This window comes from Meleagris gallopavo, chromosome 8 (assembly GCF_905368555.1).
Source record: "Meleagris gallopavo chromosome 8, MGAL_WU_HG_1.1, whole genome shotgun sequence".
NCBI lineage: Eukaryota > Metazoa > Chordata > Aves > Galliformes > Phasianidae > Meleagris > Meleagris gallopavo.
The window spans coordinates 29,317,424-29,605,075 of NC_139411.1; the positions used below are offsets into that span (position 1 = coordinate 29,317,424).

The 287,652-nt window shown below is 41.5% G+C and overlaps 9 protein-coding genes and 2 non-coding genes across 20 annotated transcripts in view; 3 read left to right on the forward strand and 8 right to left on the reverse strand.

Moving 5' to 3' along the window:
* Positions 1–2,554: 2,554 nt before the first annotated feature.
* Positions 2,555–3,554, forward strand: NANOS1 (nanos C2HC-type zinc finger 1). Its single transcript, XM_085229282.1, has one exon. The coding sequence runs from the start codon at positions 2,682–2,684 to the stop codon at positions 3,450–3,452; it is 771 nt and encodes a 256-aa protein (XP_085085408.1). The 5' UTR covers positions 2,555–2,681; the 3' UTR covers positions 3,453–3,554.
* Positions 3,555–7,453: 3,899 nt separating this feature from the next.
* EIF3A (eukaryotic translation initiation factor 3 subunit A) lies at positions 7,454–36,606 on the reverse strand. Of its 2 annotated transcripts, XM_085229277.1 has the most exons (23): positions 36,444–36,606; positions 32,393–32,583; positions 32,072–32,208; positions 30,268–30,431; positions 29,188–29,387; positions 28,006–28,214; positions 26,890–27,061; positions 26,278–26,382; positions 25,590–25,688; positions 24,813–24,929; positions 23,995–24,180; positions 20,813–21,160; positions 20,184–20,288; positions 18,572–18,685; positions 18,166–18,288; positions 16,931–17,084; positions 16,252–16,436; positions 14,511–14,602; positions 11,733–12,457; positions 11,571–11,702; positions 10,513–10,687; positions 10,031–10,200; positions 7,454–8,723 (listed from the first exon to the last, which is right to left on the reverse strand). In XM_085229277.1, exons 1-23 carry the CDS (start codon positions 36,490–36,492, stop codon positions 8,482–8,484), a joined length of 4,194 nt encoding a protein of 1,397 aa, XP_085085403.1. In that variant the 5' UTR covers positions 36,493–36,606; the 3' UTR covers positions 7,454–8,481. The 2 variants fall into 2 exon arrangements, with proteins under 2 accessions (XP_085085403.1, XP_085085402.1); XM_085229276.1 differs by having other exon boundaries at positions 11,571–12,457.
* Positions 25,119–25,251, reverse strand: LOC116216918 (small nucleolar RNA SNORA19). The gene has a single exon (XR_004160589.1). It is a non-coding gene; the product is annotated as a small nucleolar RNA SNORA19 (small nucleolar RNA).
* Positions 25,871–25,994, reverse strand: LOC116216919 (small nucleolar RNA SNORA19). The gene has a single exon (XR_004160590.1). It is a non-coding gene; the product is annotated as a small nucleolar RNA SNORA19 (small nucleolar RNA).
* A 1,644-nt stretch (positions 36,607–38,250) lies between the features above and the next one.
* DENND10 (DENN domain containing 10) lies at positions 38,251–54,426 on the forward strand. Of its 2 annotated transcripts, none has more exons than XM_010714905.4 (9): positions 38,251–38,352; positions 38,551–38,747; positions 39,637–39,716; positions 40,545–40,693; positions 40,871–40,982; positions 41,349–41,449; positions 42,255–42,362; positions 42,932–43,026; positions 43,775–54,426. In XM_010714905.4, exons 1-9 carry the CDS (start codon positions 38,307–38,309, stop codon positions 43,949–43,951), a joined length of 1,065 nt encoding a protein of 354 aa, XP_010713207.2. In that variant the 5' UTR covers positions 38,251–38,306; the 3' UTR covers positions 43,952–54,426. The 2 variants fall into 2 exon arrangements, with proteins under 2 accessions (XP_010713207.2, XP_085085405.1); XM_085229279.1 differs by having other exon boundaries at positions 38,279–38,373.
* On the reverse strand, positions 50,630–60,440 carry SFXN4 (sideroflexin 4). 2 transcript variants are annotated; one of them, XM_085229281.1, is made up of 14 exons: positions 60,296–60,435; positions 60,095–60,160; positions 58,829–58,903; positions 57,978–58,004; positions 57,830–57,884; positions 57,286–57,311; positions 56,620–56,670; positions 56,473–56,538; positions 56,301–56,369; positions 55,605–55,695; positions 54,309–54,424; positions 53,273–53,358; positions 52,101–52,215; positions 50,630–51,022 (listed from the first exon to the last, which is right to left on the reverse strand). In XM_085229281.1, exons 1-14 carry the CDS (start codon positions 60,332–60,334, stop codon positions 50,945–50,947), a joined length of 960 nt encoding a protein of 319 aa, XP_085085407.1. In that variant the 5' UTR covers positions 60,335–60,435; the 3' UTR covers positions 50,630–50,944. The 2 variants fall into 2 exon arrangements, with proteins under 2 accessions (XP_085085407.1, XP_085085406.1); XM_085229280.1 differs by lacking the exon at positions 57,978–58,004 and having other exon boundaries at positions 60,296–60,440.
* A 1,388-nt stretch (positions 60,441–61,828) lies between these two features.
* On the reverse strand, positions 61,829–66,528 carry PRDX3 (peroxiredoxin 3). The gene is made up of 7 exons (XM_085229283.1): positions 66,436–66,528; positions 66,300–66,366; positions 66,073–66,214; positions 65,610–65,745; positions 63,829–63,932; positions 62,495–62,660; positions 61,829–62,004 (listed from the first exon to the last, which is right to left on the reverse strand). The coding sequence occupies exons 1-7, from the start codon at positions 66,469–66,471 to the stop codon at positions 61,933–61,935; spliced, it is 723 nt and encodes a 240-aa protein (XP_085085409.1). The 5' UTR covers positions 66,472–66,528; the 3' UTR covers positions 61,829–61,932.
* A 7,045-nt stretch (positions 66,529–73,573) lies between these two features.
* GRK5 (G protein-coupled receptor kinase 5) lies at positions 73,574–238,621 on the forward strand. Of its 4 annotated transcripts, XR_014884651.1 has the most exons (18): positions 73,574–74,053; positions 142,313–142,408; positions 176,496–176,608; positions 185,720–185,797; positions 205,644–205,744; positions 208,450–208,542; positions 211,638–211,701; positions 212,247–212,387; positions 213,413–213,603; positions 217,565–217,602; positions 218,383–218,472; positions 219,636–219,844; positions 226,876–227,013; positions 229,387–229,524; positions 230,342–230,473; positions 231,317–231,587; positions 232,333–232,428; positions 233,573–238,621. XR_014884651.1 is itself a non-coding variant. In XM_085229278.1 (16 exons), the coding sequence occupies exons 1-16, from the start codon at positions 74,002–74,004 to the stop codon at positions 231,413–231,415; spliced, it is 1,773 nt and encodes a 590-aa protein (XP_085085404.1). In that variant the 5' UTR covers positions 73,574–74,001; the 3' UTR covers positions 231,416–238,621. The 4 variants fall into 4 exon arrangements, 1 of the variants encoding a protein (XP_085085404.1); XR_014884649.1 differs by having other exon boundaries at positions 231,317–232,428; XR_014884650.1 differs by having other exon boundaries at positions 232,333–238,621.
* Positions 238,622–241,162: 2,541 nt separating this feature from the next.
* LOC146543893 (uncharacterized) lies at positions 241,163–244,357 on the reverse strand. Its single transcript, XM_085229548.1, has 2 exons — positions 244,142–244,357; positions 241,163–242,533 (listed from the first exon to the last, which is right to left on the reverse strand). The coding sequence occupies exons 1-2, from the start codon at positions 244,355–244,357 to the stop codon at positions 242,009–242,011; spliced, it is 741 nt and encodes a 246-aa protein (XP_085085674.1). The 3' UTR covers positions 241,163–242,008.
* A 14,273-nt stretch (positions 244,358–258,630) lies between these two features.
* Positions 258,631–276,860, reverse strand: RGS10 (regulator of G protein signaling 10). 3 transcript variants are annotated; one of them, XM_085228994.1, is made up of 6 exons: positions 276,707–276,814; positions 276,301–276,592; positions 271,378–271,496; positions 269,878–269,964; positions 264,768–264,911; positions 258,631–261,720 (listed from the first exon to the last, which is right to left on the reverse strand). In XM_085228994.1, exons 2-6 carry the CDS (start codon positions 276,347–276,349, stop codon positions 261,574–261,576), a joined length of 546 nt encoding a protein of 181 aa, XP_085085120.1. In that variant the 5' UTR covers positions 276,350–276,592; positions 276,707–276,814; the 3' UTR covers positions 258,631–261,573. The 3 variants fall into 3 exon arrangements, with proteins under 3 accessions (XP_085085120.1, XP_085085118.1, XP_003208251.2); XM_085228992.1 differs by lacking the exon at positions 276,301–276,592 and having other exon boundaries at positions 276,707–276,860; XM_003208203.5 differs by lacking the exons at positions 276,301–276,592; positions 276,707–276,814 and adding an exon at positions 275,441–276,212.
* A 7,156-nt stretch (positions 276,861–284,016) lies between these two features.
* The window catches only part of TIAL1 (TIA1 cytotoxic granule associated RNA binding protein like 1), a 21,084-nt gene continuing 17,448 nt past the window's right edge, over positions 284,017–287,652 (reverse strand). For both annotated transcript variants that reach the window (XM_085228989.1, XM_085228990.1), the window contains exon 12: positions 284,017–287,048. In XM_085228989.1, the coding sequence (XP_085085115.1) occupies positions 286,931–287,048 (118 nt within the window). In that variant the 3' untranslated portion in view covers positions 284,017–286,930. The remainder of the gene's footprint in view (positions 287,049–287,652) is intronic.

The following is a 287,652-nucleotide window of genomic DNA, read 5'->3' on the forward strand; positions in this document are numbered from 1 at the left end:
ATAGCAAAGCTACTTCACAAAACACTTCAATTTCAGACGAAGAAAACAAGGACCTCCGGGCAATTGAAACAATGGGAAACCCTCTGATTACTCCTTTTACAAAACAACAAAACAGAAGACAAGAGCACTGAAAGCCTGATTTTTTCGTTGCTTTTCTCTCACAGTTAAATCACGCTTATCATCCTGACAACAAACAAAATGCCTTTTTTTTCACCAGGAGTTCTCTTACAGATCTAATCAAGTTGTCAGGAGAAATACTATTATCCTCACCGTGTGAAATTAATCTATGAGGAATTTATCTACTATACTGAGTGTGTATATGACACTCATTTGGATCAGCTCATATATACGTCTTCTGCTGGTAACCCTTCACAAAATAAAACAGCCTTCAGAACTGAATCTGCAGTCATCCTACAGCCTTTGGCATGGCTGCTCTGCCTCGGAGCTTAGCAGGAGCCCTCAGTGGATTTAATCAGGCAGGCAGAGCTCAGAAATTCTGCCGGAATCCTTGCTGCTATTAGAAATATGCACTATCATTTGCTAATTCAGGCTCAGAACCAATTCAGAAACTCAGAGCAATAAATCCTCGTGTGAGCGTTGAGCCCTCTGAAGCGTATCCTGGAGCAGTCATTTTTGGAGAGGCAGAATACACAGAGGAATGTAGAGCGTCTAGCCAAAGTTTTATTTGAAATACTCTTCTTAATGAAGCCAAAGACTTTCCCAAAACTGAAAACCTCTGCTTTTTCTGCTTCTGACATCCATGACCTTGCACAGGAGCAGCAAAGTGCAGGCGGTCCTGGCAGTGCAGAGGCTGTTGGCCTCCCTCCCCAAGCAAGCAGGATTTTCATCACTGACCCTGACCAAAAAGGATTTTACCCCGTGTCATAAGGCACCGTCACATCTCTGTGCTTCAAAAATCCTGCAGCCCTCTGAAATCTGTCAGAATCTACCAACTCTGAGAAAAACTGCAGGTGAGGCTGTCAGCTGCATGCATATACAGACGTGTTTGTCCACATTCATCACTACCCTGACACTACAAGAGGTGAAAAGCAGCCCTGACACCAGGCACCAGCAGCAGCCCAAACCCACAGCCCACAGTAGTGAGACCCAGGTACCTGCTGGGTTTTCATAAAAACTGATCTTCTCATCAACTGTACACATAATTTTTTCAGGCTCCTTTGACATTCTTCTCCATGAGACACAAAAGTGAGATACTATAACCTTAGGAAAAATATGCTTCTGCTGATAAACACTTGATTCTTGGCTTGGATTTGTGTTCTGCAGCAGTCTGGGTCACCACCCCGGCTGGTGGTCTGGGACTCTGCAGTCTTTAAACTCAGTGAAAGAGAACAGAAGAACCAGCAGCTCCTACTGCATATCAACCCCCAAAAGGCCACTGAGTGTGATCCCCTGTTGCTGTACTGGGAGCAGCCAGCTCTCCAGAGCCCAAAAGGATGAGCCTCTGCTCTCCTCCTGCCTTCAGCTCCTCCTGGCTCCTCCATAGCCTATTTGTGTTTGTTGAAGGACTGAAGAAAGGGTGAGAAGTGCAATCCTGCCGCTGTAACCACCCACAGCCAGAATGCAGCTGCTGCTGTAAAATGATCAGCTGGAGGTAGGGAAAAGGAAGTCACTCTGCTGGGAAGTCAAATGCAGAGCTGTACTTAGGCTGCCTGTTAACTTTCGCTGCAGTGTGCGCTTTGCCTACATGATCATGTGCTACTTGGACTCTCCATCTCACTCAGAGCCCAGATTTGGAGCCAGATCTTGCCAGACGCCTGCTAAGAGGGGGAGCAGAAAACCCCACGTGTTTCAAGCTAAAAGAGGGGAGGTTTAAGATGGAGGTAATTCTCTATTCAGAGGGCGGTGAGGCTTTGGCACAGGCTGCCCAAAGAGCTGTAGATATCCCAACCCTGGAGGTGCTCAAGGCCAGGTTGGGTGGGTGCTGGGCAGCTGATCTGTGCGGGACACCCAGCTTGCAGCAGGGGTTGGGGCTAGGTGGGCTTTGAGTTCCTTCTAACCCAAACCACGCTGTAGTTCTGCACTGGAGAAAGGACTGACAGCACTGCCAGATTGGATGCCACGTACCACGCACAGTGCATCAGCAGCGCTGACACTAAATCATCCTCAGCAGCTTTTTGGGTGCTAAAATAGTTACTTTGGTACCAGCAATGTCCTTTTGGACACAACCAACAGTTTTTTAGGTACCAACACTATTTTTGGGGGTACTAATAATGCCTTTTGGGATATTGATAGTTTTTGGGGTACTAACAAGAGTTTTGGAGTAATTTTTTGGATATTAACAATAGTTTTCAGTACTAGGGATGTTTTGGGGTACTAACAACAGCTTTTTGGACAGTGACCCCCCGGGACACCCCACCCCGCCCCCCGCACACGTGCCTCGCCACCTGCGCCGCCGCGCACGCCTCGCTGCCCCTTGTCTGGCCACGCCCCTCCCCGCCTCCCACCAACCAATCAGCGGAAGGGGTCTCTGGCCGACGGCCAATGAGAGAGCGGCGGGCGCCCCCCTCCCCCCGTTCCCGCCGCCGCCCCTATTTAAAGGGCGTCGCGCAGCCGCGCGCACCCGAAGAAAGCGGGGGCGGCGTTGGGAGCGGAGTTACGGCTGTGCCGCGGTCCGGCGCGCGGTGGAGGGCGCGGGCGGGCGCTCCCGGACGGCGCCCTCCATGGAGGCTTTCCCCGGCGGCAAGCTGGAGCCGCACCGGCACCTCCCGCCTGTAGAGCGCCTGCCGGGCGCCCGCTACGGCGGCCGAAGCCACAGCGCCTGCGGGAACGTCTTCAACTCGTGGAACGATTACCTGGGGCTGGCCACGCTCATCACCAAGGCCGTGCGCCCCGGCAAGGGCTTCGGCGCCGAGCCGCCCGCCGTGGTGGTGGCGGCGGCCGAAGAGGAAGAGGAAGAAGAGGAGGAGGAGGAGGAAGAGGCGGCGGGGCCGTACTTCGAGGGCGCGCTGGACTTGCACGAGCTGGAGCTGTGCGGGCACCACCACCATCACCACGGCGACGGGCTGCTGGAGGAGCGCTTCGCCGACTTCAGCCCCTTCCCCGGGCGCGGCGGCCCCGCCGCGGTGCTGTTCGACTGCTCGGGGGAGCACGCGGGCCGGGACGGCTCGGCTCACGCGTGGGGCGCGGGCGTGGTGGTGGCGGCGGGTCGGCTGCCCTCGCACCCTCGGGCCGCGGGCCGCCTGCTGAAGCCCGAGCTGCAGGTGTGCGTCTTCTGCCGGAACAACAAGGAGGCGGTGGCTCTGTACACCACGCACATCCTGAAGGGACCCGACGGCCGCGTGCTGTGCCCGGTGCTGCGCCGCTACACCTGTCCCCTGTGCGGCGCCAGCGGGGACAATGCCCACACCATCAAGTACTGCCCGCTGTCCAAAATGCAGGCGGCCAAACAGCTCCGGCACGCCCGGACCGCGCTGGGCAAGAAAGCCCGCTAGGAGCGGGGCGCGCGGGGACTGGCGGGCGGCTTCGGCGCGGCCGGGACGCCCTGTATGTGTTTCTTGTAAGAAATATATATATATATGTGGTTTTTAAGAAAATGGGATTCACCGCGAGTTCCGACGGGGGCGGCGCTCGGGGCGGGCGGTGTCTCTCCCTGCTGCCCGTCCGGCCCGGGGGAACGGCCGCCCGCTGCCCGGCGGGGACTGAAGGGCTCTGAGCCGCTCCCTCGTCCCTCTTGCAACCGTTTGGGTTTCTCGCTCGGTGGTCGGCAGCCCCTCGGCTAAATGGCTGCATCCGGGGAGGGGGAGGAACGGGACGGTGCCGCGTAACGCACGGCTTTGAAGCTGGGAGGTGGGAGCGGCGAAGGACTGGCGGGGATTGCGCGGTGAGCCCTTCTGGGGGGGGGAGGGCCACAGAGCGGACCTTGGTGTGTTTGTGGGCTTCTGAGGAGACCCAGAGCACGGTGCAGAACTGATGAAAGGAAGGTGATGCGTTTGTAAGGCTGAAGAGTGCGGCTTTAATTGGATGCGGGGGGGGGGGGGGGGGGGGGGGGAGGGGATCCACCCGTGTGCTTATCAAGCAGCTTTCACGTATACAGAACACGGGACGCAGCTCCGGGAAGTGCTGAGAGCTGCCACGGGGCTGCGTCGATCTCGAGAGGTGGGGAATTTGTTTTTATTGCAACTTGAGGCAGGAGAAGGAGCGGCAGCAGCAGATCTGTGGGTCTCTTCGGAGTCCTTTGGTGCCAGGAGGGCAGTGCAGAAGGGTTCTGCTCTAGATGGCTGTACCCAGATTCACCTGAGGGTGAGAAAGTCACCAGGTCCTGATAGGAAGGGAAGGTGGGCAAGTGAGAAGTGACAGGTATCAGCGTGAGTTCCTCCTGGGGAACTGCCCGGCAGGGGGAGATTGAAGCAAGGAAGTGGGACAGGCAGGAGTGCAGTCAGGATGGGTGGGATTGGGCCCAGGGGTCACTATTCAAAACCGCAGCTGAGAACAGGGTTGTAGATGAAAGCGTTCTGTTCAGGCTTCATCAAATTGCTCCGACATGGCATTAGGTCTAATTAATGGACTTGCATTAAATAACACCTTGCTGTGGCTCCAGCTGGTTGTAGGGAGCTGCCTGTTGGTTGTGATGGTACCAGCTGTGTGCTGTCCCTCCTTCCATGAGGCTTGCCCTGCAGATTCTCAGCTGGTAGAATTTAGGTGTTTGATTTTATGTCTGTCTGCACCGCAGATTGGGATTGAGCTCCAGTGTAACGCTGTGGAAAAAAATCTTTTTGTTAGCTTCTTGTGGGAACGTTGAAAATGAGTATATGTGTTTCAATTGAGTTGACTATTTATGGACATAAAAGCAAGAAAGATATAAGGAAAAGATCTCAGATGCTTTCTGAGGGGACATTCCGAGTGGGCTGCCATACACCTGCCTCCCCTGGTCTGTAGATTAAGCTACCCCATAGCAACTGCCCCACTGCACCGCCTGGGAGCTTGTCAAGACAGCAGAACATCTCCTTGCCTTGGATGCCAGCCCTGTCCTTGTGCAGCACCTGTCCCTGCCCTCCACCTGGGTGAGAAGAAAGCTGCTCTTGTGATGGTGCCTCCTGCTGCGTGTGCTGAGTCCTCCTGCTCTCCGTGTGTTCCTGCACTGCATGGCATCAGAGACCTGGGAGTCGGGCCCCAGCAGGTAAGGCAGCAGCAGTGGCTGGAGAAAGCAGCTGTGGGTGGGAGGGGAGCCAACCTACTTCAGACTGAGCTCCCAGAGCCATTTCCTGCACACCAGCACACTCTGCAGCACTGAGCAGGCAGACACACCTGCTCGTGGTCACTTAAAAGCCTGTTATGGTAGATGCTGCTTACATAGAGACTGAAACAGCTTGTGGTAGTAACCTTAACTCCTAGGAACAGCATGTGCCTTCATCTGTCAGCAGCCCACTGGAAGTTATTACATGCTCTACAGAAGGTGTCTTGTTGAGCCTGATGCTATTGTCATTTATTCTGCACGCAGCTGCAGATTTAAAGATGTATGGTACTGGTTTGAAGCAAGCACTTAGCCTTCAGAAAACCACTTGATTTCAGAGAAACATTCCTAATTCTATCAGCAGTGGAATCTTTTCCATGGTGGTATTCTGATGAGGAACGAACAGAGTACCGGGTAGCCTATCATCACTCTTGGTGGTGTTAGTCTGAGCAAAAAGCAGGTTCCTCCTGATGGAAAATTCCTTTCAGATGTGTTGATAACTCACTTCTGCTCGAGTCAGGCAAGTGTGGTGCCTTTCAGTCACAGCTGTTCCTGGCATGGCAAAATGGGGAGAACTGAGTGCTTGTTATGCCACCAGCATGTGTGTGTGTCCTACAGTTCTGTAACAAACTACATGCTGTGGGGACTCAAGGCTGAGTAACAGGTGGGTTTTTAATCTGAATGTCACTGATGACCTAACTTTACTTTGTGGGTTTACTGAACTTGCACTTCATTTGCATAAAGAAAACTTGCTGTTTTATTTATTACTGTGGTCCTTTATTACTACAGAGAAAACTAAAGGTCTCTATCCCAGCAGCTCCCCAGCTGAATTCCCCCCTTCCCATGGGGGCTGACAGCCCCTGCTGGCAGTAGGTGCAGGTTTCAATGTTGGATTTGGTCAGATGAAATGTCTGACCACTGCAGTTCTCTAAAAAGATCAAGCAGTGAAATAAATACAAGGACACGTCTGTGTAGCTCACATCTTTCAGCCATTTGTCATGCTGCCTGGTCTTGAGCATTGAATGATGTTGCCAACATGTATAGCAACTTCCATTTAAAAAGTTAATACAAACTCTGGAACAGTTTCATTTGGTGCAAAGGCCCCATTTATCTCCATGTAAATGTGGCTGTACAGACAAAATTTAAAATACATAACTGAAGATATAGTCACTCTTTGTAGCTTTCTGATGACTGGAAAAAAGTTAATGTGGCACTAGTGTTCCAAAAAGGCCAGAAAGACCATTTGAGAAACTACAGTCCAGATGATGTCACCTTATCCTTGTACCCTGGTTACGATGTTAGAGAAGAACCCAAGTGCCACGGAAGTGCCATGGGTTCTTCTGACAGGTTAGAGGAGTGTTTCCCCTTTACTCAGGACTCGTGAGACCTCACTACTGCCACCAGTTTGCCTCCAGTATGGGGAAGCTTGTGCTAAACTGGAACAAATTCAGCAGAGCACCAACAAGACCACAGAGGCTGGAGGGGCAGGGCTGGCTTAGACTGGAGCAGGGAAAATTTGGGGGAATCCTACCAGCCAGTATCCCAAGGCAGTTATAAAGCCAGGCTTTTTACAGCACTGCGTGGACAGCAAGATGAGAGGCAACAGGTAGAGGCTGAAAAGATATTTAAGCTATTTTACCTAATTTACTGTGTGAACAATTAAGCTTTCCTTGGAGCTTTTCAAGACCAGCCTGCGTAAGCGTGGTTCAGAGTAACACAGTCTGACTTGGCAATAAGGAGTGGGGCCAAAGCATTTAACTGGCACTATTCTGTGATCTTCTGACAGCAAATAATGTAGGTACAGCAACAGGTGCCTGTAGGGCAGCCATGGCCTGCTACCAAAATCCAGGAGGTGAAGTGAATGCCACTCTAGTGCCATCGTTTGTGGGAGTGTACAATCACTGATTTTTGTTCAGAAAACACTATGAGGAAACTGGAACTTGGCAAAATGAAGTGACAAGCTCCCAAAGTCAGAATCACCTCAAGTTGGATGGCTTAAGAACAAAGTTTTCCTTAGAAATGAGTAAGACTTGGAAAGCTCAGAAAAGGGCAGGAAAAGGACAAGAAGAAAAGCATATTATAACTTTTGTTCACGCACAGTAAAATCAAACAAGCTTTAACTCAGGGAGAAACTAGCCTAAGTGTTCTGAGATTTTCCTTCAGACAGTACAGAAACAGGTATGCATACACAAAAAAACCCACTAACAGCTGTTCTACATCGAAGTACACTGCAGGAAGTTACTAAGAAGACACTGTAGAAGCTAATTCCATAAGTTGTTTATTTATCATTGAAGAAACACACAGCAGCAAGTTCTGTGTTGGCTTCAGTATGACCAGATAGTTAATTGTTCTTCTGCATCCCAAAATCAAAGTCAACACAGCCATTAATACAAATCACTTCTTTTGGAAAGGGAAAGAATTTACCCTGAAGACAAAGAATTGGGGAAAAATTCAACAACTTCTCCAAAACCACACATTTTAAATATGACAATATTTATAAATCCTTGAAAGGCATGAATTATCCAGTAATGGAAAAGCAGTTGTGCTATTGCAACAGAAAATACGTAGCAATATGCTTACCAAAACACTTAAATTGTAAAAGCTTGGAGTTTTGTGTCTGCACACTGCAGCAATATACATTACTGGAAAAATGACTGCAACATGGCTTCGTAGGCTTCATGTATTCAAGTAAATCTACAGAAAAGATCCCAGTGTAGCTAATGCTCATAATGTTTGTTGTGTTTAATTCAAATTTAAACTTACTGAATTTAGATGATAAAATGTCTCCCAAACTGCCTGCCCTCAAAGATTGTAAATAGAGGGGGGGAGGGGGTTATTTTTTTTTTTTCCTTTTTTGGCAAATCATGGAAATTGATCCAGCTCTGCTTTTCCCCTAATTCCACTGTGTGAATTGAGGTGCTTTCAAATGCACATTCAGTGATAATACCCCATTCCAAATTAAGACAGACTAAAAATATAAAGGTCAGCTTGTTTTGGTGTCAAATAGAGGCATTACTCAAGGCAGCCTGCTTCTTTTTATTGTAGCAACAAATGATCCATGAAGTAAGCATCATTTGAAATTTCAAAAACTGGCATTCAATTTCCAACCTTCTGCTGTGAGTTTTGTGCATGATCAATCTATATGAGTAAGTAATTCAAGCTCATGCTTTCGTGTTATCTCAAAACATTTGTTAAAGAATTCCCATTCAGAATGTTTATAAGCACAAATATAATCTGTGGATTCGATCAAATCATAGCTAAAACATTGGTTAAACTGTTTTGATATTCGCTTAGCGTCGTACAGTGGTCCACCCTTCTTCATCTGTCTCATTTTTAGTACGACGAACGGGCTCACGCTCCTTTTCTGTTTTCCAGGATCCCTTCTCCTTCTCCCCGTCTCTTTCTCGATCTTTTGATGCTGACGGGGGAGCAGAAGCTGGAGGAGCAGCAGGGGCAGGAGCTGACCGCCGGACTGTTTCACGTTCTTCCCCACGTTCTTCTCTCCTGTCGTCAGCACGCCGCCATGAGCTTGCTACAAACACAGAAGACATTAAAACCACCTTTTGTCATGTTCAACCAGCAGCCTGCAAGAGTTTAAACAAACAAGCCTAGCACCGACAGCCTGATTTACTGATTCTCAATCTTGCCAAGAGCTAATACAAAGATGACAGCCAAATGCACAGCTTAATTTTACAGTGAAGTAATGGACAGGAACTACTCATGCCTCTTAGAGACTTACGATTGCTGTCAGCAAGTGAAGTGTCATTTTTAAAACAAAGTAACTGCAATAAGAATGTTCTAGTGATGTATACAGTTTTACAATGTAAAATACATCCTTATATTATCAGAATTAAAAGCACAAAAGCATCTCTTTAGAAACAACTATTTAGGTGTTCTATGTCTCAACAGCCCTTTGCTGTTCAGCATTATTGAAGTCAGATGTGACACAGGATTACACAGTTCCCCTGATACTAGTCTTTAGCATTCTTCACTATATGAAGAATTGTTCGTTTCCATCAAAAGGAACTTAAGAATAATACCCCAGCTATGAACAAAACAGTGTCAAATACTAAACCAGATGGTCAAAAAATAAAGTAGTTCTTGATATTATTTTATAACAAGCACACATACATATATAATGTATATATCTCCCCACACTGGGAACCCTCAACCTTTCTGCTAGCTGCAGTAAGATGTGTTCTGTCCCACTTTGCTCTGAGATTAGTCGCATGACAGCACCCACAATCAGGGAGCATCAATGCTCAGGGCAGAAACCAAATGAAATTCTGAACGCGAGAACTCCAAAATGGCAAGATGTGGTATCTCAGACCAAATGTCTTTGTTGTTATTGGTTTTTATAGGAGACAGCAAAGTATAAATGAATGTACATAATTAAAACTTACTAATGTACATATTTAAAGTAGGTTACTCATAAAAAATAAATATCACTAACAGTGTGAAACCCAAATAAGGCAATAAGGCCTTATTTGCAAATATTTCTCTCAGTTTTGAGAAATGAGCCAGAAATTACTTTCTGGGACACCTCTCTTGATGATTGAACTATAAACAACTTTCATTCACCTCAAATGTAATGCGACAGCGATAACTGCAGACTTAAAATGTCTGAATCTGATCTGAATTGCTACTATGATAGAAAAGAATACAACTAAAAACAAGGTTCACAGAAAATGTAGCAATTGCACTACTGCTGCTTTGTATTATGTTGTTACATAATACAGGCCATTTAAGTGGCCGAAAAGAATCATCTCCTAATGCTGCCAGGGTAATGTGGAGGACCTGTAATAATTGCAAGCCTTTAGGAACACAAAACAAACATACGTTCTTCACGCTCAGATCTGAGGGGCGGTCCTCTTCTGAGCGGTGGTTCTCTGTCATCAGCACGGCGATCTCTCATGTCACGGCCACCTCTGTCCCATTCTTCACGACGACTTGAATCCCTCCAGCTGGATGTTTCCTCAGCTGGTCCCCTTCTCCAACCAGCATCATCCCTTTTGCCATTCAAAATGAAAAATAAGACTAAATGTTAATGTTTTATCTTTGCTACAGAAAGAAGTGATGATGACACAGATATTTTCAGGGCCTATGGGTCTCTATTTAATATGCTGACTTCCAAAATATGACGTACAGGGGAAAAAAAAAGCAAAATACTTAAAAGCAGAATCTGGGATTCACTCTGTTAGCTGTAAGAACAACGAACCACTATGCCATTATCCACTTACTACCCATTTCTTACACACCAATCACAGTTCATTTCACTACGTGAAGTCAAATTATTTCTTAATTACACAAAGGAGTCAAACCTGGGACGTCTGAAACGATCATCTCGATCAAAATCCCTTTCTCTGTCAAATTCACGGTCTTTCTCACTCTCGTCACGATCTTTGTCTCTATCCCACTCACGGTCTCCAGGAGGCCTGGAGTCTCGGGGAGGCCCCCAGCTGTCCTCACGAGCCTTCTCACGCTCTCTCCATCCCCCTGTAAGCAACAAAGTCAAAGGAATTTATGAATAATTAATAATCCCTCAAAAATGCATTTACTTCTCTCCCATAAACTGTTTTGGATTTTTTTTAATAGGAAAAAGCTACTGGAGTGCATATAAAATGACTTGTGATAATTTTGTACTGGTTTGGATTACATAATTGATGTCTAAAGAGTTGATGTGGCACCTGTAAAAATATAAAATAAAAATATAATAAACATACAAATGTGAAGGGAAAAAAAAAATCAGCAACAGTTTCAAACGCAATCAGAAACAAGTATTGGTTACCAACACTACTATGAATTAGAAATAAACCTCACAGGAATAGGATTGGAGAATAATTCAGGTTGGAAGAGACTTCAAAAGGTCATCTGGTCTAAAATACTACTCAATGGAGGACGTCCAAAAAAAATACTCCTAGTTTTACCATATCTAGGAAAAAAGAAAATAACTTATCCAAACCAGATCCACTTGAGTAATGCAATGATGCATCAAAATCCTTCCTAGCAGATTAATTTCAGATCACGCAGGGAAAGAGATTGAGGTGCACACAACTACTGAAAATGTTCTTCCTTTGTCAAAGCTTTAAACCTGTCTATCTTGTTTTTGCATGTAAGTAAATACCATCAATACTATGTGATCTTTAGATATAATCCAGGCAAATAATAAACGCTGCTGATTTTGGCCATGCACGGTTTGTTTAATTGAACCAAATGAAAAGGATTAATTATCCTAAGTATAGGAGTGTCCATACTAGCAGAATTACTCCAGACGTTTTCAGGGATGATTGTCCCATCTTTTCTGTCAAATATATCACATCCATTATCTGCTGGTTTAACCACACTTTGGAGGAAAAATGATTGCATTATACTGCTTTACCTGGTTTACCAAATGGTCTCCAAGGACCTGGTCTTGAATCTTCACTGCTACGCCACGGCCCCCTGTCGTCATCTCGTCTGGACAGCCTGTCATCATCTGTGTTACGCCATGGTCCCCTGTCGTCATCCAGACCTCGCCTGGGACCCCTGTCGTCATCCAGACCTCGCCTGGGACCCCTGTCGTCATCCAGACCTCGCCTGGGACCCCTGTCGTCATCTGCAGCACGCCAACTGCCCCTGTCATCATCCAGCCCACGCCTGGGTGGCCTGTCATCATCTAAAGCCCGTCTGGGCGGCCTGTCATCATCCAGCCCACGCCTGGGTCCTCTGTCGTCATCTGCTGCTCGCCAACTGCCTCTGTCGTCATCCAAGCCACGTCTCGGTGGTCTGTCGTCATCCAACGTACGTCTCTGGGGTCTGTCATCATCCAACGCACGCCTGGGAGGCCTGTCATCATCCAACGCACGCCTGGGCGGCCTGTCATCATCCAACGCACGCCTGGGCGGCCTGTCATCATCCAACGCACGCCTGGGCGGCCTGTCATCATCCAACGCACGCCTGGGCGGCCTGTCATCATCCAACGCACGCCTGGGCGGCCTGTCGTCATCTGCAGCCCGCCAGCTCCCTCGGTCATCATCCAAGCCACGTCTGGGAGGTCTGTCCTCATCCAAACCACGTCTCAGTGGCCTGTCCTCATCCCCTTCACGCCGAGGCGGTCTGTCTTCATCCCCTTCACGCCGAGGTGGCCTGTCCTCATTTGATTCCACAGAAGGCCGTTCCTTTTCTTCTGCAGGACCTCGTCGAGGCAGATCATCCCCTCGCCGAGGCAGATCATCACTTCGCCGGAAAGGTCTTTCATCATCTCTTGCTTCTCCTCGACGCCAATCTCTACAAAGCCACAAGGAATAAGTGAGTAGAAAATGACGTCTAGAAAACCTTTACATGTAAGACAGTGCTGTTGACTCCCATCAAAATCACTTCTGAATACCTGATGTATGCTTGCAAGTACTTTTACAGAGCTTCCAGTTTTCAGATGCACAGGGTCTAATTGCTTTGAGTGCTACATGAAAGTGATAGATCAGCTCCCCTACAGATTCACTAAATATTGAACAGTTTATTATCCTTTGAAACATCACAGCTGCTTAGTAGTCTCCTTTGGTCATCTACTGCAATAAAACAGATAAGGCGTTTTGCTTCTACATCAAGCTTAATTTGACAAACTCTGTATCTCAAAGAACTCATTAAAAATAAAAACCACAGTCATAAAGTATCCCTTATCTTCACACACACACACACACACACACACACACACACACACACACACACCAACCCTAAAATCCCATCTCTGTTTTCACTCAACAGATTGGTGATGCTCTCACTGACAAGCACACACAACTGGGTACAGCAGGACAACTGCTGCCTGACTGCAAGCAGGGTACAGGCTCTGGCAGACTAAGACTTATAGTGATTCTCCTTACTAGGTTGTAGGAGGGATAAAAAGCATTGGTTAGAATTTTCACTGGGCTATTGTGTCATCAGTTCATCTTTAGAATATGCTTAGCTTTGCAACACTGAAAGGATCAGACATTACTGAACAGTAGTTAGAGCCTTCTACCTTGTCACTTCCCCGGAGACAGCATTTAGCTTAATGCCCAAAGGAGCCATGGTAAGGAAAAGATTTAGAGCACTGGAATATGCTGATCACCTGGAATCCTGTACTCTGGGGACTGCTGCACAAGACAATCAGCTGCTCTGTAACTGCATGGATTTGTGTCCTAATTAAACAAGCATGTCAGACCTGCTCCATGAGAAATCAATGCCTGCCAGAAATTTTTTAGCTGCAAGCTAATGCATTAAATCTGAAGCATATAAACAGATGCATTAAACACTTCTGCAATACGTAAGTAAAATGCTTCACTGGAGAGTTTCATGAATTTTTTTATGTCGCAATTCAAGAGAAAGCGGATCGCTATCAAGAAGAGCAACACAGCTTTTAAAAGAGAGCTTAAGACACTATTCACTTCATCAAGAGATCTTATTCCACTATTTTAGAAGAAATTACTAGAGGGAAACAGTAAATTGATTTGCTTCCACAGTCAGAGTAAGCTGTAATGGATTTAAATTGCTGCACTGGAAATTAAGGTTAGACATTTATAAATATCTATTTGTAAGGGTAATTAAGCAGTAAAATACACTGCCAATTAGAACAAGTAGTGGTATTTCCATCGACACAGACTTCTAAGAACAACTAGACACGTTTCTTCAGAAATATTTTAAGCACAATGCATCTGGCTGTGAAGCAGAGGAATGGACAAGTTTTAAAGATCCTACTTTCTACAATTATACAAACAGTCTTCATTATTACTGAATATATTCCAAACATCTGGCAGTATAGATGTGATCAACTGCTTTTAAAATAAAAGTGCAAGGTACCATCAAAACATTCTTCCTACAGAAATCCTTCCTCTTCTCTGTTCTGCAGTCTTTCAGAACTTTTAGTTTTAGTTTATAGCACACATTTTCTGCTCTGCAAGCTCTTCTTGAATAGCTTTCAAGACACTCAGCTTTGACTTTCTTTCTCACAATTATTGTCAGTCTTCTAAATGGAAAATCTCAAATCTCTAGGAACTCTGCATCTGTTCATCATCCTTCCCCAGACTGTTCTTATGCAATTGCCTCCAATGTTTGAGTGGGCCAGAAAATTATTACTTAGAAAAGAATCAATGTAATTAAGTTTATCAGATGTAGAAGGCCTAAGCCAGCCTTCATGTATCTAACCTAAACAGAAAAAGAACATCTGAATGTAGCTGTGGGACAAAATCTCTCATTTTGAGATTCTTAGAAGCAATTGGAAGGTAACTTAGAGAAATGTAAAGGCCTGAGAGATTATTGTTAGTGCAGCTTTAAAAAAAGAGCCACACATACTAAGCCCAATCATCACCTTTCCACTGGTGCTCGTCGCCATTCGGATTCAGTCTCACCACCTCTTCTCCAGGAGCTTTCAGACTCTCCCCTGTCACCCCAACGAGATTCCTGTATGTCAAAGGGAAGTAGGAATATCCTCTTGAATACTTTAAAATAAAGATTTCCAGCATCTAAGTTATGCCTTCCACAGCATAACGTGCCTTTAAAAAAAATCACTTGTTACACAGTAGAGAATACTGAACTACCAGGAGATTGAATAAGTGAACTTTATTGCTCATGGCAGACCAAGAACATTAGGATCCCTTTGTGCCACACACTTCACTAACATGGTAGGAGGATACACAAAGAGTTAATACATTTGTTCATAGAAATTTTAGTGTATTAACAACAGAAAGAGAGTTAGCAAACAAAGATGTTCTAAAAATTTCACTTTCCTGCTGCATAGCAGTATTAGGAGTGAATATATAATCCTTTGGTTTTGAGCTTTCTACCAGATCAGAAAATGTGACTGCATAAATCATAAGCTCTCTGTAGCACAGACCATTTCATTCTGGGTGTACACTTAACATGAGACCTTAAGGCACAAAACAGTTAAGGTATTTTGATTCACCCATGTTGCTTAGAAAGAGGACAGAGCAACAATTCTTCTTCTTTTTTTTTTTTTTTTAAATAAAGGTTACATGTCTTTCCCAATTGCTTTCCCAAAATCAAACTGTACTACTTCTAATGCAGTCATTTATTCCTGAATGCTACCATAAGAATCAAATTAGATAAGCCACATAAAAGAACTGATTTCACGTAATCAGACATACTTACAAAGGGTTTGATACTAATCTTTCAAAAGTTTTTTAATTTGGCAAAGTTTACACTGCTATATAGAGAAATAATCAGGCCAGGCTACATCTCACACATCCATTACTCTGAGTACCTATTTAAACATTTTTTATAGTCTTCTTGTATAAAGGATCCCAAGAAACAAGAACGAACAAAAAGAATTCCAAAAGTGCAAATGGCATTTTTCATGTGGTATGGGTATCTTTCTTAGAACCCATGTCAGTTTTTCCATATAGTCAAGTGCCTGTGGCTAAGAATACTTCTTACGTGGAAAAATACCAGTGCAGTGAAGCATTCTTTAAACGAGGACAATGGCTAAGGTGGATGGAATTTAATCCAAGTTTTCTTATTGTTAAGGTTTGAAGAAGTAGCAGTTTAGAAGGCTTGTTATGTTTATAACATCATAAGCATTTTATTTATGAAATAAGTTTTGCTTTGTTTCCTGGTAGGTTGGTACAGTGATATTCCCCAATACCTATACTGCCAAAAGGAAGCTACACACACCTCTCGTTTTTACTTCATTGCTTAATTCTTATAAAATAGAAAGCTAGACTTTTATGTTTAGACTGGAATTCTCCTCCAATAGCTACTCTAATCTGTGACTTGCATGAGTCATTACACATGCTACAAACATAGCTCTCCTGTTTTGTGTTAATTTATATTGAATATTCCTTTTAATCTTTATTCATTTAGTTTCTGAACAGCCTGGTGACCTTTGCTCAACTTTACAACAAAACTACAGATTGAAGCTCCTGATAGAGAGCTGAAAATAAGTGACATAAGTAATTTAACTATTAAATTAGACACACTATTACTGAATCGCTTAAACCATTTATTTTACCATCAATTGTCAACTTTTTCCAAATAATCTACAGAAATAAAAGCAGGCAAGAAGAAAATCAAACCTGTAAGTATTTACCTACCTTTCTTGAAAATGGATCATCCAAACCTCTCCGTTCCTCTTCTCTGCGACGCTCCCTTTCTTCTATCTCCATTTCTCTTTGACGTTTTTTCTTCTCTAGTTCTTCCAGCTTCTTGACACGCTCCTGGTACTCCCGCTGCTCCTGCTCACGTTTCTCACGCTCGATGCGCTCCTTCTCCTCACGCTCTGCAGAGTTGAATAAATGAATAGAACATATTCACAATTACACTACTTTGCTGTACAGTACTACTTTTTTGTACAGAGAGGATGTACAAAAATACTCCTCCTTTGGCTCCTTATATATATAATCTCCATCCAACTAAGCATTTCACTGAACATGCTTAACCACAGAATAGGTTTTGTGGAAGCATTTTAATTCTAAAGCAACAGGAAAAGAATCCTTGACACATTCATTAACCTGACACCTTGAACAATAGCTGCTAGCGAAAAAGAGGAGAAAGTTTACTTAGATGTACAGGATGTATGTGCCAGCCAAAACATTAATATACATCAAATATAGTAGAGGCTTTCTTTTTAGAAGAGGTCAAAGGTCAGCTAGTAGTGCTGTAAGTATGATACTAAGGACTTCTGTATTATTCTTCTTTCTTTTAATATTGCATGATTATCAACTCAGATACAAAAACACTTCATCCAAGCAGCAATCACACTCTCAATTATACCTTTAAGCAGTTGTTCTTCTCGTAATCTTTGCTCCTCTTCCTCCTTCTCTCTGTAATAAGTAATGCGTCTTTCTTCTTTGCGTTGCTTTTTGCGTTCCTCCAAACGATTGCGCCTCTCTTCTGCTAACCTTTCCTGGAACTGTTTGAGTTTATCCTGAAATACAAAAAAAATACACGTGAAACTACCAGAACTTAAACATTAAAGAGCTGAACAAAAACACAAGTTGCTAAATAAAGTTGCAAAGAAACACCAACCAACATATTAACGTATTAAATTTGCTCAGCTAAAAATCAACTGTGTTTCTGTTTACCGTTTTAACTTTCTCCTGCAGCAAATTTGATAGAAGTGAATATACTCCTAAGACACACAGCAATCACAATTTCAGTCCTCTATTTGCTTCTTCTGGAACATAAATACATTATCTAGCTGCTGACCTCCCTAAACTACCCATACTTATAGCAGAGAATCCGGCACAGTTTTTTCCCTGCCCTTTTGGTCTAACTCGTTATCAAATTTGGCAAACAAAATGCAACTTGCAGCACCAAATACTATCAAAATAATTTCCAGATTCAAAGAAAAAGATAATAAACAGATAAGTATTTCTATGTATTTCTACATATTTCATCAGATTTCTCAGCTTAAGGATTATTTTCATTATCATAGAATGACCTGGGTTGAAAAGGACCATAATGATCACCTGGTTTCAACTCCCTGCCATGTGCAGGGTCACCAACCACCAGACCAGGCTGCCCTGAGCCACATCCAGCCTGGCCTCAAATGCCTCCAGGGATGGAGCATCCACAACTTCCTTGGGCAACCTGTTCCAGTGTGTCACCACCCTCAGTGTGAAAAACTTCCTCCTAATATCTAACCTAAACCTCCCCTGTCTCAGTCTAATATATGCCATCATCACAGCAAATTCAAGTATTTCTAAAGATATAGCCAGCTGCTCATATGCTACAATGATCTCTTATTAATTGTATTAAAGAAAAAGGTATTTTAAGGTGCTTATTTTCCATAAGCTGTTAAAGAAATTGACAAAAATTTTAAATGGTAATACCCAGGAATGGGTGCAGGAATATCTATTTTTAATCAAAGCAGTAAATAAATGATTTCAAAATTTTGTAGATTCTAATTTGCAATTTTCAGGAAGAATCACTGAGCCATGAGTTGATTTCCTTACTTCAGAGAGATATTCTGATATTCTGATATTTCAGTATCATCTCTTGCGTACCTCATAAACCGTCCGTCGCAATGCTTTGAGTCTGGCTTCAAATAAATCTCTATCCTCCAACATCCTCGAGAGCCTGTTCTTATGCTCAAGGGCTTTTTCACGCTCCAGCTGCAAAGTGGTGATCTAAAGAGATAATATAAAAAATAACATGAAAGAAAAGCTCACTACATATTTGCATTTGTTCTACCTCAGCTGCTACTCAAATTACATCTTCTTTCAGATCCAGGTCAAAAGATATTGCTGTGTAACTGCACAATAAAATTTAAAAATTTAAACAATTTTTCACACCAATTTTTTCCCTTCTTTTCCCAAGTGAAGCGAGGGAAAGGAAAAAAAAAAAACAGTGCAAAACTGCTATTTTTCATTCACAGCTGATGGATTTTATCACCTGAATAACAGTTCTTACCCTCTCCTCCTCCTGTTGCTCCCACAGCTCCATATCACGCACTCTTTGCTCCTCATAGGCAGTCTTTATTAAAGGAATTTCTTCTAAGCGCTTTGCTCGTTCAAAATAGTCGATCTAAATAAAGACAGCACAATCTCAGAACGTCATAATGCAAAGACCAAATGTGGAACACACACTCTTCAACATCCTCCAGAAGAAAACCCAATTTCTCCAATACAGATACCATTATTATATAACCATGTGGATCAAAACCCCACCCAAACAACACCTCACTCTATCATCAGCACCTAAGTGCATTCCAAGCAAAGGACACAGTCCATGCTCTTCCTAACAGTCTCCCATCATCAACAACTCTCAGCTCCAAGGATTTTCTGAGACAACTTTTTTCCCTTCCATTCAGCAGGCAGTACATTTCTCCTCTTGTCCTGAACTCAAAGCAGCTTTTCATACACAGCATACTTTGGAAAGAAACCCTATAGATGGACAGCTCACAGAATGAAGGCCCCTCTTGTACCTACACATAGGCAGTTTGCTACTATATCCTTTCTCCAGAAATCTTTGAGGCACAGTGGTACTAATTTACAAAGTCATTTCTCAGGCAGAAGCCAATCCATACCATTAACAACTCCTGCTTTTCTGATCTCAAATTTCTACTTAACCTACATTCTTCTTGAGATAAAGGGACTGGAACTGGACATGATACTTGAGATGCACAAGCCAGATTTCCCTACTGACAGCTTATGTTCAGTCTGGAGACAATCGTTTAAGATGTAAAGCTAAAGATGGGTTGATTTTATTTCCTACTTCCCCCACACAAAATACATCTAAACTGAACTTCAGTTAAAGACTCAGTTTCATGCCATCGCTGCTAAGTTTTCCTTAAAGCCTTTGGTGAAGAACTTTATAAAGAGTTTTTTTTGAGTTGCACTTAACTTCCCTGAGGAGCCTGTTCTACTGCTTGACCACCCTCTCAATGAAGAATCTTTTCTTAATATGCAACCTGATCTTCCCTGATGAAGCTAAAAGACACTGCCTTGCATCCCATCTCCCTCACTAGTGACTAAAAAGAACAGTTTCCCTCTCTCTCTGCTCCTCCTCATGAGAAAGCACTTGCAACTTCCAAACATCATACTGGCTTTAAGTGAACGGAATTGCCAATGGGATCATATAAACTGTTTCAGTCTTGAAAACATATGGGCGACTTTCACCTTGCCCAGGTCATACATTTTTATTTACTCTGACAGCACATTCCCCACACTTGCAGTCATGTGAGTTTCATGTAGACTCTCTTCAACAGTCTAGATGAACTCTAGCAGTGGAATTTCCTCTGCTTTAGTGAAGACTAATGCAATTAATTAATTTAGGTCCTCTAAAAGCCTCTCCCCTTCTCTGAGCATTTAATTCTCTCTGAAGATATTTTCAAATACAAGACTTCCCAACTAAGACTCACTTCACACATAGCTTAAGTTGGTTTATCATGCCTTCAGCTTCTTTTGCTAGCTTTACACATTAACATTCTGAATATCCATATATTTTATATGAGAATACACAGCTCACAACCACTAACATAAGTGCTGTATAGACATGGCTTAGCACCCTTACTACTTTGTACCTTTTTCTCCTGATTCTTCAGTCGTTCTTGAAGTTCCTTCTTCTCTTTCTCCAGCTGTTCCACTTGTTTAGCCATAATGAAGTCCGGATCCAATTCTTCGAGATCCTGCAGCCAAGTACAGTTATCAGTACAAAACTAAGCAAACAGTATTTCTGTCACAAATGTGAGTTTGTTCATTTAAGTGTCTGCAGTCCTCCACTAACTTTTAAACAAATTTGCTTCAGAAGCATTCTCAGCTTCTTTTCCTCTCTCTCATGACATCTGGGGGTAATTTGCATTTTACTTTTAAAGCTAAAACATTTGTATCCTGATTCTTGATTGAGACATGGTTCAAGTACAACAAAATGGAACCTGACTATCTTCCATAGATCAGATGCTGTTTGAGAAACCAGGGGCTTAAAATAACAGCTGACTTTACTGCAGGTAAAACAGATCCTATCCCAATTCAGTATTAGGGCTTACTTACACCGCTGAGCAAATTAATACTTAAGTGCCAAACAGGCAGTCTCGTTTCTTAGACATTGTTTATAAGATCAGTCACCATACAAAACCAGTAAAGAACAAGAAATTCGGGCAGCCTATCAGTATAATTTTAAAAGCACAAAATGCTTCAATAATAAGCTTTCTACCTCAATATCAATGTCTTTAAATGCTTTGGCTCCCAGTTCAGTCTTCTTAATCTGCTCCAGGCGCTCACGAACAGTTTTCTTTTTGATCTGCTCATGCTCCTGCAGGATACGTTCCTTTTCTCTTTCCTTTGCCTCCTGGCGCAGCCTCTCTTCCTCAGCTTTACGGACTTTCTGGAGCTCTGCTTCACGCTGCTCCAGTTCCTCTTTTTCACGCTGAATGTTCAGACTTTCAAGGCGCTCTTTTCTTTCTTCTATAGTTTGACGGCGTGCAAGAATACGCTGATGTTCCTTCCTTGAATTCTTTAAGAAGGCAGTGACTGCTAGCTGATGCTGTTCTTCCTTCTCTTGCTGGATGTAAATTAAGAATAAGACAACGATGTATGTAGCATCTCTTCAAATAGGCAGAAAACGTAACAATTGCTTCTCAAAGAAATCTGAGAACTAGTTTTATTTCCCTAATTTGCCAGTTGGATGGAAATACAACTGTAATAACGCTAAATCTAATTACACAGAATCACAGAATGGCTTGGGTTGGAAGGGACCTCAAGGATCACAAATCTCCATCCCCCTGCCACACACAGGGCCACCAACCTCCCCATTTAATACTAGACCAGGCTGCCCAGGGCCCCATCCAATCTGGCCTTGAACACCTCCAGAGACGGGGCATCCACAGCCTCTCTGGGCAGCTGTTTCAGCACCTCACACTCTCATAGTAAAGACAGTAATCACACTATCCATGTGGCACACAAGGCAGCATCAATTCAACAGAACCACGTGCAAACGGAGCTGAAAGTTGCTTATATCAAACAATATTTTGCAGCACATCTATTTTAGGTATGGTATTTTCAAAATTTGTCCAAAAATACTGCACACAGATGCCAATGATAATTAGGAGTCTTTATCTGAGAGTAATTTAGGGAACCAATTTTGTTTCTCTCTCCATATGTTAGCAAGGACAGCACCACATGTATCGTATTTCAACACAGCTCCCTTGTTTTTAGTGTTGAGGGTTTTTTTTTTTAGACATTCAAATGTAAAACAAAAGTACCAGAATTAACACAAGGTATTGTCTTATGAGATGAAAAAAAAAAAAAAAAACCGGAATCAAGTCATTTTGACTAAATTATAAGAAGCACTCAATTGCATGTAGACTGTTCTTTAAGCATCCTCTTGGCCATCCCATAAACTCTCCTCCAGAGTATTTTTATATGGTTCTCTGTAGAGATGCTCACTCTACACATGAAGAAGTATGGCTGTGCCAGCTGAGGGAGCTGCCCATTTTAATCACTGCAGGAAGCAGCCAAGGACTGCAGCTTAATGACTCACAGCAAGCACTCAGTCATGCTGCTCATGAAATGTGAGAGTGCTCTGAGGTATTTTTAGCAATCTGCCACTTGCAGAGCATTAAATAAAAACATTGGAACACCCATAGTTTGTTGCACTTAAAAACAGGAGAGGGTGCCAGAAACACAACAATGAAAAACTTGAGATTTTGTAACAAAATTGAAAATAAATTGTATCTTTCTAAACACTTAGAAGAGTGAGAGGTTTTTATGTGAATAGCAAAGAAAAAGTTATACCCCTTTGTTTCACAGCTTCCCTAATCCCACAGGTCAGTATTAAACCTGATCATGGACTCAAATTTTGCAAGCATAATTACTAGTATTTATGTCTTATTCAGATAATTAAACTGACATCATGACTACCTGTCATCTGTACATCTGTAAATGTACAAATAAAGCATATTTTTTTCCTTTAGAGCAACAGCTTATCTGAATAAATCCTTTCCTGTGGGAAAACTCACATGAAAATAAGCACTATTAAATAGTTACTATATATTCAAGCTAACAGAAGTAAGCTAGTATTAAGTGTCACAATACAGTCCTACTTTGTGCAGTTATTTTAGGAATACAACTTCTTATTTCCAATCTGGATAAAGCATTTAGTATGAACATCTTGCCCTCAGTCCTTTTCTCAAAATGGAAAAGTTCTACATACTGGCTACAAAAATCTTTCTTTCTTTAGCACACAGCACACAGAAAATTTACCACTCTTTTAGAAGAAGTGAAGTTTTAAACTTGCCACAATCAAAGCATGCAGGAAATCCCACAGTGTGATTTACACCTTGCTCCTACAGGGCTCTGGAGAACCTGAAATGCGAGCTCATCAGGTTGGCTGACCTTGGAGTCATATGAGAGCGAGTGCCAGTGAGAAACAAGTCAGTTCTTCAGCTGTGGGATCTTTTGTTCGTGCTTTTAGATTCCACTAGGAAGTCACATTACAGGTTCTTCACAACACTTTTGCCAGAAAGAATAAAGAAAGCAGGCTCTTGCATTTTCAAAAATGCATGCAAAATTTTAAACAAGTCTTAGCTCTTTGGACTCAACTATGGCTATATTACTATATGGTATATTCTAAACTTGATATACACAAAATCAGCCATTTAAATGCTGACATTATTTTTGTTATGATCACTGACAAGCCAGGTGCATTTAGGAATGATTTGTTCTTCTTCACAAGCACAAATACACTTGAATATGAAAAACAAGTCTGGAAAAAAAAAAAAAGGAAAAGACATCTAACTTCAGAACACATTAATTAAAATACAAACTGTTAAAAAACATCAAGTTCTTAGCTTTAGTTTCTACTTAAAGTACAGGAATATAAATGGAGCTCATTATTACTGACAAGCTGTATCAGAGAGCATTGCAACGCTTTGAAAAATGGAGCAACACACATCTGAAAACACACCAGAATATACAGTAATACACCACAGCATCAGCCCTGCCTCCTCGGATCTTTGCAGTGCCACATTAACCAAAAGATAGCTCAGTGACTTCTTGGTGTGATATTCAAATCACAAATTCAAACGAGTTCATTTTGCCAAACCAAAAGCTGCAGAGCTATTAGAAGAGGTTAGTATGCAACAGAAGGATACTCTGTCCTTAACAGACACCTTACCATTCGTTTGTGTATATCAGCACCTCAAGAATACATTGTTTCTGAGGAAAAGGGACAACAGTACTGCTAGTACCATACTGAAAGCAGTTCACTGGAAGAGCAGCTTATCAGACAAGCAAGAACTGACATGGGTCTGTAAGTGCAACCATTAATACAAAATGCAATGTTTAGGAGAAACGTTAGGATTTGTCAGCATTTTCAGAAAATGCAGAGTTACTTACCAGTAAGTGAGGGGGCTTAATGACTGCAAGAGCCTTGGCCAGAGCTGAGGACATAGCAGTCAACTGATTTCTAATTTGCTCAGAAGGCATGCTTTGTAGCTGAGGGCCCAGAGGAGCATCTTCTCTAGTACTATAGTTCAAATCTGAGCCAAAACTCAGGGTCCGGGTGGTGTGGTCAAGGCGAACCTTTGCAAAAAATAAAAAAAAAAAAAAAAAAAAAGGAAAGAAAAAAGGTGGGGGGGAGGGGAGATTGTATTATTAATTTCTCTTAAATGATTTCTGTGCTGCTGTGCTCATGGCCAATGCAAGTCAACAAGAGCTTTAAGTAAGAATTAAAAAGAAAAAGAGCACTGCATAGAATCTTGCTTTATTTCCATGTTCTATTTAAAAATAGTCATCATACGACGCTGAAATTTCAAAGATTCTCTTTCTCCACTTCGGTAAAACAGGAAATAAGAATCTCTTGAAACAAGATAGTTTCAATTCATCTGTCTGCAGAAGTGGTGTTATAGGAATGAATAGCTTAAGATAAAATCTAAATGGACAATTTGAACAAAAAACTATTGGCATTTCTTCACCAATTTAAAACATTTAACTACAGGTTGTCATTCATTCAATACAGACAACCTGACCAACAGGGCAATCTTCAAGAGGAACTGCCAGTTTTTCATGTCGCCACTTCCATTTTCATTCCAGTTTACTTCCATCTCACAGAACCAACCACCTTCCTTGTGCTCAATGCCCACCAGTTCCTCTTCATCCAGTGTAATACCCACAGATTCATACATCATTTCACAGTGTTTTTTGACAGCACTTACTTGTAAGTCACAATGTCTGGCTGCATCCACAATGCTCCGTTCCAGCTGGAAAGCATCAACAAAAGGAACCAGGGTAGCCAGGCGAGAAAATTCAATGCTTTGATAGATCTGGGCCACCTTTACATGAAAACAAACATGAGGCATTTTTCCTCATTAAAAAGAGACAGAAATAAAAGCTGGTAATCTATTAAATCATCAATAAATTAAGGTATGGGTATTAATACAATTACAAATACTCTTTCAGGATTTTATTTCTGTACTGAATACAAATGTAAGCTAAGAATAAATGTCATTACTAAATAGCTTCTTTGTATGAAGGAGACTGGCAGCAGTAACTACGTACAGCTAAGCTGCTAATTAGCCTTCAAATATTTCTTTAGCACATCAGAAATAACACTGCTCATCACTTGCAATGAAAGCAGGTCAATGAAATGTGCGTTTTATAACATGTTTATAAGAAAAAGCAACACCCAAATGTTATCCCATAAGATTTTAAGACACAATGAATTACCTTAAATAAAACTTCATAGTCTCCACATAAAGAAAATCCAGGCAAAAAATTGCACCACTGTATTCAACCACCATTAAGTACAATTAATTTGGCTGTACCTAAACGATGTACAAATTTGCAGATATGGGTCATACACTGGAAAAAGTATTCCAAAATCATAATGGCCTTCTAGTCACTAGAAAAAAATTACTTCAGCATAGTTTCCAGGTTGGTGCTCTTCCAACACATTGCATCTACTTACAAACACACATTTTCCTTATTCATACCTGCTGCAAAAGGCGAAGAATGGTATTGTTTTGCAGGTGAGGAACATACAGCTGCAGTTCAGGTTCCTTTTCAGCTTGGTCTTTCACCCAGTTTAGTACCTATAAAAACTCTGAAAAGTTACTTTATCTCCATCAACCCTTAAAACTTCAACATTAAAGTACTAAGTGTGACCCTGAAATACTTTTGTTTTACAGCTCAGGAAAGAATAGCACTTCTGTTCAGATACTCTGTTTTACTGAAGTCAGTCTTCTGGTCAGAACACCAGAAGATTGCTAACACTTTTTGTATGAAGGTGACTGACAGTACTGGCAACATGAACCACACTGCTAATTTACCTTCATGTTTGTTTTAGCACTTCAAATATCTTTGTTCCCACTATTAAGGAAAAAGAATGTGATGTGCTTCTTTCATTGCAGAATTTACATTAACACAGTTAAAGGGATCTCACACAATTCTATGTCCCAGTACATTGCATTTAAAAAGTAAAAACAGATTACAGTATATTTTTCCACTTCCAATAGTCCACTTGCAGGCACACCTTTTCTCACTCCTTCATTTTTAAGTTAAACTCAGCATCATTTCCATCCACAAGACCTTCCAAAGCATTTCAGAAAGTGCATTTTTGCAGAGCACCTTAAAGATGGGAATGAATTTTTTCCACTATCTGGATGAAAATACAAAACCTACCTTGCTGACACGGCTACATAACTTGAGTGGGTGAAAGTCAACTTCAAGCCAATTGTAGAGTTCTTTTACTTCTGGAACAACATATTGTACTACGTTGAACCTCACCTACAATGAACAATAACCAAAATATCTTAAAATAAATACAGTATTAACAAATAGAAATGCTTTAAGCATTTTACACTCCCAAAGTTAAATAGGTATCACATGTACCTTTTAATACAGTTTGATTCTTTTTAAAATAAAACACTCTTGGTTACAGTGACAATAATTGTACATAACATCAATTAATCATAATGAAAGTTGAAAAAGTAGACAAAAAACATACAAGATAAATATCTAGACTGCAGTGCCACCCTCAACATATTCATCATTTCTAAGACACAAAGACCTACAGTCCTACTACAAGGACGTATGCTCACATCCAAACTGAAAACAGCCCCTCTCGTGAACCTGAAATGTTAACAGTACACTATTAGTAATACAACTAATCATAAAGCTGTTTTAATTTTGAAACTGTCATCCCTTAGCTAAGTGCAGCACTTCTGGGATGAAAACAGATCAAAAAGAGGACTTGAGAGTTTAAGAGCTCCTCATACAAGCACGATGACGTACCATATCATTAATTAGACTACCACGGGTAGGAGGGGCCTGCAGACCCAACAGAGTTGCCAGACGTCGCTGTTTTTCCACAATGATGCCATCCATATCCAGGAGACGAGCAATATCAGTTCTCTCAGGGGTAATAGGAATTGAGAGCGTGGCCAAAAGGACTCGAGTAGACATCCTGTTGACAAAGCATAAGGGATCCCACAGGGGATGAACTGACAGAGAACACTATTTATTTCATTTTCATATACGTGCCAATCCAAAAATAGGGATGAGTAGTATTCCTATTGTCAAACTATAAAAAATACCAGTAATAACAGAAAAGACAACAGCTGTGCAGTAAGGATACAGCATGCACTGCTCTTCAGTAACCAGAGGAAAGATTCTTATAACACATTTTCATTATGTGTACATGTGGGTATATACATATATACATACAAAGATAGGATAAACAAAGCAACATATTTTCAATCTTATTTTACTCTTTTCTGATTGTCATGAATTTTAACATTTCTTGCTAAATATACCTATATACCTTTTGATGTTAAATGCAAGTAACACTAAATATTTAAATTTGATCTCAGTACCCAGATAAGCAGGAGTATAAAAATCTCATACAGTATTTATTTCCACCATCCATATAGGCCTGTAAAATGAGCCTCAGAGTTTCATGCAGCCAATGATTCTGCATGCCTCAAAACCCTAGCCAGACATCATATTACCAGCAAAGAATTAATGGCTGTTTGGCTATTTGCACTTGCATACACTAAGGAAAAGTTCATGCTGGCAGTAAGGAAACCTTGTGAAGTTAAGTATCACCACTAGAACAGAAAATGAAAGCAAAAACCAGATACTTCTTAATTTGTTTAGATTCCCAGTCAGTAACAAAGAAGGAAGCTTAAATAAGGTGACCTGACATTCGCATTTCTTACTTTACTGTAGCTTTGTACAAAATCCATTCTCTAAGTCTCTTTTGGGGCAACAGTTAGTATTGGCCACTTTAAGCAAAGCTGCTCATAGCCATGCTTGCCATCTCCTTCTTTTGGGATATAATTTAGTTTATTTTTGACCATCTGAAGTTAAAAAATAGAATGTAAGATCACATTAAACATCTCTCCCCACCTCTGCATCTCCTCTTGTGTGAGATTCTTCCGCATTTCTCTCGATAAGTGATAAAGTCGGTGAAGTGTAGACGCATGAAAAAGAGCATTTCCTGATTTCCAGAAGACAGTCGAAACTTTGTGATAGTAATTTGCCATCAGCTGTGGTTTGGGTGGTTTCTTAGACAGTGCAAAAAGCCCATGAATATCCTCCACTGCTTTGAAAGCTTCCTGAAAAAATAAATACACTAATTTTAGAAGTTTTTTCCCAGCCCCACCCAAGCAAGAGAAGAAATAAAGCACCACTGATGGCTATAAGGCTATATTTCATCCCACTGAAATCTGTGATCTCCAGTTTTGACACTGATGTAATTAAATACTTCTTTCTTAATAAAGAAATTATTTGGACATCCTGCAAATCCATTACATCTATATGCTAGAATCTGGTAATCTGGTCATTTAATTTTGAATTATTTATTTATTAATCCAATTTTTAATCTACAAATCAAGGAAAAAAAAATTGAACAGTGCCCCTATTTTTACCATTCTATCAATTCAATCATTTACTCTTTCTACCTTTTTTCATATGAATCATGCTTGTTGATTAAAATTGGTAAAGCTTTCCTAAAATTAAGAAATCTGTATATATATATATACGTGTATATATATATATATACATGTATATATATATATATATATATCACACACACAAACATTCTCCTGCAAATACTTATATATAGTTACTTCCATACCTAAGAAGAATCAACATAAAAGAGCATACTCCAAATCCAGAGATACAACACCTCCATCTCTTTAATAAATTTAACATTACTAAGATCCCAAAACAAAGCACCTCCCTCTCTGAACAACTTGCTTTGAAAATGTCCTCACTGGCCAGATACTAACAGACTTCAGACAGGAAGTTCTGTGGCCTCAGCCTAACTACAAGGTTTAACATTCACCAACCACTTCCCAGTGATGTAGCTCAGGAGAATGCAACACGTAAGAGAGGAAGATGTCAGCCTACTTCTCACTTTCACAACTCTAAGGGACTCCAACCACTTCACCATTAACTACGGCCAGCAGAAGCTTGGTTTGAAATGCTATACAAAAACAGCAATTCCAGAGACATCAGATAAAGCATTCAGTACACATGTGGGAAGGCAGCAGACTACAGGCTGATTACAGGAAGCCGGCTGCATACCTGCCACAGCTCCATGCTAATAGCACTGTCAAGCTGCACAAGCCTGGTCTCCAGGTGCATTGACTGGCTGTCAGGATTGTTGAGGTTGATTGCTGTGCTTTGGTTATGATGACGCTGGATCTGCCCCAGATGCATTCTCAGGTTATCACAGAGTTTACGGAACTCTGCTTTGCGAGTGTACTGCAGGCAGAATTTGAAAGCTGCACAAATGAAGAATAGAAATAAGAATGTTAACTGGTGGTGATTTAGTTGTAGTCCTAAATGGGGTCCAAATATGTACAGTGATGCATTTAAAGAATCTTCATTTACAGTTCACAGACATTTCGACACGATATAATCTAAGTGCCACACATAAAGAAAAAGAATCAATGCAAAGCACTTCCATCTTGACCTCAAAAAAAAAATTAAGATGCTTCTACATAATCAAGCTCAAGGAATAAAGGGGATACTTCTAGAACATTTTAATTTAAGGAGCGATTCTAGTTTTTATTTTGAATTCAGTGCTAAAAACCCAATAGCCACTTTCTTAAAGAGCAGAGCCCAAGTTACATATCCAATGTTTTGCACTCATTTTTTACTTTTTAAGAAATCATCCATTCTTGGAAATTTTTTTTTCTTGCAGAATAACATCCTGAAGTATCAGACTAGACTGCTTCCTATCACGTTCTAGACAGCATTTTACTAGGTTACTTCTGAGTCAAAATTGATAGCATATCATATTTTTACAATAGCCTTTACTGTATCGTACATTAATGGAAGACATTTGTCATTCCGGATAAAAAAAGCGAAGCTGCAACTAATTTTTATAAGTTAGAAAAAGTAAAGGCACAGCACCAGTAATACTAAGTATGCCCAAATAAACTTTTCCTTGTATATTCTCCTACAAGAAAAGATTTGTGTCCAGAAAACCCCTGCATTTAATCATCTCTGTAATTCTGAGAGAAGTATGAGCATACATAAGCAGTAATGTTTTCAACTCCGATGCAAAAGTAAGAGATGAATAATCTCTCACTTTCTAATTTTACAGCATGTAACACAGGAGTGCTGAGCCTCGTTACAGTTTCCACCTTCCCAACCCACCTTGCTGTGCGATATCATGGTACAGGCGTTCCACTCTAGAATTATTACGGAGAAGATCCAAACACTGCCTATAGGATTCCCACAGAAATTTAACCCACGGTGTCAAAAGCAGGCGGTCAGTACGATCCTGTGTGTCTTCTCCACTTACAGCACTCAGAAGAACACTACAGTTTTGGGGCAGGGGGAATGGAAGAGAGGAAAATAAATGGAAAAAGAAGACAAAAGGTTTTATTGCTCACAGTTCCCACAGTATTTATTTTTAATCAAGATCTACGATCAGACTGTAGGAATCCAAACTGCTACTTGCCACTGAGCGTTAACTGCTGCTTAGTTTCAAACTTGTCCCTCAGACTCCTCCTTTAAAGGACAGAATCCCTTTTCTTGATGTTATGTTTCATATTCTGACAGATGCGTGCAAGCTCCATGAGTAAAAGACTTCTGGAGGTGGTGTCCTTCACACAAGTAAGCAAAAGGAAACTAATTCTAGGATTTTCACCTTCCCTGTTTTATCAGGCAGCAGTCACTGTCCTTCTGTTAGCCTCAAATATCACTGGCTACTCAGATACTTTTCCACTTGCTGAAACGTTCTTTTTAGCAAGCAGCAGTGCTGCCAGAGAGAGCTTACTTCTTGTTGACATATGACACAGAAGAAATGCATGCCTTACAACTTCTATTTTCTCCATAGAAGACTGCTACCATGTCACCTACAAAAACAAACAAGTTCAAAATATTCTCTCTCTACCTATTATTTGTAGGCTCAATTCAGTTCACCCTTCACTGTTTTAAATTTTGTCCACAAACAAACTGGATGTCACTAAAGGACACCCTTCCAACCCAGGTGCATTGTGCTTTAAGTCTGAATTTACCTACCAACACACTGTCAGAGAAGCAGAAGTATCTCCTTGTACATAATCAAGTGTACCTTTTTTTAAGTTACTTTTTTTTAAGTACCCTGTAATTTCTCACTGTTCAATCAACAGAAGCATAGTACTTTGCTAAAGAACACCTTACTGTTCCTCAGCTCCATGTCTTCTCCTTTAGCTAGTCCCTTCAACCAGATATTTCTATGGCTCGCCCTCAGAATGTAGTGGTTCATCCATCAGCTCATAAAACTGGAATGATACAATCCCTCTCTTCCTTTATATCTTTCATATCCATGGTAATTTACAGCTGTGTCACTAGCCACCTCCTATGCAATCCCATCAATATAGCACCCATCAGGTATCCTTTCAAGTAAACCATCCAGTCTCATTTCCTTTACACAGGTACTTCTGACTTGGAATCATGGTGACTCTTCTTTACTTCCTCTGTCAGCTTCCATTTTTATTCTTTACTTTGTTCCTAATTACATCAGTAAATTCCTGAGCTGTTTGCTTGTTCCACCAGTATCTCTGTTGCAAACAAGGTGTTTAGAAGAACAACTGCTGCCTTCTATAAAACTGTTAAAATACAGCAATACTAAGAGCATAAAAAATAAAACCACACATTTAAACTTCAGAACATCTAACAATTTATATACTAACTTTTCTAACACTACTCATTTAACCACACCACACACTTGATAAGTCAATGCAAAAGCCTTAGTTCAATAACAAAATCAGGAAATTACTGTTAAGGTGCACTACTCATAAGAATCACAAAGTTTCAACTGAAAAAGTCTTCTTTGTTTCCAGTATATATTTTATACATTCATACTCTAACAACATTCACTGAAAATCTAGAAATCTTTGTGTCACTGCATACAAGCATGAAAGTAAGGACACTTTGCTGTGAAACACTTATATTTTAAAGGCAGGCCTCCTACCTTTCTGGAGTTTGAATATTATCTAAGTCTTCTATGTCCAGTACCATCTGCTGGGATTCTTCCTTTGCTGCCTCTGTTTTTTCTTCAGCTAACTTTAAATAGGCTCGAACAACATCCTCTAAAGATTTGATGTTCACCTGTATCAAAGGCAGAACGTGAAGGTGTTTCTCCCAGTGATAGGCAGCAAATATCCAAAAAGTAAATGCTACAAAAGCAGAAACATCTAAAACAGAGGTGAATTCTAATTCGAGACTGATGTTACTTTTAGATCACATCAGCTGACAGATACTATGCAAATAACAAAATGTTCAGAAGCCATACCTGCTGGCAAATATTCTTGTACTGGTACAATCCTTCTTTTGCCAGATGACTCTTGCGGAGATCCACACAGAGTTCCAGGTACTTCAGCATAATCGGCTCGTGGATTTTCTGCCATGTTCGGTGTTTTTTACTTTTCATAACATCATAGAGAACATCAAGGGCAGGCTGCTTTTTGCCGACCTCAAGGAATTCTGAAAGGAAAATCTAATTAGCAGGAGAACCGCGAGCCTGAAGATGTATGTTTTTATGAATTGGTACTGTAAGCTTGTAGAATTTAATCAGCTCTGATCAAATTCCATTGATGGTCTGATTTATGTTGCCATAACAAAAACGCTGGCAGATGCAACTGCGGTGGCAGCTCTACACCTGGCAAACAAAGACCTTGCCATTAGCATACACATTTCAGGATGGCAGAGAAGTCTCTCCATTCATTCATCAAGGCATGACCAGGCACTTCATATATGTAGTACAGAACCTACCAATATCATTCAACAAAATGCAAAACATTCAATGAATCTAACTTAAAAAAAAAAATCTCTCCTCAAACCAAAGAATTAAAAAAGTTACTCAGAAAAGTTGCCTGGACTTTTGATTTATTAATTTTTCAACTCCAATTGGTACAGACATCCAGTTTATAGAACAGTTTACTAATTGTTACCACGGCCCTAAAGACAGTTCAGACATTTGTTAAACCAGACCTCCTGCTGAAACCTGCATCTCTTTTATTTGTTCTGTATGCAGTTGCTTTAACTAGCAAGATCTCTCAATATTACAGCAACTCCTACCTATAAGGGAGGCCCTGGCACAGCTGCCCAGAGACATGTGGGTGTCCCATTCCCAGAGGTGGCCAAGGCCAGGCTGGATGGATGCTGGGCAGACTGAACTGGTAGGAGGTGCCCCTGCTCATAGCAAGGGGTTGGAAATGGGTGGGCTTTGAGGTCCCTTCCAAACCAAGTCAGTCTGTGATTTTATGATATACCCACATGTCCTTCTCAGCACAAAATACAGCAAACCACACACAAGCAAATACTGAAGTGGAACAGCTACCTACCAACATAAGCACAGGCCCTACATTAAAGGCATTCTTAACCACAGAAAAGCAAAACAAAAGAATGCCAAGACTGGGAAGCAAACAGGATTAAAGACAGAATGGAGGGGGGAAAAGTGGAAGAGAGGAAAAAAAGGCAAAGAAAATAAAGCTGAATACAACTAAAAAGAAATGTTTATTCTTAAAGGAAGGAGGATGGAATTAGCACTTTCCATTAAAGTACTTTGGAAATGACTGCGTTGCTAAAAGAAATAATGGCAGAATGGTAAAAATAGGAACCTGCTCAAGGTACCTAGGCTAACAGATGTGAGCTTCAAAGACTGCAATTGGGGCAGTCCTCATCAGATTTCTCTCTCTCTCTCTCTCTCTCACACACACCACACACACACACACACAAATTTCCATTATAACCAGTGTTTTAAGGTCTGGAATGTCACAACTGAAATTAAATATGAGTAAAAGTTGTATTTCAAAAACAGCAGGTGACACTTTTAACCTAAGGATCACAATGCCATGCACGTGGGGCCTAGTTTATGTGAATAACAAGTTTGCATACCTCGAACCAAGGTCCTCTAGAGGAAAAAGATAGGGTCTCCTCTTAAAGATAAATAAGGTTAAAATGTGACAGTATCTAGCAACATTTTAAACTCACTGAGGGAATTTCAGAAAAGCTACCCTCCCTCCCATAAATTTACACTGTTATTCTACCTCGGTGCTGCTTTTAGGCACTTACTGCTCAGCTTCATTAATTTCTATTTATGAAAATGAACTTGAAAGGCAAGTTCAATCTTGCAGCAGTGCCAGGCCATTTCAACCACCACATCTCTCAGTGGTCGATAACTAACTGGACAAAACTCAACATGAATTCATATTGTTCTGAGACTTTTAATTAACTCTGGCCAAGCAGAGTTCTTGCCAGAACATCAAATAATTAAGGCTAATTTAACACACGCTGTAGTAAAAGCATGTACAAAGGGAAGCTGAAGAGTCAAGTACAGACCATGCCTCTGTGTCTTACAGCAGAAACAGTAAGTTATGGAAACAATTGTGGCAGAGTAGATGTAAAAGCACCAGCCCCAGGATAGCAGTAGGACTGGTATTTTTTCTGGTTTTCACATCATAGCACTAAAAATGCTAAAGGGTATCTGAAGCAGCAACTGAAGCCCTAAGCAGACAGGAACTACCAGATACACCTTGATAACTACATCACTGTTAACCCCAAACCCTGCATTAAGCTGAGGTTTCAAACTGAAAAAGAAGTAAATTATTCAAGAAGCTGAAGAGATGTCCTTCACTATCCAGTACCTCCAGCAGAGAGCAGGCTCAACATAACGAATAACACAGCTCTCCTCCAATCTGAGTTGCATCTCTAACTACACAGCAGCACCAGATATTAACAGCCAAGGGCTGGCTTTGATCTCCACCTATCCTTTGTAACAAAAGAGCCTTTCCTCCACATCTACATATCTGTAACTCAAACACTTCCTACTTAAATGTACATCGAAGTCACAGAGAAGCTGAAGCATAAAATACATGCTCACTTCAGTTTTGTAGGTAAAGCAATAAAACTGGAAACAGCACCAAGTGTTCCAATTTGAAACAGTTTAACACAGAACTGTTTCTCATGATTGAAAAATATACCTTATGAATGATTTCTCCCCCTTTATTTTACTTGGACATGGTTAGAAAGAGCCCCTACTGCCTGCAAAGACTTGATACAGCTTGTTGTGTTTCCCATTCAGACTGTGAAGGCTTAGGATCAATGTTTGTCTAGAAAACACTTCCTTCGGTTCTAGTCTTTATAGCCCCCTCCTTCAAAGAACTTAGGAGGCTCACAGCAGTACGAGAGATGGGAATGTAACACTGCTCTTCAACAGCAGGAAAGCAGAAAGAAGTGGTCAAGTGATGCAAGAACTTCATCTGCTCATGAATTCCAAAGCTGAACACAAGATAGTGCACTAGCATACAGGCATCTTTCCCAGTAAGAAGACTGCAAAAATTCAGCTCTGGCTTAGGAAACACTGGATCTGATATTCTTTTTGTACGTTTTATGTTTATAGAAATTACTATGGAATGAATTTCAGATTAGAAATCTCGAGGAGATTCAGCATTTATTCCACACTTCTTGGATCTCAAGATACAAAGTTACTACATTGCATGCAATCCCCAGACTACCCACCCCTCCAGCTGTCATTTCCAGACCCGTACATCAGCTGTAATTTCTGGATGTCTGAGTGCACCACTCTGTACCAATGAATGGTACAAATCATCTTGCTAGGTGCTTAAAATAGGACACTATTAAGAAAAGTGCCAAAGCCATATATTTAGCCTGAAAGGAGACAGCCGATAAACGCATCCAATCCAGCTTTATGCATAGCAGTCAGCAAGAGGCAGACACCGCGCTCCGACTTGCATTCTAATCCAGAGGCAAACCGGCCTGCGCGGCGCTGGAGGCGTTTAACCACCAGGCACCAACGCGGTTTGGGATTGCTAAGCGCGCAGCCAACAGCGATAAGCAGCGCCTGGGCCCAGACCGCTTTGATTCCCCAGCAGCGGGCGAGGCCGCGCCGGACGCAGCGCTGGGCACGAGCCGCCGTGCAGAGCGTGGCCGCAGCCCGCCGCGCTGCCTCCCGCCGCCCTCCGCAGGCCCGGGCCCCACCGCCGCTCTCCTTCGCGCGGGGCCGGCCCTGCGCCTCCGCCCGCGGGGGCCCCACCGGGGCCAGTAGGCGGAGCCGGGCCCTCTCCTCGCGGCCGCCTGGGCCTCCTCTCGCCTCGCGGCGCCATGCGGCGGCAGGCCCTGTCTCGCTCCTCGAGGCCGGGCGGCGCCTCGACGCTCGCGGGCGGCCTCTCCTCGGCGCCGGGGCAGCGGAGGCCGAGGCGTCGCACAGACGGGCCGGCGGCGGGGGGCTCGGGGTCCGAGGCCCGGCGCGAGCGGCGGCGCGGGGCGCGTTCAGGGGAGCGGGGACGAAGCCGGGGTGGTTAGGGGCGGCGGCCCGCACTGACCGTTCGCCCGCTTCAGGGCGTTCTCGGGCCGCTGGAAGTACACCGGCATGATGGCGGCGGCCTCGGCTCTCCTCACAGGGCGGCGGCGGCGGCAGCGCGCTCCGTGCTCAGGCAGCAGCCCGCGAGGCCGGAAAGGGAGGGCCCCGCCGCCGCGCGCGGTGACGTCGCCGGAAGCGGAAGTGCCTCCCGGGGGGCGGTGCGTTGTGGGGGGGCGTCGTGCGGGGGGGTGAGGCGAGGTGCTATCGTCAGGTGTGAAAGATTGTTTTGACACGGAAAGATGAAGTAACGCTAAGACACGTGAATTGAACCCAAAACTCCTAGCACAGCAGCAATGAAATGTACGAGGGATGGGATATTTGGGGCCAGTGGGTGCTAGAATAGGATGTCTCCTAGCAGAAGCATGCAGTGCTGCAGTGAGATCCCCGCTGGCACCGTGGATGTTGCTGCGAGCAGAGCCAGCTGCCTCCCTCTGGGTTTTGAGCTATGTCCATGCATAAGCATGTCCTAAACATGATTTAATTAAAAAAAAAAAAAAAAGAAAAAAGTCCACTTATGTATATAGGTTCTACTTCTAGTGCAGCCTTCCTTCAGCTATTTCTAGTGCTGAGCCAGCCTTCTTCTCGAGTTAATGCAATTAACGTAACACCCATTAAGTAAGACCATCAGACACTGCCTGTTCTGAAGCACAGCCTCCTGCATATGAAGCACACCCATTTGTGCTGCTGTACCACTGCTGACCCTGCGGCCTCACAGCTCTCTGCAGTGAATCTGTATGCTAGCAGTGGGCTGCAGGTGTGCTACAACGTATCTACTGTTCTTTAATTGCATCATCTGCTATTCGGGAAGCCCACTTCACTTTTAATAAACATCTCCGAAGTTATTGATAGCCCTCCAGGCAGTTTTGGATAGGGCAGGTTTTTGAAGGGAGCTGTAAAACATGATGGTTTTTTTCCCATGAGTAATTTTTTTTTCCATCAGAAGAGGGGTGGCCAGCGGGGACAGGGAGGTGATTGTCCCTCTCTGCTCTTGTGGGGCCCCATCTGCAGTACTGTGTCCAGGTCTGGAGCCCCCAGTACAAGAAAGACAGGGAGCTGTTGGAGAGGGTCCAGAGGAGAGCCACAAAGATGATCAGGGGACTGGAGCACCTCCCCTATGAAGACAGGCTGAGGGAGCTGGGCTTGTTCAGCCTGGGGAAAAGAAGGCTGCAGAGTGACCTTATTGCAGCCTTTCCCTAAAGGGAGCCTACAGAGGAGAGGGGAATCAACTCTGAAAGAGTTGATAACAGCAGGACAAGGGGAAATGGGTTTAAGTTGAAGGAGGGAAGATTTAGGTTGGATATCAGGGGGAAATTCTTTGCAGAGAAGTGGTGAGGTGCTGGAACAGGCTGCCCAGAGAGGCTATGGATGCCCCGTCCCTGGAGGTGTTCAAGGCCAGGTTGGATGGGGCCCTGGGCAGCCTGGTCTGGTATTAAATGGGGAGGTTGGTGGCCTGCATGTGGCAGGGGGTTGGACATCCGTAATCCTTGAGGTCCCTTCCAACCCAAGCCGTTCTGTGATTCTGTGATAGTTTTGTTCTCAAGTAAAATTCTGAGGAAGAGCTTTGTGAATACTGCCTGCCTTAACGATGCTCGTTCAGCCTTTGGGAACACCGGGTGTTTGAGCGCAGCTCTGCGAGGTCACTTCAGCGGGCGGCAGCGCAACCTCGGTTCGTCACTTCAGTTGTCCACCGCCTCTTAGAGAGACGAGGGAAATAAAATAACAGCTGAGGAAGGAAGCAGAGCGATGGAGAGGGCAGCAAATGGCGGCCCGGCGGGGCGGGGCGGAGCGGGCGGAAGGCGGGCAGTGCGGGGCGCGGGGCCGGAAGATGGCAGAGCCGGAGACGCAGCTGCTGCTGGGCGTGGGGCTGATCGGTAAGGGCCGGCCGCGGGAAGGTGAGGCCCGGGCTGCGGCGGGGTGAGCTCGGAAATGGGGAACGCCGAGCGACGTAAAGCGCGTGAGCTGGATGTGTGGGATGAGGTGTTAATCCAGCGAAACGGCTGTGGTGAGGCGGTCATCTCGCTTCCTTGCTGCTGCTTGGCGTTCTCACGCTGACCGTCTTTCCGCCGTAGAAAAAGACAGCAACGGAGATGCTTTGTGGGTTTGGTGTTATCCGTCTGTGACGGCTGAGCTGAGGGCTCTGTTGCTGCGGAAATGCTGCCTTACGGATGAGAGTAAACTGCTTCATACCTTTGTGTTCGGCCAGTACAAGAGGACGTGGTTCTACATCACCACGGTGGAAGTTCAAGACTCTCCAGCCTTGAAAAAGGTAGGGCTGGGCCTGCGGGCTCCTCAGCAGAGCATGAGGAAGACTTGTGCAGAGCTTCCTCTGCTGCTTAACTGCGAACACTGCGCTGCCCTTGTGTGCCGTGAGGTTTTGTACGGATGCACGGATGCAGGTCCTACCCAGCTGTCCAACTGACTGCTTTTGGGAAAGGTTGAGATGCGTGGAATCCAAACGGAGTGATAAGTGTAAAAATGGAGATGCTATTATTTCTAGTTATTGCACCTCAAGTTCAACCTTTTTCATTTAATTAAAAAAAATAATAATAATTACAAATAGTCTTTCCAATTGTCCAAACTCTTATTCTTAGGACCTAGAGTAACGTTGTTTAGGTACTTTCTTTTCCACTCCATTAAAGAACAGAAGACTGAATTTGCTTCTTTATCTGCCTATTATAAAGATCATTAAGTTGTCTGATAAATTTCTTCCCTTTTTGTATTTCATTCTACATTGTTAAGTAGCAGTACAATGTGGTAATTTTGAACACATACAGAATGTTACAGCAGAACGTTACTTGCCTTTCCTCACTCCAAGCTCCTTCAGCTATGAAGCTGAACAGTATAAAAGGGTACCTAGCTCTGTCTCAAAGACAGTAGGAGATGCTATTTAAAAGAGAGCAAATGTATTATGTACGTTAAGCAAATGATAATATATCCTAGATCTCACTTGATGGAGATGAGTCACATCAGAAATCCATTAGCTCAGCCTTCTCTGCAGTTAGTAACTTGAATATACTGCTTTAACTCACTTTATTTGTATTAAAGCATCTTATCTGAGTACAAAATACTGCAAAATGTTCAGTATATAACAATCACTGTCCTTATGGAGCTGTTAAATAAACTCTGTTTTTTTTCTATGTCTGTGCCTTGCTCAGGTGACCCACTTCTCCATTGTTCTGACGGCCAAAGACTTCAACCCAGAGAAATATGCAGCTTTCACTCGGATACTCTGTAGGTCTGTATAAAAGTTGTCTTTCAGTGATGCTACATATGTGTTTTGATCTTACCAAGGCAAAAGATTAAATGTCATTATGTTGTGTTAACACTTGTTCTAGCAATCTGCTGGAAATTCAGTCCTACAAACTGAAACAGATTATATAAACTCTGGAGTTGGGCTTGATTTATTTTAAGCTCATACAATAGGTGTTAGAAGCTTCAGGTCTAGTATGTTTTACCAGTAGTGAATAAAGTTTCAAATGTGATATAACTTTGTATCTAGCTAAAATTGAAAGTAGTAGTTAATTGACCTTAACCTCTAAATTAGGCTACAGCATCCCGTGTTGCCTGATAGACAGCTAACAGTTTTGTTTGTTTTTAGTGAGTATTAAGGACGTACATTTACATTTTTCTTTCATCCTTTAGCAAAGATTATGCGAGAATTTTTAATGATATGTGGATAGTAGACAAAACTAGTCAAGTGCTCTGCGTTAATATTAGAAGTTGCCATATTAGTTGTTTTTCTGTAAAGCAGGTATCTTCTGTGTGTGCAAGGAATCTTTAGTCTGGACACCTGCTTAGGCCTTTCTGTTCTAACATTTCTATGTTATTAACTATTAGTTCCTTTGCAAAACAGTGCACTCAAAATAGAAGTTAGTCGTTGATCCCAAAATACAATTTTTTTTAGGCATGTCAAGAGACTCCTATTTTAGTATCTAGAACTTCAACCAAGTGTCCAAAATAAGAATTCTTGCCAAATAGACTCTCTTTGTGATACTGTCATTTTATTCACGTAGCTGCTGGTACTGGTTACAGTCAAAAACCCAGATTCTTTCTGTCCGCACAGAATCTACTTGAAGTACGGAAGTCCTGTGAAAATGATGGAGAGTTACATTGCAGTCCTTACAAAGGGGATCTGCCAAAGTGAAGAAAATGGATCCTTCCTCAGCAAAGACTTCGATGCTCGGAAGGCTTACCTTGCTGGTTCCATTAAAGGTTAACTAATACCAGAACTCTAATTTCTTTTGTACAGTGTAAATTACAGTCCAATTTTTAATATGCTCTTCAAGTAAATAGTGTGAAGTGTTATCTGTATTGTTTTTCTTGAGCTTTAAACAAATGAAATTATCAGCACGTATATTTTCTATAAAATATTCTTCCATTCTTTTTTAGATATAGTATCTCAGTTTGGAATGGAAATAGTTATCTTATATACAGCACTGATGTTAAAGAAGAGAATTGTGGTGTACCATCCTAGGATAGAAGCCATCCAGGAATTTACCAGGTGGAGTATGACTTGCTCAGTCCCGCCCCACCTACTCCTAGAAGTCAAACAAATCTTGAATTTTCATTGAGAGTGCTCAAATTTTGGGGAAAAAAAATCAGTATATGTCTAAATATATTAATTGATATCCCCTGAAGTCCCTCGTAGGGCTTTAGCCTTGTGCTTAGTTAAAACAAAGAAATTTAACTGTGTAATGAATGATAAATTCTGCTTGCATTGATAGCAGAGATCTCTGTAGTTAGTGTACACGTGTACTGAATAAGACCTGGTCGTGTTAGTTCTTCCTTATGAGTTGCCTTTCGTGTTGTGAATCTTTAGTGCAGGTACAAGTGTTCTGTGTGTCAACTACTGATCTCGTTTCCATAGGACTTTGCCTGCTTTAGTGTGGCATCGGCAGGACTGGTCAATTCTTCATTCATATGTACATCTAAATGAAGAGGAAGTGGAAGCCTTAAAAGCCTGCACAGGTAGTAACAGTTTATTAATCAAATATGATCAAAACTTTAATTTCATTTTTTATTGCTGCAGTGTCTTACACCAGTGCTCTTTGGGGCAAAAGTGGATATTCTACTGCTAATGCTGTTGTTCCAAAGTAAACGATGTAATTTTCTTCAGAAACAAAACAAAACAAAAAAAAAAAGATGCTTTGATGGTCTTCTGACATTATGATCAGAAGGATTAAAAAGCCTCACTATTTCACAGAAGCAATTCAGATAAGCTATTTCTTTTCAAACTTTTGCATACAGCCAGTAACTTCATTTTTAGGATTTTCTTTTCAGTTCCTAAGTCTGAATTTCCAGATTTTTATTCTGCAGAAAGGGGCCCTTTGCTTATACGAAGGTTAGGATGACACAGACTGTGGCAGGTACAAGACTTCTCTATACAGCATAATGAACAAGAACAGCACTCATCTTCAGTATTTCTTCTGCATTACTAAGAGTGCTTGTTTCAGCTGACTGCCTTTCACAGAGAAGTTGTTCCAAGCTTGCTCAGCTGGCGTGCTATGAAGAAGAAATCCTGCTGTTTTCACTGCTCAGTTGTAATCTAATAGTGACTTAGTGACAAAGGGCTCAAGTGGATATTCTTTTAAGGAAGTTGATGGGTTTTTAACTTGCAAATAAAAAATTAAGTAGTAAAGTAGGAGTTTAATGTTTCAAATTGATAACTTTTTTGTATTACATATAGTAGTAGGGGTTTCCACTGTGTCTTGGAATTGTTTTTATTTATCAAGCAAGACTAAAATGATAATGTTAACAAAACTCTGCTCTCCAGGTTACATTGCTGGATTTACAGATTCTGACGTGAACAGTAGACCAGACCTTTATGATGTGTACGTGAATTTGGCAGACAGTGAGATCACCATTTCCCCTGTAGTAAAAGGTTGGTTGCTCTGAATGTTTTGGATCCGAGGTCTCTATCTCGGAGTTGATAGTAACTACTGAACCTAAACAGTCTTAATACTTGTGCCAGACTGATTCTGGAAATGTAATAGGGAAGATCCTGTCTGTTCTACAGAGGCCTTGGAATACTGGAGAAATTTGGAAAGGCATGCTTTCACTTCCAACAAATGTGTAACTGAGATTTGAAAATGCTTATGTTTAGTAATTACATAGGAGAGAGATTCAGCTGAGGATTACTGAATGCAGAGATATCACATGAATCTTTAGAAAAATGTTGCCTGAAATACTTGGAGATTGGAAACTGTTTGAAAGGAAAGCCTATATGTGCTGGTCATCTTGCTATTCCTTGGTATCTGCTTAAGGCTGCCTTAGAGGTGGACAGCTAGCATGTGCCAGCATGGCTGCACCATTTCAGGTTACTGCCTTTGCAGATGGATATCAAATGGCAGGGATGAAGAGGACTCTTTATTTTGCCTTGCTTTTCAGATACATTTTTAGGTAGTGCAGGAATGGTCTTTTTTACATGAATGTGTTCTTTTTCTTGTTTAGAGGCAATGACAATGGGAAAACTTCACAAAGAAATTGGGCAGCTAATTGTTCAATCTGCAGAAGATCCAGACAAATCAGACAGCCAAGTCATTAAGGTTAATTTTTATTTTTCTTTATTTTTAAATTCATTTAAATGTCTTCTTACCAGATACTAACTGATAGAGCAGGGGAAGCAGCAGGAAGATGGTTACTGGGAATCAGGCTCATGTAGAGCTGTGTAGAGTTTTGTACCCTTTACTTTCTTACAAATGAGCATTTTTATTCTCCAAATAGTTCTAAGGATAACCTATTTGATTTATATTATCTCTTGGGTAATCTTCTTGCTGAAGAAAGTTCAGAAATTTTATTGAGTCTGAGGCTTCCAGTAAAATGAACCTTGCGGTGTTACCCTATGGAGCGTGTATTTTGCTCAATATGTTGTCAATTGTATTATCAGTACCTCTGATTGACTTCTACTGATACATGGTTTCTCAGCTATAAAAGCCTCATCTATTTACTTATTTAAGATTTATTTTTTTTTTTTAACTTCCTCCCCTATTTAATGGATTACTGCCCATTTCAGAACTGAGCAGCTTGGTCAGAAAAGCTCAGTTAGGCCAGGGAGAAGAATCTATGGAGTGGCTGTGTTCCATCAGCTGCTCCTTTCATCAGTATTGCACCAGAGAAGAGCTGCTGCAAATTTGCAATGGAATAAATAGGGCCTTTATTTAAAATTAACTGTTTGTTTCATTTTCTTTATTCCTTATGATTATTTTTTTAATAAGTTTTAAAAACTTATAACACCTGATCCCTTACTTATGGTTGCTTGATTTTTTTTTTTTTTTTTTCCTTTGGTTCTTTAAGGATATTTCTCTGAAGACAAAAGAAATTTTGTCTACTTTAGCCTCACTTACTGAAGTTTCTGATGGCAATGAAAAACCAACCCTGAACTCTGAAGCTCTGAAACAAAAGCGATTTCCACCAGCTACGGAAAATTTTCTTTTTCATTTAGCAGCTGCTGAACAAATGCTTAAAATCTGAATCTGCTGCACTTCAGCACTATGGACCAACTCCAAAAGCTGTCTTGGATGTACCAATAGGAATTCCTGATTTTTGTACGGAAAAATTAAACGTGTAAGATGAATGCCATATTTACCTTGATGTAATGCAGAATATTGGAGCTTGACCTGGAGCATCTGGAGGTATATTTGATAACATTCCTGTTGTCACCTTTCCCCAACTATAACTTTGTATGAATGGTTCTTGCATTTCATGTTACAACGTGGGTGTTTATACACGTAGCATGGGCTCATGCATCCAGGCTGTGCCAGGTGTGTTGTAGCAGCCGTTTGTCTTGCATTTCCCGAGTGACAGACAGCTCTGACTTTTCTCCTTGTGTCTGGAACACAAGGTGCAGCATGTGTGCTGTAAAGCCAGTGCATTTTGGATGTGCCACTCTGCACAGGGATGTGCTGAACATGGATTTGTTCTGAGTGCTCATTCTGGGCTCCCAGGTATGTCAGGTTGTCAGATACTGCTCTTGCTCAGGACTACCTGATACCTGGAAATCCCAAATAAATGGACAAGTTCTCTTCTTTCTACTTGAAAGTGTCTAGGTATAGAAAAAGGATGTCTGGGAAAATCTGATGTGGTAGCCTTATTATATAAAGGAAGAGGTATTTTAAAGCTCACGTAGGAGTTGAGCACCTCTTTTGGACTCTTGCCTTACAAGTTTTTCCCCTTTCACTCCGTCCCATGCCTCTGGTGGAGGGAAAAGAGGACAGGATTACTATATGTAAACTGGGGCTTCCTAGGAGGCCACAGACAAGTGCTGCTTTACAACTCAAGTCATTTTAGAAGCTGTTGGGGCTCTCAGCTGGGAAAGTATCTGGCTGTTACGTCCTGATCCATTTGTCAGAAAATTGGGTTAGTTAAAGTCAAATAGGCATGAAATGGTCGAACAGCCCCAACCAGTTGGAGCACCAACCTCAAACTGCCTGAGCTGCAGCACGGGTACAGTCTGGTGGTGCTCGGTGTGGGCTAAAAGTAGATGGGAACTTCTGAAATAATGGTGAAAACTAGGGCACGGTTTGTAGAAAATTTAAAATTTGCCTTCTTGTTTGGTTGCATAGCTCTAACTCACATGTTTTGTTTGTTGTTTTTCCACGGAGCAGCCTGAAACTAACTAATTTGTAACATTCTGAGAAGAGCTTAGATTCTGTGTAGGGGAATGCTCTGAGCCAGGCAACCTGTCTTCCTCCAGAAATGTCTACAAAAATAAGTAAATTCTGCAGTAGCACTTTGTTATAAGAAAAAAATAACCTTTTTTTTCTGGCCTTTGTACAGATGGGCTGTAGCATGTGGTTTTACCTAGAGATTTTATACTTATGATTGAAACTTTAGTTATCAATATTTATGTTGTTTAAAAAAATCGGATGTTTGCTGTTCTGAAATTGTTAGAGGTCATCACTAACTGTGTGCAAGCAATATTGGTTTGGAAAAGGGTTGTCCTTTTGCTACGTATCATGCTACATTAAGAAGATCTGCTTTAGTTTGGGTGAGGAACGTGGCATCTACTAGCTACTACAGTCAGTAAATGGAAGTGCTTCAGAATAATCCCCTATTTTCAGGGGTATAAAATTTTACTTTAAATACTTACTCTGTGGTTTAAATTCTGTACACAGGAGAGCAGTGTATTTTGTTTTATCTGAGAACAAGCTGCCTTCGTTTACCTCTAAGTGCTCTGGAGCTTTTTCCCCATTTGGCCATTAAGGTGGTGTGGTGGGTTTGGTTTGTTTGTTAATTTTTCTCCTTTTAATGCTGCTTCATTACTGCTGTTTCTACTCTAGAGCTTCTATAGCAGTTAGAACAGCACAACTGCGAAGTTATACTGAAAAACCTGAACTTTTGTCAGATACTGTAATGCCACATTGTAATTGCAGAGAAATTTAGTTTCTTTTTAACAGAGAGCCCTGGAGGTGTCATTAAGGTGGTGTGGGGGTTATGGACAGCCACAAAAAGCAGAGAAGCTCAGACACAAAGTAAATGTTTAATGTTGGGTTTTTTTTGTTTTAGTTTGGGTTTGTTTTTTTTTTGTTGTTTTTTGCTTTCTTTTAAAAGCAGGAAGACCTCAGTTTTAGATCTTGTATTCTAACATTTGTGTGACACAAATGAACTATAATTTTGCACTTAAAGAACTGGACTCATAGCATGCTTATGCCTATTAAAAACAAAAATCCTGACCAGCCTAGCCTTTAATTTATGTGAATTTATTTCTGAGTAGTCACAAGCTGTAGCTCTTGGTTGTGCAATGCTGGGGTTGGAAATGAAGCTGCTTGGGTGGAAAATGCACTACTGCTACAGCTTCAGCTTTATCATCTTCTGTTGCTTGTCCTGGTTAAAAACATAAAATAAAAAGCATTGGCCTCCCTCAACTTCAGCACTTTGAGAGAACAGTCCTAATCTGCTTAGATTTGCTTGACAATTGTTTCCTCCCAGGAGCACGTTAGAATAAAACATCAGTCTGGAAGGTCAGGAAGAAGTTTTGGCTTATTCTGCACTTCCCTCTCCCTAGGATGCACACCAGCTGAGACTCTGGGTGTGCTGCTGTCGGTTGGGAACAGTCAGATGACAGTTTTACTTCCTCCTCCTAGCAGCAAAGACTGTGCAAAATGAAATTTTCATGCAGACCTTCTCATCTTACTGCCTGTCTGTTCTTGGATCAATGTGAAATGATGACTGATGGTTCCTGTTGACTAGCTGAGAGATGCTCCTCCCAAAGGCATGCAGCACTTGGCCAAAAGTAAGGCTTTTGATTCTTGAAAATTGCAGTACAGTTCCTTGCTCAGGTGAGGAGGGAGAAAAGGTACTCCCTGCCTTACCCATTGCCCTTGTGATTTCTGTACTGTACAATCTCATCAGATCTCCACTACCCTTGCAGAAACAATGGTAGATGGTGAACAAAGCCAAAAGCCTACAAAGGAGAGCAGGATTAGTAACCAATCCTTCTGGTTGCAGTTTTGCTAATTAAGTTAGTCCTTCAAGGCAAAATGTGTGTCATTTCTAGTGCTGTCATCCTTGTGGTTTTGGTTCCTGGGATAAACTGGTTTCCCTATTTCTTCTGCAGGCAAATATTAGGGGGAGTGTTCTGAATGAGAGCAATGTAACGCTGAGTAACCTGGGGACGAGTGGCACAAGATGTCTTTAGAATCTCTGTGGAGACTCCAAAGATGGGACCACTGTGCTTTTCTGAGCTGCAAGGCACAGCATGTGGTGTTGCTGGTAGGGAAGTAGCTACAGAGCAGTGCAGGATTCCCTCCTTGTCTACTTCTTTCCTTCCTCCCCTACGACCTCCAGGGAAGAGCAGTATGGTAATGTTACAGACTTGGAGGATTACCACAGGGACACCAGCTCCAACAAAGGAAATGCTTTGATCTCAGTATTTCCAACAGTAGGAGTGTCTGACGTTTTATTTATTTGAAGCTACTTTAAAATGACACTGAAGCCTCATTATATATTCCTGAATTTCAGGATGACAAGCTGGGTAGGTGGGGAACTGTCAGCATATTGCACTGAGGCTTAGGTTTTCCTTGAAGCTGAAAGCTCCCATCTACTGTTGTTTACCACACCTTAAACTGGTTCCACTACTACATTGCCACTTAAGACATCAGCCAATGCTGAAAGCAGGAGGCAGACCTGTCTTGTGCTGGTGTGGTGTTAATCTATTCTAAGTCACAAAGCTGAAGGTCCTCCTGTGGGCACTGACTCTATTCTTCAATCCCTCAAATACAAGGCACTGCTGCTTGTCCCATCTTGGTCCCCACACATACCAGGTGTCTGGTCCAGCTGGTTCTAGTTCCAGTCTCATGATGTTTTCAACTCAAGATCAAGGAAGCCAGGGCACTGTCAGCAACTATTTTCCCTACCTTAATATGGGAAACAGCTGAATCACCCAGGCTGCCAATCTAGATGTCAGGTGCTTGCCTTTATCTTCCAGAAAATTCTGATTAGGGAAACAAACATTTCTGAGAATGAGGGAAAGAGAAGACGTGTCTAACAACTCCAAGGGGGTTGTGTTTAATACAGCAAATAACTTGCCCATTCAGTAATAATGGGCAGCTGTAATAACAGACGTTATTACTGGACTTATGCCATAAACCTTACTCACAGAGATGTGATGACATTAATTTGATTCCAAGTGGGTTGCCAGAGAATTTATTGCTTGTCTAGTTACTGTGACAACTCAGTTGATGAAAGTGTTATCTTCAGATTTGTAGGTTTTGCTCTATTGTAGATTGTTTTGCTTTTGCTTTGATTCCATTGTGCTTTACCAAACAAGTGTTTACTTTAGCCAGTCTGACACTGGAGTTTGTTTTTAAATGAGGGGAGGTATGAGCTTTCTCTGGAGTATCCATTAATGTTTACCAACAGTATTAGACTCCCTCGAGGTTTGTCTTCACTATCTTACTGAAATAGGATTAATAGAGAAATGGGATTTTAGAGAATTTAACTGTAGGGTAGTAGCTGTGCTAATTAAAGATTTTGAAGGAGACCAACACATCACTGCTTGTGGGAGGCAGGCTGGACTGTAAGCCTGTTCCTCCTAAGCCTCTGCACAACATCCCAGAGTGGCCAGGAGGTGGTATGCAGGGAAAAGGAACAGGACGAGCCTTTCCCTTAGTGCCTTTCCAGCTTGGGAGTGCTGAACTTGATGCAATCTTTTCTTCCTCTGTCTTCCTTTGGCTGCTGTTGGTGGTGACATATGGCCAGAAAGACCTTTGGCCTGATCCAGAGCAACTGTGTTGCTGTGTTCTTGACCCAGTGGGCTTATGTACCTAAAAACTTGAGCCACAAGGCAAGTACTGTATTCAGAAGCATGAATATAAGGGATTTGGGTTATTTATTTTGGGATTCATGGGACTTTTGAGTCAGTAGGTGTAAATGAACTTTTAACGTACCTTTCTCTGTTAACTTGCAAATTGTAGCCATACCACCTTCCTGAAACAGCTTTACAGTGTGCTCCCCTGAAGTTTCAGGTCCATAGGATGTGTTCCTGCTCCCTTCTCTTGTTTCCTTGCCTGACCTTTCACTGGAGCTAAATTGAGAGGGGAAGGCTCAGAAAGGCAGAACTTGCACATAAAGCTGAATTCAAAACTGTACTTCCTGCTTTTGTTTTGTGTCAAAAGCACAGCACCCTTGTTTTCCTGCAGGAAAGCAGGCCTACTCTTTTTCCTTACTTTGCTCTATGCTGCTGTCTTCCTGTAGAGACTGAGTAAGAGTGGGAAGCTATTGCTTTCCTCACACCAAGAAAAGAAATCTAACCCTTCAGCAATGGGATAGCAGTGACCCATTTAATGCAGTCTACGGAAGTTAAACTACTACAAACTTTGAAGGTAGTACTTGTGAAAATAGCTGTCGAAGTGATCACTACATTACTTGGTGCATAGCTTATCCTTGTCACGCAGAGCCTTAGGAGTGCCTTAAATTACAGCTTCCATGACCTTAAATTTATTTCTGCTATGAACCCACCCATGCTTATCAGAACCACTGGGTCTCCTACCAGTTGCGGAGCTTTGTTCTATTTTGTTCCCCAGGAGAAAGGTTTTTGAGTCACAACAGCAAACAATAGCACCTACACTGTGTCAGACCAAGGGCCTTCTCAGACAAACGTCTCAGCCCAGTGGCCACTAGAAGCAGACAGATGTAACAGGAAAGCAAGAACAGGCAAACGAGATAGTTACCACTTCCACTCTCCAGTAGTACTGAGTTTCTGAACTTTGTACTGTTTTAGTCTAATTTCCATTAATTTAATAATCCTCAATGGATTTCGTTTTCATGGAGATGTCTGTTTTAAACATGAGTTCCAGTTACTTCAGTTAGTGGAGTTCTGAAGTTTTAATAGTAGGGTTTTAGGTTTAGTTTCTAACTAAGGTTTGACTTCCTGGAGCTTTTTCCTGATAACTCACTGCCCACTTTAATTTCTGAGACTTTGTTTGCTTTATAGATAACCGCAGAGCACTGAGCTGAAGCTTCCATGAGTCTATCTGCTGCTATCCTTGAATTCTACTCCAAGGGTCAATGGTCAGCTTACAGCCCAGCAGTGAAGGTAGATTATCCCTCTGCCAAACTCATTATTTTTCACATTTTGGACATATATTCCACTGTTTTTACATCCAGTGTTGTCACCTCTCTTTGCTAACATCTGCTATTGCTGCACAGATCATCAGGCTAGTAATCCTTATGCTACATCTCAAAAGGCAGCTTTTTAGTTTGGATCAGCAGCTAACCTGCAGGAATGGAGATTCCCCATCATTTGCTGTGAGGTCACAGGACTTCCCCTGGGCTTCATTGGGAAGGAAAAAAAAAAAAGTGTTAAAGCTCAGAGGGCTCAGGCCTCACAAGTCCTTCAAGGATGTTGAGAAAATTAGGAGTCACTTTGAAACCTGTTTTGACACTCAATTTTTGAGCAGTTCTTAAACAACTCCATTCAACCAGAGTAACATTGCTGTCAGGATGCTTTGCCTACTGTCACTTTAAGGTTTAACTTATTCATGTCTCACTGCTTGAAGTAAGCATTCCTAAATACAATGAAATGTAAAAAGCTTTCTGCAAAGAACCAGCTTGACTTTCCCCAAAGGACTCCTGATAGTAATGCCTTTACAATTGTGTTCCTGGAAAGCAATGTGACAAAAGCTACAGCAGCACAGTCAAATAATAAAATCTGGTATCAAATGATTAGTCTTTTAATCAAGAAATCAATTGTGTGAGGAAGCATACAAAACACAGTTTGAGGTGAACACTGTGGTAGAACAATGTTCTCTGGTACAGATAACGTTTACAGCATTAAGTTACGTGTGCATAACCTCTCTGGGGGATAGGGCTTGCAAAACCATTTTGCTAGCTGTACACCACAGCATCTGCTTTATGTGCCACCACAAATTCATGATTTGTTCAGTCACTGATGTCGACTGAATTTGTTGAGAGATTCAGAATTCACTTCAATCAGAACCCACATTTAGATACAAAAGCCAATCTCTAAACTCCTCTATTGTAGAATAATACTGTTTCTTCTGTAGAAGACAGAATTTCTGCTTCAAGTTCTTCTCGTTTTATCTGAAATATACAAAAAACAGAGTGAACACCATCATGTCCTGGTAAGTCTTCAATACTGTACTGAACTTTTCACAAGCCAAAGCACTGTATTCAGAAGCAAGAGTAAAATGGAATTTGTGTTTGTTTTGGTTTTCATGGGTCTCTTTGTTTGTTATGTGGTTTTCTGTTTCTTTTCTCTGACATTTCTATTTATACAAACACAAGAGAGGAAATGTGTTTTATTTAAAGCTAGAGGTACTCCCAAGATCTAAGCAGAGCTCTAGTGATATTATCTTTGCTGATTGTATTTGGTGACTCACTAAGGGGATCTTCCATTAAGGACTGAGCAATTAGAAGAAACAACTAGCCCTATTTTCATCACAGAATTTCTCTTAAATCTCCTCATATCTGGTTTACCCTTGTTGCTACAACAAATTGAGAAATCCCTAAAAATAAGATGCCAGTATTTTTAGGCTAGTAAGAACAAACACTGGAAATTACAAGAGCCCCATCTGTGATTTTCTGAGAATATTCACAGTGCTTTAAGGGAGAGGAAACTCAAAGAAAACCCAAGCTCTTCTCTCACTTGTCCTTTTTCAACCCCCAAGGTGCCAGTGCCTAGTTCCTCCCTTTAAAACCTGAGCAGGTTCCCTCAGGAACAGGTTACACACTTCACGGTTCAGTAAGGCAGGCTGAATAAATTTTACCTGAGTAGGTTTACCTCTCTGACTGGTGCTGACTTCTAATGAAAACAAAGATTATCATCTCAACCCTTGCTATCTCCAGCAGGATTCAAAAGCGCCAGGAGACCCTTGAGTGTAATCTGCAAGGCAGCTCTCCTGACCTTGCTTGCTTCAGACTGTTGTGCAATTGATATATTTACACTTTTCAGATGAAATGAACAAGCAATCCTGGCACAGAAAGTCCTGTAAGCCTCCGTGTACTATATGGGCAGACTCTCTGCTGCCCCCTTTTAGGTGCACTAACCATTTAAACCCTATTGATTTTTGTTACGTGGCCTTAAAACCATTGACTGGAAATGCAAAATGACTATTTAGTATAACAATAATCCTAAACCAATTTATTTGAAAGGACTTACCTCACCACACTGGGGGAACATGCCAAATGAAGTTGGTAGCATCCCTGCCAGTACTGCCGTAATCAGAAGCAGCCTTGTTGAAGCCAAAGCACGTGGAGTTCTTGCAGTGTTCACTCTGTCAAAGACATTGAAAAGATAAATATCTCTTTGGCCTTGAAAAATAACCTGACAATGAGACAAAGGTGCTGTTTTAGTAGCTAAACTATAGAAAAGCAATAGCCTAGGCTTATGAACCTAAACATGTAATCCTTATCTCCTATGTTCTTAATCCTAACTTCCTGTTCTTTTCCTTTGGCTTCATATTCAATGGCAGCATTTTTCAGGCCTTAAGTAACAATAGAAGATTGAGGAAATAAGCAGCAAGATCAAAATGACAAAACAAGAGAACGTGCATTCATGTCTTTAAGAGTTTCAGTCCTTTGATGAAGATTTTCCTTGGAATACCCTCATTCCTTTCAGATTTATTTCCTTTTGGCAATCCCACCTTGCCTTGTGTAACATTACTCTTTTTTTTTTTTTAATTTACCAAACATTTTTATTTATGTCTTCTGCCAATTGAAGTCCATTAACTTAACACAGGGGACAGAGAATTTATTTAGGCAGAGCAAAATTACCAGTACTTTTACATAGCACAGACAACTCCTATCAAAAGTTCAGGGCAGATTAAAAGTTCTGATAAAGCATACAATGAGTTATTCTTACAAAATAAAGTTTCTACACGTTGCAAAACAAAGTGTTTTATAATGTATGGATGGCTATTTGCAAAATGGGCATCTAGTTTTAACTGAAAATTCAAATATTATCTCTTCAGAAATGTCACATCTAAGCTAAGTGCAATGAACAACCTCCACACCAGGCACTGCAACTCCAACCACAGTAATGGAACCTAGTGCTGGGACATAGCCTGATGGGAGAGCACAAACAAATGGGAGAACAAAGGAAATGCTCATAGATACAACTTCCTGCAAACCATCAAAACACAGATGCTGACATAATAAGGCTCACTGATTTATCTAAATTAATCATTATCTCAATGGAAACCTCTCACCTAGTCCTCCAAGGCAATTAGTATTCCAGAACCGAGAGAAAAAGTAGCCAAGCAGTAACAGCCAGACTAAACATCAGAACACACACTGACCAAGCACATCCAGCTCTTTGGAAATACCTCTTACCTTTCCACAAAGTGCATAAGTGCAGCTGGCAGGAAGAATGTTGTCCCAAACAAGATTCCTCTTGATAATGCTGTTTCTCTAACAGCCTCCAGGAAGGGCAACAACAAAAAAAAGTCATTAAAACAGTGGTCTCAAAGGCCTCAAATCCACGTTTCTGTAATTTTGCCTAGTACTCTGCAATTTCAAGCAACAGGGAAGTGAAGGATAAAGATCGTTTGTTACAGAATTTATTGAATGGAAACTAAACTCCTACATTTGGAAAGCGCTCCATATGTGACTAAGAAACTCCTTAACAAAGCTGTATTGAGTTTTCCAATTCAGATCTGCTTTTTTTAAAAAAAAAAAAAAAAGTTGTGCTGAATTCTTTCTGACTGGTCATACTTTCTGGACATGCTAACTACCTTGTGTGAAATATTCTCTCTCTAGCTTTTCACAGATCCCTATGCTCACTTAGCTTTTTCCTCCCCTCTAATGCAGCAGCATAAAAAAGGAAGGTCACTGACAGCACATAAATATGACATAAAAATGAATCTATTTCATTTCTTTAGATGATCAAAGAAGGGAAAAAATACAGAATCAGAATAGTCAGCAACTGAAGCTTGAGCATAAAATGCACCATGACATTGCAGATCAAGGAATTACCCTTTGAGAGACAGAGCCTTTAAACACTATTCCTGCTCTAGATGATGCACGTACTATTTACTATAAAGAGCTTTTCTCTGAGGTGTCCTATCAGAAGAAAAAACTTGAGGAGTCTTGCCTCCCTCTGAGGTGAGCTGGAAAGCAGAAAAGCCTACGCTAGCATTCTGTGGTTTAACTCTGGTGCTTGGTACATTGGCTTGGGGAAGCTCCAACCCTTGGGGACACAAGACAGATGCCAGCCTGGTTCCAGAAACCTAGCCCAAGCCCAGTCCAAGATTCAGTACCTGATGTGGAATTTCTCAGTTTAGTACAGCAAACTGTCTCTCACCATAATGTTTAGATCTAAGGAGGAAATGAAAGGCAAGTCAAGAGAGGCCTCCCACACCTTGCCTACCTTCTCACCAGCCTTCTTTGACACTCCTACAACCTTGCCATTCCTGTCCATCACTTCAATTCCATTCTCAAATTCTGGGCTTCTCACTGCTACCACAGTAAAAGCACTCATCAAGCCTGCAGAGTTAAAAAGGATTTTGTTTTAGAAGATCCAGTGAGGCTATCTCAATAACTATATTGTGTACATTTCATATTTCCAGTTCAACAGTTCACAAATGAATTACCTGGCTGCTTAGGAAGAGATTTCCCCATAAAATCTAGCTGAGATCTTAATTCTTGTTTCAGAAGCTCGAGCAAAATGTTAAGGCACCATTCCCAAAAGGTGCATTGTTATGGACAAAGATGTTCCACTATGTCATTGTGTGTCTCAGTCACATCTGACAGAGCCCCAGATAGATCCTAGATCAGAATGTTTTGGTCTCCTCCAAATCTAACTCTACAAGATGCTTGAAAACATCCATCCCATAATCAGCCACTGAAAACACAAACCTAAACCACTGGCACTTTTAAAGGCTGCACTGAATAGGAGTTAACAATATATGTGGTTTTCTCTTCTTTCCTAGACTAAGATCTAGGCATAACAGGACAGTCTGCCAAACTGACCTTGTTTGAAATAGAAGATGTCTCTCCTTATTAGTTTTTGGCAGAGCCGTTCAATAAAGACATCACTGTAAAACATGGCATTTTTCAAATACTATATAATAATAATCAATAACCCTCAGGTTTCTCTCTACATTTAAGAAAATGGAAGCACATTTTAAAATGGGCCTCATTCTCTCACAAGGTTAATATTATTCTGGTGTAACCACTCTCTCTTTGTACACTGTCAGCACTTACACAGCCAGCAGCAGCCACAACATGAGTAAGAAACTATGCCAGTGCTGCACTCTGGTGTCACCTATGTGCCACAACAGGGCACGCCAGCTCCAGTGCTACTGCACTGATCCCTCCTGGCAGTCCTATTAGATTCAGGAATGTTATCTGAGTTCATCCAGGCAAATGAAAAGTCAGCTGCATCCCTGTATTGCTTCACAGAAATAGTTGTATGTCACGCATACAAAAACCAGGAATTTGCTCTGCACTTCTAGAACTGAAGAGTCAGTAAGCATCAAATAAAGGTTGCTGCACTGATCAGTGTGTGTTAAATCCCACACAGAAAGGACTGCACCCAGCAAAGGCAGTCGAAGAAGGGGGTAACAGACAGTATCCTTGCAAGGGCAAGAAAATCCTACTGTCAGACCGAGGCAGCAAACAGCCCTCAAATCTGCTACATAATGTATAATTCCTTTTTACTCACCTAAAAGAGGAGCAGGTAGAAGCCTTTTGACAACTAGATGTGTTACTGGGCTCTTCAACGTGTACCGGTCCATAAAGAAAAAAGGAAAAGCCTAAGGCATCGGGAGGAAACAAGCAACTTCTATTAGAAAGAACGTACAGTTTTTCAGTATGTGCAACAGCCTAGGAAAATAATTCTGCAGCTTTGTACTTAGATACCATCTATGAAGCTGTGCAAGTTATGTAATTTAATATTTCAACAAAATAGATATGCTTTCTAGTTACTAAAGGTTTTTGTGATCACACATTTCTATAAGAAAATCTATAAAACAATATAACAAAAAGTATTAAACATTGTTACTGAAAGGACAGTGGTCCATGTCTGCGTCTGTACTAATTTTACCAGCTGTTTAGAGTGAGACTGTTATCTTTGACAGCACAATATTAGACAGCAACTACAGCAACACACAGAGTTACTCCGTGTTTGTGAACTCGGGTCACTTCCTCTCACCACCCATTCTCTAGTACCGTAAAAAAAAAAATTAAGGAGGACATCGCAGGAAGCAACAGAGAAAGCTGAGTAAGGCATAGGCTGATGGATGAAAATTCTTGTTCTCAGTTGTTCTTGAGGAAGACATCAGAGTAGAGCTTTGCAGGGCAATTCTGAAGGATTGTGGCAGTGTGGTTATGCAGAAAGCAATCGTAAACAAATACATACACCCAAAAGTGCTGCATAGGAAACGGCTCCCACACCAAACAAGATTTGCTTTTGGTGAAGCGAGTTCTCCTAAGGACAGAAGGAAAGATGACTACATAAGTACACTTGTAAATCACTTTCAAAATGGTCCTGTACAATGAAAATGATCCCCAAAATAAAAATAAATACGTACTTCATCCTTAGTGGTAAAATTTCCATTTAATAGGGTAAATCCTGTGGTGTATGCATGAAATGCAAACTGCAGAAAGGAGAGATTATAAGCAAAAATGAATTTGGAACAGAGACAAGATAACTTGTAAGTGTAGAAAGAGGCAGTTACCTGACAAAGAAAAATTTGTTTTGCCTGCAGCTGAAGCGATGAAGAAATGACCTAAGAGAAAAACCCCACAGTAAAATTAAATTGATGAATCTAGGAGTTGTTGGTGAGCAGTGGTTGCCTACAGCATGAAGTGTGCTGTTGTGTGACTGGTCGTGGCAGTGCTAAAGGTTCCAGTGAGTGCCAGAAGCCATTTACTTTGATTTTAGGCTAACACACTGTCTTGAAACAGATGTGACATATTCACTTTGTCTACCCAACATAAAACATAGACACACAGAGTGATTAAAACACTGTGCAAAAAGAAAAATTTGAGTGAGATGCTTTCTTACTCAAAATAAAAATTGTATTTGTGCTGGTGAAGTTTAAATAGAATAAGTTAGACACTATAGATGTAATTAAAGAAGTGAAGGAGTCAGGGACTGACAGGTCTTATTTATGTAAATACTAGATGTAACTGACCTCCTGTTAACATTTTAGTAGTTACTTCCTAATTCCTTCTCCAAATCAGACAGTGAATGTCAGACCTTCCTTGAGGTCTTGCCAAGCTATCAGTGTGAAGCATCCTCAAAGAAAACACAGATGAGAAGCCTAAAACTTCCCATTCCCTTCCTCAGGGTCTTAGCTCTGAAAAATGTAAGCCAAGTGGTGCTTCTCATTGTTACTTACCAATGGAAGAGTTACAGGCAAGAAAGCTAAAAAGAAAGAAACCTTTATTTTAGTAACAGGAAATACTGTGAGTCCAGACTGATGTTTCTTTAAATAGAAAATTTCCCAGCTCCCCCCCCTTTAGTTTCAGCTATCAGTAAAACACTTGTTCATCAAATACATTTAAAAAACAATAATAACCTTTGTCTCTCATTCCTCATTCAAGAAACCAAAGCATCTGGTCTTGACTTATAGCCAAAAGGAGTCCCCATGAACCCCAATCACAACAGCCACTTGGAAACTGTATGACCAACAAACTGTACAACTACTCAATGAGACACTGGCAACAAAAAGCTGCCACAGCTGTGAGTGCTTATAGAAGAATGTTTGTTTTCAAGCAGACTATAGGAATAAATAAGTCTTCAAAAGATAAGAATGCAACTAACAGGAGTCCACTTGGTTCCCATACAGAGAAAAACACCACTGTGTGGTATTGCATGGGATATTTACTATCTGCCATTCCCCACTGAAGCTTCACTTACATGCTTCTCTGAAGGAAGCTCACCTGGAGGTCTGAAGAAAGCAGGAATTATCTTGCCTGTATCAGGATGTACACTGGCCTTAGAAGAAAAAAAAAAAAAGATTAGACCACCAGTTCCATACTTAAATAAGAAAGAAAGGAAAATTGATTTCTAAATCATTTGGAAACTTACCAGGCTCAGCAGGAAGGCTTGTTTTGTCTAAATAATTTGAGAATCAGGTTAATAATGAAGCTTTCAAAAAGCATGATTGAAATCTCATTTCTAAACTTACTTACTACATCATTTTTTTCTGATAATTCACTTTTATGCAGTGTTGTGTGTTTGCATCCCTTTAATTTTTTCCCTAAAATTTCTCCCCACATACTTTGTTGAATATAATTTAGTCACATCTCATATGCTATAACACTAAACACATATTATGACAGAATAGCAAGAAAATTTTAAATGCCTACTGGCTTATTTAAAACAGAAAGTAACAACACTTGAATATGGCTAAAAGCCTAAAGACTTATTGTTAAGACTTTGGCTTTTCTGCAATCACAGAATATTTCAGTTCTCCTTTCAGGCTCTGCCACACAAGGTACAAAATGCCATATGGGTACAGCAGTCTCCACTGAAACAAAAGCAAGACTTTTCTAATGAAGCAACTTCAGCACTTCCTTCCAGCAACTCCATGAGGAGGTTCCCCCCCCCCCCAACTACTGCTACTGCTCATTTCATGAAAGGTGAAACCAAACCAACCTGCATTCTGTTTGATGATGCAACACCAAAGACTCAAAATGCACTCTATGAGCATTTTGCATATTTTGCATATTCTTCAGAACAATTACTCTGAAATTTGGCAGCGGTCATCCAAAGAAATTTCCTCCACATTCTAGAAACATTTCTGTTGTAAAGAGTTTTTCTTGTGTTATCCCTTGTTACCGAATCTCAGCATTCTGTCTGATCTTACACTAACATCAATTATTTCAACCATGAAAAAAAAAACATCTCTATTTTGTATCAGCTGTGCTCCAAAATACCTGATGATTCTGTATGGGCTCACTTTGGGTCTTTTCACTATTTTCTAACAATAACCGGGCTTTTTTTATTTCATCCTGTATTAGAGAAAAAGAAGAAAACAAAAAATAACTCAGATTTCACTAGTCTGAAGTACAATATATAAACTATAAACACAAACCTGTAACATCAAGCTAGTGCACCCATCCCTCACAAGAGTAACAAAAACAATAATGAAGTATGCTGGCAAACTCCACTGCCAACCCTTAAATGAGGTCTGGGAAGGGGTGGATCCTGGCTTCAGCCCTTGTAGGTGCTTGCATGCACCTGAGCTCCCCTGGGCTGGCCCTGCCTTCCCCCAGGTGCTCAATCACTGCTTCAAGCTGTGACAGCATTTCTGCTACAGCTGTCTAAACAGAAAGTCTCCTAGGAGGCTTATGAGATGACTGGACTTTTCTTCAGCAGGCATATCTCTGTGTGTAACTGTGTATCCTAACACAAGGAGGTGTGAGCTAATCTCAGCCCTCCAAATTCCTAAATGTACTACCAAAGTTTACTTTGGTGTTCATATATTTAGCATGCAAGTATTAAATTACATTTCCTCTGTCATATCTAACACAGGTGGAACCACAGAAGGATACTCCTGCTACCCAACCTGAACCTCCCCTGGCACAACTCGAGGCCATCATCTCTCATCTTATTGCTGTTAGCTGGGAGCAGAGGCAGAGCCCTCCCTCACCACAGCCACCTTGTAGGGAAACGTAGAGTGCAATGAGATCTCCTCCAGATTAAACCATCCCAATTCCCTCATCCGCTCCCCATAAGATCTGAGTTCCAGATCCTCGCAGCTCTGTTGCCCATCTCCAAGCATCCTGCAGGGTCCTGATGTCTTTGTTGTACTGAGGGGCCCAGAACTGAGCGCAGCACTGAGGTACAGCCCCACCAGTGCCAGTACAGAGGAACAGTCACCTCCTGCTCCTGGCTGCACTGCTGCTGGCTCCGGGCAGGACGCTGCTGGCGTCCTTGGCCCCCTGGGCACACATTCAGCCGAGCATCAACCAGCACCTCCAGATCCTTTCCACAGCGCAGTTTCCCAGTTACTCTAACCCCAACCCCAACCTGCAGCGATGCATGTGACCGAAGCGCAGAACCCGGCGCTTGGTCTCTGCGCTACAGAGAGCCTGCAGAAGAGCCGCGCTCGGGCAGAATTCCCTTCGGAAGGACACGTGAAGGAGCAACAAAGCGCGCAGCACCGCGCAGACCCGACAGAACGGCACCGGAGCACTCACCGCGGACTTCAGGAGGTGCAGGGGGTCTAAGACATCCGCCCAGAGAAGAAGCCTCTGCCAAAAAGACTGCAGAGACACGCTTCAGGGTGACGCCGTTAATGGCGCGCTGCCCGTTCCGAGGAGCCTCGCGGCCGTTCCCTCCCTCCCGCCCGGTCCCGTCCCACGCGCCGCGGCTCGCCCTGCTGCTGCCCGCCGCCTCACCGAGCCCTCAGCCCTCCAGAGCCGCAGGTTGGCGTCCATGGAGCCGCGGTACCGGAAGGCGACGCCGGGGGACGGTCCGCCCGCTGCACGCTCCGCCCGGGCCCGGCCGGGGCTGAGGGGATCCGAGGTGCGGCGGGAGCGGCTGCTGCTCCGGGCGGGTCGCCGTCCTTCTGAGCAAAGGGAGCGCGGGGTAAAGCGGCGAGGCTGCTAGAAACGCCCGCGTGTGTGCAGGAAGTTAAAGGGAAGCGAGCCGAGGGAAGGGAACGATACAGCCTGGTGAAGGATGGAGCGCCGGCCATGGCAGTTCACGTACAGCTGCCATCGAAAGCAGTGCCAGGTTGCTCTGTGTGAGCAAGCTGTGCCGAGGCTCAGCTTCACATACGGTAGGTCCAGGAAATGAGTTTTTTTTTAAAACGGCAGGGGTACTTGGAGGTTTATAACGAACTGAACTCAAATGCTGGTGCTGCAAAAGTATTTGCAAGTACTGCGACCCAGAACGTGGCCTTTCATTTCCCTCTGGGTCAGCAGGCACGTGAGGTGCCAGGCATGTTTTTCCTTCCTTTCACCTATATTGCAACACTGACTCTATTAGAGGGCTAATTTTGGAACTGGCACCTTTGCCAGCTGGTTCCCTTATGCTAACCTTCTGCCCACCCCTGACAAGGGGAAGATGCTGAGAAACCTGTTCAGAATCGTTTCGGTTCCTCCAGTCTGTCAGCAGCACACCAGCCTTTCCCTCACAGCACTTGTCACCACTGGTCTGGCTGCGTTCCCCCCCCAAAGCCAGCACAGCTGGCTGCTGCAAATAAAGGCACAAAATGCAATGCCAGGCTGTTCAGAAGAGAGCTGATGATGTGGGAGAGAAGCAGAAAGTAAAGTAAGACAGCTACTGCAAGTCAGTACTAGGATTTATTGATGGCACCACAAATGCAGGTATGCTATATTCCTTTAAATGGTACAATTTACAATCGACCTTTGCATTTTCTGCAGGCAAATTCAAGCAAACAAGGCTTTAAATGAAAGAAGATTGTTATGCACAGTAGTGGAGTGCAAATTTTTAATTATCTCCTAAACAGAATGCAAGCTCATAATACCTTTTAACACTCCTGTGTAGCTACACTATATTTTGACACTTTGTATTTGGTAAGATTTAATTTGTACATACATTGATCTAATATTGTGGACAGAAACTTTCTTGTGCGTGTTACATTCATTTCATCCCCTGAAAAAGAATACTTAAGAACTCCATGTCAAACCTGTTTTCTGTATTGTCTACTTGCACGGTTTCCAGCTCCTTACAGAATGGCATCTGTCACATCACGTGAGAAAAGCTAAGTGGGAGTTTTCTTTTTCCCAAAGCTAGTTAAGCAAAGAGGGAAAACAAACTAAAAGAACAAACTGGAACATAACTGTTTTTCATCCACTTGTCACATTCTGGTTACAGGCATGCATAAAACTTAACTTGCTGAAGGGGAAAATAAAGCTTTATTTTTACCTTTTTTTTTTAAAAAAAAAAAAAAAAGCAAGAGTCAATAAGTATTTCAGCATTTAATTATTATTTTAAAACGAGGAAATGAGAACATTTTTTCTTCCATAATCACAGCCACTTAATGTCTTCAGCATAAGGTAACTAAGTTTCATCTGCATTTCAGTGTTTGTGTGTGCACTTTCTCAAAATATTCTTTAGAAGCCTCTGGACTTGGTTTGATCTGTCAAGAAGAAAGAAGTAGTTATTGTATGGTGTAACTGCAATACAAAAGTTGTGGACTTGACATTTTATCCAAGAAACAAATATTTTATTAAAAAAAAAACACATTAAGTTATTTCTGTTTCTGCACTTGGTTGGAAGATGTATGAGCCCCTACTTGCCAATTTGAAGTATATGTAACACGCTGTTCCTGCCAGATATCAAACAAGGCATGAAGCAAGTAAGAATCCATAGACAACTGCTGGAAAGTACAAACATTTGAAATACAAACTGTGTTCTCTAGAAGAAAGTCAGTGACTTTCTTCACAGAAATCACACATTTAACATCATACAAATAGACTGAATTGGTCCAACCAGTGAAAGCCTCAGGCTTAGAAAAATAAGAAGAGATTCATTCAAGCCCTTCCTATTAAAGCAGTTCTTATCCCTTGGGACATGCAAGAACATGCCAGTATCTATATTTAGAAAAGTGATATTTAGCAGACACTTACTGTAGGGGAATCTGGAGTCCAGTTTGCTGGGCAAACCTCTCCATGTGTTTCCACATACTGGAATGCTTTCACCAAGCGAAGGGTCTCTTCCACACTGCGACCGACAGGGAGATCATTGATGCTCAGATGTTTGATGACCCCATTTGGATCAATGATGAAGAGACCTCTGCAATTGAGTGAAAATTTCAAGAATGCAAATCATATTTAAAGATCAAAACCAAGAAACAGATGAACAATTTCAGCGTGGTAGTTAGATGCACACTAACTTAGGCTTAGGAGCAGCAATATTGCATTTGATGTATTGTTAGTACAGTGACCAAAAGCTAAGAGCCTTTAAACTGGTACAGTGTTGTGAAATTATGCAGTACACATCAAGACTATTAAGACAGCAAGATGTATAAGATAGAACTTTTAATTCATTCTGTATTTCAAAGCCAATAGCTAGAATCCTTCCTGTATCTTTTTTATATGAAAATCCAAAGGTACTGAATGAAGAGCTGCTTATGTATTAAACTACTAAGTTAATTTCTGTTATATATAAGCCATTGTGGAAACTAAAGAACAAATTAATTAGTAGGGTGAGATTTGGAAACAAATGTCTGAAGTCAGCAAAGAAGCTTCTGTTTTGAAGTGAAAAATAACAGCACAGTTTAGGGCAACCTAGAACAACAATGAACAATACTGATTCAACATTGAATCAGAATATGAAGCAGCCTTCTGTGGACTTTTGCCAGTCTTTCATTGGAAAGAAATCAAATGAAACACTTCCCTCCACACCTCTATTGCACAGAAAAGCCTACACCTGAACACTAAGAATACAGGATTACTTTAGGGATTATAGCCAGCATAAACCTACTAATGAAAAGAGATGAAGAATCTGGATCTCCCTAATAGACTGCTAGGCAACTGTTTATTTTTACGGACCATTATTTGCTTGTAGTATTTCCATGGAATAAAAAGCATCAAGGACAACCAGGCTTGAATGTAGTGGCCTCTAGGACTACAGCTCTACAAACTTCTCGCTCACAAATTAAGGCACTCTCTCTTCCCCTTTCAGGAAAAGAGAAAAAAAAAATTATGAAAAGCATACAAATTGAGAAATGCTCTTTATCCAACTCTCCTTTTGCTTCCTCAGAACAGAGTGGCTAGCAATTCTCTGCATGTATCCTCAGAGAAGTCTGGAAAATTCTCAACTTTGCCATAATAGACATGCACCCTTTTCCTGGGATGAGATTCAGCAGCAAGGCCACAGAAGTTCCATCTTTCACTGTTTATGGGATCCCTGTGCACAGTTTCCCTTGGAGAAAACCAAATCATCAGCAGAAATTCATTACCTTAGTGCAATGCCAGGTCCTTCTAGCAGAACACCATAATCACGGGAGATTTGTTTTGTGAGGTCTGATAGAACTGGAATATTCATCTTGCCCAAGCCGCCACTCTAGAGAAAAGAGCAAGATTCCATTTTGTTACCTAGTGCTGTTTAGGATTAACCCCGAGACTGGATTCAGTGCTCTCAAAGGTACATTAACAACAAAATACCATGAAGTTCACCTGGAGTGCTTCTTGGGTTTTTGTTTGTTTTGCTCCAAAAAGCACTCAAACAGTTTTTGTGTTGGGAACATGAAAACTTGTCTAGCACTGAGAATTTTAGAATTGCTTATTTTGCTGGCAGAAGGTACCAGTGACAACAGTTGTATTTCCATAAATATTTCCTTTGTACCTCATGTAGGAGCTTGGAATATAAAGATTCCTATTACATATTTAAGCAATCAAAGTTAAGCAAGATTAAACGTGGTGAGGAGAGGAGAGAAACCTGTGTAATATACAGACGAAACACAAGGCTTCTCACAAACATACTAGGTATGTCAGAGTTCTGCTGCTCTCTGCATGCAGTGCATGCAATCTCCCTCAAGTTTAAATACTATTTGGAGAGTCAACCAAGATTGCTTTGATTTTTTCAACACACTGGAACAGCAAGAGAGATAAGCTCTGTTATCCTTGAAATGGGCCCGGCATTTGTTAGCTTTTCTACTCCAGCCATCATCAGTGGATCATTGTGTAATCTGTCACTTAGACCCTGACCTTGCAAATTCTTGCCTGCAACAGAGTTCTAATATGCAGGGAGGAGATGTTAAAAGAACCTAAGATTTAACTCCTCTGGGTGTCAGTTTTCCCATCTGCACCATTATGGAATTCCTTCCACCCTGCAGAATGTTTTGCTATGCATGCTGAACAACTTCCCCACAAAACAATGAAGGCAGGTTGTAATCACATTTCAGAATTTCAGCAGAACACAGAAGATTAAATACTCTTGATTGGTTCAGCCAAACCACATTAAATTAAGCAAGCTTTCTTCCTTCCTATGTTATCAAGGAAAAGCCACATACCTGGAGACAGACCAGTTCAACTGTGATAAGCACTTCTGTGGGCTGCTGTCCCCATGGCCACACGTGTAGGAAGTGATTACACCACACGCTCCTGTGGCACTTCTAACTGCCTACATCTAACCTTTATGTTATCAAAAGCATGCAATTTTATATGCACAAATGAAAGAATTCTCTCGGGGAAAAAAACCATCATCTTCATCACGTTCTTAACCAGAAGAAACCGAAATACCTCAATTTATTTTACAGAAACAATTCTCATTCGCTAGAAAGATTTCAATATTACCAATGCTCCATTACACTGGTTGTTGTTAACTAGCACCTAACAGTAGCAGCTTCAGAATGGAAGCAGAACAATTGCTTTCATTTTTTGTGACATCCCTCACAAACCATCAGCTGTCACAAGCAGCTTAGGACACTGACATAGGTACATAATGCCTGTCTCTTAAGATAAACATAAAATATATGATGTAACCTACAGGACTAAAGAGAGCAAAATTAAGAAAACAAACCCCACTAAACAAATTACAGAGGAAGAGATCAAGAACAGAAAGACTTAAAAGAAGAACTTAAGTCTAAGTCCTGTCAAAGGCAGAAACTACTTAACATGTCATTACAGACAGTTTATTTATCATAATAAGTGTCTGCAGAATTGCTTATTCTTCTCAGGAGCTCCTGTGGAAAGAAAACAAACCAAAGAGGGAAGCTGCCAGGAGCTGCTCCATCCATACCTTGCGTGGTGTATTTATCCAGGCCAGGTGGCAGAAGTGGGAGTCCACAGAAACCGCCACCACCTCGCAGTTCACATCGTGGAACTCATTCGCTTTGTTACTAAAAGCCACAATTTCTGTGGGGCACACAAAGGTGCTGGGTGGGAAGAGAAAGTGAGCTGTAACGATTCAGCAAGCTTTCCAGACAGGTTTTACAGAAGGTGCTCGCGTTTCTATTTCCAGGCACCAGAGCAACAGCATCTTTTGTTTAGCTTAAACTTTGAGCCTATTTGCTGCACTCAAAGCAAAAGTTAGAGGGCAGAGCGGCTTCCAACCTCTGCTGGCACAGAGCGATTTCGGCATGGAACCCAGGGGCTGCGGCTTAAACCCTCCCAAGCCCAGCAGAACCGCCCACGGTGCTCCGCCAGGACAGCCCGCCCGGTGCCGCGCAGCCCCCGCCTGACAGGGTTACACCTGCACTCACAAATCCAGAGGGTAGAAGAAAAGCACGAGGTATTTCCCCTTGAAATCATCTAGGGTCAGTTCCTTGAACTCCCCATTGACGACGGCCGTGCCTTTAAAGAACGGGGCGTGCTGCGTGACGGCCGGGGCGAGCCGCGAGGCGCCTGCGGGGACACATAACGCATTGCGGGCCGCCGCCTCCGCGCTGCCACCCCGGGGCACAGCGCAGCGGGGCCGCCCCGCGCTTACCCAGTGTGAGCCGGCGGCGGGCGCACAGCAGCGGCTGCGCCGTCAGCGTCCTCCCGGCGGCGGGCACCTGTAGGGACGCGAGGGTCAGGGCCGGCAGGAGCCGCGCGCTCGTTCCCGCCTTCCCGCCCTCACTCACCGCGCGGCGCAGCAGCCCCCTCAGCGCGGCCGCCATCTTGAGCACGGCGCAGCAGGCGGGGCCGGGCGGCGGGCTGGGGACGCGAGGAGGGACGAGGGCGGTGCTAGGCTCCGAGCCGCCCCCAGGCGGCAGAAATCGCCCTCGGCTGGTGCCGTGTCCTGGGGCAGGAGGAACGGAGGTGGTTCCCTCAGTTGGAGCGGCTGGCGGAGTGCGGTTTGCGCTGGTACGCACCAAAGCAGAGAAAGAAAACGTGCCTCGCGCTGCTGGATCTCGGAAAGCTCACAGAATCGACGTTTTTAAATGCAACAGACTCTTACTGTGCTGAATTCGTGATCATGCCATTGCCTTTCAGTCAGAAAACCCAAATGCTGGCCAGTATCTAGCAGACAGCAGCAGCACAGAGAGGTGTGCAGGTTGTGGGAGGGACCACACCTGACTCAGGTAAAGCTTCCAGCCAACTTGCTGCTTTAATATCGGCATTTATAAATATCTATGGCCTTCTACCAAGGGGAGATGTCACCCTGTGAAGTGAGAAGTCATAAGCAGCTGGGGACAAGGCTAAAGCATCCAAGTGACATGAGAAACCTCTTGAAAGCTGTGCAGGTGCTGCATCTGTGGTACTGATGAAAGTAACTTATTTCTGGGACCGATCCAGCTCAAGTGGTCTGGTGGCCTCTGCCACAGTCAGCTCTCTGAGCCTTCAGAAGAGGGAAGTCACACACAGCTTGCTCGTCCTGACGAGCCATTAGCCAGAATCAGCTCTCTAACATGCCCAGGAGCTGTTCGGGACAGTTGGCATTGCCCAGAAGCATGTCAGGGACCTTCTGGAACATTTAACAACATGGACAGACCAGTTTTGGTTGCTGGTACCTTTCTGTAGCACTCTTGAATTTATTAATATATATAAAGGCAATAACTGCCAGAAATGTAGCTCTGATAATCTTTTCAAGAACTGCCAAGGAGAGCAACCAGAATAATAATATCTACTAATACATGCACAGAGATACTGGGGGAAGATGGCAGTATCCAAAAGGAGGTGATGAAGATGGAGATGTTCTGCATGATACTAGGGAAGATGAACTGTTACTATAGCCATTCTGAAATGAGAAAGGAAAACGTGGAGACTTAAGGATACAGATACTCCAGGGTTAACACCACAGTAGTCTAACAGCTTCCTGCATTCACTAATTTCCTTGAATTCAAACATGCATCACTATTGCTTTTGATGTGCAGCTGTTCCCTTCAGGCTTAAGATCTTCTAACAAAGCTCTGCACGTGCATTTGAGAATGCAGGCATAGGTATGTGCTGATTTTGTCACTAAAACAGCAGTTCCTGAGTTGAAAAACCTCAGATGCCCCTTTCTTCTCCTTAGCATTTTCCAGATGTGTTTGAGATAGAAGCTCAGTTTTGATGAGCAAAGACTGCCTGAAAGCACTATCTGACAGGACTCTGATGAGAATATCACTGGCTGTGCAAGGGGAGCTAGCTGACTGAGCTACTCTACATATTTGAGTACCTCTTACCTAAAAGTAGGTAAGAGGGACATTCTTTCTGCAAAAAATGCCTCAAAGCCTAGAAATGGAAGCAAGTACACTATTTATCTGAAAAATATATCAAATAATCTATGGGTGAGCTGTGTTGTAGCCAGTAGCCTTTAGAGCCTCCACAAAGAACAGCAGATGAAGAGAGCAAAAGCAGTTGTTGAGAGTAGAGTTTAAGGAGATTTTAGAGCCAATACTGAGATACCACAAGGGCTATCAGCAGAGCAGCAAGCAATGGAGCTAGAAAAAGGACAGTGTAATAACTGATGGCAAATGGCAGCAAAGAAGTATCAGGCACTTATTGGGCCAGCTCCTTAAACAGCTATGCAGAGTAGCATGTCTGCATTCACATGTACTGAAATGGTACCCCCTTCACATCAAGAGATGAGCTCTCTCAACAGCAGCTTCTCCAAGGCTAGGCAGCAAACAGTGAGGTAAGGATACAGCTGGGTAGAGGGAAAGGTGATGGCAGACAACCAATTCTAAATTACCCAAAAAAGGGTAATGGTCACAACCCAGTTAAAAAAAATAAATAAATAAAAATTGCTTACCTGCCCAAAGACCAGGGTTCACTAAACAGTCCAAAAGAAGAGATCTCTAGATAGAGACTGTTCTTTTGTGGTAGCCAGCCCTTAATTAAATGAGGTTTAGGGAGGGGTGCAACCTTCTAGTCACACAAGTGAATTGCTTTCACCTGTGCTCTCTGCGTCCCTTCACCAGGTGCTCAATCATTGATACGGGCTGTGACAGCAATTCCTGGCCAAAGCAGTTCCTTTCCCTCAGCTGCAGGAGCTGCATTGTAGCAGCAAAAATAAGGGACTATTGCTAGGATTTCCTGAGGATGGTTGTCTCACTAACAGATGATTATTCACAATTTCTAAGTTGATATATTCTAAAATTGTGTTTTCCCCCTACCCGGAAAGCTGTATTTGTTTAAAACTCTTTGTTTAAACACTTGGCATGCAGGTGGGGAAATATTGCTCATGCTTTGTTATGAAGGCAGGATAATTAAGTTTCCAAGACTTCTAGGCAACATCTTAAACTACTGCCACTTAGCACAAGGGGTTATTTTCCATTTTGCTTTTTACTGGGCATCCCAGTAAAAGGATTTGAAGATGGGCTTTGTTTTTGCCAAAGTGTGGCTGACAAAAGAACCATTCCTTTTCCTCAGCACCAGTTCTGATGCAGGCTGGAGCAGCTGCTAAAGCTGGTTCTTCTTGCCATCTGTAGTTCAGAATAAATTTACCAAGTGGTGTCATATGCACATCTGTCTCAGCATGTTGTTGGTTTTCTGCTTTGCTGTGTCGCTGTGCCCTTCTAAAATCACAGTGTTATTGAGATTATGTTATTAAAAAAAAAAGACCGGGGAAATCACAGGCCCCAGTCTCATTTCATCCTGCAGTGATGCTGGTTCATACTGGTACAGCACAAAATCAGCAGAGAGTGGACATGTTAGTTTTGAAGGATTCAAATTTTAAAACACAATTCTAACATATCTGAAGCTGATGAAAGACTTTCCACAGACTTCAGCAGGCTTTAGCAGAGAAATTTGTATCATTGCAAGGTGCAGAACAGTAGATAAGGCATTTGAATAGATAATGAAACATGTAAATTTATTTTTTTATTATGATACCTGCCTGCCTCTTCTTACCTTATGCCTTTTTCCCTATCTGGGAATAATTAAATTTGCCTTGGTGTTAAGAAAATATATAAATTGAAATCTGTTGATAAAAAATATTGGATAATACTCATATGTAGTTACCATGGTTTTTGTGAGGTTAGTTTTTAAAGAGCTTTTTGAATGTTTGTTTTTAACAAAAGAAGTTTCAATAGGAAAGTAACTTCTCTCTAAACTTGGTGAATGGGATAAGGAAATCCCTTAACAGATCTCCTGCTTTTGACAACCATGAAATGTCAGATTCTGGCTGATTATGGGATGTGTACTTCTGCTTGTTTAAAAAATAAAATCTGCTTGTCTTCTAGATGATTACTTTATTCCATATGCTTAAATGCTGTCACAGTCATTTACCTTCTACTTTGAAGAAACAGTTAATTGCAAGAAACAAAACAAAACAAAATTGGAAATGGAGAGAAACTACAGGGACATAAATTTTTCACGTAAATTAAAGCAAAAAGTTGGGTTTTGAGAAAATGATGCATCACCCCACGGCTGTTGGTAGATGGCAGCCTCTGTCCTTATGCAAAAGGGCTCTGTAAAAGGTCACAGCTGCCCGCAAATGCTCTCGTAGGCCTGTGTGTCCCCACCTGCTCATACAGCATCTCAGTGGGAGGTGAGAAAAATTGTATTTCAAATGCAATCTAGCTAAGAGGTAATCGTGAGCAAGCTTTACTGCATTAATTATGTGTTGTAACATGGAGTTGGGCGATAGCTTCTGTTAGGGTGTGTTTGCAATTGATAAGCATAGGCAAGCCCCTTTTTGACATCTGATTCACCTGGGACCTTATCCTGATACGCCTGCACTGAGGCCGAGCACTTTTTCTCTGGTGGTAGGAGAGAACTGGGTGTGTTGTGTGTTGCCGCTGTGCTTCTGGCTAGAGCTGCACGAGCCCACCCTGCCGATGACTCATCCGTTAGGGAGGCTCAGAATATCACACTCTGCTCTGCTGCCTTCCTATCTTTATTACGCTGATGCATTTGGGTCTCACATGGCGTTGGCATTTCGTTTACAAACCTCTTTTCTCCCATAGAAGAAAGATGGCTGCCAGCCCCGCTTTAGCCTGGTGTTCAGTACTCAAAAAGTGTTTTCCTCAGCCTTTATTCAATGGCTTCAAATGAAAGGTGTTTTGTTTAAAAGCTGAATAACCACAGTAAGCACGATACATTTTCAGTTTAACAAGGCTTTTTTTTTTTTTTTTGTAGCCTCTCTTTTTTCATTTTCTTTGAAAATTGGCTGTTTCTGCAACGACTCAAACTACATTTTTACTCTTTGCTCCTCACAAATGCTGTACTAGGATCTTTAGCCCTGAAAAGAAGACCTGTGCTTCTTACATGCCATACTGTCTTTGAGTCTATTCTTTCATATTTGAGCACCAAAGTTTACAACACTGGGTAGATTAAGATAAACAAAACAAACTCATTGGTTTCCTGATAATGAGCAGTTTATTTTCACCTCACTCACACTGACTACTCATTAAACCAGGCATAGTATAGCCTGGATTAAGTCTGTGTTGTTGCAAGAGAAAATTGATATAAGTAAATGTACCTCTTTCTAATCTTTTGTTGTTGTTTTTGTGAACCAGGTGTTCAAGATGACACAAGAATGAAGATACAGCTGTAAGAAAGTCATAAGGTAAGATTCCAAATGTTGCAATGAGTTTTGAAAATATCAATGTATGGACTTCAGATCAAGTAGGTCTGTGCAGTGACAATAGATCTGTCAATCCACAGGGAGTGTGAAAGAGGCCGTCCCTCACAACCCTGTGCTGAAGCACAGCCTTGTGTTATGTTCAGGCTTTAGAGATAGGAAATGGAGATGGGGGAGGACTGGCTGTCTTGCTTTGTTATTCAAAGTAGGCATTGTGATAGTGAACACAACTCCTTTGTATTCTGGGGCACCAAGGTGTGTCACACATATTCGAAACAAGTTTTATTTTCTTAAACTCTATAAGAATCATTAAGAAGACCCACTCAGTTGTTCTTACTGATAGACCCAAATTTAAAGTTGCTGCCCTCTGTGTAGATGTGTAACTGACAAACATGTTTCTGTAGAACTTCAACAGTCCATTAGCAGAGCTCAGCTTTTCACTGCCTGCACTCAGCCACATTTAAGTTCAGTGGCTGCTTCTCATCTTCAAAGCAAAGTCATCCAGCTTAGTGTCAGTAACCACTCAGGCAGCAGCACAACGTTCTGTTTTGTTGCTGTCCCTGTTTCTGAAAGGACTGTGTAACTGTGCCTTTGGGTGCCAGAATGCAAAATTAAGAGCTGAATACCAGGTAGCTCGTGGGATCTCCAAGCACCATATAGACCTTTTGTGACTCTTTTGATAATTCTACTACTTACCCCTTCAGGAACTAAACAAACATTCACAAAATACTCAGGATGACATCAGCACTCTGAAGTCATACTTCTGTTTCATAGGGCAGCACCGCAGATGACTGTGCACAGCACTAAAGCAGAGACATGTAGCTATAGATACTAGATAAAAGAGGAACAGTAGAGCCGTCAGATGTATGTGCTGCTTTTCAAGTGCTTAGCCACCCAAACTTAAGATCTGCAAGTGCCTCTCTTCACGTGGGACTATATAAAAGTTATGCACCAGACCCAGTCAGTGCTCCCTGTGCAGTAAGTCCCTTCCCATTGAATATCTTGGTCCTGCTGCCAGCAGAAGTTAAGCTTGCTGGTACACATTTTAGGAAACAATGTGTAAGATGCATATATTCTTTTTTTTCCTTTAGAGGCAGGGGTTGCCTGTAAGATTAATAATTTTCTATGAAACAAAAGATGCAGCTGAGTCTTCCAGTGCCAGTTATACTCCAATGCTGGTGCTGCCCTTTTGATGACCATTAGTGGAAGGCTGCAGTGATGTGAAATGCACTTCTAACCCAAGCATAATTTGTTCTGCTTACAAGTGAGCATCAGTGCTCGCACAGAAGTGGTCAAACAACATGCAGGGCAGACACCCTTTAGGAACTTCATCTCTATGCTCAGGCTCTGGTTTCCAGGAAGCAATTTTTCCCTTAAGAATTATTTAATCAGAGAAAAATCTTCCGGTACTTAGAGACACAACTGCTGTTGTACAGACATTGGCATTACAGAGGAAGTAGCCACAACATGGCGTGGCTACCCGAGATAGAACATTTTCTGAAGCAAAGTGGAGAGAATAGGGAATATAGTGCACAGCAGTGTCCTGGCTACAACTGTCTTAAGGTTTCCCACCTTTGACACTCACACAAGGCATCAATTGTAGCTAAACTGTGCTTGTGTCCAAGGTATCATTTATTCAGTGCACTGACTGTTTATATTGTTATTATATTGTTTATGTGTTATTTGTTTCTGTGTTGATAAAATACATTCAGTAGCAATTTGCAAGTCCTGCCATTGCAGGTCATGTCTGGCTGGCTGTAGAGAGAAACATGATTGGTGGAAAAAAAAAAAAAAAAGAAAAAAAAAGTACTGTGTATGTTCCCCCAACAAGAAACTGCATGTTATTCCATTTGCTCTGCATGGATTTAATCCATGAAGTGCTGATGGGTGGAGAGTGTTACTGAGAGCAGTGGGCCGTTTTTATTCCGCTTGCTTTGCCTGACCTGCTGAACGTTCTATCGATCCACCTTGTTGCCAGGAAAACCAGAATCATGCTGACTCGAGCATCTGTCTCGTACGGGCAGAAAAAGATTTATGTTGTAGCCTAGCGTCTAAAAACAACTTTCCCCAAATGGCCGATGCTCCGAGCAACCTCTCATGGGGACGAAAACCCCTGCCGAACACCCGTGCGGGGGAACGCGGCACAGCACGGCCCGGCCGAGCTCCGCGCCGCTGGGTGGCGCCCGGCACCCGGCCGAGCTCCGCGCCTCGCCCCCGTCCGCCCGCGGAGCTCCGCTCCCCGCCGCGCTGCGCCCCGCGGAGCTCCCCTCCCCCCGCGGAGCTCCCGCTGAGCTGCCCCCGGCCGGGCCGCGAGTCCGGCTCCCTGCCCGCACGTCCCAGCGTTCGCGGCTCCGTGGAGCCGGCGGCGGGGATGGCGCCTGCGCGGGGCTGCGGGGCCGCTCGGCGGTGCCACACCCCCGGGGGAGGGAGGCAGGAGAACCCGAGCCCTCAAACCGCCGGGGAGGCGGCGGGGCGGAGGATGGAGTAGCGGGGCGAGGCGCCGAGGGAGCAGATAGCGCGGGGAGCGCCGCCTCCGCCCGGCTGAAGCTTCTGCGGGCGGAGGAGAGGGAGGAAGGGATCATGCGAGGGGGGCTAGCGCAATAGGGGCAGGAGCGGATGGTCGCCCGGAGGCTCCGCACCTAGGGAGCGTGACGTCCTGCTGCTGTGCCGCCGCTACCTACGCTGCCCGAGCTCGTCAATGGAGCTGGAAAACATCGTTGCCAACACCGTTTTGCTGAAAGCCAGGGAAGGTGAGAGAGCGGCGGGAGGGAGCCGGAGCATCCCCGGCACGGACGGCCCCCCGGCCCCGGGGTGCGGGAGGTGGGGGCTGAGCGCCGGTCCCGGTGGTGGTTTTAGGGGTCCATGTGACGGAGCTGGCGCTGGAAAAGGCTCCTCTGAACCGGAGCCTCGCTTCCAAGGAAAAGATCGATTTCCCCCCGCTGCGAGGAGGTTTGGGAAAGGAAGCGAGCGAGATTGCGGAGATTACAATATTCGCCCATCTCTTCCTTCCCCCTTCCCGCTGCCCCCCCTCAAATCTGGTCCCACAGATTGTGCTATTTCAGCGTCTATTGTTAAAGGTCAGCTGCAGATGCATTCATTCAAAAGGGCTTAGCAAATCTGCAAATAGCTTTCCGCGCTGTGTGATGAGACCAGCGGGATCGTATCGCTTCAACGTACAGTCATTGCCTTATTCGGCGTTATTAGGTGATACCATGTTGCCGCAAACATGCCCATTGTTGAGAGCCGCCTGTCCCCAGCCCGCTCCGCAAGGAGCCGGGGCTGAGCTCGGAGCTGCGTGCGCCCGGCGCTGCCCGTGAGATGCTCCGGGACCGCGGGAGCCGCCGTCACGCCACAACCGCTCCGTGCACCTGAAAAACGCGCCGGGATCACGGCTGCACGGCGGCAGCCTCTGACAGCCTCCCGAAAAAGCCGCGAGCCCCGGAACGAAGCCCGGCTGCTTAAGGGCGCTTCCCTCCCGCCGCCGCTCGGGGGAGCGGGGTGTCCCCGGGCGCTGCCCGTACCCGGGAGTCGGAGCGGGGCAGCCTCTGGGCCCGGCAGCATCCCCCGGCTGCAGGCAGCGCCACGCACCAGCGTCTGACGCTTGCAGCATCACCGCCAAGAGGTGAGCGCTTTCTGCCGCCTGTAGCCCATTTTTTTTCTTCGTTTTTACATCATTTGCTCTTTAAAATTAGCGTCTTCCCTCTCCCCCCCACCCCCCCCAGCTTTTGTTGCAACTTCTATTCCCTGAAAGCACTTCTAGTTGAGTGTTTGGATGCAGTAAAACCTGCACCTGGATTTTTTCACTCTTGAGCGCCAGTGGGGTGGGTGTCAGGTTTGAGGCTGGGGATGTACAAGTGAAGCAGTGATGGTTTTGTAAAAGAGAGTGTTCCAGTGGTGTTCCCCTGGAGTGATCCCTTCGTTGAGAAAAATAGTTCAAATGGTATAACAGTGTTTATATAACTCATGGGGTGTTGAACTTGTGAGGCTTAGCTAAAGAGTAAAGTCCTGAGATTCTTCAGAAAAAATCTCTGCTATAAATAATAAGGGCAAAGGTATTTTTCCACAGAGCCGACCAGTGGGTTGTAACTCTGCCTTTTCATAGGTAATTACTGTCTTGTTGTCAGTACTGTTTAGGTCACAATTGTTCCTACCAGCAGTATAGTACTGCTTTAGATTTCGGAAGACTTTAGGCATATTTTAAAGGACTGGTATTAATTACATGTATTGTGTGGTGTTTTCTGAGGGCCAATATTTTGCAAGCAATTTTAAATCTGCCAATCGATTTTATGGCCTTTTTCTACCATTCTCAGCAAGATGGTAACAGTGATGTCATTATTATGTTCAAGTTGTAATGAAGAAGCCATCAGCTATCTCCAAATGGCCAAACTTTATCAGGATGTATTACAAACTGTATTCCAACTTTTCTTCTAAGTATGTACGAAGTTCCAACCATTTGTTTTTTTGAGACCTGATGCTTGTTTATCTTTAAACTCTTCTTTTACTTTTTTTTTTGAGGGATGGAAGAAGTGGTTTTTATAATTCTTTTTTTATTTCTTTGAAATGAAGAAAGAATTAATGAAGACTTGTCTACCCAGCATTACTCAGCCAGAGATCTTAGGCGTGTGCCTGCAAGTTTTTACTTACTGCATAAAAGCTTCTGTGAGTAAAATGTTCTTAAAATTTGCGAGGAGTGATATAAGTGAGTGTCATTACAGATGATCTTCAATACGCTGTCCATCTTCTCCAAGAGTAACGTCAAATTAACATATTGAAGATTGTGGTATCTGAAAGTATGTTTGTTCCAGATCCTGCAGACTCGATGGGTAGATGTAGCTGGGTGAACACGTAGCCACAGCCAAGTACATGTGTGTTCCCACTTTTTGAGTCAAAAGCAAAAGCTATCTTAGCTCAGCTAGGTGGTTGCTGGTGCCTGCAATGTGATACTTAATGTCAAAAGAAGCAAACTAATGGGATCTGTTCTGCAGACATTAGTAAAAGTACAGGTTTTATCATGGCTGTAAAGGGAGACAAAGCCAATATTGGCATAAAAAAAAATAATTCAGAGTCGTTTCAAAAGAAGATGCAGGTAGATCTGCAGTGTTAAGTCCAGTAGCAAGGATGTTTGTAAAAGCCTCAGAAGTAGGGCTGAGTGATCACCACAAACGTTTTCTAGCAAATATTGGTTTAAATTTTGCATCTCATTTGCTTTAGCCATGGAATAGGCTTTTCTGTGGTCCCCTGTATAAGTTCCTTTGTGTTTTACTACAGCAATCACCAATGCAAAGTGATTTTTTTTTTTTAGCTGAAATACTGGGAAGCAAATTTTATAACTATTATACAAATACTTTCACCAGGATCCTGATGATTACAGAGAGAAGCACGCCCATTAACTGATGCCATGTGAAACGTGAGTAATCTTATAGAGGAACAAAATGTATTTCACTAAATAATTTCAAGCAGAGAATAAATTTCAGGAAATTGTCATCTGTTTGCAAACTAATGTTTCTGAGATACATGTGTAAGTTACTTGTACTCAGAGATCTACCAGTCTGAGCACAAGAAAAAAAAGAGGAGTTTTATTGCACTTCAAAGTTCATTTGTAATTTACTATGAATAAATTTATGCTGTTTCCTCAATTATCATTTCTCATGTAAAATCCCATTACACAGATGGCTAATCCCTGTTAGGGCTGAGTAGAAAATATATCTGGTTTAATTACAGGACCAAATAGGTGTTTGGGACCTCTCTTATTGCCTATGGAAGGGAATAAGCAGAGAAGGGAAAACAAGAAAGATGAAATTCATAAAAAGAACAGCAAAATAATAACAACTGCAGTAATTTCAAATTGAATAAGAGCCCCATATTGTGAGGTGGTGAAACTTTTATCTGAATCTTTTAATTAGTTGTCTTGTTTCTGAGTCTCAGCAATCGTATCTGAGAACCAAACTGCTAAAAGTGGATCCAGGCTCATGAATACGTCCTAATTCACTTTCCCAGTGTTAAGACTATTTGGTAGAGAGTCTCATCAGAACCAAGGGGCTGCTGGAAGGTCCATGGATTGACCAAGGACTCTCCCAAAATTTCAGAGGATCTTCAACAGTCCTAACAAAGAGAAGCTTTAAAACAGATCAGTACTGTCATGAATCTAACCCTGCTGTCAAAAGCAATAAACTGATGGAAGACATCAGTCAGAAGTAATCAAGGGGCTGATTATTATACTGTAATATTTGTATGAAAAACAAACAATATGGTCAGACAAGCATGGCCAAAACACGGTGATTTTCTAGGTACTCTCTGCCATGATCTGTTATTTCCTAGACATAGTATCAGTTTTATTTCATGTAATCTGCTGTTTCTCTGCACATTATTTTTTCTTAGACAAGCTGAAATACATTTTAAAACTTGCATGCAACTTGGCTTTCATAAATACCCAGATTCTTAAAAACAAAAGTGTAAAAAGAAAACCTATGAAGAAACAAAACAAACAACCTCCCCGATTCCCACTACTTTAAAGTTTTAATGATAACTGCATTAGTCATCATTATTATTAATCTTAAAAAACCAGTCTGGCTCACAGAGTGGCTTGCTTTGAAGTGCCTTCCAACCCCCATCTAGTTCCAACCCACGCTGTTGGTAGAGTTGCCATCCACTAGATCAGGCTGTCCAGGGCCCCACCCAACCTGGCCTTGAGTGCTTCTAGAGATGGAGTATCCACAACTTCTTTGGGCAGCCTGTGCTTCACTGCTCTCCAAGTGAAGAATGTCTTCCTAACATCTAATCTAAATCTCACCTCTTTTAGTTTAAAGCCGTTCCCCCTTGTCCTGTCACTATCAATTCATGTAAGAAGTTATTCCCCTTCCTGCTTCTAAGCTCCCTGCAAGTACTGGGAGGCTGCAATGAGGTCTTCCCCGAGACATCTCTTCTCCAAGCTAAGCAAGTCCAACCCCTTCAAACCTTCTTCATAGGTGAGGTGCTTCAGCCCTTTGATCATTATCATGGCTTTCTTTTGAGCCCTCTCCGATAGCTCCACATCTTTCTCGAGCTGTGGGTGCAGTACTGTGGGTGGTGATTCACAAGGGTGGAGTAGAGGGGGGCAATCACCTCCTGTGCCCTGCTGGCCACCCTTCTTTTGATGCAGCCCAGGATGCAGCTGGCCTTCCAGACTACAAGCGCAGAATGCTGGCTCACATCCAGCTTTTCATCCACCAGAACCTCCAGGGCCTTCTCTGTAGGGCTGCTCTCAATGAATTCTCCCAGTCTGTACTCATATCTGGGACTGCCCTGACCTATGTGCAACATCTTGCACTTGTAGTTGTTGAACCTCCCTAGATCTACGTGGGCCCACTTAGATTTCTAAAGTGCAGGCTTTCAAGTGTAAACCTGATAAAAGGGAAAAAATTTCGCAACTATTAAAACACAACAATATATTTTTTTTCCTTTTTAAATAGACTTGGATTCCAAAACAAACTTACTAATGGCCTTTGATCATCCAGAAGAAGCAATGTTCTTTCATGTATCTCAGAGTTTTTTGAGGACTGCATGCTGGTGCCATATAACACACAAAATGTGCCTGCTTTTTAAATTGCTGTATTTTTAGCTTGCTTTTGCAGGATGATCACAGGAGTGATTTGTGCATGTCCTTGTTGGCAAAAGACTAACTATAAATTCTAAACAAGAAGCGTGATTGCTTTCCAAGAACTTGGCTGCAGAGCAATTGGAAAAAGGGCAGTGAAACAATGAAAAGCATATTTTGAAGGGAAGTAGGTGACTATAGCGACAGCCAGAACCCTATGGAGAATATGATTTTTGCAACTTAACTTTAGCAAATTCATTATTCAATGCTTTGAATGCAGAATCTAAAGTCCTGTCCTGTATCCCTTGACATAAAAACAAATTACTTTGTAAGGAAAATGTCTCTATAAGCAGAGGAAGCTCACATGCAGTAACTCAGTTTTTGGAGTTCAAGAAAAATTCTCATTGCTGCAATAGCTTAAAAGGAGGGGAAAAAAAAGAGCTGAATCAGCTATTACTTCAGATGTGAGAGGGTGCTTTTAAGTCAGACTTCTAGAACAAATGTTAACAATGGAGGTTTGAATAGAGATCAAGAATCACAGAATAGTACGGGTTGGAAGGGACCTATAGAGACCGTCAAGTCCAACCCCCCTACAAAGGAAGGCTCCCTACAGCAGGCTGCTGTAGAGATCGCCTGTGTTCATTATCAGTATATTCCTTTTTGCTGAAGCTGTCCACATAGCAAAGAATTTTCAGCATTTATTCTAAGCAGAGGCATAACTTTGCGGCTGTATGCAATTTCTGTATTAATTAAATATCTAAATATCTGAATGCAGTGTTAGGGATGTTCCACTGAGTGTGTCAGCAGGCCAGCAGCAGTTGGACTAAGTTGACGCCTGTGTCTTTATGACAAACAACTCTAGGATGAAAACCCCAACTGAGGTCTGTCTCTGAGAGTTGGGGGCTGTCCCACAGGTGCCTGTGCTTGTCACCCATGGCTGGCATGTGCACTGGCTTGCTTTGGAGGCAATGAAGAGTCAACATCTGAAGAGGAATGCAGCAGCTCCGATTTTTGTGTTTCTAGGCATTCTGATACAATATGTTAATCCTGGATCTTCATTTGAAAAAAGAAACAAACAAAACCCAAAACCCAACAACAAAAAAAACCTGCATCATTTTAGTCTTTCTTCTGTGAAGATTATCTATTTTACTTTCTATGTATGGCGATGCTAGCTAAAATCTGTTTGTAAACTCTTTTCCAAAATCAAAAGCTGGATATCTGTGTGCTGGGGACTTTACTAATAAAGAAGGGTTTGAAACCTTAATCCTATGATCAGACTTGCTAATGTGGATGTGCTGCAATCCTGATGAAGTTGAAATCAAAGCGTCAGGATGTGTGCAGGGTCCCTCTGCTTTTGCAATGACAGAAGGTGTATTTTATTGCTGGTTAACACTATATTCTTAGGCATATGGATGATTCTTCTCCTGTACTATTTTTGTGCCAGTGTTACTTTGTGAATGACTTCTGATTTGTGTGCTTCCAAAGAAAACTAGTGAAGCTCTAATTCAAGTGCAAGAAGTGATGCTAAAGTCAATGGGATAAAATAACAGAAAAATCACTTTAGGATCCATATCCAAATCATTGATAAAATCATTTGCTTCTAAACTTTTTCAAGGCAGTTACTGTCTTTGTAAAATAGTAGTCAAAACCAAGATTTCCTCTTCTTTTACAGCTGGTTGGAAGCAGTAGCCTTCCATTCAGTTTTTGCCAATGAAAATGGGAGCTAATGAGCTACCTGGTGCTCATTAGAAGATTTTCCCCTGAGTCTTTACTCCAAAAATATTATATGAGTTTTCTATGCAGCAGTGAGAGAACCAATTGCTTTTCATTTTTACAGGTACATAATTTAAACAATAATAAGGACATGATTCTAACATTACTATAGGACCTCAGAATGTGAAATTAAATTTAAAGGCTAATGAAATAAAGAAACCTGCAGTTTAACTGTAGTTGGCTCAATTATTTTTGGAATAATTTTACTTAGAGGATTTAAAAGTGCATACTACTTTGTGATTAGGCAGGGAACAAAATAAATATCCTAAAGAAAATATTGCATAGATGATGGATGTTCTGTTCTATTTAAAGAAAAATCCATAGCCTTAAAGGGAAAGGATGGAACATGGGTGAGGGAGAAGGTGGAGGAGGCTGAGAAGTCTGTAGAGTTGGCTCAGCTGCTCCATAGAACGTCTCCTCAAATGTGCTTGAAGGTACTGTCCAAAAACATTTTTTCAAGGAAGATGGACAGGTTAGAGTAGAAATACACTCAAGTACTTAAGTCTCAATTCTGACCTGGGAGTGAATAATGCAAATAATATTAATGAAGGTAGGGTGGCCGTCTGACCTCTGGAATGAAAATAGATAACATCTCAGTGCCACAGTGAAGATTGAAAAACTTGTATCTCTATCACATCCAGTCTTTAGAAATGTGTTCAGCATGTTTGAGCAGTGCCATTGACTTCCTTGCACGGACAGCTTGCTTGGGGACAGCTTGCTTGGGGGCGTTCTGCAGGGCTGAGACCTCCAGGATCACTCTCTTTGAGTCAGTAAAGCTACACTGACAGAACTGAAGTGAAACAAATGATTAGTGACTGTTAGGAAAGGCCTACTGTGTCACTTTGTCCCTTGTCCTCCAGGCATGTTTTCTGTTTTAAACCATTTTGATATTAAAATGACTCAAACTGTGGGCTTCTCTCTTGAGAAATTTTTTTTGCAGCACAAGAAATCTTCTTGACTGTTCTGATTAAATTTTCCTTATTCTCATCTCATATTTTCTAATGTAATTCCTTTTGCATGAAGTTTTCATTCTCCTATTACTTTGTGTTGCTGAGTTTAGCAGCTTTTCACTCTTCCTTCTATCTGGTCAGCTTGGATGGTGCAAACTTTATGCAGTCACTCCTCAGGACAAATTCATTCCCAGCAGAGGCTTCCTAGGAGCTGTGCCTAGGGATAGAACTGAGGCTGATCTTTTTCCTGGCCCACCGTGAAGTTGGATGAAATAACTGGTCTAATGCAGAGGGGCCTGGGGAAGTGACAGTACAAGAGGGAGTACATCAGGATATTTCTGATTTGTTTCTGTGATGAAATTGCTCATGGAGTTTCCCATTCACCAGAGGTTGCCAAAGAAGCAGTTCATAAGCAGTAGCAACAATTTTTACATTGGCTGAATATTCTCTTGGGTCCCATTGAATGCATAATTTCACTATAAGCCTGGCTTTTCCCAGTAGGCTGAGGTTATATTACAAGTTCCAGAAGTTACCTTATGCCTGTACAATACCCTTTTTACTTAACTATGCAAAGGGTCAGTCTCTGCCTCTTGTGGGTGTGCAGCATGCTGGGTGCTGGGATACTGTTTCCTATTTCCCAATACTTCAGGACCATTCTACTTTTCCTAGCAGCATTCTCCCAATGAATACTTTTGTATTGTTTTATTTTCTCTCTTTGTTGTAGAATTCTATTTTTTTTCTAGACTGAAATTTCATTTTTGCATTCTTCCCACTTTTAAAATCTTTTTAATCTTCCCAGTTTATTTTTCCTGTACTCTGCTGACAACACTTCTGAATTTGCTTGGTCTTTAATGTACTGTTTAATACATGTTGAATTAGATGTCACTTTATTGGACATATCTCAGACTTCATGTATTTTCTTCCTTGTATTGTCCTTGATTGTTCTTTGGTCAGTGTTAAGGCTGTGTGACAATGCTCCTATATAAAATCAGTAAAAATTTATTTTCCATGCATGTGTTATGGGAGACTTTCGTGATTCTGCAGGATGTATTTTATTTCAGGGAATGTTTTCAAATTCAGGAAGCCATCTAGTGTGTCATAGGAAAGGGGCTACCTGCCAGGAGATCCAAGAAACTGTGACATTACAGTTGTATTCACTTGGCAGCATCTGCAGAAGGCACTGATGGAGATTCTCACCCAGCGAGAAGGAGGAAAAAAAAAAAAGAGAGAATTGCAGCTGGAAGAATAGAAGATTCAGAAAGGAAGATGTCAGTGATGCAAAGTTAAAACAACATCACTGAGTTCTCAATGATGTTTCTGTCAAAATACCCCTGTAGGCAGTGCAAGGGAAGTGACATCTTTAACAAGCAGATGAGCTGGGAAGGATGGATGCTAGGCTAAATCATCATTTAGCCAAGGTTGCCAAAATATAGATATAACCAAGATATAGATATATATGTTTCATATTGATACTGCTCATTGCTTGTCATTCTGCTTTCTCTTGCACTTCTGCTGTTTTTCTCTTCCCATTGTTTTTCTTTCTTCTACTCTTAGGTTTTGTTTCTTACCAAGCATGAGGGTTAGACTGAATGAAATTGAATGAAATTCAATCTGCCTTTTTCCATGTTCAGATTTTTTTTAATTTCTTTTTTAGTTCAGTGCTCTTTGTCTTTATAAAGTTGTTTGCCTTTAGTCTAGAAGATTCTAGTGATAGGCATGCTAGAAATCAATTGAGTGATCTTGGTACTTACATGGCAAACTTTTCTCCTGCAAAAATTCTGAGAGTCAACTTGCCTCTCCTCTTTTGAGAAGCATGCTGCAAAAATGCAACTGTCCACCCTGTAAATTCTGCAGAAAATGTTACTTAGGTAACAGTTACCTAAGTTAATTAAGGGAATCTGAACACCCAGCCTTAATCTTACTATTCAAGTAAGAACTGTTGTCCAGTGCAACATTTGTATTCATACATTTTTTGCACCACTTTCCAAGGGTTGGGACTTTTGTATGAATAAACTCTTTCTGTTTCCTTCCGTAGCAATTCCACATCTACATTTCGTCTCCAAATCATTATTTTGTGTTTTCTCAGCATGCCAAGTACATTGACTGAAAATTATTCATAAAACACACGTCTGGGAAAGTTTGTTCTTTGTTTATTTTGCCAGCAGCTAAGTTTTAGGAAGAATTATCCAGATGACTTATATGTGATGTAAGCTTCTCTCAGTGTTATTATATACCTTTCCTGGAAGCTCTGTGCCGTTAGAGTGCATCTCCTTTCTCTCTTTGCTCAATGAAAGACAGTGGTTCAGGAATTAAAAAGCAAACTTACAGTTCCTGGTGTGGAGAGCCGGACCTCTAAGAATACAAATGTGTTCAAAGGGAAGCTGCTTCTTGCCCTGTATTATTGACAAACACTGAATAGCAGCAGGTGCTTGCAGAAAGGCATACACAGAACGACCCTTCCCCAAGCCTACCTTTTTTTATCCCTCTCACAATAGGAACTTCCTGAGCAGACTGTGGTTTTGTCCTGTGTTGTTTAATAGAGGGATCTACTGTTCCTGAATCTTATCTAATCCTTTTTTTGCCCCAATCACAATTTTGGTCAGCACGGCTTCCTGTGGGAATGGGTTCCATACTGTAACAAAAGCATGCCAAATTTCCCATATGGGTACTTCATGGGACTCTCAGCTGATGTATGACTTATGATGTATGACCTCAAAAAGCAGGTACAATAAAGATGTGGTAGTATCTTGGAAGAGAAAGGAGGAGGATTATCCCCGAATCAATCAAATACTTCAGCTTGTTTGTAACACGTAGATTTTGTGGGTTCTGCCTCAATTTCTAGTAGATTGCTCATGATTTTGTAACCCTGCATCTTATCCTCTTATCAGCCCTTCTCCATATGGGAAGATTCAAGTCTACTGTCTTTGTCCCTTTACATCTTCTAATTCTGTGTATTTTTTGAAATGAGTGAAGAGACCTACTCTTGGGTAGTGTGGCACTACGTGGTGCCTGTTCACCATGGACAGTGACACTGTGATGCTGAGCATTTCGTCCTTTGCTCTTTTCACAATTTTTCTTAACTGGATGTTTGTTTTCTCTTTTTCACTGTCGTAAGTGTTCATTACTGGGGAATACTGACAGCAACCTCAGAAATTTGTCTGCTGAGATGAAATGTTTAATTTCATTTGTTCTGTATAGCGTGAGTTGTTTTCTTTCATGTGCAAAACTGTGCTGACACGGAATTTCATCCTTTCTTTTTTTCTTCCTATGAGTGATTCAGTACTGCAACATACTTCTGCAACTCTCTGCAGGCTGCTTTTGTTACAACTGTCCTGAAGAAATTCATCTTGGCAGAAAATGTCATCTTGTTATTTATCTATTTTCCAGACCATTTATGAATACACTGAGTAGTCCAAGTCCTATCAGAGATCTCTGGCACACCACTGTCTGCCTTGCTCCACTGTAAAATTCTTATCCTTTATTTCCTATCTTGTCAACTATTACTGACTCACAAGAGGTTCTCTTTTCACAAAACAGTTGACTTTCTACAAAAATTGTTCAGAAATTAGCTTTCAGGAAAAAAAAAAGCCACTTTTGAAAGTCAGAGTATATGTGTACTGAGCCCTCCTCACAGGCAGATGATATTTCTGTGTTGGAGTGTGGGGAGAGTCTGGTTGTATTATCTATCTGCATGTAGTCTAATGAGTTTTGAACAGATGATGATAATCACTTCCCTCAATCTACAGACTATCTTCGTGTTCAAACAGCCCAAGATGTTGCTGGCTTTCCTTGCTGCTAGGCATACTGCTGGCTCATGCTCAACTTGATGTTTGCTGTACCCTTGGGCCTTTTCAACAGAGCTGCTCTTGAATTTGAGAATATCGTGTGAGACAGAATTGAAAACGTTGCTAAAATGAACCTAAATAACATCCACTGCTCTTCCTCTTGTCCACAAAGCCACTTGTTTTATTGAAGAAGGCAGACAGGCTAGTAAGAAAAGATTTATTGTTGGTAAATTCATGATGACTCTGCCTAGTCTCCTCCTTTATGTGCCCAGAATATGCTATCAGATGACTCTATAACCAAAGTAAAATTGAATGACTGTGCTGTCCCGAATCATCCTTTCGTCTTTATTCAGTCATAGAGGACTGAAAGCAGCCTTGCAGTGTTATCAGTCAGCTCTCAGCACTCTTGCATTTTTGGCTGTAGCCTTTTGGTCCCATCAGCCTGTCTGCATAGGTCAAGATCATTTAAGTAATCCCTTATGTGCTGCTGGTAGACCTTTCCTTTCTTGATCAATGGAGAGAGCTGGGAGATCTTGTCAATGAAAGCTATGGCAAACAATGCATTCACTTTTCTACAGTGAAATGTGTTATAGGTATCATGCTTGTGATAATCTGTTTTAGTCATAGCTTCCACCAGTTTGCTTGACTCCTCTGTTTTTTACCATAGTCATCCCTAGACTTGTGTTCTAGAGAGCAGGTCTATTTGAGTCCTCTTCTCCCAATCTGCCAGAGACTTTGGGAAGTCAGTTATCAATCCATATCTCACCATTCTGTCTCTGCTCTGTCCAAAGTAATGAATGTTCTTTGCCAGGAGGGTTTGGCTTCACAGATGAGCAGTAATCATTCAGAGACCCTAGTACTGAAATCTGTAGAGCACAGAGTGTCATCACTGTTCACAACCAAGCAATGCCTGGAAGTAAACTGAGCACTGCAGATGTTCAGGTGTTGAAGGCATCCTAGTTTTTTTGTATCTCCAGTGACCTGATCTAAATACTTTAAGCCTCCAGCATCATTTTTTCTGGATGTACCTCAAGGATTTCCTTCTACCTACTGGCAGAATTCATGTCTTGTCAAGTGATGGATGGGCAAATTTATCTCAAGGAGAAGCTTTTCCTAGCCAAGGTACAGTGATGAGACAGCATCGTGTACAACTGTCAGACTGCTTAGACTGAAGCTAACCTGCCCAAGCTTTGACTACTACTACTATTAGCTTGTTCTAGAGGTGGAGAAGAAAAGCAAAAAGCTGTGAAGGAGATTGGAATTTGCCAAATGATGGTAGTATTCGAAGGACATCCCTATGACATCTGATGATTGGTGAAAAAATCAAAGTTGCACAAAGAACTGAAAGAAAAGTTTCCAGGTGAACACGGTTAAAATGGGCAGTGTTGGAATCTAGCAGTCAAAACTGACATTCTGAAGCTTCTGTAAGGTCAGCAATCACTTCTAATGCCATTGAGGATTGTGGTGTGTTCCTGTAGGCTTGGCCACAATCTGCTTAAAAAAAAAACAACAACCCAAAGCAAGTCACCCCTCAAATCCAGCTAATCCTGTGGAAGGAAAAGTAAGTTTTGGATAATTACTCTGTACTCTTTGTACATTAAATATTTGCTGCTGTCCATGCTTACGTCAGATGTATAAAGCCCAGGACCAAACACTTTCACCAGACAGACTAACGTGAAGTCTCTAGCAGGTTGCAGTACGTTTGTTGTTTTGACTAATGCAGTTCTCCAGCTGTAAAATGTTTGTTTGTCTGTGAAAAGACTACAAAGTGAAAAACTTTGATGGAGTCAGCATATTGTTTTCCTTTTTTGGGATGCTGTTTGCCTTCAGCTCTCATGAGAATCACATCTCTTTTCCTGTATGCCGTAAGTATTCAGAGTGGCTGCCAATGTGAGCAGCACAGGTATGAGCCATGCTCTGCTTGTAAGCCTTTTGTGGTGGTATCCACTGAAAACAGATTGTCTAAAAATAACAGTGCAACGTGACTGCACAGCACTTCCATGCTTTACATTGCTTTTAGTTAAAGTTGCTAATATTTTATTCTTGCTCATTAGCAGATTGTAGGCTGAATAATAGGATTATTCAGGAAGTGGAGTGAAATAAGTAAATTCTAGCTCCATGAATTTAGTTGGGAAAGGAGATAGAGAAATATGTTGTTTCTTGAGTGACCTCTCTGAGACGTCCTTAACAAAACAAACCGGTCATTGGAAATTTTAGAATAAATTAAAAAGGCAGTTTTTTCAAACTTGTGTATGTGCTTCGTAAATTAACCTTCTAAAATGAGGTTCAAATCTATATGCTACAGATCCTTTGCAAGGGAATTATTTGAATATATTTTTGAGCAAACATTTACCAGCTGTGTGAAAGTATGAAGCTTATTTAGAAGCCCAGAAATATTTTACAAGGTGAAGACAGAGTGTGCTTTTGTTCAGGGTCTGTGGTCTAAATTTTCAAAACAAGTTCTCAATTTCTATTTCTATTTCAGTTTTTACATACAATGAGTGGAGAAGAAATTAAAATGCAGAATGAAATACTGGACATTAGACTCTTTGTTAAAATGTATGTTCTGTGTAAGAAAGAGCTGAATCATAGAATCATAGAATTGCTCAGGTTGGATAAGACCTTAAAGATCATTGAGTCCAACCACGACCTAACCATACTACCCTAACTCTAACAACCCTCCGCTAAATCACGTTCCTCAGCACCACATCCAGGAATGGTGACTCAACCATCTCCCTGGGGAGCCTATTCCAGCGCTAAACAATCCTTTCTGTAAAGAAGTTTTTCCTGATATCCAACCTAATCCTCACCTGGCACAACTTGAAACGTGAATGACCTGGTGTGTTAGGGCTAGAGACAGAGGAGGGCAGGCAGCAAGGCTTTGATCTCTGCACTTTGTTAATCTCAGTGCCCGAGCTTATCACTTGGATGTTGGAATGCATCCTCATGTTTCCAAAGGGGAATCACAAAAAGGTTGTGACAATGTCCCTGTGAATCTGTCAGTGCAGGTGCAGTCTGCAAGCTGAAGATGCCATCCCATAAACACTAAAGCAGGTAAATGCATTTCACTTGTGAATATTCCCATAAGGTGAACAGTTAGTTGACAGAGGCAATTTAAGAAATTGTTCACCAGTGAAAGTGAAGCTCTAGCCTTCTTGCATAGTGAAAGTCCCATTTTATGTAAGTACTTGGAGGGCCTGGCTCCTAATTCTGGCAAATGATCCTAAGAAGGCCGTTTTAAAGGAGATTTTGCTAGTTCCATTAAGCAGATGAAGAGATTTGCAGACACTTCTCTTTGCTAACATAGGTCTGCACTCTGTTACCAATGGATTTTTTAATCTGAGTTGATTGCAAATCACAATGAACGCGTTCTTAAAAACCACAACAGATGTATTAACTACTCTAGTATCTCTGCAGATGAAGCTTTATTTGATCTCAGTAGATCTTAGTTCAGCCGGAAGAAAAAGCCGATTTTTAGTATTGCACAATATTGTACGGGAGTGAATTCTCCTCTTTATAAGTCTTGCTGTTTTCTTTTGAGGAGGGGAAGAGGGAAGGGAACAATTTGTCAGGAATCAGTTGTTTTGACTTAAGAGAATGGGAGAAAATGGCATCTTCCAATAAATATATATTTTTATTAAAGTCTGATACTGTGATAAATAGTTTAGGCTTAGAACTTCGTTTTTGGTATGTAAGCAGAGCAACCCCGCTGAGATTTGTGTGTGCTGTGAAGATTAATGAAATATACTTTATAAAGACAGGCAATGATTCACTGAGTAAAAATAGGCAGCATCTTAAAGAGCTTATAAACACAGCTATTAATTTTAGGACTAAAATCTTATATTCCTTTTTGTCTCAGTCTGAGAAAAATGCCACTGATCTCTGTGGCACTGTTCGATGGGTACAAATATCTCTTAGATTTTAAAAGTGGCCGCAGTTGCATTTTTGCTTACATGTTTTATCTATCCTCTGAAATCTCTTTATGATATTTTTACTGTATAAAATATTCATCTCTTCCATTTTCATCCATCCTCTTTACCGCAAACCCTCTTTAATACATTTGCTGCAGTCTGTTAGCAATAGCAATTACAAAAGGAGCCATAGTTATCATGCTCCTCCTTTTCTACCTACCTACCTCAGGGTTTTGCAGTCTAGAAAGTACTCCTCGGTGTGAGTCACTAAATAGATCTTATGATTTATTTTTTGCAGTGTTGATTGTGCTTAAGGCTTAGTCTGCTGCTGCTCTTCACTCTTGATTTGAAGGAAAGGGAATGACTTTCCTTTTTTCTCTCATAAGCTCAGATGTTGTAATTTTTAATCATTCTTTTCAGTATCAGAGAGCACCTTTCTTTGGCTTGATACGATATGGTGGAGATCTTCCCAACAGCTCCTGTCTTGTGTATGAAGTCTGTTTGTGTCTTCTTTCAAAAGAAGAAAGCTATAGAATTTGAGCAAGAGCCGAAGGCTTGATTCAGGCTCAGTGGTATTACATTTTCTTTAATGGAACACACCGTTATTTGCTGTTGAGCCCACTGGCCAATAGTTACTTTCTTTTTAAGCTGAAATAAATAGCCATATTTGGGTGCCATATTTGGGTGCCAGCTCCTTTCACTTGTGAGCCAATGGGGTGAACACAGAGATCACAAACACAGTTTGCTGTTGCCTGCCTATATGAGCTGGAGGAAGAAGGTGACATGGCAGCAATGCTTTTTCTGGCAGGCTGGGCAGCAGGCTGTACCTGGCTGTGAGAGAATTTCAACATCTCACTTTGCTCTTCTACAAAACAAACTTAACTCTGAAGCCCTGTCCTATACCTGATGTTCTCAAGACACTAAATGCACATTTCTATTCCTTTGGGAAGTGGACATTATCACAACTGAAGTGATAGAATGATGTGAAAACTTACTTTTTCCTCAGTTCTCTCAACCTTCGTATTTACTACTGTTACTGTTCTTGCAAGTACTTTATTTTTAGACTAAAGACAAGAATCATTTAATTCATTCTTTACACAATGTCCTGCCTATAGAAGGAATCAGTCAGTCTAGTTGACCTCACCAATATCTGGGTATTTAAAAAGTGTAAGTGAATGCTTGGACTTCCATGACAAAAATCTGAAACAACTGGCACAGATCTAATGGCAGTGTGTCCCCAGGCTCTGCCTTGTTTTTAAAAGCGTAGCAGTGTTAGCAGACTCCTTACCAGAGTTATTCCATCTCACAAATGTTGCAACATAGTGAGCTATGATGGGAATTTCCAGCAGGACATGAGCCATAATTGTGATGTCATTTATAAATGTCCCCATTGTAGCTATCTAAGTCTACGTGCTGTTATTCTACGTGTTTTTCATAATAGCACTGTGTATCTTCTGAGAGTAGAACGCGAGCAGGCCACTGAGCACCGCTTTGGATTGTGCACAGGACTGCCAAGGCAGGTTTTGGTTTTTTTGCTTTGCAAGTCATGGCAGATAAGGCTGGAGAATAAGAGAGCAGTCTCTGCCATCAGTTGGCTTTCACATCTGAGTCAACTGCTAATCTCTCATGGTCAGAACGTCTTCTGAAACAGACTTGTACACTGCAAAGCAGCTGAACTCAAGGACCTGGCGGAGTATTAGTATAGGTGCTTTTGTTACATGCAAAACAAAATATTCAACTAAATTCTCTTCTGTTGTAGGGCTACATGGTGGTTTTTTCATTTCATATGTATAAATCAGCAAATTTCATTAGCTTTGTAGTAATCTTTAATACATGGATCAGTGTATTCTTCAGTAACTTACCCTAATTATTCAGGAATCATCCCCTAGTTAATTGCTATGACTAATTTTTCAGCTTGGTTCTTTTATTAGCTGTGCCATGTAAGGAAATAAAAAATGCATGTCATCATTAATTATCTTACAGAGTAATCATGATTAATGGCACACTAATGTCCAAACAGATCAAGGAACATTCCTGTAGTTGACACCCAAGCAAATTTTTCTTGGAAGGCACTGGAGACTTTGGCTGATGAGAACTTCAGAACTAAAATCAGATCTTTCTTTCTGCTCAAAATTAAGTAATGTCACAAATCCAGGTGAATTCTTTCTGCTTCTTCCTGGTATTTTGGGCGATGACTGCTTTTTTTGATGTAGCAAACTGTGTTCTTTCTGAAATATGGAATAGCACACATCTCACATTTTCCTAAGTGTCCTTATTCATCACCAACTTTATTTTTTTTTCTTCATAGGAACAGCTCAATTGTTAAAAATTTCTGAAAGCTTTTCAAAATTTTGTTTTGCCTTCCAAGTTTTAGGCTGTTCTGTGCTAATGTGGGAAAAGGAGTGGGCACACACCTTAAAATCAGTGGTATGCTCCTCCTAAGTTTATAACCTCACAGCAAATTATAATTTCAGCATTCAGTGACACTTAAACGCATATTGCTACAAAAATTCTTTTGTGTGCACTTAACCTTTCCTTGTGAAATTAGCTGCTATTGCCTGTGTCAACAGCTCGGTAATTTCACAGAAGTAACCCTTAGTGTTTCCTGTCCTCTTTATGAACTTTAAAAATATTATTTCTTTACTTCTCATGCTAGTAATAGGGCAAATACAGAATCCCTCAATGCTGCTGAGGGCAAACACAGCGAGAGTTGCAGTCTCTTCTCTGAAGAGCAGAGGTCACGCAGGAGGCCAGGCAAGGGCTGGCAGCAAGATTCAGGTCCTTTGCAGCAGGACGTCTCAACTCTACGCTGCAGAGCAAGCTGTCCTCTCAGCAAACCTCTCTTGTTTAAATTCTTGCAAATATTTCCATAACTGAAAAATTTTACCATAGTTTCCATGGCATGGTGTTGTTGGCTGCAGAGCTGCTAGCTTCCTGCAGAGAATTTCCCAAGCAGATTAAGATCTGATATTTTCTAATAGACAAATATGGTCAAATACAGTGGAAAACAAGGGCTCCTGCTGCTGTGGCTGCCTACTGAACCTACAGCTGAATTCAGATGGATCATGCTGTCCGTGCCATATGAAAGCAGTGAGATTCACTTGCTTTTTGGTGAAAAATGAAATCATTACATGAATAGCAAAGAGCTACTTTGGAAATCACTGAAGAACTGTCACGTAGGAACCTGCAGCTCACAAGAACCCTATTTTTATTTTAATCTTTTCCGTGCCTAAAAAGTTAAGCCAGTATATCATTCACCAGTTACATTATGCTCCAAATAATAACATTTTTTCATTCTACCAAACTATGATTTAAGACTTTGGCTTTGTGGGATGTGTGCAGGTAAAATGTTATCTCAGGCACTGAAATATCAATGTAGTCTTTTGCTGCCAGCTGGTTTAAGATTCTGCATCTCAGATTGGGTGGTTTCATACTTCACAAGTTGTTATTTCAGACACACTTTAAAATTGCAATCAAAATATTTGGTTGCAAGATTAATATGCTAAAGATTAATTAAGCAGAAGTGAATCACATGTGGTGAGTGGTTTTTCTCTCACCCTGTGACCGATGGCTTGTGGTACTTGCACTGAGCTCAGTGGTGACTCCAACTACCAGACACAGAAAGCAGTGGTTTGGTACAGAAGGAAATGAAGAACAAGTCCTCCTGCACAGCCTTTTGTTTCAAAGGGTTTTTGGAGGTTCACAAAACAACTAGGGTTCTGCGAGCCAAGAGGGGAAGGTTTGGGGCAAACAACTTCACCTCCACCACAGCTGGCTTGAGCTGTCACAGAGTTTTCTGCCTTTGGTGGGCACTGTGGTAGCTTCCAGATTCTGTGGAGCAATAACCGTTCTGCTGGTTACACAAATAAATACATAGGGACATTTAAAACCTAGTGATGGGCTGTGTACTCCCAGCATGATGCAATGCCAACTAAACATGCCAGCTGTGGGCAGACTGTCCCAAGAGCCATAATGCTAAGCTTTGTTCTTCTGTGCAATAGGATGTATGGGACAAAGTAGCTGTCCTATAAAGTGCTGAGCTTCCTCACTTCAGGCAGAATTTCATAGCGTTAGGGCTGACTATGTTTTGAAGTCACACAGGTATCTCCCTCTCATCTGTACAAATCATGAATGTACAGCTCCCAGCAATAATTACTGCAAGTCAAGAACAGAACTAATAAGTGTCTCCAGTCAGCAACAAATAGAAGAGTATATTTTAAATAGTAAGTGTATCGCTTGAACTCCCATAAGACTAGCAGCATGCATCTGTAGATTTGGTTAATAAATCATTGTAGCCCAAAATTGAACATATGGAAAATATTTCCTTTTCTAATTTCTAAGTTATAAATTTAAAAGATCTACTAACAAAGCTGCTTACTACAAAAAACAAGCAAACAAACAAAAAACTGGAGTATGGACAGGTGATTAAAGATATTTAATTTCTACCTACGAATATTAACTTACCTCCCAAACCCCTATACATGGAGAAACATATATATGAATGGTTCATCTCTCTTCCACAGAGAATATATGTGACTTCAGAGCCAGCTTCTGAAAGGTGACTTGCAAGTAAAATCTGTAAGAGTTTCAAGAATTTATCTTAGATCATTGTTCCATGAGGCAAATCAGTCTGCCTTAAGGGCAAGTCTAGGACCTGTTTCCAAAGTATATGAACAGCCACAGTTTCTGTCAGTTGGCAGCTGGGGACCTGAAATATCTGTTATTTTTTAAAGCGAGTACACCATGCTGCTGTCTGTGATTTAGAAGGGTAGTGTTCGCAAATCATTATAAAAACTTCCTTTTGTTTCATTTTGTAAGCTTTGTGATTCAGCTGGTGCTCAGAATGTTGTTAACTCGAGGGTATTAGGTGTAATGGTTTTAAAATCACTGTTTTAATGCATTTTAAGCATTTTGAACTTTAGAAGCATTCTTAGAACATGGAACGTTTCTCATCTACCAAAACGAAGGTGGAAATAAGCTGTGTTGTTGTTTTTAAGAAAGTAACAGCTTTTCAGATTTTTCTATAAAATCTTTCTGTAGATTTTTCTAAACTAAAATGTTGGCCAGATGTGACAGGCTCCTGTATTTAGGACAAAATATTTTGATGCTGAAGATGCTGAAGAAGTAATTCTTTCCTAACTACTTTACCGTCTGTTTAACTGGCTTTCTGGCACTGCCTTATGCTGCTCCATGTCAAGTCAGGGTATTATTTTATTTGCTTTAGAACATGCATTTGGGCAGGTCTTTGCACCTCCTATTTATGAATGATACCATAGACAGGGTGTCTTAGCCTAAGCGTGGCTAAGACAAATACCAGTGGAGTCTGATGGAAAATGTGCCGCCTTAATAGATGTGCTGTTATGCCCTGTTGAATTTTGTTGTAGTATTTATTTTGCTCAGAAAGAGAAAACAAGTAATTAGGCAAGAAAGCTCACAGCTGCAAAGCATACTCCCTTCTCTCCTATACACAGCCTATTGGTATATACAAAACTGGCATTAGTTAAACGTAAATAGATTATTTTCCTGTATGGAAAAGACTTTCAGTATTGAATGGGAATGAAAGCAGTAAGTTTCCTTGGAAATACTCATAATTTGGAGTCTACCTTTGGATTTGGAGTTCTAAAGCCCTTTGCATTTCCCTGCAGGGTGCAGTGTCTCCATGGATTTGGATTTTTTGTTAGTTTGTTTTACATGTTTATTCAAACTTGTAAGGAGATGGGGTGCAGTTTCTGGAATTCTAGCCAGCTAGTTGCTTACATTAAAGTTGGTGTTTCCAGGTGGTTCAGCTGCAGAACCCAACCTGAACCTTCCCGAACCTCAGTCAGAAGCATCTGATCCTGTATTACCTGATGTTATGGAAGTCCTGAAATCATAGATCTGAGATGAGTTTTATCTTATTTTTAAAAAGAGAAGTACTATATCTAGGGATGAAAATGACTTTTTTTTTCCTACCCAAAATTACCAGAAGAAACCTTTTTTTTGTGTAGATACTTAGCAGTATGCTGCAGTCCTGCCATGTACCAAACCTTCTTCCTCTGTGCATTGCACAGCCTACATCTCTGCTGTGCTTCGCTTCAGCACCAACCCCTTATTTTGGCTTCAGCCTCTTCCTTGGAGTAGGCTGGAGCCTCTGTATGTCATGGCTTTTGGCTCATGCAATCCCAGCTCTGTTCCAGCTTCTTTTGCTGTTATCATCTCCCACTTTGACTTTTTGCCACAGCATTCCCTACAGTACGTGCACCTCTCATTAAATCAAAATAGCTGCCCACTTGCAGAGCTGGCTGTGCACCAGGCTTCAGTCATGTGCAATCACATCTACACTGTTCTCTCCTACTCTGAGTGCAAAATCACAGGCCGTGTCCTTTTGACACCAGCAGTTACAGCCTGGTTTATGGCTGTGACAGGTTAGCAAGTGGCGTGATGCAGTTCCTGATGGGGATGCCTCACGTTCCAGGCCTAGCAGGATAACATCTTCACGTGGTGCTCTGTGTTCTGTGTGGCCTTGAACAACATTCAAATGGGCTCTCTGCATTTTATTTTAAAAGGGTGGAAAGGTGATTTGTCTTTAGATAAGACAGGATGGATTGGCTTACATAAACTGCATGAAATGTAGCAGTCCTACCCTTCAGTATGCTCACAGTAGGAAGAGTGTAATGAATTCCCCATTCCTGTTCCTGTGGAGCAGCTCAGAAGAATGCAGTTTTCTAGCTGAGTGAAACAGGCTTCCTTTCCACATCTTCTGTACCTTTTAACAATTGCCTTTCTGTTCAGCCAGTCCCTTACTATCAGCAGGAGAGCACCCACTGATTTTAGTGGGGTGTGGACTTAAAGCCACGGGTGCCGGTGTCCCTGTCACCAATGGGGTAACGGTTCTTTGTATGATGGAGGGGTGAGACACGCAACAGCTCAAAATTGTAGAAACAATCATGGAGTCATTAAGGCCGGAAATGACCACTATGATCATCTAGTCCAACCACCAGCCCATCCCCACCATGCCCACTAACCACATTTCCTCAATGCCACATCTATATGCTTCTTGAACGCTTCCAGGGACGGTGATTCCACCACTTCCTTGGGCAAATATAAGGGAGAGAATCAAAGAGATGTGTCCTTTCCCTTTGAGCACCTTTATAACATCTGTGCAGGTGGCTTAGGAAGAGCTGACTCTGGCCACAGCAAGCATCTTTCCTGTTATCTAGCAGAAACACCGCCTTTGCATGCATGCATGCATGCAACAAGGAATTTCCTCTTCTGTCTGGCTGAATTTTTGGAGAGCATTCACTATTGGCACTGGCTCTGCAAAATTTTCCTGGGGAACTTGGTAGAAGTTGAGCTGAAATGGTGAATTCTGATGAAAGTGAAGGACAAAGCACCATGTCATTCCCCATGAGACTCATATTCTGCTGTTGCTCTGCCAGTGTTCAGCTCAGACCAAAGCCCTGCAGGTTTGGTCTTTTAGGGCTTGATCAAATGCCATGGTCTCAGACAGCTTTCTTTTTCCTGCTGTTATGAGCAGGAAGTGTGACTTATTATGACAGGTTTTCGAGAGGTCTCTTTCCTAAACGCAGGGGCTTCTACGCAGGAATCATTAAACTGTCCCCCAGATGTGTTGTGTTGAATTGTGACAAATCTGAAAGGTGCCAGTGACTAAGTTAGATAAACTTTGAATTGCCTAATTGTTCTGTTTTTCAAACGTACCCTCACAGTTATGTTCAGTGCTTTAATAACAGTTTCCTTAGAGAGTTCAAATTGTTTTATGTGTCACAATGCCAGAAAAAATATCTTGTAGGAAAACAAAACAAATACGTAATTGTAAATGGGAAAGGTCACTTTTCTATCCCTTCCTCTTACCTGCTGGAAGCAATTGTTTAGTTACATGTGGGGCCATCTGAAACAGTGCCCCCAAGTTTACTGTCCATGTCTCACTCTTCACCTCAAGTATTTCACTCTCTTATCACAACCCCTGCTGCCTTTGGATAGGAGGGGAGCAGCACAGGGGGAGTGGAGCTGGCCTCAGTGGGTCGCGGTGCCGGCCCTGCAGCTGCGTCATCCTCGCCCCAGCTTATCTCGTTGGGCACCTGGCCAGGCTGCAGGACCTCGCACTTTGTTTTCTGTCCTCAGTGGGTCTGTTTTGTCCCCACCAAAACTTTGGACCCAAGGCATGGCACATAGTCACGTAAGAAAAAACATCAGGGAGCTGTTGGATCGGGGGTAAGATGGGGACACAGGCTGGTTCAGAGATCTCAGTGTGTGTGCTTAGCAGGCCGGGAGCAGGGCTGGAACCTCATCAGATGGCTGGTTGTGCTGGGGGACTATCAGCATCCCAGGGACACAATGGGAGGGGAACTACTTAGTCATATGCACACAGAGAGAGGAAGCCTCCACTCGACAAAGTGGATATTTTTGCATGTAGTTATTTTCTTCCAGTTTTGCCTCTGCGTATCATCAGTAAAAGGAAGTGAAGTTCCAGAAAGGAATCCAAGTGGCTGATTTGCGAGTAAGCGCGGTGCCACTCTGCCTCCTTGCAGCTCATTATGCATACACTCAGAAATCTGCTGTCTCCTGTGCAATGGATGCTGCAGTGAAGTGGTTCTCTTGTGCTGGTGGCTGAAACCACTTGAAATTCCTGGGAGAGCTGATAGTTTCTTGCCAGCAATCCTTCCTCTTCCTTTGCTGCAGCCTTTCTTTGGACCTTGCCTTGATAAACTCAGGCTCTCGTTTCTCTATCTCAGGTCCTGCACCTCTTCTCCCAGCTGCATTGCCTCTTGTCTTTCTCCTTGTGCAACCTGGCCTGCCCATAGCCTTCCTCTGTGCTCTGTGCCTCATGCAGTGCTTGATGCTGATACACAAATCCTCCTTAGTCCCACACAGGCATCTCTTTGAGGAACGTGATCTTTTATCTCATGCTACTTGATATGTTTGCAATTAAAGAAAAGTGATGTTTTTCAGAATGTTACAAAAGGCCACAAAGCTTTAGGAGTTCTTGTAAATGTTTTATAAGAAATACTGTTCTTGATTCTTTTGAGCACACCTGGGCTACATCTGGCTCTGCAGTAAAGGCTTAACTTGTTTTCCTCAAGTGCTTTTCATTTTCACTATGTATCTAACAGGGCTGTTTGTGCATTGCATTAGGCACATAAGGACTGTAGGCAAGTGTACTAGACCATACCATTAATCTCTATGTCTGTTTGTTTTTTTTTTAAGGCATTAGCTAAGATCAGATTGTTCAGAGGAAACTGTTGTGCTTTGACTGTTCCACAGTAAAACATCTGGGGGGAGAGTTGTTTTGTCACATGAGCCAGGGTTCACTAGAGCGCTGAAGTCTGATGGTTAGTGCTGACTTTTGATGTGTTTGACCCAAATATCCTCACGCACTTCCTAGTGATTTACTGGAGATGCAGCTTGGTGCTGTGTTCTCTCCAAGAAGTTGAAATGCCCCATCAAATGACCTTCTGCATCCACCTGGACAGCAGCTAGAGAAGCAGCTAACTCTACGAGAGAACAGACTGCTAGGAAGGTCTGGGGCATGTTTGTCCAAGAGAGGAGGGCTTTTGCCAAGATGCTGTGGGTGCTGGGGCATGGGCCTTGAGAAAAATCCTTGAAATGTGAATTCAAAAACACAGCTGTTGTTAAAGAAATACGGAGCTGTTCCCAGTAACACAGATATATTCAAGATACAGATATTTTTAAAAAATTATTTTTTAAGTATCAGGAAATTAAATAGTATATGCTGTGGTGTCAGCCAAAGTTAACTCTACCTAATACTTTTGGCTTGGCCACCAGAGGTGGTAGCAAGCTGTCTGTGCAGTTAAATGCTGTTTTTATTTCATTTCATTTTAAACTTAAAGCCCTTTATGCAGATTAAACATTCTGGGACTTGTGCTTGTCTGTCACCCAGCAGTTTGGGCTCAGTGTGTGTAACCCGCCAGTGAATACGTGTTACAGTTCTCCCTGTGTGCCCGCTCTGGAGCAGTTATAAATTTGTATATGGCTTCAGAAGGACGGCCTGGCTGCACAGCCTGCCCCGGAGCTGAGGTTCGCCCTCCGGTGCTGTTGTTGGCTCTGTGCAGCAGCTGCTTGCAGATGCCCTTCCACTGTTGTAAGCCACTAAGGGAGAAACAGACCTGCAGTTCCAATGCAATTGCAGTACCCGACAAATAGTTGCTAGCAGCTGAAATCAGGGTTGCTTTGCTGCAGAGAATACAGTCCATGGGCTCTGCATGCCCACAGTGAGGTCCCTAAGGCACTCACTCCACCCCACTTCTGCTACAGCTTGCTTGTTTGGTGCACTTCCAATAACACTGAGGTCAGAGCCAAATCCAGAGGGATGAGGCTTCCCCTGAGCCCGTTTCTGTCCATCTCCCTTCTGGATACAGAGCAGCTCTTCTATCCGAGCAGCGCTCTGCTCTCTCTCCTCACTCCCAGCCAGAGAAACTCTCTAGTGATACCTCTACAATTCCAGTAGTTTTTATCAGTGGATGTAGCCAGGATTTAGGCTAAGCCCGCAGTGGTCAGGATGGGCCCGGGGGCACGGCAGGCGATTTGGCTGAGTGGCGGCCCTGTGTGCGCTGAAGATGAAGTCAGAACATCCATCACTCTGCAGCTCCTCCTGGAGGCAGCCGGCAGCAGAGCCATACGGCTTGAAACCTTCCGTTGCTCCAGCTGCAGACTGAGCACTATTTATGAAGTCTGGGAGAGTCTGAGAGAAGACCTGTGTGAAAATAGGAGGTGACTGTGGCTTCTGCATTGTTTGTTCCAACAAGAAACGAAGGCAGAAACTAATCAGTTTTCAGCTGTGCTCATCTGTGTCCAGAGGAGTGAATGCAAAGCACTGCTTTGAATTCCTAGAGCTGTGGATTTTGTGCATGGATATAGTATAAAAAGTTACTTTAGTTCAGTGGAAAAATATTTGGACCTGCTAGGCAAGGAATTGTTTTCTATTATCTGCATCTTGAGTAACAAATCCGCTCTGATAAATGTAGACAATACCATGTCCATTGTTGTTGGCACCCAAAAATAATAGATAAGTTGTCTTGGGCAGTTCCAGTGGATGATGTCCAAAGATGACAGGCTTTTGCTACTGATAAGTACAAAGTAAATGTAGTTTTTTAGGTATATAGGAGAATTATTGTTACTTTTGGGTACTGAGTGTTCCTAGTCTAGTTACGTAAGAACAAACAGTGACGAAGTTGGCTTGGAGCCTTCTTCAGGGATTATTTGGATCACAAAGAGAGTTCCCTGCACTGAAAAAAGAGAAAACTGGATTGATTTCACACTTGAAGCCTTTCTCTATGAATGTCTGTAGCAACACCTGGCAGAGGTCCCACTATCATGAAACGAAGGCACCAAACTGTGTATTAGAAATACAAGACGAGCAGAGCAGCCAGGCAGGACATCTCTGGAAGGAAATGGATGCCCCATTCATTCAGCCATACAGTATGTTTTTCTTAGACATCCTGTGCCTCCTTCAGGGTTTTAAAATAAGCCATAACAACTTGTTCCTGCAGACAAAGCCCAGTGCTCTTTGGTGCTTGCCAGGTCAAGCTCTTCATCTGCGTGCAGTCACAGACCCTGTGCTGAACTGCTGAACCCACTTATTGCAGTGGGAATTTCACAAGTAAAGCCAGATAAAAAATTGCACTACTGTTAATGCATAAAAATAGATGAAAAGCAAGTGAGCCATGATGTGGGCTTTTTTGATGAGCTAAATGTTCAGGCAGCTGGCATCGTTGTTTAGCTGTGTCTCTCCAGGGAAATAGGAGGTGTGTGCAGGGAAGAGGTTGGTGAGAACTTGAGCTCTCTATCATGCCCAACTCCATCGGGATCCTCCTGAGCCTGCAGCAAGGCATCTGGCACCACCGCGTATTTCCCTGTTGATGAAATGGCAGTTAACACTGTTTCTGACCAGGATGGATACACGATGAGACATTTTAGAAGTGATTTAAGGTCTTTATAGGAAAGCTTATTCTTCTACAGAAATATCTAAAATATTTACTCCCGTATGCAGTTGTTGCTGCATTATATAAAGCAATATAAGCTTTGTGTACTTCCATTATGTTTACAATTATCCCAGCTTATAGCTGTTTCTGTTGTTTATATCCTTGCAAGAAACAGAGTTGTTCTGTATTTGACAATCATTCCCTTCACACTGGAGTTTATATGATGCTTAATTTGAATTTAATTCAACTGTGCATGATCTTCATTCCCTTCCACTCAGCACTGGTGAGGTGCTGGGATATGAATGGAAGATGGCTTTGACTGCATAGATACAAGAATGGAAACTTTTGAAAGCAGCTGGCCAAAAGTGATGGAGTCAGGAATAGATGTGTGACAGCTTGAAGGTTCTTTTTGACACCTCAACAATAGTAACTAATAGACAATTTTGCTTCAACCTTTGAATTTACTTAGGGTAAAGATAATACCTTACCAATCTGTGTAAGTGCTACAGTACTTGTGGCCAGTCCTGGTACCCACAGCACCATTCTTCATTCCATTGATGTGAATGTTTTCTGTGATTAACTGGCAGAGGGAGCCCTGGCCAGTCTGAGAGCTTTCTCCTGCTGTTTACTATCATTATAATAAGATATTTGACCCATGCAGTGACAGCATTACTGCTGGGTCCAAACCAAAATCTTTGGATTCAAAATGCTCTGAACTTTGGGAAATGGTCAGACCCAAATTTTGTGGCTTGGCTCAAGCTCTGAATAAAGTAAAACTGAACATACCTAGGATTAAAAATCCTTTAGAGATTGAAGTATTATTATTTAAAATAATTTTTCTTTTTTTAAATCTCCATTGTTCACAATTCTTCTGAGAACTTTGCAAACACGCAACAAATTTTTCTACAGATTTCTTCCCAAATCCTTTCATATGTGTGGATTAGTTTCACAGACTTCCAATATACAGGAAGCCAAGATATTTCCCTTCGATTTTTGATTATGCTTTCACCTAGATGGTGAGAGAAAGAATTAACACAGCTGTAGATTTGATGTTTATAGAATTGGAGCCATTTTTTTGTGATGCATAGATAAATACATGTATATGTCATTCTTGGAAAACATGCTTTGTGATATAGTCTTAATTTTCAATCTGTTTGGTATTTGAAACTAAACGTCAGAAGTGTCCATCTAATGCTTTCTCTTCAATACACAAGATGCACACCAGGCCCTGCATGTCACAGAGAGCTCCTTGGTGCATTCTCCATGCTTAAGGAAGATGATAAACACTAGCAGATAGCTAGAGAAGGACTTGAGGGCTCTGGGTTGAACTTGTTCATTTTGGTACTGGTGTGTTGTTTGACAGATGACAACCTAATTTTCCCGATTGTTTATTTTTTGTGATGATGTTAAACATTTTCAGCACTCCTTAGCAGCAATGAGCTTCTGCCTTTCTGAAAGAGCAGCTCCCAAGCATTTCTCCTAACCTTTCTGTTTACCCTTTTCATAAACACAGATTAAGAAGCTTCTCCGGAAGGCTGAGGAACTCAGTGCATGGACCTGCACAAGGGGGACATGTATGTGCCTCCAGCAGCTCTTTGGAGCCTCTGGCCCTGTGCTTGCAGCCCTGTGCCTTTGCTCTAGCCCTGCTGGAACAGCAGTTAGCCCAGCAGAGCGTCTTGTGAATACCCGTGGTTGGGAGAGACCGCGGAGCTGCAGCTGATGGGTTGTGGGCTGGACCCGACCCATAGTGGGTGTTGGCTCTGTGCTGTTCCTTTAGAGAGGATGGGGAGCAGGGGTTTGGACACAGCAAACCCTCTTCTACTCATTTGTAGCAACTGGAGTGGAGACCTGGCATGGGTAATTGGAAGAAACACAAAACATTCCTTGGGGGGAATCCATAGCTCAATTTTGGGCTTAGGATCTTCTCCATATTCTTTACTGCGGTGTTTGTGAGATTCAGATTACTTCTAGAGGACTGTCAGCTCTGAGAGATCACTGCTAGTGCTGCTTGTAATGCAGCACAAGCTTTCCCGTTCTTTGATGTTATCGGATAAAAAAAAGATGGAAGTAAGGCAATAGCAAAGTTTGGAACGTTGTGTTGGTAGCGTGAGGGTGGTAGACATCCACAGCCATACATTCCAGACATACCTTTACATGTCACATCTCAGGAAAAAATGTATGCTTCCTAATGCATCATTCAGACCTTAGGATCTGAACCAAACAGCAAAGACTCAGTCAGCTAATCTTCTCCTAAAACTAATACCACAATATTTCACATCATTTTGGTATTTTTTTTAGCTAGCTGTGTATGCAAAGCTTAACATTAAAAGGCTAAGGTAAATTATTTTCATCTAGAAATGCCAGCTGCAATAAATCCTTTATCCTCACAACTCATGGAATGGAGAGCTTGGCATTTCTAAGCCCCAAGCTGCTCTCCACCTTACTCTCTGATGTTCTCTGCCTGGGGACACTGCCTGGGTTTTCCAGCATCTCCTGCTGCTTCCCTCTCTCCATCCCTGGTCTTGCTGAGGTTCCACACACCCACCATGTCCCTCTATTCCTGGCCATTTTGTCTAGCTGGGCTGTCCATTTTTGGTTAAAAACTAGGACTGCCTACACATGCCTCTTTTCTTTCTAAATACAGATTTCCTTAAGCATTTGCTTGGGCTAGATTAGTAGTTGCAATATCATAGCAGTCTCCTTTTGCAGTATCTCCTGCTTGGAGGGATCCCTGTGCTCTGGTTTGCATTCCCACCTCAGCAGCATAGCACTGGGATGATATGAGCCACAAGCCATCAACGTATGTATAATGTCAATCACATCAGTTGAGGACCTGGCTTTTATCATTTTGAGCCTGGTGTCAAACTGGAAAGCTAATTAGCAATAACCCTTATTAATTCCTGGCATCCCAGTTATGGGAATGGTTTGCCAGTGACCCTCTCTGAGGCTTTACAAGGCCATGTTCCCATCCCAATGTTCTCTGGCTGACCTCCGCTTGCATCCCAGAGGTTATCTCAACACAGCTGTTCAGGGACACAACTGACACCTACCTCATGGAGTTCCCTTCTCTCTCTCATTATTTGCAGCCCCCCAAAAACTATCCAGCCAAATTACCCAGCTCTGTACTGCAGGATGTACTGCACCGTGTGAGTGCGTGCTGTGCATATGTACTCATGGCTTCTGTTGATTTAGCTCCCTGCAGCTCCTCTCCAACACTGCTTTATAACATCAGAAATATTTGCTTGTGTGTAATACCCACTCCTATTTGTCGTGTTTATTCTGTGGTCACAGTTGCAGGTAGGATCCAGGCTGTACCTACAGGAGTGGCTTTATGCATCTGTACGTGTTTAGAAGTGTACCCCGCTGTTTGTCCCTGTCCCCATGTCTGCAGCCTGAGCCCTGTTACAGCACAGCTTCACCATTAGCAATCCAGGCTCTTATTCTACCTTCAGAGTGGGAACAAAATGCCCAGCTCCTTTTTCCAAGCCACTCTCACAACTTGCCACGTGTGAATGCTTTGCTGTTCTTAATGAATTTCCTCTACAACTCCGGGCAGTAGGGACTTTTCAGTGTTATTTCAAAGAGAAAAGAGTGGGAGGAAGATATTCAAGTTGTGCAGAGTGAGGCTGTGCTGGTGGTATTAAACTCTTATTTGTGCTTTCTTCTGCTTCACCCTTGGAAAACGAGAATGTGCGGGTGGAAAAAAACAGTTGTTGAGCGGCAACGCCTTTCTGCAAGCACACGACAGCTTTTTGCTCAAGTATGGATGCAATATGATTTTGGCTGTGGTTGAGCTGCTAGGTGCGAGCGGCTTGGCCGTCGTGAACCCAAATGGCATAAAGGACTTCTGGCCCGGGGTTAATTCTATTACTACCAGGCTCCAATGAAAGTACATATGTGAAGCACTGAATAACCTGAGGGGAAGGAGGAGGGTGAAAACTGTAGTGGCAAAGACTGAGCATGAAGAGTTATATGTGTTGGTAATGAGTAATTTAGAACATCTGCAGAGCTTTTATTTTTTACTGTTTTCCATTTCCATGTTTTGTAGCAGAGCCTTTTTAAAAAGAGCTGAAGGCAATGTCGTATCCAGCAATGGGTGAATTTAAAGGCTTGTATTTCATTTAAGTCAGCACCGAGGTCCAGCACGAGAAATCTGAACCCAAATTTTGCTTGAATAATCTCGATTTGCCACGTCTGTGCATGCAAGGGAGCTCTTCACACCTCACCTCCTCCAGAAAGACTCTGGACCAGGGTGTGTGCACACAGCTCGTGGGCATTTATCCTAACCTTTCTGTTCCCCATGTCAGTGTTACGTGGTAGCTCTGGTGCTGGCTTCTGCTCTGCCCTGCAGAGGAACTGCAGCTATCAACATGGACGCTCCTTCTCCCTGCTGCTGTGTGCTCTGCCTTTCAGCTTGGGCAGCGCTTTGGTGTGCAGTGACCCCAGTTTTAGTCCCTCTGCTGACAGTTCCACCCCCCAGCCCCCCAGCACAGAAATGCCTGTAGCACTTACAGCGTCTTTTCCATCCAGGAGTGCTTGGGGATTTTAAGAAAGCTGTACTTTAAAAAATAATCCTCTGCTTGCAGAAATAGATCTTCAGACCATTTTGGAGCACAGTAGATCCCTACTTCTTGAGACCTGTTCAAAATTCAACTTTTGATTTTGTTGGAAGAACTGATCCATGTTAGAAATTAGAGAATTTCATTCCTTTGCTGACATCTTTCAAGGGAGGAAAAATTTCTTCTTCCACATCCTCAGTTTAATCAGAAGGCTGAGAATAGGTATGTGGGGATTACAGCCTTATTTATTTTTTCCCTGTTAGGAAATGACTCACTGTAAAGGACAGCACTGTCTCCAATCAGAAGGAGTGGGAGCTTGCGTGTGCCAAGAACTTGTCTGCTGATTGTGACTCTTGAGGGCACCATCTTACAGCTGTGCTCTGCACCTTATGCTGTGTCAGGGGCTGCTTACCAGGTTTGCACCCTAATTGGTTTCCGTCCCAGCCAGCTGAAAAGAGCATTTCAGTCTTTGCCAGGGAGGAGATCCTGAGAAATCCTGAGCACTTCAGCACTGCCCAGCATTGCCTCCATCAAATGCATCAGAGAAGCATCTGCTGGCAAAAACACTCACAAAACTGCCCATCACAGCTCTGCATTTCAGCTGCCACCTACTCACTGTGCTGAGTCACGTGTGTGCTCCAGGCCAGGGTGAAAGATGTCTAAAAAGTCCTTTCTGCTCCCTGAGAAACACCCCGGGGCACTCTGGATGCTCTGCTCCATGCTAATGCCTCTGACCTGGATCTTTAAGTCCTGATACCTTTAGCATAGCCCTCAAGATGTACTCTTAAATACTGTCTTAAGATGTTATATGTTATAATTGAATGTACAAATTAACTCTGGTGGTTTATTTGTTGCTCAGAACCTTTGCCTCAACACTGTGGTCATTTTTTTGTTGCACTGATCTCTCTTCAGTGCTGAAAATTAATTGTTTTTAGGAGCGGAATGAATGTTATCATAAAAAAAAAAATCCCTTTTTGCATAAAGAAGTATAACTGGCTGTAATTCTAGGGAAAAGTTATGCTGGCTTTGAGGGAAAAATAATTACAAATAACTGTGTGTGAAGCCAATGAGATTGGCTTGATCTGGAGGCAAATGCGTCTTACTCCCTTGATCTGACGGTTGCCTGGCAGTGAGAGAAGGAAAAGAAAGTCACTGGGGGGTTTTTCCATCGATGTGAGGTGGGAAATGCACATCCTACTTCTAGATGGAAAATAAACAAATAAGTCTGCTGGGCAACGTGACAATTGCACTCGCATTCTTTTCTTGAGAAACTACACATTGCCAGGATATTCTTGGTTTCCGGCGATATGATTATCACAGGCTCTGCCCGAATCCCCTCTGGATCTCACATGTATGTTTACAAAAGCAACGCGTTACTAAATTATGAATGTTTTTATTTTGCATCGTGTGTTCATCATAGCTGTCACTCCAAAATCTAAACAAAACTGGAGCCCTGCTGTCCTGCTGCTGTGGAAAAGCATAAGAATAAACTGTTTATGACCAAATAGTTTACAGACTAAGGCAATAAAAAAAAAGTAGAAGAGATGGATAGGGTTTGTTCAAGCATTTGTACGTCTGCATTACACGCATGTTTTGTTTGCTCGTAGGAGGGACAGGTCAGCTCTCTAAAATTACCTTTTTCCTTTTTCCTTTTTTTATTTTCTTTAATTTTGCAATGTTTTCTTCATCTAAACTGACAGGACAAGGTGAGACATCATAATCTCTTCTGCTCAAACCCAAAGGCATTCCCTTCCATTCTTGTTTTAGAGCATAGCTTCTTCCCCACTCCTTACCCAGCAGGGCTGTGGTTGTATCCCCCCAGCACAGACATTTCCAGACCATGGAAATGCTTCCACAAAGTGACCAAAGCCATGCATGTCTTGGGGCTGTGCAGCTAATTGCCACCTTGTGAGGCTTTACTTCCTCTTGTAAAAAACAAGGTTGTGGTCAAGCTGTAAAATAACAGCTTGAACAAATGCTTCTGAAGCTTCTGATTTGCCAAATAATTGCATGTAGAAGTGCACCTAAGGAAGACACAACTTTTCAGAAAATTGGGTTAATTCATCTGGGATCCTTCCTTACACATCCCATTTCCAGGACAGCCCAAGCCAGCAGCTCTCTGACAGACCTGTCGGTATACGTGGAGTGCTGGTGTTATTTTCTAGCTGCACTGATGCTCCTGCTAATGCAGTTATTGGAGGTAATGGGGTGAGCTGGTCTCAGTAGGAATGTTAGAGGAAATGATGGAAAATCTCTGCAGAAATATGAACTACATTAAGACTGAGGCTTGTACCTGATACCTACTTGCAGAAGAGCCATCTGCAGGCAGAGGGATTTTGATTGAACTTTTAAGTGCTTGGGTTTTGTCTCTTTTTTAAATTCTGATAGTTCCTCCAGCTTCTCACGTTTATACAGAATATATAAAGCTCCAAAGAGTGTGTTAAAATCACCCAGGTTAAGGGGCCAGGCCATTAACTGCATTCTGTAAGTGTTTTGTGACAACTTCTTTCCTTCATCCTTTCTCATCCTCAAATTAGAAAGCTTGGAAAAGCCTTTCTACAGTGCTGTGACCAGCCCTGGCTGCTGCAATCACATCATATCCAAACACTCCCTTTATAACCTGCCTGATGGTAGTCTATCTTAAAACTGGATAGATTTTTAAATTATTATTATTATAATTTTACTTCACTGCTCTTATTCTCATCGTTCCAAATCCTAAATGCTTTTCTTTCTTTCACAGAAATGTAACCACACCCCCTTTGTATGCATTTGTTCCTGCATCAGGACCATCCCTTGACCCTCCTCTGTCCTCTTGCTCACCCTGCTGACATACCAAGCCAGACCTCATCTTTTCAAGTTCTTCACTGAGCCCTTCTGGTTTCCCTCAAATGCCCTGATCTGACCTAAGAGCAGAGTGTGCAAGGCTCCAGGACTGAGGCTTGTCAGGCGTGCTTAGTCTGAACTTTTCTTGACCTGCCTGTGGCTTCACTCTGCTTGATTCTATTGGCAAGTTTTCTAATGAGCCGCCTATCTATGGCTAACATTTTACTTTTGTTTATCTTTGAATGATACCACCATGGTATTATGATTGCGCTACAGTGATGTAGTGTAGAGAAATACAGGTCTGGTGTAGCAACAGAAGCCTTGGGAAGTGGGGACATGGGATGAAGTAGAGGAGTACAGACATGGGATTATAAATGCCAGGGTGTACGTTGGTGCTTGGGACCCCACAGCAATGAACAACTCACCTGTGGTCACCTAGAGACACAATAGGCTTTAGGTATAACAAAGAAATAGTATCTAGTATACATAAAAGCAGTTAAACGTAGTGGACTTGGATGTAATACAAAGCTACAGATCAATGAATAAAGAGCGAAGATGTAAATCCTGTCAGTAAACATAGAGAATTAACTCCCAGTGAATCCCAGCAAGAGGAAGAGGAAAACATGGACACCAATCCAACACTCTTGTGAAGAAGGACCCAAATGGTGGGGACTTAATGAGACTCCTCCACATGAATGGCAGAGGAAAGCTTCCAGCCTTGGGACCCACAGAGCAGGGAAAGAGGAGCATAATGCCAGGAAATAGGGTGGAAACTAAGTATGTGTGTAACAGTTCTAACTGTGCTAATATTCATTTTCTGTGAAAACACATACATATATAGTGTTCTTTGATGATAAAACAAGATTTTGAACATAACAAAATAATCAATTGTGTGACATCACCTTTCAAATTAAGGTTTACAGCCCAAGGATGCTGAAGGTCTGCAGCCTGGTATCGTGCACATCCCACCTAAACAATTGACACACCCTTCAGCCCAGCCTTGGCTGCCCTTTGTACTGTTGGATATGAATATGTTGGGTCTCAGGCTGGGATTACATATGTGGTGGCTTCTTAGGGTGCAGAGAAGAAAGCATGAAAACAAAAGCTCCTTGAGTGGCATCTGGATAGGCCCTGGGATGAGCTGGGGAACTCAGTGTGCTGAGGCAAACTAACTCCTCTAAAGTTCCATTTTCCTGGGCAATATCTAGGCGATGCATTGAAGTTTTCTCTGCTTGGAGTGATCAGAACAACAGTCAGTATTGTCTGCTAGAGGTGAGATCTATGTAATCTGCTTGTGCTTCCATGCACAATGAAATGCATAGCAAAGCTTCCTATGGGCACACAGTTCACAGGAGTTGAAGATGCTCTGCCTATGCTTTGGAAATACACATAGCCATCAAAAATTTGTCTTCTGTGACATGCAGATCAGAGCTGTGGCTGCTGTGAGGCAGATGCTGGCTGTTCTCACCTCCCCACAAAACTCTTGCAGCTGAAAGGAGAGCAGGAGGCAGGCAGTGATGATCCATGCTGTGGGAGACTTGAGATCTGCTTGGGGAGACGTCTACAGTGCTTGTCTCAGATATGTGGATCATGGGGAGGAAGCCTCCTCCGCCTCTTCTTTCTAAGAGGGAAACCCTGAGTTCACACCTCGGGTAAAATAAAAAGAGTGATTGCAAATCAAAGTCTAGAACACATGTGAATTGAGCATATTTTCCTCATTTATTCTTTACTGAATCTTACGTCAATAATGGAGATGGTTGGAGTCATGGGTGAAAGGGGGAAGATGCTGCCTCACACCTTTGATCGAGGGAAGATTGCACTCTCTGAGACACCAGAACAGCTCCCAATACAAGAAAGACAGGGAGCTGTTGGACAGGGTCCAGAAGAGAGCCACAAAGATGATCAAGGAACTGGAGCACCTCCTCTACGAAGACAGGCTGAGGGAGCTGGGCTTGTTCAGCCTGGAGAAAAGAAGGCTGCGGGGTGACCTTATTGCAGCATTGCAGTATTGCAGTACCTAAAGGGAGCCTATAATCAGGAGGGGAGTCAACTCTTTACAAGGGTAGATAACAGCAGGACAAGGGGAAATGGTTTTAAGTTGAAGGAGAGAAGATTTAGGTTGGATATCAGGAGAAAGTTCTTTACCAAGAGAGTGGTGAGGTGCTGGAACAGGCTGCCCAGAGAGGCTGTGGATGCCCCGTCCCTGGAGGTGTTCAAGGCCAGGTTGGATGGGGCCCTGGGCAGCCTGGTCTGGTATTAAATGGGGAGGTTGGTGGCCCTGCGTGTGGCAGGGGAGTTGGAGCTTGATGATCTTTGAGGTTCCTTCCAACCCAAGCCATTCTATGATTCTATGATTCTATGATTCTGTGATCACAGTGCTGGTACTCTGCAGATGAGCAAGTTTTCTTTCAGAACAGTTAAAGGCTCCTTTTTACTTCAATATAGTCATTGCATATCTTAAGACAAAGCACACCTCAGTGCTGAGAGCGGCTTGCTGCTCATCTTCAGCACCAATACAAGGTGGCAGAACAAAGCACCTGTCAGACCTGTAGCAGCAGCTATTCCACGTTTGGTTCCTTCTACTCTAATTTATGCAGCAGGGTGAAGTTCCTGCTGGGGCAAAATCAGTGCCCAGGGCTTTGCAGGAGAAAGTCAAATCCCTCATTCGGATTCTTAAAATTCCCTGAGGTCTTTGCTCTCCCAGGTTTTGTCCTAGATGGCCATACAATTTCAGTGTTTGATTTTATGGTTGGTTTTATGACTTACGCAAGGCTGGAGGTGACTTGTCTTCACTTGCTCTATTGAACAGGAATAAAAATTATTTTATCTTAGGCTTCAATATGCCCTTTAATGCAGGAGGAGAACCTGGGATGCATTTAATGCATTTCATCTACAATAAATGCTTTAAAGTGATGAGTACATTAAAAATATTTCCTAAAAATGCACTAGAGAGCACTGGATATTTATCAACAAATGAAACTGCAAATGAAAGAGACAGCTTGTTCGACGTTTATCTCTGAAAATTACTGATGCGTTTGCAGAATGTTTTTGTCAGGTAATTTACATATTTATGAGCTGTAATTTCTCCAATTGCTGTATTCAGTGGATAATGCCTTTTTAATACTGTAATTAAAATTTTTTTATCTAGGTTATACTCCAGTTGTTTGCCCAGGTACACCCAAACAATTGGTGGTTTGTTTACTTGCCATTATAAAAACAGCTATTACATGTTAAAATGTCAATTGTAAGAAAAAATTCACAGCTGACAAATTTCTTGAAGGGCATTCTAGATAGGCAGTCCTGACACTGCAGTATGAGAAGCACACAAGAATAATTAGTTTCTTTTCATACAATAGCTTGTGTTAGAAGGGACTTTAAAGATCATCCAATTTCAACCTCCCTGCTCAGATGATCTCTTTTGCCCAGAGAAGCTCAGGATCTGCCAGTACTAAGAGATTGCATCCTTGCAATATCCCATGGGAATCTGTCAGCTCAAGCTCCAGTTTAGAGGCAAGTGGCTTGTCCAAATGGTGCCATATAGCCCAATGTAGGAACTGAGCTTACATAACCTGAATTTCCTGCCCTGAGTGCAGTGCTGAGTCCTTGGGTACTACTGCAGTACTCTGGTGCTATAGAGGACAATCCCTAGTGGAGCTTTTTCAGCTCCAAACTCAGAGATCCCGAGAAATGAGGGATGGAGGGCAAGTTGGAGTTGCCATTCTCATAGTATTGTAGAGTTGTTTGAATTGGACCTTTAAAGATCATCTAGTATAGCTCTCCTTCAATGAACAGGGACACTTACAGTTAGATCAAGTTGCTCAGAGTCTGGTTCAGCCTGAATTTGAACATCTCCAGGGACTGGGCTTCCACCACCTGTCTGGACAACCTATGCCAGTGCTTCATCACTCCTACTGTAAGAAACTTTTTCCTTATATCCAATCTAAATCTCCCCTCTTTTAATTTGAAATCATTTCCCCTTGTCCTGTCACAATGGTCCTTACTGAAGAGTCTGCTCCCTTCTTTCTTATAGTCCCCTTCAGATACTAAAAGGCTGCTCTCCGGTCTTGTGGGGGCCTTCTGTTCTCCAGGCTGGAGAGACCACAAAAAAACCATGATTCTTCACATGTATGACAACTCATTCCTAAAGCAAGCCTCCTTCACTCCTGATTTATGAGGACAAGCAGCTAGGAATACTTGAGAATGATTGCAGATTGGTGTACGAGCTTACAAAACATGTTGAAGAAAATGAAGGCACTAAAGTTTAATGGAGCAGGAGTTAGGTACCCATAAATCTATTTTAAACAAAAATTCTTTAAAGTTTTGCATAGCTGTTAGAATAACTGTAAATTCCTGCTCGAAGTGCAGAAAGTGACCTCTGCAGATGTAAAAAATTTGAAAAATGGGTCTAGAAAGTTGAAATTAGTAGTGTAAGTTGATGCAAGTAGTGTAAGATAAATGCATGCACCGTGCACTCCCTGAGACCAATGCATGGCTTCTCAAGCATGTGGCTATGCAACACTACCCACTCTTCACCCTTTATGGTTTTAGACAAATGCAGGATGACCACAAACCCTGGTGCAAGTCCCCCAACACACTTCTGAACTGCACAAGAGCAGAACAACCAAATACAGACTATGACTACTAGAACAGAAAAGAGAAGGGCAGAGAAGGAGATGAATTGGGATGCAAAAGACAGGCGAGAGCAGTAAGGCACCAGGCCACTTGCTTGCAGCAAATCTCAGAGCCTCCAGCAGAGTCCATCCATTCTTCTTTTGCCTCGAAGTGATAAAGATTTTTGTCTTTGTGTGAGGGAAATGAGAGGAGTTTCTTCAGCAATTCATTTTGCAAGTGCTTCTGTTTAGTGATCATTAATTCCATGCTTAGGACTATGGGAGCCTGTTATGTAGATCTGATTGGGGTGTGGAAATCCCATTCTATAGGCAATACTGAGGCAAATGAGATTCCAGTTGGAACAAACACTGAAAGCTGTTAAACTTCCCTTGGGCACAAATTGTGCAATTTCTTTTTAGAAAAAGGTTTTTTTTCTCTCACAATTAGCCATTGGTTAATTTTTTTGTGAAATATTTTGTTGAAACTGAGATATTTAGCTTTCCGCCTTCATCAGCTGATGTTCTGTTTTATGGCTATATGTTATATGGCTAAATGATGAAGCTAAGGTGATCACAGCATTTAAGGTCAGTCAAGTCTGAATTGTTTTCATCATTTTTATTGAAAATGTTGACAAAAAGTGTATCTTCTCAAGGAACGCTTGGGTTTAATGGAAGCGTCATTTTCCACTGGGAAAATGAGCTATCTAACAAAATGTCAACAGCTGCTGGTCTGGAGAACATGGTGGTGGACAGTGGGAGGTGTGGAAAGGAAGGCACATGTGTCATTGGCACAGAGATACACTGTTGATGAAATCAATTTCAATTTACTCAAGTTATTCTAGCGTCACTTGCAATTACATAAGCCAAGTAGAAAACTATAGCATCCAGCTGTGGGAATCAACAAGACAGTTGCACAGCAGTTATGAAAAGAACAGTCAGCAGAGAAATGATTTGCATTTGCTTTTCTTGACAGCTGATATTTTCCTGATAAATTGCTGCCCTTTGTTGTAGCTGCTTTGAAGAATCAACCCACTTAAAGGGGTGGTTGCTTTGTCCTCCTTCCTGGCTTCGCATTGGGGTGAAAACAGGAGGCTGGGATAGGAAGAGGAGGTATTAGACCATGTAGGAGAGGTAAAGTTGGCACATTAATTGAAGAATTAAAGATGTGCTGTAGAAAGGGTGCTGCTCCAATGATGTCATTTAGAGCCATGATTGCTTAGAGTGTCAGTTCGTCATTCTGAATCAGTGGATTTGGGGGGCAAGTGGATCATAGGAAGGAGACTTTCATGGCTTTCATAAGCTGATGACTGTCAAAACAAATAGGCCTTGTGAGGCTGCAGGCTGCTGAGAGACACAGAGGAGCTATAAAGTTAGACAGCTTCTTCCTATGGAGCATGGGTTTGTGCCAGTAATAGGAAAGGACAAGAGAAACAGTCAAAGCAATTCTTATTTAAAACTCTAATCCACATCTGTGGCCATGCCATGGGATTTATTTCCTTAGTGGAAAGGAAGGAAGATAGAGAGGGAAACATTGGCAGCAGGGTGTGCAAAAGGTGCTTGTATCAAATATGCAAAACTATTCCCCCAGGATTTCCTGTCAGTGGGATCATATTGTTGTTAAATGGCTTGTTAAATAGGATTTAAATGGCTTGTTAAATGGGGTCTCCAGCTGGGTGGCTCTTGGTGGGTAGACATTATTCTGGATTTGCCCTCTTCCTTCAGCAGACCTGTCCCATCTGATGCCTGTATTCCAGCAAAATTCACTTTTGCATAAGAGTTGTTCTAGTCTAGGATCTGGGCCAGGCCTTTATTTCTGTTAATTACAGATCAGTCATTCTTTTTCTTTTCTAAATGTTGAAAAAATGTGTTTTATGTGCAAGAATGGCTGGTAAGTGATACACCCACAGGAACATTATATTTTTCTAACATCCGCCTCTGTGTTCTCTCTCTAATTTGCCTGCTGCTGTCTTTGTAGAGGTTTCTTCTCCTCTCTCTGCCTTTTAGATGTTTTCTTTCTTCAGCCACCATCAATTTCTACCACTGGCATATCACAGGCTGTTGCTTTTTAGTGCTTTGTGAGGTAGTGTGTGATAAATTTCTCTTTATTTCAGTCATTCTGAGAAAACTTTTTCTAGAAGGTAACTTAACTGTAAATCTTTCCTCCGCTTTTTACCACAACTGGACTCATGATGCACAGTGGTCCTGGCAAGACCAGAGCAGGACCAGGAGCAGCAAAACAGGAGCACTACAGGTAACATCCAGCCTGCTTCAACATCAAATCCTATTCTTAAAGCCTCTACAGTGTTTTCTGTATAGCACCTCCATGATGTTTATTTCAAAATAATACCAAGGTCGAGTGCCTCAGCCATTTGAATAAGATTTTTAAGACTTTCAGCACCTGGATTTTCTAAATTACACTGAGACAGCAGCAGGAGACTGTGTGCATTAAAACAATAGCTTGACAGTCTGAGCTGGATTTATACATGGGAAGATGTTGTGTGTCAGCATTGGTGGCCCTGACTCATCCAGACCCCTTAAGCATAATCTTGGAGGCTCTGGGCAACATTTTCAAAGTGCCTCTGTAGGCAGAGAGCTCGCATCCCCTCACTGTCACTGCAATTTAAACCTCAGGGTGCCAAAGTGACTCTACACAATGACTGTACTACGTAAATCACAGTGTGTGAAGTGCTTGTTGCCCTTTCTCTGTGACTGCACATTAGTTATAGTGCGTGGGCTCTCCTGAAGTTTGTGTGTTTGGTTCAGTAATGAGATGCTGAAATCTCAGCTAGCATTGAAGAAGGCATGTTTGGAAAAACGTTCCCTTTGTCTGGGAGCTGTTCCTGCTGCCATATAGCTTCATGGGGATCTGCAGCCAAACCATCTCCTTAAATTGCTGAGCCTGTGGGCATGAACTGAGTTGGTTGAACCTAGCACAAAACCCCCGTGATGAAAGCAGAGCAGGAGGGAGCAGGGGCACTAGATGTGCTTATCGCGCTTCTGCTGCATACATGGAGGCACCAGCTTGTTTCTTTGGCTTACCAGATGGGCAGAAGTGTTGTTTTCTCCCCAGGAGGACTGTTGGGGGAACAATCTAATGGCTTATCTTCAGTATTGTATCTGCTATCCTATGTATAACAGCATTTCCCTCCAGAATAACCTCTTTTAGCTTCTGCAGGGTCCTGCATGCTAAGGCAAATCCCTGGGAGGTTTTAACAGCTCAGTCCCATCCTCCTTTGCTCTGTGTGCTGTTCTTCTTCACAACAAGCCCTTAACCTCACCAGAGAAGTAAGATTCACTTGAATTCATCCTGACTGCTTTTTCAGGCCTGAGACCTTAGGGGTTTTTTGAGTCTCACATTTGAGAATCATGAAGAGCCACTGCAGTGCTGTCCTGCAGATGAGGCATGGCCTGAGCTGTGCAGTCACATCCATTTGGCGTGGCTGGCCTGTGGTACACTGGGAGTCAGCTCCTGATCCAGCACCTTGCTGTACCCACAGCCAGGACACAGTAAAGGCTGCCAAAAGACTGCAGGTGAATGTAAGGTTTGTTTTCTGGGGAAAGAACTCACACCTGGGGCTAGAAGTAAGTCTCTCCTTGGTCTTTTGTTGCTCTGATGAAAGAGCTGGCCCATCACATACCTGTTTGAACTCAGCTGTTGCCCAACATTCACGATGCCATCACTTTTTTCCCTCTTGTTTTATCTGAGCTGCAAAGGTGTTCTCTAAGAGATTTTTCACAGGGCTCTGTTTTCTGTGGAATGCACTGCCTCTGGCTGGAGTGAGCTCAGTGTGATGTAAAGAGATCAGCAAAGCATGGAGAATTCCTGAGAGTTTCTGGGAGGGGAAGGGACACCACTGCTTAATGTGAAGAATGAAGTGAGACCTAAAAAATACTGGCTTCTCTATTGCCTCTGAATGGTTCCTGTGTCTCACAGTCAACGACAGGCTGAAGATAACCATCTTTCAGCTGTGGTGAGAGCAGCACCAGATATGGGTATGATGCATAGCATCATCTCCAGATTCAGAAATTATTAAGATGACGCAAGTTCTGGAAATAGCTCTCCTTGGTTTTGTGTTATGGCATTTAGGAAATTCTCACCCATGGATGGGTTATGGAGGCTGGGAAGCTTCCTCACTTGAGTGACCAACATCCTGCCTATGGGATATGAAGAACTCTCTACAGAGCACAAGATGCTAATAAATGATGAACAGGAAATTAATGGGAGTACAATTATATGAGCCTGGAGTGCTTCATGTGCACATGCTATGAGAAGAGTATTTCTAGGAAGATGTATCATAAAGGTTTTATAGACATACCCCTGAAGCAGGCCGTAAGAATGCGGATGAGGCAGTACCATTCAGAAAACAAGCTTTTGGTCTTGCTTTGGCCTGTGCTTTCCAGCAAAGTCAGCACCTCAGCAATATTGTTTCTCTTTCCCTTTTTGAGCACTGAACTCACAGACATGCTGCGGTGATGCCAGCTCAATGTCTCTGACACCTTCTTGGTGGTACTCGGAGGACCATGGTTTGCAGAGTGTCCTAGATGAGGTGGGTTATGAGAATGCTGGGAAATACCCAATACATGCATATTTGATTCTGTAGAGAGGCACATCTTGCAGTCCTGTAAATCTCACTTTCTGAAACAGCTATTTCTTAGCTGCACGATGCTGTACTTCATTCCTTGATTTATGGCAGCAGTAGAGAATGATTCTTAATTTAAACATCTGGCATCAGAAAACCTGAAAAATTCATATGGCAAACAGAAAGGGTTTTCTTGATTAAGCCCCCTGCCAGGGCCTGGGTGGCCAGCTCTGCCATTTGAAAAAATGTTCAACTGTACGGGAGAGCTGCTGTGCTAAGGCATGCCCCAAGCAGAGGACCCTAACAACAAGAAGAGCAAGCGTTAAGGAGATAAAGATGTACTGCTGTGAAGGTTCTGTGTCCTCCTAGCTGGCCATATGTGAGGTAGATTTTTCCACTATGAGGCAAGCCAACATTTGGGCAGCCCCTGTTCCGGTGCAGCGGTGCACAAACTGCCCTGATTTGGGTATGGTCTGGCCCTGAATTTTTAAATGTTAAAAACACTCCTCTTTTACTTCTATTGCTGTTCAATATTATGGGAAAAAATGTTATCACAGCTAATCCGTGCGGTGTCTGTGGAATTTCTTGGCCTGTGAGGATTTACATTGCATTCATGTATTCCATGAATTGGGCACAGGTTTTGCTTCCGACAGTAGTAGTTTTTTCAAGGGCATCCCAATAAGATGAAAGTGTGGTCGCTGACAGAAACCACAGTGTCAGACTACGGTCCTGAGGATGTTTTGGATGGCTCTGTATTTTAATTCTTGATTTCCCCTGGCATCTAGACAACCAGCAATTTATGTGAAATCTTAAGGGATGGAAAAAAAAAAAAAAAAAAAAAAAACAGAACTGAAGGAAATGCTTTAATTTAATTGATCGGAATAGTTCGGAAATTCATGTGTGCCTTTTTAAAAAGGTAACTAGAGTATAGGAAAAAATACTATGTAAAATCACACTGAAGCTTTAGAATCATATTTTTCTTTGTTTCTCAGCCTTCTAAACATATTTCAGTATGCTAGAAAGAACAAAGCCATACCTAGATTTTAAAAAAAATAATACTTAAGAATAGTCATCCTGTAGAAATCCCTGCTGCCACTTTTTGGCTGGGAGTCCTGTTTTTGTAGGGAGATTGTGAAAAGCCTTGGTAATGTATTGCTTTGTATAGTTTGTAGTTTTGCATAGGAAGAGTAAGAAAATGTAAGAAATCCTATACTTCTGGATATGATCTGTCATCTCTCTCTTCCCCAGCTTCCTACTAGACATTTCAGTAGACTTTTTCAAATGCTTCAAATATTTTCTGAAGTATCAAGCAGAAGCAATGAACTAAGGCTGGGAAATCTTAGTCCATAAATCGTACCAGTATGTGTAAGTTATACCACATTGGCAATGTCTTGTGTCTATTATAGCTGATCATTTATTATGCTGTTGGTGCATACTTGCCCTGGGATGGAGTCTGCCTGGGATGGAGGAAAATGGGAAACATGTAGGAGAGATGGACCGTAAATTAGGGTATTGTTTCTTCCTTTGTAATGGCAAAACCCAAACCATTCTATGACTCTATGATTCTATAAAACTTTTTTGAATGAGCTTTGACTGTGAAGCAAGCTTTATGCATTTCTGACCATTCACAGTTCATTCATGTTTACTTTTTGTCTAAACCAGGATTTTTTTTGCTTGTGGAAGCTGGTTCATTCCCGAGCACCTAGAGCAGCCCTCCTTCCCAGTCGCCACAACTTCAACAGCATGTGTGGAGTTAGCTGTGCTGACTTCTGGGATGTCAGGCTGAAAATTCTCATTTTGTCTGTACATCCTCATTTAGGGTTTAACTGCTCATTCACTAAGATTTCTTACATTCTGTAACCTGATTAGCCACATACACATGCAGTCATCACCGTTCTCAGTAGTCCTGTCCAGGCTGTGTGTACAGAAATTTCTAGTTAGAAATTCCGCCACGTACAGCAGTCAGGTCATGAAAATTACTACTTGCATTTGCTTGCATAATGGCAGCATTCCCCTCCCTCCAGATTTTGCTATAGGAAACCGGTTTAGCTCTTAGACATGCATTATGCGTGAGAGCAGAGGAAAGCTTGCACACAGACTTAACTTCTGGTAATCCTGTATAAATGCATACTGTGATGTCAGCAGATGCGTGCCATTGCTCTGCTGTGGCTATAAGAGTACCTGCAATAAGTAGCTGTTCTCAAGAGACAGGTCTTTGTACAGAGGGCTGCACTTTTTAGGAGTATTGCTGAGTGTGCTGGGGTGTGTCTAAGCCAGGGAACTCAAGTCTTTTGAGTCCAAGAGGAGGACCTTTTGGTTTCCTATGTGGAAAGCAGAACTTGATGCACTGATCCCTGACCCAGCACTGCCCAGGTCTACTGCACAAGTGGCCAGTGTGGCTTTGTGCCCAGGCTAATCTGTGTAGGCCTGGGGCTGATTAGCACCCAGCAGCTGTGCTCCTGGGGAGCAGCAGTGTTTTGCCTGCTCAGTCAGCTCCCTGCTGCGCTACGTGCCTAAGTGGGATAGCTCACACAAAGCTAATAGGAGGCACTATACTGAGCCATGGAGATGTGTCCATTTTTTCTTTCAGTAAAGCAATGATTAAGAATGGGCATGGCCCCCTCTAATCTTACCCATGAATCTGTATTGCTTAAAATCTGTGCTACAAGAAGGTTTTTTAGGAGCTTATGGGTTTGACATGTCAGGCAGAGCTGCTGTCAGCGACTCCTCCTGACACAACCCTTTTTACATCTGTCCTGCTTTTTTGGATAGTGGTGTTTTTGTCTTGTCCAAACAATTGAGATGGGTTAACAGCAGAGAGCCCTGTATGAGACAAATTTCAGATAGCCAGGACTCAGCAGCTGAATTTGTATAATAATCCCACTGACTTTAATCAGGAGAGGAGGCTGTGAGAGGCTTGTGAATTCCTACAGCAAAATTCCCTACTCTCATTCACACAGCAAATCTTGCCTCCGATGTGCTTATCTCCCTACGCATGCACAGCCCTTGACGTCAATGGAAGATGCGCTCTTTCAGGGACAGCAGAAGATGGAGGTCACAAAGCGCCCTGCAAAAAAGAGAATTATGTCCTTTGCAGCGAGGCGAGAAGGCTCTGCTCTTGAGTAAAAGCAAAAAGACTTAAAACAAAGACATGCATAAAAAAATAAGGAGGTAGACTGCCTGCAGGAGATATATTTGGAACTGCATCAGCAGGCTTCACAAGGATGAGGTTTTCAGTTGCATTTTAAAATGTGCTGTTTGGCATCCGTGAGCGGTGTGAAGGCTTTTCATTCATTCCACCTTGCAGATCTTTAAAGGGGCATCTGTCAGTGCTGAACCAAAGCAGCAGTCAACAACTGCCTCATGCTGTGCTCGTAATCCATGACATTTAAATCAGAAACCTGGAGGTCAGGTTCTGCAGTTCAGCCATCAGTGGTATTTATAGATTGCATCATGTTTGCTGCAGCTTTTCTGGGTGAAAGATACTCACATGGTTAAATTGTCAGAGGTTAAGTGTGACCAATTGTATTTTATCTACTGATGAATGTTGCTATTTTGATTTTCTTTTCTTGTATTCGAGAGGAATGAGTATATAGGTTTAAGAATCTCTGAAGAAAATATTAGATTTATTGTTATTACGAAATTCCATTTGTAAAGCCAGTTTTGTTGAGGAAGTGCTTTACAGAAATTAACGATTTCCCTAGAATAAACTTTGGAACAGCATCCCTCTCTTGCAAAATGAAATACTGTTATTTTCCTCAAAGAACTGTTTATTTCTTCTTGCAATAAAGGAAGTGAGTTCCTATTTCGTGGGAAACTGTTCTGCAGTCACTCTTCTCTTAGTGTTCTGCAAACAAGGTTTGTAATTGTGCAGAAATATACCATAGCTTGCTGAGGCCAGTAGCCAAAAGCAGTGACCAAATCCAACAGCAGTGCTCTTTGGTATTCCCTGTGGTGCTGCAAGGAGGATGTCTTCTGCAGGGCAGCTTTTTCTCTGGGGCTGGAAGGTGATCTGCATGTGGCTAATATTAAACCTGATAGTTTGTATGAGTTGTAGCTGTGATACTGCAGAGGCTGTTATTATTCACCACACACCTTCTCAAAATATTGAGCCAATTAGAAAAACAAATCCCCCTTCTGGTGATGCTCAAAGGTGAAGCCATAATGATATCTCTACTCTGCAAGCCCACGTGGCTGGTGCTGCTGTTCTACTCAGGGCTGCTGAGCTAAGCTGAAACCAACCCCTTGCAGACTGCAAATGGTAGTTCCAGCTACTGGGTCAATCTCTGCTGCTAAACAGACTGCAAACAAGTGGGATGTTCGTCAAAATGGTGGCTAAGATGCAGACAGGTATTGCTTACGTTTTACCCCACTGTGACTTACTAGACAGGTAAGTCATGACAATTATTAAGACTACTCCTGAATGAAGTTAAATTAAATATCAATCTAAGATCTTTGGCTTAAAATCCTCCAATTTTGTTCTTTGTTTTTTCCTTTCACTGGTGAATTAAGAGACATACACCAGAAGTCTGTATGGATGAAAGTCCAGAAATTAGGCAAGAGATCTAAAACTTACAAACGTTGCAGAATTAAACTTCCAAGAATTTGCTCTACTTTAATTCGCATGCAAACACTCTAGACCCCACGCAGAATGAGAGCACTGCTAACTTCAGTGAAGCTCTTTATTAAGCTCATCTGATGGCTCATACTGCCTGCTACTAGTGCTGTTCTGTACATAATAAGTGGTCTTACTAAGCCTTCTAAAATGCATATAACAATCCCACTGGTGCCAAATGGGATATCCATCCTATGTCTGACTACAAGGAATAAATTATGTTCTTATGCTGATAATTGCTCATGTCTGTATTTGGGAATTATGGTCCTGTGATACTGATGATTAGCACTAGTCTCTGTGTACAGATGCTCCCTATGACCTATGCCAGTGTCTGCCCAGGATTTTCCAAGTAGATTACTCTTTGCTGATGAAGAAAGACACAATATCCTGTTCTGCAGGAGCATTACAGGCAGCTAGGACCATCTTCTGGTATCTTCTGAATAGTTTAAAGAAATATTCTTGGGTATTTTTTGTGTGGGTTTGGAAAGAAGAATTATTTAGAAAACATAAGAATTCACATAAATCTTAGAAATATGTCTGTTCTGAACTGAAGAAACTACTGAACTGAGTCAACTACTGGTTTTTTTTTTTTCTTTTTAAAGTAATTTGCCTACGTTCCTTAACAAGAATGGTGGCAAAACAACATAAGAAGTTATGCTCTATGCTTTGTTGCCTATTTTCTCACCCTCAGTTTAAAAATAGCAGCTCTGTAGCACCTTCTGTTTTCTTGTGACATCTACACACTTTATGAATAATCTTTAAGGAGAACGCTGTACTTGATCTTCAGTTGGGATTTTCCCACCTTATTCGCTGTTGACTTAACCCTGCTTCCACAGAAGTCAAGAGCAAAACGCCCATTGATTTCGATGGGAGCAGATTTTGACTTTTCAGAAATGTTCAGCCATATGTGTTCTCATTTGGGAAGTGTCATGTGGTTGCATTGGCCCGTGTTGTGTTTTAGTCACTGCAAAAGAACACTTAGAGCTCCAGATTGTCCTCACCTGCCCTTGTAATTGTGAGATCTGAAGGCACCAGGGAAGTTTTGAAAGCCAAAAGTTTTAGTGTTGTCCTGGTTTTGTTTGGTGTGTGTGCGTTTTTACTGGTGCTTTTTTTCTTCCCAAATTTCAAGAGAACATATTCTAAGGTGGAATGAAAGTAAGATTTTTAAATTTCCTGTGAAAAATAAATTGGTGAAAAAAGGTTTGAGCTTAATCTATATATTGAATTCGATAATAAATGACTGGGTGAGCACACCAGCCTCAGTCATCTCACCTGAGTCTGCCCATGACAACCAGATGGAGCTTGTAGTTTCCCATGGTGTGTATATATATACAGTCTATCTCTCCCTAAAACCAGATGAGAAATCTGTGCTTGAAGGACTTAAGACTAATCCTCCCTGGGTTCAGAGTTAATGTCCTTTCTTCTGGATTATCTATCTGAGTCGCATCCCTATCTTCCCATCTGCTTAGTCATCTGTAAGGTAAGCTGATCTCAGTAGAAAGAGCTTCTCTCTAGCAAAGGGTCCAAGCAAATTAAGGAGACGAATGTGATTAATCTGTGCTTTCTCCCATATTCCTTGTGCTGTGTCCTGCTGTCATTGTGTGTATTTTCCACTGTAATCCATGAGGGATTTGCATGGGATGTGCTATGGCCTTTAAGTAAATTCCTTAGACTGAATCTGCTGGTTACAGGGACTTGCTGTCCCCCTACCACACCTATGTGTGAAAGCCTTCAGGTTTTTCCTTGACTTTGAGAAAAATGAAATGCTATTCTCAGGTCACAAAACTGTCCTGGTATAAACACACTGGTCTGCACAACATGAGTTGGAAGGGATGTCAGCTTGTGACTTTGAAGATGTGCGAATCACCCAAAAGAAATTTGTCTCAGACATTTTAATGCTATTTCAGCTGCAGTTCCATGAAAAGTGCAAAAAATAACACTCTTTTGCCTAAAAACCAAGCCTCAAAACAAACCCACAACAAATATACGCTTGCCAAAAGCAATAAAAATCTTAAACTGTGGTTTAATATCCTGTCTCCCTTTTGTCTTTGTGGAAAATGTCATATAGATAAAAGACATCTGCTGTAGAATCTCCCTTGGATTTCAGGGCAAGACTAAGTCCTATTTTTGGCCTTTTGTGAGGGAATTGCCACAAAGTCCTCCTATTCACTTGTCTTAATGTGACAACTCTTGAAGGGGTTGAACAGTACTGTAACTAGTGGTTCCAAATGCCAGGCTGCATCCCTTTTATTTTATTATTTGGAAACTGCTGTGTACTTTGGTCAATACTGGGTAGAAGAGATTCAGACGTGACTGAGTTCATTGGAGTGAGCTGGAGGTTCTGGCCAAAGCCATGTCCTGGTGGTTCCTTATGGTGAAACTCTGGCTATGATGATCAACCAACTCAGGATTTTTTCTTCCTATGACAGAAGACATGTCTCTCCTAGCGAGCCAAGTTAGACATTAGGAAAAATTACTTCTCAGAAAGAGTGATAATGCATTGGAACAGGCTGCCCAGGGAAGTGGTGGAGTCACTGTCCCTGGAGGAGGTGTACAACGAAAACGTGGCCCTGAGGGACATGGTTTAGCAGGCATAGTGGGGATGGGTTGATGATTGGACTAGGTGATCTTTAAAGTCTCTTCCAACCTTAATGATTCTATGATTCTACGTATAGCTGTGGCGGGAGGATCTAGCACTGCCATACTGTCTAGAGTTCATTGTTAGACTATTTTTTTTGCCTAGTTTTAGCCTGCACAAGGCCTGTGTAGGCTTAGGCACAACCTGTAGCAGGGACTGTTCAATGCAGGCTAGAGGCTGTTTCCAAAAAGCCCATAGATATGCATTCTAGCAGCTGGAGCCTGCATGCAGGAGATGAGACATTGCCTCATCCTGAGGAGTGGCCTCCATGTCCTTAAAACTGGAATGCTGGTGCTAATCATGCAGGTTTATACTCCTTATTCTGCTTACCAAAGGTGTACAAGAATGCAGAAAGGAATTTAGCGTTCATGGACCAGAAGAAGAGAGAAGAAGTGAGAGGGACTAAGAGTCTGAAGCACGCTGCAGAGGCCTTTCCCTCAAAGAGTTGGGGGAACGAGCTGCAGGCTTTGTTTACAACACTGCTTTGGGGAGAAGAGTGCGTTGTGAACCATTCAGGTTGAGGCAGGTGGCAGACTGAAGGTGACATCAAGGGTTGGTGGATTTTTATAGCAAGGGTTTTGAGGTGAAAAGGGGACAAACCTGGGAAACAGAAACAAGTATCTAATATTTGATATGGTAGTGATATACAGAGCTGAGGACAACAGAAATAGGAGACAACGGGATGAAAGTAGAGGGGAACAACTGTTCTGACTCACTTTATTCTGCAATTGTTTTTGGATCATCATGTTTTTATTAAATCTATTTGAAATCTAGACAGCTCGGGACAACAGTGCATTTACAGCCCTGTATTTTTTCCTGGCAAGTTCTCCTGGTTTTGCAGTAATACTGCCCCATTCTGCAAAATGTCCTTTTCCCCAGAAACCAGTTTAATCGGTAAACTGGACAACTGTGATCCTTCAGAGCCCCAGGGACCTTCGCTGGAAGCAAAGGCGATGTCCCCAGTGACAGAGGGATGTCATAGGGCTGCATTGGCACGAGCAGGGAGCTCTTTGGGAACAGATGGGCTCTGGATTTGTGCACTGCCTCCTGCAGAGAAGTCCTGAACTTGGCTTGTAGGCATTGCAGAAAAGCAGATGTTAAACACATTGTCCTGTAGACAATGTATAGTAGAGGCAGCAGTGAAACATTGGTACCATTGGATTCTCTGGTGTCTGATGAAGCATGAGGGTTCTCTGGTTAAGCTCCTGCTGTGTGTCTCCTGTGCAGACACCTAAGTGTTCTGTTAGGGCGAGCTCTGGCCCTTCCCTCAGCAGGCCTTTCTGCTGTCCAAAGCTGCTTGTTTTCCTGTAGTAAGGCAGCATCCACCCCTCTGACAAATGAGGTGAGAACTGAGCCACAGCTCAAGGTTCCTGGAGGGATCCGCACAACACCTGCATGCACACAGTGTGCACAGCATCCTCCACTTTCCCTCTTCAAATCTAGGCTGATTGAAGCAGTAGAGAAGGAATTCTATTCCCTCAAAACTCTAGCTGTGCTAGTTATCTTAGTGCTTCTGACAATATCAACGGTGAAGCTTCTCAACAAAGTGGGTCTGTTTTTATTTGGTTTTTCTAATTGGCATTGTACATTTAAAATGTCTGTGATAATTTCCTTTCCCAATTGTACATGTGGAGTGTCTCAACAGGACTGTAAAAGTCATGGAAATTTATCTGAGGGCAAAATTAATTTTTAAGCTGGAAAAGATTTTGATGTTTTTATTTGCAAAATGCTTTGGGGTTCTAATGTTGAGGGCGCTGTTGAAAAGACAAGAGATGTGTTAATTTTATTATTTTTATTAATATACTTTCAAAGCAACTCAGAAATATTTTACTCGGTACCTGAAGCCAAGACAACCAAGTGCAATCTGCTTTGTCATTTACTGAGGTGGAAAATGTGAAACAAAGTAGATGTACCTTCCACTCCCCCAGCCCCTCCCTCCTCCATGTTTGCTCTTCTACTTCTGGAAGATAAACATTTTTCTTTCAAATAATTGAGAACATTGCCTTTTTAGGCACAAATACAAATAATTTGTTTTTATTTTTACTGTAACTCTAAACACTCTTCCACATCTCCCACATTATTCACCCATGACAAGCTTCCATACCAGGAAGTCTTAGAAATCAGCACTTGCAATCTGCATTTACTATTTTATGCAGAGGGGACACCCAAGATAGGATTCTTTTCTATACTCCTCTCCAGGGGCTTGTTAAAGGGACTGCTGGCATGCAAGGCTCCTGCTGACACCAGCTGGAGCTGTACGTACTTGGCACAACTGGACTTGAGGCTGTTACGGCTGAGTTCTATGACTACTCTTGAGATGCCAGTCAGGCTGTAGAGTAATCATTGCCTGCCTTACAGGAGAACTGAATATACAACAGCATGGAAAATAACTGAAATTCCAAGTATGGTAAGGCTGAAAGTCTAGCCATTAGCTTCAGAGAAATTCCATGTCTTCTTGCCTACAAGCTGATGGTTTGTATACTAGAGATGGAAGGAACTTGTGAAATCTGCTCATCCCATCCAATACAGACAGCACAACCTGGACAATCCTGCATTCACCTTCCGCAGTCAGCACCTCTTGTGCACTCTGGCTGTGCACTTCTGGGAGCTCAGAAAGGTCAAGCTCAGTCTTTCCATGCCAGCTCCGTGCATGTCCACAAACACAGCAGAGCCTGAGCCATAGGAGTGCAGGCAGCCTGAGCCCTAGGCTTCCTGCCCTGTGTTGTTTCAGTGTGTCCTTCCATAAGAATGGACTTTGGCTGTGGTCCTGGTTTTGTTGTCATTTGAAAACGTAATTTAGAATGTTAGCTTTATCCAGCTGAAATTATTTTTTTTGTCCCCTTACGGAGAAGGTTTATAAATATCGAGTTAAGCAGGAAGCAAATTCTCTTGTTATCAGATTGTTCCATAGTCACTTCTCTTTTCCTCAAAAGCATAATTGTGAACTTTATCAGTACTCAGTCATTCGTTTCCTATTTAACACAAATGATTAAGCTACTGTTTGGCTCAGTGAGAAGTGTGGCTGACTGGTTTTGCCTATAAACACAGCTTAAAATTAGGAGACACCTGAAACTGGTAGGAAGTGAGCATTAAGTGGTTTTAAGTTCCATAAGCACAGATTGTAGATTCCCCATGGAATGTGTTAAATAGCCATCACTAATATTAATTACATTGTCTCCCAGAGCGATCCCAAGAGGTGCTGAAATAGCACATGTGCCACTTGGACTTGGATGCCTCACCACAAGGGCTGGCATTTGCCAGCACACAGCGCTGCATCACCAGGGGAGCTGAATGACATAAGGAAACTTGGATTTTCTGTGTAATTGCTGGGGTTTTGCTCTTGTGAATTTAAAAAATGGAGTACCATCTGAATCGATAGGTGAATTACTCTTTCTATTCTGACACTGTGAAAGAGTGATGATAACAACCTACAATGTGGGCCAGGATGGAAAATTTCTCACAGTGTCTTCTTGTAGATTTGTTGAGCTTGAAACCATCGGTGTGTATCAGAATCTGGTTCTATGCAGCCATCTCTGTACCTGGCCACACACCAGCAGTGCTGTGGTGCTCTGCCCCTTGTTATAGTAGCACCCAGCAGTATAATCGTACTGCCCAACTGCATCATGGCTGGCAAGGTTGGCACCCTGTCCACCTGCCTTGCTGAAACAGCTCAGGATCTGCAGCTCTGGCTTTGCTGCAGAAGAACCTCTGTTCACTTGACTTGGGCTGTCCTGCAGTAGGCAAGTGGTATGTCCCTGCATGCAGATCCAGCTGCTTAAATCGGGGCTTGCTCTGCACAGCTTTGAGTAAACTGTACCTGCAGAGCCAGGCATCTCCTTTAGCCCTTTAGGATTGTGTTAGGGAAGACTGTTGGCACTGCAGATCCAGCAGCCCTTCCCTCTTGGGTATTGATGAGCAGCAGGAGTGAGAAGCAAGCACACACACGTTCAATAATGGCTAGCCACAACCTCCTCTGTCGTTAATTGAAGCTCTGCAAGCTTTGGAACTAGAACTGACTCTGACCTTATAATCAAACTTTTCCATCTGGGCTAGAAAAGCATGAGCCTAGTGGTTTGTTAGGGATGTGCTGGCAGACACATAAAGGCAGCAGCACTAAAGGCACCATTATAATTAGCTCAGTCAGAGACCAAGCACACAGATTTACTTGAAAACCAGTGTGTCTGTGGTCAACATGACCTCTCTAGAAACACACTTCTGAAAGAATACTCAGACTTTAGTCTAATTCAATGTTACACATCCTTGTGTATTACAGATATTAGTTAAAGATATCAGCATGTTCTGTAATGAGGGGAATGACTTAGATGTAAGGAGTGACTGTAGAAACTGGCTGCTGGGCTGATACTGTATTTTCAGCATTCAGAAAGTGCTTGTTCCTTGTTTATGTAGCTTAAATTAAACACCAGAGAGGTTCACGTATATTCGTATGAATGGGAAAGATGTGCCCTTCAACCTATTTCACAACAGCTCAAAACTAACATAAGCACCTGAACAAAGAGAAGCTTTCATGTTTATTTCTACAGCTCCACATTAAGATCAGAATTGAAATGAGATTGAGCAACAAAAGCAAGTCAGTAAGCAGGACTCCTTCTTTAAGCAACAAAAGCAAGTCAGAAAGCAGAGTTCCTTCTTACTGTGGAACAAGTTGTTTCAATAGAAAATTGTTAGCCAACTTCACAAAATGTCACTAACTGGATAAAAATGCTCCCCTAGTATTTCCCGTTTTTGTTTTTCCTCCCACAATGACACTTATTATTCACAAATGCCTGGCTGAGCAGGGGGTATACAGGACAATGAAGGAGAAAAATTTTCTGGAACGGGAAAATGCTAGGAGAAATTTTTCTTTTTATAATACATTTTAGTATTCTTTTTTTTTTTTTTCCCTAGCATTGACTTGTCTTCAAAGTGGGCAGAAAAGTCAGGCTGACATTTATGATGCAGGTCACACTCCTCTAATTTGTGTTTTCTAGAACTTGTTTGAAGACCTGGATCTGATATTTAAAACAAAATCCAAACAAACATTCTTTCTTTCCAAAGTGAGCGTGACAATCAGCAGCTGCTAGGCTGAGCTCAGAAGGTTCAGTCCTGGGCTGGAGTCAACAGCAGTTCTGTGCAATTCGTATGGAAGAGGGTCTGACCCATGCTGGTCTGAGGGGCTGGTGCTGGCAACAATCTCAGCTTCAGCCATCAAAACATTCCTTTGTGGCCAAATGCCCTTCTGCTTTCCCTGAAAAATCTGGTGTCAGTTTTAACAAGAGGGGAAAACAGACATTCGTCACCATTAATTCGTCAGACAATTAAGCCCAGCGATCTCTGACCTCATGCCATTATTGGCTTTCAGAGACAGGGTAAAGACCCTGCAGATATCTGCTCTTTGTCATTCCCTGTGAGCTGTCCTAGTGTTTTAATTATTCCAGGATTTAGCTTTTGCCCACCACCAGCCAGATGTATATGCCTTGTAATAAAAATTGCTAATAAGCTGTCCTAGACATAGACATTAATCTCCAAGCAAGGATAACAGCAAGCAGAGGCAACAGCTGGCTGTCAGGAAGGCATGCGAGCAGGAATTATGCATTTATTTAGATATATGTACGTATTAGTGTCTGTCCCTGCTGCAGCTGCTGTTGGTGCATTGAGCTACCTTGGACATCTGGAACTGTGTTCAGCCAGGGTCGAGGTGCACACACTGGGACATGTGGGTGGTGTGGGATCACTGCTTGATGATTTTTGTCTCTTTTTCCATCTTTCGGGCTATGACAGTATCTAGATCTTTCCTGCTCCTGGAGTCACTGGTGGAGGGACCATTGTATCAGGTCAGCTAAGACCATCAAAGGCCTCCATAGCAGTATTGGGTCACTTTGAGAGCTGAGAAGAAATAGAAACAGAAACAAGTCTAATGGCCAGCCTCACCACCATGACTGCTAGAGAGGGATGTTCAGACACAAGTTTGGTGCTTCGCCCTTCAGGCTCAGGGATCTGTGTACCACCAAGCGTGCAGTGCTGAGCCCCAGAGCTGCTCACTGGCCCAGTGCTTCAGCACCAGCTCCACTGCACAGGTGGGGATCAAGCAGGGGCCAAGGTTGAGCACAGAATGAATGTGAAGCTCATCATTAACAGCTGCTCTTGTTCTCCCTCCCAGGTTTCCACACTGCTCCTGGGCTATACCATTGCCTTGTTTTAACTCTGGTCCCAGGGCTGCAGGGAGCACAAGTGAGGTTCAGGACTTGGCGGGCTACGGGGAAATAGTTAATCCATTACTGGCACAGAGCTGCTGATTTGTGTGTATGAAAATGGTGCTTACCACCGCCAGCAACTGGGTGGGTGCTGGTGGGTGAGAGGAGAGCCGAGAGCCATTTGCATCATCTGACGCCTGTGCCACGCAGCTTTCCAGCCTCATTTTTCAGCCACTGCTTTTGAAGCACATCATTAGCTAATCGGAGGAACCCTCTGCCTTTGCTTTACAACAAGTTTCCTCTTTTTTGTCTTCTACCTCCTAATTTTCCCTTTTTATTTCTGCCTTTCTTACTGAGTCCTTCAGCTGGTAGCTATAGTAACACTGTGAATGAGTGACTGTACTGCTCCGCTCCTCTCGACTCCATCGGTGAAGCTCCACGGGCTTTCACACGCCTGCAGTGCCCCGGCACTCTGTGCTGCAGGGGTTCTCTGAACAACGAGGACACTCTTTCCTAGCTTGGGAGCTGGCTCCATCCCGCGAGCTATTTGCAGCTGCGATCTGTTGTGGCAGAACGTGTGAGTCACTGGCAAAGCAATCTGGTACATCAGATAATCACAGATTACCTCCATTAACCTGAATCCCTTCTGTAACCTTTTGCAGTAATGATCCTAAATGCTGATGCATGCAATTGTGTTAGCAGAATGTCTTGGGCTGTCAGTGATTTTTGAGGACGATATTTTCTGTGATTTCAGGGATAGTATAGCAGAGTGTGTCTGCACAGAAAGATCTTGTTGGTGTGCTGTTTTTGGATGAGATGAGAGGGCTAAAGCCAGGCTTGCTAGCTATGGAGAAGAATATAGGAGATGCATAGTCAAACCTCTTGTCTTATTTTTGCCCCCTTGTTTCCCTCTCCCTATGGTCTTTCTTCCTCCAGCTCTTTCATCCTCCTGCACCAGCCACACCACAACCTCCTGCAATGCTGCAGCTCAGTTCATATCCTCATGCTCACTCAAACCAAGCATTTTGGAGGTGGTTTCACTCCCTTCTCCATGTTCCCTAACCATATGTCTAGGATTAATTTGTGCTTTATGCTTACATCTGTATGTGAGAATCTGACTTGGTATTCCACAGGAGAGCCAGAAACGTGAACAGGGTTCTTATCTGCTTTTGTGGTAAAGAAAAATGTGGCTGATCCTGACCTCAAACAGAGAGTGACTCAATTTAAGACAAATTAAGATTCTGTACTTTCCTGTCTGATTCTGAAAGCAGAAGCACTGAGGTGTCACAGCTGAGATGCTCCTCTAATGCAGTTCTGGTGGTGTTTTAGCTGGTATGCGTGTTCTCAGGAGCTTCCCAGCATAATTTTCACAGCTTCTAGCTTGTTTACATCAAATGTCTGAGAATGTTTGAGAGAGGAGGATGGATCCAGCCAAACATCACTGCCGAGGCCAGGGAAGGACACTTCTTATGGCTGTCAGGCTATCTTTCTGCACCGAGACCAATGTAATGATCCTGTGGGCCACTGCAAAAATACAGAAATTTTTTGAGATAGAAAGGTACCAGACACCTGATAACATTTCCTCAGTGCCTTCCCACTCATGCATCCACATCAGCACTGTTGCTGTGCCAGGATCTCTTGTGGGATTAAATGTGGGAGGAAAGATTATTGCAATGCATCAATTTGGTAGAGAACTTGTGTGCACAGGCAGCACACGGGGGGCTGCAGCATCACCTCAATTCAGGCTCTGCGCAGATCTGGGACCTGTGTGTAGCATCTTGAAATTTTGGGGGTTGGTATATGTGCCCACCAGAGAGCAGAGTTGAGTACCTTCAGATGGAGTATCCAGATGCTTGATGAGGGATTTGTTCTTCTGCCTCCTTCATGGAAAGTCTGCACTGTTTCTTGCTTGCTTTTCTCAGAAATAAGTCATCTAAATCAAAAGAGCATGCTGTTATTTATGTATGGAAAGCAAAACACATCTGGATTTCTGAGTTCTTATCACAGCATCTCAAAGCTCTACCAGTTTCACCAATTAGGGGGAACTAATAAATCAGTCAGACCTAATAAAACAGCCTGTCTCAAGTCACTAATTTTTCTTGATGTTTACTAAAATTCTTTTCGTTAGCCCTGTTAGTAAGTTTATTTAGGTGAGGACTAAAAACAGAAAAGAACGTAATTCTCAGAGCCTGTCTACAGTCTGACGACATGAACGCACTTGAATCCTCACCTCCTATCCAGCTGGACCTCCTCCCCACAGTTCAGAAATATTTCTTATAAAACTCAAATGTCAGGAACACAGAGGCTAAGTTCTTTTTTTAGAGACTGCAGAAGTATTTGCAGGAGTAAAAACCCACACAGCTCTTTGACAGAGACAGAGGAACCTGCATTCAAAGCTGAGGGCTGGGTCTTCTCCCCCTACAACTGGCACCAGAATTTTCAGAAGAGCCGAAGCCCACTTATTTGACTGTGCCAGGTCCAGATTTCCATTTTCCAGCCTCTCTTGTGCTGCCCATTTTGCTGTTGTGTCACTAAACATCAAAACTGCAAAATGAGGAGCAGCAGTCTGCGGAGCCTGTTCAGACTTCTCGGCATTTCATTGTCTAGCAAAGATCTGCAACAATACTCTGACTTTAGAGACCAGCCCCCAAAATATTTGTGTTGTTTGATGAGCACCCCTGAGCCCAAGAACACCATACGTGTTCCTAGGAAAACTACAGGGGCACTGGGCTGTGCATGGACTGTGTGTGGGGGTGGAGTTGCATTTGCAGGGCTGGGCTTTGAGGCTTTGGTTAGCAGCTTGCATACATGTTACCAAAACAGGATAATAAATATTCAGAACAGGTCATAAGTTTAAGAAGCCATTGCTTAAGGAGCAGTTCCTTCCTGGAAAGATGTTATCAAACCCTATTCAAGCACATTTTCTGGAGCTGGGATTTGCATTCTTTCTTTGCAAGAATGGGAAGTAAGTCTCCTACAGACAACGTAAACGACAGCGGTGCAAATTAACGAAAGGGAACTAGTAAGGAATATAGGATTTTGATTCACTTGAGCATTCATATATGGGAAGGCCACATCCTTGTTCCGTTCTCATGTGCTTCAAAACATGAAATGGTTGAGAACATTTATGACAAAAGCATCTTCCTTTCTGAGAACTAGGCTTTGTTAAAAATGAGAGGGTTTACAGGAAAGTGTCTGCTTAAAAGAAAGGAGCATTTGCTTTTTCCATCTTCTTTTTGACAGTATAGAAATATCATTTCAGCAAAGTAAAGAATGTCAATTTACCTTACCCATTTTGTTCCAATGATATATCTTAATACTCTATTTGATATGTTCTATGATAATGTTTTGACATTAGAGGACTGAGATGACTCAATGTTATCAAAATGAAATGGTTTAATGTCTTTGAATCAGAATTTTCTAGAACTTTGAAATACTGACTCAGCTCCATTTCAGGGCAGAACTTCAGTGAGATACTAGCATTCTTAGCAGGGTGGTAACCCTGATTTCCAACAGCTCTGTTCAAAAGGCTGTTCACCCATAGGGATCATCAATACTGAAATGTTACAGGCAAATATTATCCTATTACCTACATCATTGATGGACAAAATCTCCCTGTACTTCTGGGTTCAATTGTCATGGCCTCCTCATGTTCTGCCAGGAGACCTTACACGTCCAAAAATAGCTTCCAAAGAGGTACAGTGGCTCCAGATTAATTTGTTGCATTGTTACTTCTCCTCTTGTTGCCAACTACATCAAATACTATCCAGGTACCTCTCAGTTTGAAGCTGTCAGCCCCAGTTCACCCCAACAGCCTGCTGAACCCCATTGTTAACGCATTTCAAACATAGCTAATGTGCCTGATTTGTGCCAGTAGCTTTGTTCACTTTGAGATCAGGAATAAGAAGTTAAAAATCTGGGCTGTGCTTAATTTTAGTGCTTTAGGTGGTGGCTGATTTTGTTTTTATAAGATTTACTGGTGCTTTTTTTTTCCCCAATATGTTGTAAGTCCTCAATGTATTTTGTATCTTCTGGGTTAGTTTTGTGGCACAAAGGCCAAAGATCTTTTTTTGGCTTACTTGTCAGCTTCAGATAAGCTCATCGCAGTTAAAATACGGGGCATAAAAGAGAGGACAGCCATAACAGACAAACTGAAGGTGCTTACCCAGGGGAAAATTTAAGTGTATTCATGGAAATCACATCACCAGAAAAGTCCCGCTTAGCATGCTTAGCAGAGAAATGTACTCCCAGCATGTGTGAACTGGCCCATAAAACCCAAAGATAACTCACTGAAATAAGTAATCTCAAATGTGCCTTAAAACTGCCCAGTGGAGGATATAGGCAGGTGGGTGTGGAGAACCCCACTATTTTGAATGCCCAGTCGAGACCAGCAGAAAAGAAGAAAAGATTAAAGGTGGTTTTTCTCTTCAGCTTGTTTAGAAGCTCTTCAATGTGCTCTGACTAGGCGTGAAGGGAGCTGCTGCAAAGGCTGTTTTATATTCCTAGAACAGTGCCAGTATGGCCATGACACGCAAGAATCGAGCCCTGAGGACCCGTTTTCAAAGACTAATCTCAGCGTCCTCTGCCGCTTCAGGGCAGTTGCTGTTAATAAAGGTAATATTAACGTGCACATTATTAACATACAAAATGTGTTATTAAAATCAAGTTTCAGTCACTCATAGGTATTGCAGTTCTACTTGACTTCTTTTTGAAATAATTCCTGCCATAAATATTTATTTTTGAACAATGACTTCTGTAAGCCAGCATTATTAGAACGTTAGATGTCATTTGTAAACAAAGCATTTTGCCCTGTGGTGTGCTGGTAACCAGTACAGATTGCAAAGCCAGCCTGATTGCTGGGGAGAACTTTCTGTTTTCGCTCTCAAAATTCCCATCTCTGTGGTTCTGAAGGCTTGAACATGAACTGCATCTGCTGTTTGTTTCCAAAAAAGCAATAGGATGGTTTACGCAGTGGTTGTCAGGCTCATGCATTTGTGGCAGCGTGTGGATGATTTATGTGCAAACATGCCGTGACAGCGGGGAAGATGGGCACGAAACCGTTATCATGGGCTGTGACTGTTCTCAGAGTCATGTTCATCAAAAAAGGCTGCAGGAGATACAGACAGATTAGCATCAACAAGAGAATCTATGAATGTTATTCTTTTTTGAGGGCATATTGTGGGCTTTTTATTGCATCTTAAAAATCAGAGCCTCTAAAGGTTGCTTTGTGGAAAGATTGTGTTCCAGTGGATGGTGGACACTGACTTGCTTCCAAAACCCAGCCCTCACGCCCTCCTGCCCATCAGGAGTGTCACTGGAGATCTTGTAAGGATGAAACAGTGTTCCTGTTTTATTTTTTTTCTCCCAGGTGACAAGGGCAGGGCAAGGGGCAGAGAGCAAGCAGTGTCCTTCATTCTTTGAAAACAAACCATTTGCATTTGCTGGGATGACTGAGCGCAGCTGGGACTAATAAGAAACAGTCTTGGGTGAGCTTCCCCATAAAGAAGGATGGAATGTTTGTTTTAGAGGCTAGCTGCAAAAGATATAGAGAACTCACAGAGAAAACTGATGGGCTAAGTTTTATTCATTCTCACTGGGAGGAGATGCTCCAGGAAAATACAGTTCTGTGTGTCAGATTGCTGTTATTTTTCTTCATGAATACATGGTTAATATCTGAGGCTCATACCCATGTGAAGCAAAAAAAGGGTACTTCCCAGGAGTGTAAGTACATTTATGCATTTAAACAGCATACACTGCCTCCATGTTTTGTTAGCTATGTCTCTTTAATAGGGTAAGGAAGAAAGGTCTTGCCTTCCACATACTTAAAAAAAATAAAATTAAGACCTCCCTCTGAAGCTGCCTGCATTTGTTTTGTCTAATGTGGCAGTTCCTGGGTGCCAATAAGAAAGCCTTTAGAGGTGTGGAGAGGCAGGTGGATGGGTAGCACATAGCTGCAGAAATCCTGACAGTGAGTAAAGGAAGCCTGGCAAGGGGAAGGGAAGAATTTCTGTTGTAGACTGAATGAGAAAAAGGGATGCTAACCATGACTTTTGGACTTTTAGGTTTTTTGTGTGTTTGTTTCACTGCTTTCTCGTGTTGTCTATTTAAGGCCTTGCAATTGGAACATACAGAGCTCTACACCTTTGTTGGGAAGGACTTGGATGAGAGCCTGTCTGCTGTTGCAGAATGGAACATACAAACTGTAGTCCTCCCTTGTAGATCTGTGGATACTTTACCTAGATTTCATGTTAATTAGATTGCAGATAATACAGGTGAAGACAGTGAACTTGAGTGTGATGCAGGCTTGCTAACTTGAACAGGAAGGGAAGAAAAGTGTGAAGCCACTTCATCCATGCTTAAAAGCCACATGGTGGAACGAGGTGAGAAGGGAATATGTTACAGGCATGGTGCTGGAATGACATCCCCCATCCTTGTATTTAACTCCATAGCATGAAATATCCTCAACCAGCTTGAACAGAAGCTTGGCTTGATCGTGCAGCTAGAAGGGTTGACAGCCTCAAGGCTTTAGCTCTTAGCTTAATCCCTGATTTCTCCTGGCATTTTGGATAAGACACTCAGTATCTCTCTAGCTTAACGATAAGGAAGTACTTTTTTTTTTTTTTTTTTTTTAGCTCAGAGTATTAGAAGAATAAATATATCCTAACCAACGGAGGCAAAAAAGTAGGGACCTTAGGCTGAGAGTTGCTCCTGCTCCCAAATGTTTTACACTTGTGCTTTTGCTTATGTCTTTCTCCTTATACACAAGAGATCTGAGTCCTATTGGACATTACAAGATGATATGAAAAACACTATGTATTTTTTAGTAGGGAGAACGTAGAGTAAATGCTTTTGTTTCCTGTAGGACTGGTTGACATGTTAGAGAATTAGATTCAATCCATAGTTCGCAATTGCTGGGCTGTTAAGTGAACACAAGGGAGTAGAGCTGATATTTCCTGCTGTTGCTGGGAGCTCACCTTTTGTCATTATCAGCAAGCCAACATTTTAAAGCAGTCAGCCCCTCCAAGTTTGTGTGATGAAACTCACATATAAAACATAGCACATCTGTCAAGCTTTCTCTGAGAAGCTGACTTGAAGATTGCAAATCCTTCTGTCCAGAATAGACAGTGCAAAGGCAGCAATAAAGACAATGTGTGAAAAGCTTCCCTTTGCAACCTGCACAGTTACTGACCTATTCAGAGAAACCTCCCATTTTAACTTCTAGCTGTGCTAGACAAGTTACCCTATCTCAGCTGTCTCATTGTGTTATGTCCTTCAAACCCCCTAGAATTAACGTTTGGAGCCCTGCTGGCTCCACAAGAAAAGCTGAGAGCAGAAAGGTCAGATCGATTAAAGCAGTTGATCAGAATTTTTAACATAAAGATGTCACAGACAAAATAGTAATGCTACTTCATACTCAGCTAAGAGCAAATGATTCATCAGGCAAGACTGCTTATTTTTGGAGGATGGCCACAAAAGAGAACGCACTGGCTGCATCAATCATGGTTGTAACAAGGGACCATTGAGCACTTCTCCAGTTTTGATGAAAATTTTATGTCAGAAATGCATCATCCAATGCAAACATATCAATGTATATGTTACATAGTGTGCAATTTATAAATATTCTGGCTCGGATTGATATGATCATTTTCTCTTTGTTCCAGTCTCAGAGCTGCCATTTAGTGCTAAGGGCTGTTGTGGTGTGCTCTGTACTGCTCTGTGCTGCTATAGATGCAACCATTTTGTGGGTACTTCAGTAAAGGTGGCTGGAGAAGCAGATGTACTCCATCCAGTCTTTGGCCTACAGTTAAGGACTTCAGTGAGTGAAGAAATACCTGTGATGAGCAGATGAAGCCTAACAGATTCTTTCATCCATCTTTGTCCAGAAATGTTTGGAACTATTGTTCTTGCACGTGCCCCTGCCCAACAGCTTATCATCATCTGTGCTGCTTCCAATGCCTGTTGGTATCTTAAGCAGGGAACTCCTGCCCCACTCTTATAGCACCCTTCTGTGTCTGTTACTTGACAAGAGGCAGGGACCTCTGCAGCAGGAGAGGCAGCGAGGGGGGGGCACGTATTTGTGGCAGCCTAAGGAACCAGAAATCCCAACTGGAATCCTGCGACTGTCAAAGGAGGATCACTCTGTTTTGACACCAGCCCTGCCATTTCCCTCCCTCCATGCCCTCTTCTTCCTTCCCATCTCTCCCCCAGTGCTAATAAATATCTGCTTCATTCATTTAATTCCCATGGAGGTTTGGCAGCAAGTAGCAAAAAGCAAAATTTACAAGATAAATGAGTGTGAGGAAGCACATGAAGCAAGAGCTCAGGGAAAACAATGAAACCAAAGGGAATGACTGAAGAAGAGGAGGAGGCAGGAATTCCCAAAGGGTCACTCCCTAGAAGAGTGTGAGAAGGGAGGGGGCAGAGTATGTCAGGGCAGAGGGTGAGGCGTGGGACTAGAAGCACAAAGGGAGGTGCAGCAAGGGCCATGAAAGTAAGGGAAAGAAGGGCAAGTGGAGGTGGCAGAAAAGCTGTGCAGGATTGTGAAATTTCAGGGAAAACAAGCAATGGAAACCACTGTGGGATGCTTAATCACACCCAGGCAGCAGCTGGGGACCAGGGCAGAATTGGGCACTCCAGAAGAGTTGATGAGCAGACAATCACAATGTTCCCCCAGCCCACAAAGTGGTTGGTCCTTGGAGCATCCCTAGAACCTTCAGTACATGAGACCAAGTGATGTGTGCTGCAGGATCAGGGCAAGACGGCCTCTCCAGTGTCATGACTGGAGGGATGAGAAAGGAAGTGACTTTAGCAGCAGTGCTTTGGATGCACTGAAGAAGGGAAGTTGAGGAAGATTTCATTATGGACCCAAAGAGTGCATCTATGTTGCATAATACTGCGTGATGTGAAGGCACTCACAGACCTCTGTGCTTTACTGGAGACCACTTCCTGGAAACAGCAACATAGCTGTGCTGATAGTCTAAACAAGCCAATTCCTTTGCTGGTAGTGCAGATAGCTCTGTATTACACTGCACGATGTAGATATGCCGTAAATTCCTGTCAATAATAGGTTTAAAAATAATTTGAGGCAAGTTCTTTGATAACAAAACCATTGGTCACTGAAAATGGAGGAATAAAAGGTGAGGTGCAGAGAGAGCACTTCAGTGCCAGAGGTTACATTGCAGGATCAGAAATGCCCCACAGAGAGCAATCGTTTCCAGGGCTCATGTTTTATTTGTAATAGTCTGTTACCTTTTGAGTCAACACACCTAATTTAGCCTGCAATATCATGTAGTACCCAACACGCTCTCAGTCTGCAATTGTGACTCTACCAGCCTCTCTACAGAATTAACTCAGCTCTGAATTAGTCATTCAATGTGCCACGAATGTAAAATAGACTCCAGTGAATCAAATTTTGTGAGCAGGGGCTAAATTGCAGTAGGTATACTGATTTGGAGAATCACAGACTGCGTCTGGGCATTCAGGCTCAGAGGGAAAGTTGCTATGAGCAGGACAGACACACCAAAGAGCCAGGAAGGAAACCTCAGGTCCAGCCTGCATGTTGTGCTCACTGCAGCACTGCTGACATGGTGGCTGCCCCTTCCTGGGCTGTGAGCATGGGGCAAGAAGGGCAGACCTGAAAGAGAAGCCAAGGCTGGAATAAAACACCCAAATTGCAAAAAAAAAAAAAAAAAAAAAAAAGAGGAAGAATAATTTAGAAATGCTCTCTTAGACTGAGCTGCTTTACAGCTGTGTGCCCACCCAAAGTTGGTAGTGGACAGCACACACAGCATTTTGGCCTGCATTAGACCTCGTAGGGCCAGAGGAGCCTGGCCCTGCCAGCAGTGCATCCTCCAGTAGTCCCAGCAAGGGATGATGTGACACAGGCTGGGAATGTGGCCTTTACTGGTTGGGGCCCAGTTTGGATACATTTGCCTTGCTGGCCCTCAGAGCAACACTGCCTTTGGGACACTGTATCAGTGAGGTTCTGTGTGGGGTTCTGAACTGTTCAAACAAGAAGGAAAATGGTGTAAGTTTTAAAAGAATGGGAAAGATGTGCTCAAGAAAAGGTGGATGTGAGGGTCTGGTGCTCTGATTTGAGAAGAGCAATAAATAGGCCCAAGCCAAAAGAGTAGATTTCAGAGGTTTTTTTTATAAATACATGTGTTTGAATCTCATTTGTCTTTGCTGCCTTATTGATACAGACCAGAAGAGGGGCATCTAGAAGTGTGTGGAGAAAGAGAAAGCAATGAGGAACCAGTGGGAAAGGAAAGGGAGAAAGAGGTAGAGTGACAAGAAGGGGGAATGAGGTGCATGTGAGCGGCGTGAGGGATCAGCACCAAGGGCAGATAACTTGGCTGATGAATTTGGATGTGCACTTTGCTGCTGGCGGTGCCTTCAGTAGGGTATTTATGAAGGGACATTTATGAGGGAGATTCTAGCTGTAGATGTCCCTGTTCACTGCAGAGGACTTGGGCTAACAGCCTCTTCCAACTCAAATGACTGATTCTATGATTCTGTGATTCATTATCATGGAGGATATTTTATTGATTTTCTCCCACTATTGTCCTCCCTCTGAGGAGAATGCTTACGTAGCAGTGACCTATGTGTGTACCATCAGCTGAGTATGCAATGTGAAGGATGAAGGCAAGTACAGAATGTTGGTCTTCAGTTTCCAGTCCTTCTTTTGGGGTGAAATCAGGGTTCATCCTGAAACCAGAAAGGGATTGAAAAGATGTGAATCATAATTATATGCTTATAAATACAAGGCTATCTGACTAAAAAGAAATGGCTGTAAGTTGAAGCAGAGATTATGTTGGAGATGCTAAGCTCAGACACTACCATCTGAACTGGATCTGGTGAGCCAGAAACTCCTGGCCTTTACCAACCCAGCCTTCTTACAGATGCCATTTCCTTGGGACATCCAGACAAGACAATTCGATCTACCCACAATGTCTCAGCTTCAGTTATTAAAGATATCCATAAGAGCTATGATTGGGCTGGTGAATTCTGGACTGGGAGTGGCACCCAAAGCAATCTAATCCCAATCTTTCTTTCTCTGCAGGGGGTGGAGGGAAACGCAAAGGCAAAAGCAAAAAGTGGAAGGAAATCTTGAAATTCCCTCACATTAGCCAGTGCGAAGATCTCCGAAAAACAATAGGTAAGAGCCTATCCCTTTTTTCTTGAAGTCGTTGCATACATAAAATGTGCTGTCAAAACTGGCTCAGCAGAACTGCATTAAAGTTACTCATTAAATAGAATCACTTTAGAGGTGATCACACAGTATGTATAGCTTCTGTGATGCTGCCATGCAAAATCAACATTTTCTGGCATATAGAACATGTGCTTTGACTTGGTACCTTCCACAGCCAGTGTAACTGTAAAAGGACATGCAGAAATGAATCCTTGCATTGCATCCTGCATTACCTTGTAATATGTAGCTCTTTATCAAGAAGGAAGTGAGAATTTATGAAAGCAATGAGATTGCTGTTATAGATGAGGGTTAATATTAATTATACATTGGGTATGATGTTTGAAGTGGCAACCACTGTCCTCGTGCCAGGCAGGTTTGCTCAACAGTACTATCCTGCATTGATATCACAATACTGTCTTTATGCAGTTTCTTAATAGGACGTATAAAATGTAGTTGTTGTTTTTTTTTAATTATTTTATTGATGTGGACCAAACACTGCAGATTTGGAAAGGGAGCTTGCAGTGGCCATTTCCACAGCACAGCATTTCTTCTGCTCATACCTGACAAATTTTGACATTCAGCATTTGACTGCTGCCTTGCTAAACAAAGATAGCGGGTATCTCTTTGTGAAGTGTCAGTGGAAAGCTCACTTTTACTGATCTCACTGCAAGAGGTTAATTTCAGCAATCTGAGATTCCCTTTTTTCCACCACTTTGACATAAAATCCAGACACTGACAATATATGAATGAAAGGCAAGAAGCTGAGATAGTGAGCATCACAATTTGTCTTACTTGGGTGAATTCCTGGGTTCTGACTGGCAGTGCCCTGGCACTATTTACATACAAATTTCACAGCATGTTTATGGAGAGAAAATATGTACAATGTTTTGAAACTCTCTTCATGGTCTCTTTCAGTAAATTTCACTTCCCTCATCTTTTGCTGTAGAGCTAAAAGGAGGTATAGAAAAAGCAGTGAAGCAGAAGAAGAGAGTAGGTTTTTCCAGTTCGTGGCCATTTAGTCTCTCTGCAGAACTACAAAAACTGGAATTATTTCTAAATGTAAAGGAAGCAAATTTAACTTAATCTATTGTAATTTGCATGGGGAATTCTCTCCATTGTCCCATTAACCCGAGTTTTTACAAGGGAAATCTGCACCATATAAGAGTCTTAATTTTTGCAAAGACATAAAATATTTCAAAATTAGTAGTTTAAAAAAAGTCTGCAAATTATTTTTGCTTCTGAAATACTGCTTCTGACATTTTTGGTGGCAGCTTTTTCCTTACACAAAACACAACAGGTCACAGTCCTTTTTCTGTGACTCTGGCTTACTTGAGCAGCTTTCCCGGGGAATTGTGTGAGATGACACAGAAGTGAGCACTGCTCAGCCTGTATCAGGTTATCCATCCTTGCTGATGCTACCTCTTCTCAGGAATATGGCCAAGGTTGAAGCATCTCAGACCAACAGATGCTGTTTATAAACTTCCCCTTGTTCATACAGTAGGTCTGACTCACCTCAGATGAGCCAGATCCTCTGGGTCTATTGCACTGAATCATTTACGTGTGTGTGGCTGATCCGAGGCCCTCATGGTAATGTGTGGGGGAAGATTATCTTGCACAGCAACTCTCCTGGCTTTGACACACCTTTTCTGCAAGCCCTTTAACAGGAAATCAGGAATTCAGGTGACAGGGTATCTTCACAGGTGATACTATGAGGGAATATGTTTAACCATCCTTCTTGAGTCATCTGCTAGCTGAACTGCTTGATGACTTGCAGTGGATCCAGCTGCATGGTGTGTATGCCATCAATTCCTTCCCTGACAACTTCTGGGTCTGCTGGTCAGTGCCGGCCTAATTTGATGATGAAATAGAGACCACAGAGAGACTTTTTTTTGCCAATCTCTAAGAAAATTGGCAACCAACAGAGAAGAATGATTTTATACAAGGAAAAGGACACAACCTCAATTCAATGTGTTTAGGGATCAAGATAAATATTGGTAGGTTCTGCTCACCATAGAACTCTTTTCTGTGTGTCAGCCTCACAGCACTCCTGGTCAGACAGTCTTGCCACTTTGCCACATGTTAAAAAAAAAAGTACATCGCATGAACCAGAGGATTAGGTTGCTGAGGTTTTGTTCTGGATACTTCCCAAAAGCCTCCATGGAAAAGCTAAGAATGGGAACAAGATGGACTGGACCTTTTCTCCTTTTTGATTAGAGCTAGAATTAACTGCTATGCAGAAAGGCTCTGCTTCATTTAATGCAGACGTAAGCCATGGGTGGAAAATGCTGCTGTTGTAATTGTGGAATAGAGCCTACGTGTGTGTAAATGCCCCTATTCTGGTGTAAAGACATACGTGCTTTTGCACCCCACTAAGATGTTCTGAAAAGAGACTGTGTCCTAAAAAAAATAGCGTGGTGTGAAAAGAAATCTGTGAAAAACAGGAAGGCTGGAATAAACCAAGGGTCTGCGACCTGTGTTGACACAATTATGAGTCAGTTCATACCTTTTGGTTCCCTCTGTGTTTACAGGAGTCTCTGTGTTTGACTATCCATCATCTGGTGTCTTACTGAAAGACTCGCTTAGTAAAACCCTTTTTTCCCCTCTTGTGCACAGAAACAAAAATCAAAACAACCAAGAGTTGTCAGTGTCTTTTGATAAATAAACGAAAACTGGAAACATCTTTACTGAAAATGCCATAAAACCAAGGATCTTTTCTACTTTCTTTTGTGTCCAAAGCTCACAATACCTTTTGCAGGAAAATTCTGTGGCCTCCATTGTGTGCTAATTAATGGGCAAGGGGCACAGCAGGGCAGGCGTTCAGAGGGATGCCACATGAATGCTGTGCCTGGCCTCTGAGAGAGGCTCACCTATTTGCTGTGAATATGCTATGAAACTGCTTGCAGCCCCCTTTCCTTCTCCAAAGGCAAACTGCATAAAAATAGGTAACCTTTTCCAGGATAACTTTGGTGTTAGTAGTCCTTTCAATCAATGAAAACTCAGTACAGGTTAGGGGATGACCTGCTGGAGAGGAGCTTTGCAAAGAAAGACCCAGATGTTCTAGTGGACAACACTTTGGCCGTCAGCCTGCAGTGTGCCTTTGTGGCCAAGAAGGCCAGTGGTATCCTGGGGTGTATTAAAAAGGGAGTGGCCAGCAGGTCGATGGAGGTGATCCTCCCACTCCATTCTGCCTTGATGAGGCCACATTTAGACTACTGTGTCCAGTTCTCTGCTCCCTCGTTCAAAAAAGACAGGGATCTCCTATAAGTCTTCATCTCCTATGTGAGGAAAGGCTGGATGACCTGAATCTCTCCAGCCTGAGGAGAAGACTGTGAGAGGATCTGATTAATGTTAATAAATGTCTAAAGAGAGGTGGGAGGCAAATGGATGAGTCCAGGCTCATCCATTTCGCCATATTGGTGGTGCACAGCGATAGGAGAAGGAGCCAGTCTAAAACTTCAACGTAGGAAGTTCCAAGCAAACATGTAGAACTTCTTTATGGTAAGGGTAGCAGAGCACTGGAACAGGCTGCCCAGAGAGTTATGGACTCTCCTTCTCCGGAGATATTCAAAACCCATCTGGACATCTACCTGTGTGACCTATTGCAGGGAGCCTGCTTTAGCAGGGGGTTGGACTCAGTGATCTCTGCAGATCCCTTCCAAGCCCTGCCATTCTGTGATTCTGTCTTTCAGACATTAATGGCAATGAATCGGTGTTCTCACTGGTATCAATATCAATGGATACTGTTAGTAAATGGTTTGCTGCTACCCTTAAAATTCATAGATGATAGCTTTGCAAAAGAGACATTTTGAGGGAAAGGAAAAAATATCAAAGTGCAGCCTTAAAAACTCTTTCGTTTGAGAAACATGGCATGACCAGATGCCACATGTTAGTGATACTCTCTGGTTTAAAGGCCATCAGTAAACAAAAATCAAGAAGTTGTAATTTTAAAGGCCAGAGTGTCTTTTTGATAATAAAAGATTCTGGATGTCTGTGAATATTTCTGAGTGATGCAACAGGTTCTGTTGGTTAAAAGTCTGGAATTTTTATTTATTTTGCTCAGATCCATTCTGTGCTTTTTTTCTTTCATTAAGAACTGCTTGGCTGAAAGACTTGATTATTCTGATCTTTGGCAAATTTTCATTCATAACTGTCCAAATGCTATATAATAAATCAGGATTTTTTTCCCATAGACTGAAGTTTGTGGGAAAACTGCCTTAGAATGTGTCTTCTGTTTGTTGCAGGGAGTGATTTGTTGCATTATTGCAGAAAAGCTTAACCCCTTCAGTCAAGGAGGCTCTGGTTATGCGTTGTATTCTGGTAGATGGATAACCTTGATGATATTTTTTGCTAAATTGTTCAGTTCAGTAAGATTTTACAGTTAGAAAGATCACTTCCAAATTTGGCCATATGTGGTTAAAAAGGGGAGAAAAATCTTCCCAGTGTAATTTAATCTTTTATGTGATGTTTGTATCCCATTTATTCAGGGTAAAAGGAGCTTGAGCTTCTACTTCTGGTGAGTTCTTTTCAATGTCATTAAAAATACCCTTCTGTGTGAGAAATGCTTTGAAGAGATGGTAAACTGAGTAAGTGGGGCACAACTGAAGACGCAGAGCTCACACGTCACTTTTAACAAAAACTGGCTCTTTTTTTCCCCTCTTTTTTGTATTGAACTTTTTCAATTGAGACCTTCACCTATGTGATTTTTTCAGTCACTTTTGATCTCCCTGGTGGCTGCAAGCACTGCAACGAAGTATAGACCTGCCCAGCTGAGCTTTTCTAGGTAGCCAGCATAGGTTTGTGTAGCAAGCAGCAAGCAGCAGTATGGCCATCAGTGACAGAGAAATGCTTGACTATTTATCCAGTCTCCTAGAAATGTTTTGCAGCCTGCGCTGAGCTCCATCCTGTGGCAGAAATACTGCTACTATAGCCCTGTTGTCTCATGTACAGTAGCTTCTGCACCTCTGCTCTGCACCAGGATTCTATGGCATCAAAAGCCTGATCCAATCAGTGCACAAAGAAATGGCCAAACTCTTCAGCTCTGGTGTTTACAGTGATTAAAAAGCAAGGTTTGGAAGGTCCTGAAGCCCACAAATAGATCAAGGGAAGGAACTGAACTTTTCCTTCTGCTGTAAATAACTCCACAAGTAGCTATAACTAAGTTATAACTTCTGTGATAATATCTGTCTGAATATCGCATCAAAGGCTGCTCACGTTTTTATGGCCAAAACTAGAGGTTGAGTTTTTGAGAAATATGTTTGTGTCAGAAGTATCAGCTTTTCTTGGGGAAAAAAAAAAAAAAAAGAAAACAACACCAAAAAACCCCTACATTTTTATTGGAAGTTGTTATTCAGCAAGTAGTTAGGATTCTGTGGAGTGAAATAGCAGAAAGGGGAGGTATCTCCTGTTCTCTCCCCAAACACGTAGGCAGATGTCTGGCTGTGTTGGGATGATGCTGGTGGTGTCTGCATGCTGCGCCAAGTTCTCACATACCCTAGGGGAACTGGAATAAGTGGAGTACATAATACAATCCAGTAAATAAAACCAAAAATCAGCATGATGTATCATGGCTCTACTATTCATTGAAATATGGTTCCAGAGAAATTCAAGAAACTATGAACTCTTCTCTGTATCATTTAAAGTCCACATGTGCTCACAAATAATTTTCTTCCATACAGGGAATCCCTTTAAATTCAGTTGATACTAGATGTTTTTTTTCTTACAGCTCTCAGAACTGTGCTCTGTATGAGAATATATTTTCCCACATCAGTACCCTTAGCTAACTGCACATAAGACATATTTCAGTCGCTTTCAGAAACAGTGAAGTGGTAACTTCTGGTGTTTTTGCATCATCCAGATAGAAGCTCCTGATCAAGGTTTGTGCCTATGTCTAGGGCACAAAGCAAGGCTACTTGGCTGCTCTGCATGGTTCTGTGTCAATTGCACTTTGTGCACCTGCACTTGAGGCAGCCCAACCATGCTTGTTGGCATGGAGCAGAAGCTCTCTCTGCATGAGCTGTTCTCTGTGGACAGAGCACAGAGGGAGAGGAACCCAAGGAGGACTGAGAGCAAAACTGGAAGAATTGTTGAAACATGTGGGTAGAATTTACTGCTCTGGAAAAAGTTATGCAGATTTTCTGGATAGCATCAATGCAGAAAAAGATCTTCAAACTGATTTATTTCTAATGAACACACAAAGTCCTTCCCTTTGACAGTCTTTGCTCTGAATGCTTCCCTTCTGTTCTGCCCCTTTTTCTTTTTCTTCTCTTTTTCTTCTTCCTTCCTTCCTTCCTTCCTTCCTTCCTTCCTTCCTTCCTGCCTTCCTGCCTTCCTGCCTTCCTCCATGCCTTCCTGCCTTCCCTTCCTTTCTTCCTCTCTCCCCCCTTCTCACCTTTCTGTCTGTCTTTCTGTCTGTTCATCTTCTGTAGACACAACTGTCCCTTCTCCTTGAGCCAGAAGGGCTCTGTTGCTCTTTTAAAACATGGCTTATACAACCTTTTCAGCATAGACCTGGCCTTCAGCAGTACCCTGAAGTTTCTTGGATTTGATGTGCTGTCCCATATCACGAATGCATCTAAATTAAATTAGAAACTCTTCAGGGGCAAGCACTAGCTGCATGATACTGTTCCAGCCCATGAAATTATGTGACTGACGTCAAAACCACTTTGTTTGTTTACAAACCCACAGTTGGTTCTGTTCTTTTCTTTAAAATCCTTCAGATTCAACTATCATTCTATCATAAACATAGGTTTCTAGTTCTCTAATGATGAACAAACAGAGCAATGTTTGGTGACCTTGCAAGATTAGCTATATCCAGTTTATAGCAATGGGTGGAATTGAAAACTTTTTTTTCTTTCCAGTTTTTTTAATGCCATCACAGAAAGTATGCAAAAAACAAGCTGTTTTATGCATCTAGTGAGACTCAAGACTAACACTGAGAGAACAGGCTGCTTGCAGGCTGCTTGTACTTGACAGCTTCCAGGACGGGAAGGGGACGCAGGGGAAATGAGTTGAAATGATCTCAGCCCACATTCTATTTACAGAATTTATTTCACAAGACTTAATCCATTAAGCATTACCTTGGCAGTGGCAACCCAGAAAGAAACCAAGAAAGACATTGCTATTCTCCATAAAGAACAGGCAGCAAATCCACATCTCCTTACCAAGCACTGAGTCCACACTCAATGAATAGTCCTTCAACAGAAAGCCTCCTAAGGTATAAATATTGTCTTTAAACCTCTGTATTTTTATTCTGCGGCAAAGGCTGCAGCAATAAAGTGGTCTTCACAAATGAAGAAAAAAATATCACAATACACTCTGAATTTTTTACAGAAGTTACGACAGAGATTTGCAGAAAAAGAATTAAAAGAGAACATATTCTTTTAAAAAGATCATTTCATCTCTTCCTGAAAATAGAAATAGATATTGTGAGCTGCGGGGCTTTTCATTATCTTATTAGGTAATATGAGTCATTAAGGCTAATTAATACTTATGCAGTGATTTGGAATTGTAAAATGCTATAGAAATGCTCATGGGTCCTGTTAAATAGTAGTACTTGGTTATTAAGGAAATTTATTTCAGAACCAAGTTAGCATTTGCTGTATATGGGGAATGAGAGGTAGGACTACATTTATGATAAAAACTTACTCCTTCCCTTTGAACTCAATTGTAACTTTGCTACTGATATTAATGGAAAGAAGGTGACAGGGCAAAGAAAGTAAAGAAAGGTTTTGTTGTCTCTTTCAGCTCTGCTAAGTCAGTGAGAACGTTTCCCTTAAGTTGTACAGGAGTCCTCTTATAATGGAAGCAGAGAACTGTACTGAGGAAAAAGTGAAAAGATTTACTGGATCATAGGTGAAGTGCACTCATGTGATGAGCAGCCTAAAATCCTTGAGCTGGGATGCGTTCAGGTTCTTGGGGGGGGATGCAGTTAACCTTAACTAATGTTTGTCAAGAAAAATAACTCATTGGGTTGGTGGTAGAGGAAGCAGTATTTTGATTCAGTTTCTTCTAGTTGTTACAGAGGCCTCTAAGATTATTATGGCTGGGTTTTATTCTAGGCTTTGCTAGAAAATGTTCTGAATGAATCAAAATTCAGGTATTTTATATACGTTCTACTGAATATCCACAGTATATAAAAGCAGTCTTGCACTTTCTTCCCCCAACTTTATGTCTACCTTTGTGGCATTTCTTTTACTGAAACAGTCTTTGCCACAAAGCACGATGTGTACTTCTTCTTTGTGAAGGTCCTTGATCCGTGTTCTTTAGTCTCACTCATTCCGTTGTTTTTTTCATGACAGTGCAGATGGACAACAGAATACTGTAAATACAGTATTTCAGTTTTAAATATAAGTCACTGCAAATTAGTTCATGGGTTAACAGGATCAGTATTCACACTCCTTCTAAGACCACGTCTGATGCAAGACCCAGATAAAGTACCTTAGTGCAAAGCTAGCCCATTATTATCCTACTGCTTTTAGCTTCTGGCTTTTGAGGAGAAGAGAGGTTGAGATCTTCTAGGGTAGTCCCACACATCATCTTCAATTCTGTTTTTAGGACATAATGTGTGGGAAATCATTTGGGGAGTGTTAAAAACTAGATTTTTGGCTGTTTGGCTGAATCCCTGGAGTCACTGAGTGATTCCCTTTACTTTCCAGATAATCACTATGTGCTGCTTTGAGAACACATTAGAGGTGATAATTGGAATTTTTCCTTTGTGCTCTATAGATCAGAAATTGAAGCATGATTGTGAATTCTGCTAAGTGTCAATATTAAAATTGAACTCTTGCTCAGCAGGGTAGAAGAAAGAGTTAAGACCATTTCTGAATAGTGTTCTTGGTTATGCCAGTACTTTTTATTTACTTGCATTTCTACCATACAAATTCAATGCCAGGAAACTCTAATGCAAGTGAAATAAAAATATTCTCTACCTCAAATTGCTTTCTCCTGGATGATGTAACAGCAAGGATTAGTGAGTTAAGTGCAGCAAAGGGAAGTGACACTGTAGAGCAAGATGGAATAATGCAAACTCTGAAAAATCTGCTGGGGTTGGGGAGGAAGGTAGGTTAGTATTTGATTTTGCTGAAGAGCTCCTTGTTATTCTGGAATTGGTAAAGTTCAGCACAAAAACTGAAACAGAAAATCTGAAATCCTATGCTCCTTAAAAATATACTGAGGACCAAGTCATTGAAGTCAAATCAAAATGTAGTATATTAAGAAAAATGTGGAAGTTCTTCCCTTTACAGAAGAATAATTGGTTACAAAATATGAGAACTCTCACTGTTTTCATACGATCCATAAAAATATAATCTCTGTAATTAGTTGTGAATTTCTTTCTAGCTGTCAGATTCACCATCCTTTTGCCCTGCGCCTGTCTTGTATTTGCACAGTGGCACCCTGAGGGTCTGTTCACATCACATTGATTTTCTGAGCTCTCACCTAGACAGGTTACAAGAAGCAGTGTTAACTAATTGATGTAAGGCTGTTCTTGAGAGCAGAATCAGGCTCAGCTACACACAAGTGTTTGCAATTTTGAAACAGTCCTGAATTGCTTTCAGGCTTTTCTAACAACAGGTTCAAATTATTTTTTGCGTTTGTAAACATGGTTTGTAGAGAAAAATGGTTTTGAGCACAGGAAGAACTTTGTATCAGTCACTTCAGAAATACTCTGATCAGTCCAAACAAACAACATTCAGCACTTGGGTATTGCATTCATAGCATTGTACCTTTAAGCATATGTATCCTGAATGATAACCTCAACACACAGAGCCTCAAGTGAGGTCACACTGCAGAGCTACATCACTGACTCCAAAGCACAGAAGAGAGAAACCCATGGTGCAGAACTTACTGAATAGCATGGAGCATTTGATTTAATGTAGCAAACTATGACGTATTCACTCTGATCATGGACATGGGCTAACTGCCCTGGGGTGGGAATGCGTAGCACTGTGAGCTGCTGGAGGCCTCTGCAGGCATAAGGGCCCAAGAAGAAGGGAGAATGGAAGACAGAGTGTGGGTGGGCTGAGGGGAGACCTGGCAGTAAGGAAGTGGACATCCTTTTTGCATAGTCAGTGGGAGTATTCCTGAGGCCTTACTGCCTGGGAGAAGAAAAAAAAAGCCAAAGTGAAAAGAGCAGCTATTAAGCAGCCCTTGTACTGGGAGTGGACCTCATGACCATTCTTAGCTCCACTGTGAGTTTCTTCCTCCAAGGTAGAGCCTCTTTCCTTCTAAGGCTGCTTTCATCCCTGCCCAGGAGACTGTGGATGTCAGGGGAGCACCATAATGTCATTATCTTCCATGGAAAAAAAAAAAAAAAAAAAAAAAAAACCTTCTAAAAATATTGTCTATGCCAGTATTGCCTATGCTAGTGTGACTATGAATCACTGGTCAGAGCTGTGAGAATTACAGCCTTTCCTCACTGTTCTTTGCTACTGACAGCCCCTTGTCCTATGACTAGGGCTAATGTCTTTCTTAGAGTCTACTTCAAAGTCTTCTTGGAGGCCAGAGCCTTTCTTATGAGTTACAAATCAACTTATTTAGGCAAGATCTGAAGGACTGGAAGGCGGCAATGCAGAGTTACAAACTCAGGAGGAGCTGCCAATGCAAAGGTCACACAAGGTTGTGGTTACTCCCACTGAGTGCTGCAACGGGCCTCATGCATTAGTACAGCCTGGGATTACGACAGGGCCGGCACAGAGAGAAGGAAGACATGGATCCACCCTGTAGCCCTGTGGTTTTCACAAGTTTTCTGGAACTGATCTGTGTTCCAAATCCTAAAGGAGCCTTGATGGAGACCTGCCATTCTGGTTGAAAAAAAAAAGGGATAGGATTTTATTCTCAATAGCAGTGTTGAATTGAGTGGAAAGTAGCCATCATGCACAATTACTACATCTACAGACCGCCTGAAATCTAGAAGAAGGTCCATAAATGCTCACTCTAATTCACTGTGCAGATAAGATATTCCTTTACCTTTTCTCACACAATATGAGACCAGCTGGAAGCTTGTCCATCAGCCCAAGGAGAGATTATGGCTATTTCCTAAGCCCCAGTGATCCTAACCTTCTGTCTCAGTAGTTGCTGGGGAGTGATGATACTAAATTATGTCTCCTCAAAAAAGCCTTTATCCTGTGCATAAATTAGCTGCTAGCTTCTTTTTACTGATGAAAATCAAAACAATGTTTTAGCTGACAGAATTATATGGAATTCTGCCTCATCCTTTCTTGTCCTCCCATCAGCAAAATAGTATTTCCCTAACAAGTCTCTAGATCTGGCAGTTTTCCAGGGTTTCCCTCCTTGGTAGGCAGCAATAAGGAAGGGAACTGCAGCTTGCTGCCAACTCACCCATTTACAACGTCCACTGGGGAGGGATCAGAAGCGTCTTCCTTTGAATACTACAGAAAAGACACTGGCAGTTCAGCTGGAAGCTTTAGCTGTGAGATATGGATCATCAGAAAGCAAACACACCACTTTGCTTTTCTTCCTCTCTTTTTTTCTCCGTTTCAGTGAATGTAAGTCCTGCTGACAGGTAATAAATACACAGCCAGCTCTTGAAAGAGAAATGCTGTGTATATCTTGCAGACAGGTGCAGTGTGATTTCCCCTACCTGACTTGCCATTGCACCTCCACCCTGGGAGGGATCAGAGCAGAGAGGAAAATTTCCACACCCACAATCTCTCAGTCTTGGCCAGCACTGCCATCCTGGATGCCAGTTGTGGCAGTGGATTTTGCATAGCTGTGGATTTGATACCAGTTTCGCTTGCCAACTGACAGCATAAGCTGTGTAACTTGCAACTCCACAAGCATCTGTTTCTCGTCCTACAGCATTTTAAATAATGCACATTTACAGCTGTCTTTCCCTTTCTTCCCAGTTTCAAAGCACAACTTGTCCATTCCCCTTATTGCTCTGAGACAGATTGCTCAGTCAGTATGAAAGGCAGTGGGAGGTGCAAGGTTCAGCATGCACTGTCCCTGCCTTCATGCATCAACGTGGTCATGTGTTGAAACAAGAAATGCTCAGCTACAAGGAGCCTTTTATCACAGTGCTTACAAAATGTGTTAATTAAGTAAGTGTGTGGTACAGGACCTTTATAGTAAATTTGGTAGCTCACTCATAGCATTCACAACTTTAAGTCTCACAGAAAGAAAAAGAAAAAAAAGAAAAAAAAAGAGCTGCCTTTATAGAAAGTTTTCTAAGCCCAGTAGAAGAACAATGTGAAGGCCATGGAAGTATACTGCTCACAAGTGGAGGAAATATTAAATTCTTTGTTTGTGGTAAATTGCTGACCTTTGTCTTCAGAATTAAAGCCATCTGAAGAAAACCATTCCTAGCATATAGTATGATTAGTTGTTTTCGCTGGATTCTTTCCTGTGCACATTGTAGTAGTTTGGTATGAATATAACAGGAAACAAGGAAAATTGAAAGCATAATTCATTTTGAATGGCATAATACAAGAGGTGATTTCTTCTGAGGAGCTAGAAGACAAAGAGATCAGTACAAAATATTTAAAATGATTTCTTGGAACAATTTCTTAATGGAATTATCTCCCCTCTTCCTTTTCAGACTCACCATGGAAGTATTTCCCACTCATTTGTTTTATCTCTTTTTTTTTTATTTATAGACTTTAAAACCTTAATCAGAACAATTTTACTTATCAGTTTATAAAAATACTCTGTCTTGTATCCCATAAAGTCAATAAGTGTTTATTTCTTCAGCATAGTTACAGTTCTCCATTCTGTTTCCTGGGTAGATTTTCTTAGTATCAGTATAATTTTTGTCCACTGAGTCAATGTCTCAAGGCATAACCTCTTCCTTCCATGATGCTACTAACCATTTCCTATGGTGGCCTTATAATTTCCCAACTTTCTCCTCCCCCAATCAAAGCCTGGGAAAGCAGATGGACCTTACAGGATGACCTGGGGGGTCATGAAATCCGGGCTGTTAAAGCTGAAGTGGGGAAGTGCATTCCAGAAGAGAAACCCTTCCACCAAGAGTGTCCGCAGCTCGGGCTGCTCTCCAGCCCAAGTCGCTGTGCTGATACTGAGCTCTTCAAATGATTCCAAGTGACGTGGCCTGGGGCATGGAGACAGCAGATGGCTGATATTTAGGCTATTATGGCTCAGTGTCTTCCACTTGAGCTGGAATTCAACTGCTAACTAATGGCAGTCACGGAGACCTCGTGCAGCATGTCTTGAACAGGGCATGCAGGAAGCAAAACCCATTCAAGAGTATCACGCTTTTGTCTGTCATTTGAAAGGGGAGAAAGTGTGCAGAAAGCCAGCAAAAGCATGAATCACCAGAGAGGTCTGTATTCAAATGTGAAGCCTGCAGTTTTCTCATCAGTCATAGGGGCCACTAAGATGATCAGAGGGCTGGAGCACCTCTCCTGTGAGGAAAGGTTGAGGGAACTGGGCTTGTTTAGCTTGGAGAAGAGAAGGCTCCTGGGGAGACCTCATTGTGACCTTCCAGTAGTTGAAGGGAGCGTATAAACAGGAGGGGGAACGGCTGTTTACAAGGGTGGATAGTGATAGGACAAGAGAGAATGGTTTTAAACTGAGACAGGGGAGGATTAGGTTAGATATTTGGAGGAAGTTTTTCTCACAGAAGGTGGTGACACACTGGAACAGGTTGCCAAGGAGGTTGTGGATGCCCCATCCCTGGAGGCATTCAAGGCCAGGCTGGATGTGGCTCTGGGCAGCCTGGTCTGGTTGTTGGCAACCCTGCATGTAGCAGGGGGTTGAGACTTGATGATTATTGTGGTCCTTTTCAACCCAGGCCATTCTATGATTCTATGATAAATGGAAAGCCTCTCAGCAAATCCCACTCAGCCCTGAACCTGTGGGACAAAACCACCCCCATCTTTCTTGTCCTGATGAACTTTCTGTCCCATCAAAACTCTTAAATGTTCAAGAGAGCTAGCAGTGATGTGGATCCCCCATAGAAATCCCTGGAGTCAGAGCATCTTTGTTTGGCATTGTTCTGCAGCTTCAGTCACTGAAGAAAGGGAAGGCCATGTGGTCAGTGTGAAGGACTAAATAGAACTGACCTGTCTGAAATGACAAGTGGACAAATAGTTATCTGTGGCCAGGAGGAGGTTATCAGTCAACACAAGGAATGTGGCCTCTGGATCATATTTAGACCTAGACTCAAACAGATTGGGTCAAAGTGTGTGAGAACTGCAGAGCTACTGCCATGGTACAAGATCATACTCTAATTCAAGGCAATGCAAAGTGCATATAAAAACTGTGATTTCTGAGGCAGTGTGGGGCTGAGATAAGTAGTAGAACACTAAGGCAATCATGGAAATGCTATCAAAAACCCCAAAGCAGGGATTGAAAAACAAGCACCGTAACATGCACTTTGGCTTTGCACTGATGGAAGTTCCCAAGAAAAGAACAGAAAGTATTTGTCCAGGGCACTTCACAAGGTGTAATTGCAGGTAGTTTAATGTGGTGTGCATGGTATCAGCCAGAAAAGGGTGACAGCATAGGCTTATTAAGACCTTGCAGTTGTACCTTGTGTTTCTGAAGGACTTCACCCAAACTGAAGATGATCGTGCTGTGGTGCTTCATGCTGAATTGTTTAAAAAGAACTGAAGACATCAGAATAAATCATGTGTATGCAACATTCTTAATGTCAAAGGACTGGTCCTTTGAGATAGACAAATTGTCATACTCTGAAGTTAATCATTTTATAGCTTCTGTTCATTCCTGTGTAATGCATTGTTTTGCAAAGGAGTGTTAGGAAGTGAAAAGAATAGTTAAAGTGTTATCAATGCTCCAACTCCTTTCTGTCATATATTGCAGTAGCAAGCAACAAGAAAAAAAGGGTGGTAGTAGGGTAAACAGAAAGCAACAATGGATAGAGATAGATGCTGATTAGCATCTTATGTTCATTCAAGATACACGGAGATGCATTCTACAGCACTTACATTTTGCTATCGGTAAGTTTTGTTTTTCTTTCTGAACAAAAATAAGTAGGTTAAAATTATAAGGCAGAACTCAAACTATAATGTTTAACCAATACATTAACCTCTGACCAAAAAAAAAAAGGTGCTGGAGACTATGTCCAGAACATTCTTCAGTAGTGCTTCCTATCTGACTGCTGCTAACTAACCAAAAGAATGATGGAGACTCAAATATAATTAAAACATCTAAATATGCATTAACATTTTATTTCATTTAAACTGATGAACAGGAGAGTTGCAAGCAGTAAATATCTGCATTTGCTGATAAATGTTGAGGAAAAAAATCATCAGTGTGGCTACATCTTGTTGCTGCCACTACATTCATCACTGCTTCCTTGCCTTTGCAGCCCATCAGGGAAAAAGGAAAATTAAGATGACAATTCATCATATGGCTACTGCTGAATGCTTCAGCTGAGTTAAAATACTAGTCAGTTTTTCCTGTATGCCAGGTAGGATAAATGGCCTGCTCCGTGATAGCAGTTTTAGTCATTAATGGCAGACTGAAGATCTTACAGAGGAGGGGGGCAGTTTGTTCTTCGGCACTGCCCCACCGTCTGGCACAACCCCTGTGACTTCTGAAGAGCTCTATAGGGACAAGAAGGCACTTGCTTGCAGCAGTCCAATGTTGTCAAGATAGGTGAACTTTCAGTGGACATTGCCACGATCTGCATAGCTGTGGACACGGCTGTGTGTCTGGTGAATCGCTGCATTTTCTGACAACCTCAGAGGAGGGTAGGTTGGAACTAGATCGCCTCTAAGGTCCTTTCCAACACAAGCCATTCAACAATTCTATGCTCTGTGAAAGTGATGTTCAATGTCCACTAGAGAAACATACAGAGAATTTTTGTAATTTTCCTTAGAAGGTGTTGTCTGATAATGGGAGCCTGCAATAACCAGGGACTGGACTTAACGTTGGAGGGCACTGTCAAGACTGTGATTTTAGCAATGTAGTCAAAACTGTGTGTTACTCTCAACAGTAATGAATTACTTATATAGCCTAACTGTTTTAAGCAGATTTAATTGTAAATTACTAACATTTACGAGAAAATCCTATATTTCTTATGTGTTTTCCCACTTGATACAATTACATATTTTATCTTCAGCAGATGTGGAATAGTGTCTCCAGATGCTCTTAATATTTTCCATTCCAACTTCACTGATAAATTGGAACTTCCCTTGTACAATATGGAGTTACATCTGTTTGGCTACTGATATTGCTATAGGCTATAGCAGACTGAAGTAAAACTCTCGTTTTTTACTGAATACCTCACATGATTGTGATAATTAATATTTTAATATTCCTCTGAGAATTAAAAGTATTGAGAAAGTCAGTGTTACGGCAGAATTACTGACCTTGCCTGGAGAGTGTCTTGAAGCTATTTCTTCCAGGTTTTCCAAGTCTATGACCTTTCTGTTTAGCTTATATCTCTGGGCGAGCTATTTAAAGAAGATTGTTGTCTAGATACCAAACTTCAAGATCAGTGAACTTCCTTGAGCTTAAGCAGCACAAGAGATTTACAGCTAATTTCAGATAGTGGCGTTTAGAATAGTATTAGAGTTCATGTTAGAGACTTTCAACAGTTACAAATGGAAAATAAACAGTTTAGTGAGTCCTTGTGAATTTATAGATAGAACAGGATGGGAATATCGTTACATAAGTAACAACAGGCACCCACAAGACTCGTCTCCACTAGCATGCAAATGCCCATGGGGTCCTGTCTGGAGTACTGACAGTCACACTGAATTACCAAAAGCCCTAATGCCTGCTCAACTATCTTGTTTTTCCATTCATCACAACTCTGCTGAATTCAGTGGAGTTAGAGCAACAAAACTGAAGGAAATGCCATGATAAACTGGGCATTTTTATCTTAAATATCATGTTATCTCTGTTAGCGAATTGCTGTGAGACACAATCATAAATTTGAAGTTGGAAGTAGCCATGTTACTTTCTGTTTGAACAGGAAATATGAAAAGAGCAAAGGAAGAAAGAGGAGACATTAGATTAAACTAGATTAGGTGAGATTAGGGTAGGTTAGACTAGACTAGGTTAAATTAGGAGAGAGAAAGAGAAAGTAATGTGCAGGAAAAGTGAAGATAGGGAAAGGGAGATATACAAGGCCAGAACTAGTAGAGCCTGGGCATGTGAAGTGAATAGAACAATAGAAGAAAAAATGTATTGGAAGAGAAAAAGGAATAGACAATTATGAAGTAAATGTGTTTAGTTTTGTTTTACAGCAAGTCAGCCATGCTCAATGGGTTGACTATGTGATTCAAAAGTGCCTTGGCTGCTCCTTTAAAAAAAAAAAAAAAAAAAAAAAAAAAAAAGGAAAGAAAATTCTCCAGGTCTTTGGCAGAGGATAAAGTGACACCCTTCCAAACACCCTAATTTCCTTTCATTTAAAGTCTGGCATCCAAAAAATGGGGAGGTTGTCATCACATTATGAGTGAGTTCATTTGAGAGCATGATGGTACGTACAAGAGAAGCTGGCCAACAGAGCAGGGAGGAAGAGAGACCTTTTGCAGTTTTTTTCCTGTGGGACATACCTAGGACTCTCCAAGGCAAAACTCGCTTGCTTTCATCCACAGTAAATGTTCTCCAAGGGCTATACCACATTTGGCAGTTGCAATCAGAGTCAACTCGATGCTTGATGTTTCCCAGGGCTGGTAAATGCTGCTCTATGTAGCTTGTTATGTAGGGAACTTTCAGATGAGATCTTTTAAGTGAGCTCATTCCTGCTCTGCTCGGACATTGCAGCCTATATGGCATTTCTCATTAAGAGTAGAATATTCAATCTTCTGCCCTGGCCAAATTCCAGCCTGAATGTTTATATGCTGCTCACCTGAATGTCACTGTTGGATCATTATAGCAGAGCAAACTGTTGAGCTTGTACTTTGCTAATAATGAATATATCCCCAAGATCTGCTCTGTGGTGAGGCACGTCAGCTCTCCTCTCAGGATCATGAGCTCACGTTAATAGTGACAGCATGCACCAGACCAGATCATGGTGGATTTTTTTTTTGCTTCACAATCTCCAGGTTTATTTGCTTACTCTTGTGTTATCACAGAGTTAGTGAGTGTCCCTGAATTATCACATGACGTATCTTCAGCATGTTACCTAGGCTTGGGTCTGTGTGATGGGTGAGGGACAGAAAACATACCTTTTAAATCGGGGCAGTTTTACAAATATGTATTTCTTCAAGAGGCTTATTTAGTCTGTTTCTTTTTTGCCAGAATGTGTGTTTTTAGGGAGTCTTTACCAGAGTCAATCTTGATTCTGTTCTGCTGCATCAATAATAGTGGTTGAACCTGAGATTACTTGGAAGGTGGCTCCATAGGATTTCAAAAGGGAAGGATATTTATTCATATTGTCTAAACCTTTCCATTCACTGCAGCAGGACTGCCCTGTTTTTCTTTGTTTACTCAGTGCCTAGCACCATGCTCTCCTTGGTTCCATGCCACAATTAGGCATTAGCACAGTAAAATAATCTTTATTAGTAATAATAGTGCAAATTAATAACAGGAAGAGTGAACGAATAGGCAGGGCTTCGCTTTCTCTGCTTTGCCGTCCTCTGGGAGATTTGTCAGGCAGATCTCTGTTCCAGCAAGGCAGTTCTGCAAGGATGGAGCAGTGATCCACTGCTCTGTTGTCTGTAAGTTTCATAGCAGCTAAGTAGCACTGACTTCCTCTTGTAAAGAGGCTGTGTGGAGGATCTGTTACTTAAGTGCATTCATGAATTAAAGAGTTCTTCCTCCGTGGAGTCTCCTTTGCTAACACCTTTCCTCTTTGCAGGCTGAGAACATTTATTTCATTTACAAAATTACTGATTAAATTATCTTATTTACTAGGTGCAAATAATGATAAAACTTACTGAGCTGGATGTTGAAGAGTGACTTTAATCAGCCATGTCAGACAACAAGCTTCGGGGTTTCACTTAAAACAGAAGCATGCCATGAGGTGGAGAAGCAATTGTAGATCTCATTAGGGACAAGGGCATGGACATTCCATTTTATGTTTCAGGTTTATTTTTACCTGGACATAATTAATTCAAGAAGCTAGTTTCACAGGTTTTATTTTTAGATGGTCCTGGACCTATCTGAGGAACAGGAAACTTGTCATTTCCTCATAGCTGGGCTGCAGTGAGAAGAGCAAGAACAATGGCTTTCTTGGGGGGGAGTTGAAGGCTTGGGCGTTCTTACACAGTGTCACTGGAGACTGGAGTTCACGCATGAAGAACATGTATTTTATGTGTTCTGAACACAACACAACAGAAATACTGTGTTGGGACTTAAATAACATGTAGTCTTGTTTCCCAAGAAATTAGTGCACAATAACATAAGGGCAACACTGTAACACCAATACCAAATCCACTGTGTGAACTGATACAACCTCAAGCTACCTTTGGATCCCGTGAGTGACAAACAAATCTGAACGTCTCTTTCTGTTAATGGGATGGACCAACTAAGAATATCAAAGCTAAGTTAAGCTGATGTTGGGCACTCAACAGGCAGTTAAATGATTTTGCCCTGCAAGTGCTACTTTCTACAGTTTCTTCTTGACTTCACCTCCACAGATGAGATCAGTGGAAAGGAAGATGGGGAGGGAGTAGCACGGAGATTGCAAAACATGCTGAGAGAAACGTACTTTTCCATGCATGTCTTGCTTGCTGGACTGCACATTCCTCTTCCCCTGATGACAGTATTATGTGCTGGGTTTAACTGGTAGCTAGGCAGCTACCCAAAGCAACAAATTCAGGTGCCAATGAAACTTTCCATTGACTGAAGTGGGTTCAAGGGCAGCAGCAGCAACTCACAATTCAGTCTCTTCTGAGGCCACAACACAAGGTCCCATACAATATTTTTAACTGCAGATTATTCCAAAATCTCTCTTCAAACATAATCTGCACTTCTTGCTGCATATCTGTACCGAGGATTCAGAAGGAAAATGGGTTATTAGTTCCTAATTTACATTTTATGCTTTATCCTTCCTGGCAAGTTAAATCTGTGGTCAATGGTTCAGCCCCAAATGGCCTTTCATTACTCAGGCTGTCCAGACATTCATAACCATATGAGTCCTTACCAAAGAGGCTCATATTTGTGCCAGAAATTTTGAGAGAGGAGAGAGCTCATGTGGATTATGCATAATGTAAGGACTAAATGGAATTCAAGGAAAGTAAGGTAATATTAATCCCTGATAGATACTTAATTATTACAAAACATAAAATTGTACCAAACATTGCCAAAATCTTGTGAAGTCTTTCTTTTTCCTTGAATTTTGCTGTTTCATATCTGTTTATTTAGTCTGAAAAAGAATTATCTGGAAAAGAAGCTATTTTTATTTTGATTCCCTCAAAGATAGTGTCACTGAATTATCCAATCAAGTCTTCTGAATTCAGTGGAACTGCTCACAGATCAAGGTCATCAAAGATCATCAGGCAGGGCAGAACTGGCTCACATAATAAATAATAAAGATGTTCTTCCCAAAGTCAAAACTTGTAAGGATTGCTGTTACTTGGAAGCTGGGTAACACGGTCCATTTTAAAGGTTGCCTAATATTGCACATTATAAAATTAAGATATTGACAGAATTACGTAGGATTAAATATTTCATGCTGGATGTTTTCTGTGCTGTGGGTTGAGTTTTTTTGTTTTTTGTTTTGGCTTTTGTTTTGTTTCGTTTATTTTTTTTGTTTTTACTTGATTTATTTTGGGTTTTGCTTTTGATTTTGTTTTTTATTAGTAGAAATAGGCTGAAAACTGCACTGGGAAATACAAAGAAAGGTCATCAGTCCAGCAAGAAAACAAGCACAGTAGTCTTGAAAGTGAAATTACATCACCATAGCTATTCTTTTAAATTCTCAAGATTTCACCAAGTCTAACTGTATTTTGCTGCTATTCATCTACTTACACATCCTCTGAGTCAAAAGGGAAAGAGGGGCCATCTAGGTGTATTTCAGTGAAAGATCCCATAAAGGGAATTCATGATCTAGAGAGACCCTAGGAAAAAAAACACTGAGGAGGGAGGAAAGGGGAAGCACCAGCAACAAGATAAGAATTGCAAATACATGGTCAGTAGGAAATCCCAGCGAGGACTCAGACACAAGAGGCAGGTGTGAGGTGCTGGTGAGGCCAGGAGGCAGTGTGTTAGAACCAGGATGGAGCTGAAGAAGGTAATCAAGGTCATAAGAGCAGGACTAGGCTGGGTGTGGGGTTGGAGAGGAGGTTTGTCTGTCTGGAGAATGCTAGTGCTCCTTGGCCAAGAAAGCTGAGGCTGGGAAAGGCACGGTGAGGATGTTGTAAGAAGACAAATTGATGGAGAATGGCTGGAAAACTCTGAATTTAAGGACAGACTCTTGTCTACAGACAAGAGAATAAGTACTCAGCCAATATCTATGAATGCCTCTGATGAGGTGTGAAACTCACCTCCCTCAGAGGCTGATCAGCTCCTTCAGCTCTCAGCAGCCTAAGTGGGTTCTGTGATATCCCTCTTTCAGCTCTGCTAATGCAGGTATATTATGGGTATCAACGTGATGGAGTTTCATTTCAAAAACCTTATGGAAGAACTCAGAAAAAACTGTGATTAAAAAAATGTATATCTTTAAAATGACCAATTCTAACATTCCCAGCTTTTTGGGTGGGCTGTTTCTAATGAGTAAGGGCGTCTCTGTTACTCCATGACTCTTTCCCAATTTTCTAGTTCCTTAAAGCTTAGGAAATAAAACATATAAATATGTATTAAAACATTAAGATTTCTAGGTTAGCACCTAAACTGGATTTTATAATAAGGCTGCCCATACAGCGTATCTCATGTTATATGATACAAAACTTTTATTACCCAGGAGCCCTAGTTCAGTGAGCTCAAGAGATTGAGTTAGTTTGGGGATGAAACTAAGTGGTTTAATAAGGGAGAATGTAATGACTGCCCCATACATTGCATGAGGTAATAATTGTGATAAATGTAAACAGGGAATTGCAGCAGCAAAGGGAATTGTTTGATGGGCAGAGCAGTTGTGTGACATGCGTGGGAGCTGGACACAGATGCACTCTGGTCAAACTAGGTCTCATGTGATGACAGGCAAGTAACTTAAAATGAGTTTTTCACAGTTGGCCTTTAAGTGAGCAGTTTTCATTTTCTGAGTAGTTGTCTTGAGATTTTTGGGTACCCATACTAATATCTGCAGCTGAAGCAAATGGAAGATTGGCTTTGAACAGAGTGAGTTGTGTATAAGGTTAAGTACATGGAAAATCAAGTTGCACCAATCAGTGAATACTTCTCACTTTACTCTTCAGATGTTTAAGTTCCCTATCTATAAAATCAGATTAATGACATCTTCTCCTAGAGATGATGTGAAAATAGGTCCATGAATAATTGTAAAGTATTCGAAGTCTACAGTGGAGAAAGCTGCAGAAAAATCCATGGGGAAATGAATCATTCTGTCTCCAGAGCAGGCCTGCTAGTGTTCAGTAAATAAAGTGTAGGGCCACACATTGAACCAGAGGAGAAAATGGAATACTGAATAGCTGCTCATTAAGTAAGCACTGTCCGTTCTGTGTGCTGAATTAGGCAAAGGTCCTGTGGGAAAAAAAGTTTGCAGTGATGTAATTAAAGACTGTACCAGAATGCATGCACAGTGAGGAATGGCATTCAGGCTACCTGGGCCACATTCATTTAGGTTGTTCCTAGGTTTTGTGGCTGAACTTTGTAACTTCAGTCATGTTCCTTTAATGATCTGGGGAGTTGTCAGTGCAATGCTACAGCTGAATTCTTCATTGTGGCATATTGTGCCTTATAAAAATTTTCTCTAATCAAAAGTGAATGCGTTGCATTACTTCCTGTTTGCTTCCCATGATGCTGTGGTTAATTGCTTTTTTCCTGCGGGTGGAATAAAGACTGTTAAAGTCTGATGGCTGCAACCATGGGCTGCTTATTCAATGTGGCATGTAAGCAGCAGGGATTTCCTTGTCCCTGGCTAGAGACCTGCATACTTTACCTCTTCCATGCAAGTAGGATGAAATTAATCAGTGTTGGTTTTCTCGGCAAGCAATGAAATTTCAACCACTGCAGCGTTGGAGAACGAAGACTCCTCAAAGGGAACCAAGAGAAAATGCGTGAATGAGAAGTTCTTGCCAAGGCATGAACACTATATTTGAGTGTGTCTGAAATGTTGGGCACAGAGAGTAAATAAGCCCCATGACAAGTCTAGCATAAATACCAAGCACTTCCATGGCAGGAAGCCCATACTTTCACCAGCCTTGGCATCGCAATGAGGATAATATTTTTGCAAGGATGAACTGCACTCGAACAATGTCTCTAATGTTTCAGTGTCGGCACAAACATGCTTTCCTTTCAGATCAGCCATGTGGCTCTTCTTTTCCATCCCTTTTTCCCTTTTCCTTTCATAGAAGCACATTTAATGTGGCTGCTGAAGAGGAAATCCCTGTCTTCAGAAAAGTTCCTGGGCTCACTTTGTGACTCAGAAGATAGTGCATCCCAATTCTAATAGTGTAGGTGTTAACTGTTAGCTGAGAGTGATGGTTTTCATAGTGTTCTCGTAGCTCACCATTATAGGAGAATCTATCTCTAGAGGTGTAGTTCCATGTGGCAACCTTGACTCCTGTATTTTGTGAACTTCTATAAGCTCACTAATGAAGTGGCAGTGTAGCAACGCAGATGGGCCACAGAATATTGCTGGAGAAGTGACAGCTTGCTCCAGCACTTGTTTAAGTGCTGGAGAGCATGCTGGGACCTCAGTCAGTGATTTATTTCTTCAGATCTACAGGGCGAGGAATGTTGAAGTATCATCTTCCACCTGGGAAGTAAAATTTCTAATTATATTTTCAGTTTCTAAATACAAGGTGGGCAGCTCTTTTTGGAGCTCTTCTTAACTTTGTCTTCTGTTCACCAAAATTCTTTCAGTAGCTCTGGAGATGATAGTCTGGGCTTCTTGTTTGGCAGAGAACAACAACATTTTGTGTTACAGAACGTTTGTATGTTGAAATTTAGAAAAAAAATGTTTTTGGGGAAAAAAAAACCCAAAATATGTCATAAGGATATGACATTATTCATAATACACTTTGAAGCTAAACAAAAAAGATAGAAAAAACAGAGATAAACTGAAAAAATACAAATATTAGAATAGCTTTTAATATTGCAGAAATGCTCGTCTAGTTTCCCAATGACAACCCATTTTGTTAACAAAAATGAATCAGAAGATCTCTCTCTAAAATTGCATTTTCTTTGTAGGCCTGCATAATATTGTTCACAGTTCTTGGGTAAGGACACCAGGTGCCATGCTGTCTCCATCCATCTGAGAAATATAGTTCAAAGACATCCTCAGTACTGAAGACCTTTTTTAAGAGGGAGGAAAAAAATTTCCATTGGCAATCCCCTCTTGCACGGGTTCCTCTCATTGTATTTGGGGTTTCTAAATGACTTTAAAATCTCTTTTCCACTGTTCATTTCACTTTTAGTCAGCAGCTCAGCTCCCTCACACCCACTCAGAGAGGGCTGTCAGCTCAGACTGGGAATAGAAAGCAAGTCAAAATCAGTGTGTGAATTACTGCAAGCAGAACATCTGTAGTTAGGACAAAGATCCAGTTAAGTGATAACTTAGCAGCATTATCTTTGGTCAGTGTGGTTTTTTTTTTTTTTTTTTTTTTTTTTTAATTGTCGCTTTGATTATTTAGGTTAACAGTGGAGCTTATTGTGCAGTAACTTTCCTTCTTTATAAGTTGGGGTTGAGAACCACTTCCAAACATAATTTGCCTGCTCAATATTGAGAAGTTTTGTTGTGCTTGAAGTCTGCCATTTCAAAACATCACGAGGAAAAGTGACAGAAAAAAAAAGTAAGCTTAGCAATGAAGTAACAACTAAGAGCATTGAGCCTATTCTTGAAGGAATCATTAATAAAAGGGGTGAGATGTTTAGAACTTGCAGTGACTATTGAATGGCATGCACAGCTAGTAACCTCTGTGAATACCTTTATTATGTGCTTGCAAGCAAGGTGTGCTGCTTAAATATGCATTTGCAGAGTGACTGTGCTGGTGGTTATATATGTTCTACCATTTTATTGACCTGGATAAAGGTTTAGTTTTGATGGCTGCTTCGGTTTCTAACCAGGCTAGTTTAGAGTCGAAGAGTAGTTTTGCAGAAGTCTTTTCGTCTTAAGCAAGCGATTCACAAGATGTCTCCTTCAGTTTCCTGGAATCGAGATGTTTATTTTGTGCTATGTACAACAGCAACAGTTCTGTAGATTTCATAACCTTGAACATTCAAATTACAACTTTCACTGAAATTTTCTTTCAACACATATTACCAGAATATCACCAGAAAGGAGTCTAAATAGCAGCACTAGACAGAAAATAAGTGAGGTATTTCGGTCAAAATCTCTAAGACTGGACAGAAAAGTCTCAAATAAAAAAAAATCTCAGTAGCTACCTTCTTTTAGTACAAGTCATCCAGTTCTGTCAACTCAATCCAAAGTAGAACAAAATGAGAACAACCAAGTGTTTGTTCACCAAGTTTCCCAGGGCACTTCTGAGGTGCGCTTTCATACTTCTTTGAGGGATTTTTTCCATTCCTCTGACCTTGCTGCAGAGACATTGTTGAAAGTAGCTTAAGAAGATAAACTCTCTTTCTGGACAACAGTAGTCTCAGCAGTGTGTGAGGAGCCCTTCCTCTGGGGCTGCAGAACAAATGCCGCATTCAAGTGCTGGGAAGTCTTGGTGCTGGTGCATCTTCTGTGATCCACATGGAGAAGTCTGCAAGTCCACTGCACCCGGAATAGCACTGTGACCAGCCTCAACGATAACAGTTCAGACAGTGTGCTCAGGAAACGTCTTCAAAAGCACCGATCCTGGGGCACATGCTTTTTGAGTGTAACTTATGGGAACAGTAGCCAGATTTAACTAGTCATTTGAGTTTTTTTTTTAATTAGCAGATGAGTAAGATATCTGTCCGCCTGTCTATCAGTCTTCATGTTCTTTTTTTCTTTCTGTTCCCTGTCTGTGCACTGTTATTCTAACTGGATGCCAAATGCAAAATAAAGCATGTGTTGAAGAACACGATACCCAATAATTTCAGTTTAAAAAAGATGTTAAAATACTCACATTGCACATTCACAATCCAGATTTCCTGGCCATTAATCAAGGTGCATGCATTTCCACCGTCGTGTTAACTGAGATACATACTGAGTGTTTTATTCATTTAAACTGTGTTTGGCAGAGGTGGGAGAGACAAGCTTGATGAAGGACCCCCTGGAATTGATGGGAATCTTTCTGTCCCCTTCAGCAGGCCTCACATCACCTTCATTATGTGTAACAATTATTTATCTTTCCCTGCACCCAGTACTTCATGCAAAAATAAATTTTTGTTTCTGTCATTTAAAGTGGCTCCAGTACTAATGGCAAGCTCCATCTTCCAGAGGCAAACAGGCTCCTGACCCACAGCATCTGCAGGCTACATTGGAACTCAGGGCTTGTTCAGTGAGCCACATGGGAATGAAGCAGTCTAATTGAGAATGTTTCAGATGATGCAGAGCTTTCAGAGGAGGGTTGGAATGATGTGCCCCTGGTGGGGATGTTTTCCTGACAAGCACGGAGGGAATGGATTCCGTTAGGATGAGAACTTGTCTTCCACTGGAGAATTCCTTAGGGTCAGAGCAGAGCATTTGCCCTCCCCCCTGGAGCAAGGCTGGCTTACCTAATGTCTCCCCCGCTACTGCGGTCCCCCTCAGGCTCTGCACTCCACTCCTGGTTTTGGGTGCAGTGGCTGCACTGAGCACACAGTGTCTTGTGTGACCCTCCTGCTGCTGCTGCAAAGAGGGTGGGTGGGTTGTTATCCTTCCTGCCAAGAGCTTTGTCCAAAATCAACAAAGCCACATAGGCATTCTGGTTCAGATACTCTTGCAAACATATTTATGCAACTGTTTGCAGAATTCGACTTTCAAATAAAGTTCTGTGAGCAAAGTTTCAATACGGCTGCTTTCAAGAAACAAATGAGCAGATCCATATGTAACACCAAAGTGCATTTAGCTGTGAATTTGTTACAATATTCTCCAAACATTTTTTCCATACTGGTCCAAGTCTAAGGTTTGGACTATTTCCATCTTCAGTGTAATTCTGCTGTGATGTGTGGACTTTAGCCCTGGAGCCTAATACCATGAAAAGAGTGGAAATAAGCAGAGTTATACAAAGCAAACACTGTCTGAATCTGAATAATTACATTAGATGTTCAATGATCAGGAGATTAAATTTTGTTTATTTTCAAAAAAGCAGCCTACAAGCACAGAAAATTAAGTTGGCAGGGCTTAATACCAGTTTGGGGTAATTCCATTGTCTTAAACAAGCTTGATTGCATTTGTATTTTTAATTAATTAAACTTGGATAGTCGGTGCCAAAGCAACGTTCACTATGATAGCATAGATGAGGGTCTCCAAGTTTCTTACAGAAAATCCGAAATTCAAGGGGAAAAAAGCAGCCAAGGCCAAAAAATGTATTTTCCCCCAAGGCTTACTAGGCTAGGTCTAGAGTTTCTGCAGCTAAGAAGTGCTGGGTTTAGCCACAAACTGAGAAGAGCTGTTCTTTCAGACAAGGAATTTGTCAAACCATTATCCTATTGGAAGGTGTGACAACGTCCATATTTTATTAAAAACAGAGAAAGCAGATGAAATATTTCTTGTTCAAGGGAGCGCGCTTCTGCCACCAGGAAGCTTCATCGCAGCCTTGGCTCCGGCATCGCTGTCGTGCACCTGTGCTGCACTGGCCCTGCCAAGACAAACACTCTCCAGGACAGGGGCTGCATCGTCATTTTTAATCTCTGTGAAGTGCCAGGTGAGGCTATGGAGCAGTATAGCAGTTAATGTATAAAAAGACTCTGCTGTGTTCTCTTGGATTAACTTTCCGCTCCGGGGGTTTGCATCACATGTAAAAGCAACGAGCCACAGGGCTATCCAGCAGCACTCTGGGCTCACGCACTTTAATATACTTATTCTGGCCAAACTGCTTTGAGGTAGGGCAGTGCTATTAGCCCCATGTTATAAATACAGCATGCCGCTGAGGTCTGCAGTATGCAGAATGTAATTTGTACTGGTAACTGAATTCCCACAGGAGTCTAGCTGCTTGTATCAGGCTTTTATAACATGACTTACTGCCACAGTTCCTGGGAATTTTTGAATGAAGCAAAATGAGGCATTTTTATTCCTGTCTTGTATTCTCTAACCATCTGGCTTGCCTCACATCTTAAATGCATCACTGGAGACAGGGCAAATGGAGAGTCCTCAGCATCCGAACAGGTTTCCATACACAAAACAAAACACAACAAATCAGCAACAACAGCAACAAAGCTCACAAAACAGCAAAAAAGCACACAAGAAAGGACAAGTAACTTCATTTCCATTGCTTCTTCCCATGCTTGAGCAGTCGCACTGACAATGGGGTCCTTCACTGGGTCACTGTGTATGTACTTAGCCAGGTGCTGCAGTTCAAAGAGCAGCATCCACGTTTCTTCCTCAGAAATGGGCCCAAACTTTCAGTTTCTGAAAGAAAGAAACCTGACATGTTTCTCATTGAAAATATGTGAGTTTCCAGCAAAGCTTATGAAGTTCTGACTGGATGTGAGATTTCCAGTAGGGAAGAATATAAAGAAATCTGAATGTAATAACTGGGTTTGCAGAAGTGTTAACGTGGCCAGCTTTAATATCTTGCTTTTGAACACAAGGATTATCTTTTGTATTGAAACATATTTATTATAGATAGCAAAGTGACTTTTGTTGAATGTAAGAACTAATGTTCCAGCTTTCCAGCTTATTCTGAGATACAAGAGCAACACAGACACTGTTAATAATGCAATCAAAGCAAGTTAAATCCTTTCAAAGCATGCACAAAGGAGTCTTTGATAAGAAGCAACTTTCATCAGCCTCAAAGACTAGGCACTTTAGTATGTACTATTTATTAAGTTTATATGTAGGCAATGGTAATTTCACTTTCAGCTGGAGAAGAGCAAAGTAAATTATAAGACATATTTATAAGCCCTAGCATTAAACTTACTGACTTTAAATGTATTTGTGTTAATATAGCTCTAGATGGGGTTATTTGCTGTTTAATGAAACAATGTTTTCCATTAGTACCCCAGCTGGACACAAAATATTGCTGTATATTTTAAAGGCTGTGGTCTTTTTTTCTTTTTTTTTCTTTTTTCTTTTTTTGACAAAAAGAATCAAACTGCTAAAAGTACACACTGTTATGATGGGCTGTAAGATTCTGTAGCATGTTTTTTATTCTTGCCTTTCATTCTTGCTTTTGTCCTCCTTACCATTGAGTGCCCCTGTAAGAGAGCTTATATGTAGAAAGCAGAGATGTGCAGAAAAATAACAGATCTGGTTGGAGGTTTGGGTTGGTTGGAATCTACTTTTGTAGAATTCCCCCTAAGTTTGAATGGGGACAGAGACATCAGTCATGTTGCAAGTTTGAGACAACTCTACTGAAGTTTCTAGCAACCCACGGCTGGTGGAATCACTCTGACAGGCCTCAGCACCGTGGAAATTTTCATTTTTAGTGTGCCAGCCATCTTGCAGAGATCTACTTGCCAGTTTAGGTTTTGCTACTGCTTCCTATTGTCCAGCTTGGGATCTCTTTTTCCAAGTATTTAGTGTGTTTTTTGTTGTTCTGGACTAAAGCAGGCTGGAGGCAGAAAGCAGCAGATGAGTACTGGACTTGGAGCTTCTACTTCAAAGATTATCATTTTTATTCAACTTAAAGAAAAAAGGAATTGGAAGAGGGAGGTGAGCTCTTGTCTCAGGTCCTTTAGAGACTTAAGCATAAGCAGGATAAAGAACAATTGTCAGGACACCCCCTTTTGGGTTTCTAGGTGCTTGGGAGGAATTTTTGTTTGTTTTGATTTGTTTTTATTTTTAGGCAGCAGAATTTGGGTTTTACTCAAATTAAGTTCAGGCTGATTTAATGCCAATGGGAGAAGAGATCCAGAAGCCAAGAACAAATTTGCATGATGCATGTCTTCTTGGTGATTCTCCATGCATTTCTTTGAAATATCTTCTCTTGGAACTCCAGTATTTTAAAAATGGAAGTAAAAGGCTACTTGATAGATAGTACATAAGTGCCATCAGTAGGCACACCGGCAATGACCAAAAGGTTGGAAAGATATTCCTGGCCTTTGTACACTTCAGAAGTGAGGTTAAACTAAGCACATCACACCTCATAGGCATTTTGCAGGAAGAAACCTTGCCAGCTGATAGCAGGTGTTGGATCAGCAGCCCTTCAAAAGCAGGGCTTCAGTCCAGAAAGAGAAGTACAACAACTTCCCAGAGCAGTCTGAGGAAAGGTTTCTCGCTTAGACACCTGCAGGTTGCACCACATGAAATTATGTCAGAAGAAACTGTTTTTCAGCCAAGGGCTGTCACCCAGTTTTCAAGCTCAACGCTAAATCTATGAAAACTCACATATATGGCAAATGTGAAAGAGGAGGAAGGACCTGATCTCTCTGCAGACCACTGTTTCTGTGTGAAATTGCTAAGATGATATTTTGAGTCTTTGGAAAAAAAGCAAGATATATAAAAAGCAAATTAAGACAAAAAGTCTTCAGAAGGCACAGAGAGGTTTATATCTAATTGAAACACTGGCTTTTCCCCATTTTACTTGAAAGTCAGCTACTTCTTGGCAACTGCTTTCTTTCTTATCTCATTTTACTTTTTTCACTTCATCAACAGCATGCTTTAAGCAGTATGAAATTGTACTAATAGGACTGTTCCTCATAGCTGCGTGCTTAGGAGTTTTTCAGGACATTACCAAAATATCTGTTAGGGAACAGATATGGCTACAGACCTTGAATGCTGATGGCATTATCTGTGAACAGAGGTAACTATTTTGGTATGTTCTGTGTGCTCTTTAAAGCAGTATTTTAATAAATGAACCATAAAGTATAGCAAAAATGAGTCAGTAGAATTTAGAGTAAATATTATCTCTCTTTAGAATTATTATATGATTTCTATATAAAAACTTTTCATAAACAATTTAATCTATATAATCTGCTTAGTTACTCTGTCAGGGAGATCATTCATTTTCATGCCCGCTTAATTTGCCAGTTATATTTTCTAAACAAAGGCATGGCATTAGTGAGAAGTGGCTACTTCTCTAAGCCTTCAAGCTACCCAGCTTTTCACCCCCATTTTGGATGACTTTGCAGGTGTTAAGCAGAATACTGCTGAAACAGGAGGGTCCAACTACCAAAGATATCACTCTCAGGGCTGTTTTCATTACACTTCATCATCGTAAGCATATGGTTTCACTTCCAAGTGTTTAACATTTCCATTTCCTCAGGAAATCATTCTTTCTGTTTTTTAAACTTTTGAAACTGGAGGGATATTTTTGCTGGCAGGCAGGCCGAGCACGGCACGGCGCTTGACCCCAGGGATCCACCATTCCTGCTCCCTCCATCCATGTCTGTCCCCTGCCTGTGGGCAGCAGCTCCTTGGCATGGCTGTGGGTGCCTCAGCTGGGCCTCTTCAAAGCAACACCTCTGCTTTGCTTTGCTCCTCGTGCTATAAAGCTCTCCACTCTGCTGCACGAGCTGGGAGAAGTGTTTTTGTTTCACCATGCTATGCCCCATGCATCCCAAGAATGAGCTGAGAGCAGGATCCTGGAGCTGACTCAGTGAGGTCAGTGCAAAATCAGGGCCTAAGAAAATACTGTATGTCACCTACAAGGAATGAAAACAGTTGCATCATGTATTTATTGTCTGTATCGGTATATCCAGCACTTAAATGAACATTACCAAGGAGTAGATGGCTCCAGGGAACTGGTCTGGCTCTTGTGTTTTTGGAGATTATTTCTGGTATTTCCTTTTTCCTCATTACAAACGGGTCACCATTCCATGTGCTGGCCAAGTCAGATACTGCTGAAGTGCAGCATATCATCTCACATTGTACTCACATCATCTTTGCATTTAGATTACCTACATCTGCAATAGTATTTGTCTTCTTGTTTTCCTTATGTGTTAGTAAGTACAGTTATTCAAAGTGCTGTTTGCACACTTGTTTAGCATCAGGGTGTGGGTTTTTTTCTGTACCCTCAGAAGAATAAGATAATCATGACAGCAGAAAGCAGCATCAGGTAGATTCAGCTGCATTGCCCAAGCTTCAGTGGCCTCACCTGGGCTCCAGCTTCCTGCTCATCTCTGAGACACTGAGAACTGGTATTCTGATGCACTTGAGCACTTCCCTCCCTCCTTTGCCTGCCCTAGTGCTGTGCTTGACTACATAATCCTTCACGTTCTTGCTGAGAAAACTCTTGGCCAAGCAGTGTGAACTTGCAGCACATGCAAGAATAGCTCAAGGCTGCTCAGCGTCATGCTGGGCCTCTGGCCCTGCATGTCTGTGTTATGCTGTTCCTCTTGCAAACAAACCAGTATCCCAGACTTGTTGCTGACGGTTAGATAGACTAGTGGTCGAGTTAAGGTCGAGTTACACAGTGATTTAGATGCAGTGCTATTTGCCAGCGAGTGCCAAAACACTGCAGTCTTCTGTCTAGATTGAATGAAATCTTGATCCCAAGTGGGCTGGCAGGACCAGTCACAAAATGGTGTGGGTGAATTGTCCTGGGCTGCTTCAGAAAACCTGAGCAAGGCCACGCTAAGGTAAAATCCAGCTAACTCCAGCCTTATCCCCACCACACCATGAGGGTGCTTCAGAGGTCTCCTCCTGAAACAGCACTGCAGTTGCCTGTGAGCAGAGCATGATGCCATCTTGGCATGGGTCTTCCTCACAAGAAGTGCTCTTGGGGTGCTCCTGCCATCAGGCTGCCACGTGAAACCCGACTACCACCCAGATGCAGCCCAGCAAGCCCAACATGTCCATTTTCCTCTCAGGAGGGATGTCCTGGCTTTGCAGAGCATGGTCCTTGTGTGCAGCCTGTGCCAAGCGAGCCCTTCGGCTGAGTGCCTCCGTGACAAACAGACTTGTGCCTGCAGAATTGGTCCTTGTGGGATCTGGAACGTGGGGGGACAAAGCAGAGGGGAAATAAAAGCCATTGCGCAAGCAGCTCCAGGTCTGAGAAAGAAGTAACCAAGGCACCGACAACTTGTGTGGGTTTAGTATGTCTGTTTGCAGTGTGATGTTATGTGTTTAGAAGCTGGTTGTTTCCATAATAACAGCAACTGCCATATGGCAGCGAGGAGGGTGGTGAGAGGAACACTTAAGGAAACACAGTATGTTGTTTGACATGTGTGTGTGCTTCTAAAGGAATAGTGTCTCCAGCAAGTGCTGTAACTCCAAACAGGCGGAGAGATCTGCTGCTCTGGCCAAAAACGTCCACCTTGTTTGTTCTGGTGCAATCCCAGGTCATGATGGCAGCCCCTCTCAGATGTTTTCCTGCACAGTAAGGGACCTTGTGCTTCAGCAGAGGCTGGTTCTGGGTGCAAGGAGGACCCAGCACAGGGGAATAGCATTTAACAATGTTTATTTATGGAGAAATAAACTTCTGTAGAGGAACACAGTGTGAAACTGGAGTCAGCTAGATGCTGTGTACTCCAACTGCAGGTTACTGCTCTGAAAGTAAATAAAAATTTTGAAACCTTTAAAAATACATATTTTGCAATAAACATTTAGTAGAGAGCGAACTGTACATTTGCAGAGATTGGGAAATATTCATTACTTTAATGCATATCGGGAAGGAACCAGGAAGGTCACAAATTCCAGCTTCTTCTGTAATGCTCCTGCACTTTTCAGTGTATGACTCACATTTCAGGGACTTGACATTTCCCACAAACAAATACTGCCTGTCTGTGTGGTACCTTTGCAGAGTACATGCAATTCCACCATGGAAAAACGTGAAATTATTCATGAATAATAGCTGAATGGCCTTTGTGGTGCTTTTAAATACATCAGCCCTGTAAAACTGAGCCTGTCTTGTTTGAGATTTAAACCATTAATTACGTTTGTACTTGCAGATGTGAAACATGGTGGGGAGAAGGCATTTCTATTTGGGATCATCTTTCTGCACTCACTTGCTGTGTTTTAAACTCCTAGCCAACCCAAAAGGCAAAGCTCTTCTCATTTTCATGCTTCTCTTCTCTTTATTGCCTCCAGAGAGAGATTACTGCAGCATTTGTGAAAAGCAGCCGATTGGAAGGCTTCTCTTTCGGCAGTTCTGTGAAACCCGCCCGGAGCTGGAGTGTTGCATTCGATTCCTTGACTCGGTGGTAAGTCACTTCTTGTGGTATCTTGCAGTGCTTTGCAAACCCCATGCCTCAGCCACTAGCTGAGGAACCCTGCTGGCAGAGCAGGAGGAGTGAAACATTGCTCTGAAGGCGCGGTGATCTCTACCTGCCCTGGCAGAGATGTGTGTCATCAGAGTAGTGCTGTTGTGTAGCTCCTTTCTTGACATGCACAGTGCTCTGACTTCAGGAAATCATACTTTCTTGGGATGTGGGATTGTGTCTTCTGGACCTGAGCAAGCTGTTGGCAGGGGTGAACCTAGCAGCTCTCCAGCATTGTTGGAGGTAAAGGGGCAGTGCTGCACCCAGGTTTGGGACAAGCTTCAAGAGGCACGAGCCATCAGGAGGGGCGGGAGACAGGCAGCCCTCCCTGGTGCAGGCAGAGCCTCACTTAAGGCCACAGCACAAGCAGCAGGGCTGTTGTGAGTAATGTCTTTTGATATCATTGCAGTCGGCAGTGCTAGAAGGCAAAGGAAGAAACGGAAGATGATGAATGGACTGACAAGAGGGGATGAGGAGTGTGATAGTAATAATGCCTCACTCTTACCAAGCCTCTACATCAGTGGATTCCAGGGTGATTTACAAAGGACATCCTGATTGATATCTGTTTTTTTCAAATAGGAAAACAGGCACACAAGGTATAGAAATGACATTGATTGAGGTCACCAAGAAACGTGACGAGCCTGCTATAGAAACCCAGCACCATTTCCCACCCCAGTGAGCTCCCAGCTAACCCGGCCACCGAGCTGTGCCCCAGACTCCTGGGCAGACTTGATGTTCGTTCCCAATCTGGCAGCGTTTGGCTCTATGTAGTGCCAGGAGTAGCTGCTCACAGTTTAAAGATGCTCACTGGCTTCCTTGCTGGGAGCCTCCTGAAGGGCAGGGCATAGATGAGCCAAAAGGCTGCATCCCACCACGCAGGCAGATGAGCTGCCAGTTGTCATCATGAAGTGCCTTTGCTCTCTAGCTGGTACTAGCTAGAGAAAAGCTGGTCAAAAACAAAGCAATGCATACCAACAGGAATATATATACATATATATTTTTTATTTTTTATTTTTTATTTTTTATTTTTTATTTCTGCTGTGGCTAAGCTATTTTGAAGTAGAAGCAGATGTGAAGGTTACACTGTTGTAAAGGTAAGAGTTTGGGAGGGGAAATTTCTCAGTTTTTATTAGTACCACAGCTACTACAACAAATCTGCATTGCAGAAAGTTTTGAGTAAAATCATATCATAATCAATTTTAGTTGGCATATTTGGTACCACCCCAATTCATAAAACCATCTTTGAACTTTTGTAAACTTTTTTACTTGATTAACATAATTTAAAACATCCTAATGCTCTTGCTGTATATTTTTATTAGACTCGTTTGCAGTTTGATTTCAGCACTTAGACTGCTGAAATGTAGCAGAGTGTTATAAAACTGACCTTTTCTTTAGATGGCTTACAGCAGGATTCAGTTCAAAGTGTTACTTGCAGTAGACACTAGGTCTCTATGCTACCAGAATAACAAAGGATAGAGCAACACACCTTCTGCAGTAGGTTAAAAACACCCCACTTAGTGCTTAACAGAGTATAGAATTACCTAGCAATGAGTGACAGAAAACTGTACTCAATCAGCTTCACAGGTAAACCAAAGGAGTTCATTTTCCCAAATGCACATATCTTGATATATTGCAGCACTGTGCTTTTTGACTGATAGATGTGAGGGGTGTGATAGAAAACTCACAGTGAAGACAATACTTGCATGGATGGAAACTAATAGTCCTTCTCAGAGAATACATCCAACATCACTTTGTTAGGGATTTCCTCACTTCAGCATTAAGTGTGTTGTTTAAAAGTGCACTGTTTAAATGACAAACCAAAGAATTTACCCTCAGATTTTTGCAAGCTAAGAAGGGCAACCTTTAAATCAGCACAGCCATGGAAAGGTTTCTCTATGAGGTTTTGAATGATTATAGTTTGCACCTTATCTTCCTAGTGCTGGTCATGAGTTTCCTCAGTGGGAAGGCTTAGCTCTCAAGGGTCATGAAACAGCTTCTGCTGACAGCTGATCTGTGCAGGTATGTTCAAGGCAAGCACAAAAGCAGGAGGATGCTTCAGGTACCATAGATGTGCTTATTGCACCCAACCAGCATCTTCTAGTGAGGTGCCTGCCATCATGAAGCACTGATTTTATGAACAAAATGTTGAGATGTGTGAAGGTCTGAATATTTGTTCTTCTTTTTAAAGCAGTCTCCTTTGTCGATTTCAAATTCCAAACAAGTTTGCTCCCAGCCTGTGAAAATCCCTGCATTATCCAACATTAAGGTCTAGCAGCACAGCCTGAATATTGAAATTCACCCAGTGGAGTCGCACTGTGTTGAGTGAGTAGTGGGATTCAGGCCAAGGCCCACATTAGGCAAAAAGTCCCATAATGAAGCCAGAAGTTTGACTTTAAAGCCCTATTCTGAGGCCACCAGGAACATGAAACTTTTTTGGAGGCCACCTGCTGTAACAAGCTCTGAGCAGAAAAAGCCAAAATTTGGCTAAATTACTTTTATAATGAGAGATGCAAAGCTTAGCTTTTTTGTAATATCAAATTAAAAATAATAATAGAGAAGTGTATTTAGTTGTCCATTGGAGGTTCAGAGAGCTTTTTGTAAATTGAGAAAGAAGAACCTATCTTTTACAGAAAGAAGGCGAAGCTAAAAGCACAGCTGGGTGACTTTACCAGGTCACTCAGTGGCTCATAATTGATCTCCCCCAATTTTTAATAGGTTTTTTTTTTTTTTTTTTTTTTTTTTTTTTTTTTTTTTTTTTTTTTTTGTGAACTCAGTTGTCTGCAAGGAAAGCAGAAACTGGGGCTTCTGGGAGGAAACCAGGTGAGTCAGGCACCCAGCAGCCTACCAGTAATCTCAATTTCCTTACTTAGGTGCAACCAAGTTTTGCAAGAACTCTCCCAACTCCTTTGCCTCCAAAGGCTGGTTAAATCAACCAGACCATGCAGACTTGAGTGCATATGGGAAAACATCTCTTCTCTGCTGGACATTTATTTCAGCTGTCAGTTGAAATAACTAACCTGGTCTGATGTAGTCTCCTGCAAATCTAATTTTAGCAGCATCTGTTTTTGTAATGTTTTGTTGTTGTTGTTTCCTATACTGTTAAGCAGTACTCAGGCTGGCTTTCTGAAGGAAAAAACCATTTGTATCATTGCATTCTGCATGTGTGTGGCTGTGTATCTATTAGTTCCCTCTAAAACTCATTAATACCATGGCCACTTTCAACTCGTAACTGAGATTAAAGTGCCCAGAACTGAAAGTTTCTTCATGTCTTCTGAGAACAGTTCCCCAGTTATTAGCCACAACCTATCAGTTGTAAAATAGGCTACAAAGATACATGATTGTAGGCAGTAGGTCCCAACATTAAAAGACGAAAGTGATAACGCTCCTGCTTCTGCTGTGGGGTCACTGTGAGTGACTGCAGTGGTCCTAGGCTACACAGTGAGGCAGTAAGGACAGAGAGCCATCTCTTACTGTGGATATTGTGCAAACAATTTCATGACTTCGAAAGATAAAATATCCAGTAAAAAGAACCAATGGTTTCAGCTTGTGCCTCTGAATATGTGTGATTACACACATCACACGCTTATTTGAGCACACAAACAACAAGATCTCCCATGAGTAGTTCACCAAACTCTTGTGTAGCCATTCAGATGAAGGAACTGCTCAAACAAACTATTATCATTACACGGAGCTGTTTTATGATTAAATCAGCTCTCCATAAGCCCTTAACAAAGAATTCACACACAGCTCCAAAGCACACTTTGCTGTGCTTACAAATATTTTAACAACGTCATAGAGCTTTCTAGCTGTTGAAAGACAGCCATTAAAATAAAGTGCTGGGGGATACATTTCCTGTGCTGAAAAGCACATCAGTGAGCAGCTAACCCGTTAGCAATGTACATTTCCTTCCCTGCCAGCCTGTGCCTACAGCACAAGGAGGTGGCATTGCAGCAGGGACCTTCTGCTGGTGTCCTCTCCTCAGAAGGGGTGCTGGCTCCTGATGTTTCCTTCTCTGATTTTGCTATGCTATTGTAATGAATACTTTACTGCAAGTCTCTTGAGTCACTTTCCTGTTTCATCTTCTCCCATTCATCATTTTTGAACTTCTTTCATTCTGAGCGGAGGATTTTTAACATTTTAACGTGGATCAGATTTAGACTAACTGGAGGGAGCTGGGAGCAGAGAATAGCTAATTCTGATCAAGGAGAACATAACCTGGAGTTATTTTCTCAGTAACCTATGTGCTGTTGTTTTTTGCACTGAAGTTAGATAAAAGTACATGAGGAGAAAAGTAGCCCCAGTGCCTCTCTGGGTTATTTCTGCTTGTGCTATCCAGGCACTGGGGCAGAGGCTGAGAGACACTATCACTTCGGGTGGAATTTTCAGCTGAATGCTTCACTACACATTACACTTATCTGGGGTAACAGGATGAACGAGCATCCATTTAGTGCCATTTGTAAAAAATGTGTCTCTCTGTTAGAAAGATTTCATTTGGTTGAGTCCCTTGCATGGTATATAAACCATCTGTGTATGTGTGTCTTAAAGCTGTTCAAGGCTTTTTCCATCAGAAATGCCAGTTTGTTGATATCAACAAACTCATTAACTCAAAATGTGTTTTTAAACAGTCAAAAGGGCTCTTTTTTGTCCTGTTCTTTAACATGAAAAATGTGGTTTCAAGTTAACTTTTCATGTGAAATGTGAGTTATTATGAATCCCAGCTGTTTGCTTTTTGCTTTCCATTTTTCAGTCACAGACTTTAAATCTCAGTAGAGGCAAGTGCAAGGATGATTGTTAGAGCACAGGAGCAATAACGGGGCAGAAATCAGAGATCAAGGTGGAGACAGCAGGCTCTGCAGCAGTTCGGAAGTTGAGGATAACAGAGGATGGTGCTGGTAATAAGTAAAGGTATAAAACTGGGACCAAAACACAAAACAGAAGATGAAATCTGCTGGTGCTCAGGATTTGGCTCTACTGCTCCTGACTTCTACTGAGAAACCTAAGCCTGCTCTTCTAGAAGCATCCTTCCAATGTTCATCTCCTGGCGGGTACAAGGGACTGACTCCTGCAGCTGTACCCTACCCAGCCAGGGAACTGGCAGATACCTGCTGTGAGTGACAGTCCACCTGGATCCAGAGTGATTCCTTAGGCTCTGTTTTTCATTTTGCACAGTTTTAGACCATACAGTTTTAGGAAGTCAAAGAATGTTAAGATGAAAGTAAAGACAATACGTCAGAATTAAGGTTGGTCACGTGAACCCCACTGGTCTTGGTGACTCAGCCAGTTTCATCCCAAGTGCTCTTTTTCACTCAATGCTTAATCTTGCCTGTTGGTTGCAGTCTCTATCCAGCCCTTTCTTGGTCATCCCTGAGGCCATGGCCTCATCACAAAGAAGGTTACCATCACATTTCCCCATCCCATCTCCTGTGGCTCATTCCAAGGATGACTGCTGCAGAAGGATAGGCACTTGGCACGCCCATGTGTATATTTAGCTATGGTTCCTTCTAGGGAAGTAGGAGCCGCCTGAATAACTACCTCCAAAACAGCAGCCAAAGGACAAGTTAGCAACAAACGGCAGTGAGCCCACATCCTCTTGCTATTTCGATGGAAGGATCCATGCCTGTCTACAGAGAGAGCCTTCCCTGCGGCTTGTCCCATGTAGTCAGGGTGATTTTAAATCCTCTCCTCATTTATGAGCAATGAATAGGGCCCTGTCTGACCTAACTAGGGCATGGAGAAGCTATTAGACTTCAGAGCAGGAGCCTTGAAACACATGTCTGGATTCATCAAAGGAATAATGGAAAATATTTTGTTTCACATGGATTTTAACTAATAATGTTATTTCTAGCAATTAGGCATTTGCAAATTTTAGCCATGCTTTTGAGTAATGTGAAAGAAAGGAATGAATCTTGTGATTTAAGCACAAGATTGAGAGTCAAGGATATTGGTATTTTTCCCAGGCATGCAACAGAGGGAACATGAGGAAGTGACTCTTTATGTGTGTAATTCTGCTTTCAGCCATAAATCTATGGCTGAAAGTGCACCACTGTCTTGTGTTGCTGAACGGCTCAAAAGTGGCACCGAGGGGAGAAATAATAATGAACTCAGAAACAAAATGAAGCAGGCTTACAGTACTTGAGCTTACATTTCTACTTGAGTGAAATCAACACTGTTCACAGTTATAGTTCCTTTTCACACCTTCACTTGTCTGTCACTTCCTACCTTCACCACCATCCCATAGCATTTTCTGAGAATGTTAAATGCAAGTATAAATAAATGTTCTTTTTATCCTTCCCAACTATCTTGAGATACTCTGTGTGTGTATTTGTGTGTGTGTTTAGTTCTGCATATGTTGAATCCTATCAGGAAGTGTATTTCAAAACACTGATCCAATTTCTGTAAAAATTCTTTCTTCAGCTCTGTCCTGATTTGCTTACTGTTTTATAGTTCTGATGGGACACTGAATTTTTGACAACCTTATGATGTATTTCAGGTGACAAAGGACGACTCTGAATCAGTTTTTATTTACTAGAAAATTAATATACTAGCAGGATCTGCTACTCCCAAGCAAACTATGTATTGTGATTTGTATCAGGTGTAGCTTTTCTGGAGTCTATATACTCACCACTGGATATAATGAAGAGAAAGCTAGCAACTTTGTGGAAAATTTACTTTTGTCTGGTGTAGAAAAATGCATTAGATATACCACTTGCATTCCTGACATAAATCCTTGTTGTTGTCAGAGTTGTATGGCCAAACAACATCTTCAAGAAAACATTCTGTCAAGATTACTGAATTACTTTCACCCATATCAGTAAGAGGACATAGCTATTATGGAACAGACCAAATGCATGAGATACTGCATCTAAATTTATTATCTGTTTGAGAAATTCACATTTCTCCACTTTTATAAGCTGAGATCTTGGCGTATATGTCTTAATATTTAACTTTGAAAGCACAATCGTTCTTTATTTCACCAATCCAGATCCAAAAGGAGGCACTAATACTTGCCAGGCACTTACCATGCATACATGAATATTTGATATTCCAAATCACCATCCTGCAGGTCTCAAGCTGATGTGATGACCAACGTTTGGCAAATAGAGACAGATCCATTAAGAAATCTGTTAGCCCAGCTTCTTTTGGCCTTTTCAGAAAAGTGTGGTAGAGTATTCAGAATCTGAAAGCAACTGACGGAGAAAGAAGCAGTTATTATCAGTCAATCTGTAAGTAGCATTGATTTGAGGACTCAGTAATTCTCCTAGTCACTTCCATGACAAGGCAGTGCCAAAGAGTTTTTTGTTTGGCAGTCTTCTGTGCAAAAAGTTTTGCTTAGGTAGATTTTTTTTTTCCTTAAAATACATTGCTTTGGTTTTCTTCTAGATGAAAAACTCCTAGTCTGTGTATGGACCTAACCACAGACTTTAAGGGGCAAAGTAAGATGTAACTCTGATCTTTTAAGAAACTGTTCCTTATGTTACCCTTGTCACTGCTTTATGCTGTAGCAAGGAATTGTGGAGAAGACTGCTGTTAAGATGCTGTAAACATTTGAGATTATCCATGCTTATAGGGCTGAAACAACCTATATTTAGATAGCATATAAAAGGACAGGAAAATAGATGAAATATGTCTTTTCAAACCCTTGTAATAAGTTTTCTGAGTACATAATAGGTTCATCCCTAAAATGGCCACTAAAAGAGAAGCACTGCTCTTGTGGATTTCAGCTTTCAGTGCATTTGTCATCAGCAGTACAGATTTGTCTGGGTTTTTTGCAGTCCCTGTCATTTCCCAAACCAAATCAGATCTAAAATCAGTCAATCTAAACCGTTCAAGCAACCTGCTATGCACATGTTTAAGTACATAGCTTTAGACTTAAGCTACAATAGCTAAATCAGCACTGGCCAGATAGGTGGGTAGTAGCATTATTACTACACTGTGGTTTTCATGTCATTCCTGGGTCTGCTTAGATTGGGTATCCATTGCAGCCTTCCTTCCTTCAGATTTATTGTATCACAGTCAGAGCAGTACATACATCTTTGAGTGGGCAGTAGTTCTGAAGTTTGTACTTCTATGTGTTTGCCAGTTCAGTCTGATTTACTTTCTTTTTTTTTAACTTCCTCCTCATTTATCATCTCAAACAGCTTGTATTGGACCAGGTTACTTAATTGGTTTGGCAGGATTATCTGGGATCCTTTTTCTAATACAAGAAGTCATGAAAACTGCTAGGCTGACTTTTTTTTCCTGGAAAATCTTTTGATCCTAAGGCTAAATCTTTGTACCTTGGGCAGTGCCAAGTTGGAATGTCTCTAAGAATTTGTCATTATCATTTTGTAACTGGGACTCTATGCAGCATGTTTTTAATTTGAATGCCTTCTATGATTCCAAAACTTTTACTAAAGTGATTCATGTCTTCATAATGCACCAGTAATACTGTGTCTCCTCTCTTGTTTTATCTGCATCCTGAGAAATCAGCCAGGAAAATGGCTCTCTGATCTGCCTTCATGAAAGTCTGACTCCAGGATCACTAAAAGTGATGGGCAAGTCTTATGACACCGTAGAAGGGATGCTAGACCAAGGGAAGCATGTAAATAAATAGGGAAAACCCATTCTTCCAATCAGGCAGCCTACTGAAGGAGTTCACCTGGTGCTTGAAATACCAGTGTGGCAAGAATTAACCAAAAAATCGCTTTCTCTACTACTGAGAGAAAAAAAAATTACCTTTTGTATCCACTGTTTTCTTTAAGCAAAACCCAGGAAGTTACTGTCTCTGGTTACTTTCTGAGCACTGTCTTGGCAAGGCTGTAAAATATAAAGGAATTAAATTGTATTGGTGTTAATTAAGAGATATAATCTCAGAAAACAAATCACCAGGGTTTGTTCAAAATACTGTGGAAGATTTTTGGACAGTTTCTGTGTACAGGTTTTACTTCCATCAAAAAATTGTATTTATTCTCCAGATTCTTCAGACAGAATGTTCGGTTAAGACCACATCCAAAATGAAGTTATAATAGTGAAATACGAGTGCAAATATTGACAATTTCTTTATATCTGTTCCAGGCAGAGTATGAAATTGCTCCAGATGAAAAGCTGGGAGAGAAGGGAAAGGAAATCATGATGAAATACCTCACCCCAGAGGTAAGGAGCAGCCAAAGTGGTATTACTGAAAGAATGCTGCAAGGCACACCTTTGCTAAACAAGGTTGTTCTAGGCTTTCTAATATAATTTTAGAGCCCTACAATTTATCATGGCAATCCCCAGTGTATAAACCTGCAAGTCTTATACAAACATAAAGAAAATTGTATTTTAATCTGTAAATTGGCTTTTAAGGATGAAGTTGTGCTTACTAGAGGCTTAAGTCATCTGTGGATGAGAAGGGGCTTCTTTGTTCTCTTGTCCACATGCAAAGCTCTGCATCTGTGCTGTAGTGCAAGGCACCTTTGCAACTTTATCAACTGCTTATTTCCTATTCTGTTCAAATGTGTGGTGTTTCATATACTGCTGGGTAGGAAGCACCAGCAAAGATGGGTTTTGGTAACAGATGTTGTATGTTGGTACAAAAACTTACATTCCTACAAAAATTTGCCCCAAGGTAACCAAAAGCTTGCAAGATTGAAATTGTACAGTGTGTCTTGGAGCTGAGTGGTGACACCACCAGTTCTGGTTTCCACTGCTATCAGCTCCTGACTGTTGCACCCCTGGGCTGTCCGAAGGAAAGGGGCTCGTGGTAGCAACCGTGTCCACAGGGTGGCACTCTGAACAGAAGTACAGATTGCTGCAGGGATACTGGACAGGCTGCACTGGGACTAACCCTTTTGAGCAGGAGGCTGGATCTTCTGCTGACCAGGTTTAACCTTTGCTTTAAAGTTCACTAAACATCAGAAAGCAATAAACATCAAAATTCAACATATGAACAATCCTAGGATTTTTCCTAAGTTGCTTTCATAGGAGTAACCAAGACATACAACTGCTGCTTCATCTTTTTTACAAGAGAAATACATTTGACCTTCAGGAAAAAGAATTGCATTTTTGGCAGATATCTTTCTAAAGTGTCTAAATGGTACAGTATGTTTTGGAGGTGCAGGGGCAGAGCAGACCTTTTTTTTTTTTTTTTTTTTTTTCCAGTCAGTCATTTTTCCTACCATAAATTTCAGTGCATACTTTCAGTTATCTCAGACTGCATTTGGGGATCTGGTTTCATTTCCTGAGCCTGGCTAGCTTCATATGCAGCCATTTAGCACTGCCAGGGTGAGTTCCTGCTGCCCATTCATTAAGGGCATGAAGTTCCACTGTTTTCCATCCACTGAGGTGACTGTTTGTTCTTAAAATTCCTATCAACAGAGGAAAGAAGGACAAATACGTAAGGAAATTTTTTCCCACTGCTCTAGTCCTGATCTGGAAATGGAGAGGGGCATTTTGCTGGTATCAGGAATGGGGAAATAAGAGGAAAGTGCTTTTTAGTTCCAGCTAAGTGCCATTCCTTAGTTCCAGATGCCACTCTTCACTGATGTCCCGTTCGCACTCTGCCTTATCTGTTACTTTACTTGCAGCCCCATGGTGCCGCAGAAGCACATGGAATAGTTTAGTGAGGTCAGTAAGGACCAAGCTGAGAGCAGTTTTGTCTTCATCAAGAAAAAATAGTGTTGCAGGAAGGCAAATTACTGTGATTCCAGAGCTAGAGTTTCCCTTCTCTGCAATGCTGTACACTTTGTATTTGATTTGCATACCTGATTTCTCAGTGTGAAAAATGGATGTGGTCTGTTCTGAAACTTACGATGTCTTTGAATTATGTTAAGGTCTTAGGGCAGAAGGAAACACAAGGCTATGTGCCTTCTTGTAAACTACAACTGTGCTGGTTAAGATTTAATGTCAGCATTGGTCTCACTACGCTTTTTTTCTTAAAAAGTTCTTCCTAGAGAAGTGTTTAAGCCATTCTACAGGTAGTAGAGAACACTTCCTAGAGGTAATATTGGCTGTGCCATAACAATGAGCTGATAATTTTTCTAACATAGGTCCCACAATAAATACTTAAAAACATCTTGAGCAAGGTCTGGATTTCTTTCTTTTCACTGTGGATACTTACCTAAGATACTCACATTAGGAGCTGAGGTGGCCTACTCTCTCTTCTAGCATAGAAAGAAAGTAGGAATCTCCAAAGGATGGACTTTAAACCATTAAAGGTAAGTGATTCAGAATCAGGTTAGATGCATGCAGAGGCTAATCTGGACCCAAATGTCCTAATGGAATATGGTCCTGGCCAGCAAAGAAACCCTCTTTTCATTAGGTGCTGCACTGCTGCATTTCTCCATTTAGCTGTCAGTGCCTCGAAAGATACAAAGAGCCACTGATTCCAAAGCCTTCTGCTTTCAGAGCAGAACGTTTCTTTCAAATAGGTGTGTGTCTGTACTTCAAAGAACCTTATTGTCTTGACATAAAAATAGTGTGACATACAGCTTGACTGATAGAATAAAATTATAGGTTTGGCCCTTGGACAGATAATTCAGTCTTATAATGTAAATAGTATTTTTCCCAGAGTGCAAGATCAGAAATAAAATCAAAATAAAAAGTAGACTTCATGCTCTTTAATATTTATAAATGATTTTTAGCTCTTGGGTTTTTAAATGTCATGCATATTTAACATACAATGTGTCAGTATATCCTCATTCCAAAATGCATTCATTTGCATAGGGAGCAGGCACTTTATTTAATAAAACATATAATACTTGTACAGCAGAAAGGAAAGGAAAACATTTCCCCAGATGAACAGACATCACATCAGTGCTTACAACCTCATGTGACTCACAGTCACTGTGAGATGTTACTACGCTGTGCCACAGTTAGCAAACTTGGGTGTGTGGGAGCAGTGAATGCCTGCATAGAGAGCTCTAGTGAGAGCATTCAGCATCAGCCCTGAGGCAACTAAAGGAGCTCAGAGCTCATCCAGAGAGCTGAGGGGCAGACGCCGTTTCAGATAATCACAATTCAGGCTCTCTGCAGCTTTAACATCCTGAACAGCCCCTGAGCACTCACTGAGGCAGCGGAGAAGACATCTAACAGCCTTTTGTTGCAGCTGAGGCCAAGGATGGCATGTGTGGGTAACGCTTCCATGGTTCCCTGGCTTACAGGCAACAGCAATGACAAATTCTGAGCATGGCCTAGCACCTGAAAGGGAAAATGGGTAGTTTAAGCCTCTAGGAGAAATGGCACATAGGAACTCTGGTTCTCACCTGGGAAAAGAGAAAGTAAATCCCTACTTCTTCCATAGGAGGACATCAATGCGCCCTCTCTCTTGCCAAAAATATGTTGAAACGCCCATATCCAGCAGGCCCTTCTGAAATATTTGATGGGAGGGAAATGTAAGAGCTCCGTGTGATTGTCACACTCATAATGCCAAAACAGAAGCTTTTCCATGGCTTCCTGAGCAGCTTGACCTGAATGGTGAGCAGGAGACAGAAAACCCATGGAAGAGGTGGGTGAAGATACCAGCCGTCTAGACACATGCTCTGAAGAAGCATTGACTTATTTCTCCCAGGAGGTCCCACTTTGAGCTGGCCACTCCTCAAGGTCCTGTGGGGATAAGCTCTGGTGAGAGGGCCTCATCAACAGGAGTCTGTCCCACAAGGTGTGTGCCACTTCCATCCCTTGATCTGAGGGGACACTCCTCTACTGACCATCTTTACTCACAGGAGCAGCACAGTGGTCACCACAACATCGAGGTTTCTTGACTGGAGTCCTGCTTCTTCAAAAGAAGCTTTAACAGTTTCCATGAAAAAGGCACTTAAAGCTGCCTTTTTGACTTAATAAGCCTGTAGGGCAAAACTCCAACCCACAGGAAGTCTAAAATTTCTGAGGTTGTGAAATATAATGGTAAAACTGCTAAAATGAATTGGTCACAAATATTTATTTCCTGGCTTTTCCTAATCTCAACAGTTGAGTGGGAATGTTTCAGATTTAGGTTCCAGTTCTGTCTGCAAATAGAAAACTCTTAGTGCTTCGTGGAACAGTTCAGTTTAACTGAACCGAGCATGTCTTCATCACCAGACTTCTGGTACTGCAAGAGCGAAGGGATGTGTTTATCTCTGTACTGCTCTCAGATTAGAGTTGTGCATCTGACTGCAACATTTTTTGCCTTCCTTTTTGAAAGCCTTACTCCTCTAAATCAGTAGCCCATTATTTTCTTTTTCACTGCAAAGCTACCACCTTGAGATACCTTAAGAGACACTATATAAAACTAAATTGATTTGAAATGGCTATTAAGACATGTTTCCATATGTCATTGTAGTTTATATTTGGACCCAGTTGTGTACTAAAAATGTTACTGAATAGGATGTCTGATGTGTATTGTTATCCTCATTAATACACTTCACAGAATATGAAGAACAGCAACAGTTAGTTTTCTTATCTGAATTCCTGTTCCGTTGCCTTTCCTCCAGGAAACACACAGAATAAAGGACACATTTTCAGTATCTTTCTTTGCTGCAAGAGGTTAGCTGTATGCAGCAGTAGCCTCCTTACTCCAGCCTACAGAGAGCAATGGATATTTTGCTGAATGGAAATACGTCTTTGTTTATATGAACAATTATGGGATAAGGAAGGGAGGAAAAAGTCCTATGAAAGGGAAACTGGCTGATCAGCAGTGCCTGGCCTTCCACTTGTCCGCTGGCTAAAAAGTGCTCTTCTATCAGTTCTTTCTGCAGAAGAAAATACTTATGTAAGATGGGTGAGATGAAATTTAAATGATTTATGAGCCTTTCTACTGGGAAAAGTCATGCAGCTGAGTCCAGGCTCACACTCACAAGCACCCATTCTTAGCTCTCCACACTGCCACAGCGTTTTCTTTTTGCACACCATTGCTTTAATCTTGATGGCAAGCATTTTTTCCTTCGTGTTGTTTTCTCCTTGACATTTCTTCCCTTCCTATTTTCACCATGAAAATAAATGCAAACTTTGGCACTTGTGCTTCTGAGTGAGTCATCTTCTCTGATCACTAAAGACTTCCACCTCCCGTAAGAAAAGTTTCATGCATCACTTCTTAATGGTTCTGGCTGAATCCCATTTGTGGAAGGGCAGGTCATACCAGGAATTGGATTCCAGTGTTGAGATCTCTTCCTCTAACTGTTTAGTTTTACTAAATGTCTTCTAGGAAGATTTTATAATTAGTTTTTGGAGTAGACAAAATAAAAGCTGAATGTCACTGTAAGTGAAACTCAGAGGGGGAAAAAAGCCCACAGCAACCATTAGGCTACTGTATAGCAAACTGCATAGTAAAACATGAGATGAGGCTTTGCATTTGCAAAAGGGAGCCTTCTGGGTCTCTTTTCTACATTGTTACATTTCTGGTACAAATTCAGCTTATATCACTTATATCCAGAAAGTCATCTCTGTTCCTTTGTAAGCTTGTTATCTTGGTGACAAAAGATCAACACAGTATTGCTTTTCACTGGCTACTGTGGATGGTCCCTTAAGGCTTGGTCCAAGAGCTATCTTCTGAGCTAGTTTTCAAGTTTTTCTAAACTGTATGCATTTCATTAAGGACCCAATTGAAATAAGAAATGAATGAAGTGCCTGTCTGAACACAATGTGTTACTTGGACTTAGGGTAGGTTAGAATTATTTACTTGCTCAAAATGCTATTCACTGTGTCCTTTGGGTTCCCATTAGTAGACTTTGCACGATGCTAAATACTTAAATAGGAATCCTGGCCTTACTTGAGCCAAGGAGAGTTTTGCCATTTAATTAATTGCCCTGGGACTTTACGCTGTGACTCAATGGAGTTCTCATCTCCCTGTTCTATTGACTTCGCTACTCTGTAGGCACCATTTTAGCCAGAGATTATAGCATTAGTTAGCTATCTGAAAAGCAGATAGCATAATCAATGCATAATCCAGTCTCCAGGTAAATCAATATATAATTCTTGTTATTGTTCCAGAGATAACACAATCAATATGTGTGCTGATCACTACATCTTAGTCCGGAAAAGTATTCTTCTCAGCTCATCTTTCTGAAGTTTGATTTTGGGAAAATATTTGAGCAGCAGTATATATATATACCTTGTTACTCAAATTAATGCTTTCTAATCGGAACATATTTTAATAAGCATTCTTCTGCCACTGCAGCCAGGCAGTAATATATGGCATCAAAGGAATCTCGAAAATCAGTGTTGCCTTGATGAGCAGTTTCTTTGCTGTGGTCTCAGACTAAAATCCTTTTTCTCATGGTTTGCTCAAGTCCTATTTCCTCATCCTTTACCCACTGTTTATAATACAAATGTTAGTTAACTAAACACTTACTGAGCATTTCTGTCTCCTGCAATGAAGCCAAACTGCACAAGAGCCTACAGAAATAACATGGAGTCTATCTCGATGGTGTTGTCCCACAATAGGTCCTTGGTCAGTCTTCTGTGCCCTGTCCTTTTAGTTTAAGGAAAGCTGCGTTTGCACTGTACTTGCTCGCATTGGTTGAAGGCTGTTAACCATATTAGTTTTACTCTAGGTAGTGTTATTATTTGAAGTTTTGCTTTTCCTTTCTTGTCATTCTTGGGAGGTTACACTCCCAAGTTTACAACTTTCATGCAGAGGAGATGCTTCATAACTGTCGTTTGTGGTCAGGAAAACCATTGGGATGACTTGCTCAGAGGGCAAAAGCCTTCTAGCTGCCCTGTGTTTGCTGGAAGTGCTCTGACTTGACCCTTTGGAAAATGGAAACTTACTTCAGCAAATTCATGTCAACCACACATGTAAACCTGGCTCACAGCTGTCTGCTAAGGGAAGGCAAGCCCCCCAGGCTGCTGTGACTCCTCTTGGAGACTAGCCAGAGTATTTGAAAAGGCTGAGTACGCTGAGCAAATAAAGTGCAGACTGCTCAAGATTATCTGAGAACTGGAAAGATGTACTTGTCTGCCCTTGGCTAACAAATATGCTCATTAACATAGAATCAGAGAATGGCTTAGGTTGGAAGGGACCTTAAAGATCATCCAGTTCCAACCCCCTGCCATGGGCTGGTTGACCCCCACCAGATCAGGCTGCTCAGGGCCTCATCCAGCCTGGCCTTGAATACCTCCAGGGATGGGGCACCCACAACCATTCTGGGCAGCCTGTGCCAGTGTCTCACCACCCTCTGAGTGAAGAATTTCTTCCTAACGTCTAACCTAAGTCTCCCCTCTTTTAGTGTAAATCCATTTCTCCTTGTCCTATCACTATCCTATAAAAAGTTGGTCTCCCTCCTGCTTGTAAGGTCCCTTCAAGTATTGGAAGTCCACAGTGAGGTCTCTCCAAAGCCTTCTCTTCTCCAAGCCATATAAGCCTGGCTCTCTCAGCCTTTCTTCGTAGGAGTGGTGCTCCAGCCCTCTGATCATCTTCATGGCCCTCCTCTCAGCCCTCTCCATCAGCTCCATATCTTTCTTGTGCTGCGGGCTGCAGGCCTGGATGCAGTACTCCAGATTGTGCCCCACGAGGGCACAGTAGAGGGGCACAACAACCTTCCTCTTCCTGCTGGCCACCCCTCTTTTGATGCAGTCCAGGATACCGTTGGCCTTTCGAAGAGTTATCTTTTCCTTATCCAATCTGCATACCCCTCACCACTTATAAACACTTCATTTGGTTTACCTAATGGCCAGCAAAGTTAATATTAAGCCTTTAAGGTTCATTCAGCTTCTCCAGATACAGTCTATTCTGTCTGAAAAATGTGTCCACATGGGAAAAAGAAATCAAGTTTTTTCAGCTGTCTGAAACACTGCCTTGCAAGATATCAAAGCTGTCTGCAGGAGGCAACTTTTACACAAAACAACATATTAAAATAGATCTTCAGTGGGTCCAGGCTCTTACGCTCCCAAAGCATGCATTGTAAACCTGGCCTATCTAAACACTGGTGTTTATCTAGACCAGAGAGATGAAGTTCCTCTCTCTTTCTATTGCGGAGGGTGACTTTAAGTGACTCATTTCTTAGATGACTAAAGTGCAGTGAGGGGAATTCCACTTTAAGTGCAATACAGAGTGCCTTAAATGACATTGTATAGCAAATCCACACTGATTTCTGTGGGCAGTTTCTCAACAGTTCAGGATAGCTTTGCTTGATTGTCCTTCACAGCTGTTCAGTGCACCCATTGTAACTTGCAGGAATTTTTCTGATTGTTTCAGCTTTGGCCTCCTGAATCTAAAAGCAAAATGAGTCAACTAATGTCTTTTGGGCTTAAGATTTATTGAGCTAAACTCAGAAGTGGTAGCAGGCACTGTAGACTTGACCTCAACAAGGAAGAGAATGAAGAAGCATATGATCAAAAAATGTTAAACATATCTTCTTACTCATCTGCTTCCCTAACAGCAGGAAATTAGGATTCTGGAAAAACAGCCTCTTCAGCTAGAAACTTAATCAACTGAATAGCCGTACAAGAATGGGCCAAGCAAATTCAAATGAAATGCTTGAGACTGACCTCTTTGGCTGGTATAATGCAATTGGATGAATTGCTAGGCTAATGATTTTCCATTATTTTAACTTAGAATCAAGAACTAGAGCACTACCAAAAGGAATGTTTTAAATTTCACAGAAAGTAATGTATTTAAATTCATTACAATATCTGTATACAAGCATAAAGAGTAGGAAAATAATTATTAAGGAAAGTCTTTTCACTACAGGTGGATTGTAAAATAACCAACACATTCAAGTTGTGGAAATGTGTCACTTCAAACTATTCCATTTTGTTGTTGTTGTTGTTTTTCAGTACTACAGCTATACTTAGAAACCTCATTTAACTCACATGCTAAGCCTCAGTTTGTATGTTAATTTATTATTATTTAGTCAAGCTTGTGTCAAACCTAAGTTAAAATTTAAGCATATAGCAAGATTATTGTCCTTCCACAGATATTGTTCGTCCCACAAGCAAAGCAGAAAAAGAGTGGAAAATGCCACTGCAAACAGTGTGTCATCTCCTACAATAAATGTCTCCCCTCTCAATTCTTTGCTGAAGGCAATTACGATATGATTGTTAATGGATTGGGTGACACAGGTGATTAGGGAATGACCTGTTTCCAGCAGTGCTTAATAGTGATCCTGCTTGCTTTCATGCTCAGGGACATGATTTAGTGGAGGGTCGTTAGGGTAGTATGCTTAGGTTGATGTTGGACTTGATGATCGTTAAGGTCTTTTCAAACCTGAGTGATTCTATGATTCTATGTTTCCAGTCTTTCTGTGAGTAGCCCACTATTTCCTCATATTTACTTACTTCACTTTCTAATCTTTTCCAAGGCCTTCCAAAACTCTCTGTTGGATTTTAGTTTCTCCAGATATTTCCACAGTATTTTGACCTCATATGTAAAAAGATGAAAGCACAGTCTGCAAAATCCCCACTGAAAATGATAAAGCAATACAGGCTTAAGTGCAACCTGGATCAGCCTTTCATGCATGAGTTACCTTTGTTCAAAGCAAACAGCTCATGGACTTCAGTGCGAGAATGGCTTGCAAGGCAAGGGTTACTGATGTTTCAGAGAAGTGAATTCAAGAGGCATCTGTTTGTTTTCCTGCAAGAAAGCCATTCAATAATGTTGAGGTTGTAAATGTATGTTTATAGTTTCAGAGATTTTTTTTTTTTAATGGTACAAATGACATTCGGTTTACTAGAGAAAGCCAAGCTGAGACTATTGCAACATAAGATTAATTGCTAATTTTTAGGCTATCCATGAGTGAGGGAGGACATTAAAAGGTAGAAAGGTTCTGATACGAGGCTGGAGGCTGGATGCTATCCAAACACATTAAGCGCACATGGCCAGAGAAGAAACCTGAGAACAGAAGCTGCCAAAATTGCCCTGTCATCTTTGTATCTTTGTTGCCACTAATGTGGAGAATACTGTTTGTTTCCAAAAATATGATCAAACATCTGGCTGTAGAAATGCAGTGGTTCAGTTGAGGTTGCTAAAAAAAGGTTACCTTCTGAACCAGTGACACTTCCAAGGATTGCGTGAGTAGCCTAACTTTGGTTAGAATTAATCTTCTTTCTGCTCTTAAACTACTCATCCTACTGACAGCTACTGACACTGAGTAGTTCATCTGTTTTTACACTTTAATCAGTTTGTAAAATGCTTTCAAAGGGGAAAAAGGCAAAAACAAGTCAAACACATTCCCTTCCCCTTTATGTCTACGAAAACAATTTCAGCTGGCTAGTTTATGAGCACCTCTAAAGCTATAAACCTTTGTGTCTACACAAAGAAGGGAAAGTTCTTTTAGCGGTGAAGAATCCTCTGTAAGAAGGTTTCCAAAGATTTATTGAAACACTGTGTGTGGAGAAGCAATAGTGTTTAAAGATACTGAAAAATGTCTTGTTACATACTTGTTGTGGAGCCCAGTTCTTCACTAATTGAAGTCAAAAGTAGAGCTTCTGTGGTGAATGTTCTCAATTTATGTTCTCAATCTAAGCTGTACCAGAAACCCCATGGCTGGTGAGGTTTGCAGTGAGTGGTTCTATTTATCTGAAGTCTGATTCACAGGACTTGCAAAAAAAGCTGATGAGACAACTAAATTTTGTCTCCTGAGACATTCCATTATTTCAAAATTACTTTCTATGGAGCTTTGAAAGATTTCCTCTGGTCACCTACAGGAGCCAGGAGGAAATTTCTCCTTGATCCAGGCAATCTTTTCCCTTCTTTTGTTGCACTGTAATTAATGTGGTTATGCTTTGAGATTTCTACGAACTAAATAATTTAACATTCCAGTGAAACCACACTTTAGATTGAAAGTTTTTATTTGGGAAACATTTTTACTCACACTATTTGCATTGCAGTTGTTACCATCAAGAGCAGAAATATGGTTTCTAGAAAGGAGCATTTCAATTGTCACAACTACAGAATGGTCTACTGAGAATGACATGACAAGGTCCAGTCAGATAGCAGAGCCTGCTGGTGATTAACAGGAGAGCATGAAAAATGCTTTTTATGCTTTCCATGCCCTAGTCAGAAGAGACACCACAGTGTCTGCTAAGTTGTCCAAGGAATGATACAGTTCAGAGACTGCACCTTGTTCCCAGTCGCCAGAAAGGAAAGGTGCTAGAAACGCAAAGAAGAAACTTCTTTCCCTACCCACAGGTTTGCTGAAGCCTGACAGGCAGCCCAGTGAGTCTGGAGCAAGCAAGTCAGCCTGAAGCTAAATCATATCTATTATAATATATAAGTTCATAAACTGAGGTTGTTAGCATTTTGTGATGGATTAGTACAACCCCTCCCAACAGAAAAACATGTTCAGCTGTTTGCTGAGGGCTCTATTGTCTTCCTTCACTTGTTGTATTTTTCTGTGTCAACAAATCTTCTGATAATTTAGTAGAATTTGAGGGAAAACAGATTCATCATGGCTCCAGATCGGTTTGCAGCTACAAAACAAACTCCACAGTTAATAGGCACTGCTGATTTGCTTCATTTAGCTACCAGCAAGTGATCTTGCTCTCAGTACTGAAACTGCTATTTGTTTCAGAGACACAAGACCATGCTGTTTTTCATAAGAATGGGTCAATGATCCGCTTTTGTAATCTTGGGTAAGATATTTAACATCTTTCCATCCCCAGGGCTAGTGCTACTGGTTTGCACTGGAAGGTTTAGCTCTCACGATGTGTATGCATTGCAGTATGTCCCCCCTGATTCTCAGGTAATGTCTGCACACTGTATTAGTAGATGAATTGCTGCTAATAATACAACTGCTCTCCATGTTCCCCGATAGGCCTCACTGCCAATTCCTACATCTGTCATCTCAAAGAAAATATTCTGGAATTATGGAGCCTTGTGCTTTACTGGTTTGCCTCATACAGACCCAGATGACTTTGTGGTAGGACAAAAAATAAAAAGAAAATGCAGAAGTTGATTACTTAAAACGTTGCAGCTGCTCCTGATGTAGAATTGGCTGTTTACAACAAATACTGCTAAATCTGAGCAGATCAGACACAGAGCAAGAAAAAAGTATGTTCCAACATTTTTGGGCTTAACACCAAAAGGAGTCAGGAGGCTGTGACAGTGGTGGCAACCTTTGCCTCACCAGGTTGAAATGCATGCTTAACCTGGACTTCCTAAAATCGAACTGCCACCAAGACTGTCTGTTCTATCTCCTCTCTCACTACTTTCCTCTGTGTTTCTCCCTGTCAGTTCTTTCATAGTTCTCCTCCATCATTTGCCACTGCTTCTAAACTGTTCACCAGGCTATGGCACAGGCTGAGCCTTGGTCAGCCTTGGTCAGGCCCTGCTCTGAATAGGAGAGGTATCCCCATCGTGGGACAGGCCATGCCCACACTATGCTCTGTGTTGGCATCTTCCTGCCATGCAGGTAGCTGTGCAGGCCCTGAGGAAGATGCCAAGAGCCAGTTCTTGGGGTGAATCTCTGGTCACAGCTAGCAGATGAGCACAAGAAGCACAAAGAGGCACAACCTGATGTTCTCTGTTTGGCCTTCTATGACTTTTCCCCTTTGAAAACATGTATAACTTGAGCATACAGACTTTGCCGTTCCCAGTTGCCAAGATGACTTACATATATCCAACTAGGCTTCTTTCTTCTAGTAGCCAGTTTAATTACAGTCCTCCTTATGACTCCTTATGAGTGTTGGTCTCAGAGTCACCAGAGATAGTCACACTACTGCTACTGCCCCACTAATGTCTCCCCCTGCTACATGGGCTTTTCTTTGTAGAAGGATGTGATGTACCAGAGCAACAGCAAAAATGGCACTGCATGTGACACAGTATGTGACACAAACTGTTGCCCTCTGTTGTCGGTCTCTTGGGTTACAGCTATGTGACAGCAAATTAAATGCAGCGTCACAACAACTGGATGGAACCATTGTTTCCAGGTCTCTGTGGATGAACTCTTCTCATCACATCAGTCGCCATCTCACAGTAAAGTTCATCTTAGCCTGCTTCTTCCGTAGTTTTGAGTTCTTTACTAGCAGCAAATCTATGTGGAGAGTTGCAAATAGATCATATGTAGAAAACGGCTGTCAAAATCTGAAAATACACATATCATTAAGACGGATGTGCTTGGAACCAAAGACAGCTCAAGAAAAGTTATGGCTTGAACTTTTGTCCGCTGAATGAAACATTTTTAATTGTTTTAAGCTAGTTTGTTGTGGAATGTTTTCATAACCTGAGACATAACATATGCTGCACATTATTTGTTTTGTGCAAGTGACTTTTAAAGTAACTCTTAAAATTTCAATATCATGGCTGCAGGTCTGAAACTTGCCAGGAGAGCAGTTATAATCATAAAGTTTGTAAGAAGTCTATTCGTTCTAAGAAGTGTGATATCTTTCTGGTCCGTATCATTGTTATGAACAATCGTGCTTCAAGATACTGTGATGACTCATCCACTCGCAAGAGTTGCTATGAAAAGACAAAGCTGTATTTCTAGGTTTCTATTCCTTTTTGACTAATTGCAAAAGCTACAAATGAACTGATTTGAAGACTCTTAGCATTTATGGTTTTCATTTATCTCAGTAAGACTTCTTTGATTTCAGTCATGGATGAATATGATCAACACATCAGCAAAACAGAATTTTTCACCATCCTGTTCTTCAAAATACTGTGAGATTGCCAGCTATCTGACGTGGACTTAATTGTGCAACAAAGTTGTAAAGTTTTGAGGTTCTTAGAAGAAAGACACTGTGTAAGGATAAAGTATTACCAATATTTCTATGGACTGATGACCCACTCTGTTTGTTGCAAAGTCAGTCTGACAAAAGTCAACGCCATCCCTTCTTCTGATCTGAATATTTAGCTGAAATTCATGGTTCTGAAAGCTATTTCTTTTTGTTGGAGACAGTGGTGACTGAATATCTTTGAAGCAAGGCTGTTCATTTGCAAAGAAGATACTTACTCCTAAGGAGAAATCAAATAATTAGGCAGAATTTCTTTGCTCGGAGCTGCAGGTTTCTTTTGGTGAGCACTCAGCATAAAAGCATCCTTCAATAAGTGTTTTCAGGGCCATGGCATGCACCAGTGTTTTTTAGAGCAGAATTTTGCAGAATCTTGCTACAGAGGTCTGGAAGGAGGCTCCAGAGCCTCTTACACTGAGAACATATTAAATACACTGAGATCCTCAATAGATGCCTTTCTGCTTTCTACATTCACGCCTCTGAGAGCAGTTTGCACAGTATTTGTATGCATCTTCTTGTGGTAACCCACGTGGGAAATCAGAAAAAAATCTTCACATCCAATTAAGTGGATTTTTTTCAAATTGTTTCCTTGGTGTAGACCAGAGTATGCAGAATAATTTATTTCCTGTTCTCTTTATTAAAAACATTTATACATTTAAATACCTTTTCCATGTTTCTCTCTTACTTATCTAGACTAAACAAATCTAGTTCTTCAATAGCATTTAGCATTTTCTTCCAGGGATGTTTCTCAACTCTCAGGAGAGTCTTGCTCTGGTCAGCTCTCTCTAGCTTTCTCAAACCATGGTGACCCAAAGTGGGGGTCAGGTTCCCCATGTCATTTGGGCACTTTGTCTGCAGAAACAGAAGTTTTACAGACAATAAACCAAATCTGCACACATACTTGGGTGGGTTTGTGTCACCATGCATCTGTTCTGGGCCACATGCAGTTATTGGAAATCATTGGAGACAGCTGCTGCTCACCCACCCTGCTTTCAGAAAGGCAAACCCCAGCTGATTGACTTACCAAGAAAATGCTGCTACTCATTTGAGTTGCAAATCTCTGCTATTTGTTTGCCTGTTTTCACTTCCACGGATTTTGGGACAACTCTTGTAGCCTTAACTTCTGTACCAGTCTCACCTATTTTAAAGATTTGGCAGTTCTGTCTGGGAAGAAGTATGACAAATTACATGTTCTGAGGAAAAAGTAAAATTAAAAGCAGCAGTCTCCTGAATGCCTTCTGCGCTGTTTCAGCTTGTTTTACAATGACCTTGCTTAGCTGGTACAAAGGCTGGGTGCCTTTCCCACTGTTACAGGGGTAACACCATCAGAGAAGTGCTGTAAGTTCCACGTCAACTGTGTAGGCATGATCTTATGAGGAGGCTTATTTGTTTTCTGTCCTGTTGACTGAAGGTCAACAATGTTGTGTCTTGAAAGGCTGAATGAAGCTGCCTGTGGCAAAACTTGCAGTCTGTCAGAAGAGTTTACATTTTAAAGTAGCTTGGTACAACATGATGCTTAAAATAACAGATAATAGGGAGTTACACAGCCTGGAAGCTTTCATGTGAGTCTAAATCAGACTTTGCTTCTTTTTGGTACTTTGGTGAGGTGCTGAGGGCTGTGATAGGGAAGGTGTAGCACACATAGAGCTGCATGGCATGGTTCTCCTCGCGTTCAGGCAGTCAGGGACAAACAATAGCAGTACAGCAAAGACAGACTGTACTGTCATGGTAGTGCCCTCTGCACCCACCAGAACTCATATTTATGGGTGACATTTATAGTAGATAAGGCATACAGCTTCAATCCTAGCTGCCTGGTATTATCAGTCATTGCATCCCAGTGGAGAGGAATGGGGAGAAGCTGAAATGAAACTCTTAGTAAAACATGAAAACTGTCTTGCAAGTCTGATTTGGAAGAAACTCCAAGTTTTGTTGATACAACAATAACTAACCTTGAACAAATGTGTGACATTTCAGCTGTTCTCAAGCCATTACTGGAGCTGGAAGAGCAGCTACGAGGCTGTTTTTTGTCTTTTAAATTAGAAAAAAAAAACTAGAAATGCATATTTTTCTCAGTATGTTACTGGCACTCAAATGTAGCTGTGTGTCCATTTCCTGTTTTCCAGATAAACACTAATGTGCTAGTTGCATTTTTTCTTAAAAATTAAAGGAGGGCATCATAAAACTAAGCTGTTACTTTGTCACCAAAATATACATAAGGTTTTTATTTTCTGAATATAAATATGAAGATAAAAGAGATAGGAGATTTTGGTCAAAACCTGGTGAACTTTTGGACTTTAATTGGACTATCTGCTTAAAAAAAAAAAAGTAATCTGATGAGAGAAATTGTTAGTGAATCAGTCTAAGCACTTCTGGCACTACCAGAATCTTGTGCCATGAATCTGGGTTCAGTTCCATTAGCTAGTTCCATTAGTTAGTTCCCTAGCGTTAATTTGATTGGCATATGAGTTACATTATTGTGAGGTCAAAATCAATTTATTTACCTTTGAGAAACAGGATAGTCGTTACAGAAAATACAGAATTGTATTTGTTAAAACCACTCTATGCTTTGTTTTGAATACAAGGGAATGTAACAGGTTTTGAAGAGTTAGCAGAATCTCTCTTCTCCCATGCTCAGAAGGCATGGACTCCATCATGGTGTGTGGGTCTCCCAGCTGCTGCAGGATATTTAATGTGCTCAGAAAGTTGTTTGTTCCGCAGTGAAAGCCAAGTTTGCTTTTACAGTCAGTACTATAATGCAGTGAGAGAGTTAATAACCATTTCATTAGCGCTGCAGAAAGCTTTTGCACTTCTCCAGGGAAGAAACACTTTTTCTTCTGTGAGTGGCTGAAGTGTTACCGTTGGAATTTTTCACTCTTGGGTCCAAATGCTTGCTTACATTCGTAACCTGTGCACCCCAGTTGGTCTCCAGAGAAGCAAAAGTAGATTGACAAGCTGGATTTGGGTTTGCAATTGTTTCTGGTTTTGTTTAAGATTCGAAGGCTGCTGATACGCACAATACTCAAACAAGGAAAATTATTTGATGGGAGCAGTGGGAACTATGAAGTCTTAAGGAAAACCTTAGAAGGGGTCATACACAGACTCCCTAGGAGTGTGCGGGGTTGGGCAAGGCCAGGTACCTCATCCTGTATGAGACAAAAAAAGTGTTTTCTGCTACAGAAAGTGAAGTGATTTAGTACAGTGTTTGCTCTACGCTGTAATGCTCTAGTCCATGTATAGAATGGCAGTGTATTTGTGAGTCTTTACTTGATATTGTTAGCTTGCTTGTGCTTTGTTCAGAGGATGCAGAGACTCAAAGGTCAATGATGGGTGGTTCTGACAAACCAAGTGGTGACTCTGTCTTCCACAAATCACAGAACAATAGGGATTGGAAGGGGTCTCTGGAGATCTTCTAGTCCAAGCCCTTGCTAAAGCAAGCTCTTCCATTTGAGTTTTTTCACGAGCTCCTTGCTTACCCATATGGGTCTCCTGCCACCTTTGCCTGATTTCTTACTCTTAGGGATGCACCAATCTTGAGCTTGGAAAAAGTGGTGCTTAAATGTCAACCAACTCTCCTGTGCCACCAATGCTTTAACCCATGGGATATGTCCAAGTAAGTCCTTGAAAAGATCAAAGTTGGCTCTCCTGAAGCCCAGGGTTGCAGTTGTACTTATTACCTCATTTGTAGAGAGAGGAATCACAGTTCATGCCTTTTTAAAGTACTTCCCACATTGTCTTACAGTTGTTGTTTTTTTTTTCATTCATTCTTCACCCCTTTATAAGAATTTCATTTCAACATTATGAAAAAGACTTATTAGTTTATGTTTATAATTTTTTTTTCAAATGTTCTTTGATCTAAGACAAAATTTGATTGAATTATTGCTGTGGCTTAGGCAGCAGAGAGGATACAGACATATGGAAGAGGGGAAGAGGCATGCAGAATTTCCAAATCTGTTTAACCACAGTAAGGACCTTTTATTTGTAATTTGGAACTAGAGTAAACAAGATCTTTTTCAAAGCTCTAAGGATTTTAGGAGATGGCAATGTAAGCAAGCAACTGTACAGTAAATTTGTGTGCAGTTTTCAACACCACTACCAAGGCATATTTCTTCCCAGTAAAGATACTGAGAAATGAGGTTGACTAGCATTTGTAAGAATCAAGTCACTTGGTCTAAATGTCTTGTTATTTTAATTTAGAGCTTTGTTTAGCAGGTTTAATACATAGCTTTTGGTTCCCATTTTGGTCTATAAATCTACAGCAAATGCTAGATTTTACTGGCAGTAATTTCATCTAGAAACCTTAGTGTCATTTTTTTCTGATTCACATCAGAAAATATACTCCTGATCCACAGCAGCACAAAGACTATGGAGCTCAGCAGTGTTTCTGTACCCCATAAATCAGAGATGTTCAGGATAGCCACATGTCAGAGCCACATGAGCAGAGGCTCATGCAGCCACACATAGCTCTGGGTTGCCTTTGAGCCTGTATAGCACACCCCATTAACTGTGCAATCTGGAAAATAAGGGGTGTTAATCCATGGCTCCTAAACAAAATTAGCTGAAATGCTGCTGGTCATTGGGCTTTAGTTCCTATCTGAATATTCCTTAAAAAGCCTTTTTCTTTGTTTTTGTTTTTACTTTCCTGCATTTTTTCTCCATGTTTTCAATTCAGAAGCTGTAGGTCTGGAAAAAGGAGGATTGGGTTTTATTTCTGTTTTATTCACTGCTTTACTCTCTTGCCTCTCGTTACTCCCTTACTCACAGTACACTTACGGTTAGGAATTTCGGTAAGTTATCCAGTGTCCTGAAATCGCTCCACACTTCCCAGCCCCAGAATATGGGGGCTCATCTACTTCCCAAGAAACTGTGAGACTCCTTAATAATTAGCAAGGTACTTTGTGATTAAAAGTGGATGTTCCCTAGATATCTTTCGTTGATTAAATGGAGGAACATATGGTGGAAATAAGGAAATTTTTGAGCGAGGTCAGTGATATCCAACATGCTTTGCAGATTGTCTTTCAAGGCTAAATAGTGGAACTGCATTATACAACATGCACAGACAGTTCTGTACACCATGGTCCCCTTTAAAAACATTCAAGTAGAAAAAACTTAGTTTTTCATGACACAACCAGGCTCAAATTCACTTTTAAGAAAGTGGATGGAAAAGATAAAAGACTTTAATTCAGCTTTCACCATGGTAGAGATTTTATCCAGTTCTACCTCTGCCCTTCTTCTGTCCTCATTCCCAGTGTTTTTGAACTCTGCCTGCAATGCATTTCAGTGCTTGCCAAGATACCTCTAACTAAGGGTGAGTTAATGAGAACATCTGGCCAGGAATGAGTGATGATGCTCTATGACCCACCCACTGAGCACATCTGGTAGTCATGGCCATGGATGGGGAACCTTACCAAGCTCTACATCTTCTGCAGGAGGGGTTTTTGTCATCTGTGGCTGGGTAAATTGAAAATTCCCAAATCCTATTGGTTATAGAAAGGGGCTTTCATGTGAATGTGAAAATGTCTATTAATAGTTGTACACACACACGTACATGCATTTACACTTTTTTATATAATTACAGTATACTTTTAATGAGTAAGAATGTGGGCTGCCTAAAAACTGTCTTTATAGATAATTAGTCCCAAAGGTCTTAAACTGGTTAACCATCAAGGCATACTGCAAAAGACCTCTCTTTGGTAAGAGGTTTTTGAAGGAGCTGAATGTACAATCTCTCTGAAGGGAGGAGAGGGTGAAAAGAGTTTATGTGCTTGGTTGACATAGCTCCTTTTTGATATGATTATTTTAAAACTGACAGATTATTTTTGTCCTTCTAATGATGAATTAAAGCATCCAGACACTTCTGCATGCATCTTGCTATATTATTGATATAAAAATCAATATATACAAATGCTCTGCTCCTGTTTTTCTTTGAAATCTTGCTAGTTTAAAAAAAAAAAAAAAAAGATGGATTTTTCAGACAGCACAATGAATCATCAGTGAAGTGAAAACACTGGGCAAATTCTCTTTTGTTTAAGAGAATGGCCTGTACACAGTTCAGGCCAGCACATTTTTCATGGGATGCAAGGGAGCAGTTCAAAGAATTGGCAAGGAGTGGGTCCTGCATATTCATGAGGCTGGGCAAGGAGGTGAAGGTACAGAAGAAGGCAGAAAAGCAATGTGAGGATAGAGTGGAATGTGGAGTGAGTTACCACGGTATCCTATTTTACTGCTGTTTGACGTAAAGCTCCTTTGCTTTTACACAACCACTGGAATTGAATTGAAGCAGTGCAGGGAATAAATAATGAATGTGTCTTTTACATGCTAACAGAGGAGAATCTGCACCTCATCACAGAGATAATATGCCCCTCTGTTCTCTCCCCAGTCTCCAGCCTACGTTCCAGAAGTCAGTCAAGATCTTATCCAACAGACAGAGGAAAAACTCGAAAACAGTCCCTGCAAAGAACTATTCTCTCACTGTACAAAGTAAGTATAACTTGATATCCAAAGACCACACGGCTGCAGTCAGCAGCTTGCAAAGAATGTCAGGTAAAGAGAGAAATTTTGATTTGAAATCAGGCCATGTACCTTCAGTTTACATTCATAATCTTAGAGGCATAACTGACAAGCAGTGAAGTCATTTCATCCCCACAAAATATAATAAATATTTCCATGCCATTATATACACTACACACAAGCACTTAGTGTTTTAGGTATTTGACAGAGCATTCTAGCCAAGTGAACCAGCCATGGATTTCATGCTGCGTGAAAAGAGCTACAATGCTTATATATCCAAAGAAAACATCTCTGTTTCAAAGTGAATAAAAATTAAGTGGCTATACAGTCCATTTAGACAGAGGAATGTGCAAACTTGCCCTGCATGGCTTTTCCAGAAAATCTTCAGCAGCAGAATGGGGCTTTTTTAAAGCTTTCTGTCTGTCTGTGGAGTTCAAATGAACGTGCATTATTTCATCTTTTGTCTGGGAAAAGGCTTATCAGGTTTTGTAGTGGCGAGGAATTTGCACTATTATGTTCTAAAGCTCCAGGTATGCAGTCTGCATTTGCAAATACTGACCTGAGTATGTTCAGAGCAGGATCGTACACCAATAGAAATATGAAAAGGAGGGATCATCACAAGCTGGCCCGTGTGGTTTCTGGCTGAGCACAGTTTGTTTTCCCTGGATGATGTAATGGGGATTTGTAAAATTCGCTCTGCTGTCATTCATTGTTTTGACTCATTTCATTGACCTTTTCTGTTTCCAGTTATTCTTTGTACTGGTAGGAGATGTGGGTTATTTCTGGCCTTCTCTTATAACATAACTAGTTTACTTGCATTGGCCCAGTGTCCATGTTGAGATGCTAGCATAACTTACACCAGTTGTGTGTGCCAGTCACAATGACAAAGGCAGAGCTGTGCTTGACATAGAAAACCCTGATGTCCGTTTCCATTTCTGAAATCGATTTGAAAGCTGACAGTTTACTGTAAAATGCACTTTGTTGTTGCCAAAGAGGGGAGCTAAAAGCAAACAAGTGCTGAAAAGCAGCTATTGTTCTCTGAAATACGTGAAGTTTTTAATTAACTGAATGAAATGGGCTAACATTGAGCTCTACTTCATTCGGGCTCTTATTCACAGACAGCCATCCCTTCTTCTGAAGCAAAACTGATAAATTAGCCAGCTTAGAGACTTTGTACATAAATATGCTGATTGTTTTAAGTGGACTGAAATGAGCTCAAAAGGAAGTCTTAAAAATTTGCTGCTGGCATTTACTAAACGTACAGAATAATGTTAATTTTGGAAGTGCTCACAGTTCAGACTGAAAAAGGGAGCATGCACACAAACATGAAACTTAGTCCTGTTGGAGCAGGAATGGGGATGAATTTCAGACAAGTTGTTCTAGATAAGATCACACAGAAGAAATGTGTGTATAGCTGTATGTACTGTTTCAATCTTCAGTATTTTGACTTTTTTATCCTGCCTTCCCCCAATTTCTCCAATAATTTTCAATTTGAATTTGAAAATTTGTTAAAGCTCATTAAGGCATCTTTTTTTGTTTTTATTTGTAAACTTGAATTTTCATAAAAAATTCAAACAGCTGAGAAATTCCAAAAACGGAGGAATAGCAGTTCATAAATGGAAGGGATCTGAGCTGAGGAGATGCATTATTCCTCCCGAATTGTTTGCTCATGTCTAGAACCACTTGAGGATGAGCCACAGTTATTGATTTGCAAACCAGAGTAGTTCTTCAGAGAGAATTTCATCCTCCAGCAAAAGCTAGAGAAGTGTCTATACACACTTATGTATCGGCACCACTGCCAGCAGAGGCAGATGTAGTAGCCTCAGTAATCCAAGAACCAAAACCGCCAGGTCAGCATCCTCCAGTGAGCAGCATGACAGCCTCAGCAGCTCTCTCAGCTCAGCCTCAGTTTTCTTAGCTCTAAACCTTTGGCCTTCCTTAGGGAATGTCTGTTGGTCTTTGGCTGCTTGTGGCCTGTCATAAGTAACATATTTATTGGTAACATTTGCAGACTGTCCTTTCCATAAAGACTCTGCTGTCATAATGCGAGGACCCAATTCTTATTATTGATCCAGAAACAAATTCAGATCCCTATTCAGACTCTCTTTCCTCTGTTTTACTCTATGAGGCGCATTGCTACTAGGAAGAAGTCTTTGACTTCAGTTATCAGTTCTTTTGTATAGCAGGAGTTGAGACAGATTTAATTTTTTGCTCAAAATAATGCCCCTAATGTTCTCTTTTGAACAAAAATGGGCTTCATCCAGAAATTTTCAACCCAGATGTAAATACCTCCCAAAGTTTAGGAGCTCTTCTGCTTTGGTTGTTGTATTAAGACGGTCTTAGTCTACTAAGAAAAGCAAATATACTTGTTGTTTAGTGTCTAACAGCCTTTGTAAAAATCCATTTAAGCCAGTGGGAGAATCCTTGTTAATTTTCAGCAAGCATAACAAGTACATTATTACTAGGCAGTTGGTATTAGGTCTTCTGTTATGAAACACAGTAAGCATATCACTTTGTTCCTAGGTTGAAACCATGAATAAAATAAAGTAGCAATTAAGTAGATGTCAAATGTCCTTATCATTCAAGAAGTCTGGATTTTCTCCTCTTGTTTCATTTATCTTTTGCTCCAAGTTCAGGATTTTAAAATACTTATATATCCTTTTCATCTGAGATAGATCTGTCCTTGATCACCTCAGTGGGGAACCATTCCAAGAATACATGAACAGCATGTACTTCGACAGGTTTCTCCAGTGGAAGTGGTTGGAAAGGTAAGTATCACAATTTATTTTTTTTAAATAAAAATGAATACAAAATATTTATTTCAATTTCCATGGAAAGCCTGTAGAATATAATCTCAATCTAACATCTGAGATGGTACTGGTTTACTCCTTTTGCTTTCGAGGTAAATAGTTTGGCCTTCCTTCAGCATTACTAGGTCTCCTCCCAATATCTGCCATTTATGGCCTTCTCTGTGCAGCAATTCTCTACTTCTTTCCACTGTTGTCATTTGAAAATATTCATCAAGACTCATTCCCCATTTCTCTGAGCTATACTCCAGGGAAATTCTCCCAGAGAGGTCCAGGAAGGCTTTTCTAATTTTAGCATTTGCTTGCAGCTGTTCATTGTTAGAAGGTTCAAGATGAAATAATGGTTTAGCCACAGGAAGATGCCACATAGAAAAGTCATTGTTATGCTGGCTTTGGATTCAATTTAAACACAAACTGTGTCTCAAGATGTGATCATCCAACAAGCACAACTTGTGTCTGGGTTATGTATAATCCCTGATCCTTGAGGTCCCTTCCAACCCTCGCCATTCTATGATTCTCCTGGAAGCAGCTTGGGCACCTTCTTTGCCCAGCATGCTTGTGCATGCTTGGTGAATAGGACAAAACTTATAGCCCATAAAAATAGGAATCCAAGTCTCCTCAGTGATCCAAGAAACCTCTGTGGCCAATTTCATTGTGGGCCCTGTCAGAGTGAGCTATTTGGGGCACAGCAAAAGGGCACATTGCGCTTGTTTATGACCTACCCTCATGCATCTATACTGCTAAATGTAAGCTACACATCCAATCTCTGGCTTTTACATTTGCAAACACTGTGCCCAAGAAAGACTGAAACAGATGCTGCTTGCTAGGGAAGCAAATAAGAAAAGAGAAATCCCTCCCAGAACACCAGGGAGCCTGTTTTGGCTTCTAAAGCTACAGTGTTCTGCCATTTAATGGTATTAAGTATGATAGGCATATTAGGTATGTTTAAAATATGTTCAACATTTGTTGTCTTTCTGCTCAGCTGAATATGGTGACTATTTCTCCAAACCAGTTATCGCAATTATGAAAACACTGTAAAACAGACAAAAATACAGCATGTAGGTCCTCACACCATATTTATTGGCTAGACCTATTTAACAACCAAGCAGCCTTAGTGGGTATTTATTTGCAGGGAAGGGACCTTTGCCTCTTCCATGCTGGAGAGTGCTGTAGCAGATGAACACTGCTGGGTAACAGTGACCTTGAGTTGAGAGAAGCACCAGTTTCCACAAATGGCATTAATTACAGCAGATCAGTTAGGGCCAGACCCTTGAGTGGTGTGTATAAGCGTAAGAGCTCAGGGATTAAAGGAGCTGTGCCAGTAACTCTCCCTGGAAAGTTACAAAGCTGCTGCACAAGAGGGAAGGGAAGTGGTGGGCAGAGGGGACCATGCCAAGACATCCTCCACATGCCATCTCGACTGAATCCAGAATTTACCCTTCCATTTCAGTTGAAAAACATCAGATGATTCATCTCTAGCCATGCTATTTCCTAGCCATTTTCTCATTTAGGATAAGGAATTTTCTCAAATACTTTGAGGATTTTTTTTTTCCATTATCCCAACAAATGTGCGAAGCTATTGGCCGTGCCTATCCAGCTTAAGAAGCCAGGAGAACTGTTTTTTTTAGGATTAGCAAAGAGATGTTAGTGATTGGAATCTGCTGGCTCAAACAGAAAGTCACACAGTCCATTTACTCCAGGGACATCACTGAGCACGTAGTTATCACTGCTAATTGTTGCTTTTAACCCCAATAGCATTCTCTGCAACTTATTAGAAGCCTGAAAATAGCATCTTCTAGTTTTAGCCATTTGCATGCTTTTCTTCACCTACTTATAAAAAACAGTAACAAACATAAATGAAACAATTTGCTTTAATGTTTATTCTTTATTGTCATCGACCCCATCACTGCCACTGCTAGAACAGCCATGTTATTGTGCTCCCTCTGCCGGCTGGCAGCCTGCCAAAGGAAAACAAAGCTCCTATGCGGTTCTGATGAATGTTCATATTCATTGCCAATGTAGTTTTAAAATTTCAGTGATAGACTAGTGGACACAAAATCAGATGTCTCAGAATCCAGAGTACTTTCTCTGTTGCACTGTAAAACTTTGATGATAGCCAATGTGGTGGAAGTAAGATTCAGGGCTGCAGCCCCTTAGGTAGAGTAGAATTTTGTGGGAATCCTGTAAGATCTTGTGGTAGCTGTGTTTGTACAATTACATAACAATGTGTTCTCAGAGAAACTTATTTAACCCTTAATTTGGCCTTTAAATTGCTACTGAATATACACACAATTTAACTCACTAGAGGGAGAAGAAAAAAACTTTCTTGTCAGGTGAATGGTCTCAGCTAATCTGTTTCACATGCCCAAAAGGAAAGAGATGCTTTTCCTCCTTTTTTGCCCAGTGGTGTGGTCCCAAGAGGCAGGTAGTTCCGGTTGGGCCGGAAGGGCTCCCAGCCCTGCTTCCTGCTCCTACCCCTCCTGTGAATGGGATCTGAATCCTCCATTCCAGTTCCCGGGATTGTTTTTTGCTCGTTTCATATTGATTTCCTGTTTTGCTTAAGGTCAAGAAAACATAAGTATTTTCATAGTGATTGAATCTTGGATCTCATTTTCTCAACTTGAAGAACGAGCAAAGCAATTCGATGTTAGCCCAGCACTGCCCTTAAAAAAACATACCATGAGATGATCCGCAGAATTCATGTGTTGTTGCAAGCTCTCATGCCTCGTGTCTGCTTAACAAAGGCCAAAGCTATATAATGGAGATTCAGAACCCTCCTCAGTCCTAAGATGCTAGCTGAAATTATACTGATGACTCACTAATGTGTTGTATTTTATTACAGCTTAATATGTTGGAATTGAAAAGTTCAAGCCATACGTAGCATTGAAGTAATGTAATTACATAATTATATATTATATTATACTATATAATTACCTTGAAATAATTTGATTATATAATATTTATCTATTTTGCTTTTCAAAAGTATGCCCTGAAATAAATAAATCACAGAGAGTGCATTAAACGTAGTGTGTCTTTTTTTTTTTTTTTCCTTCCAGGCAACCAGTAACGAAAAACACGTTTAGGCAGTACAGGGTGCTAGGGAAAGGCGGCTTTGGGGAGGTGAGTGGCTCTGAAAGTTTCTGTTCTGAGTGTTTGCTGCTTCTCAGGCACTGCAGTTATAGCATCTCAATGAGACAGAGGCTGAATTTCATTAAATGCTGATAGTTTTGGTTGACCTCTCCTGACACAGCAATCTCAAAACAACACTCTTGAAAATTATTTTGTATTTGACTGTTGCATTCACATTAGAATTAGGGTCACACCCTTATTTGTATTTTACTAAAGGCTTGAGGTCACTGCCTAGGCAGCAGAGTCCAAGGAGGCCAAGGCAAGCCTTTGCTGAGCAGTTTACCATCTACACAGACAAAAGGAGGTGGGATAGGAAGCAGGAGGAGGAAAGTGAAATAATTAAACCAGTATTACACAGCAGGTTTGGAAACAGCAGTGAGTTCCCCAGCTGCCCCCGCCTAGGCCTTATTCACTGCACCACTGTCTCTAACCTTAAAAGGACTAAATCAGATCAGATCAGATTGTGAGGAGCAAAGTGCAACCTAGAAAAAGTGTTATCTTTAACTTACCCAGCAAATGTTCTCTTTAATTCTCAGGTCTGCGCTTGCCAGGTTCGAGCAACAGGGAAGATGTACGCCTGCAAAAGATTAGAGAAGAAGAGAATAAAAAAGAGGAAAGGCGAATCCATGGCACTAAATGAAAAGCAGATTTTAGAAAAAGTCAATAGTCAGTTTGTAGTGAGTATTGAACTCTCTCTAGCATGGCTCTGTGCTCACCTGCTGAGCACAGTCTCTTGTTGATCTGATGCCTCTTCCAACTCCTTGTACAGAAAAGGTGCTATTTTCTGTAGGGAGCCCATCCTTCCACATTTCACCATGCACACTTCCAGAGTCTCACTTTTATCTGTGATCTGTGGGAAATGCACCAAACAATGTATGTGTTTCTACCTTGTGATGCTCTTTCCAGCCTTGACTTGCATCAGGCTGAGCTATTTTTGTCCTGTGTGATTACCTGAATTCCCAGTGTCTGGGAAAGAGGAGCTTGGAAGAGTCTGAAGGAGATTCAACCCAAGTAAATCAGAAGAGACTAGCTAGTAGCAGCATCCAGCCAGTGACGTGGAGCAGGTCAGCCTGACTTGAGGCTTTCCTGAGTTCGGCCAGTTCTTGTGTCTAAACACCTGCCTTAGATAAAAGAACTGCTGTTGTCTCAGCATCTGTTGTGTTCTTTTTACTTATTTTAGGAAACACTGTGAATACAGCAGATGGAAAGGTAATCATGTTTGCTTACCTCTGGCAGAAGCAAAGACAATGGCACATATTTAAAAGGGATGTGTAGATTTTGGCTTGTTTGATCATTGCTGGGGCACTGCCAAAGACTCACAGGGGTGATGGGGACCTTCCTGCCTCAGTCAGTTTGGCCACCGCAGGACTGGGCCTTCCTGGGAACTTACTGTGTTTGTTTGACAGCTATCCAGCAAAACAGTGCAGCTGGAGCTGGAGCTTCCCTTGACTGTTAAGATTTCTGTTAGAGCATTAAACTACGGGGTTTCTGGTGATGAGTTGGCTGGATTCAACAGATTAATTCATGAAGTCCTAACAGCTAATTTTTCTATACTTTTTAAATATTTGTTTGTTATTACAATAAGGTCCATATCAATTTCAGGAAGCACTTTTTCTAGTGAAAATTGTTAATGAAAACTTAGTGATTTCTTCTTAGCAGATAAATGAACAGCCACAGCTATCTTACAAATGTTTTTTTCTAGGTCAATTTAGCCTATGCCTATGAAACAAAGGATGCACTATGTTTAGTTCTGACCATAATGAATGGAGGTGATCTCAAGTTTCATATCTACAACATGGGAAACCCAGGTTTTGAGGAGGAAAGAGCTTTGTTTTATGCTGCAGAGATTCTTTGTGGTTTAGAAGATCTTCACAGAGAAAACACAGTATACAGGTGAGCGTTTCTTGTAGTCTTAGGAAGACCTTCCCAGGAAGAAAAGAACTGTGCATTCCCCTCTAGCCATTGTAGTGCAACAGAGAAAAGGTACCCCAGTGCTTTGGTGAAATTTCTTAGAGCCATTTACAAATGCAATAATAGTGAATCCATTAACAGTGAAAGCAAGCAGTTCCTTCACTGAATACATCGTGTCTAAATTATACAGATCTAACACAGAACTCCCCAAATCCTACATCAGCATCCACTGAGACCAAACAAAATTATGAAAGTTCTTTTGAAACGATTGAATTAAGGAATTGAGTTTCTAGTTGATATGAGTTCATTCTGTTCAAGTCTCTGTTTTAATCAGTTAGATTATGTTGCATAAGAGCTGTGGTGCATTGGATACGGAAAAAAACACCTCTCCTAAAATGGAGCATCTTAGGACATTTTAGGGTGAAGAGTGACTTCAGAGAGAGTTCTTGTGGCTCCACGCGGATGGTTTTCTTCAGTCAACAGTCAGTGTAGTTGTAAACACCATTTAATGTTTGTATTTGCTATCCTAGCTTGTGAAATCATTAGAGCCAGCATTCACAGCAGAAGAGGTACTGTAAATTGATGAGAGCATCCAAGGACAATGATTAATAGATAATAGTATGGGTTTCGATTTTTTATTTATTTATTTATTTTTAAAGCCATACTTTAAATCACTGATATGCCCATGTATAATAAGCACTGTGCATATGCTTGTATACAGAGAAATTAGAATATTGTTCTTTGGAGGATTTCTCTGAAAAGTTGCCACTCTGTTGCCTTGTTGTGACTCGGATTTTGCTATCTCGCATAAGGAGAGCAGGCATAGATAAAACACTGATTTACATGGCACTGCCCCAGAAGATTTTTTCAAGAAAAAAAATGGAATTAAGTGTTTAAAGTCAATTGACAAAAACAGATCTTAACTGATGTGTCTGGCCTTCTTTTTCTTAAAAATATACCCTACACATTCAGAAAAGTTTTTAGGAAGTGCTATGGATTTTCCTTTAAGAAAAAAAAAAAAAAAAACTTAAATCACATAACATAAGATTTCATCTGATTGATGAAAAGGACAGATAAATTCATAATGTGACTGGTAAAATGCCATGCTAATGCCACTTTCTAATAAACAAAATTATATGTGGTCTACTAAAATACTATGGGCTTTGAGAGAAATGGCATCCTACCTCCTTAAGCAGTTGTTTCACATTGCTCTTAAAAGAGCTGCTAGTTCACACTTTGAATGGCACATTCATTTTGGTGATTAATGATAGATATCTTTGTAGGTGGCATTTTCTGGTAGTATTTCAGAAGCATCTGCAGAGACCCCTAATTTGTAATACTGCAAAGTGTTTTGGGACCTGTGAGAAGTGCTATACAGGTCAAAAAAAATTAGCAACTACATGCTACAGCTTTCTCAAGGTGAATAATTCATAGCAAAACTTATTCCTCAGACTTAATTTGATTTTCTGTGAACAAAATGCTTCTGAGTAAATCACAGCATTCCAAAATAACCTTCCCATCTCCCGGACCAGTGACACACACTGTGGATGTGACCTGAGAGAACAACCAGGCCCTGTTAAAGGATCAGAGTCAGATGAAAAATCAGAATTCCCTTGCCAAATGAGGAGATTACATTACATTTCTCGACTGCATCATGTTAGTAAAGGTCAATGGGTTGACTTTTCATGGAAAGCAGACAAGAAAACCTTCTGGTTCTCCTCGAATTATTTATATATAACTATATATATTATAGCAGTGCCTGCAAGCTACAATCTGCATCAAGATCATATTGTCCTAGCATTATACAAATATACAGCAAAGCCTTGTCCACCATGATTAACTGTTCTGCTCTGCGGGACAGCAGAAACAATACAACCATAGCCTTTCTGCATGGGCACAGTGCCAGCAGTTTTGTTCCACTATGTTTAGGCAAGGCGAGCTGAGGTTTCTGAAGCTGTACCACTGGAAGTGTCCTTACATATAACACGGAGGAGTTTGAATTCTAGAATTTCAGTACAAAAATCACATTCCTCCTTGACGCTTTCAAGAGTTAGCTGTGCTAAGGGAGCTGTCCTTGATCCTGAAGAAATTGAGATCTGAAAACAGAAACAGAAATGACAACTGATGTCTTCGGGAAAGGAAGGATTGCCTTAATTGCCCTAAGTCACAAAGGACTGTAAAGGCTGCACTGCTGTTCTCAGAGTCTTCATGGAGTCTCTTATTTTCTCAATCAAAGAAAACATATTTTCTCAACTAGCATGCAGTGTTCTTTTCATTTAGCTACAGCTTTAGATGGAACTAATAACGGCTGGAGCAAAAGATGACATAACTAATGAAGTCTAAGTTCTTCAAGAAGATAGTTCTGAAGGGTTTCAGAATACATTTTAGAAAATAACTGCGAAATGCCCTTGTCTGTGTTGCTTCAGTACTGGAATACTGCTGATAGGCAGGGAAAGAACCACAGTGATATGTTAAAGAAAATCACAGATTCTCCTCTGAATTCAGCTGCCCTTCACATATTTCAGAATTGTTTACTTGGCAAGTAAGCTTGGTACCACTGGGCACCCAGTGAAATTTATCTTGAGAGGTCAAGAGGGTCTGAAGCTATCAAGAAGAGGAAACTGTTCACAGCATTCTATGTTCTTGCTTGAAAAAATAAATAAAAACAAGATCAGTTTTGAGATGCCACTTTCAGCATTGTCAAAACTATCAAACACCGCTCTCCAACAGAGGAAAACTCAAGGCACTGAAACAGCACAGTTCGAAAGGCAGGGAGGACTCCTGCCCAGCCTCAGTGCATCGCAAGCTCTCGTGTTGTGCGGATTTCTCTTCGCTCTTTGAAAAGAACTGTGTCTTGCTGGGAAGCTAAAAGAATCAAGCTGCTTCACAAATGCAAGGAGGCCTTAAAAAAAAAAGACCAAGCACTTCTTGGATTTGAACCAGACTAACACTGGTAGGAGTCAAACATGTAAAAGACAGGGCATAAAGCTGTGAACTGCAGCAATGTGCTTCTCCTTGATGTACCCAGACGTGCCGATGCCTTCTTGAGGCTCCTCCAGTTCCCAGCTGTGCTTCACCCCTGCCATGCCTGGGTTAGGCAGCAGCTGCTGGATTCCTACTTCAAAAGTGGCCCCTTGCTTCCAGGAGTGGCAGAGATGGAGCATTGCTGGCATGGACAGTGTTTGGAAGTAGTACCAGGTGGAATGGGCTTGATGCAAGCAAACCCTTTGGAAGAATGACTGCCATCTTGATTTGGCTGCATTTGGGATTTTTTTATTTTTTTTTTTCCACAGGAGCAGTAAAAGGCACATCTTTGACATCGGAGTGACCACCTTGCCAGTTTTCATGGCACTGCTCCAAACCACAAAGGCACCAGAGTTTCACAAATGTTTGCAAGAAGAATTTTGATCTGGGCACAGCACTCTCCTCTACCCCTCATTTTCCAAAGTGTCTGAAACTATTATACCTGTGCACAAGTATATGTATGTTCATGTAGTTGGCCTGAATCAGATGCCAGGCACAGAAAATTTAGCCCAACAAATCACTTTTTCCATTTTCTTGAGCAAATAAAGTATTTGAAAATTTTTAATTTTTTAACAAAAAGATTTTATAAAAGGATTTATTACAGAGATTTAACACCACACAGGACTATAAGGCTTGGTTTACAGGCTTTACTGGTCTAGATGGATGACTCCATTATAGTGGCTTGCAAACTAAAAGCTTGGCTTAGTGGAAAAATGTAACTCCAACTTGGAAAAAGACATATGGTTTCAGTCTCTCTGTGAAATGAGTTGAAGAAAGTTGTATTGGTTTCATGAGTTCCTTACTGTTTGAGTTGACACTCAATTGGTTTATTACTAGTCATAAATGTACTCACACACTGTTGTATGCTTATGTTATCAAAACCAGCTTCATCCAAAAAACTGCTATCTTTCATTTTCAGAGATTTGAAGCCAGAAAATATCCTGCTAGATGATTATGGTAAGTATCAGAGGTTTACAAAGATTCTTTCACAAGATTATTTCGTAAAATAGATTAAGTTAGTTTCAGGATACATATTGCACAGAGATAAATAATGCTCTGAAGTAAATAAGAGGCTCAGCATATTCTAATACTGCATATTGGGATGAGCAGAATGCTAGGACTCATGCTGTACAGCAGGGTGTGTTCTAGAGAATGTGACTTTACTGGTGGTGCCTGCCTTTTTTCCATTGTTTTTCCATCCTTATTGTTAGAAGGCTAAACATAACACAAACAACACTGATTTCTAAATCTCTCTTCCCCACTCCATTTCAAAAATACTTTCATCCTTTACTGAGTCAACTCTCATTTTACACAAAGCCAGGTACTCATTTGTTGCTGAGGGCAGTGATAATCAGATCGTATGCTGAATTATGGACCAGATGTAGCCCCTTTAGCCATCAAAGAGTTTCAGAACTATGTCAGCCCATCCATCCACTGTGATCGGTTCAAGACACTTCCCTGCACTGTGCTACCCATTGTCTTCTTCTGGTTTGTTTTAAAGTATATAATGCAATCCACTCTAGTCCATAGCCTCACTGTTAAACTTTCACTGCATTATATCACACTCAGTAATTCCTCTTTTATTTATCAATGAAACTGCTCCAATTCTTGTGTGTTCATTTCCTTAACAGTAAATTGCAAGAGTATTGTAATGACAGCAGTTGTGTTTTTGAGCTAATTTGAAGTCATATTATTATATCTGCTTTTGTGTTGTTTTGTTTTGTTTTTCCCTTACAGGCCATATTAGAATATCGGATTTGGGTCTAGCTGTTAAAATCCCTGAGGGTGAATCGATCCGTGGAAGGGTAGGAACAGTGGGTTATATGGGTAAGTCTTCAGCAGCTCATCTTCTTGACATTTCACTAAGATTACCTGAGCTTTGTAGGCTTAAGAAAAAGAATTTTAAAACATTGCACTCAGCTGAGTCCAGTTCTGTGCAGCAAGCCTCCAAAAATATTCTAGAGGAAATCAGGAGTCGGGAAAAGGCTGGAGCACAGCAGCTCTTAAAGAGACTGATCTATATTCCTAAACCAGCAAGGAAAATAAAGAGAACATACAACAGCAGGGATTCTAATGTTTTTAGCATAGATTTATTTTAGTAGTGGTATGTGCTTAAAAGAAAGAAAATGTTTCTTTCTCATTGCTACTTTGCATAGTAGATAAAATGTTTATGTTTATGATGAAGTTGATAAATTCATGCATCTGTTTTGCTGTTTGGACAGGGGCAGCTACACAAAAGAAGAGTAAAGATTTGTACAATAATTAAAACAAACAAACAAACAAACAAAAAAACACTCTCCCTAATTGAACTTGATCTGTTTTGGGGAATGAATGTAATTGTTTTCATGCATTCTGTGGGTGAGCATACTTTGTGGAATAAAATTTGCATATATTTATTTGACTAAATAGAAACTAACTGATATGAGTCACAGTTATATCAATACTTTAATGAAAGCAAGCATATCAGCTGTCATTTCTAAGTTTTGTTACTTAGTGTGCACACGACTCTGCCTCTGTCTATTTGTAACTACGTACAGAAGGTGAGGACGTCTGCAAGGAAATGACTGTATGCCCAAGACACACTGGATATTTGCAACACAAAAGAAAAGTATTTGATTTTAAAAGGAGGGAACAATAAGTTATAAATTGAGTGAAAAGACAGAATTTGCTTTTGGGTAAATGTCACTGTCATTTACAGGATGCGTGCTTGTATGTCATTTCTTTCTTAAATGGATAAGCCTGGAAGCACTCTTAAGATTCACCCACCCTCCCTTTATTTTTTAAATTGCTTTGGCTTGATAGAAAACTCAGAAGAGAGTGTGAACATGGCATGTGGTGTGACATGTTGAGAAAAGAACACGGCATGTAACATGCTGCATTTTCTGTAATTCAGTCACTAGAAATCATGAGGTATTTTAATATTCTACCTACTGTTCTCTCTTCCTGCCAATATCAAACATTGTCATAAGAGACATCTTTCTCTTCCACAGCCCCAGAAGTGTTGAACAACCAGAGATACACACTCAGCCCTGACTACTGGGGACTGGGCTGTCTCATTTATGAGATGATTGCTGGGCAATCACCATTTCGTGGAAGGAAAGAGAAGGTGAAGAGAGAAGAAGTGGACAGAAGAGTTCTGGAGACTGAGGAGGTGTATTCCCATAAGTTTTCTGAGGAGGCCAAGTCCATCTGTAAAATGGTAAGGGGCTTAAAGGCACAATGTGGCAGCTTCGTTGGGAAGCTGTATCTGACATAGTCTCAGAACTGATGTGGTACTGTAGAGAGCCTGCAGAGGCAAGCAGTAATCAAGCTCATCTGTTGATGGGATGACTGCATTTTTTATTCATTCAAATTGTGTTTATTTGGAATTTCTTCTCCATGAGATTCATCACGGTCATCTTGAGTCCCCTCTAAAGTTTTATGGCCAAGGGAGCGGTATCTATTCTCATGAGGCTTTGAATGTTAGTTTGTAGTGAAGAATGTTTTTCTGTGTTTTATAATATCGCAGAAAAAAATAAAAAGGTCTTGATGATGCAAGACTTTCAGTGTCTTCTGCAAGGAACTGAAAACCCCATGCTTCCATTGTGTTTGGTGGGAGCTGGGGGTAAGCAGGACAAAGATTATGCAATGAAATTATTGTGACACTCATATGTCCCACCCCATCTCACTAACTTTGCTAGCAGCTTTTCCCCAGGGTGCCAAAGCATCTGGCTTTTTTTAATACTGTTGAGCTGTCCTTTAAAATGTTTTCTCACCCTTTCAGCTGGGAGTCATTTTCATAGCACAATAGCCATGTCTGACAATGGAAATCCTCAAACCCTCTGAGAAATCTCAAAGCTGTATCTGAATTTATCAATGTCTTGTCGACATCCATCTTTAGAAGCTTGAATTGTAACTTGGAAAGGGATGTGGCCTTTTTCTTGATTTGTTTGTTAAAGAGTGAAGTCTCCTTTGGAGACGGTGACATATCTATGTAAACTGGTAGAGAAAGAATGAAGGGAAAGAAAGATCAACAAATAGGTAGTGAGTGTTGCAGCAATATCTTGTGCAATAGGCAGGCAAACAACATATCAACAACATTCTGGTTGTCTGGCTTCATGAAAAGACACTGAATTTTCCCTGCAAAGTAATAATGGTAGCACTGCCAAATATTATGTGCCTGGAAGTCATTAACTCACAGTGCACCAACACATTGCCGAACCCCCAGGATAGCAATTAACTGACATCACTCTTGATAGATACTTCAGGCCTTACACTGCCCTTAAACTACAATTCAGAGCCTCCAGTGAAGTTAGACTGAAAGGATCTAGAACAGCCACAGGATCATACAGACCATTTCATCTGCTCAAGAAATCTGACATCTTTTCTTTAGAAGCATCTCAGCTCATACTAGGTGAAGAACAGTCTGCTGGAGTGGCAGTTTGTGCATTTCCAGGTAATTAGCATGAAATGAAAATGCCATGAAGAAAAAAATGATACTCTCATTTCCTGTTCTGTAGCTAATTTCAGGTATGAAGCGTAACAGAATAAAAAAATATTTTGCAGAGAAATGATGGAGTTGATAAGAACTTCAATGGTGAGAATTCAATGTTGCATTGACAGGAAGGTGCTGAAAATGACTTATTGTTCCCAGGGGAATAGACAATGAGAGTCAGTATGTGGTAGTGGTCATTTTCATCTTCAGGCCATAGAACAAACCCATGGTTTCAGGGAACCTCAAAAAATATCTATTTCATTCCCTTGCCTCAGGGAGGCACGAACTATACGTAAATCACTCCTGACATCTTGGTCATTACTGCTTCCACTGTCCAATCCTGTTGTGTTTCTTTAGGTAGTTTGTGCAAACTCTTAATGGATCCAAAGACAATGCTGTTCTTTGTGAGTATTAATGGATTACAATTGCTATGCCTTAAGAGTGGGAGAGCCTTACTTCTGATACTAAGCATGATGGAACTTGAGGTTTTCCACCCAAAAGTCATTTTGTTCAAGTGATTCTTAAACAATCCATGATTCAAATATATTTTCTCAAGTTGTTTTTGCTCTTTATATTGAAAACCAGAACTTTATTGTTTTGAATCAGCAACTTATCAAAGAAACAAAAAAGCCATAATTAAGCTGCAAAACAAAGCGTGAAGTTGTAGTACAAAAATCCAATTTAGGATGTCACAAAGATCCAAAATAAAAGGCTTTCTTCTAGTGGGCTTTTCAGGCCAAGAGTGAAGAACATGTCTCCACCATGTCCACCGTATCACCAGATCTTCTCTTCAGTCTGATAGCATTACCATCAGGAAATATATTGTCTTTATTCATTCACTCATGAAAACCCTCTAGTGTCACCTCATGTCAACCTTCCCCTTCTGGATGCTTACTTCCTTTGCATTTTTGCAGGCATATATCATAGCTTCCATTAATCATTATCTATCTAATATTTCCATATTTCATTTTCTAAGTAATTTCCCATAAATCAGCCCTCATTTTGGACTGAAACAGAGATGAATAATAAATAATTAGGAACAGGGGCAGCTGACTTTCTGGGAAGCTCCCCAACCCATAGTTCCCATATAACATAATGGCTTCATGTTTTGTTTGTTGGTTTTTTTCCTCCAAAAAAATCCAGTCTTTCTAGGAAATGCTCCCTCTTTGTCGTTGTTATGACTTGTACTTCACTGATGTACACACATATTTCCCCTGACAAGTGCAGTCTTGCATCCAAAGATGTGACTTAAAGCACATTCAACAGTACTGGATGGCCCTTACTGGTCTGCCTTTCTCACTCTGACAGTGTCCTGTTTGTCTACATTTCCTGCAGACTAGCCTTTCTTTTATTTCTTATTCCTACAGCTCTCATTTTAGTCCACAAAAGGGATCTCTGGGAAGCTGCAAAGAAAACAGAGACAGACTGTTCTCAGTGGTGCCCAGTGACAGGAGGAGAGGCAGTGGGCACAAACTGAAACACAGGAGGCTCCCTCTGTACATCAAGAAATGCTTTATCTCCATGGAGGTAGTCAGACTCTGGGACAGGTTGCCAAAATGGGCTGTGGAGTTTTCAAATTTGAGGACAACCAACTCTGGACGAGGCTGCTCATAGCAACTCTGAGAAGAACCAGAGTTGGACTAGACACGATCCAGACGTCCCTTCCAAACCTCAGCACTTTTGTAATCGTTTCCTTCATGAAGCATCTCCCCAGCCAAATGAAAGATAATGGATTTTTTCTTCATAAAAGCAATCTCTTCTATTTTTCACACACCACCAGAAACGCTGTTATCTTTCTGCAACTACTACAGTCTGCTTTCATCCCTCCTCTCCGCTTCTGTCCCTGGAAGCCAACTTATCCATTTTTACACTTTAAAGTTTATTAGTGTTACCTGAGAATAATTCTTGGCAGAATAACTCACTGTTCAAATGATTATTATTGCTATTGCAAAAGATGATAGCAATGATTAATAAATCTATTGTAAGCCTTTGCAATAAGCTTTACTATCACCCATGTCTGAGGGAGATTTGATTCTTCTGCTTTGGGCTACACTGGGCTATGATTCTCCTTGGCCTCCTTTTGTTGTTAATGCATTTGTAAAAACACCTTTTGTTATCTTTTGCACTGGTGGCCAGATTAAGTTCTAATTTTCTGACTGCACATCCTAGCAACATCCTTGTACTCTTCTCAAGTTCCCTGCTCCTTCTTCCAAAGGTGGTAAATTCTTTTTCCCCCAGTTTCTGTGAAAGCTCCCTGTTCAGTCAGGCTGGTCTTCTTCCACACTGGTTCATTTTAGCACATGTGGAGATGGCCTGCTCCTTTACGAATCCCTTCTTCAGGAATCTTCCTGGGCAATTTTGCCCTTCGGGACCATCTCCTAAAGGGACTCTCTAAACCAATTTCCCAAACAGCTCAAAGTCTGCCTTCTGGAAGGCCAAAGTAGCAGTTTTCCCGACCCCCCCCCCCCGACTTCACCAAGAATTGACAGCTCTATCATTTTGTGGGTGCTATGCCCAAGAGGGCTTCTGACCACTGTCTCCCACCAGTCCTTCTCCATAAACAGCAGTTCTAAAGAGAGCCTCCCCTGCTAGGCTCTCTTACTAACTGTGTCAGGAAGTTATCTTCCATATGCTCCAGGAACCTCCTAGACTGTTTCCTCCCCAGGCCCCATGGAGGCAGCAGAGTTCCCTCTGGGAAGGATCAGGTCTGCAAATTGGGCCTTCTGTTCCCCTCTAAAGGGAGTGTCCTATGAACAAAAGTCCTGGAAAAAGACTCAGACATTGCATAGTTTGAATCCCCAGATGGGATCAAATTTTGATACTTTTACGTCATTCATATCAGAGTTCTTTACATCATAAAAAAGAACTTTAACGTAATTTCATCAAAGCTACTCAGGACTTCTCTTTGAAAGAGCTATTCTAGTCAAGCTTTGTCTGAAGGCTAGACTAAATCCTTACTTATATATATCCAGTACCATCTGGAGCCTTTATTACCAGGATATAAAGCTCTGCCACTTGGTATTAACTTCATGCATGATTGGATGACCTAAGCCATCTTCAAATCTGCAGCACAGTGAATTTTCCATAGGCTCTGGCTGTAAAATTAGACAGAAACTGTTTTTGATTGGATCACTGCATTGCCATCCTAGGAGGGCTTATCATCAGACTGATGTAGTTGCTTTTATTCTGTTCTCTTCATTTTAAATACATGCTTTGAAGAGGAATTAAAAAAATAAAACCCACAAAAACCTGTAGAGATGACTCAAAACATACAAGTGCCATCTCCATTTTCTTTTCCTGGAGAGATTCCCAAATGGAATGCACATTTCAGGATCTCAAGCAGGTTTACAGCTACAGAATTCTTCTGGAGCTGCAGGAGAAGTTACAAGACTCATTATTCTTAGGAGAAAGAAAGGGGTTTTCCTTCTGAAAGATACTGTAGTGCCTCCTATCTCTTAGCATCCACAAGAGGCATCTAGTTTCATCTGTTGTCATTTCTAGAGCTGGCTTTCTCTAGAATTTACCAAAACTCCCCAGTTTCTTATTTTCTTTCTATTGTGCCTCTCCAGGAGCTCTCCTCAAGAGAGATGTCAGCACCTCTGGACAACCTTTTCCTAAGCAGGGAAGCTGCATGGCTCCTGGTTCCCAACCAGGAGGAAAGCAAGGCTGATTTTCTACCTGATCTCCTAAAATGCTGCTTCTTCCCTTCAGCCCTCCCAGGGCCATTTGCCTCTTGCTCTCTAAGTGAGCCCGTCAAGACTGCCCTGGCTTTCACATGCAAGGAGTATTAAGAGCATCGGTAGGACTTCCAAGGGCTCGGTACCATTGCAGTCTCAGATGCTCGGGAAACCCAAACCACTCCTCTGACGTGCACGGCAGCAGAGTCTTCCTTGGGCAAGACCGGGGAGTTTTGCTAATCATTTCAGTGAGGTCTGTCTGCACGTGCCATGTGGGGAAAGCACGAGAGAAGACTACTACACCGCAGCTCTGGCGTTGGAGCAGGAAAGCAGGACACGGGAGCCTTTCTTCCCCCGGGGCACCTAGGCACCACAACCCCCCGCCCCGCAAAGAGCCTCTGGCACAGCTCCGAGCCCGTTCACCCGTCGGGACCCGTCTGCGGGGCACCTTAAGGCCTCGCCGGGGCTGCTGCCGCGCTCCGCAGCGCTGCTCTTTCCTCTGCTGCCCCCCGGCGGCCGCCGGCCCTCCCGGCAGCCGCGCTCCACTCCGCCGGGGCCGCTCCAGCCCTGTAGCTCCTGGCCCTCGCCCCTCCCTTCCCAGCCGGTTGTGGGGTAGCGATGGGCCCGGAGGCCGCCCTACCGGCTTGGGTTAATGCCTCGGCCTCTAGCTCCAGCAGTCATTTAAAAATCAGAGTATCAAAAGAACTGAGCAGTGTGTGCATACCTGTCAGCCTGGCTGCATGCCTGACTCCAGGAAACACCCTTCTCATGGGAATGGACTGGTGTTTTTATTTCCTCGTGCATGGATTTAGTCCTTCCCCCACAGTGGAGACTCCAGCAGAACTAATCTAAAAGCTTTTGTAAACACAACTGTCTTCAATATACACATCGTTTTCTGTTGCACTAAGGCACATGTTATGCATCTCTTTTAACAGGCAGCTGAAATGTCCAGGCAGATTACAATGAGCTCTGACTTATACTTCTCTGCTGTAGCGAGGGGAATACCATGCAGACTTCCTTGAAGTTGAATGGAAGGATTAAATGGAAACAATTTTGTTAACATTCCCTTCTCCTTGCATTGCCTGAAGTCAGTGGTGCACTGAGAAAGGTCCTTGTCACAAGCGATCATCTTTTTGCAGCAGTCATCTGTGTGCTGAGCTCTGCCCCCTCTTCAGCTGTTAGATACGCTCTCTTAAGACACTGATTTAGCCTGCTTGATTCTATACGCATGATATAAAAGAAGAGGCATTCTGCTGAAGAGTTGGCTGTATACTCTCTTTTCTTACCCACCAACTAGTGCGTGCCAGAAGTGTTCTTCCACTTAACTGTTTTCTTGCAGTTAAATTACTTCATCCATACAAGGTCCTCCAGGATCTGCCATCCCTGAGTTTGTGTATATGGACCTGCTTGTCTTACACACTGAGACAGCTGAGTTCGGTTAATCTTCTTTGCTCCATTATGAGTACCCAGGAAGTAGGCAGGACTTGCTGTAGCAGGAATTGGTGGTGCACTGCCCTGCTCTCAAAACAAACAAAGCTGAACTGAGGGTGGTTACTAGTACTGGTGACTGAGCCATCTTCTGAGTGCAAACATGTAGTGCCATGGACAAAACAACCCTTGGCCTCAGCAGAGATGGGCCTGTGAGGACATTCTGCACTGAATGGGGGAGAATATAATTTGGTAGTGAAGTAAACCAGCCTGAGCAGCACAGGAAAACTATTCTTACAAGAGTGCAATGAAAAAAAAAAAGAAGAAAGAACAGAGAAAAAGCACATGGGACTTACGAATATATGTGTTATGAGTATGTCAGACCTTGTCTAGAAAGTGTTTGCTGAAAGTAAGCAGAAGAAGCAATTACTATTTTGACTTCAAACACCTTAGAGCAGATAATTTCCAAAGGGTTGAACCAGCACTTGGAACACTGGTATCCTAATCCATTTAAGTTTGGCCATTAAATACCAGCAATTACAATTCTCTGCACATCCCTCTGGGCATATTAAAAAATGACTGCAGATATAAATATTATTGAAAAACTCACTCTATTGTAACATTTTTGCCCATCTTCTTGGCATATTTCAGCTCCTCACCAAAGATGTGAAGCAGCGGCTGGGCTGTCAAGGTGAAGGTGCAACAGAAGTGAAGAGGCACCCTTTTTTCAAAAGCATGAATTTCAAACGGTTAGAAGCAGGAATGCTGGATCCTCCCTTTGTCCCTGATGTAAGTATGATAGGAGGGACACCCACTGGCCTATTTCAAGAGAGTTGTTTCTAAAACTTCTCTTTCTTAGAAATGTCATCACTATATCTATGGGTACCAGACCTAGGAAGATGTGATAAGCAATAGGGCTGGAGATGGGAGGCTGGGGAGGAGAGCTTCTCCATAGACATGGGTGCATGCGTGGTGGTTGGGTCCCTATGAAGGGTGTTATCCTGGGTCTCGCTTCATTCCTGCTAACTTTATAGTCTTCCTGTACGATACCGGAGGCCCACTTGTAGTATTCATGCCTCAGTTCCCGAACTTTAAACTTGGAACCTTTGTGTTCCCTTGTCTGCAGTATTAGTGTGAGAATAAATATGTTTAGGACCATACTGTGCAAGGAAGAATCACCAGTGTAAGCCATGTGAATACATATAGGTATATAGATACATATGCAAATGTAAGACCAGAATTACAAAGTCCAAAGCTCTAAAGAGCTGAGGAATGCATTGGATTCTTATTAAAAAAAGACATTTGTTACAGAAAGTCTGAAGCAGTTTCAGATCAAGTGTCACCTCAGGCAGAATGCTTGGACGTGAGATAGCATTCTGAACTTGCTAGTGCTCATGGGGAATAGAACCCAACACTGAGTCCTTACTTATATTCCAGTCTTGCACATACTGAAAGTCTTTGTTGCATTGGCAATAAGAAAACTTTTTCCACCCTTTTGTGGTATAGCTCTCTACCCCAGTGCACAGAGTAATCTGATTATTTTCCTCCTGCAGGGCTTTATTTCTGGCTAGGCCTCCTGTCCTTAAAGTTCCCATATGGTTCTAGGGAAACACTGCCATTTTGACATATTAAGAAAAGTAACATCTTGGCAGCTCTCATTCACACTGCTGCAAACTCAACCAAACCAAAGTGGTTTAAAAGCTACAAAAGTTTACTTTAGCTGCTCTGGTTTTGCTTTACATTTTACTATGTGGCCTAGTTATTCCTGCCAATTAGCCCATGGTGTTATGACCTGCTTTAGTGGGAAGAAATAAGAGACAAGCTACTATTTCTTTCTGATGTAGAAAATTAGAAAATTCTGGGCTGAAATTTGGGATTCGCCAGAGTGTATTAAAAGCTTAACTGTGGCATGTAAGGCCCAGAAGGCACCTCTTAGAGACATATTTGCTGAAGCCGGCGCACATAAATTTTTATGGCTGTTTATTGGGAACTCAGGAGCTGGCCCTAATTTAAATTATTTGGCACTTCAACCATAGATTTCCAAGTCTTTACTGAAGTCAGATGAATCGCCCAAAGCTACATAGCCAATGGCAGAAATTGTAATCTAACCCATATTTCTCCATCCTCTCCTAGTCTTCTGTGTCTCCACAAAAATGCTTGGCTTGCAGTCATCAGAAAGGCAGAGGGATGTAGCCTCCAGCAGATAGGACCTTCATCATGAGTTAGTTTGATTTATTGGTCACAGTGCTCAGCTGTGATAAAACACTGCATTCAGCCCACTGTCTTGCAGTCACTGTACAGTTCAACCTGTTGACAGTACAATTCCACCTGTTCTTGATTTTGGTGGTTTGGCTAGTCCCTCAAACCACCCCTCAGTGATTCCTGTGCACCAAAATGTAGCTTTGTGTTTCTAATGGAAGCTCTTTAAGCACACAAATGACCACGCTATATCAGGCAGCTAGTGATAACTTTTTCTGTTTTCTGTGGCTGACTGATGGAATATAAGCTAAAAGAGCATCACTGCAAAGTGTCCTGCCTGTAATCCCAGAAAATTAAGTAGTTTAAAAAGGTGAAGCCATTTGACTACTTATTTGAAGAAATGCAGCCAAGTTAAAAGAGTTAATAGAGGTGATTCTGGACAGCTTCCTGCAGCTGAGCTATTAATAAAAACAATGGAAAAATGCCAAACCTCTTCTGTTTTCTTTCGCAGTTGGAATACATTCCTTTAAATTTTTAAACTGCAAAACCTGCAGCTATCTGAGCAAAGCACTTCTATTTGAGGTCCCTTTTCAGAGCTGTCTCCAGCATGTCACTCAATATTCTGTTTTTCCATCTCTAAAAAATGTACTGAAGGATTTGATTTTTATTTTCTTGCACTTTCTGTCCTTTTCCTCTCACTTCTTTGCCATATGCTATATGGATGACTAAAACCCACTTTGGCTGCACTGATGCTTTAAAGACTTCAAAGCGGGATTCTTAACATGCTTAAAGCAAAATCAGCCTTTTATGATAAACATGCAGGCAGAACAAGTCTAGAGAAGCAGGATGCAAATTGTCACTTGTTGTGAGTTGTTCTCACTTCACTGAAACTGCAAAAAAGCACATGGTCAGACTCGGAATTATTCTTTCCCTTGCTGTTTTCTAATTCTTCTGCTGAGATAGCCCAGAGCAGTATACTGCAAGGATGTGTTAGACATCGAGCAATTCTCCACAGTGAAAGGAGTAAACCTGGACCAAACAGATGATGATTTCTATTCCAAGTTTTCCACAGGATCTGTGTCTATTCCATGGCAAAATGAGGTAAGGATGTGTCATAGTAAGATGACTCCAATAAAACCCCTAACAGATGTTTTAAGAGAAACTATATATTTCTAGTAATATATAGCTACTGGATAACTTGCCAGACTCTAATGATTTCATGGGTTACAAATGGCCTCTTTTAAGATCTATAATGTACCACAGATGTCAAGTTCAGGTGGCTGTATCTGTTGGCTGTGCATATTTGTGTAAATTGGCAAAGAACCTACTGTACTTCCTTCTCCTGTATTTCTACTGAGGTATTTTGACAGCAGCTCAGAGGAACTTCCACAGGATGGATGGAGGTCCTAATGGAAGCTCCTCCATTTGTGATCCTCATCTCACCTATTGTTCTGTACCTGCAGTAGGTCCTCAGCTGCAGCAGTATCTGCAAGCTGAATCTTGAATTGTTCCAGATCTGAATCTTTGTTTCTATTTGATATGAAAGCAGAATGAACAGTTGGTTTTGTAAATCCAACTCTACATCAAACAGCAGATCCTCTTGGGCAGACGGGTGCCAAGGGGATTTTGTGAGTATGCCTAAATGTACCTAACATTCTCCACAGTAGTAAAGAAAAGTTATGTGAGGCAGCCACTAGTAAGACTGATGTGCAAACATACAGAGCAGATTCAGCCTCTTTTTCATACCACATATTTACCTTCCATAGCCAACAACAGGAGTTCAACTGTTAAATTTCCTAATATATTGCTCAAGCCTTTGATGGCAGATGGTGATCCCAATACTGACTTTGGACAAACTGGTACTTCTGGAATATATTTAATGCAGATGTGTCACTTGTTTCTTATTGTATTACACTAGATGATAGAGACGGAGTGTTTTAAAGAACTAAATGTGTTTGGACCAAATGGTACTATTTCACCAGACCTAAATAAAAGCTACCCCCCGGAGCCACCTAAGAAAGGACTGCTACAGAGAATATTTAAACGACAGGTGAGATTTTTTTTTACTAAAATCAGGAACACTGGTTTAGATGGCTGGTGTCATGTCCATGTTCTACTGGTATTTTTGCTGTGACAAAGATAGTACACCTTAGAGAGGGCTGGCTATTACGGTTACCTGGCAGCTTCCTGACTAATACTGCATAATCACAAATTTCCTGCCTATTTCTTGTGATATTTTCTTTAATGACCAGAACCTTTGTTTTTTTTCATCAGCTTTGTTTCCAGTGGCTGAAAACTTCATAGTCAAACTATTTTTCAGTAGTTTGTTGAAATGCTTTCTTTTCCTTAAAAACTCTTGATTTACGTGTTAAAAAAGAAAATTCCAAAGCAGAGTGAGGTAGTCAAGGCTCTAAGTCAGGACTCTAAAAAGGAGAGAAAAGTCCAACTAAGACAGTTGGACTCTAAAAGATCTTAGAGGTCTCTTTTGACCTTAATGATTCAATGATTCTGTGAAGCCAGAGAGTTTGTGACATACAGCTTTGACGTGGCACTGTGGCGTCATTCGCCAATCTAAATAACATTCCTAGACTGATGTATTTCTGTAGGGTAAAAGCTGTGCCTCATCATTGGCAGGTAGCCTCTCTAAATCAGTCAGATTTAGCAGATACTGACATTTTGCAATGAATTGACTTTACTTCTGGAATTCATGTGTCTCAAGAACTCCCATGGTCCTCCTGACCTAGAGAGAATACATATAAGAAAGTAAAGAATATTTTACATCCAGAGTTCTTCATGCAAAGATCTTACAGGACATTCAGTGCATTATCACCATCAAATGAAAAGCTTGGCACATTTACAGAAGCTAATTATCATTTTTTTCATCTTTCTGTAGCATCAGAACAATTCAAAGAGTTCTTCAAATTCGAAGGCCAGTTTAAATCACCACATAAATTCAAATCACGTGAGTTCAAACTCCACTGGAAGCAGCTAGTTCTGACTCAGTTTTATCAAACATTGCGTCCTTCCACTATAATCTATGAAGCTTCTATGGATGAGAGAGCATCCACCATTGAGTGAAAAAAAAAACAATCTCCCCAAAATGGAGATTTTCTACCCGTTCCTTCCAGTGGAGCCTCGCATTTTAAGAAGACATTTCCACTCAGGTCTGTTTCTGGAGGTGGCACTCAAGACTGTGTGAATTAAATTTGTCTATTTAGAACATTGCAATAGAAATTCAATGAACATGACTACTTGCACGTATTTAAATAGCATCATACTAGAACTGAATTTTGTCTTTATTATTTTTAAAGAAAAGTTTTGTAAATTTCTCTATTGTCTCAGTTTACATTTTGTACATTTGTATTTAAATGAAAGTCAGACTTTGGAGGTGTATATTTTCCAAGCAGCAGCTGTAAAGCCATGTGTTTTAAGACATTTTTTAAAAGAAAAAAAATGTGACTCAAGACTTCCAGAGCCTCAAATGAGAAATCATTCTTTTTAGTGATTCTAGAAAACTGTTCATAAATCACTTTATCAGACTGGGTTTTATTGACATGCATTTTTACAGAACAGGTTATTCTTAATTATTTTACATCTGTATATTTGGTTTACAGCAACACTGCATACGTTTCTCCTCTTCATTAACTTGTAATGTCTTGCATTAAATGCGAAAAGATACTGACAAGGCTTTGATGTATTCAAGAATACTCCTTGCTATGACTAAGGTTTGTGATCTCAACGGACCAGCGCAGCTGAGATTTGTATTTAACATTGTTAGATCATCATAGTATTTTTCGGTTAGAAAGTGTACTCTATTTTAAACCCTTCTTCACTTTTGTTGTTGTTGTTGTTGAAGAACAAAATTGAGTGAGAGTTGACTGGAAAAGCAAATGTCCATTTGTTTTTCAGGGGCTTGAATCCTACACCCACTATGATGAGAGCAAAGTGTTATCTCTGCTGCAGACAAAAGCCCAAGGCCTTTTCACCACTGCTCATAACAAACAGGTAGCAAGAGAGAAATGCAATAGTCTAGTTTTTGCACCATGAGATTCATGTCAGCTCCCTAGGGCTGACCTGTGGAGATTGAGAGAGGGCTCTGAGCTGCTTTAGAGCAGTAGCAGAACCTGTGTCTGCACTTTGTTTTGTCATATCAAACATACATGACTTGTTCCCCTCAAATAAGTCCTCAACTTAATTGAATTAAATGTAAGTTATGAAATAAGACTTCCCACTTTTTCTTCCCTATTTCTTTACCCAGGATCTTTTAACCACTTTTGAAGATGTTATTCCCACTTACAAACAGGATCACTCAGGATGAGTAGTGGTACCTGAGGCACCTGAATCATGCTCAAGCGCTTAATAATGCTAGATCAAAAATATGGTTCCTTCTCTTTAATAGGAATGGGAAAACCTTTGTGCATCCACGTGCAGATGAGGTCTCTGTAGCCCAGCATGTTCTGCAAGAGAGGGTTCTTCACCATGCGCCTTACAATATTCACTAGAGTAGACTGATAAGTTCACCCTTGGGTCAGTGAGGAACATCTGATGCTCATCCTGACGTGTCTAGAGCCCTGTTAGCTAGCAGTGCAGTTACCCCAGGAAGCACTGTTCCTGTAAATGGCCAAATCATTAGATTATTCATTTTATATGTTCTATCTCTCTGGCCACTGCAGAAGGGTTAAAAAAAATATGCAGGTTAGCAGTGACAAAGCTATGAGTGATAGTCACAGGAAACAGATGTTAAAACAACTTAAAGACAGGAGGGAGAGAGTTAGATCAGGGTCAGAATTTGCATAAAGCAGCCTACAGAGAAAAAAGTTAAGGAAGAAAGATGGGGCTTTGGTGCCTTTCTCTGAAGTAAAATATATTAAGATGCAAATCCATACCATTCCAAAATCCTGCAGTTTTCCTGGTCACTAGTAGATATGCAGAAAGTATGTCATAAAATCACCAAGAATATGTTCCTTCAGGCAGGGAAATTCCTTTTCCCCATGTAGATGGTGCTCAGGGACAGCTTCAGCTACTCTCCCATGTCAGATGATGGCATTGAAGATCTTACAGTAGATACAAGATTGTAGAGAAACAGTAACTAATAGAATTTTGAGTAACTTTCTAGATCAGCTATGAACTAAATATATAATGGTTTCAGCTTCTCAACAGGAGAGGAATTAATACTATAGAAATGAAAGAAGCTGTGCACAGATGAGTCTATTACCTCAAGTTCCATTCTCACAGCCTGATGTAGAGCCACCTAAGTCTGCAAGATTAAGTCACCTTGGCAGTCTCTGCATGAAAATACACTTGCTCCAAGAGATTTTCACAGGCTTTCTTCAATACAAGTGGAATTTCACCTGATTTGAAGATATGTCAACGAGAAGTAGAGGAATATATCATAACCAGACCATGGATATATATATCAGTGTACCTGAAACAAGATGCACATCTTACATCTTAGACAGCTGCAAGGGTTTTTGCAGCTCAAGTCTATTTTTATCATTCTAAGACATCACTTTCTAGTAGCATTGTATACTATAAGTTTGTGCACGCTCAGCTGGCTTCATCCTCTGCACTGATGCTAGGAAAGGGTTGCTGGATGGGGAACTAGAGTGAAAGCCTAAGTTCTTCTGTGCATTACCCCATCATCTCACTTCACATCTCACAGCAACAGACAAGCACATTCTTTCATCAGAAAAATATGACAGATAATATCTACCTATCCCACGATGGGGAAGAAAAAATGACAGCTGAGGGAAGTTTTGGCCCCTCAATATTTCATGACATAAATTTGATAAGACTGTAGATGTTGTCCTGAAAGCTTCATTTCCTATGTGTGATCAGTGTGACACATGAAGACTGAATTTTCTTTTTTTTTTACCATCTCCCATTTGGGAAATAAAATCCTGATAATAATAAAACCTTTAGTGAAAGCTGATGAGCAAATTGAAAATAGATTGTAGATGGCCTTATATCTCTTAGATGCTATCAGCCTTAACTAGTGGTGGATGACCTTTTTATATGACAACGGGGAATGACAACAAATGTGCCTTCCCTGCTCTCCTTTCAGCTGGGCCTGTTCCTTACTCAGCATAAGGACTGAACAGTGAAGACACAAGGACAATGCAAAGTCCTCAGATGACAAAAGCTGCATTCAGCTGATACTTCGAATTTATTATGCTAGAGTTAGGTATCCTGAACCTTCAGGATGGAGTGGGACAAGGACACTTATGCATACCTGAAGAGTCAAGACTGGATTTAAGTCCCTCTGGATCCCAGCCCCTTGGAAGCAGTGAGTGGGTGAGGGAAGAGACAGAGAACAAGAACGGCCGAGGGAGATTTCATGTTGCATCCCTGTTGCTATCTTTTCTGACAAACTTTGAACAGTATTATGATGCTTGATCAGCAGAAGTCTCTCAGTATCCCTGAAAGATTTGATCATTACATCATTACATTATCATTAATGGTAATGAACAGTCCTACGAATCTTGTACTTGGGGTTTGCCTACAGCAACAAAGCCTGCAGGATTGTGTTTTCATTGCTGATTTCTATTATTTTTTTAATTCGTTGCTCAACTCATCAGATGCACAATAAATACAGTCCTCTCACTCCTATAGAGTGACCATGAGGACACACAGTTCAGGGCTGAAGCCTTGCTTTGCTTCCAGAGACATTTGTCATTTGCCTCTGAGCCAAATTCAAAAATACTGGGAGCCACAAGTGTTCAGGGGGTCTGAAATAACAGAATTATAATTTCATTTTACAGCGTTGGAGAGCATTTGTAGGGGGATTTCTAGCATTTTGATTCAAAGTGAATAGTTTCTGATGTGGGTTTGCACATAGCAAAGGAGCAGGAAGTAGTGGTTATTTAATAGCTTTCCAAACTGATTAATTTTCTATCTTCTTTTCAGTTACAGTATAGATTCTTTCAAAAATGCAGAAGTTCAGGTCTAGCTGCTTGATTTAAGTAGACAGATGAGCAAACTTAGCTCATTTTAAGAATCAGAAATCTTTTGTGTCTAATCCTGAATTGCACAAGCATCTTCTTCATCTTTAAATCTTTACTAAGTAATTTGATGAACAGTAACTAGTTTGCACACTTTTTGATACAGATGAACATTCATTTTCTATAGTGTCTCTGTAGAAGAATTAAGTCTTCTAGAATTTTTCCATTCTCTGGTTGCATGAAAGCTTTTTTAAACAAAGAAGTAATGAAGGGAAAGTAACAAATTAAAAATTTAGCAATAGGACTAGAGGGAATGACCTCAAGATGTGCCAGGGGAGGGTCAGGTTGGATATTAGGAACAATTTCTTCTCCAAAAGAGTGGTCAGGCACTGGAACAGACTGCCCAGGGAAGTGGCTGAGTCACTGTCCCTGGAGGTTTTCAAGATGTAGATGTGTTACTAAGGAGTGTGGTGTAGTGGAGAAATAATGGTGGTAGGTGGATGGTTGGACTACGTATCTTGAAGGTCTTTTCCAACCTTGGTTATTCTATAATTCTAAATAATAAACTCTTATATGTACACTCTTGATCTGGATTATCTAAAAAAAGATTTTTGCAAGAATGGATATGACTTAGATGCTGTTTCTGAACAAGAACCTGCTTGTGAAGCTGGTAAAGGTGTGAAGATAATCGTACCAGTTACTGCAGATCAAACTGTTACTGAAAGGTAGAACTCAATACTACAATGATTAGAGATGCCTGCTAACTGGCAGTTCAGGGACAATGCCAGGTATCCATAAGAACAATTTGATCCTGTCTTGTTTTGCAGTCATCCCTTCCACCAGCAACTATGGCAAAGAGTGCCATCAGCAGTTGGAGATCATTCTTTGCTGACACGGTGAAGTGTCTGATTCTAAGACACTCATTCTTAATTTTGTTCAAGTAGAACTCAAGTTCCAACTTTAACTTTTTGCTTCTTCTGTCAAAGCGTAAGATTTTAAATCCAACTTCTCACCAGAGATTCAGCTTCAACTGACAAGAAAAGCATCTTGAATATTAATAAAACCATGAGAAGGACGAGGAAGACAAAAAGGGTGTGCGCTCTGGAGTACACGGTGAAAACCACCTTTATGTGTGTATCTTCAGCATGTGTCAAATGGCAGTTACTATCACACATCACAGCACATTCTTCCTTGTTATCATACGTTATTTATAGTTTTTTCAGTAGCCTTGAAATAGCATACACAAACTCATGTTAAATATAGGGTTGAGCCCGTGGCTCAAAGTCAATGTCACCTCTAGGAGGAGGACTGACATAACAGTTTGAACAGAAAAGGAGGTACACATTCAGCCTGTGGCAACAGCCATCACACAGCTCTGCATTCGCACATGGCTGAGCCTCAGCCAGGAGTTTCCTAACTAGACTTTTCTGGAAGAGCAATAAATGCACACCCTTATACACATCCTTACCGCACTTCTTCTCATGGATATATATGGAACAGGTTGCTTCTCCATAGCTGTGATTTTGTGATTTTTTTTTCGTTCAGATTTGCAATTTGTTAAATATCTCAGTGCAGATGAAATAATTTGTTAAACATTTCTAGGCATTTCCCATGCAGTCTTTGAAAAGATTGGAGTTTGCTTGATAAAACATCCCCAGGTTGCTCTGTTCTTCAGATGCAGACCATTTTCTTTCACATGCATAGCAAGAAGCACAAAGTGGCCTGCAGAAACTCTACAAGTTCAGAGTAAAATTTATAATACTTAGGTAACAGGTGCCAACCTCATATAAACACCACTTGGACTCCTTGTCTGTTACTGCAGTAGAGAAATCTGGCAGTGAATGAAGTGGGATCCAGAGACTTAAAGCCTCTCCTACCTGAAGTTGGTCCCAGTTCTGTCTCAGGCTTCAAGGAAGTGCATTTGGCAGTAAAGTTTGGAGAATCTGTTCAATGACTTTGTTCAGTACCTCCATGGAAAACAGATAATTCCAGAATTGTACAGAAGTGCACTTCACTTCTGTAAAGCCATCTCCAACAAAAGATGAGAATCCAATGCAAATGCTGAAGTATTAATTTCTTATTTAAGTGCTAGCTAGTAATTGCAGAATTCAGATGAACACTTCCTCTTTTTTATAATGGAAAGACAAAGTTAAGAGGAAGGGGACAGAATAACTCTCACTGGCTCAACGTCACAATCTTTCTCTTTTTTGGCCAAGCCTGCAAATAAATGTGTAGGTGCCAATTCAGTGAAATGCTGTGTGAAGTCACAAGGATGCATGCATGGCAAACATCAGGTCAGAGGCGACCGCATTGCTGGGATCAGCGGACTCCAAAGGGGACCTCCATGCTTTCTGGAAAATCAGTGGTCCTATAGAGAAGATTAACTCCCAGAAAATGAACTTTTCAGGTAGTGGCTGGATGACAAATATGTATTTCTTTCTCATCATCCCAAATACATTAACTAGCAAGCTGAAATGGGTTATTTCATACTTATGAATGCGGTCTCCCTAAATTGCATTTCTTTTCAACACTGGACACTCTTCAGAAAGACTTAGCATTATGAAAGTGAAAGTTGTAAAAACTTTATTTTGTGTTTCTGAGCAATGTAGATAGGCCTAAAGATTTCATGAATTATCACGTGGTTGCCCATATCTGACTAATAATTAAATTGTAAATTTGCAGTTTCATACTAGGGTTAGTCTTTTCACCTGCTTCAAAAACTAAAAGTCATATTTGGTATATAAACACACAGAATATCCTTCTGATTGAATTTCAAGAGCATATTCAGGATTAAATGTTTTTAAGCACTTCTAATACTGTAGTCTATAAGAGGAGCAGACACTTCTAAAGCAATGTTTAAAGTTGTCTTTCATAACTGAGTCAACAGATCATTTTTGTAATAAATTCAAGCAAGTGTTCTCAACTAGAAGAGCTAGTGGCTGTTGGTATTGTACAAAAAATCATCCTAGTATCCAAAGGGTTAGGGGTGGGGAGGGGCTGTTTGGTTTTGTTTCTCTTTCCAGAGAGATCTTTAACATTGTTTGATGAAGCTAGTTTCATTTGAGATTGTTATTGAAGATAAAGGCTTCTGTGTTCTATGGCTGCTTGGGTTCTTCGTACATAATGTCCTAGTAATGTCACAGTGCTGCTGTATCTAGATCAAACCACTGTTTTAATTGTTTTTTGGCTTTTTTGTTTTGTTTTGTTTTGTTTTTTGTTTTTTGTTTTTTTAAATAAATAATTTAAATACTTGAAAACTATATGTATTGCTTTAATGAGGCATATAATCATCTTCCTTAATTCCTTGGGATCTTCAAGATGACTTCAGTGAGAGTGGAATATGTTTCCATAATACTATCCTTTTTATTTTCTTTCTCACCATATCTTCATGGAGATTAAGGGAACTGAAAAACAAACCCAAGAGTGCATATTGCTTTGCAGAGGTTTTATATTCTCATCTGAAAGCAAGATTGTGTTTTCTCTGAGATCTCCTTTCCGTGCCTTACACCCTTACACCCCCTGCCTTCCTCTGCAATATGAACTGTCACCAACACAACCCTATGGCCTTAAAGACAGGTTCAAGGAAAGGATGACACAGTCACAAGCAGGGATGGAGGCTTCAGAAGATACAAACTATTTTTTGAAGCTGAGTGCTGTCTGGTTTATGAAGGCCTATAAAGGATGTTGTCTAAGCTTCAATTAGACTGAGAGAAAATATTTGGAGAAGGAAAATGACAATAACCATCGGAATGTGCTCTTCAGTATTCAGTACGTGAAGGATTTAAAACAAAGGCGAAGAGTAGCTACAAAATCACTAGCAGGAAAGTGGTTCAGTGCTTTTTCTTTATGAGAAATGATAGACATTTTTCAAAGGGGCAGAAAAAATATTTTTACAAACCTACAAATGGCAAACAGTGTTTGCGTCAAGTTTCACAAAAGAACATTGTGAAAACAGATTATCTGCATAACTGCATGAAGGCAGCAGCTACACCTAACAGCTGTACTCACTAAAACCTAAGGTAATAGACTACATAAATTCAGGTCATGCATATCATCACTTTCTAAACAAACCCACGCCATTTTTCACCAGATTTGAAAAATCTGGGCATATGTCAGATGAAGTCTTATTACTTCTCTAGCAGTTCTTGGTGTTCTTTTCTCTCTGTATCCCAATGTCCTTTCTGTACAGCAACATCTAGCTCTGCTCTCTCTTCAAGATGTAATCTTCCTTAGACTTTTCCACTTTCTCTGGCTTGAGATGTGCAGCTTCTCAGAGGGAAGTCATTACATTTTGAAAGAAATCCAATTAAAAAAAACATGTCAACTTTTTGAATCCCTTAGAAGTTTTCAAAGATGAAAAATACCATAAATGGACCAGACTCTGCAATTTGAAGTGCACGGGGTGCTTCTGGGGGACGAGACAATACAAATTTCTGCCAACTCTGAATCTTAATTGCTGCATTTTGTAATTCTTTTTCATATTCAGTATACCATAAAAGTAAATAAAATAAAATAAAATGAAAATAGGGCCTGTTAACAATTAGTGCTCTGATTAATCATGAATAGAGAAGGGAAACTGCTGCTGAGGCTGAGCAGCTGAAGTAACCCATTTACAGATGCTTACTTATCAAATTTTCATTGTATATATATATATATATATATATATGTATATAAACTACATACAGTTTACTATATAGTTAATATATATTAGCTTATTATATAGTATGTATGTATATATGTATAGTTTAGCACCATTAAATTATTTCTCAATTAAAGGAAAGTGTGTTCCTCTACTGCCAGCAAATTTCAGTAACATCCTAATGGTGCAGGGCTCCATGTACCTCTGTTAGCTTATATGGCAAAGATCTGCAGAGAGACTCAGGATGCTCCAGACCTGGTAATCCAGGGTCATTGCAGTGTGATAAAGATTAAATACCAGGAGCAGGAAGGAAGGGAGGTTGCTTTGCAAGTGGGAAATGACTTGTAAAACCACATTTTAGAAGCATACACTCAAAGGTGCAAAGCCCTACACTCAAGAAATGCAAGAATTAGTGTTGCTTATGTCCTATTAATATTGCTCTTTATGCACTGTTATTATTATGCCCTCACATAATGATATGTTATTATGATGCATACACTCTCAGAAGAGAAACTTGCCTCTGGCAGATTTACAGTGGAAACCAGATGCATCCCCTCTATGACATCTGCTAATACCTTATGTGACTTTCATTTAAGTCTAAAATAAATATTTTCTTTTAGGGAAAAAAGTTACCTAATTGGCTGCACCCTGCCATTTTCAGTGGTAAGGCAACCTATGAATTCTGAAAAAATCCTTTAGGCTCAGTGTGTAGTGCTTTATCCCATGCACAAAGGACCTAGAACTTTCAATATCCCGTGTCAGTTCACTTAGATGCTATTGATCCCAGGACTGGGAAAGGGATGTGGAATAAATCTGCTCTGTTTCCTTTCCTTTCTGGGGTGAAAGCTCTTAGTTGTTTTCTGAAGGGACTGACAGGAGGTTTTTGTTCTTGCATTTTGACTGAAAGCTGTTGTTGTCTACCCTGCTGTTGCTCCATTCTGCTAGTAGGAATTAGCAAATTGATACATCAATTACCTAATTCCTCCAGCTCCTCTTACTTGTTAACTCACATTGAAAAACGTCTGAAAACAGAGAAACATCAGCTCAAACTAGCACTGTAATGATGACTTTATTGCTAACAATACTACAAGCAGTCATGCTTTTTGGAAGCTTAAAGTAGTTGCTCAGCTTTGGGCCTGATATTCAGTGCTCTGTAGAACTAAACATTGACATTCTGTGTAAAAGAAAAATCTGGCTGCAGCTGACACTATACTTAGATGACCTCTACAAACACAAACAATTTGAAACTCAGATTGCTTTAAGAATTTGCTATATTGACATCACATTTACAACAGAAAAGCGGGACAGATTCTACCTACAAAATTACGTCCCCAATTCTCACTTATATGTAGCATTCCTTTCTCTTTGCCCTTGCAGTGCTTTTTAAGTCAGAGGTTTGTGAGTATGCCCATGAAACCACAGTGACTGATAAGATTTAAAAATGAGGCTTACATCTTTGTTCTTCAAGTGTCAGACTGTTATGAGGATCTTCCTGGTGATTATAACATGTGGCAACAAGACAAAATCAAACATTTCTTATCAGGTAGTTTGCATCCATGCAAAACATAGCATAGATTGAATGGGTCAAAGTGATAAGTTAAAAAAAACAAACAAACAAGAAAATTTAAAACAGGCAAAGTAACTTGGCAGGACACTATATTGTTTCTTCAGATTAGCTAATGGAGACTACATGCTACCAATGGGAAACCACACTGCTCTATTGAAACTAATCACTCTATTTTAAGGCAACTTAAGAATTGAAGTAATGTTGCATTTAGAACAGCGCTCTCTGCTTATAGTAATTCAAGACTATCCCTCATTTTTACTGATTCTTTGAGGAAAATAATTGAAAACAAAGATATGCCAAGTAAAGAACATCGTTCCACAAGCATATTTCTGCATCAGAATGAACTAACATACATGAACTACTGAAGTCACAACAGTACTGAACAGGAATGATTCTTCACTTGGAGGACTGCAGAACTGGCTGTAAACAGCTCCAGCATTACTTTTTTTGGACAAATGCTTCTAGAGGAGCAGCAACGTGCATTGTTAAAATGTCCAAAAAGTCCCCCTTGTAGAAGTCCAGGACATTCTGGGTTTTCTTTTGACCACTGTGTTCTGTCGCTTTTCTGTTTTCTTGATTTGATGAGCTACAGGATTCTTCTGTCTCCTTATACCCAACCATTACCACAGCACTGCAACTACTTCTGCGCCGAGATCCTCTGTGGGTGAGGAAGGGGTTTTGGTTCTTGTCAGGAAATCCCTTTGTCTTCCTATTAGATATCTTACTTTCATAGTTCCTGAGCTCCATCAGCCTCTCGTTGAAATATTCTTGCAAAGGTTTGTCTTGGAAGCCACTGCTGTGTGCTGGTTGGCCTTTCAGGTAGCCTCTTGAGGAGCTCCCCAGGCAATGGGATAAGGAAGCTGTGTCTGGAAAACTGTTCAGCTGTGAGGAAGAGCTCTTTCCTCTTTCCCAATCCCGGAGAAGCCGGTTGAAGGCTCGAGTTTCTGAAAAATTTCTTGATAACTGTTTAAAAGGGGAAGGAGAGAGGCAGGAGTGGGGCAGAAGGGTGAAAGGAATTTAAATTAAAATGTGCTGGTTTATGTAGAAAAGGATCTTATGGTTCCTCACAGTAAACAGCTGTTGGGAAAAGTTTCAGCTTCTTAACCTAAATTCCCTGAGGACTCTAATTCTAATCCCTCTCTGGCAAATAAACGCTTTGGTCTAAGGTTAAACAATGCTGAACTCTGACTCTGATGTACTGCTACAATTTTGTGTAGCCTCTCTGAAAACCTAATTTTCTAAAAGAATCTCTCACCTGTCTGTATTAAGAGAATTTAAGAGGTCTGTCCTTTTCAAATCTTGTTAGCTTGTAGCTGCAGTGTCCCATGATAAAAATGTATTCCTATTGTAAGAAATTTTTCTTCTTTTTTTTTCCTTTCCTTACTCTGCTGTGAATTGCAGTGTATTATTACCAGAAAAGCAATTTTCACATGTGATGTATTTCTACATCCTAAAACTATGAAGTTTGGTATTACCCTGCAGTATATCATAGACATGCATGGACTATTTTTCTCCTTTCCTATCATAGGATGCCTTTCTCCCTGCCAACCATTTTAATACCTCAGCTACTTGAATAGCCAAAGGCCTGATTCGACTCCCATTGACATCAGTGGGTGTCTCTCGTTGACTTCAGGGGAACACCCATGCTGTGAGTCTTTTTACTGACTGTGAGGGAAATCAATGACTGCCAAAACAATTTGCTAGAAATTCATCACAAAAAAGATTGCCTTTCCATGTCCACAGTTAAATGTCCCCTGGGCTCTTGAAATTACTGCTCTGCCATTTCCATCTTTCTCACGTATACTCCAAGACATCCCAATCTGTCTTAAGCTACCAGATGGTTTCAGCTCACCAAACTAGGCTAGATCATGGCTTTTTCTTTGAAAAATCTTAGCTGTTCAGCTTGATGGAAGAACTGCTTTGCATTATATTACTCTTTCAAATCAATAAAAACTACACTGTATATAGTCAGTAATGTTTCACAGCTGGACCATGGAACATTTTGCACTCATTTATTATGCCTGACAATGCCTTTGGTATCACGAAATGATCATTCAAACAGCTTTTCACAATTGCTAATTAAGTCTAGATCCTTGCTAAGGGTTCAATCACAAATCTGGTTTCAGAGCCCAGCAATGTCTCAGTAGGGTACTCCATCATCAGCAAGTTGGCAAGCTGCTCACTAATGATGAGTGGAAAACATCAAGCACAAACCAGGACTAGTAGGTTGGACAGGCCATGGAAACCAACAAGCAATCAAGTTTTTGATCTCTCACTATTCCATCACATTCTGGAAATTAATGATCTTGTCTAGAATGATTATACTTCTGCAGTACATTAGGTAACTGAAGAACACTAAAACTTGACTAAAAAGTAGTTTTCCCTTCCCACATTAAACCTTAAAAAATATGTTTAAATAATCTCAACTTGATAATGTAATGGAGTACAATTCTTTAAAGTTAAGCTTTTCTATATCAAAATGTAGTCCAAAATTTATTAGCACAGCACATATCAACTTAGAGTAGTAAGTTGAAATGCTATACATTTCAAAGACAGTTTTTGCATACAGACCTTAATGTCTTGGAAGCCTGGATACTCTGGGATGATGGGCAAGATACACATGCTAATACTGTTCGATCGCTTTTGCTTCATTGTTGTATGAGAGTAAGAGCAGCTCTTGGAGAGATGGGATTGTCCCAGGTCAGGCAGGTTTCCAGTGAAATGGAATGGTTTACAGTCTTCTATGTAGCAGGTTCTTAGGCACATCATTGAGGCTGGTCCCCCCATTTCAACACCACTCAGGAGCATTTAGCAGCAGTCTCTCTATGCCAGAACAAACTCCTCTCTAGTTTTTCTCTAACAGATAATCTCATACCAGCGAGTCTCCTGGCAGTCTGCAATGTTAAGTATCAGCAAACACAGAAGACAGACTAAGCTCTGAGCTCCTGCTGAACTGGGCTCTTACACATCACAGGCAAGTGATGCCTTTCTTGGGGTCAAACCATTAATGCTGCTTTTATCCTCTGAAAGCTCTTCACAGATGGCTGGTAAATCCAGACTGTGAACGCAAAAGCTCAGGTGAAGGGGGGGGGGGGGATTTGCAGGGATTACAAAACTCTGCCTTCTGTCAATAAGGTCTCATACTGTCATCTGATGCAGCCTGATGTGACTGCTGACGCAGCAGCAATTAAAGATGATCAACATCCCACAGGCAAGAGTCGTCACAGCTCACCATGGAGCAGGCAGATCGCTGCCCTCAGGAGTAGGAGCTCCCTGATAACAACATTAAGGGCTTTTTCTCAGGGAGGCACAAGGTAAGTAAATGAACACTACCAACAGGTAAAGAAAGACAATGCAGACAACTATAATAAAAAATAAATAAATCTTCCAACAAATCCTCTGCTATAGGGCTTTCTTAGTGTGGCTGGAAATGAACTGTTGATCCAAACTTCTTTCTCTTTGTGTATCTTTGTGCCTTATACGTAACTGGGGAGGGATGCATAGCCTCCAAGCAGCCATGGTAAGAGACCACGGTAAGAGCAAGACTCCTTTCAGGTAGGGCTGTGAAAGTGTTCATGGTAAGAGTGATAGAATCACAGGACTATTAACACTGGAAAAGACCACTAGGGTCACCAAGTCCAATCGCTGACCCATCACCACCATGCCCACCTAAGAAACAGCAGTTGACCTGAACAGCTCGCAACCTATGAGCTGTAAAGGGCTTTGGATCTTATCAGTGAGAGCATCAGCTGGATTTGGGTCAGTGCGTTGGACTGCCTGCAGCTGGAGCTTGGCAGGCTGATGGCAGAACTCCCCAAAGCAATGCCCACCTCACTGTTGGGCAAAAGCAAGTCAGGTGTAAGAAAAGAGCTTGTGTAAAGAGTTACACACAGATCTTTAATATCTGAGCACAAAGATGCAACTCTGCTTTTTACCTGCTCTGGCTCTATCATTTTTGATTTGAGAGTAAAATAATTCTCAGGCAGATATCAAAGCACTCAACGTGAGAAATCATACCCACACACTGCAGAGCAGTGTCTGTGTCCATAGCTCCATAGAAGCCACAGAGAAACTCAAACACAAGGCTGGTGATATTAATTTCCATGTAGAGATGTCGCAGCACTCACCAAGTAATAGAAGGATGAGTCATCCTGATGCAGCCCTGGTGACTTGCATTACTGCATACAGAATAGTACCGTAATGCATAAGCAAAACATGGCCTCACTAGTAGACCTGGGAATTAACACAGCATCAATGAAGCTTCCTGACACCATATTTCATTCTAGAAGTCTTTCCTGGTCTAAGTTAGAAAAAAAAGAAAGAAAAAGAAAAAGAAAAAGAAAAAAGAAAAAGAAAAAGAAAAAGAAAAAGAAAAAGAAAAAGAAAAAGAAAAAGAAAAAGAAAAAGAAAAAGAAAAAGAAAAAGAAAAAGAAAAGAAAGAGAAAAAGAAAAAAGAAAAAGAAAAAAGAAAAAGGAAAAGAAAAAGAAAAAAGAAAAAGAAAAAGAAAAAGAAAAAGAAAAAGAAAAAGTACTTACTTATTACTCCTTCCCAGACCTATTAGATATTCTCTGAGCCAACACTGTTTTTCAAATATGCTCTAGGCAAACCTGGACCACGAAGTCACCATGGACAGGTGGGAGGTAGGTCCAGCCTGTGAGCCATGTCACCAACTCTAAACTGCTTCAACCACACAGAAACAAGTGATGTGTAACCTGACTGATGCCAGAACATGTCTTACACTTTAAAGAGAAGGGGGAAAAAAACACAGCAACAGCAGGAGTCAAATTAATTTCAGAAAGCAATATTATTTCACAGATTCATGGCCTAAAGTTGTCATCTGATTAACAGAAGTAAGAGCGGTGCCAAATAACTGCCATTAACACAGTTGCTTTAGGAGATGTGATATATTTTAAGTGTAGAGGCTTTGCAGGGGTCCTGCAAAAGTACCAGTTATTGTAGATACATAAAGAGTTCCCTCTTTCCATTTATGCTTGCACCTCTAAAGCATTTGCCTCGTGGAAGTGAGACACCAGCAGCTTTCAGTCAGTAATTGCTGATTGTGCTTAATGAGTATGACAAGTGCTACAGAGAATGCTCTACATGAATGGAGCCTTAAGCACGTCCCACGTTCCTGCTTTAATCGGAGGTTCTACTCCCACTGTGTAAAATCAGAGCTCCAGGAGTTTCTTACGATCTCTCATCCCCTCTTTTACAGTATCATTACTGCATACGGTGGGGCCAGTGCACTTCAGTCTTCAGCAAAGCTCTTTCTATTGTTGTTTAACATGAAACTTTACATTAGACTTTGATCCTCTGGTGAAAAGAAACGTGTCTTTCAGCAGTGTGTAGGCTTCATAGTTACCTATCTTATATCCCAACCTTTACGCTCTTTTAAATAGAGTTTTTTAAAAAAGATAATTGCATTCTTACACAATTCCTCCTGTGACATAAGCTAGAATTGTTTATTGTGGTTTGTATAAACAGGTTGTGGCCATGAATCTCAGGTTTTCTGCCTTGGGAGTAAATCACACAAAAGAAAATTCATGCAAGGAATTATTTAAGCTTCTATCACCTCCACTTTTGCTAAATGTTTGCATTTTCTCCACTATCTCTTCAACAGATAAGAACTGCCCTATTTTTATTAACAACATTAAGTACTATAAGCAAGGTAAATGATTTATAACATTTCTGCACAAGGGATATATTTGATTTTTCGAAGTACCACTGAAGGACATAAATGATAACACAAATCCAAACCAAGTCCAAAACCAGATTCAAAACCAGGCTATAAATATATTGTGTTATAGATTTCATAAATAAAATCTGCACCCAAAGGAAAAACTATGCTTATTGAATAATTTCCATCAATGTGGTGAATATTTATTTGTGTTTATTGTATAGCAATGTTCCTAATATTTCAGTACCTCCAGCATACCTCCCATGCCTCACTCTGTCTCTGTACAGTGTGCAGCAGGGAGCATCAGGCTGTTGCCACACACTTCAACCTGCCCACCCCAACACGGGCTGCTCTTCTAACAAAAATCCCAAGTGCAGCAGGTCTCAGCTGTTGGTGAGAAAAAGCAGCGCCATCCATCAGCAACCCTCCCTGAGGTGTGCACTCAAATATTGAAGAACTGTGTGTAACTCTACACAAGTTTTTTTCTTATGCCTGTGCAGGGAAGGGCAGAGTCACTGATGAGCCTTGCCCAGCTCCAGCACGATATGCACAGCTCCCAAAGCTCACTGGGCAACTGAAGCCTGGAGCAATACAAAGCAGTGGGAAAGAGGAGAGTTCAGCCTACCAGCCCCAAGACCTACTGACCAGGGACATGAACAGGCTCTACCAGTAAGTATGAAGTGTTTCATCTAGAGAGCAGCTGTTCCTTGCCTGGAGATCACCAGTGGTGGTTGCGAGCAGGAGAGAATTACAAAATGTTGAGTCAAAATTTATGGCTTCTGAGGTCACTGGTTCCTCATTTAGAAAAGGCTTTGGTCTAGCTCTAAAAAGAGGCCTGAACTGTTTCACTGCTTCTACATCCAGACTTCCCCTAATCCTGGGCAAGATGACTGTGTGGCTTCTGCCAGTATCTGCCCTCCACTAGCAAAAAAAAAAAAAAAAAAATGTGTGTGTGTATGAATCTATACACCCATTTTACATGGCAATCAAAGCTCTGATCTCACTTGCACTGTTTTGACCTCAAAGTTATGTGCATCTCTTTTCCTTTATTAGATGGCTAATACTCTTAAAAGAAGAAACAGATGGCTCCCGTTTGCAGATGTCAAACACTTGCCTCACAGGGCATGTTTACTATGGGATTTTCAGCAGAGACTCCTGTCCCAGAGAGCTAAATTTTTGTCACAAGCACCGGTTTTAAACCTGAAGCAAACATCCACTGACTAGGCTGAGCCACTGTTACATTTATGGCTCTCAGTGCTTCTGATTCTCTTTTAAAATTGCTTGTAGATTGGAGTACAGGAAGGGGATTAGGAAAGCTTATAGTTCAGGGAGTATTAAAATCAAAAGTCGAATAAGAGACAAACAAGGAATAACACATGCAATAACTGCACTTAGGAGAGGAAGTGCAATCTAAGAGCAGAGCTACAACAAGGGAAGAGCCACATTTCTCAGCACACGTGATGTTGATCTGGGAACACTTTTCTGCTATGGGTGTTTGTGATTAATACTCCGCTTTACACTCTGCTTTCCTTCTGTACAAACTTTCCCATGTGAGTACCTCAAATGGAGCAGACAGGTGCGACCCTTTGTGTCGTGGAATAGAGCAGCTGTGGAACAGTGAGTTTTGCCACAGCATTCCCCACAATGAGGATTTCAGGGATTGTCTTTGTTTCTTTTCCTGTTTTTGTCTGAATACATGTTTCTGAGCTTCCTGCCTCAGTGACCCAAAGCAGAGGGAAAGTGCTTGTCATCTGGGCCAGCAGCGTTCAGTGTGAAGCTTGCAACAAGTCTGTATTAAGAATGAATTCACCTGAACTGCTGATCCTGCTGGTTTATAACTCTCCATAGCTGTTAGGAAGGTGCTCTAAAAGGTATAAAAGCAGACTCCTCCCTCTGTGGGGGATTAATTCTGCTAACTCCAGGTGGACAGTTAATGATGACGCTGACAGCTGTTTCAGAAGCATTACGCTAATGTGCTTATTTCAGGAGTGCAAAATGCCTCATTGGCCCACCTTTATCCCACTGTGCCTTATAAAGCAGAAGGAGGAATTAGCAAATCTACCCGAGTAAAATCCAGGGTAGAGAAAAAATAGAACAAAAGTCATACACAACATGGCAATTGCTGCACCACATACATTCCTTTTGTTTGTATTCAGTACCTGAACTGAACAACGACTACACACTGAGCAGATTAACCACACTGAATCACAGTGACAGTACCTTTTGCATTCATTTGGGTACTTCACCAGCTCAGAACTACTGTGTTTCTATCTTCCTGCCCTCACCAGCTAGAGGTGTTGCTTCTTGGATATGAAATTATGCAAAAGCATCACAATAAGGAATAGAAAGCCTTATCAGCTGTACAAAGCGATGTCAGAAACGTAGAGCCAAAAGAGAGAGGAAAATACCTTCTGTGATACCCATATTTGTAAAGTGCATAATAATTTGGAAAAAACAGGTGATTTCCTGTCTCACCTACTCATAGATGTTCTGATTCTCTGTCTGCTTTTCAGTTCAGTGGTGTTTAGTTAATTTTCTTAATGCTTGCATGCTGTGCTTGTTAACAAACCTGGATACCAAGACACCATCTTCCTTCCTCCCACCAGTTCTATTCCCTTTGACTTCTCCTCCATTTTCCTTCATCATTCTGTCTCCTGTTTTCTCATTCCTCACACACAAAATTGACTCCACTTGACTCTCCAATTCGGTTTCTGTTGCTCCAACAACCATTCTATCTAGTCTATCTTTGCCATGATTGGCCAAGAGACCTCTAGAAATGGTGGCAAAGAAAGAATATAACAGCATTTGAACACAGCTTTAACACTCTGCCACAGCATGACTCTCTGTATAAATCCAAGAGAAATTAAGTATTAATGCATGTCTGTAGTGGAAATGCTAAGTCACAGCTTGAAGCAATGATTGAGCACCTGGTGGAAGGCAGGGCCAACCCAGGGGAGCTCAGGTGCATGTAATGCAGCTGAGTGACCGAAAGGGCTGGAGCCAGGATCCACCCCTTCCCAGCCCTCATTTAAGGGCTGGCAGTGGAGGTGAGGGTATGTTGCTGGAGATCCTTGCCTGAGACCTCCTAAAGGTAAGCAGTTGGGGTTTTTTTTGTTGTTTGTTTGTTTGTTTTCCCTCTTTGTTTCTGCATTTGGGCTTATTCTCATTATCCGCACTTGCTGTAGCTTAGTACTCTGCTATTGTTTTCACACTATAGTGTTACAACATCACATCAGTGATAACAGGTTCATATTCTAGTAAGCGATGCTCTTTGTCCCTAGGCCAATGCACAGTGAGTGCCTGATATTCCGACTAGATGTGCGGTCTGGAAACAGGTCTGCTTGTAGCTTGCTCTCTTTAGGTACAAACTAATATAAAACAATCTCCAGTATCAGGGCAGTATTTACAGGTCAATGAAAAGCCCATCCATTATGTTAGCTCTTATCAGTGCTATCAAAAATATCATCAGTAGAGTTAACACAAGAATAACAACCCAAGTTACTTTCCTTAGTACTGCTCCTTTTGCATCCAGAAAAATCTTATTGCTGAGAAATGTTGTTGCAACTGCTTCCTGCCTGTCTGGAGAAATATGTTGGTCACGTCTGCTTTCTCTGTCAGTGGGTAGGAAGCGGCTTCAGAGATCAAGACATCACCTCTCTTTCTTTCCCAGTCCTACTAGTTAATTTCCCACAGAAAGTGGAAGACTTGCTACACTAAGCCCTCTAGGAGTGGGGGGGAAAAAAAAGTCACTTGGAAGCTAGCAAAAACATATTAGTATCTGGCACCTCCTGAAATTGGCATGGATTCAGTTCTGAGTCATGGCTGAAACTTGTGAGACTGTATGAATAATACCAGGAGACCCCTCAAATCCTTCAGAAATACCCTCTCTTGATGTGCTGCTTTCATCCCAGCTATCCCTTTCCTGTTGTTGCCTTGTCTCTTGTGACATATAGACTACAGAGGGTCCTGGATAGACTGGATTGATGGGCTGTATGAGGCTAACTGTAACAGGTTAACTGTATGAGTTTCAATAGGGCCAAGTGTTGGGTCCTTAGTCACAACAACCCCAGGCAACCCTATAGGTCTGGGGAAGAATGGCTGGAAAGCTGCCTGAGGGAAAGGGGCTTTAGTGTACTGATGCTCAGTTGGCTGAATGTGAGCCAGCAGTATACCTAGGTGGCCAAGAAGGCCAATGGCGTTCTGGCTTGGATCAGGAATGGTGTGGTGAGCAGGACTAGAGAAGTCATCCTGCCTTGTACTCGGTGCTGGTGAGGCCTCATCTTGAGTGCTGTGTTCAGTTTTGGGCACCTCAGTACAGAAGGGACATCAAGATGCTGGAGCAGGCTCAAAGAAGGCTGACAAGGCTTGTGAAGGGGTTGAAGAATATGGCCTATGAGGAGTTGTTTAGTCTGGGGAAAAAGGAGGCTGAGAGGAGACCTTATTGCTCTCTTCCAGTACTTGAAAGGTGCCTACAGCGAGAGTGGGCTTGGTCTCATCTCACTGGTGACAGGACAAAGGGAAGTGGCCTCAAGTTGCACCAGGGTAAGTTTAGGTTGGATATCAGGAAAAACTTCTTTACAGAAATGCTTGTTAAGCACTGGAGTAGGTTGAGTCACCATCCCTGGATGTGTTTAAAAAACATTTGGATGTGATGATCAGGGTTGTGATTTAGCAGAGGGTTGTTAGGGTAGTATGGTTAAGTTGTGGTTGGACTTGATGATCTTTAAGGTCTTTTCCAACCTGAGTGATTCTATGATTCTGTGACCTCAGCTGGCTTCTTACCTTCTACGAGCTACAAGCCCTGAATCGGGGACTTGAGGAGGTTTCAGTTGCAGCATGCCTGAGCTATATCCGCTGCTCCTCAGTGTCAGCCTCTGCGGTCTCTGTGCTGCCCAGGCCGGTCAGGCATGCGTTCAGCCTCCAAATTCACCGCTACCAAAAGCGCCTTTCCCCTGCGGCCGCCGAGCAGGGCGCTGCGCAGCCCGGGAAGTGGCACAATGGCGCCCCCTGCCGGCCACGCCGCTCCCGCCGCCGAGCCGTGGCGGAGCCGCACGGAGGTCGCACAACGAAACCCCTGCTCCCAGCCACGGCGCCAGGGACTGGCTGAGCCTCTGACAAATCCCAGCACCAAGGTGGCAGTGAAGATTGCATTTCTGGTTTCTTTCAGCTAAAATAGTTTTATCCAAGATCCCCAAAATGCTGATTCTGTTAGTGGCGTTAATTTAATGAATCCTACAGTGGATGCAAAAACTGTCACCCAATTAAATCAAATTTAAATTAGTGCTGTCATCTGCAGAAGTAAATGTGATTCCAGGCTTGGTGGAGTGTGCATTTGAAAAAAATACGTGGTGGGTTTGGCTGTGGCAGAGGCAACCTGCAGCACATCTACTCTGCCATTAGCAACTCACTGCAAGATAGAACAAAATCTTTTGCTGCAGATCCACCTACCAGTACAGCTACAAAAGAGGTAGATTGGTCTTGTTTTATTTTTTTTTTTGTTTTGGTTTTGGAAAGCAAGAAGCACAAGGAAAGGATCTTTTTCTTTAAAGAAGTGCTCTTCTCAAGGCAACAGTCAGTTTACCAGCCCAAGTGTCTGCCCTGTCCTCACTGCTTGAGCTCCCCAGCAGAAAGCCTGTGAGTCACTGCTTATGCAGTGCCTCCCATGTTGCTGAGGCTCTGACTGGTGCCTTCTGCTCTGCAAGACAGTGGTGCTCTTGTGCTGCAATGGGAAGCTGGAGGCTGACCAAAGCCCCATGAAATGGTGCGGCTGTTGGGGAGGAGCAGCCTGCCTGTCTTGCAGTGATTTTCCTCAGGTGTGACTGAGGTTCAGCACTGGTCCACTTGAACAAAATGTATTTGGAGAGCTAAGGGAGTGGGACATCCTTCTAAATCCAGAGGTGTGACCCACCTTTCTGACTACATCTAACTTCTTGTAGACCCCTGAAGAACAAGGATTTGTAAATACACTTTCTATCTGGCCTCACTGCCGGGCATGAGATGGCTGTCCTGACAGAAAAGGACAGCCCTTGTTTCATTGGCTGACAAGGAACCCTCCTGCCATGCCTGTCCTTGTTCATGCTGAAAGCTAATTGGAAACACAGTAACATCATCAAAGCTGCAAACTTCTTTACTGGGAAGGACTGAGGCTCACATCCAGAAGAACAAATCCAGAAGTGCAAATGCTTTTCACTCACTGGGGATCTCAGCAGAACAGCTTATGATAAATGTGTGTATATGCTATGAACAAATATAAACCTAAAGTACAGTGAAGGCTTGAGGGAGTATCATACCAGGAAAGAGCAATGCCAGTTATTAACAGAGTAATACAGACAAGACGACTGAGTTACTTACTGTGGTAAAGAATGAAAAATGCCATTACCTTGTGCAGGACTTGGTGACTCTCTCCCTCTGATGCCATGTTTGTGAGCTCTGGGGATGGCCATCACACTCCTCAGTGACACAGCTGTGCAGGCATGCAGGCCTGCATGGCAGTTTGTGGTGGGGACAAATGGGTGCAGGGATAGTGCTGGGCATTGCTTGGGAAACAGGTAACACCAAGCATGGACAGGGTAACAGTGCTAGATGAAGTGCCTCCGAGGGGTTAACAGCTGCGTTCAGTCAAGAGACTCAGAAGTTCCTCAGGGAGCACAGTGCAGCTCACGCTCAGCTGCGGCATTTCGGCGGGAAGCACTGAGGTACCTCAGAGCGGGGCGCTGCAGCACAGTTTTGGCGGGAAGCACTGAGATAACTCAGAGCGGGGCGCTGCAGCACAGTTTTGGTGGGGATAGGTGTTCAGATTATAGTTGATCTATAGTATGTTTTATCTGCCACTTTCTCTTTGCTGCATGCAAAAAAATAGGGGAGAAAAAGACAAGCAAGCAGTGCACCACAACAAAAAGATTTTAAGACAGCAAATAGAAAGCCCTGGAAACTCCAAGACAGTGTTCCAGGCATCAATGCTTGCACAGCAGCTAGGGCCTGGGGATCACGCAGGAGCAAAACCACCTCTAAATGCTTTATTTATAAGTTTTGGATATGAAGGGGGGAAATAGAAATAGTAATCCCAAAGTGTTTATGCTTACACACATTAGGAGGGGGTTAAGGAGCAGGGCAGAGACCACAAAGCATTTGGGTGGGAGAGAAGGGGGGAAGATAAGGGCTGCCTCTTGAAGTGGGTGCTTTGTTCTGCTGTAGTCCAGATGCTCATAAATCTGCTTAGATTTATGCTGTAGATTGTTGCTACATAAATGAAATTGAAGTTGGCTGGGCATACCCATGTTGTGCTTTTAGAGACTATAGTACTCAGCTCATCCCATCTACAGGCAAACTAGGAAATGATGGTGAGGCTACTAATGGCACAAATGCACTGTTCAAATAGTCTTGTTTCCTCTCTAGTCATTTCAGGGGATCAAACCTATTAGCTTGAATGCAGGCTAGTGTCCCTTCCCTTCGTTTATGTCACATGGTCACTGCTTTGCCTGTCGAAGTTTTATTAAGAAAATCTTGAAGGCCTTTTTGTATATAGGCTGACTTGTTTCCCTGCTCCCCACTTGTGTTTTTTTTTTTTTCTTCCTTATCCAACTTGAGGGCTTTCCTGTGCTTCCAGTTATATATGCACACAGCTGAACCTTAGCAGCACAAGCTGCTCCTGGGAGCACTCAGGTGTGTGACTTTCCTGTTTGCTTACTCCATCCTCTTGGGGGTCAGTTGCACTGGTATCCTTGCGTATCCTTCACTGAAAATGCTGAGCCATTTGCTGAGAACAAAACTCATCACTTCCAAATTCTGTATTTCTAGCTCATTGTCTCTCTTCTGAAGTGGGGGAGAGGGGGGGTGAAAGAAGAGGAAAGACGACTAATTCAGTTTTTGGCAGCTTTCCTCTCACAGAAGAACATTCCACACTTTCACATGAAAGGAATTTTTGGCAAACCAGAGAAAAGAGTCCAAATGACAAACACAATTACAAAAAAACAAAAACAAACAAACAAAAAAACACTGCTATGCTCAGTAATTTTCTGATTGCTGCTAGTGGGTAAGAGGTTGGTTTGTTGCCTAATCGTGAGCTCAGAAAAAAATGGTTCATCTTTAAGTTTACACTGCTATTGGCCCAACTACAGAGGATAAGACTTCCCTTAAGCCTTTGCCCGAGGCCTAATGATGCCTCCAAAAATAACAAGTCGCCTTGAGGTTGGAAATTTTGGTTCACAGATTTTGTTCATGTTCCATAAATGATACACAAATATTCATCCAAGTGAACGGAAAAAGCTTAGAAGCTGCATGATATAGTGAACAAGACCAATCCTGAGATGGAAATAATTTACTTAATTCTTTGCAGTGCTGCTGTCACTTCCAGCCATCTGCTAGTGCGGACTTGGTTAACAATTTACTAAGCAGCTTGGGAGATGAAACCTTTCCAAAGCACAGATCACAAAGAGTCCCCTTATTTCTTTACAGTAGAACAGGAAGTGAGTGGGGGGAAAGGGATGAAAGGAAGAAACAGGCAGCTCGTCCTCTTTCAGCTTCAGGATGAGAGCTTCCATCTAAAAAAACCTGTTAATTTAATATTTCCTTAATGAGATATGGTGTCAAAGATGTGCAGTAAGGAACAGACAAAGGTATTCAATGAGTCCTGCTATGATCATTAGGTAACAGCTTATAATTTTTATCCAAGAGATTGTCTTTTAATCTTTGGATTTGAAAGGAAAAGCAGGCTGGGATGTTCAGAATCCTGTTTTTTAATGGTGGAGTACAGAACTAGAAAAGCAGCAGGAATAGATTTCCTATTTGTTGGGGAGTGATATGCTCCTGCAGGAAACATCAAAACTTTGTCACTCTGACTTGTGTGCTGAGCTATTTGGTCTCAAGGAGTTGTGTTGCAGTGCTGTCTTTGGTCTTTCAATCTTTGTGTTTTCTAATCCCTCAGTGTTTTTGCAGACTAAGAGAAGGGCCTTGTGCTTTTTCTTTATACTTTGCTGTCTGGTCCCACAGCATTTCAAACATGAAAGTGACATCTATATGTTGTATGTGCTGCAGATGTGATGAGCAGCTAAACCTGTTTTCAAACAAACCATGGAAAAACTATGATGTTAGTATGTACAGAAATGGAACTGAGAAACTATTATACTAAGCTGTTTCTCTAGACCATAATTTAAAAAACAAAGAATATTCTATTTACTTCCAATTTGGTGCTGTTGTTGTTGTAGTTGTTGTTGCACCACTGAACTGTACTGTTGCAATTGTTAGCATCAACTTGTCAAGTATTTCAAGTCCCATCACTTTCTGTTAATGACATGGAAAAACATTCCAGGTCTATCTAATCAAGTAGTCTCAAGCAGTGATATCCCACAGACAGCTGAGAAAGGACTGCAAAAAATGGAAACCACATCTGTTAATGCTGATATGGCTTCAACTGCACTCCTGCCAGCCAAAGTGTGTGCTGACATGTCATTTTGTGGAAGTCCTATGTGCCAAGGTTTCCATGGGGCTCAGGGTGCCAGCCAGACAGGACAACCAACTTGCAGATGGATCTGGGCTTCCTTCAGAAAAACACAGGCAGAGCCACACACACTGCAGCCATGCTCCAATAAGGAAATGATTAACCAACATTGCTGGAATTTGTATTGCAAAGAGAAAGGAGAGCCCTTATGCATTTCTCATCCAGCCTCAGCACAACCTACTGACAGCAATTTCAGCACACCAAGCTCCACAGCCAATATTGTCAAAGCATCCCTAGAACAGCCTCTCTGTGACCAGTTACCCAGTTAGCAGTGAAATGAGTCCTGCCTGAGACATGAGAGGGTGTCTCCTTCCCTGTTCTGACCCAATCCACTGCTGCTTTTCTCAGCTAACCTTTTTCTAGTTTGTACAGCTGTGTAGAAAGTGAAAAAGAGTAACACAGAAATGCAGGAAAACAGTGTTTTTTACTTACGTGTACTTTTTTCTTTAGCTTCTACAAAGATAGTAGTGTAGAAGCATAGGCATAATGGTACCTGTTCCTCATGCTTGGCCTTCACGATTCAGCATGCTGGTCACTGTTTCCTTGAGGAAATGTCCTGTCGTTCACAAATTCAAATGCACAGCTCAAGACAAGGAACAATAGTGAGGAAAGGGACAACTGCTGGCCGTTTTCTAGCTGTTTTGTAGCAGTTCTCACATGCAGACTGCTTAGGAAGCTGAGTACTATGCACTTTGTAATGCAGCTTTCAAAGCAATTTTACTGAGTTTTCTTATGTTATATACAGTGATGCTCTCAAGTTCTAGGTATACTTAGAACAAAGCAATACTGAATGCCTTTAATAATAAACAGAGCCATTTTAGTTTGATATTTTAACCTAACTGCATTTACTGCCTATAGAAAGATCAACAAGTGGTTTTTTTTCCTCCCTTAAATCTAATGAACAACTGTTAGCCTCCTTTATTTGCAGCAGTAGCATATTGATATCCCTACACGTTATTCCACCAGGAACCAGGAGAGGGTGCTGTTAAATGTGGCTATTATTTCACTTATCCAGAGAACCAAGGTCTATAAAATTTTCTTCTCCCACCATCCAAAACCCTTTAGTGTTGGGTGCTTTTTAACTCCTTACTGAAATTGATTTGCCACTCCAATCAGCCAAGATATGAGGTGAAGCTGTACTGATGAAAAACATCTTTCACTTATTTATAACAAAGCTTCTACTGCACCACGACCAGAAGTCACATAGCACTGCAAGTGCTTGTATGGCAACAACATAAAGATATGTCAAGTTGCAGCCTTGCAGTCTAGTGGTCACAACTAAAAGCAAAGGAACACTCTAGGCCTTTGGATGTGAGCTGTGCTAGATTTGAAACAAGAGACCTGCCTGTGGGACAGAATAAAGAACACTATGATACAAACCATTATTTTGGTGTACTAGTGGGATCATATGTAAAGATGTTGAATGTGTAAGGCTTGCTGCACTGTTTTTAGGGTGGAAAAAAAAAACCAAAATCGTTCTCCTCTCTCTGTACCAGAGACCTAACTGGGTCCAAACCCAGATGCAAATGCTGCTCATTTAAGTCTATCTGCACCTTCAGTAAAATAAGTGGGTTCTGATTCTTTATCTAAAACTGTCTACATCCAACTTGAAGCAGCCATAAAGAAAGACATGTAATAAAAACAAAGAAATGGAGGTGAAGGTACAAACATATTCTGCTGTTTGAGTGATTTTCTGCTACATGCTCAAACACTTGACCCCAAAATGAAATCCAATGTCATCCTCTTGTATCTTTTGAGAAAAAAAGCATACTGCTAGGGATGAGGGAACATCAAGCGTTTAACAGAGAATGAAAGCAGAAAATGGGATAACAACCGAACACTTGGCTCTAACTGCTTTCAAAATAAAATAGCAATCAGCACACAGATTTAGTATATTTGTAGGATATTTTAATGTTTAGCAGAGAAACACACATTAGGAAGAGTTTTAGGCGGGTGATCAGGCAGCTTTTTGTGCTTACATCTTCAGCATAAATTCTATGAAAAGGAATAGACCTTTCCTGTCTTTGACCTCTAAATAATCAAATAATAATCTAAGTAATCAATACTCACAGCATGAGGTTCAACACAAGGTTTACAGTTTTTACTGGAACACAGGATTTACTCATAGTGAAACATTTTCTTTTGTCTCTCTCTTTGAGAAATATATGTATTTCACAAAGTTGGATCAGTGATTATATCATCAGAAACCAATAACATTCTCCACGTACATACATGCTACAATTACAGATATCCACTTGCTTGCACTGTTTTTCTCCATTTGTCCTCTTAATGAGAAATAAAGTCCATTTACTCAGTACAAATTTGATTTCTGCATCTTGCAACTCTAGTTGCTTTTTCTTTAACCAAAAAAAACCCACAATGGAACACCACAAATCTTGGAAAGACAGACAATGGGCAACAAACTTTTCACTGCTGAGGCAAAAGAGAAATATAAAGATTAAGAATTTTGTGGATTTAGGTATATTATCTTTAAAACATCATAGATACTGAAATAAACATCACAGGCATTGAAGTGCTGCTAAAAAAACTCACTTATATTAGCATAGGTTTTGGCTGGTAGCAGAATAGAGCACCTTTGTGTCTCCTCCCACAGGGCATTTGCTGTTACCAAGCAAATACTACAGTACCTGAAAGGGAACATATTGCAAAGGAAAGAGTGGTTTATGAGCAGTTACAAACAAGTATGTTCTCTTAATGCCCTACCATTGTTCATACAACCTCTGGTTTAATTCATTATTATTATTATTTTAAAACTTGGTAGTCAAAGACTTTTCTCTGCTAATTGTGCATTTTTAAAATCAATATGATTTAAAATGAATCTACTGCACATCCCCGTGATGAATGTGGTAAGAATGTATTCTGCACTTTCCCCATGAAGGTCCCCACCCTACATTTTCCTACATCACACAGACTTCTGCCATAATTACTGGGAAGAGACAAATCTTAGCTCCTAAATGTGTTCAAGCAGCCCACTCCCAAGGACTTAATTGCATCAGAAGTTCCATCTCTTGCAGTGGAAGGGGTTAAGAGTTCATTGTGATATAGTCAATTTTCAAAAGAGGTGATCCTGAGATTACAAATAGTTGGCAAATCCAGACCTGGACAGTTGCAGTTCCCAGGCTGCATTAAAACAAAAGGATCCATGCACATAATCACTTCATTTCTATTCAGCAAAACACTGAAATACAAGAGAAGTATGAGAACAGACAACACTGAAAGTGCCCGAAGCAAGAGTATGACTTCATTTTTAAATCCTTTGGGAGTATAAAAGGTAATTTTTATGCAATTTTCATCTTAAAATGTGCATTTGGGGGGAGTTCTATCATTTCCTTTTTAAAATTTCATTTCCTAAGAATGAATAGGCTGCTTAGCTCTGAGAGAAAATCAGAAGTTCCATTCCTGCTCTTAAATACGAGACAAACCCACAGACACCTTTTTTTTTTTTTTTTTTTTTTTTACACATAACCTTCAAAAAAATGGAACAGAATTAAGCGAAGTCATAATCAAGTCCACAAAAAGAATCTGTATCCTCAAAATCTACAGCCCAAACCTAGTTTTAAAAACACTGATAGTGACAGCAATGTATGACATATCTGATCTTCCCAAGGAAAAAAATAACACAAAACTATATGAAAACCTAACTGTGCAATCTGACTAGCCAACACATAAACAGAAGATCAAGATCAGCAGTGCAAAAAAATGAAAGAGTAAATAATGAATGTGAAACAGAGATAGTCTTATACATTTACACTGATAAATAAAGCTTGTAGCTATTTCTGCTTTTCCAATTTTAACTGCAATTTAGTAACATTGGCAAGTTGACTTTAGTAGAAAGATTTTAATAAAACCAAGTCAGACTTTGTTGGCTGGCCCTCTGAAGAATGGCTCTTGTCACACTGCAGGACTGAGATGACCTAGGAAACACACCTGCTTTCTAGTACTGGCACCTGACACTGATGTGACACAACTGAACTGACATGCAGGACGTGCTGAATTGAGCGTATCCGAAGTGGGATTTCAACTGTCAAATTTCCCAATGGCTGTTGGGAAATTTGGAGTTCCTCAGAGATTCCATCTATTTAAGAACTTTGGTTCCAAAGGTAGCATAGGTTCCATTCTGTGAAGAAGGTGATTGTCTACAGTAAAAACAGTGTAGAAATTTAAGAAAAACAGAAATGAAAATCATGACCAGGAAAATGTTTTGATTCATAAATAAAGACAAAGCACTTTTAAAGAAAAAGTGACATTTTAAGAGAGGAGTGAGATTGGATTCTATTGATCATAACCCTGAAAGATGCTGTTCCTCAATTTTGGTTTCCTATGAATGATTCATCCACAAAATAACTTAAAACATACTCCTCAACAGTTGCTCCCAACAATGTGGAAAGTAAAAGCCAGGCACAAATAAAAAAACAGAAGACAAACATTTAAAAACAACAACAACAAACTCATACATGACAAAAGATCCTATCTCCCATTTCTTTGCATGATGATGCTCCACACACACACACACACACACATACACACACACACACAAGAGAAATTGAAAGCTCAACTTATGAACTATTAAATGCAATTCATACTGTGGAGGAATAGCTCAGCCTTTTAGCTAGGAAACAGTCTTTCAATAGGTGCTTGGTTACTTGCTGTCTTGCAAAAACAATTAGTCATTCAAGCAATTAAGAAAGTAAGTATCTCCTAAAAAGGTTTTGAAACTTTTCAAGCCCTAAATACAACTGCTATAAACCTAGACTGTTCCTGAGTGTAATTTAATTATTATATTGCCTCTCCTAACGAGATCCATTGAATCATGTGTTGTAAATTCTTGATGCTCTCTTAGCTGCAGTCTGAGCTTCTGATGAATTCTCCTCTTGCTCCTCAGACTTCTTATGGTTTAGGAATATGTCTGACTTTAAGAAGCGGCTGTAGCTGTCGTATTTCATGAGATTGAATATCTGGTGAGAGGAGACAAAAATACAATGACCTCATTAAAACGACATTTTAAATTAAAAGGACAGTATATGAATTTACTTTGTTGTTCTGTTAGTAAAGCTAGTACTGCAGTCATGACGCTGACTGCACGTAACAAATAATTTTTGCAGTAATGTCTGGATTAGCTTAAGAATCAGATTACAGTTTTCATGACAGCCAACTGAAAACCTATCCAGAGGAATGAAGCAGAGCTGAAGAAAGACAGGTACCTTTTATGTACTGTTCTAACTGCATTAGTCCATTACATATGCAGAGCATTGAGAGAATTGAAAACCTGCCCACCTTTCTACAGCCAGCATACATCCAGCCTGGAAGCACAGCCTGAGAACAGCTTTTTTCTTTCAGGGCCCAAGTTCAGGCCCATACATCTGCTTTCTCTTCTATTTGTACCTATTTCAGACAAAAAAGCTAGAACTCATTTGGAGTTTTCTAGAGAAAAAAAAAGGCTTTGGAGACAAGGATGGAATCTGGTTAGTGTCAAAATTGGCGCTATATTTTGCTTGGTCTTAAAACAACAAGGAAGAAAAAAAGAAAACCTCAAAACTATAACCAAGGCAACAGTAAAGTCTACACTTTGCCTCCCTGAGCCATCATTCATGACTCATTACATTTTATTGTCCCAAAGTAACCAAATTTCCAGGAGGAATTTCTGGATTCTGGCCTGCATGTTTGGATAAATCATGCGTGGATAACTGGAGATTTACCTTTATAGGCCTCATTTCTAGCTGAAAGTACAACTGGGTAATATAATTGTTTGGAAGGAAAAATAAATCTCAAACTATGTTTTTTATTTTTCCCCCCACATCCTTAAGGAACATGAACAGACACACAAAGACAAGCAAACAGAACTTTACTTTTCCTGTCAGTCCTGGAACATGCCCCATGCAAAATATCTTTTGTCCTTTTACTTTAATAACCATCACTTGTTTACCCATTTAAATATTTAAGTTTACATTTCAAACTGTGGAGTCTTGAAGACTAAAAAATAATCCCCAAACACCTTGATATTGACCTAAATTAATAAAGATAAACGAGGTCAGATTACAACTCCTATGGCTGGCTAAATGCCAGAGATATTTAGCCTAGGGATGGCTAAATATTTATATTTATCAAATCAGCTTACAGGAAAAAAAAGTTATGAGGAAGACACTGTCTGTTAAAATGTCCTAAGTCAGCAAGAGCACTGCAGAATCAAGATCTCTGAATACCCCTAGAACTGGTAAGCCAAATACACAGATAAGATTTTATAACCACATGTAAAAGCTGAATTCTCTGTTTCCTCCCTTGCTCTCATCACCTCTGTAAAGCAGGCACATTTACCCTGCAAGTATTTTGACATCTACGCGTTTCTATGACCCACTTCAACACCATTCAGAAGCAACAACTGCCTCCAAGCTGTACATACAAGGCTACCCTGCTGCAAACAGAAGCAACACCCATTTAAATCACTAGGTCTGCTGGAGAATTGAAGTGCTAGCTACCATCCATGTCAGAAACCAAACGAGTCCACATGAAAAGTCAGAGCTTCTAGCATCTGGCTTTTTATACTTCATACACTGCCTGTAGTAGTTAACACAGTTCTTTAGAGATCACATTTTATGTGTATACATACATACATATATATATATATATTTATACACACACATACTTCATAACTTTACAGGAATCAAAAACAAGAGAATAACATAACTCTTCCTGAACTATCATCTAACAGCAAAAAAACAGAAGCTTTATGCATCGGGAACCTGTAACAGCCCAAATGTTCTGCATTCTGGTTTTAACATTTCCCACACTAGTGGGGCTCTTCTGTCACTGGGCTAGCATATTTTCAGTTCTGAGCTGACTAACCCCTGGCTGTTGACACACACACTCACTTGTAAAGCTGGAAAACATTCTAACTTTGGTAGCCTGTCTGGCCACACTTATAATCATGTAATCCCTTACCCTGGTCTGCAGTGCTTAGACTTGCCAGTGTGCTCTCTCCCCCTTTTCTCAAGTCAGATGTTCTTCCATGAAAAATGTTGCTTTTTCACGTAGCAATTGAGCTGCAGATATTTCCACTGCTAATGACTAGGAATCTGCCTGAAAAACAGCAGCCTCTGATCCTCCCTCACTTCTATTTTGGTCCTCCTCCTCGATCAGTCGATCACTTTAGTGATGGAGCCAGCGCCCTGCTAACACGCAGTGCCCAGTGTGAAATAGGTTGAAATCAGGGTACCATTTCTCCACACACAAAAAAAAAAAGTAACATAAAGAGCCAAATGGAACGTCAGGTAGTCCTGAGGATGGTACAGTAATTAAAAATAGTGCAAGTGCTGGAAAGCTGCAGATGAGAACGACTCACTTCATAACCTGCGATTTAAAGTAAGCTAACAACTAAGAAAATTTACCACCTGCAAAACAACACAACTTCTACCAGACCTCCCATGTTCTGTAGGAAAATACAAAGCAGATGCCAACTCCTCTTCTAAGCTTTGTGTGTTACAGAAGAGGCAGCTTTTCAGAAAATTTCATTATACTCACATCAATATAAATACCAAAACAAAGCAAAGAGAAAAATCTTGAACTCTCAAGGAAACCAGTGGCAACTACAGAAACAAACATCAGCAGTGACTCAGCACAAGAGAACACACAGGAAAATACAGGCACAGAGTTAGTCACTGGGTGATTCTCAAGCTACCGGCAGAAGAACGCAGGAACAAACTTCATCCTTTTTTCCAGGAAAGTCCTGAACTGCAATTCACATGGCTGCACTGAATTTCCTTCTTGCTAACTGACCCTACCAAGACCTGAGGTACCAGACACATGTTAGCAACTCTACAGAGGAAGGGAATCAACTCCACGCCTACTGATTTTTGTTTCAACCTAACTGCTAATTCAATCCACGTCATTGGTAGCGACAGTAGGCAGAATCATATCTTTATGCTTTATCATATCAAATTGTGCTTAAACCAGAGTCCATTAAAAGCAGACAATAGCTAAGGCATATGCAAGTAGAAGAAATCTTTACCTGATCCTGCAGCTTCTGAAACATTAGAGGGTGAGGTGTCTCCAAAATCGTCTCATTCAAACGTGACTGCCCTTCAACATTGACTTGTGATGAAGCTTTACTTGACAGGAAAGTCATGTATATTTCTTTAGCTTTCTCTCTCATCTGCAAAAGGACACATTTATTTAAAGAATTATTAACTGTGGAAACATTCACTATGTTTGTTAAACTTTTATTGCGTACTCCTCTAACTTACTTTTGAGGTTCACATCTTAAAAACAAAACAGCCTGAGTTTAGAAGGAAACAAAACAAAAGTACATACCTATTTGTACTGGAGGAAAAACCATCTCTGCATGCCAACTCCTGCCCTGACATTAGTGGAAGGTAGAGGTATTCAGCACTTAAGTTAAGCAGCAGCTGTAATGTTGAAATCTGGCTAAAATCGTGTGAAGCAGTGTAAAATTGCACATAATTACTAACAAGGCCCTGTCTTCATTACTTAAAAAACTATTTTTATTAAAACTATTAATTGGGATGTGCAAAAACCTGGAGGGAAAAACAATACGGTGGAAACTTACTCTCACTGCTAGGCAAAACTAAGCAAATTAGTACATAATGCATGCTGCTTCTAGATAACCTTGTAATACAGCTTACATGCATTGTCATAACTGTGTTTTTACCTCAGGGCAGTTCACATGCAACACAGTGTACAAGATCAAAAGAAACACAACTATTTTTTGGCCAACAGTAAAAAGAAGACTCCTAAAAGGCCCTGAAAGCTGATAAATACGGGTAGGTGATACTTGCATAAAGCAGTCTACCCTGATTTCAGCGGTCTTCTCTTGCTAAATCAGTAACAGTGATAACATTTTGACCATAACTACCATTATCCCTAAGGTTCAAAGCAATGTACAAGTTGCCAAAATCCTTTAAAATTAAATGCAAGCCCATCAGATAAGAGAAATCCAGGAAGAATACTGCCAAATAAGCCTTGCTGCAGCATTCTGAGTTCTGCATGCTGAAAGCAAAGCCTGCTGAACAGCAGGTGCAGTAAGATAATTAGCAGTAGGTACCTGTCAGTCATTCCCGTTACATTTAACATGCAACTGTCTCTAGACCAGCAGGAACTAAAGGACTATCTTTGGCAGGAAGTGAGCTTGAAGAAGGAAGCACTTAAACCCTTGCCCATGAACAAGTCATGGAATTTCTTTTATGTTTTACAGCTGAGAATCAACATTTGGTGATAATTAGAAGAAAAGCAACATGTGTTTGACAATTCGTAATGCTTAAGAGTTAACTCTCTCTCTCTGGTGAAAAGGGACACATTTTCCAGGACTCCTTCTTAAAACAGATTATTCATCTGGTGAATACATTATTTTATCTCGGGTGCGTTAGGTCACAATTAATTGCTTTATAAAAGTCCTTGATCTTTTCAGTTTCACAGATCAGGGGACACTGGGTAAACCAGGTCTGTTCCAAATGAGCAATTTGGCCTCTTTAACTTCAGCTAGGTGGGCACCATGGAGAAAGAGCAAAGGAAGGCTTGAAGAGAAACGTGAGAGAAAAGAGAAGTACTGTGAGGAAGTTAGAGAACATGGGGGGAACAAGGAGACTGCGTGGGAGGTTGGTGAAATGGGGTGGATTTCTGGATTTTGTGAGGAAGAATGACAAAGGAAGGAAGTGAAAGCACTGTGGTGGAGGGGGGTGATGTCACTGGAGAGGCACAGAAGAGCTGACATTACAGTACTGCAGAAATATGGTAATGCATAACTGACCTCTACAGCTTCTGCTTCACATGGAACAACTATTAAGCTGTGTTGCAGCAGTAAAGCATCAGTTTAACAAAGACTAGAAAAACAAATGAATTTACAGTTAAAGCTGCCAGTAGGTTTCTACATTCCCCAAATGACACTCAAGGAAAGCCAGGTTCAAGCAGAGGAGAAAGCAGTGTTACCAGTTCGATGGGTGGAATTCTTTGTTTTGCATTAGCCTGAAATTAATGCCTCCACACAGGGGACTCTACTCTGAATTCTAAACACTTAGGTTGGGACCTTCCTCACAGGTGACTATTAAGGACTTCTGACAGCTCACGCTTAAAACTGTGTGCTTGCCCCAGCATCCATGCCAGGACCCCATTTGGAAAACAAAGTACTGTCTACAGAAACCCCCTTCAATATTCAAATGGATGAAATGGTATTTCCCACTTCCTTTCATAAGGTCAAATTCAGCTCTCAAGCACATACGGTTCCCAAATGAGGTGGATGGAAGTCCCAGAACTCATCAGAACAGACTCCAGCCATTAGCAGCTGTGCAGTGTGACCTAGTCCTGCATAACTGCTGCCACATTCCACACAAGTAGTAGCAGAAGGAACTGCTGAATATGTATAGAATCGTAGAAACATTTAGGTTGGAAAAGACCTTCAACATCATAAAGTCCAACATCTGTATTTGTTCTGATGGCCTCCACAAAACTTCTTGATGTATTTAGGTGAATTTCTGCAATATTTGAAAAGATTCTCTGTTGTATGAAATGTAATTTTTAAAGCCCAGTTGCAAGAGAAGAAAAGTAGTGCAGTGGACATGTTTTTTATTTTGTTAACAATCACAAATGCAACAAGCATGTGACTAACCCAAATAAAATATTTAAACATCATTCACTTATTGCCATCATTCCTGTTTCAATAATTAAACATGTCCTAAAATGAGGATCATATTGGTGGCAGCAGAGCTTGTTATTTACAAGTAAACTTGGCACAATTCTTCTCCAAGTCTTCACTAAAATTTACATTTCCATTTTAACTGAAGAAAACGAAGAAAATTTTTTTCCTCTGAACTACTCTCAGCTCAGGAAATGTATTTGTATTTGTATTTCCTGAGCTGAGAGTAACAGTTTGTGCTTCCACAGTGCAACAGGATGAATTCAGTTCATCCAAAGACTTGCCTAGACAAGTACTCTCCTTGCTGCCTGACTGCAGATATTGAAAATCTCCCCTGAATTCTGAAATACGCATTCATTTTGTAATAGCTCGCCAAAACAGGAAAACAAACATGGAATGGTATGGTCTGACCTCCACTCCCACTTTCTTCTGTGTTCCTATCACTAGTCTAAAGCCAACACAACAGTCAAGAGCCAAGCTGCTCCTTGCCAGCACTCCTTCTGGTTCCCTGTCAAGCAATCCTGGCTGCACAATGGCTCACATTCAAGAGGAATGGAACAGAAAAGATCTGCATAACATCTTACAAAATCTGTCTCTGTAGCTTTGCTATAAGTCAGCTTTCTAGGCAGAGCCCACATGGCTCTGTGGTTAGAGTAGCAAGTTCAATAAATTTAATCAGGCTTGAGGAAAGGCCTGGCCTATTTTCTTTGAGTGGCAGCAATGCAGTGCTGCATTTTGCAGCCAACAGATAGCATGACTGGAGGGAGCCTGCACCTACCTGCAGGGACCAGGATGGACAGGAGGGAGGGCCAGCACACTCACACTCACTGAGCCCAGCACCTCACTGGGACACCAGCCTGTGCAAAACCAAACTGCACAGAAGGGACAGCGAGAGCATGAGGCACAACAGATAATTAATGCACTGATCTTTGTGCAAGTTTCAGCTGACAAAGAAAAAAAACATGTTCTTGTCAAGTAATGAAGAGTTTATTTTATGCTTCAAAAATAGAATTGATTTAATCCAGGTTAAACTGAAATCTGCTTCATCTGAACAAAATCTGAGCTTATGTGAACTAGCTTCTGCGGTAAGCCACTTCTAATGAGAAGCAGGTTATAAAATAAGTGAGTTGTTTTTAGAGTACTTAGCTCTCATAAGATAGATACAAAGCAATTTCTGCAAGAGTCACTTTCAGAAGATGTATTCAAGCTTACTGCTCTCATAAACAGTGGAAGGATTCGTACTTACAGTGCTTTTTCTAGCCATGTAAATTATCTAATCAAAGCCACCCGTAAACAATAGCTACAAAAACTTATTGCAAGTCTGTGTCATTCCAAAGCACATTTATTATGCCTGTTTGTAATAGTCTTGCCAGTACCAGACTCCAATCATTATTTGCTATACGCTGCAATGATTAGTACTGAATAATTAAGCTGAATGGAAAAGAATCAAGTCTCTGCCCATTCATCTGACAATGCATTCAAGTACTTGCTAAGTTACTATCTGTATATGGCAGTTTACCATTTAAACTGGCATCTATGATCCTGTAATAGCTGAAAAGATGGAAACAATTTAGCAAGGAAAAATACTATTACTATCCACTTGCAAAATGTGGAACCTTACAAGGGGATCTTTCATTTTCATTTTAAAATCCACTCTGACAGCTTCATACCTGTTGGCAAGAACATTGTATGATGTACCAAAAATAAAAGCCAATAAAAATCTGCCCTGATAAAAAAATAAGATAATTAAAAAAAAAATAAAAATCACTAAAACCTTTTTAGAAACAAAACATGGGACGTATCTTAGGCCTGACCCTCCAGGCTTCAAAGCAGAACTGAAAGCAGAATCTGTGTTCGCGCTGGAACTAATGTACGTGGAGACCCACGCAGTGGAAAAAAGTTACTGCAGTGGATAGTTAAAACATTTCAAATGTAACATTTGTTACTAGAAAACTACAGCTTGCACTAAAATGTAAATGTTCTGTGTCATATCTCAATGTGAATAAATATTTAAACAAAATCTAAATGGTTCTTCAATTCCTTTTGCTTTGGTAATTTGAGAAAGCATTTCATTTTGGTATTATAAAACATTTTGTTTGTGCTCTTTCTTGTTTTTATATTTCTGTATTGAGTAGTGTTGTATATTTTCATGTAACAGCCACCAAGCTTTACAATGTCATAAATTAAGCATCTTTATATTTTCAAACATGATGCAGTGTTACTGAATTAAACCTCTTGCTATTCCACAGCAACAACAAAACGCTCAGTTTTCCTAACAGGGGAAACTTGACAACTTCAGCATTTTGTTTCGATTTGAAATAAAACCAACTTTGTTCCCAAACCATTCCAGCAGGATAATTTCAGTGCCATTCCTTCAAATACGTCTATCTGCACTCATAAGAAGCACATTAAGCAACCTCCATCTCTGCTACAGAGCCCTTGTTGATGAGCAGAATTTATTTAGGAAGCGTACCTGTTTTTTTCCCTGTGTTTTCTTAAATTCTTCACATGCTAACCAGAACAAAACATTTTCTTCGCTGAATTCTTTCTTTAAGAACTCCTAGGAAAAAGAAAAGTCAACAGATGTTAGAACCCAATTTCTCCACTGTTTTTGTCTCTTCCTGTTACAGCTATTCAAACAAGATGCTGCCTGTGGCTGGTTTTATCATGGCACCAGTTTCCGTAACACAGGGTAACAAAACCACTGCATAGTGCATCAAACACTACCAAACAAACAATATATTCAGCTCTTTAAAAGCACATTCCAGGAGAACGATGAGATTCGTTTAAGAATCTCAGAGCTTATCAGTAACTCCGTCTTCCTTAAGTAACGTGAATAATTTTATAGTTATTACTTAAAAGGAAATCTGAAAATGTATAAATTCATTAGCAGATGAGTACAATGATCTATTATAACGAGAGCAACAGCTCGAGATTCTTGTTTTGTCTGTTTCTGATTTACTAATGAGTAAAATCTCTACAAACAACAGTTTCCAAATACGAAAACCAGAGGTAATAAATTAACTTAAGTAACTAAAGCAGAAGACGTATTTGCAGTCTCTAAACAGTGTTTAAACAAAGCACATCCCCCAAAAGCGCAGCATATTTTAAAATTGAGAGGGAAAAAGTACATTAAATTTATGTATAAAAAGCAGCCAATGAAATATTTATAGCTCCGAGACTTTCAGTTTTCCCCTTCAGAGTTAGAAAATAGAGATTAAGTAATGCGAAAAACTAAATGGTACTGAGAAATTTTTATAAGAATTCTAAATCGCAGTAATTGCAGTGCTTTGTAATTCTGGTTTACATTGCTTTTCAAACAAGTCTAAGATGAAATAATTTTATCCCAGGCTTTTCATCAGTGCTCGGTCCAGCAAAGCCGTACTTGACCACTAGTCCTTATTCACACAGCTAATCCCTCTGACTTTGGCAAAAAGGCCAAATTAAACCTCAGGCCTGCATTCCAAGCTGCACGAGCCCCAGTCTGTAGCCAAATTAAAGAGATTTTTTTTAATCCAGTACAGCTGCTGCAGCACAGAATAAGAGCTGCACAGAGCAATCAGGCTCAGGGACAGTTTGTAACTGCTTAAGTAAGGGCAATACATGGGAATAGTGTGGGATCGGTCCTCAGTAATTAATAAAGCTTGGCAAGAGAGATCAATTGCTCAAGGATTATAGTTTATCTAACAGTAACTTGTTAATCTGTGCAATAGCTGACTGATCCAATTAAAAAGATGCAGCCAAACATCTTCTGCATTACATCTTATGCATTACAAGAGCAAACAATTCACCACATCAGCAGCTCAGCAAATGCCGCAGCTGTAACTGTGCCGCCTCTGCCCAGGGCATGTAATTACAAGGCTGCAAGCTGTGTACCTATAGCACTGGCACAACTGCACTGTTTACACTGAGGCTCATTCATCTTTAAATCCTAATGTTAGTTTATATAAATATTCATAGGTAATATAGCAACCCTAAATCGTTTAACTCCTTCTGGATCTTCAAGGAGGTTCTCCAGCGATGTAGCCCATTCTGAGGTTCCTTTCAAGCTCTGGCGGCTGCTGCTTGGGTGACCCTCGCTGTCATTTATCTCTGGAAAAATTGAGAAAAGCGCCATCTTTGTTAGAGGTGATTAATACCACAGGCATTTCTTCCCCGTTCCCCTGTGCGCCTTCGGATTACAGCTGCTCTCTTTAAAGAAAACACCATAAAACTGAAAATAAACACACGCACATATTTGAATTCTTCTTTGCATCTGAAGAGGGAAAAATGTCTTGCAGCTGGATAATTCATGAGCACATCAGTAGGCACTGTCACTGCTTTATAGGAGCTCAAGCACCTTTTGCATGCGGAACACCATGACCACAGTCTGGCCGGCAAAAGAATCGTGTGCCTTTGTTCTGCAGTCAGTGACATCGGCCATATAATCAAATCCTGGTTAGTCACACACATTAAATTTATTTTTAAGAAAAGAATCACTCCAAGGAAATGGGAAGAAACAAAATGAAAAGGAAACGCAATACTTTGTTGAGCAGAACAAGTCTAACACGTTAACTTATTCTAATGGGAGGAAAGACAGCTGACAGAAGAGCTTCATTCCAGCTGAGTCAACCTGCACGTTGGGCACGCAGTGGCTGGGTGAGTGCTCTGTTTGCTTCTCTCTTTTCAAGTCCCCTGAAATTCTGTTTTTTTAAGGTGAGCTGGGCTGAACCCACAACTTCTCTGTCAGCCAGGCAGCACCCAGCCAGGGCAGACAGCACGCATTTCTGCATATTTCTATCCCAGGGATAAAAGTACATCACATTCAAGGCTGGCGATGCCAAAAAATTGTTTGCTGGCTACGCATCAGAAGACCTATTACTTGGGAAGACTCCAGGAATTTTACTGCTGATCTGAAAAACTCTAAAATACACGCAAAGAGCTTGGCCTTCTTTCCTCTTACACTCGCAATGTCTGTTGAAGGCAGCAGAAGTACAGGCCACGAGGAATCAGGCATTATTTGGGGTCCCTACACACCGAACAGATATATAAAGCTCCTATGGTAACCAGTACAGCTGCCATTTGTTTTCATTACCCCTTTATTTCTTTCTACCAGCTTACTGGAAATAAAGATCTTAGTAACTTCTGCTTATGTTTTCTTAAAAACCCTTCCTCCCCCCTGAAATGAAACCTCATCAAGTATCTCCAAGAGCAATCTATGCAGACCTATACTATCAGATGTCCTTTTCAACTGGTAGCCATGCTTAAAACCCTACAAAATACTAGCAGTGCAGCAAAGCTATACTGAGACCTGGAGAATCTCTTCCCAACTGCAAGAAGGACCACTGTTTTCAATGAATTAAAATCTCCCATTTCCACTCAATAGGATTCCATATGAGAGAAATTACAAAGCTGCAAAAGAGGCAATCTTTCTGAAGCCACAGAGCCTATGTCCCTGCCCCTAACACTGACATCTACACTCAAACTCCAAGTCAATACAGATGATGCAAAAGAAGGGAATGCATATAAAACAACTGAGCACATGGGCGCTGCAAGATAAACATTTCAGGTGCAGATCCTGTCTCCTCTTTGTCAGTCACAGTCTCCCTCTATGATATGGTTACAACACCGAGCAGGAATTTCCTACATGACTGCAAGTCTCCATGCCCGCATAAAAAGGTTCAGGATACAAGCCAAAGAGGCTTATCCTGCAGGTAAGAACTGAGCCAGATCCACCTCTGAAGCAGCAAGTACCTACAGCCCCGCATAGGAAAAGCAACTGCCCACCCACCCTGAGCCCACTGGCTAAAGCTTGGAAGTCAGACCCTGAGGGTTATCTCTAAACCACCACAGCAGGCTTAGAACACGGCGCAGTGGCACAGTGAATCACCTGCTCCTCTGTTTCACCCTCCCTCAAGCAAAAGAATGCGGTTCTCGATTATCACTTGCAGAATCCATTTTAGGAATGTGACTCAAAGTATCTGTGCATCAGTTGTAAAACCTGTGACGTCCCGGTGAGAGCAGTGAGGCAGATTGAGCAGAGCACAGCTGGCTCTTGTTACAGTCACTCTCACCTGCAACCAGAATGGCAGCACCGTGCACAGGTGCTCACGGCCTGAAGAACCAGACCATTCCTTTATTAAATACGTAATTTAGCATGGAATGTGCAGGAGTGAGGTTTTATTTCTAGTGTTCCCTTTCCAGCCAATATTTAGGCAGCTTTTAATGATGACTAACCCATTGGAAAAACATTTACTCCAATGAGCCAATGCAATGCAGGGAAGCATGCCATGAGAACCTAAAAACATTTTCTGGTCAGAAGGCTGGAGCAAGTGCTTTCATGCACCCAGTACACCGCTGGCCTGCTTTCCTCTGGCTGCTCTCCCTCTTTTCTGATCTGACCAAGGCAGCTCTCTATTTCCCTCAACCACCTCTCACTTCCAGCTTATACAGCACAACCCAACCCCACCCATTTAGGTTCCCCCATCATCTTTACCCAAAACCTGTGATCTTTTCCTCTTCTCCTACCGCCTCCTCCAGCTTTAGCAGAGAAAACTTAGGCTCTGAAAGGAAGGACCTCCTCATAATACCTCTTCCACTGAGCTCTCTTTTACAGGATACTGTTTCTCAGTCTGCCTCCTCACCTAACAAACTCCATACAACCCCAGAGCCCTGCTGTGCTGCTCATGGGCTGCAATCCCTTTGCTCGTTCCCTATCTCAGGCATCAATGCAGGCAGCTCCTCAGCACAGCACTGTGTGCAGCCCCAGGAACATGGGGCCATCTGCCCATCCCATCCCCACACACCACCACGAGGCAGCCACCAGCCCATAGCACAAGCAGCCCAAATGCTCCCCCTTAGGCTGAGCACCACTGAAAACAGCAACATCCCTTTCCCTTCAGCATAACCTGAAGCAGGCTGCACATGGCACGTGACAGGAGGAAACACCTTGAGATCTTATAAACATATTAAAAGTGCTGGAGGTTTTATTACACCCCATCAAATGAAGTTTAGAATACAGAAGCATAGCCTGATTAGGATTGTTACTTCCTGCTCCACATGCGAGTTTCATTTAGCAAATTTAATGCATAATTTCTATAATTTTTTAAGACTTTAGAGGACAAAAGAAAGGTTTTCTCCACAGTAATTCCCACGTTCATAAGGTTTTACTAAATTACCTTAAAAATGATACCTCCTCTGAAGAACAGCTTTTATACAGATAACTTTCTTCTGTTAACACCATCTGGTGATAACGTGACATGATACACACATGGAATAATGAGCTCGATACCAATATTTAATAACCCAACAGCACATGTTAGCATGGCCACTTAGGTGAGGGAGGCTGGCACTGCTGTTACTGAGAACTGGAATGCACACGATAGACAAATACACTAACTGCATTCTTTGTTTCTTAATACCATAGGAAAACACTCACTGTCTGTTAAACAGATGAGAAACTAAGAAGCAGAGAGAGCCAGCCAACCACATGAAGAACACAGCTCAGCCTCTGCCGAAGCAAACTCTGCACTGAGCATACAGCCATTCTGCTGTGCACAACAGCCAGCTGCTGCACCAACGCAGCAAATGATAAAGTGCTTATCTTAACCGCACTGTTATTTTAGAGAAGAAGCCCGTGCTAAGCTAGCTAGCAGGCAGTTAGCCAGACAGCTATGTCAGGGAAGAATCTGACAGAAGCAGTTTTTCCCTATCACGCAACAATATTGCCACATTAAGCTGTGGATAAAGGCTCATTGTAAGGGGCAGATGTAACGCCAAGTGCAGCGCTAACAACACTGCAACTGGCAGTTGAAACAGAGCATCAAAAACGGCCAACAGCTGCATTCATCAAACGCAGACACGAAAATACGCAACTCACGACATGAACTCACAGCTCTGGCCCTGGCTTTCAACAACAAAACACGTGGAAACCCGAAGTGCTAGAGATACAGAGACACAGCTGAGCCGGGGCGCTGCCCTGCACAAGCACCGTGTGCCGTGACAGCTTCCACACACGCTGTGCTCCGAGCAGCAGCACCACAGCCCGCAGCACACACCTGCCTGCTGCAACGGGCTCTGCGGCAGGGCTGTGGGCACACCGCACGGCAAAAGCACCACGTTCATAACGTGTTAGCTATACAACATCAGGAGAAGGCTTCTCAGCGTCTCGTAGCCTTCCAGAAGAACTCCTGTACGCACCACACGTGCTTCTCTCCCTTTTCACCTGGACGCTTCACAAAGCTGAGACCTTCGTTATTAACTAAAATCTCTCAGCACCACGTCTTCTCCTGCGCTCACCGCAGTCCTACCAGCTGCAGCCGTGAGTCTGGAATTAATAATCCCATCTTATGAAACACAGGACAGCCCGGCCAGGCGCCCGCCGAGGGCGAGCTGCTCCACGAGCCGGCTGCGGGCGGGTCGGCACGGCACGGCGCGGCCCAACGTCCTCTTTCGGCAGCCGGATTCCACTTTTAACTATAAGGAAGGAAGCGAAGGGGACGTTCTGCTTTTGGAGCATCTCTGGGAGCGCTCGCCAGACGCGTCCCTCGGATCACCACCAAGCTGATGTTCGGCTTTTCTTGGAAAGACCGCGGCTGCTTCGCGCACGCCCGTCGTTCCCCGGCAGATCCCCGCTTCGCGCCTTCCAGCCCCGCCGTCCGGCGGGTCGCAGCCCGCCGTCCCCCCGCGGACTCGCAGCTCTCTACAAGCGGAGCATCTGAGCCCTCCCGCCCGCGCCGCCTCAGCCGAGGTCCCGCTCCGTGCTCGCGACGCCCCGCTCAGCCCGCGCTCGGCAGGGCCGCCCGCTCCCTCACGGCGCCCACCGGCGGGAAGCGCTCCGGCCCCGCCCGCTCGCTTTCCGCCTCGCGCGGCCCGGGCGCGGCGTCCCGCGGGGCTCCGGATCGCTCTCCCCGCTTACCTGACGGCGGGCGCTTCCTGCTGAGGCGGCTCACGGCGCGGTTGAACATCTCTCGGGGCGGCCGCGCGGCCCCGCGCTGCCCGGAGCTGGAGGGGCGGCCGCGCCTGCCCCGCCCCGACCGCCGCCTCCTGACGGGCGCCGCGCGCCGCCTCCCGCCCGCGCCGGAGGAGCCCGGGGGCGGCCGCGAGGGGCCCGGCGATGAGCCGCGGCGCCCCCTGTTCGGCCGCCCGCCGCCGCGAAGCCTCTGCCAAGCAGGTGTGAGAAACGCGACGTCCTGCGCAGAGCGGGTCACCTGTACGAACGAGAGCGGTTTCTCATCGAAAGCACTTCGCTTCCCCACAGCCCTACCGCCCCACCCCTGCCGTGCACACGGGGGCACAGACGCGCTCCCCTCAGGGATACGTACGGTGCTGTCCGCCGCCCCGCGCACTGGAAGCGGCCGCAGCAGAGAAGCCGGCAAGGCCGGGCTGTGCCTGCGGTCCCGAGGGCGGCGGCAGCGCAGCGCCTGCGGGCCGAGCGCCGGGCAGACCGGGCTGGGCTACCATGCTGGTAGGCATCGCCTGCCTTCTGGTGTGGAGTTAAAGGAAAAAAAAAAAAAAAAAAAACGTTCGTTACTCTGGGAGGAGGAAGTGCAGATAATCCCACTGCACGTGGTATTTTCAAGCAGATGCGTGAAGCCTCAGCAGCACAACTCGGGCTGTTCCATAGCTGGGGTTTCTGGGCAGCTGTCAGAACTGCACGTCGGAGCACCTTTCAGCACGCGGTGTGTGCCCAAAGACAGCTGACACCGCTGCAAAAGGCCGCTCAGACACAGCCATTAAAGCAAGCAGGACATTAATGCACATAGTGTTTCCAGGCCCATGCCACCAGGCTTTGTTTTAAGCAAGCAGTGCCTCACTGGCTTTAGTGATATAAGGGAATTTTCCTTCCGTGTGACTGTGGAAGATTCAGGCATGGCTCATTGGCTGCGGCTTTCTCCAATTCCTGTGCACAGTCACTTGCAGCTTTGAGACTGACTTAATTCACAGCATGCAGTGCCTACTGGTCACACTGCTATATTCTGAAGTTAGACTGTGTATCACAACACTGCTAGAAACTTCTCCTTTCACAGGGTAAAGCCAATACAACCCACAAGTCTGTCTGACAACCTCAGCCACCAAACACACAGCAGTGCTCTATGCCGACAAGCTGTGCCATGCCAGGTTGCACAGCAGAAGATACCATCTATATACTTTAAAAAGTCATCACACACATACCTGAGGAAGTGTGAACCAGGAAAACTGACACAGACTGAAAACACATTTAAGTCAGTGAAACCATACCATCTGATTATATTTTATGTTCAGCTTTTATTTCTGCGTTCAACACTACTCAGTGTTCATATAGAAAAGTTCTCCTAAAACTGAACATAAAAGCTTTCGTGAAAAGCTTTTGTTTCTTCCTCTCCTGCTTCACTCTCTACACACATTACTTGTTAGCATACTGAGAAACAACAAAGCTTGGATTGCTCATTATCCTATGTGGGGACAGGTTTAAAAACTTGAATAAAGTTCAGCAAATTCCCCACTGACAATGGTAGGAGCAGGCTAGAGAAAAAAAGGAAAGAAAATGAGAATGTGCAAGAGACCTAAAAAGGCAGAAACACATTTGAAAAATTATTTCAGGCAAGGAGACTGAAGATTCTATTTTAAAATTTTACTTGTATCCTAAAGAGTAACCCACAGCCCGAAATTGTAAAAGCTGCTTTTGAAAATAAATGGAAGCAGTTATGCTTAACTGCTTCCATTACAAAAGTCTATTCTGGAACATAATGAATGTTATTAACTATGAATAACATCACAGAAAATGTGCAAAACGTTCAGCTTATTTCAATGCCAAATTCCAGTTGACTCAAAATTAATCAACTACAATTAGAACAGACTATGAGAAGCCCAACTCATTTACTTAAAGCCCCGATTTCATTTACACCAACGCAATTAGACTGACTGCAGTAGAGGTGTACCTCTGATTTACACTACTAAAGAACCAGGCCCCAAACTTAACTTGAAACATTTAAATGAGAGGACTTCAAGGTGGAAAATGCCTGTGCTACACACAAATTATAACCTGATTTTAGATTTTCAAAGGAAATCTTCAGTTGTCAAATATACATTTCGCCCAAATGTTTTCACATGAAATTAAACAGAGAGTGATGCCAGCATAAATTCTAGAGATTAGTAAATCTATCCGAATATGATGCGACTTCATACATAACAGCAGAAAGTTAAGAGTAAATGCCACACTGAAAATTATATTCTGGCCAGAACACAGAACTGTAATCAAGAATACATGTATCATGTCAGACTGTTTAGATATATCATAGGTTCAAGACAGAACCAGGTTTCAGACTTTGCAAGCACTTATCTCAGTGCTCATGATGGATTGGCAAACACTGCTTTCAAGTTTTTTCTTCCAAATAAGCCAATGGTGAAATGCACAGAGAGTATCTGGACTGAGATGGTTTGTTTTAAATGTAAATATTTTAGCTTCTTGTTTTTGTAGTTTAAACACAAAGAAATCAGCGTCAGGCTAAATGCTAGAATACACCAGAGTGTGGCTAAACCTACTCCTTTTGGGGAAAGCACTATGATTTCATACTGCTAGGATCATATATTCTTTCATTTCAAAACCAAGAATCACTTTCTAGTAAGAATAACATCAACCCAGCAAGCTTTTTTTAGTTTCACACCAAGTTTTCTACATCTTCATTAAATGCATTTGCCGTGAGGAGCTCAACAAATTTCAGAGTAAAGGAGCAGAGAAGCCTGTTTTTAATACTTTGGTAAGACACATGCAGTGAAAACAAGCATACCCTTCTTGTGAGGAACACAGCATAGAACAGGTCTGAAGAGCATTCTGGTGGAAAGTGTTTCAGACATGCCCAAATGAATCAGGAGCAAAAAGGGGAATTTGACCAGCATCCTTTATCTTGACCTTGGAAAAAACCCTGATTCACTGCTCTGTTTGTTATGCTTTGTAGAGTAAGGATTACAGAATCGGCTTTTGTTCCCAATCTTGTAGAACACTCCTCAGTACCTCCAGCTCTCACAGCACTACGCACATCAAAACACACACTGCCAAGACCCAGCAGCAATGTGTAAAACGGAGAAAGTGATTTCTGGCTAAGTAATGCCAGCAGTGCTTATCTCTTGTATAAATTACACCTGGACCTCTTCATAGATTCCATAGAAAGACAGCAGCAAACACTTCAAACTTGCCATTTAAGTAGGGGATTTTTAAAAAGCCAAGCATGTCATTAGTATGCTGTGTATTTGCTTGACAAGAACCTTACTGATAAACCAATTTTACTTCTTGAATTTCTTCACTTTTTTCTATTAAAGTACAGGAGAAAAAATTAAGGTGACCAAATTTTATTTTCCTTTAAATTGAAAAAGCTGTAATATATTTTTAATCTCCGGCGTACATCCATGGCTTCAAAACAGCTCTCAGAAAATAAAGTAGCATCATACATTAAAACGCAAAATAAAGAAAAACAGTTGTGATCAATCTTACAGTAATAAAGTATCTGACATGGCAAAACAACATTCATATATTCAACGAGAAACAGAGAAATTAGCATCACAACTTAAAAACATTCCGAGTCCCTCCGTATTATATATAATTAGGGCTGACAGCGGGGAGGGATAAAGACATTGGAGATTTTGTGCATTTTATCCAGTCTAGTTCAAACCTGAAGATTAAAGAAAAAAAAAGAGAATTAACACATTTTTTAAATCACTCTGTAAATATCAGAACAAGTATAGAAAGGAGAAATCAAGACTTGCAGTACAGGGAAACCACAATCATCTTTCATAGCCCAGCAGAAGGAACATTAAAAACGATACCTGCAGTCAGTGTGTTTCTGCTAAGGACCAGGTGCCAGCACAACACCGATGCCTCACGCACGTAAGGTAAACACAACTCTGTTGACTAGAAGCATATATAATTAAAAACACAGCAAAGCAGACTGGGTATGAAAATGAAACACGCAGCTTTAACAGTAACTGAATCACAACTCACAACTTAAAACATCCATTTATATTTTCTTAAGTTAAAAATTACGAAATAATGTGTTCCTACAGCTTCCATAGACTAAGATTTATTCATTCTTCTGCACTTCTAATAAGATAGCATCTTGCCTTCCTTACAGAATTAACTACAGCAATACCTTCCATGCAAGAGTTTACAGCAGAAGAATTGAAACATCCATTTTCTGCAGTTTCTGCCTGACACTTGTTGCTGTGATCTTGTAAAACAGACTTCAAAGAACAGCACTGCACACCTCTCCAAATTTCCACATACACATCTTGATGGTCTGTTTCTTAAAAGGCCATAATTAAAAGGCCATAAAACAAGAAGATGCTGAACACAATATTCTAAAGTAGTTGGTGTAAGTACAGCATAGCAGTCTTAAATCTTAACAGTGCAGTAACCAGTAATACACAAGCTGATCTTCTGACTGCAGGTACTGACTGTATCTAAATATATTAGCAAGATGTATGAACTCTTCCTGCATTTCTGGAACAAGGCCTTGTTATGTGCATACTACAAATTTATAGTAATTTGCTGGCTGCTGAAAATGTTCCTGGGAAGGAATTTGAGTGGTTTCCTGGAACTTCCTATTATTTCATGGAATACATGGAATTGCAGAAGGCAATGTTAATCTAGGAACAGTAAGCTAGAAATCACTTTAAAAAAAAAAAGTCAGTCTGAAATTTGATAATTAGTCATAAACATTAGATACTTCTCTTACAAAATCATCCCATGCTCTCATGATTGAAAAAAGTTCATATTTGAAATAAGGTATCAGTACAGTGGTGGATGCTCAGACTTCTCTGAGTATTCACATATGTACAGGTCAGGTTCATACACTACAGAACATAAGCTTTGCACTTAAAGCCAATAGTAATGCTCTAACATTTCCAGTAAATCCTTTACTGTAGCTGTGGCATGTAGTAGTTCCAAGAGGCCAATTCTTTCTTTGAGACCTAAACACGTAGCATCCTTCTGCTTCCAGGTTCAAGTAAAACTCAAACAGAAAAGGTTCTAAAGAGGCATACTTCAAACCTGAAAGGTCACTTCAATAACTAAATAATGTTCTCCCCCACCTGGTCAGGACCCACATTCAAACTGGAAAACTTGAACTAAGCAATAAATTGTGTCAGCTGCTCTTTCCCATCATGCTCAATGACTCGTCATTAAAAGAAGGAACTTACTTGTGGAATAAAAGATCTCCTTCACTGAATGGGTCAAAGAAATTGCAAAGAGCATTTATCATGGAACAGTACCTCAACAACTGCCTGTTTATTAGGGTCAAAGATCTAGCTACTCAAATAGAGGATGGCAGCTTCTCATTATAAGCCACAATATTTCAACTGCAAGTTGGCTCTCGTAAGTCAACTTACATCTCAGAAACGTAAGTATTCAGTGTTTCATGTGGTAGAGCTTGCGATTCTTAATTCCTACCCATCCCTGCTCCAGAAATGAGAGTCTTCTAAAGAATAAGACACTGAACGTGCACAGCAGTGTCGATTTCAAACTACTTTAACTGTACAAACAAAAGGGTCAACAGAGGCAAGTAACAGAACAAGCTAAGAGACCAAGATTAAGCAAATATCAATGAAAACAGCAGCTTAACCCAGTCTGCTCCTTGGGGTCCTCTTTGCTGAATCTCCTTAGGTATTCTAGTTTGGCTCTTTAACATGTAGCTCAGGAAATGAAAGTAAAGAAAGTGGCTAAATTACTTATTTTCTGTTTCTATAATTTTAAAGCATGTTGTTTTAAGCAAGGCCATAAAACAAATTTGTGTCTGAATGCTTACAACCCTTCCCATACCGCTGTGCTATCTGCAGAAGGCTGTCATGATCTCAAGTGCGTTTGACAACAGGACTTGTATGTGATGCAGCAACAGCAACAACACTCATCTGGCACGTGCATCATCTCTTTTCACCACTTCTCCCCCACAGAAGACCTGGACAAGTTTCCACTTTCCTTTGTTCCCTTTCAGCAGCTGGAAAAGACAGGTGCCAAGTTGCTGGGATAAGTGAGAATCTGGGTTTATGCAAAGGAAAATGACTGGCACTGCGAGCAGAAACAATACCCCACGTCAGGGAAGAACTCTGAGCAGAAGCTTTCTGTATGCCTGATGTCTCCTGAAGAGTTTCTCTAGGAGAAACACAAGGAAATTAAGATGAGGCACTTTAAGATGAGGGACTAGAGTGTAAAAAGCCTTTGGACCTCCAAAAGCCAACTGACCTCTTGCTTTCAAAGAGCTGCAATAATTCAAATGTTATTGCTCATCAACACAAAATAGGCAGAGTACACTGAATTCCTTGACACAAATCCATTAAGGGTTTTTCCTCCAAATAAAACAAGACTGCAACTTCGGCAGTTTACTGACAGCCTGTGTGTTAAGAAACAAGGTAGAGCACTGTTTCTTCTTACAGCATATCAGGAACACTTTAATAACCAAGACTGTTCAGATCAAGTTTAATTAAAGCATGAGCGGCTGAGTATTTAAGCAAGAACTCATTCAAATAATCATTAGTAATGTCAACTTTCTGAAACATTACTCTTTAGATATTGGTGAGCAGAGCATGTCATTCATATACACAATTTAGATCTGTACATATCCCCAGAAAGATGACAAATAGCATTCACTCATCATCACAAAGTGCTACTTTTTAAAGAACATCCCGTAAACATTTCTGCATTTTCTTTGACTTGAAACAATGGTACAATGGGGGGAAAAAAAATTTCTATGTGACAAATACCAAACAACACACTTTTAATTCTTTTTTCCTTTAAAAAATCAACTGGAATCTCAAGTTACCTGCAATCAGACATGACAAAGACCTTCTCAGCAGCTACTGCCTCACAGTTGCCATTTAGGAACAGAAATACTATTACACAGTGAGCCCCCAAAGTCTGCCAGTATTTAACAGGCATCACATAAGATCAGAATAAAATGTTCACTCAGCTTCAAAAGAACACCTTCCTGCTGTTAAAACAGCAATCCAGAATAATTTCAAGTACCCCACGCTATCCATAGATATGAAGATTCAAGTTGAAACAAGGTCGTTCTTTCACCCCCTCCCCCCTTTTTTTTTTAAATCACACTGAATAAAAGATTGCCTACGTTTTTCAATAGATGAACAGTGCAACAAAATCTTTTATTGCTGACCAGGAAAAAGTTCCATGTGATTAAGACACAGACTTGTGCCCTTGTTCAAAAACAGTCAGGTATCAGACACTAATTATGTCCATACAGTTTAAGTCTGCTTCCTTGTGTACAAACACAAGATAAACAAATCACTAATTTCCTTTAAAATTCAGCCTCATTCACTGTGAGTTTTTGGTGAGCGAAAGGACAGAAGTTCTGAAACAGTGAACAGCTGTCTTATGAGGTTTAAATGCGAGAAGAATACACCCAAAACTTCAACAAATATACACAAGGAGGCAGAACTGGTGAAAACCTTCATGTGACCTCAGATTCACAGCCTTCCTACTGCAACTCCACAAAATACAAATTGGCTTTGTGTGAAAAATCGTAAATAAGACATCTTTTACACAATTTCAGGTGCATAGTTTACATGTTCAGCCTTGTATACCTGTTGCCAGTTTTACAGCAAAGAGGGAAAATGTTTTGACAGATGACAACAGAGGATAAGCCCTTCATCACGTTTCACTTTTATTGAACATTTTCTGCAAATGCAGCTTAAAACCTTGTTTCAGATTGCACGCATCAAGTTAAGCCATGATAAATCAATACTTGTTGAAATCCAAATCCTGTTAGGTAGTGGTCGATTTCTGTAGTTAGAGAAATTACAACAGTGTAACAGTCATTCATAAAAGCAGTACGGTGCAAGAGGCTCTTTGGTGCCAAAAAACTGTCAGTTATGCATTTATGAATGCTACTGAGTAGAAAGCAATCCAAATTACAACTCCTCCTCGCAGCGCTATAGAAACATTAAAGGACACTGGAGACTCCTATATCTTGAGTAGTCTGTGAAGAAACATCACCATTAAAGAAAAGCTGTATAAAAACCAATGAGAAAAGGCTTAAATGAGAAAGTACATCTTATCTCTCCTTCTGAAACACAGGTCAGGCAATGCCCCACTCTGCAGTAGGCATGTTTTTTAATCAGATTTGAAGTGACCTACACAGTGAGAGCTGACAGATCATTACCTTAAAAGTTACACCCGCTTATATGGGCACTTATGAGGCAATGTACTTCCAACATCTAAATCTTCGTTAGTGCCTAAGGAGCATTCTGCTTACACACCAGCATGTGCTCAGGTCACAGTCCTAAGTCAAAAACCTTGAGTTGTGTAGAAACCCCAGATTTCAAGTGAAGTCTAAGAAATCCTAAGATAACTTGCAAATTCAGAGATCTACTCACGATTTTTTTGAAACCATGTGTGTGTAATAAAAACGCAGACTTACTTGTGAGTTTTTCCTCCCAACTACAACGTATAGCCGATCCTCGCGTAGATATACACATATATACAAAATTTATAGAAAAATGAGACCTGTAGACAAGATTCCTAACTTGAGCAAAAGAACACTACACGTACAATAAAGGAGAAACAGAGATAAATAGCCAGCTCTGTCATCACAAGCACTTATGGTTCCACACTAACTTCAGTCATTATTGCATGCATTAGAAGCCTGGAGTTGCAAGTACCTCTGAGCCTCAATTGCTCTTCCAGAATATCTCACTTTCAGCCTTGTCTAAAATTCAAAGTACTACTAAGTATGTCACATAGAAGAGGAAGAAAAAACTCATGTGATTTGCTACAGCATTAAGTGTTGTTAATTGCACAACCTGGCTGGCTTTAGCAAAACTGCAAGTCTCCCTTTCAAAATGTACTCTAACTTGCAATGCCTGCACATAAGAAACAGAAAGCACACAGCTTCTCACACACTCATTTAGAGCTAAAATATTCTCATGTTTCTTTTAAAATGCAAGCTTGTTTCATTGGACTATCACTGCAAATCCTACATTTAACTGTGCTGCTTCACTGCATTTCTGTATACAGCTGAAACATTTGCACCCCCTAGCTGTCATAGGTAAGACACAGTACTTATATCTACCTTACATTCATTTTAAACTTCAAATTTATTGAGGCAGTTTATATCAATGTATCCATAAAATTGTTCAGAAATAACCCAAGTATACCATTTAAACATCTTCGTGATTTATCCATTTACACACTCAGTACACAAACAACCCAGCCTCTGTACAGGTTCATCACATGCAAACCACCCATAAAGACAAAAACTTTAATTAAAAATAAGTCACAACTCAGTGTACTGTTTCAACTGCATCTCCATTTACCAAATGGCACATTGAATATTCTCTAAAATAAGATGTTTTTAACAATCTTGTTAAAAAATTCTTGGGCAAAATATTTCTAGACTTAAAAAACATCAAGATTTTTCAAAACACTCAAGATACTATACAACTTATAATAACCTTGAAATAGGTTTACAAGGTTGTTAACCAAGGTATTTACATACCAAATAATGTAAAGCAAAAAATCCGTATTTCTAATGACAAAAAGGTGATGCATTAAAGATTTATGAAATTAAAATTAAGGCTCTTTGTTATAGTTCTTTATGTAACTTTACATAATAGCCAACTTTGGAAATGTCAGTCTTGCACATTCTTGTCAATCTACTGCATTTAAAGCAGTAGAGTATATTAAGTATTACTTTGAATAATTACATTGCTACTTCTATGTTTGAGCATGCTTTTGAAACACTGTAATTATGAGATATTTACAATGTGTAGCCTTCAAACCTTATGTAAAAGCACAAGTATGACTGTTCGATTTGAATACAAACAACATACTTGCAAAAACATTTTTACTTCTCAAAATTAAATGCAAATCCCTACAGTCTTAATAAGCAAACCAGCTCTGAAGTTATAATATGTGCCTGAATGTGGACAGTAAAAGTGAAGTAACTCAGACAGTACTGTTTTTCGTTCCACACTGAACTATTCTTTGTATCACACTGTTTTCTTTAAGCCTGTAGAAAAATTAAATATTTTCTTAAAAAATTATTCCAAGACCTACGTATGCTTTCAGGGCGATGTCCATAGGTTCCTCAAAAACTCAATACTGTCTAGCAGGTTGTAATGATTGGTCCACAGTTTATTTCAGGATGTGTGTTCAACTAAAAGCAACTTGCTGTTTCTCAATGTCATTTCTCTTAAAAAAGCACGGTGATATAAAACACTGAAGACAGAACAAAAAAATGGAATGGTAACCTAAGGATCAAATTCATTAGCCATTTCTCCTACTATATCAAAATTTGTAGTCAGAATTGTCTTTATTGACTTTATTTTTAATTTTTGTACACAAAGAAAAACATGTTCATATCCATCATGAACAAAAACTTAAAAAGGCAGAACTAGAAGACATTTGTGTCCTTCACCAAAGCAAAGCTGTGCTAAAGGTTCCAAACATTTCCATTTTTAAAATAAATATTTTCTTTTTTTTCATTGTCTACATTCCAGTCTTCAGAGTGTCACTGGAAACTGCAGCCTATCATGAAATACACACTTTTAAACAGAGTCCCAGCTCACTGCGTTTGGTAGCTTGCCATACCATATCCAGCTTGGTTAGGTATTACTGGAGCACCTTGTCCCTGGGCAGGCTGAGCACCAAATCCACCCATCCAGGCAGCAGATGGAGATTGGCTTAAAAAGGAACAGGAAGGGAAAAAAAATAAAAAGAAAAAATCATGCAAGCTAGTCAGTTATTTACAAGATAGCAGACTACAGGAACATGAAACACTTCCTACACTACCATTTACACCAAAATAGAACAATTTATTCTTCTGTGAGCAATTCAGAAGCTTTTTATACCAGGTTAAATGTTACAACATGTGGTTTCTCAAAATACCGTAAGCTTTTTTTAGGGGAAAAAAAAAAAAAGAGTTCCACAAACCTTGGATTCTAGTTACACATACACGCCTTTGGAGGCAGCTGTCCTATAGGCATGTGCCTGTAATTCAACACCAGTGATGCAGAAACACAGAAAGTCCCCAGTCTTTAATTGGCACGAATACCACTGGTAGGTTTTTACCAGAGCTTAATATGCTTAACTGGCAAGAGGTAATGAGTAATTAAGAAAGCAAAGAAGCTATTTTTGTTTTAAAACAAACTAATGTGGCCAACACTTCAGGAAGATACAAAATATTAAAAATTGAGCCAAATTTTGCAAAATTTTAGAAGGGCCATTATGTAGGTTATTTTCTCCACAATTAAAAAGCCCTTTAGCTCCCAGGTTCAGACCTCTCCA

Bases quoted from the DNA above. Each gene is read 5' to 3' on its own strand.
- SFXN4 (XM_085229281.1), bottom strand. From the start codon at position 60,334: ATGGACGCCAACCTGCGGCTCTGGAGGGCTGAGGGCTCG. The intron at 58,005-58,828 runs GTATTTTGGAGC...CAAATTATTTAG, and splicing joins AGCCCATACAGAATCATCAG to ACAAAACAAGCCTTCCTGCT. The intron at 56,671-57,285 runs GTAAGTAACAAT...TTTTTCTCTTAG, and splicing joins TGCCTGTAACTCTTCCATTG to GTCATTTCTTCATCGCTTCA.
- LOC146543893 (XM_085229548.1), bottom strand. From the start codon at position 244,357: ATGGGGGGACCAGCCTCAATGATGTGCCTAAGAACCTGCTACATAGAA. The intron at 242,534-244,141 runs GTCTGTATGCAA...CCTTTTAAACAG, and splicing joins CAGGCTTCCAAGACATTAAG to TTATCAAGAAATTTTTCAGA.
- DENND10 (XM_085229279.1), top strand. From the start codon at position 38,307: ATGGCAGAGCCGGAGACGCAGCTGCTGCTGGGCGTGGGGCTGATCGGT. The intron at 38,374-38,550 runs GTGAGGCCCGGG...TTTCCGCCGTAG, and splicing joins TAAGGGCCGGCCGCGGGAAG to AAAAAGACAGCAACGGAGAT. The intron at 42,363-42,931 runs GTTGGTTGCTCT...TTTCTTGTTTAG, and splicing joins CATTTCCCCTGTAGTAAAAG to AGGCAATGACAATGGGAAAA.
- EIF3A (XM_085229276.1), bottom strand. From the start codon at position 36,492: ATGCCGGTGTACTTCCAGCGGCCCGAGAACGCCCTGAAGCGGGCGAAC. The intron at 27,062-28,005 runs GTGGGGAGAGAT...CTTTGTCAACAG, and splicing joins ACACAAGAGGAGATGCAGAG to GATGTCTACTCGAGTCCTTT. The intron at 8,724-10,030 runs GTATGTTTGTTT...CTGTGTTTGTAG, and splicing joins CAGATCTGAGCGTGAAGAAC to CAAGCTCATGGCGGCGTGCT.
- PRDX3 (XM_085229283.1), bottom strand. From the start codon at position 66,471: ATGGCGGCCGCGCTGAGGGGGCTGCTGCGCCGCGCG. The intron at 63,933-65,609 runs GTATGGATGGAG...TCTTTTCTCTAG, and splicing joins GGATAAATACACCACGCAAG to AGTGGCGGCTTGGGCAAGAT. The intron at 62,661-63,828 runs GTAATGAATTTC...ACTCAATTGCAG, and splicing joins GGACCTGGCATTGCACTAAG to AGGTCTCTTCATCATTGATC.
- RGS10 (XM_085228992.1), bottom strand. From the start codon at position 276,857: ATGCCTACCAGCATGGTAGCCCAGCCCGGTCTGCCCGGCGCTCGGCCC. The intron at 271,497-276,706 runs GTACGTATCCCT...CAATTTTTCCAG, and splicing joins GCGGGGCGGCGGACAGCACC to AGATAAATGACAGCGAGGGT. The intron at 261,721-264,767 runs GTAAAGATTTCT...TCCTCTCACCAG, and splicing joins TTCAGAAGCTGCAGGATCAG to ATATTCAATCTCATGAAATA.
- NANOS1 (XM_085229282.1), top strand. From the start codon at position 2,682: ATGGAGGCTTTCCCCGGCGGCAAGCTGGAGCCGCACCGGCACCTCCCG.
- GRK5 (XM_085229278.1), top strand. From the start codon at position 74,002: ATGGAGCTGGAAAACATCGTTGCCAACACCGTTTTGCTGAAAGCCAGG. The intron at 218,473-219,635 runs GTAAGTCTTCAG...TCTCTTCCACAG, and splicing joins AGGAACAGTGGGTTATATGG to CCCCAGAAGTGTTGAACAAC. The intron at 227,014-229,386 runs GTAAGTATGATA...CTGCTGAGATAG, and splicing joins ATCCTCCCTTTGTCCCTGAT to CCCAGAGCAGTATACTGCAA.